General features: G+C 45.6%; 1 protein-coding gene and 1 non-coding gene across 3 annotated transcripts; one reads left to right on the top strand and one right to left on the bottom strand.

The window, feature by feature from the left end:
- Positions 1-20,570: 20,570 nt before the first annotated feature.
- On the bottom strand, positions 20,571-162,653 carry sema3bl (sema domain, immunoglobulin domain (Ig), short basic domain, secreted, (semaphorin) 3bl). 2 transcript variants are annotated; one of them, XM_067998436.1, is made up of 17 exons: positions 162,225-162,653; positions 98,652-98,812; positions 85,275-85,337; positions 72,555-72,674; positions 59,308-59,398; positions 57,086-57,202; positions 54,725-54,867; positions 43,858-43,972; positions 43,334-43,403; positions 39,594-39,738; positions 37,453-37,684; positions 30,540-30,631; positions 28,887-28,928; positions 28,623-28,780; positions 27,079-27,146; positions 23,750-23,889; positions 20,571-21,350 (listed from the first exon to the last, which is right to left on the bottom strand). In XM_067998436.1, exons 1-17 carry the CDS (start codon positions 162,331-162,333, stop codon positions 20,907-20,909), a joined length of 2,310 nt encoding a protein of 769 aa, XP_067854537.1. In that variant the 5' UTR covers positions 162,334-162,653; the 3' UTR covers positions 20,571-20,906. The 2 variants fall into 2 exon arrangements, with proteins under 2 accessions (XP_067854537.1, XP_067854538.1); XM_067998437.1 differs by lacking the exon at positions 162,225-162,653 and adding an exon at positions 121,029-121,135.
- On the top strand, positions 39,849-39,920 carry trnac-gca (transfer RNA cysteine (anticodon GCA)). Its single transcript has one exon. It is a non-coding gene; the product is annotated as a tRNA-Cys (tRNA).
- Positions 162,654-261,132: the final 98,479 nt, after the last annotated feature.

The raw sequence follows: 261,132 nt of genomic DNA, 5'->3' as shown, positions 1-261,132 counted from the left end.
CATTATTGTGCCATGTGATTTTGCTGTACATCTAACCTCTGTGCTGGCTTTTAAAGTTGAAGCTTTCTTTTCCATACCAGATGTTCTCTTTTGCTTTGGACATAGAATCATAGAACGATACAGCACAGAAGGAGGCCATTTGGCCCATCGTGCCTATGCCGACTCTTTGAAAGCGCTTTCCAATTAGTCCCATCCCTCTGCCATTTCCCTATAACCCTGCAATTTTTTCTCCTTCAAGTATATATCCAATTCCCTTTTGAAAGTTATTATTGAATCTGCTTCCACCACCCTTTCAGGCAGCGCATTCCAGATCATAACAACACGCTGCGTAAAAAAATTCTCCTCATCTCCCCTCTGGTTCTTTTGCCAATTACGTTAAATCTGTGCCCTCTGGTTACCAACCCTTCTGCCGCTGGAAACAGTTTCTCCTTATTTACTCTATCAAAACCCTTCATGATTTGGAGAACCTCTTTAAATCTCCCCTTAACCTTCTCTGCACGAAAGATATCTTAGTTGTCCCTGAAAGTTCTCCCATCACTGTCTCAACTATGGATGGTTTCACCTACTTAAAATGTTCCTCAAACCTATTCTGACTTTCCCATGCTTGCTCAATTTTAGCCACCTTACTACCTGCGAATAGCAAGACTATAAAAGGAGATTGGATAGTGAAGATTCCTTCTTTAAAAAGGATTGTGATGGTGAGACTCCCTCTTCGAAAATTGTTGGCTTCTAATGTAATTCCACTGAAGTTAACAAGACCACGGAGACTCTGTAAAATTTGTTTTTGCTAACTTTTCATCAGCATGAAGGTCTCCCGTATCTATCAGAGTGTGTGGCTAAGAGATAGCTTACATTTCATAAGTGAATAAAAAGAGATAATTTCAATTCTATTATTTTCAATAGAAGCGCTAATGTATTTTTTAATGGAATTTGGCAGATAACTATAACTCTTCCTGTTTTTATGAACACCTCATACCCTTCTCCGAGTGCCAAATATTAAAAACCCTATGTGGGTGGGAACTAGCTGGACCCTGACCTCCTTAAGTGTTTGCATTTAAACTTTAAGAGGAGTAATATTTTAAACATTTCCATTTAAAACAAGCGACTGCACACATAAATCTTTACCTTCACCAAGAGAATTATTTTTTTGGAATCAAGAAGTGTTGTTGAATCTTTCTCGCTGGTAGAAGGTACAGTGCTAAGGTCATGTGACAGCGGGGTCTCTAATAATCTGCTGGAGGGGTCGATAGGGCCATCAGGACAAAAATGTGTTGAAGTGGCAATGTTCTGAAAGTTTAATGTAGAGCGATCTATCTTCAGTCTAATGCACTGATCTTCCATGTCATCCCAAACTTGAACCACATCAGCCACAAGCTCCATCGGTGGATAGCTCCAAAGAGTTGGGGCCCGATTTTCACTTGGGAAAATCGGCAGAACTGGGGCAGGAAGGGCCTAAAAATGGGGCCCACTTTAACTTTCACAGAGGCCTACCGCTGGGCGGCAGAAGCACAGGGCTGAAACAGGTGGTTGACTCTTTCGCACGCAAATCGGGGTCCCAACGGCATTATTAGGAGTCAGTTTTTCAATTTTGTGTCTCCATCTTAATCAATACTTCTTGGGCCTTTGATAGCAAATTTTGTAAATTTTACCACTCCTTTAACCAGTTTCTTCATCCCTCAAAAAGACTTTCAAAGAGCCAGCACAGGAACGATGGCTGTGCTGTATAATTCCATGATTACACTCTCTTCCACTCAATTTCAATCTTTCTCAGGACCACAAAATTGTGTAACCCCTTGAAGCCCTTGTTTTCCCTTCCTCCAATGGTCCTCAGGCTGTTAAACCAGCGTTTGACATTGCCTAATCATGACTTCTTAATTCACTGTGTCTTGCTCCTTCTCCTGTCAACCTTGGTGGTGTCTGTAGGCCTTTGCCCATAATACTTTGACCTTTGTTATGGATCACTTTTCTCGGTCCTTCACCCAGGTTGCTTAATTATTAAAAAAGCAATGCTCATGATTAGAAAATATAAAAGTCTAGCCATCTTGGCTTGAACATTTCAAGATAGTTCTAAACAGTTTAGTGTTGGAGCCCATGATATTCTCTTTTCTTTGCATAAAACATTTAACTAAGACATGAAATCTTTATTGACTGAAAGATAGCTCCTGTGTTACCCTGGCTTTGTTTACTGTTACAAGTTTAGGCTCTTGCCGAAGATATTTTCTTGGGTACAGCGATGCTTGTCACTCATGTAAGTGGGTGTGAGTGTCTTGTGTTTAGGGGTATGCCGCACTGCCCAATATCTAAGTATTTGAAGGGGTAGCCCAGGGGTGTATCACTATGTCCCCTAGTAATTTGAACTGGATTTTAGTGTCTTTTGCATGTGTCCCTATCTGTGGACTGTTTAAAAGAGGACCGAGAAATCACTTGGTTAGAAGAGACTTGATATAAATCGTTAAGCTGCTTTATTTCTCAGCAAGCCAACATACAGTTCTGATAGGAACATAGGAACATTGGAACAGGAGTAGGCCATTCAGCCCCTCGAGCCCGCTTCGCCATTTGATAAGATCATGGCTGATCTGTGATCTAACTCCATATATCTGCGTTTTGAGCATATCCCTGAATACCTTTGGTTGGCAAAAAGCTATCTATCTCAGATTTAAAATTAGCAATTGAGCTAGCATCAATTGCCATTTGCGAAAGAGAGTTCCAAACTTCTATCATCCTTTGTGTGTAGAAGTGTTTTCTAATCTCACTCCTGAAAGGTCTGGCTCTAATTTTTAGACTGTGCCCCCAACTCCTAAAATCCCCAACCAGCGGAAATAGTTTCTCTCTATCCACCCTATATGTTTCTCTTAATATCTTATAAACTTCGATCAGATCACCCCTTAACCTTCGAAACTCTAGAGAATACAACCCCAATTTGTGTAATCTCTCCTCGTAACTTAACCCTTGAAGTCCGGGTATCATTCTAGTAAACCTACGCTGCACTCCCTCCAAGGCCAATATGTCCTTCCGAAGGTGCGGTGCCCAGAACTGCTCACAGTACACCAGGTGCGGTCTAACCAGGGTTTTGTATAGCTGCAGCATAACTTCTGCCCCCTTGTACTCCAGTCCTCTAGATATAAAGGCCAGCATTCCATTAGCCTTATTGATTATTTTCTGTACCTGTTCATGACACTTCAATGATCTATGTACCTGTACCCCCTAGGTCCCTTTGGACATCCACTGTTTTTAACTTTTTACCATTTAGAAAGTACCCTGTTCTATCCTTTTTTGATCCAAAGTGGATGACCTCACATTTGTCTATATTGAATTCCATTTGCCACAGTTTTGCCCATTCACCTAATCTATCAATGTTATGTTTTCATCTACACTGCTGACAATGCCACCAATCTTTGTGTCATCGGCAAACTTAGATATGAGACTTTCTATGCCTTCATCTAAGTTGTTAATAAATATTGTGAATAATTGAGGCCCCAAGACAGATCCCTGCGGGACTCCACTAGTCACATCCTGCCAATGTGAGTACCTACCCATTATCCCTACTCTCTGTCGCCTTTCGCTCAGCCAATTTCCTAACCAAGTCCGTACTTTTCCCTCGATTCCATGGGCTTCTATCTTAGCTAACAGTCTCTTATGTGGGAACTTTATCAAATGCCTTCTGGAAGTCCATATAAATAACATCCATTGACATTCCCCTGTCCACTACTTTAGTCACCTCTTCAAAAAATTCAATCAGGTTTGTCAGGCACAACCTACCTTTCACAAATTCATGGTGGCTCTCTCTGATTAACGGAAAATTTTCGAGGTGTTCAGTCACCCTAGACTTATAGGGCCCAATATTACCAGGGCGGTGGGTTCGCGGCGGGGGGGGGGGGTCGATTGGGCGCGTGGGTAATGTGCCCGATGAAATCAGTCTGCTCCGCACGCAATCACAGGCTGATTGGATCCACTTACCTGCTCTTCCGGGTTCCCCGCTGCTGAGCTGCGCGGCGGGCGGACTGCGCATGCGCAGTAAGGTCTGTCAGCTGGAGGAGCTCTATTTAAAGGGGCAGTCCTCCACTGACAGATGCTGCAACAAATAGGAAAAATTACAGCATGGAGCAGCCCAGGGGGAAGGCTGCTCCCAGGTAAATGATGCCTCACTCCAGCTCTTATTGGATGGGGTGAGGAGGAGGGGGAGGACTGAGATCTTCCCCCCGGCAGGCGGGAGGAAGCGGCCTGCCTCTGCCACCAAGAAGGCCTGGCTCAAGGTGGCAGAGAAGGTCACCTGCACCACCAACATATCGCCCACCTGCATACAGTGCAGGAGGCGCTGCAATGACCTAAGTAGGTCAGCCAAAGTGAGTACACTTACTCATTCCCCTACACTCCGTCTGCCACATCACTGCCCCCACCCCACATCTCCTTCTGCACTGCCAACACTACTCTGTCACATCACCCCTCACACCCACTCAAACCTCATCCTCATCTTACCTGCACTTACTCACCTCGCCAGTACTCATCCCGCCACTACCACTCACCCCAATCTTCATACAATCTCAAGGCTCTATCTCATACTCACCCTCTCATGCATCTCTTTCATGGTCAGCCTCACTCAACCTGCCACTACCTGTGCTGCAGCCACAGGGCATGCATCGCATATGTGCAGTAGGAAGCATAAGGCAAACGTGTTGTGAGCATGAAGGGGATGCACAAGGGTGTTTGAGGGTTTGTCATGGTTTTTACTTATATTTAATTTCTGATCAACTCACATTACATATTATATTGGCACCACTACTGCCACGTCTTTGCGAATCTTGTCTGATTTGTGCAATAATACCCTTTCCTGAGGATCACAATGAAGACCCACAACTAATGCCAGCCATTGTGTCACTGCAGAGTGGGTGTAGGTGTATTTGCAGGGCTCTTTTGTGCAGACGACTGAGAGACGTCGGTGATGTCCCCGGTGGCACCCTGGAAGGATGCGGAGGAGAAGTTGTTGAGGGCAGTGGTGACTGACAGCGACAGGTAAGAAGATGGTGCTCGGGCCAGCCGGGAGCAGCTCGGCATGAAGGAGGCTGCAGATGTCCACGACTACATGTCGAGTGACTCTGAACCTCCGTGTGCACTGCTGCTCAGAGAGGTCCAGGAAGCTGAGCCTCGGTCTGTGGACCCTGTGGCGAGGGTAGTGCCCTCTGCGATGCATCTCTCTCTGTGGTTGCCCTCCCTCCTGCTGTGCAGGTGGATGTGTCACAGCACTGTGTTGTGGAGCTCCACGTGTCAGAGGTGGACGGCATGGCTGGTGAGGCTGGTGATGCTGTTCGCCCTTCGAGGAGGTCATGACTGCAGTTACGGCGGCCCCCATCCGGAAGATGTACATCTGAGGGGGTCCGCAAGGTAGGTACATGTCTCTGGACCCCGGGGTAAGTGTGCAAGTTGGTGAATTTTGTTAGGAGGAGGGTGGTGGAGGCCAAACTTTGTCCAAAGTGACAGAGTGGCCTCCTGCAATGAGTGAGGGTCTCCCCCCGCCACCTGTCAAATGGACCTTTGCAGCTGCACAGGCTGATGGCTGCAACACATCCATTTGAACTGGGAGTGTTTCCCCCAGTATGGGAAACAGTCCCAGTTGTTTGCAAAATCCCACCCCTCCTAAAATATCATGTTAATCAGGTCTCTAAACGACCTGAAATACCTAAATAACTACCTTAAGTGGCACCCCGCTGACTTTAATTGCCGGCGGGAGTCCCACATGCGGGGGCTGTGCGTGCATGTGAGTGCGTCAGTGGGAAACCCGGAAGTGGGCGGGTTGGAGCCGGACTCCCGACCCGCCCCAGGAATCTCCGATTTTCGCAGCCCCCCCACCATCAATGCACCTGATTGCGGGTGCGAAAATCGAGCCCATAGACTCCAGCATTTTCCCCACAGCAGATGTTAGGCTAATTGGTCTTTAATTCCCTGGTTTCTCTCTCTCCTTTCTTAAAAAGCGGAGTGACATGTGCTATTTTCCAATCTAGAGGGACAGTTCCTGAATCTAGAGAACTTTGAAAGATTATAGTTAGGGCATCTGCAATGTGCTCACCTACTTCCTTTAAAACCCTGGGATGGTCCTGGGGATTTGTCACTCTTTAGTGCTATTATTTTTTTCATTACTGTTGCTTTACTTATGTTAATTTAATTGAGTCCTTGTCCCAGATTCAATATTAGATTTCTTGGGATATCCGGCATGCTATCCTCTTTTTCTACTGTAAATACTGACGCAAAGTAATTATTCAACATGTCCGCCATTTCCCCATTGTCAATGACAATATCTCCACTTTCAGTTTTTAATGGGCCAACACTGCTCTTGACCACCTTCTTTTTCCTAATATAACTATAAAAGTTCTTCGTATTGGTTTTGATATCCCTTGTAAGTTTCTTTTCATACTCTCTTTTTGTAGCTCTTACTATCTGTTTTGTGACCCTTTGTTGATCTTTGTAGCTTTCCCATTCGCCAGGATCTGTGCCATTTTTTGCCTTTTTGTATGCCCTTTCCTTATGTCTTATACTGTCCCTTACCTCTTTAGTTGTCCATGGCTGTTTTTTTTGGCAAGTAGAGTTCTTGCCCCTCAGGGGTATAAACCGATTCTGTATCACGTTAAATGTTTCTTTGAACATTTCCCACTGATCATCAGTCGTTTCACCCATTAATAGATTTGCCCAGTTTACTGTGGACAGTCTCTGTCTCATCCCATTGAAGTCGGCCTTACCCAAGTCTAGAATCTTAGCAGCTGATTCACTTTTTCCCTTTCCCTGATCGGGTTCAGTTCAACTTATCTATGTGTAATAATACAAAATAATGAACACACTACACTTCCCCACATCAGTGGGTCGTCTTGTTTGATTTAAACAAAATAACTACCTTCTTGTATTCTCCTTTTGAGTCTGTTGAACGCTTTCCCTCACAGATTTCTGTTTAGAAACCTGACTTACTGCCTGTGCTTCTTTGTTGTTTTATATCTCCTTGTATTCAGAACCTGAGGGAGGGCCTATGCCAATAAGATTTTACACTCGAACAGGGGACAGAGAGATGATTACAATGTCACAAGGCCAACAAAGTTTCACTCTCAAGAGTCAGACCTTCACCTAAAAAAAGTTTCCAAAGATTTTTATCGGACATCTACCAGGAGGGAATGATCCATGAATAATGTAGCTCAACAGGTCTATGTGACCATAACCAAACCTGTCAAAGGTAAGTTAAAACCGAATTAAGACTAATAACTCAACGTGCTGCCAGTTAGCCACATCTATTAATTTCTTGAGGATAAACTTAGGAAGGTGATGCTTCCAAATTTGGCAATGAAGCATTGTATTTAGTCCATAGCAGGGGCATAGAATAAGAGCCGAAGCTAGACTGTGCTTTGAAACAAGATAGAAATGTTTGTCGGAGTGATTAGGCTGAACCTGTCTGTAAAGACCATTCCTCCTCTTTGTAGTTGCCTGGGTGACAAAGGCCTCAAAACTTCACCAACGGTCAAGGAGCCAAAGTACCACAATTCAGTTACCGCCAGGCCCTGTAGCTCCTCTTGAATGCGAGAGATTTTCCACTCTCAAACATGCAATGGTCTTTCCCCCTGTCACACACCGTTAACTCTTTTTTTAGCAGAAGTAATTTCCAAAAGACGCCTCCACAGCTAGTCACAGATCAAAGACTCCTGACCAAGGTGGAGTGTGACGGATGGACACTACGAGACTTTATGTGATGGGATTGTTTGCATTGAATTTAGTATTACCGAAAATATGTACCTGCTCCTCTCACTATTTGAGAAGATGCAGGTTGAACAGTTATTTTAATTCAATTCTGTTCAACAATCCAAAGCCTTTGACAGGCTATTTTCAATCTTGGCCACAGTTAGAAGGAGTTATTGTGAGGAGAAATTTCCTGTCGAGTAGTTTTGGTGTTTTAACAACTAATTTAGTGGGATGTGATGGTTCAGCTTGTGACCTAGGGATTTATTAACAGACTTTAATCGGCAGGAAATGGCTGCTTACATTAACACAGCAGGAAATTCCAGAAATAGTAATTTCTTCTTTTTGAACTAGAAAATTCACATCGATTCTAAACAAATTAAGTTAAATAATAATAGCCCAGAATTTGCTGGGAAAATAATGGTGAGTTAAATGCGCAGGCCGTTATTACTGCGTAAATAACCCAGCAATTTGTGGCGAGGAGGAGGTACTCCGTGAGTTGTGAATCGCCACAAAATGCTGGACCATTTGTGCTGCTCCGCCGATAGCCTCGTGAAAATGGGAGCTCGCTGTCAATCTTCCCGTCAGTGTCAAGAAATTGCTGCATTTGCACCGTAAATACGAATTTCACTCACCGCAGGAAGTTAGGGCTGGTATTTTACCATGTAAGGAGCCTTTTAATGATGAGATTTAGGTTCCTGCAATGCCACTCAATCTCTCCGGCCCAGAAAGGGAACAATTGAAACTGTGGAATGTTATTCCTGCAGGTAGAGGTTTGTAAAATTTAAAATTTAATTCTTACCTTTCCTTTCTGTCTCTCTCTCTTAATCCAAACTTTCTTTCCCTCTCTTTATTTCTCCTTCTGCACCTGATTTGACTCTAATTCATCCTATTTCCTTCTCCATTGTTCCTCTGTTTCTTTCTCTATCCTTAAATCTCACTGGTTAAGGAAATAGACTGTTGGTCCCATCGTTCACCAAGGTCCCAGATGCCCTGTTGCCCTTGCAGCACATTATTAAACTCATTATTCCCGTCTATCCACGAGTAGGACTTCACGACATGATCAAGTGGGAACATCACAAAAATATCTGCTTTCAGGCTACTTCTGATCACTAGCTTTCAAACATAAAACAGAGCAACAAGGCATGATTCACAGGCATAGCTCAGTTTATATCCTCCCCACCTTTACTATCATTTCATGGTTTGTTGGATCTTGCTATGTATAACATGGTAGCCACAATTGCCTACTGCAATCACTGCATTTCAGTATAAGTTGTGAAGCACTTTGAGATGTTACTGAGAAATGTGGTAAAGCTCTATTCAAGTGCAAATCTGATTTTTCCTTCTTTCCTTTTGTTCTTTCTCCCTTTTTCGACAATTCAAGTGAGTAGTTTCCATTTTTGGAACAGAAAGAAAAGAACTTGCATTTATATATCACCTTTCACATCCTCAGGACAGCCCAAAGCACTTCTAAGCCAATGAGTTACTTTTGAAGTGTTGTCACATAGGGAAACGTGACAGCAAGGTCCCATAAACAACAATGAGATAAATGATCAGTTCATTTGTTTTTAGTGATGTTGGTCGAGGGCTAAATATTGGCCAGGACACTGGAGGAACTTTTTTACAATTAGGACTGTGGAATCTTTTATGTCCATCTGAACAGGTAGACAGAGTCTTGGTTTAACATCTCATCCAAAACACAGCACTCCCTCAATATTACACTTAGACTATGTGCTCAAATCCCTCGGGATTGGCTTGAACCCAAAGCCTTCTAACTCAGAGGCAGGAGCACTACCATTGAAAAGCTGACCCTCACAATAATAAAATATTATCTTTCCATCTTAAATTGAGGGTAACTTGGTCAACTGAAGGATGAACACAATTTAATTAGCAAAATAAATCTCTGCCTAATTACCTTCTGGAGGTCTGTTTGTTTTGATTATAAATGAATACCATGCAAATCTCCTTACTAGTCCAGCACAGGGAGGCTTCCTGAATACAGCACATATTGGCTAGCTGCCAGGGACACTGCAGATTTATCATCTGCTACTCTGTGTACAGTAGGCACTGAACCATGGCTGTTAGATTGGCTGTTCTCATGGACTGTTGTTGGGTTCCAGGTGTTTTCAACCGGTAAATCCCTGGGTATCTATAATTCCTGTAGGTGGCGTGCCTGCAATTTACATCTCTGACAATGGCGTGTTATTTTGAAGGCCCTTGGGAACTTGTGGCCTGCAACGTTCAGATGCTGTAATGGCCTCACCTCATCAAAGCTGCTATTCTGTGTAGTGAATGGGATCTGAGTCTCACTGTGGGCTGGGGTGGCTCATTTTGACTTTGGACGATGGCGTGAAACACTCAATCGGATCGGCCGCCGGTTAAACACCTCACCTGGTTTCCGTTTCAAGAATCAATTTTATGGTCAGAGGTAGCTCAGGAGAAGCATCCTTGTTCTTTTGACATTTCAAGGAGAAAAGAAAAAGTGTAAATGTACAATTTCAGTACTGTTTCTTTCCCTGTTTAATATACTGTTTGAATCTTGTTCATTTGCCTGTTTAATGTTAAGTAAATTTGTTTGTTGGTTTACAGTCTCTGCCTACTGAGGATGAGAAGATCATTTGACATATTCCAGTAAGCTGAAACACAATGGCAAAAGTTCTCAGTTCACCCATTGGATCTTGTTACATTTTTCCTAAATATTGGACACACTCTGGTTCATGTGGGACAGGATGCCCACTTCTAGCAGAGGTTGTTGATGCTGAACCCAAGGAGGATATTGAATATAAAAATCCAAAAACATAACAAGACGCTTGAAATGTTTCTCTTCAAACCTCAATTTACAAATGCAGCCATAAGGCCCAAACACTTGAATAGAGCAGCTTTCTGGCAGTAGGAAGATAGGTAGTACCAAGTATCATGTTAACCCTCCGTAAACTTGAGCTCACCCTAAACTCTGCTGCCCGTATCATAACTTGCACCAAGTCTAGCTCACCCATCACCCCTGTGCTCGCTGACCTACATTGGCTCCCGGTCCGGCAGCACCTCAGTTTTAAAATTATCATCCTTGGTTTCAAATCCCTCCACGGCCTCGCTCCTACTTATGTCTGTAACCTCCTCCAGCCCTACAACCCACTGAGATCTTTGCTGTGCTCCAATTCTGGCCTCTTGCGCATCCCTGATTTTCATCGCTCCACCATTAGTGGCCGTGCCTTCAGCTGCCTAGGCCCTAAGCTCTGGATACCCCTCCCTAAACCTCTCTGCCTCTTTATTTCCCTCTCCTCCTTTAAGACACTTGGTGTCAAATTTTGTCTGATAACACTCCTGTGAAGCGCCTCGGGACGTTTTACTACGTTAAAGGCGCTATAAAAATCCAAGTTGTTGTTGTTGTTAAAACCTACCTCTTTGAGCAAACTTTTGGTCACCTGTCCTAATATCTCACTTGGCTTGGTGTCAAATTCTGTTTGATAATCGCTCCTGGGGAGCCTCGGGACGTTCTACAACATTAAAGGCGCTATATAAATATAAGTTGTTGTTGTTGTTACGTAGGCTGTTACCTTTGTCTACATAGCAACAGTGGCTGCACGCCAGAAGTAATTCATTGGTTTGAAAGCACTTGGGTTGTAGTTGTGGGGTTCAAAACCCCTTTAACAAGAGATATTTGAAAGAAAGGGGGTAACTGTACCCCTTTTAAACACAGACATTTGAAAACCTGCAAACACAGTAATGTGGTAAACTGTGTTCTCGCAACTCCGGTTTTTCCCTCACTGACGCTGATGGCATTGGAGAATTCTGAGTTTCAGGATCGAAGACTTTGTACTGCGGATAGATACCTAGATTATTAAATAAATAAGCTAGATGGGTAATATTGAGCTTAAAGATTTGTCAGGTTTTCAAAACACATCGGAATTTGGAAGCACAAGCTTTTCAACACCGCGGGGGGTAATGTAAGAAAAGGCAACAAAGACATACATCAAAGGCTTCGGATCAGGAAGGCAATGATAGGTGTGAAAAAAGAGCATGGGCCTCTCATTCCTATCTGGTAATCTGTTCAAAAGAACTGGGATTTGTAAAACATCAAACACTGCTGCACCCAGAATATGGTCAAATGGTACAAGGAATGGATTTGACGCCACTGAAGCATCAAAATTGGAGACGCAAGGACCATTAAGAATGTCTGGGGATAGAAACGGAGGAGGCTTTTACAACCCATTGTTCGAGCACATGGTCTTTTCTCCATCAATGGGTCTCCAGTCACATGATCAAAGCCTAAACTATCAATCATTGAAGTATGTTAATGATTGAGGCATAGCAACAGGGAGCGATTGGACAAAAAGAATGACCCGCCCCAAACTTATGTCCTATTGGTAAAAAAACAATATAAAAACAATATAAAAAGAGCTCTTGACATTTACCTGAGGAAGGAGGAAGCCTCCGAAAGCTTGTAGATTTCAAATAAAAATTGTTGGACTATAACTTGGTGTCGTAAAATTGTTTACAAATATAAAAAGAAGACTTTGAGAGGGGGGTGGGTGGGGGCTCTCTTCCCTTCACCACCCGACAGTCACAAGGAATGCACACTGCAGTTGAACATCACGTAAGAAGGAGAGGACCTCGAGTTCTGAAGAGCTGATCAACCTTCAGGCCCGATGAGCAAAAGCCTTGGTTTAAAGGTTGTCTGTGTATTAATGATTTGCCTGATGTGTGCATGAATTGTTAAGTCATTACATAATAATGTTGTGAATTATTAAGTGTATAGCGGGATTTTATAAAGGAAAGTCATTAGTATGGTTTGATTTTGGTTCATGAATGTTCATATGAATGATAACATCATTAAATATTTACTTTTGGTTAATGAAACTACTGTGAGTGAGGGTGACTTTCTTTGCTTGACTATTCGTCCAGTGTCCAAGAATCAGACAAAATAAGGAATTCCCTACATATTGAGGGCGTGAAAGGTGCTATAGAATTGCAAGTTCTTTGTCTTCACTACAATGTGTACCGCATTGGAAATGAGAATATATTTTTGGAGAAGACTTGGCCCATCAAGGTAAGACATGTCGCTGCTATGAAACAGATCACTGCTTTCTCCTTCTCAGTTTTTCACCTTAGTGTCAGTATTGAGCACTCACAGGCAAGGGGTGTAGCCCTAACCGTAACACAGTGCAATGTTCTAGGCCTATCTCTGACCCACACTCATGTCCACAGTCTTAACTCCAGTAGCTTTGTGCCAATCCAATTTAAGAGTACATCACTAGTGTGATATTTCGAAGTCCCAAACCAGCTGCCCTGTGTCTTTTTGAGTCGATTAGCAATTTAATGCCAATTAATGTAGACCTCTATGACTGGTAGAGAGCAGACTCTCATCCTAGTGATCTGGGAGGGTTTGAACCAAAGTCCCAAAGATGAAAGGACAGTGTCCTAAGCCACTGTACCACCTAGTCCTCTTCCCCCATTCCATTCCATTAGATCTTCACAAGCAAGATTTACAGGAACACCTGCTGAGTAAATAATTTTGGCATTAAAGGACATTAAAGAATGAAGTGACTACAACTTCAGACAGAGTGTTTTGACTGTTAGAACTTGGCAGCAGCTGCTGGAAGAACAATAAGGAGGCTCTTGTGAAGTGTCAGACCGCCAGCTCAGTGACACTTCCTTTAAAATGGATTAGTTCACTCAAGTTCCGTAAAGAGGTGAAGAGGACAATAGGTGTTTGTGTTACACTGGCGACAGGAGCTCTTGGGCAGAGTCTGCTGTTAGCAGCATAAATTGGGGCTGACAGCCTTTCACACAATGACTACATTCAGCTTCCACAGCGGTGTCCGAGCAATGACAGGAAAAGAGCTGGATACTCTACCGAGGAGTGTGAAGAACAGGTCAGATTAGCACGGAATCCTGTGCACCTCTTTTAAATGGGGGAACCTCATTATCAGTGACCCTTTTAAATAAGGAACCTCATTATCAGTGACCCTTTTAAATAAGGAACCTCATTATCAGTGACCCTTTTAAATGGGGGAACCTCATTAATAGTGACCTTTTTAAATAAGGAACCTCATTATCAGTGACCCTTTTAAATGGGGGAACCTCATTATCAGTGACCCTTTTAAATAAGGAACCTCATTATCAGTGACCCTTTTAAATAAGGAACCTCATTATCAGTGACCCTTTTAAATGGGGGAACCTCATTAATAGTGACCCTTTTAAATGGGGGAACCTCATTAATAGTGACCTTTTTAAATAAGGAACCTCATTATTAGTGACCCTTTTAAATGGGGGAACCTCATTAATAGTGACCCTTTTAAATGAGAAGAGCCCCATTATCAGGGCCTTTCCCATGCTTACTTTCTGGGTCCCTTTTAAATGGAGGGGCTGGGTTATCAGTACCTCTTTTAAAGAGAGCATGATGTTAGTTCCCTTTTTAACTGGGTGGACCCTTGGTTATCAGAATACTTTAATGAAACAGAGGGTACAGTGCAATCAGAACCATTTTTAAGCAGGAGGGGGCCTTCCTATTATGAACCTTTTTAAAGGGGCCACACTATCAAGCCCACACTACTCTTAAAAGAGGGATGTGAATGATGGGATAAAATACCTTTAAGAAAAAAATTAAAGAAGCCGGGGGTAAAAATAACAAAACAAGTGTAGCAGTTTTATAAAGATAACTCCGGGTCTCCAAACAAAAAACAGGGGTCACTTGAAAAGGTCACATTCTAATGCGCCTGGGCTTTATTTAAATGCAAGAGTATAAATCTACATAAAAAAAGTAAAAATTACATCTAAAGTATATAAACTGATTAAATACAGTGTTCATTTTAACACAGCTCCACAATACTAATTCAAAAAATTTAAAGTTGCAGACGCCCCATGATCTCAAAATTTAATCTATGTATAATTTACAGCCCTACGAAAAAATATTCCTCCTTTTTAAAACATCTGCAAAGCAGACGATTGTGTCTAGGATGGAGTTCCTTTTAGAGAAATGGAAACCAGAATCTCGGCCCAGTCCCTTCCTCCATATCCTACGAGGCAAGCAAGAGGACCGGAATCTGAATGTGAAATAAAAACTTCTCCTGCAGAATAAGGGATGTCCCGTAGTACGTGTAACAATTAATATATTAAACCTGCACAATCATGGCCAGTGTAATAATCACTTTATTTGTGAGCCTTTGCCAAAAGGCTTGTCAGCATCTTTTTTTCCCCCCTTCAACTTGAAGCAGGTCGGCAGCTGATACAGGTATTAAATATGAAGATCAAGGAACGCAGCAGCTTTGCGTCAGGTACATGTTGTGAATAAGTCATAAATAATTAATTATTTTTTTTAATTAAGAAAAAAAATCATATTTTACCTGTTGTCACATTCAAACTCCAAGCTTTGAGACAGTTTAAAATCATGACTGGAAACACGTTTTGTAAATTGGTTGGAAAAATAACATGAATCAAAAATGATCTAATCCTGTACAAAATACTTAAAAATAACTATATACATTATGTTACAAATCGCAACCGGATACAAATCTCTGTGAAGTAATTGTCATTGATAACAAGAAGAATGCCAGGGTTTGCTAAATGAAGCTGTACCCAGTAGATGTGGCCTAACCGAAGGCTTTGGGGACCGATTCCAAGATGGTAGTCACGACAATATGAGGCAGAGATCGGACCTTTTTTTCCCTCTCTGTGCAGTTTGTTTTTCTAATCGTCTCCCCTTCTCTTCCATGCTTGTGCTGAGATATTAACCTACAGCTCCCGAGTCCCCTCCCCAACTCTTGGTTGGACGTATTCCTGGAAGTTTCATCACATGACCTCCCGCCTCCAACAGCCCCACCCCCCACACTCCCGCCATTGGTCGCCCAACATGTCCATTCTCATGGCATACCGCCTTCCCACGGCCAACTGGGAAATGAACAACCTCTGTTATCCGATTGGATGATTCTTGACTCTCAGTCAAACAGCCTTTTCTCTTCACCTCCAATAGTTTTGTAGCTAATAAACCAAAGTGTTCAAAGAAAATGAGAAAAAAAAACAATTTTCAATTCCTGGAGACTCCAGGTCAATCCTGGAGGGTTGGCAACCCCATCTCCAGTACCTCAACCAAGTGGTCAATCCCTGGCCTGTGACCTTTAGCAGGCCGTTCAAACACGCACAGAATCACAACCGAGCCGATCCTGCCCACAGCCAATTACGACAACTGCAAACTTTCTACCAGTTTTCATTGGATAGCAGTCAAAGGTGGCATACCCTGGCCGGCTTCCTCCCCCTCCCCCTAGCCCAGGTGTACTGAGGCCAACTGTTGTGCCCCCTGCCATTGGTCCACCTGAGACCGCTTAACTCAGCACAGACCAGAGAAAGATTTTTAAAAAAGTTATCTGGTATAAGTCAATAAGTAGATTTTAAACATGGATTTGTTAAGCAGCATCTAGATGTAAAATGACCAAAGTTGGAGTGATTTCAGTTATGATGTACAGTTGCTCAAGGTATCCCTTGAAATTACTTATAAAATGATGTTTTCAGACTTGATGTCTATTCTTCAAGCCTTCAAAACAAAACAGAAGTCCTTTTTTGTCATCCAGGTAGAGTGGTGGAGGAACAAAACCCTGTGAGAAACAACTGTGATGGGGGCAAGGTGGAGAAAGGAGCTCAAGGTTTTGGTTTGCGATATTAACCTAAGAATGCTCAATGCATTCGTACAATGTTTCTTTATCCACTGTTTAAAAGGGACATTAACCGTTTCCAAAAATCACACATAGCATTTCCAGGCTCGGGTTCTTTCTGGATGTACGAGCTAAGATGGACCAAATGACTCTCCTCACCCTTACCCATTCATTGAACAAGAGCTGATGAAGAGACAGTGAGGCCTCCAAGGGTTGTCGGACATGTTGTACACGTTTCCTGGACATTTTTAACTGTGTGTAGATATGATACCGACAGGAAGAATCTTTTTAATTCTGTTGCTCAGAAGCAGTCAGTCACTCAGGGAATGACTGAAAGTTTACTTTGAATGTCCCTTAAAAAGCAGATATACAGGTGACATCTCACAGCCTACTGAGATACCTTTGGGAAGTAACCACATACCAGTAAGTTGGCTGTGAGTAGTTTACAGGTAACTTGTGCTGCGGTAACTAAAACAGTAAATGTACAATGTGTAACCTAGGCCTCCTGTAGACCACATTTGGCATTAATCTACTTGTTCTATAAGGGTAACAAAGTCCTCTCTAATACTCCGTGTTACATCTTATTTCTCATTGTGACACTTCCATACATCGTATTTCTTCCTTTAAGACTCTGATATACCACACCTCACTATAACACTTTGATATACCCACCTCATCTTATTCCCTTGCTTGATGTAACATACCTTGATATACCATTCTTCACTGTGACACTGATATACTACACCTCACCTATAACACTCTGATATATCACACTTCTTTTTATACCCTCATCTGATATAGCACACCTCACTGTAACACTGTCCAACATACCTCACTATAACACTGTGTGATATAGCACACCTCACTATAACACTGTGTGATATAGCACACCTCACTATAACACTGTGTGATATAGCACACCTCACTATAACACACCTCACTATAACACTGTGTGATATAGCACACCTCACTATAACACTGTGTGATATAGCACACCTCACTATAACACTGTGTGATATAACACACCTCACTATAACACTGTGTGATATAGCACACCTCACTATAACACTGTGTGATATAGCACACCTCACTATAACACACCTCACTATAACACGGTGTGATATAGCACACCTCACTATAACACACCTCACTATAACACTGTGTGATATAGCACACCCCACTATAACACTGTGTGATATAGCACACCTCACTATAACACACCTCACTATAACACTGTGTGATATAGCACACCTCACTATAACACTGTGTGATATAGCACACCTCACTATAACACTGTGTGATATAGCACACCTCACTATAACACACCTCACTATAACACTGTGTGATATAGCACACCTCACTATAACACTGTGTGATATAGCACACCCCACTATAACACTGTGTGATATAGCACACCTCACTATAACACTGTGTGATATAGCACACCTCACTATAACACTGTGTGATATAGCACACCCCACTATAACACTGTGTGATATAGCACACCTCACTATAACACTGTGTGATATAGCACACCTCACTATAACACTGTGTGATATAGCACACCTCACTATAACACTGTGTGATATAGCACACCTCACTATAACACACCTCACTATAACACTGTGTGATATAGCACACCTCACTATAACACTGTGATATAGCACACCTCACTATAACACTGTGTGATATAGCACACCTCACTATAACACTGTGTGATATAGCACACCTCACTATAACACTGTGTGATATAGCACACCTCACTATAACACACCTCACTATAACACTGTGTGATATAGCACACCTCACTATAACACTGTGTGATATAGCACACCTCACTATAACACTGTGTGATATAGCACACCTCACTATAACACTGTGTGATATAGCACACCTCACTATAACACTGTGTGATATAGCACACCTCACTATAACACACCTCACTATAACACTGTGTGATATAGCACACCCCACTATAACACTGTGTGATTATAACCATTATAGATATTACTGTAACACTCTCTGATATACCACAACTCCCATCTTCGACACGTGGCACCCACCAGAAGTACATGTATATTTGGGCGTGCATGCTGTTGTGGGCGAGGTAGCACAGCCAGATGGTTCCTTCTGTAGTACAGTTATACAATGAAAAATGGCTAAAATCTTCCTGCCATATTGAAAAATAACTCAGGCCTCTTCTATAGGTGAGACGACAAGTGGCTCAGATTGCATTGAGCTGGGAAATGTTATCTCATCTTCTCTATTGCTGTTTTCAATCTTGGCGGTGTTCTACAGTATGGGTCTTGGCCTTTCTCCTAAGCAACTCAAAAAATAGTAGAATAATGCATACTCGGGGTGGGGGGGGGGGGGTGTGGTGATTGCAAGTGGGCAATAGAGAGATTCTTATGACATCATCAGATTTCTTTATCTTTACTGTTTTTGTGGGATATGGGTGATGCTGGCAAGGTCCACATGTATTGCCCATTCCTAGGTGCTCTGAGGGAGTTAAGAGTCAACCACATAGTGTTAGCTGGAGTCACGTGTAGGCCAGACCAGTTAGGGGTGACAGGTTCCCTTCCCTGAAAGGTGTTAGTGAACCAGTTGTATTTTCATGACAATCCAGCAGCTTCAGAGATTGCAGGCTTGAAATCTCTCCTTGATACCCACTTTCTAAATGTATAAACCTTTGGAATCTGTGGGGGGAGTTTTATTCCATTTGTACTCTATGTAACGTGTAACGAGGCCTACATTGGAGAATTGAAAATTTCGATAGAATAACAAGTTTATGAAATATCGTTAACTCCAGGAACAACACAGTCAGAGATTACTGGAAAATTCAATGATTACATTTTCTGTGCCCAGAATAGAATCTAATGCTGAGTGTTTTTTTCTACAGTTCCTGCAAGTTGGTGAAGGGTTTCAGATAAAAGCCAAATCCCCTCTTTACAACATAAATCACAGCTTATTTTTCTTTTAAGTCTGGTTTTAATTAAGCACAACCAAAAAGAACCAGACTTGGCCAATAGGAAATGTCTGGATAATGACAGACATACCAGGACTTTCTGAAAATGGAATATACCCATCGGAATACACCCATCGGAATACTCCCATCGGAATACACCCATCGGAATACACCCATCGGAATACACCCACTGGTATTTACCCGCTGGAATACACTTATCGGAATACACCCATCGGAATACACCCACTGGTATTTACGCGCTGGAATACACTTATCGGAATACACCCATCGGAATACACCCATTGTTGGAGCATACCCATCAGAATACTCCCATTGGCATATACCCATCGGAATACACCCATTGGTATATACCCATTAGAATATACCCATTGGAATACACCCATTGGTATATACCCATTAGAATATACCCATCGGAATACACCCATTGGTATATACCCATTAGAATATACCCATTGGAATACACCCATTGGTATATACCCATTAGAATATACCCATTGGAATACACCCATTGGTATATACCCATTAGAATATACCCATCGGAATACACCCATTGGAGTATACCCATCGGAATAAACCTATTGGAATACACCCATTGGAATATATCCATCAGAATATACCCATTGGAGTATACCCATTGGCATATACCCATCGGAATACACCTATTATTAGAATGCACCCATTTGAATACACCCATCCCCTGTAGTAGAAGTTTCTAAAGCAGGACTCATGGGTGAAGTCTGGTCTACAATGCCATTTCTAATGAATCAGTAAAGACGGCCCACTCAATCTTCCAGCCCACAACCTAATATGTTAACTACTAAAATTCTCAAGATATAAGAATCCCTCTCTGAATATAAGGCCACACTTTATATATTGGTCATTAAAAAGTAGAAGCAATTATAAAGGATTGAATCTTGCTCCAGTTAGGTTTCCCTAATACAGTATTACGCACGCTTTGATAGATGACTGCAAAGACAGGAATACTCAGTCTTCCTGGATCAAACACACTCCTTTGACTGAAGACATCATATGCTTGCATTGTTATGTACTGAGAACAATACCTTACAGATCAGAGATTGAACAAGTTGGGCACTGCTGAACTAGAGGTATCGATTCCTTGCTCTATTTTATCCTGCCTTCTGCTCAAATATAGTGGATGGGCTCCTCTGTCCCTAAACTGAACGTCCAGTAATTCAAATGAGTTATTAAATAAAATGTATAAATACGCAGAGTTTAACATTATTTTTCTATTTACTAAACCAACAAGGTCAATATTATGGTGCAGTGAAATCAAAAAAGGAATATGGTATTATAATTGATTAGGGTCTCTGTTGGACTCAGAGTTGGGGTGGGTCTTGAAGATGTGAAAGACTTTTACCAATCTTTGGTTCCTTATTTTGACCTTGGCCAACCTGCCCCTCTCTCCCAAACTTCGAGCGATGAGGTTCAGTCTCGATTGAAAAATGTTCATTTTGAAAAGTTACTTCACTGCTCTGTGAATGCTTAGCCTGTAGTTTGGCCTCTGGAGTTCGGTCCTTATATACAATCCAAGCAGAGTTCAGTCACCTCTATGTGTCGGTGATGTGCCTCGGAGTCCTGTTGCGTGGCTTGCTCTTCCCCTTCTTCCCACCGTCTGACATGAACTTCCACTTGTTCATCATCATCTTGCGCTTCTTCCGCTGCTTCTCGTTGCACCACACCCTCTCGCAGTACTCCTCCACTCGGTGCAGGTTCGAGTAGCCGATCAGCTGCATGATGTCTTTGAACCAAGGCTTCTGGCTGTGCAGCCGACGGTGCTGAGTCACGCAGGGCCGGTTGGTATACTCCCCGTCGTCGCGGTTGAAGATTTCCTCGAGCTGCTCGCTCTCAATCACTTCCAGTGAGATTTTGGTCACTGTCTGCGTGAAGCCGTGCTCCATCGTTTTGCAGTAATAGGTTCCTTCGTCCATTCGGTAAACCTTTCTGAATAAGAGGCCGTGCTCAGTTTTGATGATCCGCTCGTCTGTTTTCACCTGTAAAAATTAACCAGCGATTCAAACAACAACAACTTGCATTTATATAGCGCCTTTAATGTAATAGGAATGTCCCAAGGCACTTCACAGGAGCGTTATCCGGCAGAATTTGACACCGAGCCACATAAGGAGATATCAGGACAGGTGATCAAAAGCTTGGTCAAAGTGGTAGGTTTTAAGAAGCATTTTAAAAGAGGAGAAAGTGATCGAGAGGCGGAGAGGTTTAGGGAGAGAATTCCATAGCTTAGGGCCTAGGCAGCTGAAGGCACGGCCGCCAATGGTGGAGCGATGAAAATCGGGAATGTGCAAGAGGTCAGAATCGGAGGAGCGCAGAGATCTCGAAGGGTTGTAGGGCTGGAGGGAGATAGGGAGTCTTATTCTTGCTGTTTGGCAATGAACAGAAAGTTACACAAGGTGATGAATGATCATTTTCACAAGGGTTTTCACACTTAATGTGAAAATAGGTGATTGATACGGTGGATTCAGGTAAATTGCTTACCAAAAACAGATTAAGAAAGAATTTGCATTAATATAGCACTGTTCATGATCTCAGGACGTCCCAAAGTGCTTTACAGCCAATGAAGTACTTGTGAAATGTAGTCACTGTTGTAATGTAGGAAGTGCAGCAGCCAATTTGTGCACAGCAAGATCCCACAAACAACACTGATCAGATAATCTGTTTTAGTGATGTTGGTTGAGGGGTATATATTGGCCAGGACACTGGGGAGAATTCCCCTGCTCTTCTTCGAAATAGTGTCATGGGATCTCTTGCATCCACCTGAGAGGGCCTCGGTTTAATGTCTCATCCGAAAGGCAGCACCTCTGACAGTGCAGCACTCACTCAGTACTGTACTGGAGTGTCAGCCTGGATTTTGTGCTTGAGTCTCTGGATTGGAGCTTGAAATCATGACCTGACTCAGAGGCAGGAGTTCTACCCACTGAGCCACGGCTGACAGCTGGTCATTCGTTAATTTTGTCTGTGGGACCTTGCTGAGCGCAAATTAACTGCCATGTTTGCCTACATAGCAACAAGTAACCTCACCTAAAAAAAAGTAATCTATTGATTGTAAAATGCTTTGTGTGGTCCTGATGTGATGCTATAGAAATACAAGTTCATTCTTTCTGTTTATGTTGCAGGGTTCAAAATTCAGAGGGCAGAAGTTAACCACTAGGGGGGTTGAATTTGCACCGATCATCTGCCGTAACTGCATCGTAAGATCAGTGGAAACGCCGGGACTTACGCCGTTTCTCCAGAGTTTCCGCGGTTCTTTCGCCGAAGTTATGGTAGGTGATCAGGAGAAATCACGGCGGAAATTCAAGCCCATGGAAGTTAGCAGGAAGGCCAACCAAAGGGTTGGTAAAGGTGCAGAATATGTTACCATATGAACAGGGTGGTGTAAATGGGGGACAAATGTGCCTTGGGCACTGGCACAATAGGGGGCAATAGCAAATCAGCTGCCTGTTTCACCCCGCCTGATTTACTTTTCCATTGACTACCGCCCGGGACAAATTTCACCTCCGATGGGTTCAAAAGTCAATTCAAAAGGGGCTATGAAACAGGACTACGAGCATACGGAAATGTTGGGCAGGAAAAGACCAGCTGGTCCATCAAGCCTGCCCCATTGAACCTAATTTCTTTTCCTAAAAAAAAAATTCTTACAGTAAATATCAAGAACATTTCACCTAGTTCACATTTTTCTATTACAATTTTTTTGGATGTTGCTATAGAAGAGGGTGAAAAGAATAGTTATATATCGTCCTTTGGCCGTTAAGATGATTATATTTAAATGTAAAGAGTGCACCATCTGCAATTGGGTAACATACATGGTCATGGTTTCAAATCCTGCCCAGACAAGTAGAAACGAGGTCTCCTGCCTTTGATGGCTGTTAATATATAGAATGTACAGCACAGAAATAGGCCATTCGGCCCAACAGGTTCATGCTAGCGTTTATGCTCCACACGAGCCTCCTCCCACCCTTCTTCATCTAACTCCATCAACATATCCTTCTAGGAAAAAAGGCTGAGAAGTCTCAGTGCTAGTCCCAATGCGCTTTTTGCAGTCAGAGCCCCAGTCCAGTTTGGCCACTTTCAAGGGACCTGATTAATCTGTAATTAAATGATCTCAAATGGGTTCAATTTGCTTACCATCATAAGGAGACTTTTACCCCTCTCTGGCTAGACTAGAATCAATAGATTGGAGATTACTGTATGACGTTGTGTTACAAAACACTTCACACATTAATTTCAAAATCCTCTGATATTTTCACAAAAGACGTCAAACTAAACACATTAAATATTCACATGATAAAATCGCTCAGCATCATTTCCAGGCTAGTGTTACAACCAAACCTGCCACCCAGTAAATTATGAGATGATAGAATCAAATGGTTTGACTCACCTCATCTTTCATATCATCCACAGCTCGCTGTATGAACCATTTGACGGTGGCCTGAAGAGACTTTGGGACACATTCAAGAAAGGTGCTGTTGTGTTCAGTCCCGTAAACCACTGTCTCCTCCGTACTATCGAAATCTTCCACTGTGAATAATTAAAAGCACAATGTTTAGAAAAGCTATTACAGAACAGTTTACTGGGATTATGCTCAATTCAGTGAGGACCAAATCTTGGAAATAATTGTGTTTGGTCCATCAGTACCTATCATAGAATCTTTCAGCACAGAAGGAGGCCATTCAGTCCACCGTGCCTGTGCTGGCTCTTTGAAAGAGCTCTCCAATTAGTCCCACTCCCCTGCTCTTTCCCCATAGCCCTGCAAGTTTTTCCTTTTCAAGTATTTATCCAATTCCCTTTTGAAAGTTACTACTGAAACTGCTTCCACCGCCCTTTCAGGCAGCGCAGTCCAGATCATAGCAACTCTCTGAGTAAAAAATAAATTCTCCTCACCTCCCCTCTGGTTCTTTTGCCAATTATCTTAAAAATATTGGCAAAGTAGTTTGATTCCTTACTACTTATTGGTGTTTGCTAATATACTTTATTAATATTAATATTTTTCTATTCAGTAGAGACCTCAACATAGTTTGTTGGGTTTATATACATTCGTGTCAATCAAAGAACCACAATATGGGGTCAAAGAGCAGAGATCAGTCCTGGTTGTACACAAAATGCAGGTTTACTAGTAATAGGAATAATGAGGATAGACCGTTGTGAAATAAATGGTAGACAACATACTTCTTCCTTGTGTTTAGTTCCTCTAATAACCAGGAGACATTTTTTGGGAGGTGAGGGAGGGAGGAAGACCCCTGATCCTTTAGGGCTGATCCACGGCTGCAATTACTTGAACCTTTCAACAATGGCTTTGGAAGTTGAGAGACTGACATGGTAACCACTAGGCTGCCATAGAAATTGCACCGAATGAGCTAATTGGCAAAGAGTAGGCATGCACCACGATGGGCGTCAGCTTGGATGGTTGGTTCTGACCTCCGAACAAACTTAGATGAAAACGTGGAGCAGTGCAAGCTGTGCACGCATCAAGAGTCAGAAAGAGTGTGGGCACTTTGAGGGAGGATTATTACCTCTAAGATATTATGCGCTGGATAAAAAAAAAAATCAAAATTAGACATCAAAGTATCAAAATTAGACATTAAAGTTAGGGTTGCCAACTCTGGTTGGATGTATTCCTGGAGCTATCATCATACGACCCTCCCCCCCCTAACCCCCACCCCACCCCCCCAACAACACACCCACCACTGGTCGCTCAACACATCTATCCTCACAGTGCCCCACCTTCCTCCACCAAATGCAAAGTGAACAGACTCTTCGTTACCCGATTGGATGCTCCTTGACTCTCCGTTAAACAGCCTTTCCCCCCCCCCCCGTCTCTAATATTTTTTATAACTAATAATTGATTGGCACCCCATCCACCACCCTTAACATTCACTCCCTTCACCACCGGCGCACCGTGGCTGCAGTGTGTCCATCCACAGGATGCACTGCAGCAACTCGCCAAGGCTTCTTCGACAGCACTTCCCAATCCCCCGACCCCTACCACCTAGAAGGACAAGGGCAGCAGGTACATGGGAACACCACCACCTGCACATTCCCCTCCAAGTCACACACCATCCCGACTTGGAAATATATCGCCGTTCCTTCATCGTTGCTGGGTCAAAATCCTGGAACTCCCTTTCTAACAGCACTGTGGGAGAACCTTCACCACACGGACTGCAGCGGTTCAAGAAGGCGGCTCACCACCACCTTCTCAAGGGCAATTAGGGATGGGCAATAAATGCCGGCCTCGCCAGCGCCGCCCACATCCCATGAACAAATAAAAAACAATGAAAGTGTCAAAGAAAATGAAAAAAAAAAATTTTTTAATGCCCCAATTTTTTTTCTCCAGAGTTGCTGGAAGCAGTGTCCAGGAGATTAATCTTTAATTCCTGGAGACTCTAGGACAATCCCGGAGGGTTGGCAACACTAAACAAAGTACATGTTTTAGATGGTGTTTAGGAGAGTGCTTTTGAGAAAAAAACAAATGTAGTTATTTTTGGTTTTAGAGAGGTCAAAGTTAAAACTGAGTAACAGTGGGAGGGGAGACCTGTGAGGGGGCGGGGGAGATGGGGGGCAGGATGGGGATGGGGAAGGACCCAACATGGAAGAGGTTGTATTCACCTTTTCTTTTGGATAAATTTTTCTTTTCATCCCTTTCCATTCTCCCTGCTCCGTGCACCATTCCCTGATCGAAAGGGTGGGAAAATGATCTGCTCCCAGACCTTTTCCGATGCTGCTCAGCATTCAACTGCCCCAGGAGCGAGTCCGTCCCTTCACAACTGTCCCTCTCCCTCTGTGAGGGAGCACCTGACAAAACAGTGCAGATCTGGAACTCGCCACGTGAGCCCTCAAACACAGGCCCAGCTGCTTTCTCACATAAACCTTCTATAAAAAGGCACGGAATTCAGACCGCACAGTAGAAAGTAGGAAAAAGAATAAGGGAAAAAAAAATCTGTAGCAAAGTATTAAGGAGGTAGTAAACTCACTGATCTTCTACCCCTGGGAACTGGGTTCAAATCTAGCCCAGACTAATGAGGTGAAAGAGCACTTTATTTGTGAAATGTATTTTGGGGATCTTGACCCAGTTATTAGCAAGCATCAGTCTATAGCATAAAACTGACCTACAATGTCAATCTCCTGCATATAGGCCACCAGATGGTTTTGTGTGGGAAATGGATATTGTCACACTGTGGCAGTACTGGTGCTCTCCTGGGACTGAGGTTGAGGGCAATTGTTGGGGGCAGAATACAAGGGTTTTTTTTATTTACTGTGTATCAAACTGCGCTACAAGCGATCCAGGAGTGTTTGATCCTGACACGAGTGGCTGAAACAGGAAAAGGTTCCATTTCCCAACGCAAACATCCCATACCTTGTTGAGCACACAAGAGGGGAGAAAAAAAAGAATTCTTAAGCTGCTACATTCTCCGTGACAGAGTTATCTTTGAACTTAATGGGCCAAATCTTGCTGGACGCACACACAAATCAGCCAACAAGATCAGGGGATTAAGAGTTGCGACTCTCCAGGACTTGCTGGTCGATTTACGCCACTCTGCCGTTTGCTTTTCACAAATGACATTTCGCCTTTAGCTTCCCTGTTATTTTTAAGAACTTGCTGGAATTGTACATTAATTGCCCATTAAACTCTCCGCAGAGAGTCAATCTGACGTATTTAAAGGATGCCGGTGGTTTCATCTAAAAAGAGGAAGGGGAGGTGATTTTCCTTACCACTGAGACTCTGATCCAGGCACTGATGAATGGGGTTACCGTTCCAGATATCTTGTCTTCGGAAACGTCTGAACAAAGAGAGGAACTGAAGTGAGGCTCTGAAATGAATCTGAAGTCCTTTTATATAATCTTACCAAGATGATCAAATGAGCAGCACATGCCCTCGATTATAGCACCGTACCTAGTCTGTATCGGCAGTGAATGACTGTGGCAACACTTTAATTTACCCTCAGCGTTCTGATGCTGTCGTTAATCGTGTAACTGAATTGCTTGTGGTTTAAGGACGTCAGCGTAGTCCCCTTCCCCGATGATACAGTGGGTAAATGCACCGTGTCACATGGGCTAGAAAGGTCATAGGTGGCAATTTTAACTCCGGGGCGGGAAAGTGGCCTAGCGAGCGGCCGGTGGGAGGCACAGACGATTTTAACGGGTGAGCCTCGTTAACATGCCGACCTGACGACCAAAATGGCTGGGATGTCGGTGGGAGGTGGTGGGTGGCTCTGCTCCTCCAGGCCCCATGAGGGAAAGTTTTAAACTTACCTCACAGGACCTCTTCGGTGGTCTGACCAGGTTCTCGTTGTCGGGACATCCTGGTTAAGATGGTGTTGAGGTCTTATTGGCGGGTGTCATATACGCTTGAAAAATGGGGAATTTTAAAATCGTAGTGGGCTGGGGACGGAGCGGGTAATTCAGCCCCTCCAATTTAACTGCTCCCCCGCATCAGGTTCCCCCCCCCCTTCAAGGTTCAGTCCCTCGTCTGAGCTGATTTGGCTGATCTACACTGGGGCAGTAGTGTGGAAGAGGCAATTGGCTTCAGTGGCCACGTGCAGGAGAGGGAAATCAGCCAGGGTTCCCACTTCTGATCATTATCCAGCAACTCGTGCTGGTAAATGCACCTTTGAACATCTGGTGAGGGTGTCACTTGTGATCAAAATCTCATTGAAGCTGAATCAGCTGCTGAGCACTTGTGACTATGTTGCTGCAGTCAGGTCATACAGCGTTCGAGGTCAGAAGTCACAGAGTCATTGACTGATCTATAATGGTCGAAACATGTACATGATGGTAAAGTACTCAAAGGAAAAACAGAACTGTACACACATCCTCACTACCCCACACACCAACGCATTAATATACAAACTAACCTTGCATGTGCAAACACACATACCACACAGACACACACACTCACAGTCAAACACAGACCACACAGACACACACACATTCACACACACACACTCAAACACACACACACACTCACACACAGACACGCGCACACAGACACACGCAGACACGCAGTCAAACCCCCAGTACACACACACCTCACCATCCTAGGCGTGAACACACTGATAGTGAGTGTGCACGTGCGCACACACACACCCTTCTCACTCCCTTGCACACCAGCACATTGATAAACTGGTTAACCGTGTACGGACACAGACACAAACTTGCTCACTAGCTCCACCCACCAACACACTAATATACTCACCCCCCCTCCCCCACATGCTATCTCAAAGCCAGTGAAAGCAGCTTAGCTGAGACTCCAGTACCTTTTTGCGGCGGGCTGGTATCTGGTGCAGGAGCTTCCGTCCCAGGCGCAGTAGGGGTCTCTAGCGAGGCAGCACTCGGCACATGCATTGCCATAGGTCTCGCACTGATGGAGCTTCACCTGGGCAACCCCCACCCTCGAGCCAATGTACAGCTGTTGCTGCAAGGTAGCAGAGTACACAAGAGGAACGTTAAGCGGAGAATAACGTAAGAGTGCAACACCAAGGATGTGAAGGAAAGACATGCCATGGAACTGAAGTACTTACCCGTTTCACTGAGATCTCCATAGATGTGATAGGATTCGGAATCTGGCAATATTAAAATAGAAACCATTATTGGAAATAATTCCCCTCCCCAAGTTTCGTCCCCCTTAATTCTCTTCCCTTGGGGGTAATTTTGACCTTGGCCGATAGTGTCAGCCATGTCTCAGTGGGTAGCACCCTCACCTCTTGAGTTATGAAGGTTGTGGGTTCATGTCCCACTCCAGAAACTTGAGCACAAAATCTAGGCTGATCCCAGTGCAGTACTGAGGGAGTGCTGCACTGTCGGAGGTGCCGTCTTTCAGATGAGATATCAAACCGAGGCCTCAGGTGGATGTAAAAGATCCCATGGTCAGCTATTTCGAAGAAGATCAGGACTAATTCTCCTCAGTGTCCTGGTCCATTTTGAGGCCTTATTAACATTGGGGTGGGGGGCTGTTGCTGGAGATCGAGTGCCCTGGGGCAGCCCACTGGCTCCATAACATTAGGCGACCCAGTCGGCCTTCGGGCCGAACGAAGGTACGTCCGTGCTGGGAGCCGGAGGGTGAGGGTGGGGCTGCTCCTCCTGGGCCCACAAAAAAAATAAAGAGGTACTTTCCTTTGGGCTCCTCTTTGGTCAGGCCGCCAACTGCTACTGGGCAGGGCTTGCGTCACGTACGCTCCGCCCATTTCAGTCCAAAAATGGCATCAGGGTTCTATTGATGTCCTAGGGTGAGGACACAAGCCGAGGGATGGGGATGGGGGGGGGGGGGGTCTTGAGGCTTTTGATAGCTGGAGACCATCAAGGGGAGTTTGGAGAAGTCCAGCCCGAAAAGGTGTGAATTAGGGTTCCGGCTCCAGAATAAAAGAGTTAAGGGTGGAGACGGGAGGTGTTTCGGAGGTGAACGGAAGTGACCTTGGTGACAGTCTGGATGTGGGAGTGGAAGCTGAGCTTGTGGGCAGAGCAGTGCGGCTCATCCAGGGCTTAATGTCTGTCAGGGAATTGGAGAGAGTGACAGCAGCTGCGGTGGGGCGGTGGGGCGGGTCAATGGGGGTCAGGAGTATCATCACTTCACATCTGGAAGCTGTCTCCACGCTTCCAGATGATGTCACCAAAGAGCGGCATGTGAGCGGTGAAGAGAAGGAAGCCAAGAATGGTGCCCTGGGGTGACTGTGTGGGCACCGGGGGAGAAACCATTTGTGATGACGTATCATCATCAGTTCGAAAGGTAAAAATAGAAACCAGGAGGGAGCAATGCCATGGAGATGGATTGTAGAGGAGAGACGTTTGAGGAGGATTGAGTGGGCGACAGTGTGGAAGGAGGTGGAAAGGCCGAGGAGGATGAGGAGGGAGAGCTGTCACACAGGGTGATCATACATGGAATGGACTTCTGGCTAGGGAAACAGAGGCAAAAACCCAGGAATGATTGAAGAAACAGTTGGAGCTCTTTCTGGCTGAACAACCTCCTCATTTGTACCTCTCATGCTCCAAGATATCATAAGGACAAGTGCCTAAGATTCACCTCGTTACATCCATTGAGAACGTAGGAAGCAACACGAGTATTGTAACAAAAAGAAACGGATGGTATCTGAAATCTTTGACAGTTAGAACGTTAGTATAGTAGATGGTCCATTATTGTCTGATAATGGCAGTATGACACAATAGGATACACCGAATACCTTAAACACTTGGAGCTCTTCCAGAATCACTTCCTCACTCTGCACTGCATTCCCCTTCCGCAGGGCGATTGTCTTCAGGACGACCCCAGTATCTGCACAGGAAGAAAACACCAGCCACTCTTGACATTCCTCTCAAGCAAATGGAGTTTAGAAGAAACAAAGGAAATAAGGAAATATATTCGACATTTTTGCTTTTCTTCCCCCTCCGCCTTAGTCTGCTGATATTTTGTGCAGTCCTCCTCTTAAATCCAATCCTGCTCTCCTCATAGATGCCACATTTTTTGCTACATAGGTGGACGTAAAAGATCCCATGGCATTGTTTCGAAGAAGAGCAGGGGAATTCTCCCGGTGTCCTGCCCAAGATTTATCCCTCAACCAACATCAGTAAAAAAACAGATTATCTGGTCATTTATCTCATTGCTGTTTGCGGGACCTTGCTGTGCGCAAATTGGCTGCTGCGTTTCCTTCATTACAACAGTGACTACACTTCAAAAGTACTTCATTGGCTGTAAAGTGCGTTGTGATGTCCTGAGGTTGTGAAAGACGCTATAGAAATGCAAGTTCTTTCTATAGTCCTAACTTCCTCCCTCCTCCCAACCCCCAACATTTAGGTGGTGCTGGTTAGATAGTAGTGATGTCAAAGGGCACACCATCGTACAGTACTGATTGGCCGTGCCACGGGGTGCTGGCGCGCTCTGCAGGAAGACATGCCCGATTTACGCCCGGACTATAGACGAGGAAGGCCACTCGATCCATCTTACCTCACCTCTCCAGAAAAAGAACTCATCCTATCGTCTGAGAAGATTGGTCACCTTATTAAATTAAACTAGGCCTCAGGGAAAGTCAGTCATCTTCCAGGATTAGTTCTCAGTTTGAGCTAGGCCTCGGGGAGGCGAAGTCAACCCGCACCACTCTTGGGCGCTGACCGGCTAGCAGGTGCTAGGGAATGATTGTCCCGGTCCCATCTCTCAGTCACTGAGTAACATTAATGAGATGGATGGAAAGGAATACCACATTAAAAAAAAACTGAGGGAATAAATCAGTCCCAAATAGTTTTTGACAGCAGCGCTGTCATCGTTTTCCTTATTTGCTGGTTTGCTTGTTGAGCTGACGGCTGTGGGTTCTAATCCAGGTCGGGCCTCGCAAGCTTTCGTCACAAGGACTTTAATTTGCTAATTTTGACATTTCCGGAGCTAAGAAAAGACATTCTTCCACGTCGTGAACAAAGAGCCCTCAGTGAGGAAGCAACCCGGAGGACTGTGCCGCTTTATGTAATGATGTCGGTGGGAGGAGGCACGGGGGTCTCTGCTTAGACTAGTCACGCTGGGGAACCCCAGAAAAAAAATACACGGCCCAGGTTAAACGTTCCACTGGTTTGGGGCGTTTGGTTATTGGAGGGTGGGCTTCTGCACAGGGAACGCAAGTGCACCCATACTGTCCCAATGTCTCAAGGCTGCCAGCGAGAATCCCTCCCAGCAACGTGACCTCGGAAAATTACTCCCTAAATGTCAAAGATTAATGGGAAAATAAGTCTCATTATTGTCCATTGATGGAGAGAGAGGAGCTGAGGGCCTGTCCTCTTATCGATGAATAAGCTGTGTGGTTAGTCCGAGGAACATGGATCTGAGACTTGGGTTGAAAATAATGGAACAGGAAATTAAGCCATATTTAACTGAAGATATGATGTGGAGATGCCGGTGATGGACTGGGGTTGACAATTGTAAACAATTTTACAACACCAAGTTATAGTCCAGCAATTTTATTTTAAATTCACAAGCTTTCGGAGGCTTCCCCCTTCGTCACCTGACGAAGGGGGAAGCCTCCGAAAGCTTGTGAATTTAAAATAAAATTGCTGGACTATAACTTGGTGTTGTAAAATTGTTTATAACTGAAGATAGGTTTATTATCCATTGTAATGGTCGGAACATTAAAGGCCTGAGTCTGTTTGGATATAAAAGATTTGCATTTATATTAAGCCTTATCATGTCATTGAGAAACATTACAAAGTGCTTCACACTAGTTATGATTTGAAATGTATTGACAAGTACGCGGATGAGGCAATCTCTGTGCACAGAAAGATCCCACAAACAGCAAGGAGGTGAATGACCAGTTAAATGTTTTTTTGAATGGTGTTTGTTGAGGGAGGAATATTGGGCCAGGACACTGGGAGAACTCCACTGCTCTACAAAAAGTTTAATGGGATCTTTTATATCCACCTGAATGATTTAGCATGACAACCCTGACAGTGCAGCACTCCCCCAGTACTGCTGTGGAGTGTCAGCCCACAAGTCGTGGAGTGTGGTTTGAATCCACATCCTGCTGACTCAGAAGTGAGAGTGCTACAGACTGAGCCACGACCGATTCATTGAGGCATGAACTGTTGGTAAATGAACCTACAACGGTTCACGGGGCCACCAGATTGACCATCACTCAGGAATGCACAGCGCCAGACCTGGAAACCCTCACACACAGCTCCGGGACACACCAACCCCCTCCAGACATCACTCACACACACAGTCCCAGACCGAACACCCCTCACACACACAGTCCCAGACCGAACACCCCTCACACACACAGTCCCAGACCAAACACCCCTCACACACACAGTCCCAGACCAAACACCCCTCACACACACAGTCCCAGACTGAACACCCCTCACACACACAGTCCCAGACCGAACACCCCTCACACACACAGTCCCAGACTGGACACCCCTCACACACACAGTCCCAGACCGAACACCCCTCACACACACAGTCCCAGACCAAACACCCCTCACACACACAGTCCCAGACCGAACACCCCTCACACACACAGTCCCAGACCAAACACCCCTCACACACACAGTCCCAGACCAAACACCCCTCACACACACAGTCCCAGACTGAACACCCCTCACACACACAGTCCCAGACCAAACACCCCTCACACACACAGTCCCAGACCAAACACCCCTCACACACACAGTCCCAGACTGAACACCCCTCACACACACAGTCCCAGACTGGACACCCCTCACACACACAGTCCCAGACCAAACACCCCTCACACACACAGTCCCAGACTGAACACCCCTCACACACACAGTCCCAGACTGGACACCCCTCACACACACAGTCCCAGACCGAACACCCCTCACACACACAGTCCCAGACCAAACACCCCTCACACACACAGTCCCAGACCAAACACCCCTCACACACACAGTCCCAGACCGGACACCCCTCACACACACAGTCCCAGACCGAACACCCCTCACACACACAGTCCCAGACCGAACACCCCTCACACACACAGTCCCAGACCGAACACCCCTCACACACACAGTCCCAGACTGGACACCCCTCACACACACAGTCCCAGACTGGACACCCCTCACACACACAGTCCCAGACTGAACACTCCTCACACACACAGTCCCAGACTGGACACCCCTCACACACACAGTCCCAGACCGAATACCCCTCACACACACAGTCCCAGACCGAACACCCCTCACACACACAGTCCCAGACCGAACACCCCTCACACACACAGTCCCAGACTGGACACCCCTCACACACACAGTCCCAGACTGAAAACCCCTCACACACACAGTCCCAGACTGAACACCCCTCACACACACAGTCCCAGACTGGACACCCCTCACACACACAGTCCCAGACTGGACACCCCTCACACACACAGTCCCAGACTGGACACCCCTCACACACAGTCCCAGTCTGAACACCCCTCACACACACAGTCCCAGACCGGACACCCCTCACACACACAGTCCCAGACCTCGCACCCCTCACACACACAGTCCCAGACTGGACACCCCTCACACACACAGTCCCAGACTGTACACCCCTCACACACACAGTCCCAGACCGGACACCCCTCACACACACAGTCTCAGACTGGACACCCCTCACACACAGTCCCAGTCTGAACACTCCTCACACACAGTCCCAGAGTGGATACTCCTCACACACAGTCCCAGACTGGATACTCCTCACACACAGTCCCAGACTGGACACCCCTCACACACAGTCCCAGACTGGATACTCCTCACACACAGTCCCAGACTGGACACCCCTCACACACACAGTCCCAGACTGGACACCCCTCACACACACAGTCCCAGACTGGACACCCCTCACACACACAGTCCCAGACTGGATACCCCTCACACACACAGTCCCAGACTGGATACCCCTCACACACACAGTCCCAGACTGGACACCCCTCACACACACAGTCCCAGACTGGATACTCCTCACACACAGTCCCAGTCTGGACACCCCTCACACACAGTCCCAGTCTGGACACCCCTCACACACAGTCCCAGTCTGGACACCCCTCACACACACAGTCCCAGACTGGCCAGCCGTCATGTGCACACTCCTAGATGGACAGCCCTCTCTTGACCAGACAGGTTTCTGAATGCAGCACAGGCCTGTTAAGCACAAAAACCGATATTGTATAATTTGAATCATCTTTTTGGTCTGGAAACCAATTTATTTAGAAAAGCACTGAGTCAGATTTACTATAAGTGGACAGTTTAAGGAGTTTTGAAGTGTAGGGAGTGTACGGTTGTTTACAGGGTCTGAAATTTCCATCCCACAGTTAAGTGTATTATCTTGGAAGAATCATAATGTGGGGGGAATAGGTTCAATGTGAAATATTTTTATCACACGCTGGTTTTTGAACCAATGGATTGGGGCTTAACACGAACTGACAATGACATGTTCTCTGTCGCTTGAAGATCTACAAACACAAAGAAGGGTTTATTGCACATTGAAAGTAAATAATCAAAGCTCCTGCACCGCCCAGTGTGGAACGGAGCCTTACAGACCGGGAAGCTCCTGAGTCCAAGAAAGAAAGTGCTGTGTTTACATAGCGACTTATCACATCTCTCAGAGGCATCTGAAAGTGCTTCACATTGAAATGCAATCACCACTGTCACAGAGGCAAGTGCGCCAGCCTAACTACGCACAGCAAGATCCCATAACACACAATGAAATGGATGACCAATTAAACTCTTTCTGGCGGTCTTGGTTGAGGGCCGAATGTTGGGAGAACTCCCTACTCGTCTTCAAACTGTGCCCTGATATTGTCAAGCGCTGTCTGCACCACTGGAACAGGGAAACAGAACCTTATTTTAAAAGACCGGGATTTTCCTCCACTGCCGTAACTTTGCCAGAGACATGGCGGGAAAAGAGTTTCCGGCATACCCGGCAAAGTTACGTCGGGAGCAGCTCCGAGGAAATCCCCGGCCAATGTCTCATCGGGGGCCTGGTTTTGATGGTGCGTCTGAAGGATGACAGGCAGGACTGTGCTGAGTTAGGTTACTTAAGTTGAGGAAGTGTAGGGATGTAAGAGTTGGTCTTAACACCTTTGGGCTAGAGAGAGGAAGCAAAAAAAAAAATCAGACATGGTTTGCATTCTGGACCACTGTTCACTGAGCCCTGCTGGAAAGAGAGAAGGTTGAGAGGAGATTTGATCAAAGTGTTCAAGATCACGAAAGGTTTAGATGAAGTAAATAAAGAGAAACTGTTCCCATTGGCGGTAGGGTCGAGAACCAGAGGACACAGGTTTAAGGTGACTGGTAAAAGAACCAAAGGCGACATGAGGAAAAACTTTTTTACGCAGCGAGTAGTTATGATCTGGAATGCGCTGCCTGAAAGGGTGGTGGAGGCAGAGTCAATCGTGGCTTTCAGAAAGGAATTGGATAAATACTTGAAGGGAAAAAATTTGCAGGGCTATGGGAAAAGGGCAGGGGAATGGGACAAACTGGATTGCTCTTACAAAGGGCTGGCACGGGCTCGATGGGTCAAATGGCCTCCTTCTGTGCTGTAACAATTCTATAATTCTATGTGTGAACACTGAGTTAGGACAGGGTCGTGCTCGGCTATGATATGCCTCACGGTTGAATAGCACACCAACGTGCACTGCCAAGAAGAGCAGTCATTTGGGAGAGGGACCACACAGCACCAAGTGCCCAACCAGAGCCAATCCCTTCAGGAGGCGAGAGGAGAAAAGGGGCATACAATTCTGTCTATTGGAACAAGCACTATGTTTAGTTGGAGTTTGTTATTGACGGATGTTTATGGTAGAAGAGCAGGACGTCCCTTTCTCCTTAAAGAGAGACTACTTCCCCATCAAGGTGGCACGTGTGCATCGTTGCACGTCGACTTTGGCCTCCAGCTTTATGCCCACACCCTGTGCACAATGCAGAAGAACATCTAAACATGAAGGCAGCCCACACATACAATGTCCTTAGTTGGCACATGTCCTCTGCTGCCACTTTGCTGGTCTGGGGGAAGGTTTCATGAGGGAGTCCGTTTCAGGTCATTCTTGTATAGAACCTTGGTTAGACCACACTTAAGAGTACTGTGCATAGTTCTGCTCTCCATCTTATAAAAAGGATATAGAGGCACTGGAGAAGGTGTAAAAAAGATTTACAAGGATGATACCAGAGCTGAGAGGTTGGGGCTGTTTTTTCTCTAGTAAAGAGAAGGCTGAGGGGTGACCTGGTAGAGGTCTTTAAGATTATGGAACGATTTAATAGCGTAGACATAGGAAAGATGTTTCCACTTATGGGAGAGACCAATGCTAGGAGCCATAAATATAAGATAGTCACTAATAAATCCAATAGGGAATTCAGGAGAAACGTCTTTACCCAGAGAGTAGTTGAGGCGAATAGCATAGATGCATTTAAGGGGAAGCTAGATAAGCACGAGGGAAAAAGGAATAGAATGATATACTGATAGGGTTAGAGGAAGTAAGGTGGAGGCTCGTGTGGAGCATAAACACCAGCATGGACCATTTGGGCCGAATGGCCAGTTTCTGTGTTGTACATTCAATGTAATTCTAAATATCATGCAGTCGTTGCAGTGCTTGCAGTTTAACGGGCCCTGCAGCATACCTGTCCCAATGAACATGACATCGTACTGTCCATCTTCTGCGTCCACCCGATCCACTACGATCTGCGTCATCTTGTACTGGACGTTAGTTTTAATGAGCACTGGGTGCTGATTTATAGGGTACACCGACTGGAACATTAGAGGGTGGCTGCGAGCAAAATGGAGGACGTCATCTGGGTAGCCCTTGGTGCTGGTGTATTGCCGGCTGGGTTGGGTGGTGATCTTACTGGGACACTGCCGGAGAATAGAGGAGAAAGGAATTGACAGCTACGCATAGAAGATAGGTGATAGGTTTAGTTATTAGATTTGCTAAGATGAACATTTATTTGTTCAAAAGTGAGGCCAATTCACTTGTTCAGAAAAGATGAATGTCTGGGAATGAAGGTTATGGGGGATAAGCATTAATGGATAATCCAAAAGGAACTGGGACACAATGGTTCCTGGGCTGAGGAAGGAGGGCTGTTTTGTTAAGGGGTAGCACAGGTAGAGTTGAATAGTGGTGACCTGGGGGTAGATACACATTCTGGAGTTTCTCAGGATGTGGGTGTCGTTGGCAAGGCCGGCATTTACTGCCCATCTCTAGTTGCCCTTGAGAAGGTGGTGTTGGGTCTTCTTCTTGAACTGCTGCGTTGTAGCAATTTGAGACAATCGAGTGGCTTGCTTGGCCACTTCAGAGAGCAGTTAAGAGTCAACCACGTTGGTGTGGATCTGGAATCGCCTATAGGCCAGACCGGGTGAGGACGGCAGGTTTCCTCCCCTAAAGGACATTAGTGAACCAGTTGTGTTTTTATGATAATCCGACAGCTTCATGATCACTTTTACTGATACCAGCCTTTTTTTCTAGATCTATTTGAAACTGAATTGAAATTCTCAAACTGCCATGGTGGGATTTGAACTCACGTTGCCTGGATCACTGGTCCAGATTGTGGAATATCTGCATAGAAGTCTCACTCAGGAAGGGATAGGGTCCATGAGGGCGATCACTAGAAGGAATAGCCCTCATTGCCATAATGATCTTTTGTTGTTTCATATGTAACGTGTATCTGATCCCAGCTTTTCTATCTGCCTGTCTGATGACCTCAGTACATACTGATGCAGACATCAATGTATTTAAAAAGGGGAGATTTGCAGTAGTACAGCCCACTGACACTCAGTAAGTTGAGTTGAGGTAGTTGGGCTTCTAACTTGGGCCAATCCTGTGTATCTCCCAGCAAGCAACAAATGAACACTGCCAAATGCCAGGAGCAAGTCACCAGCCTGCCCACTAGGCCAGGGAACAGCAGGAACAAGTCACCAGCCTGCCCACTAGGCCAGGGAATGGCAGGAGCAAGTCACCAGCCTGCCCACTAGGCCAGGAAATGGCAGGAACAAGTCACCAGCCTGCCCACTAGGCCAGGGAATGGCAGGAGCAGGTCACCAGCCTGCCCACTAGGCCAGGAAATGGCAGGAACAAGTCACCAGCCTGCCCACTAAGCCAGGAAATGGCAGGAACAAGTCACCAGCCTGCCCACTAGGCCAGGAAATGGCAGGAACAAGTCACCAGCCTGCCCACTAGGCCAGGGAATGGCAGGAGCAAGTCACCAGCCTGCCCACTAGACCAGGGAATGCCAGGAGCAAGTCACCAGCCTGCCCACTAGGCCAGGGAATGCCAGGAGCAAGTCACCAGCCTGCCCACTAGGCCAGGGAATGGCAGGAACAAGTCACCAGCCTGCCCACTAGGCCAGGGAATGGCAGGAGCAAGTCACCAGCCTGCCCACTAGGCCAGGGAATGCCAGGAGCAAGTCACCAGCCTGCCCACTAAGCCAGGGAATGGCAGGAACAAGTCACCAGCCTGCCCACTTGGCCAGGGAATGCCAGGAGCAAGTCACCAGCCTGCCCACCAGGCCAGGGAATGGCAGGAACAAGTCACCAGCCTGCCCACCAGGCCAGGGAATGGCAGGAACAAGTCACCAGTCTAGGAATACAGAGATAAAAAGGTGAGCAGTAAAATAAAATACGTTAGCTTTAATAAAAAAAGAAACATTTAAATTGGAACGGAGGAATGAAGGATTTGTTAGCTAGTTTCTCTCCGCAGTACGGTTATAAATCTGACTGTATGGAGATACCAGAACACCATTTAATTTTTCCATGCAAGAATACTCACAGATCCAGGCCTTGGGTAAGGTACTTTCCCCTCGTAAGCTGTCCACTGATAATCAGGTCCTTCCTTGTGTGCATATGGTCCATTGAACACCTCCCGTATATCAGCCATACGATACACGCAAACAGCATAGCCTTGGAAGACATTACTGAAATAACATAGACGATATAAAAAAGTCAAATATCGACGTAGATGATAAATAAGATCCTTTGCTTCATAATATGATTTCTGTCTGCATTTCAAAGGGTTCAGCAACATGGGGGTATAGCTCAGTGGTAGAGCATTTGACTGCAGATCAAGAGGTCCCTGGTTCAAATCCAGGTGCCCCCTTGAAGTTTTGGTGTTGAGATAGAGGATCAGCCATGATCATATTAAATAGTGGAGCAGGCTCGAAGGGGCGAATGGCCTCCTCCTGCTCCTATTTTCTATGTTTAAAACTAGCCCATACGTTCTGTATCCATGCTGTGTTTGCTGCATCCTCTATCTATGGCCTACAACTCATTGTTATTTATTGTAAACAATTTTACAACACCAAGTTATAGTCCAGCAATTTTATTTTAAATTCACAAGCTTTCGGAGATTTTCTCCTTCCTCAGGCTAAACATTTGCCTGAGGAAGGAGAAAATCTCCGAAAGCTTGTGAATTTAAAAGAAAATTGCTGGACTATAACTTGGTGTTGTAAAATTGTTTACAATTGTCAACCCCAGTCCATCACCGGCATCTCCAAATCATTGTTATTTAGTCCTAGTAACAGGATTGGCTCTTACACAGCAGGTGTGGAACCCTAGTGATTATGATACTGGACTAACCCAGAGGTTGTGAGTTCTAAATCCCAGCCAGGGCAAGTTATGAAATTGAATTCATGAGTCTAGTAATTTGAGGTCTAGGACCAGGAAAGAATGATCATGAAAACTGCTGGACTGTTGTAAAAACCCAACTGAGGTGCTAATGTCCTTCAGGGATAGGCCTGCCATCCCGATTTGGTCTGGCCTACATGCGAGTGCAGTCCCACACTATGTGGTTGGTTGACTCTTAATGCCCTCAGGTCAATAAATGTTGCCTTGCCAGTGTCACCAACATCCCAAAACAAGTAATACAAAAGGTCTTGCTGCAATTATATAGTTCTTGTGCAAGTATACAGGGCTCTGGTGAGACCACACCTGGAGTACTGTGTACAGTTTTGGTCTCCTTACCTAAGGAAGGATATACTTGCCTTAGAGGGGGTGCAACAAAGGTTCACTGGATTGATTCCTGAGATGAGAGGGTTGTCCTACGAGGAGAGATTGAGTAGAATGGGCCTATACTCTGGAGTTTAGAAGAATGAGAGGTGATCTCATTGAAATGTATAAAATTCTTAGAGGGCTTGACAGGGTAGATGCTGAGAGGCTGTTTCCCCTGGCTGGAAAGTCTAGAACTAGGGGTCATAGTCTCAGGATAAGGGGTCGGCCATTTAGAATTGAGATGAGGAAAAATTTCTCACTCAGAGGGTTGTGAATCTTTGGAATTCTCTACCCCAGAGGGCTGTGGATGCTCAGTTGTTGAGTATATTCAAGACTGAGATTGATAGATTTTTGGACACTAAAGGAATCAAAGGATATGGGGATAGGGCGGGAAAGTGGAGTTGAAGTAGAAGATCAGCCATGATCTTATTGAATGGTGGAGCAGGCTCGAGGGGCCGAATGGCCTACTCCAGCTTCTATTTCTAATGTTCTTATAATCTACACAAATTAAATGTGACTAATTGGCTAGCTCTTTCAAAGAGCCGGCACAGGCACGATGGGCCGAATGGCCTCCTTCTGTGCTCTATCATTCTACGATTCTACACATGTAGGTGAACAACTGAACTAAAGTAGCACAGGGAAGAATTCGTGCCCAAGTATCCATTCTTCACGTGCGGGCCTCAGCAGTGAGTGATGGCAGGCTGCTCGACCATGGGGACCCCACATTCAAGGCTGATCCAATTCCATACCTGCCTTTTCAGCAGGAGTCATTGGAGCTGAGCTCTCTGATCTTCCTTTCCCTAGTCCAGGGAGGTTGCAGTTGATTGCATTGTCCCATCACCTACCTGCATCAGATCAGCTCACTCAACACAGACCAGCTGCCACATTTAACACTGTTTATTACCACTGTTTATTTTATTAGGACCACAAAGAATTGCGTACCAAACTATAGCTTAATCTAGGCGCCATGTGATATCCATAAACCGTTGGGCCTCTGCTCTCATAGTTTATGTTATATAAACCCATTAAGTAAATTCGTAAACCTAATACTAAAACCAACCATCCGCAGACACAGCCTAGAAATGACTGATGGTGATATTAGTGGATGTTTAATGTGTTTGTGACATTCCTTAGTCCCCTATTTAACGGAGGCATCACTTGTTTATTTAAATGCCTTCAGTCTCCACCTCTAAAAGCTATTGTTAACATTATATACTGATACTTATATCTGGAGCATCTCTGGAAAGATTAACCACTGCTAAATTGGTATGAGTTGTTCCCGTTCTACCCTCCAAAAAATAGGCACAACACATACCAATTTCAGGCCCTGGGTGTGTGAAATTACGTCCATGAGCTGAAAAAAATAGAACTTTTGTTAAAAGATGACCAACCCAATGGGCGTCTCAAGTCAAAGATTTAAAGAAAAAAGAAATAAAAGAAAGAACTTGCATTTATATAGCGCCTTTCACGACCTCAGGACGTCTCAAAGCGCTTTACAGCCAATGAAGTACTTTTGAAGTGTTGAACAATTTGCACACAGCAAGATCCCACAAAACAGCAATGTGATAAGGACCAGATAACCTGTTTTAGTGATCTTGGTTGAGAGATAAATATTAGCCAGAACACTGGGGAGAACTCCCCACCTCTTCTTCGAAATAGTACCATGGGATCTTTTATGTCCACCTGAGAGGACAGATGGGGCCTCGGTTTAACATCTCATCTGAAAGACGGCACCTCTGACTGTGCAGTGCTCCCTCAGTACTGCACCAGGACTGTCAGCCTGGATTATGTGTGCGAGTCTCTGGTGAGGGACTTGAACCCACAATTGGCGTTTATATATGGGTTTAAAAGAGAAATGCAATCATTTAAAGTGCCACATCATACTACTTGTTATAAAGGGAGGCACCAGTGCCTCTCAGTGTCCCCTTGTTCCTGTATTTTATGCTTTACGTGTTTCTGCTCTGAGACGGACTGGGATTCTGCAGCAGAATCTCCTCTTCAATGACATCATGAGGTTTGCTTTTTGGTGACATCACCCATGGGGACAGTGGGCCATGGATTTCAGTTCCTATTTATGACGTCACTGGAGCAATGAAAGGATGAGTTTTACACAAAATGGCTGCTCCCACACCACCTCTATCCGGTAGTGTTAAAGCACAGGACAACAGAGAGACCTACTTACGTGTTAGCCTTGGCCCCGGTGCTAGCAGTTGGAAAGTCATCGGTGCAAGCCCTGCTCCAGAGACAAGTGCATAATCTAGGCCGACACTTCAGTGCAGGACTGAGGGAGTGCTGCACTGTCGGAGGTGCCGTCTTTCAGATGAGGTGTCAAACCAAGGCCCCGTCTGCCCTCTCAGGTGGGCAGAAATGATCCCATGGCACTCCCTACATTAAAAAATTGACTACACTTCAAAAATTGATTGAGCAGTGCTTTGGCATGTCCTGAGGCTGAGAAAGACCTACATCTCAACAGTGATACACCATTGTTTTGCTCATTGAACATCAAATAAAATGCTTTCCTACCTTATTGTGCTAAATATAGCATAGATTTCCGGATTCTTCTCATCCTTAGTTCTCAGTAGAAATATATCTTCTGTGACACAGAAGATAAGGTGAAATGTTACAAAATCACCAACAGTTGAATTAATTCTTCAGTAAACAGGCTATAATTCTGATATCATGGATATCTCCTTTTATTAAATTTAGAATGTGGTTCACATGCTCAGGGTCGGGTTCGAACGTATGTTCTTTACACACAGGGAAGTAACGGCACATCCTGACACAGTCCCAACGCCAATGTTTACTTCTCCTAGTGAAGTCGTAAACGCCTCCATAAAAGAGCAGGCCTAGGATTTCACGAGGAAATCTTACCCCGTTGCTGGGGTAGAGTAGAGAAAGCTTTGTTCTGCCTCTGGCTTGTGCTGGAGCTGACCTGGGAGTGCCCGGTGCTGACCCGGAGTGCTGAAAGTGAACCAGTCTTCCATTTCTCCCACCGCTCCCATTCCTCACCTTAATGAGCGCACAAAACAAAATAATCTGTTACTTACCAAGCTCATCAAAGTACGTGTCTATCCCATCAGGTCCTGGAACAGAACATATCAGCCTGGTTTTGATGAATGTGCTCCATTTGTTTACCAGTACCCTTTGACCTCCTGCATCATTCTGAAAAATACCATTGTAAACACATCATCAATTATGTTTCATAACCTTCTGGGATCATTGAGAAATAAGGTCCCCCCCTCCCCTTTCTCCACCCCCCACCCCGCCAAACAATGGATTCTAACCCTCAACTAGACGGCAATAGCAAACCATTGACACTCTGATTCTTGTAAACATTTCTATCATTCACGAGAAGGAAGATCTAAACCTGCAATGAAATAAAATTTAAAAGTACAGATCGTCAAGATATCGGCTCAGCCAGCTCGCTATTCTGTGCTTGTCTGGATTAGAGATTCCCTCCATCAACAAACGGGGAGTTCTCATTCAAAACTCTCTTTTTTTCATTGACTTGAATTTTTTTTCATATGCTGGTGTTTAACGAGCATTTAAGATGATAAAAATGTCTAGGAACAGGGAGAGGCCATCAGGCCCAAGAAGATAAACTCCACCTTCTCGCTATTTCCTTTAATCCCTTCTCGCTCATCAGACATTACCCTAGACCCATGTGTACTGCTGTTATATCGGGCCTTTCACGACCTCAGGACATCCCAAAGCACTTTACAGCCCAATGAGGTACTTTTTGAACTGTAGTCACTGTTGTAATGTAGGGAACGCGGCAGCCAATCTGAGCACAGCAAGATCCCACAAACAGCAATGTGATAATGACCAGATATTCAGTTTTAGTGTTGGTCGAGGGATAAATATCGGTCAGAACAGAACTCCCCTGCTGCGCGCAAAAACCAACAATCACTGCACCTCAAAAAAAAAATTAATTCATTTTAGGCGAATCATTTTGGAATGTTTCTGAACTAAGGTGCTTTATGAATGCAAGTCTTTAATTCTTTTAATGGCCCACTCTAGTAACTGATTCCAGAACTCCATTAGTCTTTTATTGCAAAAGGTGCACTTGACTTTCCCTCTTTGTTATATTTTAGCAAATACTCATTACAGACTTTAAAAAAAAACATTCAATTAGTCTGAAAGGAAGGGTCTCCATACTATTAGTCACCTTGTAACGTGCCTGCTCCACTGTTCAGTGCCCAGGCCAGAAAAAGTCATTATGAATATGCTTCCCGATGCATCATTGAGGTTATCCAATGAATAACTGACCCATTGGTTCAATCCCTGGTTTGTGCTGAGTTAGCTGGTCTCAGATGGAACTGCAGTTGGGGTGTTACTATCGGCCTCTGCACCCCTGAAATAGGGAGGGGAAAATATGCCATGGTTCTTGCTCCTAAATTGTCACCTACTGCCCCTGCAAATAAGTAATGCACACGTGCGGAGACTGACTATGTTCGGATGGGTATGGATGGAGCCACGCAAGGGCAGTCAAATGGACCTGGGTGATGGAGGAGAGGCACTGGACAAGGGTGGTGGAGGAACATAGGAACAGGGGCAGATAATTCAGCCCCTCGAGCCTGCTCCGCCATGCACTTAGATCATGGCTGATCTTTAACTCAACTCCATTTACCCACCTTTGCTCAATATCCCTTGATACCCTTACCCAACAAAAATATGGCCAACCATGTTGACCACTGTGATGATTGTAAACAATTTTCACATCGTTCACCTGTCGCAGGAGGAAGCCTCCGAAAGCTTGTGAATTTAAAATAAAATTGCTGGACTATAACTTGGTGTTGTAAAATTGTTTACAATTGTCAACCCCAGTCCATCACCGGCATCTCCACATCATGACTACCATCGACACTGTGATGAGGTCAAGGATGAAGAGGAGAGGCAACGCATTGTGGTCACAATCATAGAGGACGTGATTTGCGACTTTGGTTAGGGCTGTTTCGGATGCTGTGCAAAGGGCAGGAACTGGACTAGAGGGATTCAAACAGGGAGTTTCAGGAGAGATGGGCATGGAGCTGGGAGGTGAAAACATATCGCATGACCTTAGCCAGAAAAGGGAGGTTGGAGATGGGGCAAGGACGGACGGTTGAGTGTTTATTTTGAGGAGGGAGGTGATAACAGCGGGGAGAGGGACCCATTGACAATGACAGCTAGCATGGGGGCTAGGAGAGGGAGTTGGGTGGTCGGGAATTGGGTGAAAAAGGGATCAATGGAGCAGGAGGATACATCCATAACTGATGGTAAGGGGAGTAATGCGGGGAGGCTCACCATTGCAGTGTGGGGTGCGGAGGGAGCTCGAAGGGGGAGGAATGAAATATGTCAAAAATTCGGATATCCCCGATAAGATAGGAAAACTTTAATCAGTATATTATTATAAAAATGGGGCAAATACTTTGTATTCCAACCCCCTGATACCCCTTTAATATTCAGTAAGAATCCATCATATTACTGCACCCCTTACACTCATAGTGCTGGTTGAGCTTTGATGTTAGCAGTCTTTAAAAAAGAAGTTTAAAAAGTTGGACTCCCTGGGACCTTCTTAAACACGGCTCTGCAGTTATACTGGCAGCAAGTGTGAAGCCCAAGACCCCCTCCCAGGGGCAGTCTCACGCATCGGGTGACACTCTCATTGCACTACGTTACGTTGGTGTGAAGCTGAAACCGCTCACCAGTGATACAGGACGTGTCGTCTGACTGCTCTATAACCCCGTTCGTCCGCCCAACAGTTCAGCTTGTAGACTAGAAAATGGAGAGTCTTAAGCCTCGAACGTCATGATTGATGGGTCAGGGGTTATCAGGGCAGGGTTATCAACACCAGCCCAGGAAAGGTTATTAGTTCACCCTCCGACAAGGTTATCGGTCAAAATAATCACTCTACTGGCTGATATCAGTCTGACACACATATAGACATTACACACAGACATACATACAGAGGGGAGGGAGAACATTGCACTGGCCTGTAATTTACAAATCTGTCGCTTACCTTCCGCTGAAGAACCACCAGTTTAATTCCTTGCCCCCCACCCCCCCACCCCGCCACACTTCAGTCACTGAATTCTTATTTACTTCTCCCTTATTCCAGATCTTTTCCCTTACTGTCAGGGTTGTCGATTCCTTCGACAGAAAAGATCGGGGCCTGGGCACCCCGATGCCTCAGAACGAGTTTCCAAGTCTGAGGCGCAAAGAGCAAGAAGGGATCCTGATTCCATCCCCCAGTCGGAGCCGAGCTAGCTGACCATCACCTGATGCAGCAGTAGGATCAGAGAATATTACAGCACAGAGGGAGGCCATTTGGCCCATCGCGCCTCTGAAAGAACTATCCACTTTGTCTCATTCCCCTGCCCTTTCCTTTTTCAATTATTTTTTCCATTTCCTTTTTAAAAGCGACTACGTTTCTGCTTCCCCCGCTGTTTCTGGTCGGGCTGATACGATCAACGATCCTGGTTCAGGGAAGAGAAAAGTCGGCCAGAGTTTCTGCTCGTGATCACTACACGATAACCCCCTAATGGAAGCTTGTCACTACCCAGGACAAAGCAGTCCGCTTGAGCGGTGGCCCATCCATCGGCTTAAACATCCACTCCCTCCACCACCAGCGCACCCTGACTGCAGTGTGTACCATCCACAGGAAGCACTGCAGCAACTCGCCAAGGCTTCGTCGACAGCACCTCCCAAACCCGCGACCTCCACCACCTAGAAGGACATGGGGCAGCAGGTGCATGGGAACAACACCACCTGCACGTTCCCCTCCAAGTCACACACCATCCCGACTTGGACATATGTCGGCTGTTCCTTCCTCATCACTGGGTCAAAATCCTGGAATTCCCTACCTAACAGCACTGTGGGAGAACCTTCACCACACGGACTGCAGCGGTTCAAGAAGAAGGCCCTCCACCACCTTCTCAAGGGGCAAATAGGGATGGGCAATAAATGCCGGCCTTGCCAGCGATGCCCGCATCCCAAGAACGAATAATAATTTTTAAAAATGCACTCCTGTAGACATTGGCTCGTAGCAAGTAATGTTTCTTACAATTGGAAAGCCTGCTGACACTCACTGTTAAGGCTCACACGAGAACAATGGACACTTGGATGAAGGACTGCAATGTGACCAACATCTGGGTTAAACTCCGGGAAAAGATAACACAGGGAGAAAAACTGGGGGGAATGAAAGAGTGGAAGCACCTCCTTTGTACTTCACAGCAGCCGATTACTTTCTAGGTTATCATCTTATAACTGTCGGCTTCTGTGTTGATGCAACTAAAAAGTGTGCGCCCCTTCAGAACAAAAGAATGAAGGGGGCCGATTGTCCAGGGAACATCTATTCCCCTGGGTGCGAAAGTCAGGAGGAAAGTGGGCGTCGATCGGATATCCAGATTCTTTTCCTACATTATAACAGTGTCCACACTTCAAAAGTACTTCATTGGCTGTAAAGTGCTTTGGGGCGTCCTGGGGTCGTGAAAGCCGCTATAAAATGCAAGTCTTCCTTTGTTTCTTTCTTGAGGAGTCAGCCTGTTCCTGCCGTAGCTGGCAAGCCGCAGCGGCATTGAACTGAGGGCCAGGCCTCAAAATGGCTGGGGCCTCCTGTCGGCAGGAGCCACCAAGTTTGCTCGCCCGCTCGGCTGCCCGAAAGTTAAAATCTAGCCCATGGGGAGGAGGCTTTCCACCTCACCTCTTTGGATTCATGTCCCGCTCGTAAAAAGGAAACACTTTGTGCTATCCATCCCTCATCTCGCCACCATTCTGACGTGTTGACATGAGCTAAGTCCATTTTATGGGTTGAGGGAGGGTGGAATTCCCTTAAGCCCTGCAAGGTTTGTATAGACACCTGGCGTTAGAGCATGACTGCAGCATTCCACTCGCCAACTCAACCAAGGGAGCCCCTTTCTAGCTCTGATACACTGCAAAAGCTGAAACAACTCATACTTGCTGATGAACACCAGTCCTCCCCTCCCCCTCTTATCAGCTCAATGACTCTCTCTTCCCTTTCTCTCTTTAATACTCTGTGGCTGGTCTCCTCCTGTAAGACCGTCTTTAAAACCCACCTCTTTACCAAGTTTTTGTTTACCCCTCCAAATAACCCCTTTGGCTCGGCATCCATTTTTTGATTACGCCTCTGTGAAGTCCCTTGGAATGTTTTTTCTACATTAAAAGGAGCTCTATAAATGCAAGTCATTTTTGTTGGCTATTAGTCAGCCTAAAGGGCTATCTAAATAACACAATCAGAGAATTAGCAGGTATGTGTGACCTAGATGATGTGCGAGTTCCTGCCATTAGCCTGGACTACAATATTCCTACCAGTGTATTGTTAATCAGCAGGTCTGACTGCAATTATTAATTGTAAACAATTTTACAACACCAAGTTATAGTCCAGCAATCTTATTTTAAATTCACAATCTTTCGGAGGCTACCTCCTTCCTCAGGTGAACGATGTGGAAAAAGGAGGTAGCCTCCGAAAGCTTGAGGAAGGAGGAAGCCTCCGAAAGCTTGTGAATTTAAAATAAAATTGCTGGACTATAACTTGGTGTTGTAAAATTGTTTACAATTGTCAACCCCAGTCCATCACCGGCATCTCCACATCATGCAATTATTAAGTCTGGGGAATCCACCGTAGGCTATAGTTCTGGCTGGAGATCCAAACTTGGTGGGTGCCCTGGAACTTCACATAATCCATGCATAATATGAAGGACCACGAAAGACCATTTCAACCAAAAGTCATGTCTGTTTTCATTGTGAATAAGAAATTCATTCCAAAGGGGATATTTTAACCTTTTTGGACCAATGCTATTTTTTTTAATTATTGTTCTCTCAGGCTGGGATTTTCTGTTCCTTTGCTCCCCAGACCATGATTTTCCACCAATTCATTTTAATGTTTGGAAAATCATGAGCTGCTGTGTACAGAAGTGGAAAATCCTGGCCCCAGGATCGTGTGTCTTATTGCTTCCATAAGAACATTGGGAACAGGAGTAGGCCATTCAGCCCCTCGAGCCTGCTCCTCCATTCAATTAGATCATGGCTGATCTGCACCTCAACTCCATTTACCTGCCTTTGCTCCATATCCTTTGATACCTCAGGCAAGCTATTCCAGACATGGTGCATATAAGCTTGCAGATTTCAGATCGTAGAAGCCATAATTTGTTCGTTCGTCCTTTCTCTCTATCACCTAACTGAAGCCACACCACCTGTGTCTATACTTACATCTCAGTAATATTTAATCCACTTCAAAACCTTACATCTGATTGTAATCAACTGGAACTTTATCTTGGTAGAGGATTGAGTACTATGTTTTTATGGAGAGGACTGAATACAATGTAGAAAGGCCAATAAAGAGGGATGGAGTCCCTTTAAGATATTACAGGGCATGTCAGGCAGCATTAGGCCAGGCTGTCAGTTAGTGCAGACACCTCATTACAGAACAGTAAATGTTAGGAGAGTGGGTTACTTGGCAGCTACAGGCCTTTGTGACATTTTACTTTCCGTGCATGGTACAAAAGGAGCAACTGTAGCCTACAAAATGAAACGCTACAATTGCCCCCCTGAATTTGAAAATCCTGTGGTCTGTTTACAATGAAAACTTTATTCAGTTGAAAACAGAGTATGTATAAAGTAGAGTTTTCTTTGCACAAACGATCAACCCATCTTTGTCCTCAAGTTTTAACAAGTCAAATCATCACTAAAGGTTGTTCTGTGCCTCGGACCTCATTGTGGAAAGCCTTTTCTAAGCTCAAAATGGAAGCTCCATTTATATTGGTCTTCAGCCATGGCTTAGTGAGTATCACTCTCCCCTCTGAGTAGGTTAAAGTCGCACTCCAGGGACTTGAGCACAAATTCTAGGCTGACACCCCAGTACTGTACTGAGGGAGTGCTGCACTGTCGGGGGTGCTGTCTTTCGGATGAGACGTTAAACCGAGGACCCATTTGCCCTCTCAGGTGGACGCAAAAGATCCCATGGAACTATTTCGAGGAAGAGCAGGGGAGTTCTCCTCGGTGTCCTGGCCGATACTCATCCCTCAACCAACACCACAAAATACAGATTATCTGGTCATTATCATGTTGCTGTTTGTGGGACCTTGCTGTGCGTAAATTGGCTGCCATGCTTCCTTCATTACAGCAGTGACCACATTTCAAATGTACTTCATTGGTTGTAAAGCACTTTGGGCCTACCCGAGGATGTGAAAGGCGCTATATAAATGCAAGTCCTTTCTTTTCTCTTCACTCGGATTCTGGGAGGACGAGGTCTGTGAGCTGGCTCACAAATCTGGCTAAATCTGATTTCTTTAGGCTGGCGGCAAGCTGGTAAGGGCTGATTTTCCGAGTTAGGGCTGCTGGTGGTAATCCACGCCATCCAACCATGCGAGTGAGGGGTATTGCGGGCAACCTGACCCCAATAAAAAATGAACGGACGGACAATCGAGGGCAGTGTGCCCAATATGCCCGCCCGGCGGTTAATGGCCCCTGTCGACAGGGCTAACTCAGAGAATCTGGTTCCGCCAGTGGTCCACCTGCTACAGAAACCAGATTTAATGGCATCAATTCCGCGAGGTGGTTCCCAGATGTTGAACTCCTGGAATCCGCCCCGAAGCCTACGGTCCAGCAGGGCAACATGATTGTGATGGTATGGTAATGGTTTCGATCCTGACTTTCGTTTTTCCCTCTCCTTCTCCTAATTTTTTCCCAAAACTTGGGTTGCCAACCCTCCAGGATTGTCCTGGAGTTTCCAGGAATGAAAGTGCAACCCAGGAGAAAAAGCATAGGGGCGTTAAAAAAAAATTGGTGAGTTTTTTAATTTCCATTTTCTTTGATCATTTTTGGTTATTAGTTATAAAAATATTGGAGATGAGGAAAAAAGGCTGTTTGTTGGACAGGGTGGTTGGAGACAGGAGGTCACGCGATGAAACCTCCAGGAATAGGTCCAACCAGAGTTGGCAAGTGATGCTGGGGTGATTTTACCCCCCCCCCCCACTCCTTAGCTCAGCAACACTGAGGCCAATTTGGGCCAATCTCCCAGCGCCCTGGACCGGGCTCAGCGAACTCAGCACAGGCCAGGGATCAAACATAGGGCCCATCAGTCTTTCTGCATTAGGCCTTATGGTGCCTTTATCCAATGGACTGGGACTTGTTGAAAACAAATTTAATAAAAGATATCACAAGCACAGGCTATTGTCCATCTGTTAAAAACTCAATAAACTTTCTTCGGAATCCAAAGACAGAAAAAGAAGTCTTAAAGTTCTCGTTAGGGCTCGAGGAAGGTAAACGATTTGCACTCGGGAATCGGAAATAGAATTTCAAAATTTGTGGACGACACCAATGTTAATACCGAGGAGTAGTCATGATGTGGAGATGCCGGTGATGGACTGGGGTTGACAATTGTAAACAATTTTACAACACCAAGTTATAGTCCAGCAATTTTATTTTAAATTCACAAGCTTTCAGAGGCTTCCTCCTTCGTCAGGTGAACGATGTGAAAAAATTTTTCACATCGTTCACCTGAGGAAGGAGGAAGTCTCCGAAAGCTTGTGAATTTAAAATAAAATTGCTGGACTATAACTTGGTGTTGTAAAATTGTTTACAAATACCGAGGAGGACTGCGACAAAATAAAGGAAGACATTAATAAACTTGCAGAATGGGCGTGTAATTGGAAGATGAATTTCAATATAGATAAGTGTGAGGTATTACATTTTGGTAGGAAGAATAAGGAGGCCACATACTACTTGGATAATAAGAGTCTAAATGGGATAGAGGAGCAGAGGGATCTGGCGGTAGAGATACACAAATCACTAAAAGTAGCAACGCAGGTTAATAAGGCCATAAAAAAAAACCAAACACTGGGGTTCATTTCTAGAGGGATAGAATCGAAAAGCAGAAAAGTTATGTTAAACTTGTATAGAACCTTGGTTCGACCACACTTGCAGTACTGTGAACAGTTCTGGTTTCCATGTTACAAAAAAGGATATAGAGGCACTGGAGAAGGTGCAAAAAAGATTTGCTAGGATTGTACCAGAACTGAGAGGTTATACCTATCAGGAAAGATTGATTTTCTCTAGATAAAAGACCGAGGGGTGACCTGATAGAGATCTTTAAGATAATGCAAGCGTTTGATCGGGTGGACGTAGAGAAGATGTTTCCACTTAGGTGTGGGGGGGGGGGGGGATGGGAGACCAGAACTAGAGGCCAAAAATATAAGATAGTCACTAATAAATCCAATAGGGAATTCAGGAGAAACCTCTTTACCCAGAGAGTGGTTAGAATGTGGAACTCGCTGCCACAAGGAGTAGTTGAGGCGAATAGCATGGATGCATTTAAGGGGAAGCTAGATAAACACATGAGGGGGAAAGGAATAGAAGGATATGTTGATAATGCTCGATGAAGTAGGGAGGGAGGAGGCTCGTGTGGAGCATAAACACTGGCATGGACCAGTTGGGCCGAATGGCCAGTTTCTGTGCTGTAAATTCTATGTAATTCTATGTAAGGTTCTGGAGATGACTCTGCTGCTTGTGCCTCCTTATAGTGAAAGAGCAACAAACTTGTTCTTTTTAAATGTTCATTGAACGATCGGTTCGAGGGCCAGAGACCCATCAAGGACTTCCTGGAAAATCCCGTCAAACATATAAAAAAAAAATCCCGTCAAAAAAAAAACACGGTCAAAAGACATTAAAAATAAAGTAACTCCTGTCAAAATCATAAAAGGTTTCCTGACATCTATTAAAGTATTTCCTGGGGTGGAAAATTCGACTCACACGTTCAGTTTTACTGTCTGTCAGAGGCCCGCGTTTCCAGCTATGACAACATTCACTGGGAGAGGAATCTAATCAACTTGAGATCTAAACCCTAGGAAAATGAAAAAATGTAATAAACAAACATCTGGTGGATATTAATGGTGGAGGTGTCCCCGAGGGGACGGGGGGGGAAACCCGGGTGGTGGGGGGGGGGGGGGCACGGGGGATGGGGGAGGGAGCGATCCCCTTTGCTCGTAGTACCCACGTGCCATTGTAAAACACAGTCACATTAAAGTGAGCGGCTCTTTATGTGAAGCCAGGCCTACGCTCTAACTTTACGGCTACAAATCTTGTTGAACAGTTTACTGCCTCTTTTCTGTTGCATCGTGGCTTCACCCCGCCCCAAACCCCCACCCCCCCCCACAAACCCACCACGCCGGGCTCCCGATATCAAACCGCAGCTGAACCTCGCTGCGATACCTAAAGTGGCGGTGAGATGTGATCTACTCGGCACCATCGCTCGCTCCGAATTAAACCGTGACGGGAGGATGAGGTGGGGGTTTGGGAGGGGGGGGAGGGGGGGTTGAGGGCCACAGGTTCAAACCGACCATTCTTCACCGTGAGCAGTCCACACGAGGCACGGGCTTCTGAGCAGTGGAAGCAACGCTGCTGGAATCGTTGAAGAAACAGTTGGGCGCTCTGACGGGAGGCCGAGGGGCCAATTTTCGGAGTCCGTGCAGCTGGCGGGGAGACTTGGCCACCGGCACAAATTCAGGCCCCTGATTTAACGACCGTGTGGGGGAGGGGCAGAGCCTGCCCAGTTTTCCAATTGGCACTGCCAACGGGCTTACAAAATTACCACCTGCACGTTTGTTCTAGATGCACGAGATAGGTTGAGTTGAATGGCCTTCCTCCTTGTTATTTATTCTACGACACCAAATTGCAAAAGAGGCCGTGTTTGAGTGAAAACGGGTAGGGGTGAGGAGGGGGGGAGGGGGGCGGTAAAATTGGTCTTGGGCAACAATGCATTTTGATAACGCCTCATGTGAAATGCCTTATTAAGTTAAAGGCGCTATATAAATGCAAATCGCTGTTGTTGTTGTTTTACACTCTCTCCCAATGTCCTTTTCCACTGACGTCCTTTGGTAGCAAAATCCCAAGCCACAGAGAAAGTATCTCACAACTCACGGCACAAATGCGTCCGATCCTGCTGTATATGGCCCGGACTTTGCCCTCCGACTCGATGGCCTTCTCCGTGAAGAAAAAGTACACCTTGTCGTTGTCCCGGTCGACGTTGTCCGGGATGAGGTGAGCGGCCACGAATTTGGGGTCTACGACGGAAAGCGACAGGGTAAAAAAAGAGAGAAGGTTGAGATGGTCGCTGCAGGGTGGGAGTCACCACTTTGCAGTGGCACCGGGGGAGGCGAGGGGTATCTTTTCAAGCCTCTGAATCCGAGCGTGAATTTTGTGAGGAGAGACCCCTGGCGTAGAATCACCCTACTGGGACCGCGGATGGGAGACCTCGGCGCGCAGCTCAGCGCGGCCCAATTCCCAACGCTCCCGGTTTTCCCGCTGGCGAACCGAAAGAATCGGGAGCGCCACGAATCGGGCGCGCTGTTCTCCACGCCCAATTCTCCGATCCCCGTCTGCTGTCGAGCAGGGCTCTGCTCAAGGGCATGAAATTCTGGTGGAGGGGGTCCCCGAGTGGAGCTGAGCAGTACCCCCACCCACCCCTGCTCACGGATGTTGACGTAGACGCTGTCCAAATTTTGCAGGGATGGGGATCATTTTGCACGGTCAAGGCGGTCTGCCGATGGCGCCTGCAAGAGCCCCCCCAGTGGCGCTCGCCCTAATCAGCCCTCATACGGCAGAGCGGCCTACAGCCACTCCACCAGAGGTCGTCCTGGACCACTTGCAGGTAAAATGAAACAATTCTTAAATAAAGGATCTTCAGCGCCAGCAGGAGTTAGGATTCCTTTAAGATACGGTAAATCGATCCCAGAGGGGATTGATTATTTTTGCCCGCTAAAGGTTTGGGGCCTTTTAAAAGGCCTCAGCAGAACACACGTCAGCTCTCAGCTGGCAAGAGTTCCGTTGAGGCCTAATAGGGGTTGAATGGATGAAATTCCTGGGGTGGACCAGGAACTCCCTCGGACATACCACCTTGATATAGAGGAATTGTCCTTTCCTTCCACCAGAAAATGGAGAACTACAAGAAATGTTCCCAGCGGAACCAATGGAGGACTGGCTGGGCACTGGAGGACTGACTGGGCACTGGCGGACTGACTGGGCACTGGAGGACTGGCTGGGCACTGGAGGACTGGCTGGGCACTGGAGGACTGACTGGGCACTGGAGGACTGACTGGGCACTGGAGGACTGGCCGGGCACTGGAGGACTGGCCGGGCACTGGAGGACTGACTGGGCACTGGAGGACTGACCGGGCACTGGCGGACTGGCCAGGCACTGGCGAACTAGCCGGGCACAGCCACATTCGAGAGAGGACGAGAGAAAAAGGGGAGAAACCCACCTGAATGTTTGCTGGCAAGAATTTCAATGCACAGCTGACATCAACTATGGACCAAGGTTGAAAGGGCCTCCACTCAACCTAAAATGTCTGCTCACCACAATGGTGCAACGCAGTGCTTGTAATAGATCTGCTATCACTCAGGCCCTGCGCCATCCTTTCTCTCCTCCTCTCCAGAATGTAGTGACCGCTTGCCAATGTACAGCTCCACTGCCCTGCCAGGCTCCAGCCCCTTGCATAAGTGCTTATTCTTCACATGTGAGTCTCAACCTACTATTCCACATTGAGGAGCATCGTAGTGTAGCCTGGTCCTCTCTCCACTCAATATCCACACTTTAGAGCAGGGTCGTGAATAGCAGTCAGGAGCTGGAGACCCCGGCTGACATTTCCCTTCCCTAGCCCGGGAACACCAAGGCTAATACAGGCCTACCACCAACCCTGCTGTACCCAACAATGTCAGCTAGATAGGACCTTCCTGATCTGTGTAGCTGAGTCCCAGACACACAGGAGCCCTGTACTCGAATATGTTATTAAAGTATACAAGGAGCATTTTGCACTTAATATAACCCGTAGAATACTCTCCCCTTTTAACTTGCTGAGTTAAAGGTACACAGTAATCTGTAGAAATCTGAGATAATATCATTGGATGCCATTGGCCCCAGTAACCCATCCTAGTCATTTTGTCCAACATTACATGGAATTTACAGCACAGATACAGGCCATTCAGCCCAAGGAAATAGTCATGGGTGGGTTGTTTTGTGCTGGTGTTTATGCTCCACACGAGCCTCCTCCCATCCTACTTCACCTAACCCTGTCAGCATAACCTTCTGTTCCTTTCTCCCCTCATGTACTTATCTAGCTTCCTCTAAAAGGCAGCTATGCTGCTCGCCTCAACTACTCAAGGGGTTGGCGAGTTCCACATTCTAACCACTCTCTCTCTCTCTACACCACCCTCCATTGATACAACATCTGCTGCCCACTCTGGTCCTCGTTGAGATCGCCACTGACGATGCCCACTGGTTACCTTGCAACAAACGCTGGTCGAGCTCCGTCCTCATGGCGGAGCGGGACCCCAGGCTGCGGAAGATGACAGGGTCCCTGCCCAGGAAGTCGGCTGTCAGTCCGGAATACAGCTCATCGCCTGAGGAATGGAGGAAAAACGGAGACAAGTGATTTTTGCTGCACTCGGCCACGGCCGATTGTACTCGAGACAAACCTTCCCGGTGTACGTGGCTCAGCCACTCATTGGATCAGCTCGGTAGGGCTGATTTCCTCAGTCGGGAGCTCCCAGAAGTGAGCGACACTCGCAGGAAGCACTGATCAGGAAATCGTGGGCCTGTGTTCCCTGATTTCCCTCCCCCACCTTAATTTAATGTAGTGGTCACATTGGCTGGGATCATTGCCCTTCATAGTCAGAGGACGGGTTGTTGTTTGTGATGAGTTTTATTTAAGTGTGAGTTCTTGCACTTTGGCTCTTGCCCGTTGGATTGTCTCACAGCTCCTACCTTCCCCCTTTATAACGCTGTTAGAACCACATCCTGCTTTTCAAACATTCTCCTGTTCCTCTGGTTGTATCTGCAAAAATGTGCAGCCAGCCTTTCAAACTCATGTTTTCAAAGTTGCCCTGAGGTATCTAATCCATGACATAATGGAGGCCTTTTTAAAGCAGGCCCAAGGGGCTGAATGGCCTACTCTTGTTCCTAGTGATACGATGTAATGCCCAGGGCTCAATTCCATTCCATTTGCGTTGCAATAAAAACTCTGCCCCTATTGTATTTTGGACCACAAATGGCTTTTTCCATGCTGCAAATAAACTCTCCGATACACGTCTTCTGCAGCGTGCAAAGAGTAGAGAGTGAAGACATTGCTTCACCACTCTAATTCTACTAAGCGGAGGAAGTAGAAAGTCACCACGATGACGAATCCTTCGCGGGCGGGCGCGGCACAAGATTCTGTTAGTTTAAATACTTCCTTTTCGACCGTCAATTTGGAAATTGTGATTCTCTGTATGAAGCCATTTCCTCCCCAGCGCCCCTTCGAAATCCCAGACTGATGACATGGAAGTGTGCGAAAGCCTCGATTAAAATTACTTTTCACAAAAGAGGTGCCTCTAAATTTGAATCCCTGGGATTTTAGCTGGAGGAGGGGAAAGGGTGGGGATGGGGGAGGGGGAGGGGGAGGGGACGAGCCTGCTACACCTGAATATGAGAAAGATTATCAGGTCTCTCTCGCCCCAATAGTCAGTAATTAGGCTGGTTGTTGTCTGTTCAAGTTGCTGGCCTCCTTTTTCATTCAGGGATACAGTGCTAATGAGGCATGACTGTATTTTACCCGTATCCAGGTCACCATGTTGCTTACAGAGACATATGGAATAGATTAACGTCCTGCTCATAATCCAATGATGTATTACACTTTGCCATGGCGATGGGGCTGAAGGAGAAAGTATTGCTGATCACATGCTGACAAGCTGATTGGACCGTTTTGTTTTTTTCTGGGGCCATGTTGGTCACAAATAACCATAAACTGGTTGGGAAAGGAAGGTTTTTCAAATCAACTCTTAAGTCCATGTTAATATCTCCCAGGTGTAGGTCTTTCGAAGACTGATTTATTGACAGGATTAAACACTTTGGACTGCTGGTGACACCATGGACTATGAAGAGACAGCTCGGTACATCAGAACAGCAGTGTTGGTGTTAGAATAATAAATGCTGCAGGGAATCTTATCCGCATTAGGACTCTCATCATCCAGGCTTCATTGAAAGAAGATCTTTCGTCATCAGGATCCTTTTCAAAGAGGAAATTTTGGCACTTGACTCCATCATGTCAGGGCCTCATTCAAAGTACAATGTTTATCATCTCAAAGAGCAACTCTCGTCATCAGGACCCATTTAAAGAGGGATTCTCATCATCAGGACCCATTTAAAGAGGGATTCTCATCATCAGGACCCATTTAAAGAGGGATTCTCATCATCAGGACCCCTTTAAAGAGGGATTCTCATCAGTAGGACCCCAATAAAGGGAGATTCTCATCAGTAGGATCCCTTTTAAAAAGGAGTCTCACCATCAGGGTCACATTGAAAACAGGCACTTCAAATGGAATAGGTCACACCCTTCATTTCTCTAGTTTTAATTTTCTCTCCCTCTCCCACAAAGCTCTCAGCAACCTCTTGCCTAAACCAAGCACAAACCCAGCTTGAAGCAGTGTCCAGAAGATTATTTTGGAAGTGTAATTTTCAAATTCCTTACCAATGAAGGTGCTCGCAAAAGGTCGGTTCGGGTCATGTGGGCATTTGCCACGCCCATTTTCCACACTGTTAATGTCCATCCTGAAGGCATGCTTGAAAAAACAAATACAAAGAGGAATTAGCAGTGAGAATCAGTCCAGCCTGGTTGGTGGTGATGAGAATCTGTAACATAGTCATTCACAGCAGATAATCCTGCAAATACGAATGACCAGGACACAGGAGGAGTGTCACTGTCTTAAGTTAACTACCTCTGATTTGTCTGTTCCTGATAGTTTACATGAAAACCTTCACTGTGCCTGTTTTAGTACCAGTGCAGTGGAGGATTCCACTACAATGCTGCAAAGTCAGGACTGAATCCTACATTGGACTTGCTTTGGAACGAAGCTGAACAGATTTTAACAGTAAATCTATTTTCATACAACAGGGCTAGCAGTAAATGGTGCTGTGCAGTAACACTATATCTAAATAAGATCCCCAAACAAGCAATGGGGTATGGGCGTTTAAGTGTTGGACGCATGCCCAAAAGTTAACTAGGCACTACTCAAACTCATTGGGGCCAGTCTGCAGAAAGAAGAGAGTTCCATCCCATCAATCTGGGCCTACACTGGTCCCAGGGGTAAAATAGTGTTCTGTCTGACTACTCCCTTGCCCTTCTATCTGAGCTCATTGGTCCCTCCTCCAGGTCTCTCAAAGTTAACAGCCCCACTGTGTGTAGAGCATATTCCATAAAGACATCACTTAAATTCAGTCATGAGGAAGAAATTCATGTCTACTCATGTAAGTCTGAGGCAAATGTTCATGAATTATGCTATTTTATATGCCGAGGGCCTGGTGATATGATCTGGCAGAATCCATATGTCCCAGATGATATTATTATTGCCTTTCTCCTCCCCACAGGTGCTAGTATTAACCATTTCCTGTCTGAAATCCCCTCTGCTAAATAATAAGTGTAAAGTTGCACATCAGATAACTGTATCAGAATCTAATATATTCTCCATAAAGTAATCCCTTGTGAAAAGCAGTATATTATCTCCCAACAGAATACCTTCATCTGTCATGTAACAGAAGTACGTCTTTCAGTGCTGTAAAATATTCAAAAGGATCCCCCCTCTCTTGTCACATTTACCGTTTGAGTCGGTGGGTAATGAGTGGTAGAAGGGACGGTAACCAGAGGACACAGATTCAAGGTCATTGGCAAAAATTGATAAAGAAGAGGTACTTGAAAGGCTAGCTGTATTTAAAGTAGATAAGTCACCCGGTCCAGATGGGATGCATCCTAGGTTGCTAAGGGAAGTCAGGGTGGAAATTGCAGAGGTGCTGGCCATAATCTTCCAAACATCCATAGATGTGGGGGTGGTGCCAGAGGACTGGAGAATTTCAAATGTTACACCCTTGTTCAAAAAAGGGTGTAAGGATAAACCCAGCAACTATAGGCCAGTCAGTTTAACCTCAGTGGTGGGGAAACTTTTAGAAACGATAATCTGGGACAGAATTAACAGTCAATTAGACGAGGGTGGATTGATTAGGGAAAGCCAGCATGGATTTGTTAAAGGCAAATCGTGTTTAACTAACCTGATAGAGTTTTTTGATGAGGTAACAGAGAGGGTAGATGAGGGCAATGCAGTTGATGTGGTATATATGGATTTTCAAAAGGCGTTTGATAAAGTGCCGCACGGTAGGCTTATTATCAAGATTGTGGCCCATGGAATAAAGGGGGCAGTAGCAACATGGATACAGAATTGGGTAAGTAACAGGAAATAGAGAGTAGTGGTGAACGGTTGTTTTTCGGACAGGAGGGAGGTGTACAGTGGTGTTCCCCAGGGGTCGGTGCTGGGACCACTGCTTTTCCTGATATATATTAATGACTTGGACTTGGGTGTACAGGGCACCATTTCAAAATTTGCAGATGACTCAAAATTGGAAGGGTAGTAAACAGTGAGGAGGATAGTGATAGACTTCAAGAGGATATAGACAGGCTGGTGGCATGGGCGGACACGTAGCAGATGAAATTTAACGCAGAAAAATGCAAAGTGATACTTTTTGGTAGGAAGAACGAGGAAAGGCAATATAAACTGGAGGGCACAATTCTAAAAGAAGTACAGGAACAGAGAGATCTGAGGATAGATGTGCACAAATCGTTGAAGGTGGCAGGGCAGGTTGAGAAAGTGGTTAAAAAAGCATACGGGATCCTGGGCTTTATAAACAGAGGCATAGAGTACAAAAGTATGGAAGTCATGATGAACCTTTATAAAACATTGGTTCGGCCACAATTGGAGTAGTGTATCCAGTTCTGGGCACTATACTTCAGGAAAGATGTGAAGGCCTTAGAGTGGGTGCAGAAGAGATTTACTGGAATGCTTCCAGGGATGAGGGACTTTAGTTATGTGGATAGACTGGAGAAGCTGGGATTGTTCTCCTTGCAACAGAGAAGGTTGAGAGATTTGATAGAGGTGTTCAAAATCACGAAGGATCTAGATGGAGTAGAGAGAAACTGTTCCCATTGGCAGAAGGGTCAAGAACCATTGAACATAGATTTAGGTGATTGGCAAAAGAACCAAAGGTGACATGAGGAAAAACTTTTTTACACAGCGAGTGGTTAGGATCTGGAATGCACTGCCCGAGGGGGTGGTGGAGACAGATTCAATCATGGCCTTCTAAAAGGAACTGGATAAGTACTTGAAAGGAACAAATTTGCAGGGCAGGAATAGGGTGGGGGAGTGGGACTAGCTGGATTGCTCTTGCATTGAGCCGGCACAGACTCAATGGGCCGAATGGTCTCCTTCCGTGCTGTAACCTTTCTATGATTCAATGATTCTACGAAAAGAACCAGAGGTGACATGAGGAAAACATTTTTTTTATTCGTTCATGGGATGTGGGCGTCGCTGGCAAGGCCGGCACTTATTGCCCATTCCTAATTGCCCTTGAGAAGGTGGTGGTGAGCCGCCTTCTTGAACCGCTGCAGTCCGTGTGGTGACGGTTCTCCCACAGTGCTGTTAGGAAGGGAGTTCCAGGATTTTGACCCTGCGACGATGAAGGAACGGCGATATATTTCCAAGTCGGGATGGTGTATGACTTGGAGGGGAACGTGCAGGTGGTGTTGTTCCCATGTCCCTGCTGCTCTTGTCCTTCTAGGTGGTAGAGGTCGCGGGTTTGGGAGGTGCTGCCGATGAAGCCTTGGCGAGTTGCTGCAGTGCATCCTTTGGATGGTACACACTGCAGCCACTGTGCGCCGGTGGTGAAGGAAGTGAACGTTTAGGGTGGTGGATGGGGTGCCAATCAATCGGGGTGCTTTGTCCTGGATGGTGTCGAGCTTCTTGAGTGTTGTTGGAGCTGCACTCATCCAGGCAAGTGGAGAGTATTCCATCACACTCCTGATTTATGCCTTGTAGATGGTGGAAAGGCTTTGGGGAGTCAGGAGGTGAGTCACTCGCCGCAGAATACCCAGCCTCTGACCTGCTCTTGTAGCCACAGTATTTATATGGCTGGTCCAGTTAAGTTTCTGGTCAATGGTGACCCCCAGGATGTTGATGGTGGGGGATTTGGCGATGGTAATGCCGTTGAATGTCAAAGGGAGGTGGTTAGATTCTCTCTTGTTGGAGATGGTCATTGCCTGGCACTTATCTGGCGCGAATGTTACTTGCCACTTATCAGCCCAAGCCTGGATGTTGTCCAGATCTTGCTGCATGTGGGCTCGGACTGCTTCATTATCTGAGGGGTTGCAAATGGAACTGAACACTGTGCAATCATCAGCGAACATCCCCATTTCTGACCTTATGATGGAGGGAAGGTCATTGATGAAGCAGCTGAAGATGGTTGGGCCTAGGACACTGCCCTGAGGAACTCCTGCAACAATGTCCTGGGGCTGAGATAATTGGCCTCCAACAACCACTACCATCTTCCTTTGTGCTCGGTATGACTCCAGCCACTGGAGAGTTTTCCCCCTGATTCCCATTGACTTCAATTTTACTAGGGCTCCTTGGTGCCACACTCGGTCAAATGCTGCCTTGATGTCAAGAGCAGTCACTCTCACCTCACCTCTGGAATTCAGCTCTTTTGTCCATGTTTGGACCAAGGCTGTAATGAGGTCTGGAGTCGGGTGGTCCTGGCAGAACCCAAACTGAGCACCGGTGAGCAGGTTATTGGTGAGTAAGTGCCGCTTGACAGCACTGTCAACGACACCTTCCATCACTTTGCTGATGATTGAGAGTAGACTGATGGGGTGGTAATTGGCCGGATTGGATTTGTCCTGCTTTTTGTGGACAGGACATACCTGGGCAATTTTCCACCCCCCCCCCCATCCCCAGACCTATTTTCCTGCCAGCTGGGCCGCCTGATGTTGCCCGGAAATCTTTGAACAGGGTGACCGAGAGTTAAATCCCACCTCGTTGAGTGGTGCATTGATCCCACAATGTTCCCACTCAGAGGATGCCCAACTCAGCCAAGCGAACACCTGTTCTGAGTCCCTTCCAAGTGCGGCTCTCTCCAGTTGCATACAGATGTTCCCCAACCGAAGAGATTGTTCAATGTGGAATCGACAAACATTCATGTCCCTATGTACAAAATATGAAGTTTGTACTAATGACATTAATAATATTAAAATTAGAACTAAAGGCCTAATATATATATATGTAGAAATGAGCAAGGGGAGAGCTCAAGACATTTAGCCTGTGCCCCGAGTTGGGCTAAGTTTATTGAATGCCTCTTCTTCATTACAGCAGTTTAGGGCATAATTCGAGACTCTTCATTGTTTACTTATAGCCATCAATTATCATATTTTTAAATAATTCTATTATAAGTAACATGGGAATTCCTAAGAGTCACTCAACCATGTCCATCTTGTCCTATAATAGACAAAGTGCAATTGCTGATTCCAAACCCTCAGGCATAACAGATGCTGTGCTCAAGGAATTTCAAACTCCCAATCTTTTGCTCATTGATTACAAGTGAGGAACTATTACCCCAACAGCCTATTGATTGACTTATGGATAGAGAGAAGTCACTCTCTGCCCATGCATTGTTTCTCAAAGACTCAAAGCTGAAGGGGCAACCATTAATCATTTTCTGTGTGAGGGCACCTAATTGAGTCATTAAAACCAGAAATAAAGACTGCACGTAAATCAAGAAACAAGGTCATTCCAGGATCGTAAAACCAAACCAAAGTTGTTTTTCTCTTTTACGGTTCTCCTGCTCCATGACCATGTGATCTGCTCCCCTCTATTGCCACTCTTCAGCCGGGCACTGGCAGGTATCAAAAAGTAGACAACGCTGGCAATTGATTTTCTATCCCAAAGTGACATCAGCTTGTTTATTTTTAATTCAGATTTCGGTCCATGGAGATTGTTGCTCGAGGGGTAGTTCTCGAGGCGTAGTTTTATGATTTGCATTCCAGGCCTGGAGCATATTTTGGAATTTGGGTCGCATGTTCCCCACAATTTTTCTTATGGATTGTTCAGTTTGGATACTTTTGTCCCTTCCTACAGTGCTTAATTGGAATGTGAACTGCCCTTTGGTCATGTTTCTTTATCTAGCTCATGGCAGGGGGAGGAAGGAAGTGACTTGGGGTTATTGTGTCTGATTAGCTGGTTGTCTCAATTGTTTTCTAAAGAAAGTTCTGTGGCACAAACTTAAAGAGACATTTTTTTTGCTGTCAATATAATGGAAGTGTGAAGTACGACTGACAGAAAGGGAACAAATTATGACTGATCCAGAGCGGGGACCGATCCAGAGCAGGGACCGATCCAGAGCAGTTTTAATTATCCAAAGCTGCGACCAATCCAGTCTAGAGTTGTGACCATTTTGGAGGGGAACTGAACCAGAGCAGGGGCTGGGTAATACTAGGGATTTGGTAACACAAGGGGCTGGGTAACACGAGGGCCTGGGTAACACGAGGAGCTGGGTAACACGAGGAGCTGGGTAACACGAGGGGCTGGAAAACGACAGCATCAACTGGAGGGAAACCAGTCCCTTAAAATGAAAATAGCCTCACAACCATTTCTATACTGGCTTCGTATCAAAAGTAGATTCCATATGAATGTTGGGCCTTGATTACCAAATAAATCTCCATTAGTGTGAGACCTAAAATGGAAACATTTGTCTAAAATCCAAAGCAAAGCTTTTATCTTATTGGCCATCACTTTGCCCCACCCACCAGGAGAAGTGAATTCTCAATCTGATAAAAATCAAAACAAGTTCAACCAAATTAAACAGCTTGTGAAGTCCAGCTCGAGGTTTCACTGTGAGAAGCTCAATCCAATACGGTCACGTACTCCACGCATCTCATTCAGTCATTTCCTCAGTAATGTTTAGTTTATTTTTTTTGTAGATTTTAAGATTATTTGTCTTTGTGCATCTTTTGGTGGCTGTGCGTGTTTCCCTGTGTCTCTGTCTTACTCCGTGCCTCTGTGTCTCTGTATTTCCGTGTCTCTGTATTTCTCCGTGTCTCTGTATTTCCCTGTGTCTCTGGCTTTCTCTGTGCCTCTGTGTTTCTCTGTCTTTCTCTGTGTTTCTGTCTTTCCCTGTGTCTCTGCCTTTCCTTGCGTCTGTCTTTCCCCGTGCTTCTGTCCTACTCACTGTCTCTGTCCTTCTCACTGTCTCTGTCTCTTTCACCTGCTTTACTTTTCCTCATCCATCTCTAAATCACAAATTAGATGTATCCCAGCCTACAGACTTTTTGCCTTAGGAACTTAGAGATGGACAATCTCCCAGTGCCAATTTTTTCATTGGTATCTGACGTCAGTAACTACTTCTAAATCTGAGCCCCACTGATGGACTAAAGGTTGACATCCATCTGCTGACTAAGTACAGCCTGATGGAACTCATAATGTTCAAGTTATGGCGGACAAACATTAACACATTAAAGAGAACTTTGCTTAAAAAGATAATACAATTTTAAAATTGGGTCTACACACACAGATCCAGATTCTCAAAATGGTTCCTTCATCAAAGCAGCTTTAAAGCTGCCAGTAATATAGTGTGTTCGCTGGATGTAAGGATGAGTCCATGACTGGTAAGTCCTTGATTTTCGCTGGACTGTCTTGGAGTGACGTTCAGTGCAGATATGTTGCTTCCTCAGAAATCCAAGGAAGAATGACCTCGAGACTGTTCTCATTTACCTCAAAGTAGCTCGCTAACAGAGAGGCATTGGTGAAGGCCTGGGGTCGAGGTGGAAGGAACCCCATCTACTCAAGTGCAGGAGGTGTCGGCTTCAGGGAGATGTGAAAGGGAGGAGAAGGAGGATTAAAGAGCAACATATCCCCAAATACTACAGCCGTGTTATCATTCACTGGCCAAATGGGTAGACCCAGCCCGGGGTCTGCCAAAGTTGTTCTATCACAGGCTGCAAGGAGGTGCATGAGGGTTTAAAAAGCAATTTAGTTAACTTCTCTCAGACATTCCCCTCCCTTTCTGGCGAGGAGCCTTGTGGGGAATCGGGAATACGAAATCATGCATTCCAATCAGTCGCCACACCTCAAATGAAGATTAATGATGGAATTTAACAACACACATTGATTTGCTAGAAGGAAATGCATGTTGGCTTTTGTACGGGCGCCATACATTCCAACAAGGTACTGGTGCCATCTGCTAAAGAATAGTCAACCTGTGTGTAGATGAACAGTGGAACACAGCCAGCTTTTGATGATTTAATCCTCATGAAGGCAATCTAACAACATTACACGTTACCCACAGAGGACAGAGCAGGATTAAGTAAAGCTTCAATGATTAACCAAACTGACTGACAACATCTCTGGTTCCTTTATTAGGACTCATTTAGATTACAAAGTGTAGACATTACTTTCAGGACAAGTAGGTTTCTCCATCAATGCTTCATTATTGATCTTGGCACATGCAGTCTGGAACCGGTTTGATTGTCCTGTCTATTGCTGATCGCCAACTTAACTTCTCAAGCTTATTCTCGAGAAAACAAAACATTATCAGTAAAAACAATGCCTGCAGATGTTGGTTCGGAGTTTAGTTTTCCGTTGAGACCCCTCAGAACGGTACATGGACCAACAGGTGCTGGTCCTTCTATAGGACCTTTCTGCCATGGTTGCCTATTTGATACCCCATTTATCCTAAGGAATTGCTTCTGACAGCAAGTGTGCTCTCAGAGGCACTTTCATAGTATACACCTCCAGTGCACTTGTGAGGTGGTTCCAATCCTCACCTTCAGAGAGAGAGAGAAAGAAAGAAAGAAGGAGAGCGAGAGAGAGAAAGAAAGACTTGCATTTACATAGCACCTTTCATGACCTCAGGATGTCCTAAAGTGTTTTACAGCCAATGAAGTACTTTTGAAGTCTGGTCACTGTTGTAATGTAGGAAACGCAGCAGCCAATTTGCAGAGAGCAAGGTCCCACAAACAGCAATGTGATAATGACCAGACGATTTGTTTTAGCGATGTTGGTTGACGGATAAATATTGGCCAGGACACCGGGGAGAATTTTGTTGCTCTTCTTCAAAATAGTGCCATACGTCCATCTGAGAGGACAGACGGGGCCTCAGTTTAACATCTCATCCAGAAGACAGCACCTCCGACCGGTGCAGCACTCCCTACGTACAGGATTTTGTGTTCACATCTGGAGAGTGGGACTTGCACCCACAACCTTCTGACTCAGAGGTGAGTGTGCTATCACTGAACCACGGCTGATAGCAAGGCCGAGGCAGCTGTAGTCCTGTGCAGGCCAGCGGTTTGGTTTTCACATCACTGGTCTCTACACCCGACATCGGAGAGTGCACGCAGACTGAAGCATTGAGTTGCAAACTCAACGATATTGAGCAATTGCGCCTGCAGCCTGTACAGTAGCGGGGCAAGAGAGTTTTTCCCTTTTAGCCCCGTGTGCACTGTAAATCTCTGGGAGTTGACGCTAGATGAAGCACGCGGCACCAAATGTAAGTAAATTATCTGCATATACTCAGTCTACACATGCACAGGAACTGACAGACGTACAGGAGCTGCGCAGGATCAAGCAGGAATTAATTCTTGGCCTGGGGGAGCAAAATAAGGCATAAAAAGTTTCATTTTACACTCTTTATTCTGGTTAGGGGGTTTTGTGGATATAATTTTGTAGTAAATAGTCAGGTTACAGGCTCAGGAAAAGGTCATTGCAGTAATGCACATAGTACAGCTCGAGGAATGTGTCTCGTATGTAGATAGCTGGCAACATTCAAGTCTTCCAGATAAATGAGCTGAAGTCGACAAATTGGGGCTTTTAAGTAAATACAGCCTGTGAAGAATGAAGAATTACACAGATAATTTACAGCGCAAAGGCTCACTGTGAACAATCGATTGAACTAAAGAAAAGTGAAGTGTGTAATGGGACTGGGAATCATGCCGGCCCAGCTGGACACTGATGGCAGTTCACAGTGATGCAACACTCTACAGCGTCGTGTTAACAGAAGACATGGTGTGACCCAGAGGGCTGAGGGGGGGGTCCTGGTGATTCACCTCCCATTGATTGATGTCCACATTTACATCCGATAAATAAGAGCACACTGTAGCAAAAAGGAGGTTCATCCTCGTCACAACTTTAGAATACACCGAATGATACAACGCAGAAGGAGGCCATTTGGCCCATCTTACCTCTGCTGGCACTTTGAAAGAGCTATCCAATTAGTCCCACTCCCCCATAGCCCTGCAAATTTCTCCTTTTCAAGTATTTATCCCATTCTCCTTTTGAAAGTTACAATTGAATCTGCTTCCACCACCCTTTCAGGCAGTGCGTTCCAGATCATAGCAACTCGCTCCGTAAGAAAATTCTCTTCATCTCCCCTCATTACTGGAAAAACGAAATGACTGCCTACATGAAGTTCTCTGATCAGAGGCAAATGAAGATGATGGGGAGTGGGGGGGTGGTGGCGGTGGGTGAGTGAATGAGTTTGCAAAATATTCTCTCAAATCAAAAATATACTTGTGCTATGATGAGGAAATTTGTTGAATAGCAAACTTCTGACGCCAAAAAGAAAATTTGATGGGAGGTTGAAAGCCCAGCCTTTAATGAGATCCATTTCCATGGGTTCCATTTACTCATTTTCTTTTACTGTAAATTTCTGACGGAATACAATTGTTTACACCATTTTTTCTTCGTTATTTCTCTCTTGGCTCTACAACAATGGAAGTGCTTCTCTCTATCAACATTTGTGAAGTGAGTTTTTAACATTTTCAAGCTAAGGATGTCAATACTTGGGTAAGGAACCCCACAATACACCACAACATCATAATACAGTCTGCACCTGATATCAGCATTGGACGTTCCCAGGCAAGGTGGAGGGTAGGTCAGATACAATAGGGATATGACAAAATGTGTATTAATGTATGATAATATGCCATACAATTATATGTTGCGACCAAATAACAATTGCAATCAAATGTATGCCATCACACCACACTTTGAGTACTGTGCACAATTCTGGTCGCCATATTATAAAAAGGGTAGAGAGGCACCAGAGAAGGTACAAAAAAGATTTACACGGATGATACCATTTATCGGATGTAAATGTGGACATAAATCAATGGGAGGTGAATCATCTGATATCTATCAGGAAAGATTGAACAGACTGGGGCTCTTTACTCCAGAAAAGAGAAGGCTAAGGGGCAACCTCATAGAGGTCGTTAAGATTATGGAAGGGTTTGATGGGTAGACGTAGAGAAAATATTTCCACTTGTGGAAGAGGCCAAGACTAGGGGCAATAAATATAATAAAGTCACGAATAAATCCAATGAATTCAGGAGAAACTTCTTTACCCAGAGATTGGTTAGCATGTGGAACTCACTACTGCAAGGAATAGTTGAGGTGATTAGCATAGATGCATTTATGGGGAAGCTAGATAAACACATGGGGAAGAAAGGAATAGAAGGATATGCTGATAGGGTTAGATGAAGAGAGGTTGGATCGGATGGGCCAAATGACCTATTTCTGAGCTGTACTATTCCATGTATAAGAACATAACATAAGAAATAGGAGCAGGAGTAGGCCAATCGGCCCCTCGAGCCTGCTCCGCCATTCAATAAGATCATGGCTGATCTGATCCTAACCTCAAATCTAAATTCATGTCCAATTTCCTGCCCGCTCCCCATAACCCCTAATTTCCTTTACTTCTAGGAAACTGTCTATTTCTGTTTTAAATTTATTTAATGATGTAGCTTCCACAGCTTCCTGGGGCAGCAAATTCCACAGACCTACCACCCTCTGAGTGAAGAAGTTTCTCCTCATCTCAGTTTTGAAAGAGCAGCCCCTTATTCTAAGATTATGCCCCCTAGTTCTAGTTTCACCCATCCTTGGGAACATCCATACCGCATCCAAATGTAAACAGCTGTAGTGGTGAAGAAAGCTACTTTCTATTCCAGTGTCTAAAATTCATCAAGTCCATGCTCCCGGCAGGCACTGCAGTCAAAGAGAGTGCGAGTCAGAGAATCAATGCTACAGTGCTGTAGCCCCATTGCCAATCTGCCATCCCTCAGCACATGGGAGAGCAGGATTGCTGAATTCCTCTCTCATTATTTTATTTATTATTTTTTTTATTCGTTCACGGGATGTGGGCGTCGCTGGCAAGGCCGGCATTTATTGCCCATCCCGAATTGCCCTCGAGAAGGTGGTGGTGAGCCGCCTTCTTGAACCGCTGCAGTCCGTGTGGTGACGGTTCTCCCACAGTGCTGTTAGGAAGGGAGTTCCAGGATTTTGACTCAGCGACAATGAAGGAACAGCGATATATTTCCAAGTCGGGATGGTGTGTGACTTGGAGGGGAACGTGCAGGTGGTGTTGTTCCCATGCGCCTGCTGCCCTTGTCCTTCTAGGTGGTAGAGGTCGCGGGTTTGGGAGGTGCTGTCGAAGAAGCCTTGGCGAGTTGCTGCAGTGCATCCTGTGGATGGTGCACACTGCAGCCACAGTGCGCCGGTGGTGAAGGGAGTGAATGTTTAGGGTGGTGGATGGGGTGCCAATCAAGCGGGCTGCTTTATCTTGGATGGTGTCGAGCTTCTTGAGTGTTGTTGGAGCTGCACTCATCCAGGCAAGTGGAGAGTATTCCATCACACTCCTGACTTGTGCCTTGTAGATGGTGGAAAGGCTTTGGGGAGTCAGGAGGTGAGTCACTCGCCGCAGAATACCCAGCCTCTGACCTGCTCTCGTAGCCACAGTATTTATATGGCTGGTCCAGTTAAGTTTCTGGTCAATGGTGACCCCCAGGATGTTGATGGTGGGGGATTCGGCGATGGTAATGCCGTTGAATGTCAAGGGGAGGTGGTTAGACTCTCTCTTGTTGGAGATGGTCATTGCCTGGCACTTATCTGGCGCGAATGTTACTTGCCACTTATCAGCCCAAGCCTGGATGTTGTCCAGGTCTTGCTGCATGCAGGCTCGGACTGCTTCATTATCTGAGGGGTTGCGAATGGAACTGAACACTGTGCAGTCATCAGCGAACATCCCCATTTCTGACCTTATGATGGAGGGAAGGTCATTGATGAAGCAGCTGAAAATGGTTGGGCCTAGGACACTGCCCTGAGGAACTCCTGCAGCAATGCCCTGGGGCTGAGATGATTGGCCTCCAACAACCACTACCATCTTCCTTTGTGCTAGGTATGACTCCAGCCACTGGAGAGTTTTCCCCCTGATTCCCATTGACTTCAATTTTACTAGGGCTCCTTGGTGCCACACTCGGTCAAATGCTGCCTTGATGTCAAGGGCAGTCACTCTCACCTCACCTCTGGAATTCAGCTCTTTTGTCCATGTTTGGACCAAGGCTGTAATGAGGTCTGGAGCCGAGTGGTCCTGGCGGAACCCAAACTGAGCATCGGTGAGCAGGTTATTGGTGAGTAAGTGCCGCTTGATAGCACTGTCGACGACACCTTCCATCACTTTGCTGATGATTGAGAGTAGACTGATGGGGCGGTAATTGGCCGGATTGGATTTGTCCTGCTTTTTGTGGACACGATAGCTTTGGATGAACAAGGCCCAATTGTTCACACCCTTCCAGAATACCAACCCTGCCCACCTTCCCATTACAGCTGTTTCATAAATGAGTTCTGCCCTCGATTGCCCGTCTCGATGACCAATTCTGGCTGGTCACCGTGCTTCGAAAAATAGTTCCTGACATCAGTGCTAAATTTGTCCTTCGCTATCCTGAACATGTGTCCACGTGCGTAAGCGGGTTTCCGCTGAACTACCAGCGGGGGAGAGAGGGATAAACCCCCCCCCCCCCTCAAACTGAGGAAATTCCCAGTGACAGAGACTAATAATGGAAGGTGAACAGCTGCTTACCTCTCCTCTGTGCCCCACATACACCAAGGCACACAGCGGCTGGAAAGCGCCCGTTCCGCAGGCCAGCAGGTGGGTCCGGTTGTACGGATGCAGCACCCGGACGTAGTTGGCGCATTCGCTCTGTAACAGAAAGGAGAGAAAAATAAGGTGCTAAATTCATCAGAGGGCCGAGGCCAGAGGTTCAGGTTTGTGCTCATCAAGGTGAGGGATGTCAGCGCTGGGCACAGGAACATAGGACCAGAAGTAGATCATTCAGCCCCTCAAGCCTGTTCCACCAATCAATTAGATCATGGGCTGATCTGCATCTTAGTCCATTTATCCGTCTTGGTTCTGTAACCCGTTATACCCTTGCCTAACTAAAATCTATCAATCTCAGTCTTCAAATTTTCAATTGACCCCCCCACCACCCACCACCCACCCCAGCCTCAACAGCTTTTTGAGGGAGAGAGTTCCAGATTTCCACTACCCTTTGTGTGAAGAAGTGCTTCCTGACATCACCCCTGAATGGCCTAGCTCTAATTTTAACATAGAAAATAGGAGCAAGAGTAGGCCATTTAGAGCCTTCCCACCATTGTATACCGAGGGGCTGCAATCAGGGAAAACCCCCCCGGGCAGAATGTAAAATTCAAATTGCTGTAATGTACCTGTAATGAATCTGTAATCAATAATCTGTATTGAGTATAATGCAATGAGATACCCCAGAGTGTCATGAACTGTAATTATGTAAAATGTGTTCATTGAACTGTACTTGATTTAACCTGCAAATTGTATAATCTGTATTGCGTACGTTTGGAATGTGATATGACAACTGTATTGTATGTTTTGCTACAAATTTTATGAATAAAGTATATTTTTTGAGCCTGCTCCGCCATTCAATATGATCATGGCTGATCCTCTATCTCAATACCATATTCCCGCTCCCTCCCCATACCCCTTGATGCCTTTTGTGTCTAGAAATCTATCCAGCTCCTTCTTAAATATATTCAGTGACTTGGCCTCCACAGCCTTCTGTGGTAGAGAATTCCACAGGTTCACCCCCTCTGAGTGAAGAAATTTCTCCTCATCTCAGTCCAAAATGTCCTACCCCATATCCTGAAACTGTGACCCCTCGTTCTGGACCCCCCCCAGACAGGGGAAACATCCTCCCTGCATCCAGTCTGTCTAGCCCTGTCAGAATTTTATATGTTTCAATGCGATCCCCTCTCATTCTTCTAAACTCGAGTGAATACAGGCCGAGTCGACCCAATCTCTCCTCAAATGACAGTCCTGCCATCCCAGGGATCAATCTGGTGAACCTTCGCCCCCTTGTTCTCAACTCCCCCACCAGAGGAAATAGTTTCTCTCTATCTACCCTATCAACTCCTTTGATCATCTTTAACACCTCAAGTAGGTAACCCCTTAATCTTCTATACTCCAGGGAATACAAGCCTATTCTATGCAATCTGGCCTCATAATTTGCCCCAGTATTATTCTGGTGAATCTGTGCTGCACCCCCTCCAAGGCCAATATATCCTTCCTGAGGTGCGATGCCCAGAACTGAATGTAGTACTCCAGGTGGGGTCTAACCAGAGCTCTGTCCAGCTGTACCATAACTTCCACCCCTTTGTATTCCAGCCCTCTTGAGATAAAGGCCCACATTCCATTAGCCTTTTAAATTATTTTTTTGTACCTAAAATACTGGTAGACTGTCCCCCTCTGGTACTGAAGACCAACATCAAACCCTCAAACGTCACTCCATGAGTTAAATGTAGAATTCCCAACGTCCTCCCTACCTGTTCTTTTCTTTGTATCTTAATAATGTATTTTAGTAATGAGAATGGATTTAGACTCTGTCGTGTAACTCAGAGACTCTGGCCGATAACTTTTGCTGCTGTTTTCTCTGAATCCTTTCCATTGTCTTCACATCCCTTGCTACATATAGGAACACCATCACCACAGGCACTGCAGCAGTTTGAGGAGAAGGCTCACCGTCTCAGGGAAGGGTGAGAGTAAAATCAGCCCCTCTGCTTTTAATACCTTTGTTGAAATGACATGAGCAAAGTTTGTAGGAGTGACCCTATGATGTTCTGCTGGTTATATCTACCCAATCACTTCTGCTATCATTGGTCACTGACCTTTGTTTCCTATTGCTTAGCCAATTTCTGATTCAACTTAATACTTCCTCCCTTATCGCAATAGCTTTTCCTTTTGGCACAGAGTCTCATGTGAGGCACCTGGTCTAATACCTTCTGAAAAATCATGGAATCATACAGCACAGAAGGAGGCCATTCGGCCCATTGTGCCTGTGTCGGCACTTTGAAAGAGCTACCCAATTAGTCCCACTCCCCCTGCTCTTTCCCCATAGCCCTGCAAATCTTTCCTTTTTAGATTTTATCCAATTCCCTTTTGAAAGCTACTACTGAATCTGCTTCCACCGCCCTTTCAGGCAGCGCATTCCAGATCATAAAAACTCGCTGAGTAAAAAAATTATCTCCTCATCTCCCCTCTGGATTTTTTGCCAATTATCTTAAATCTGGTTACTGATCTTCTTGCCAGTGGAAACAGTTTCTCCCTATCGACTCTATCAAAACCCCTCAGATACATAAATCTAGATATATCTAGCACATTAACCACTGGCAACATGCACTAGTGCTTTTCCTGCTATAGATATCAGCCAAAGGCTTCCGATTTCCAGGTTAATCGTTTCTGATTCTCCCACCACAAGAACAACTGGAGTAACATCAATTGGTTTCCTGTTAACTGCTACCATCCATCATCTCCCCATGAAAACTTCCATCAATACTTCCTTAACTTTTTAACAATCAATTTACTTCTCTGGACTCAGTGGAGCTCTGCGATTACTGATGTGTTGACTCATCTGTCAGCAGCACTTCCTGATTTGAAGTGTTTTTACATATCAAGTATTGGCCTGTTTGCACCTTCAGATTTTGACCTTTCCAATTGGCTTTCGGCGTCAGTTTTTCTTTTCATCCAATCAAAGCCCACTTCTTTAAGAAGTAGCTCCCAGCTTCAAAACAAATGGCAAAAGCCAAGAGGAAGAAGATAGGGACAACAGCGACAATCTGCATTGGCATGGCACCTTTAACATAATGGGACGGAATTTGGTGAGAAAATAATTCCGCATGAACAACGCACGCCGTTATTAATGTGCAAATCGACCAGCCATTTGTGGCGAGGACGAGATAGCCCGTGAATTGCGAATCGCCACAAGTTGCTGGACGATTTGCGCCCCTCCGCCGTTAGCTTTGTGAAAACGGCATCTCGCCCGCAACCTCCCCGTGAGTTTCATGAAATTGCTGCATTTGCACATTAATTCATATTAAACTCGCCACAAAAGGTTAAATCAACTAATTAATAAATTTTGTACCCTTTTAACGGCGTGATAATTTTTAATGACGGCCAATCAACCTCTCTGGCCCAGAAAGTGAACAATTAAAAGTGTGGAGTCTCATTCCTTCAGGTAGTGAATTTTGGTTGGCGATTTTAAAAATGTCACATTTTAAATTTTTAAATTTTTTTTTCTTACTTTTAGTTTTTGTCTCTTTTTTCTCTCCCTCTTAATCCAATCTTTCTTTCCCTCCCTTTATTTCTCTTTCTCCACCTGATTTGACTCTAATTCATCCTCTTTCTCAGTCCTTCCTCTGTTTCTTTCTCAATCCTTTAATCGCATTGGTTAAGGAGATACACTGTTTGTTCCGTCGTTCACTGAGGTCCCAAGTATCCCGTTGCCCTCACACTGCCCCGTTATACGCTCGCACTTCCAGCAACTCTGTGGGCAAAACATTTTTGAGCTGAAGGGCGCAGGAAAAAGTCAAACTAACTGGGCAAATTTTGGCCCAATAAGACATCGCAAGACGCTTCACAGAGGAGAGAACGGACTGATCAGCAAATGCATCGAAGACAAGATAAATTGACCACCACGGCAGCTTCAGAATTGGAATTCAGTTTGAAAAAAAATCTGGAAATAAATAAAGAGCTGGTATCAGCGCAAGTGACATGAAGCTGTTGAATTATCGTAAATAAAAACCCCAACTGGTTCACGAATGTCCTTTAGGGAAGGAAATCTGCCGTCCTTACCCGGTCTAGCCTAAATGTGACTCCAGTCCCACACCAACGTGGTTGACTCTTAACTGCCCGATGACGTGACCTAGCAAGCCACTCAGTTGTATCAAACTGCTACAAAGAAAAACGGTTGAAGAAGAAGGCCCACCACCACCTTCTCAAGGGCAACTAGGGGTGGACAATAAATGCCAGCCTTGCCAGTGATACCCAAATCCTGAGAATGAATTTTTAAAAACCTTGCTATTTCTCTCCTTGTCTTCAAAAAGCCTCCTCTAAACATTTTGAGAAGGTTTTTTAAAAGGTGGGGAGGGAAGTAGCAAGGTGAAGAGATTTAGAGAAGGAGCTCCAAACAGCAGGACCAAGAAGGCTGAAAGCTCTGCCAATAAGTGAGCAACTAGAGGTGGAGGGGGACAGTGTGAGAAGAGAGGGAAAGAAAAGCTACATCCAATAGAAAAAGTGAAAATAATGGGGAAAAAGGGAATTGGGGGAAAAACGGAACGCAGGGCTAACAGAAACAAAAGGGGCAATTTTAACCTAACTCGCCCGTCAGGAAAACAACGGGATCGGGTGCAACCCTGGTTTTACACCCTGTCCAATTTTACTCTCCATTGAAGTCAATGAAGAGTAATATTGGGCGGAGTGTAAAATCAGCGTTCCATCTGATCCCCTTGCCTTCCCATTGGACGGGTTAGGTTAAAATGACCCCCTTTAAGTATTTAACTTTTAAAATGTTTATTTCAACTATGTAGTTTCGGGGTAATATCACAGTGGGGTAACTATGTCTGTCATTGGCTTCAATGTCATATATGTGTGCAAGCTGAAAGCTTTTATTCATTCATGGGATGTGGATGCTGCTGGCAAGGCCAGCATTTATTGCCCATCCCTAATTGCCCTTGAGAAGGTGGTGGTGAGCCGCCTTCATGAACCGCTGCAGTCCGTGTGGTGAAGGTTCTCCCACAGTGCTGTTAGGAAGGGGGTTCCAGGATTTTGACCCAGCGACGATGAAGGAACGGCGATATATTGTGTGTGACTTGGAGGGGGACGTGCAGGTGGTGTTGTTCCCATGTGCCTGCTGCTCTTGTCCATCTAGATGGTAGAGGTCGCGGGTTTGGGAGGTGCTGTTGAAGAAGCCTTAGCGAGTTGCTGCAGTGCATCCTGTAGATGGTTGCACACTGCAGCCACAGTGCACCGGTGGTGAAGGGAGTGAATGTTTAGGGTGGTGGATGGGGTGTCAATCAAGCGGGCTGGATGGTGTCGAGCTTCTTGAGTGTTGTTGGAGTTGCACTTATCCAGGCAAGTGGAAAGTATTCCATCACACTCCTGACTTTTACCTTGTAGATGGTGGAAAGGCTTTGGGGAGTCAGGAGGTGAGTCACTCGTCGCAGAATACCCAGCCTCTGATCTGCTCTCGTAGCCACAGTGTTTATGTGGCTGGTCCAGTTTAGTTTCTGGTCAATGGTGACCCCCAGGATGTTGATGGTGGGGGATTCGGCGATGGTAATGCCGTTGAATGTCAAGGGGAGGTGGTTAGACTCTCTCTTGTTGGAGATGGTCATTGCCTGGCACTTGTCTGGAGCGAATGTTACTTATGAGCCCAAGCCTGGATGTTGTCCAGGTCTTGCTGCATGTGGGCTTGGACTGCTTCATTATTCGGCCATTTCCCAGGGTCTGCAGGTAGCCTAAAGGGTTAATTGTATGCTGGGGTCATTTAAATTGTCCTTAATGGTTCGGAATGCCACTACATCCTCGAACAGCGAGCAACAGTCTCTCTTCATGTGGGTCCTGATGTTGCCACTTCGCCCTCACACGTGCCAGCTTTTCATTAGAACATAAGAAATAGGAGCAGGAGTCAGCCATAGTGCCCCTCGAGCCTGCTCTGCCGTTCAATAAGATCACGGCTGATCTTCGACCTCAATTCCACTTTCCCGCCCTATCCCCATATCCCTTGATTCCCTTTGTGTCCAAAAATTTATCGATCTCAATCGTGAATGTACTCAACGACTGAGCATCCGCAGCCCTCTGGGGTAGAGAATTCCAAAGATTCACAACCCATTCAAACAAGAACAGCAAGTGTTTTGGCCTGTGAGGATGTCATACTCCAATACATCTACATATTAACTCAATTCCTGTTCCAGCTGGGTTTTGCCACCTGCTTATGATGGCGTAGCCTCCCCATGCCCTGTAAACAATGAAGGGAAAGCAATAGACAATCTCAGAGAAGTTATTACTTCACCGCTATGCCAGCTGTTACACAGAGGCCTCCGATTGAGGCCCTCTTTACCATTTAAGGCCTGACAAGATGCTCTGAGGTCAGCAGGTCGCTTTCCCATTGCACCAGTTATAGTGAGGAAATGGCTGCCCTATTGTTCTTGCAGTGTCGTTCAATGTGTGTTCCTGTGAGGCAACAATTCCCAGTGAGACACACAGACTGCTCCTCAGAGACATACGCACTTCCACCACCATATCAGTATTTCTACAATAACCCTCCCTCGCTGATGAAAGGACTTTGCTGAGGTTGGGAAGTGGGCATCGAAATCTTGATAGAAAAGAAAATAAATTATCGCTGCCAAAGAAAGCAGGCAAGTAACAGCAGAGACAGATTCTCTTATGCAGGTCAAAGTAGCAAGGGCAGAAATAGAATTTCACATCGTTCCCATCACATACTCTAGTGTTTAATATAATTGAATAAGAAAACCCAGCCCACACTCATTGTAACACTGCCTCTGTTACACATCCCACCCTCATTATAAGGCTTTCGGTTTACAATACATTATCTGTGATACACACCCCTTACTCATTATAAGACTCTCAGAACATTATCTATGATACACACCCCATTCCCTGCTATCCGGCCTATCCGCAACAACCTTCCACAAGCTTCAACTTATTCAAAGGTCCGCAGCTGTTTCCTCGCGGGTATTAAGTGCCACACTCCCATCCTCTCCAAGCTCCACTGACTTCCCATGCCCCAGTGAGCCAAGTTCAAAACTCCTGCTCTACCCTACCTGGCTGACCTCCTCGGACACCAAACCTCTCCTCACCTCTGCCTTCCTTCACACCATCACTGGCGGCCATTCAGCCATGATGCTCCTGCCTGCTGGAGTTCCCTTTGCTTTGCCACCTCCTCCCGCTTTCAAAGGTTGACTGTGCCTTCCGTTCCCCATCCTAGACCCCTCCGTTCACTTGCCCTTTCCCCATGCTTAGTGTCCTCCTTATTTCTTTCCAATTTTCTGTAAAGTGCTTGCAAATGTTTTCCTGTACATGCTATATAAATGCAAGTTCTTGTTTCAAAAGGCTGTTAGCTAGAACACTATTATGTCTCCTACCACCCTACCATAATTATATTAACATGAAGAAAAACGACAAAATCTGGAAATCTCCAACAAAAACATAAACCAATGGCCTTCTTCAACCAATTTGAGTGGGGGTGGGTTACAGAAAAGTGTTTTCACTTTAAGCAAGAAAAATGTTTTGCGAGAATAATGTTCTGCTTTGGTTATAAATCGAGAAACCCAAATGAAGAGCTGGATTGGAAAGAGTAGGAGAGAAGACTTGGTCAATCAGGAAGTCACCTTTGGGACAGGCCAGATGGCCTGCAGGGTCATTTCCCATCGTGTACTATAAGAACATAAGAACATAAGAAATAGGAGCAGGAGTAGGCCAATCGGCCCCTCGAGCCTGCTCCGCCATTCAATAAGATCATGGCTGATCTGATCCTAACCTCAAATCTAAAGAACACAAGAAGTAGGAGCAGGACCCGGCCACTCAGCCCCTGGGCCCGCTCCGCCACCCACAGGGCCTTGACCGATCCGAACTCAGCTTCATGTCCAATTTCCTGCCTGCTCCCCGTAACCCCTAATTCCCTTTACTTCGAGGAAACTGTCTATTTCTGTTTTAAATTTATTTAATGATGTAGCTTCCACAGCTTCCTGGGGCAGCAAATTTCACAGACCTACTACCCTCTGAGTGAAGAAGTTTCTCCTCATCTCAGTTTTGAAAGAGCAGCCCCTTATTCTAAGATTATGCCCCCTAGTTCTAGTTTCACCCATCCTTGGGAACATCCTTACCGCATCCACCCGATCAAGCCCCTTCACAATCTTATATGTTTCAATAAGATCGCCTCTCATTCTTCTGAACTCCAATGAGTAGAGTCCCAATCTACTCAAGCTCTCCTCATATGTCCGCCCCCTCATCCCCGGGATTAGCCGAGTGAACCTTCTTTTGTACTGCCTCGAGAGCAAGTATGTCTTTTCTTAAGTATCCTATGTTCATAGTTAAAAGACACCAATCGAACATCAGAAAGTGAAGAGGTTAATGAAACATTCGTGTGCCATGACCTTCAAGTCAGAGGTCACTGGCTGCAGTAATTAATTGTCAGTTAGACCATTAATCCTATCTGCTGCCATCAGTAGGCCTCATTAACGCTGCTACTAAATAGTGATTGGGTGTCAGTTGATATTGGCAGAAATTGGGCTGGCACTTTGATTGCTGAATGTGTCACCATTCAGCTGGATCCACCAGCTGTTTACTATAAGAACCAGAGGATAATAACACTTATCCCGTTTGTGTGGGGCTTGAGGTCTGAGGCATTTATTACATTTCTTTCGGGCAACCTAATTAAATATTTAAAAAACTGGGAGATTTTGATTTCCAGGGGGAGACAGAGCTCCTGAAATCATGAGAAAGATTCAGCTGCACTGCCAAGATATTGCAGAAAACTCTGAGGGACAATTTTCTATGTATAGGTGGCCAGCATGGAACCTGTTGGGAAATGGCAAGCAGGCTGTCCATAAACATTGGTCCCTCAGAGGATGAGACTGGGGAAATAATAATGGAAAACAAGGGAATGGCAGAGGAATTGAACAGATATTTTGTATCTGTCTTCACAATAGAAGAGACTAATAACATACTAATAATAGTAGAAAATCAAGGGGCAAAGGGGAGGGAGGAGCTAAAAACAATCACTATCGCTAGAGGAAAAAGTACTAAGTAAACTAATGGGTCTAACGGCTGACAAGTCCCCTGGACCTGATGGCTTGCATCCGAGGGTCTTAAAGGAAGTGGCTGCAGAGATAGTGGATGCATTGGTTGTAATCTTCCAGAATTCACTAGATTCTGGAAAGGTCCCAGCGGATTGGAAAACCACAAACGTAACACCCCTATTCAGGAAGGGAGTGAGACAGAAAGCAGGTAATTATAGACCAGTTAGCTGAACATCTGTAATTGGGAAAATGCTGGAATCCATTATTAAGGAAGTAGTAGCAGGGTATTTAGAGACTCATAATACAATCAAGGAGAGTCAACATGTTTTTATGAAGGGGAAATCATGTCTGACAAATTTATTAGAGTTCTTTGAGGAAGTAACAGGCAGGGTGGATAAAGAGGAACCAATGGATGCAGTATATTTGGATTTCCAAAAGGCATGCCACATAAAAGATTACTGCGCAAGATAAGAGCTCATGGTGTTGGGGGTAATATACTGGCATGGATAGAGGTTTGGCTAACTAACAGAAAACAAAGAGTCGGGATAAAAGGGTCATTTTCAAAATGGCAATCTGTAACTAGTGGGGTGCCACAGGGATCAGTGCTGGGGCCTCAACTATTTACAATATATATCAATGACTTGGATGAAGGAACAGAGTGTCTTGTGGCCAAATTTGCTGATGATACAAAGATAGGTGGAAAAGCAAGTTGCAATGAGGACACAAAGTGTCTGCAAAGGGATATTGACAGGTTAAGCGAATGGGCAAAAATTTGGCAGATGGAATATAATGTGGGAAAATGTGAAGTCATCCACTTTGGGAGGAAAAATAAAAAAGCAAAATATTATTTGAATGGAGAAATAGTACAAAATGCTGCGGTACAGAGGGATCTGGGTGTCCTCGTACATGAAACACAAAAAAATCAACATACAGGTGCAGCAGGTAATCCGGAAGGCAAATGGAATATTGGCCTTTATTTCTAGGGGGATGGAGTATAAAAGCAGGGAAGTCATGCTACAACTGTACAGGGTGCTGGTGAGACCACACCTGGAGTACTGCATACAGTTCTGGTGTCCTTATTTGACAGTAATAAGGACACAAGTAAGGAAGGACATACTTGCATTGGAGGCAGTTCAGAAAAGGTTCACTAGGTTGATTCCGGGTATAGAAGGGTTGTCTTATGAGGAAAGATTGAACAAGTTGGGTCTATACTCATTGGAGTTTAGAAGAATGAGAGGAGATCTTATTAAAACATACAAGATTCTGAGGGGACTCGATAGGGTAGATGCTGAGAGGATGTTACGCCTCATGGGGAAATCTAAAACTAGGGGGCGTAGTCTCAGAATAAGGGGTCGCCCATTTAAGACAGAAATGAGGAGGAATTTCTTCTCCCAGAGGGTCGTGAATCTTTGGAATTCTTTACCTCAAAAAGCTGTGGAGGCTGAGTCATTGAATACATTCAAGGCTGAGTTAGACAAATTTTTGATCAGCAAAGGAGTCAAAGGATATGGGGAAAGGGCGAGAAAGTGGAGTTGAGGTAAATATCAGATCAGCCATGATCTCATTAAATGGCGGAGCATGCTCGAGGGGCCGAATGGCCTACTCCTGCTCCTATCACTTATGGTCTTATGGTCTAAGCTTCAGTTCATTGATTCAACGGATGGAGATATGGCAGCCAGCACGCCAGCAATCCCCCGGGGTCGGGCCGCATGGCTGGGGGGGGTGGGGGGGACAGGGTTCTGCGCCAGCTGCCTGAACCCCTGGAGAGCAGGGCTGTGGTGTCGGAAATGATCCAAGGCGCTACGACATTGTCTCATTCCCCAACTGAAGCCACGGATCGCCACGTCTGAAAAGGGGAATCTGCAGGCGGCATAGGAACAGGAGTAGGCCATTCAGCCCCTCGGGCCTGCTCAGCCATTCAAATAGATCATGGCTAATCTGTACCTCAACTCCATTTACCCTTAAACACAGAAGATTAAGAGGTGATGTAATTGAGGTATTTAAGATGATTGGAGGAGTTGATAGGGTAGACAGAGAGTCGATAGGGTAGAACAATAATATTATTTCCTCTGGTGGGAAAACCCAGAACAAGGGGGGATAACCTTAAAATTAAAACAAGGCTGTTCAGGGGTGATGTCAGGAAACACTTCTTCACACAAAGGGTGGTGGAAATCTGGAAGTCTCTCCCCCAAAAAGCTGTTGAGGCTGGGGGTCAATTGAAAATTTCAAAACTGAGATTGAAAGATTTTTATTAGGCAAGGGTATTAAGGGCTACAGAGTCACGGCGGTTAAGGTACAGATCAGCCGTGATCTAATTGAATGGCAGAACAGGCTCGATGGGCTGAATGGCCTACTCCTGTTCCTATGATCCTACCTGCCTTTGATCCATATCCCTTGGTAGCCTTACTTAAAAAGACTCTTATCGATCTCAGTCTTGAAAATTTCAATTAACCCAACATCTACAGCCTTTCAGGGGAAGAGAGTTCCAGAATTCCACGACCCTTTGTGTGAAAAAGTGCTTTCTGATTTCACTCCTAAACGACCTAGCTCTAATTTTAAGATTATGCCCTCTTGTTCTGGATTCCCCCACCAGAGGAAATAATTTCACTGTATCTACCATATTGAATCCCTTGATTATTTTAAACACCAAACAGGGTGTAAAATTCCTGTGCTCGCTAAATTAAGCAGGAAAGTAAATCAGGATAAATGCAACATGAATTTCTCACTAACATCATTGACAGGAGGAATTTTGGCCCCTGTCCCTTCTCTCCAGAAACGTATCAAAAGGCCCCCTTTATACGAGTCAGCTTTTTAATTTGGATTCTGAGGGTCCAGCACAGGGTCTACACATCTGCCGTCCGTCTGCGGAGACAGAAATTAATGGCATCAACGCTGGGAGCGGCTGATGGGCGCCAGAGTCAGACTTCAAAGAAGACTGACATAAAAGAGCCTTAACTGTCTCTTGAACCACTTATCCTGTCCACTTCCATGTAACTTATTCCACACATACGCTTCAGATGAACACATTCTATTTGATTTCGCTTCTTAGTCCCAAGCTCCCAAATTTCAACGTTGAAAAAATTTGTAAAGTCCGACTTATGGTGCGGCTTATTGAAAGAGAGACATTTCAGGAGTCATATCTTCTTCACATAGAGATTACAACATGGTAACAGGCTGTTCGGCGCAACCAGTCCATGCTGGTGTTTATCCTCAATGCAAGCAGTAGTCCTAATCCCATGTGCCCGCTCTGTTCCAATGTCCCTTTATCCCCCCTTTCCTTCAATCACCCGTCTAACCTATTCTTAAATGTTGACATGGTCTCTGCTTCAATCACTAACTCTGGTGGTGAATTCCACAGCCTCACAGCCCTCAGCGTTAAAAGAAAGGTTTCTTGTTAGCATTGAGCTCACTGCACCTCATGGGGTCTCAGGAAACCATTAATTAAAACAGAAGAGAACGAATGGACATAACACGCGTGGCGATCGGGATGCAAACCGAGCCGAGTAGCTACAATTTCCAACGGAAAAGAAGAGACAACCCTGATAACATGGATGGGGAGAGTTTTAATCTGAGATACATGACAACTGTCCTTAAGCACGGAACAAGCCTGTTAAAATGGCTGAATTACATTTTTCCCAACAGACTTTATTATAGACAATAAATCCTTTACACTTACAAATGGGTCCTTTCCCTTGAGGGCACATTCCTCCTCCTGACCAGGCAGCGCCGGCCAGTAAATCTAAAAGAGAACAAGGAAGAGAATCGTTAAACTAGGATTAAATAACAATAAATCCAATAAGTGATAGATGTACAGAAGTTCAGCATGCGCCAGGTGTTGCCCCAAAGTGTATTAATCACCAATTAACCCTCCCCAACCATGTTGTTGCAATGTGATATACACAAAGTATATTATTTCCCCTTAATATTTAATCACTCAAAAAATAACACTTGCATTTATATAGCACTTTACCACATCTGACTATCTCAAAGCACGTCACGCAATGAATTACATTTTGAGGTGTAATGACTTGTATAACTAAAACACAGCAACTATTCAGAGCCACCATTGCCCCACAGAGAGGCATGAAGTAATCTATTTTTTTTTGGTGGTGCTGGTTGAGGGAGAAATGTTAAGCAGGACACAAGGAAAACTCTTAAGTTCTTCTTCAAATAGTGCCATGGGATCTTTTTTTACCTGAACAGGCAGAGGGGCCCTCAGTTTAAGGACTCTTCCCAATAGTGACACCTCTTGACATCGTAGCACTACTTCAGTCCAGGGGGGTATGGGAGCCTAGTGGTTATGTCACTGGACTAATAATCCAGTAAGAATATGAGTTCAAATCCCACCATGGCAGATTGAGAATTTGAATATAATTCAAAAAAAATAAAAAGCTATCAATAATAAATGACCATGAAGCTGTCAGACTGTCATTTAAAAAAAGCCCAACTGGTTCACTAATGTCCTTCAGGGAAGGAAACTTGCTGTCCTTACCCAGTCTGACCTTCATATGACTCCAGTCCCACAGCAACATGGTTAACTCTTAACTGTCCTCTGATTTACAAAGCAAATTCAACTTGCTATCCTTAAGGGCAATTAGAGATGGGCAAAAAATGTGGGCAGTGATGACAACATCCCAAGATTTAACTTGAGACAAGTGGACAAAGTCACTCCACTATCAGTCACATGGCAATAAGTGTCTATAGGGCATCACATCCAGGCTCACTCAAAGCATGACTGCACCTTTAGTATTATGGAGTTGGAGGAGAGAGCAGTTTTGTACAGCAAACTCATTTTCTTAGGTAAGAGGTAATCTGGCACCATTATATTTTTTTTCAGGCGTGTTTTTGCAGGGTCCAATCTGCATTCACGATTAGGCAAAGCAGTCACATTATAACTACAATGCTATACACGCTTGGAAGCTAGATCCCTTCTTTTAAGTAGGCCACACTGTAAAGTTCTGCAATCAACCCACCAGTCTGGTCCAGCCTTTCAGTTTAAATAGCTCAGCATTTCATTGCATCGAACTAGATCATTCTGAACAATACACAGTTTGTGGACTAAGCATTTTTGCCTGGATCACTACTGCTTGAAGTATGGGACACAGTCATCTTCCCTGTTGACCTCTCTCTGGCCCAAACTCCAGTGCTGATATGAGGTGCTTATTGTAGTCTCATTGTGCTGGATCCCAATAGGCCGACATCGCTGGAATGGATAAAACATATCTTTCACCGGAGGCCTGTGTGACGTCCGTGTCTTTGAGAGCTAGTCACTCAAGGCCAAGGCAAACATTAACTCAACCAATTAGTAATAGAAGAGGGCAATGTGAGTGATTGCCTTTGTTTCTAGTAGATTGAACTTTTCTCAAGTTTCCCTTCATTTTTAATGTGCTTTAAGTTGTCTCATTTTTTAGCCTAAAGCTAAAAGAGCCCATAGATGAATAGCAGCCCCTTCAAACTCTCCTGGGCTTCAGCTTTGGTTTCCTTCTCCTCCCAAAAGCAAGATCATAGAGAAATATTCTTCATATCAACGAAAAAGATCTTTGTCACTCGGCCAATGTGTGTGGTCTATTTGGAAGGATGATTGTGGGAGGAATGGGATGGGATGGAATGGGATGGGATGAGTGTATGGGTCTTGTGTTACATGCAGATGTACAAGTTAACAAAAGAGACAAGGAATGAAAACAAGGCAAAGGACAAATCCTCGAAGGACGCTTATATGTATCTGCTCCTGCAGCTCACCACATCACATGTCCCTGTGGAGGTTTTCATTATTTGTATGTGATTCGAATGATAATCTGTTTTGGATTTATGCAACCACAGGCACAATGGTTTAATGGCTTCTAGGTCCCCATGTGATAGAATTTTAATCTAATACATCTTTCTTCCGGTCAACACGCAAAAACCAGAAATGTTCAATCTTTCACGGGGTAGGGTGACATACCTTCCATTACCGCCCCCTCCCTTTCCTGAGGGAGAGGCTCCTTGGCCTGCACCAAGTGGTTTTTACTGACGTAGTGAAGCGCCATGGGATGTTTTATTACATTAAAGGCGCCATATAAATGCAAGTTGTTGTTGATGGAATTTGACTGAGAGGTCATGATTGGACATTTTGGCCAATGGAACAGAAGCCCTCTGCTTGGACTATCCGTTAGTTTAAATGGACGGAAAATTGGCTGTGCTCTCCTTCCCATCTGGTTTTCCTCTATTCATTGCACCCAGTTGATCCAATACACTCAGGCCTAGGGACAGAGCTGAATTCAAGAGGTGAGATGAGAGTGACTGCCCTTGACGTCGAGGCAGCATTTGACCGAGTGTGGCACCAAGGAGCCCTAGTAAAATTGAAGTCAATGGGAATCAGGGGGAAAACTCTCCAGTGGCTGGAGTCATACCTAGCACAAAGGAAGATGGCAGTTGTTGTTGGAGGCCAATCATCTCAGCCCCAGGGCATTGTTGCAGGAGTTCCTCAGGGCAGTGTCCTAGGCCCAACCATCTTCAGCTGCTTCATCAATGACCTTCCCTCCATCATAAGGTCAGAAATGGGGATGTTCGCTGATGATTGCAGTGTTCAGTTCCATTCGCAACCCCTCAAATAATGAAGCAGTCCAAGCTCGCATGCAGCAAGACCTGGACAACATCCAGGCTTGGGCTCATAAGTGGCAAGTAACATTCGCGCCAGACAAGTGCCAGACAATGACCATCTCCAACAAGAGAGAGTCTAACTACCTCCCCTTCACATTTAACGGCATTACCATCGCCGAATCCCCCACCATCAACATACTGTGGGTCACCATTGACTAGAAACTTAACTGGACCAGCCATATAAATACTGTGGCTACATGAGCAGGTCAGAGGCTGGGTATTCTGCGGCGAGTGACTCACCTCCTGACTCCCCAAAGCCTTTCCACCATCTACAAGGCACAAGTCAGGAGTGTGATGGAATACTCGCCACTTGCCTGGATGGGTGCAGCTCCAACAACACTCAAGAAGCTCGACACCATCCAGGACAAAGCAGCCCGCTTGATTGGCACCCCATCCACCACACTAAACATTCACTCCCTTCGCCACCGGCGCACAGTGGCTGCAGTGTGTACCATCCACAGGATGCACTGCAGCAACTCGCCAAGGCTTCTTCGACAGCACCTCCCAAACCCACGACCTCTACCACCTCGAAGGACAAGAGCAGCAGGTACACGGGAACAACACCACCTGCACGTTCCCCTCCAAGTCACACACCATCTCGACTTGGAAATATATCGCCATTCCTTCATCGTCACTGGGTCAAAATCCTGGAACTCCCTTCCTAACAACGCTGTGGGAGAACCTTCACCACACGGACTGCAGCGGTTCAAGAAGGCGGCTCACCAGCACCTTCTCAAGGGCAATTAGGGATGGGCAATAAATGCCGGCCTCGCCAGCGACGCCCACATCCCATGAACGAATAAAAAAAAATCTCACTCACACTCTCCCACTAAGACACAAGGAATTGCCCGTCCATAAAAATGGAGCCTAGAAATTCCAGGGGGCTTGCTCCACCGCAGGAAGTGCAGGGAAGTGGTACTTATGCCTAACCATTTGCCCCTTACCCTGAACTCTCACAGAGTTCCGTTCACCCATAACCCCCCTGTGCTCGCTGACCTACACTGGCTCCCAGTCCACCAACGTCTCAAATTTAAAATTCTTATCCTTGTGTTCAAATCCCTCCATGGCCTCATCCCCCTCCCTATCTCTGTAACCTCCTCCAGCCCTACATCCCTCCGAGATCTCTGCGGTCCTCCAATTCTGACCTCTTGCGCATCCCCCACTTCCTTCTCCCCGCCATTGACGGCCGTTCCTTCAGCTGTCAAGGCCCTAAGCTCTGGAATTCCTTCCCCAAACCTCTTTGCCTCTCTACCTCTCTCTCCTCCTTTAAAATTCTGCTGAAAACCTACCTCTTTGACTAAGCTTTTAGTTATCTTTTCTATTATCTCTTAATGTGGGTCGGTGTCAATTCTTGTCTGATTATGCTCCTGTGAAGCGCCTTGGGACATTTTACTATGTTTAAGGCACAATATAAATGCAAGTTGTTGTTAACCTGCCCCAAATCCTGGGGACAGGGGTCCCTTGAAAATAGGGTTGGCTGCATTTATAGTTTTACCCAGTTTGGATGGAATTGGAGGAACCAGCAGCAAATTAGAGAGCAGTTCAATGAGATACAGTTTTGTAAGGCAAACTCATTTTCTTAGGTAAGAGGCACCATTATATTTTCTTTCAGGCCTGTTTCTGCAGAATCTACTTTGCATTATACTGTACTACACTACACTGTACTATACTATACTGTCCTATAATGTACTACACTGTACTAGACTGCACTAGATTATACTAGACTATACTGCACTATACTGCACTCTACTATACTGCACTCTACTGTAATGTACTACACTGTACTAGACTATATTACACTGTATTATACTGTACTATACTACACTGTACTGCACTAAACTATACTACACTATAGTATACTAGCTTGTACTACACTGTACTACACTATACTATACAACACTGTACTATACTACACTGTACCGTATACTACACGACACCATACTACACTACACTTATACTACAGTATTTTTCAGGAGCTCCAGGACTATGGACATCCCACTTTCCTCCACATCACACAGCCAAAGTCTGTAGAAAATTGGAGCAGCAAATACCCAGAACCGTGCCTTAGTGGCAGCGGGAAATGGCCTGGAAACTGGCCATCTCCCTAACCAGTTATCCGATCACTCATTTCTGGGCAGCTCCTCCCGAGTGACTAACCTCGCACTTTTCCCACTTAAATATCTTGACAAGACATTCCCCCAAACTCACTTCACTTGAGAAAAAGAGTAAGAGAGAGAAAGAAAGGGAGAATTTCCACCTCATCACTTTGGATTTTAAGTGATTTTAAAAGGGGGGACTGAAAGACAGACCCCTTCTTTTAAGTAGGCCACACTGTTAAGTTCTGCAATCAACCCACCAGTCTGGTCCAGCCTTTCAGTTTAAATAGCTCTGCATTTTATTGCATCAAACTAGATCATTCTGAACAATACACAGTTTGTGGACTAAGCATTTTTGCCTGGATCACTACTGCTTGAAGCATGGGACACAGTCATCTTCCCTGTTGACCTCTCTCTGGCCCGAACCCCAGGTGCTGACTTGAGGTACTTATTGTAGCCTCATTGTGCTGGATCCCAATAGGCCAATACCACTGCAATGGACAAAACATATCTTTCGCCGGAGGCCTGTGTGACGTCTGTGTCTTTGAGAGCTAGTCACTCAAGGCCAAGGCAAACATTAACTCAAATTAATAATAGAAGAGGGGTTGGGGCAATGGGAGTGATTGCCTTTGTTTTAAGTAGATTGAACTTTTCTCAAGTTTTCCTTCATTTGTAATGCTATTGTGCTTTAAGTTGTCTCATTTTCCAGCATACTTAATTATAATTTACTTAAGTGACTGCCTTAGGCTAAAAGAGCCCATAGATGAATAGCAGCCTCTTCAAACTCTCCTGATCTACAGCTTTGGTTTCCTTCTCCTCCCAAAAGCAAGATCATAGTGAAATATTCTTAATATCAACGAAAAAGATCTTTGTCACTCGGCCAATGTGTGTGGTGTATTTGGAAGGATGATTGTGGGAGGAATGGGATGGGATGGAATGGGATGGGATGGGATGAGTGTATGGGTCTTGTGTTACATGCAGATGTACAAGTTAACAAAAGAGACAAGGAATGAAAACAGGGCAAAGGACAAATCCTCGAAGAACGCTTATATATATATATATATATATCTGCTCCTGCAGCTCACCACATCACATGTCCCTGTGGAGGTTTTCATTATTTGTGTGAGATTCGAATAATAATCTGTTTTGGATTTATGCAACCACAGGCACAATGGTTTAATGGCTTCTAGGTCCCCATGTGATAGAATTTTAATCTAATACATCTTTCTTCCAGTCAACACGCAAAAACCAGAAATGTTCAATCTTTCACGGGGTAGGGTGACATACCTTCCATTACCGCCCCCTCCCTTTCCTGAGGGAGAGGCTCCTTGGCCTGCACCAAGTGGCTTTTACTGACGCAGTGAAGCGCTGTGGGATGTTTTATTACGTTAAAGGCGCCATATAAATGCAAGTTGTTGTTGATGGAATTTGGAGCTCCTGAGAGGTCACGAGTGGACATTTTGGCCAATGGAACAGAAGCTCTCTGCTTGCTCCATCCATTAGTTTGAATGGACGGAAAATTGAGCATGCTCCCTCCCGGCGGTGCAGTCCTTCCCATCTGGTTTTTCCTCCATTCACTGCATTCAGTCGATCCAATACACTCAGGCCCAGGGACAGGAAAATCTCACTCATACTCTCCCACTAAGATACAAAGCAAAGGAGCCGAGAAATTCCAGGAGGCTTGCTCCACCGCAGGAAGTGCAGCGGAGTGGGACTTCTGCTGACCCATTTGCCCTTTGTCCTGAACTCTCACCAAGTCTCATTCACCCCCATCGCCTCTGTGCTCACTGACCTACATTGGCTCCCGGTCTGCCAACGCCTCAAATTTAAAATTCTCACCCTGGTGTTCAGATCCCTCCGTGGCCTCGCCCCCTCCCTATCTCTGTAACCTCCTTCAGCTCTACCACCTCTCCAAGATGTCTGCACTCCTCCAGTTCGGACCTCTTGCACGTCCCCCACTTCCTTCGTTGCACCGTCAGAGGCCGTGCTTTCAGCCGTCTAGGCCCCAAGCTCTGGAATTCCTTCCTTAAACCTCCCCGCCTCCTTATCACGCTCTCCCCCCTTTAAAACTCTGCTTAAAACCTATCTCTTCGACCAAGCTTTTAGTTTTCCATTCTAATATCTCTTAATGTGGCTCGTGTCAATTCTTGTTTGATAATTGCTCCTGTGAAGCGCCTTGGGACGTTTTACTACGTTAAAGGCACGTTATAGATACAAGTTGTTGTGCCGCCCCAAGTCCAGGGGACAGGGGTCATTTGAGAACAGGGGTGGGTGCAGGAAGCAGAGGCAGTGGTAATAGGACGCCAGCCCCATGAATCCAGCTGGATTTCAGAGCAGGCCACTGCTGCTTTTTTTGTGGGGGGACTCTGGCCAGAGTTTTATGGTCCCCCAATGACCCTGCCAGAAAGGGCTTGTGTGTGGAGGGCGGTCAAGGACAGGGTTGGGCTTGGCTGTGATGCTGTCACTGTTGAATAGCCGGCCAAGACTCATTGTCCAGGCTCACCAATGAAGAATGGTGACTCGGGCAAGGTATCTGAGGAATCGAGAAGGACTGTTAGCCCAGAAATGCTCAGTGACTTTGGGGGAGAGCAGAGCACAAACCTGCTGCTGAAGGTTTGGGCTTACAGGGTATGAACCTGGATTCTGCCAGGAGATGGGCCTTCTCCCTCCCTCACCTCTGCAAACCCATCCACCTACCCGCACACAAGCACACACACCATTAATTAAACTGGACCGGCGGAAACCGGGGAATCCAAAACTAGGGGTCATGAAGGTAAGGTAGTCACTAATAAATCCTATAAGGAAATCAGGAGAAACTTCTTTGCCCAGAGAGTGGTGAGAATGTGGAACTTGCTACCACAGGGAGTATTTGAGGCGAATAGCATGGGTGCATTTGAGGGGCACAAGATAAACACATGAGGGAGAAAGGAATAGAAGGATATGCTGATAGGGTTGGATGAAGTAGAGTGGGAGGAGGCTCGTGTGGAGCATAAACACCGGCACAGAGCAGTTGGGCCGAATGGCCTATTTCTGTGCTGTAAATTCTAGGTAATTCTATGTAACTGGGCCTGGTTCCAGAAAGTTGACAGCCCCTTTTATCTTGTTCCTTGCCTCGTGAGTCGCTGATTCTGAAGTGATTCCTGAGCACAGTCATTCTTTGGCAGTTACACATCTATGAGTTATGGGCGTTCATGTCCTAAAGGAAACAATTTGTTACTGTGTACAATGGATGTGATAACGCTCCCCAGTTATGATAGAACTTGGCTCAGTTGCCATGGCCCTGTGGCCAGTATCAGCACCTGCTTGTCATTGTTCCATTAAACGTTACAAATTTTGCTGTTGAAAGAGCTCCATTTACATGCTTCGGAAAACTCTTAACCCTAACTCACACAGCCCACTTCAGGTTCTGTCAGGCTCATAACAATTATGAGGGGTTTTGCTGGAGTAGAGAGGGAGAAACTGTTTCCACTGGCAGGGAGGTCGGTAACCAGAGGACACAGATTTAAGGTAATTGGCAAAAGAACCAGAGGGGAGATGAGGAGAAATTCTTTACACAGCGAGTTGTTATGATCTGGAATGCGCTGCCTGAAAGGGCGGTGGAAGCAGATTCAACAGTAACTTTCAAAAGGGAATTGGATAAATACTTGAAAAAGAAATAAACACAGAGCTATGGAGAAAGGGCAGGAGTGTGGGACTAATTGAATAGCCCTTTCAAAAAGCCGGTACAGGCACGATGGGCCGAATGGCCACCTCCTATGCAGTATGATTCTATGAATTATGTAATGATCAGCCCAAAAATGATTACCCGTTTCTCTCCTGTACCATAACCCACGTCACGCTGTTCCCCGGTTGTTTAAATCGCGGGTGCTCGGACCACGCAGAACACCCGGGAGTGGGATAGGCTCTACGCCCGTTTCAGGTCTGAAATGAGCGCGCGCCCCAACTGGGAGGCCCAACGGCCAGCCTGAATTTGGGCCTCGGGTCTCATTAACATTATTCTAAAAGTGAATATCTGGCAGCAGCTCGAAGGTACGACCCGGGATGAGGGGAGGGTGGAACGGAAACGAGGGAGTGGGGCCGACCGAGAGGACTGTGGAGTTGGGTTGGGGGGAGGGGGCTTGTCCTGGCTCCATTGGAACAATTTTTGAAATTTAAAAAAGAACATACTAGCCGCTAAAGAAATCCTGAGCGGAGCAGGCCCAACTCCTGCTCCGCTCGTCGCTAGACGGTTTCCCAGAGGGGGCCCAAAACTTTTATTTAGACTGTTCATTTATATAGTCAAGGGGCCTAACAACTGTTTTAGGTGGCTGACAGCGACACCTGAAAAATGAGTTTGATGTCTTTCAAATGTACTTTGGGCGCGGTATGTTGGTCATTGTACCCGTTTTATGCCCCCAAAACAGCCGCAACGAGTCCAATTTCTACCCCCTAATGTACTACATATAATTCCACTAGGCCCATATTAAAACCAGATGCTTTCTTGCATTATTCTTCCCCAATTTGGCCAATCTTGGACAGTGTAAAGACTTCACCAGAATGATCTTTGACAGACGTAAAGAACTAAGAATCAGAAAAAGACAAACACAGAAACAGAGGTTATACATAGACAGACAACTGGAGCGGGGGAGTGGGACTAATTGGATAGCTTCTTTCAAAGAGTCGGCACAGGGACGATGGGCCGAATGGCCTCCTTCTGTGCTGCAAGATTCTATAGTTCTACGCAGTAACCGCGGTATATATGGAGAATATGCGGAAAAGATAAGAGGTATGAGAAAGAAGCAGCTAAATAAAAATAGAAACAGTGAAGACAAAGAAAAAAAGCAAGCTACTAATTTTGGGGAAGGACTGAGCATCCGACCATTCTGCCCCCCACCATGGTCCTGCTGAGAACTCAGTCTGTGAGCAGGACCGCAATCAATCGCTTCACCCTACACCATATTTATGGCCAATTTCAGCAGGCTGCTCTGCAACTCAAAATGAATATTTCCATTAGATTATTCTCATCCTCAAAATGAAAACTAGGCATTGGAGGACAACCTTTACATTGGATGTACAAGTCCTCAATGATATCTTAGACCTTTATTTCTTCAGCGATTCTAAAATAATCCTACATAAGAACATAAGAAATAGGAGGAGGAGTCGCCCATACGGCCCCTCGAGCCTGCTCCGCCATTCAATAAGATCATGGCTGATCTTCAACCTCAACTCCACTTTCCCGCCCAGTTACATGGGTAAGATGGGTATAGAGGGATATGGGCCAAGTGCAGGCAATTGGGACTAGCTTAGTGGTATAAACTGGGCGACATGGACATGTTGGGCCGAAGGGCCTGTTTCCATGTTGTAACTTCTATGATCTATGATTCTATGATCCCCATATCCCTTGATTCCTTCATTGTCCAAATATCCATCGATCTCAATCTTGAATATACTCAACGACTGAGCATCCGCAGCTCTCTGGGGTAGAGAATTCCAAAGATTCACAACCCCAGATGAGAAATTTTTCCTCATCTCGGTCCTAAATGGCTGACCTCTTATCTTGAGACTATGCCCCCTAGTTCTAGACTCTCCGGCCAAGGGAAACAGCCTCTCGGCATTTACCCTGCCAAGCCCTCTAAGAATTTTATACGTTTCAATGAGATCACCTCTCATTCTTCTAAACTCCAGAGAATCCTTGACCAGTTGACAACTATCCTCCTACAAGTGGTGCCATTACTGGCGAGCAAGTGTGAAGGTGCCATTTTGTTGGCCATGAAGCTCGCGAACAAAATGTTTGATACATTTTCAGTGAAAAGAGGACAAAACTTGTTCTTAGTTTATCACAGGGAAGACTTATTCTAATCAAGCCTAGCTGGGTAGGTTCACAACTGACTAAATAAGGAAAACTGTAGGGAAAAGACCCCAACAAACAGAGATAAAAAATAAACAACACTAGTTGGGCCTCTTGGCCATTTTTATTCGCACTGTAGGGTCGGGACGAGAGAAACTCACCACAGGTCTATCCAACTCAAACTGCCCCTCACATCACATTGCCTTGACCTCAGTAACAACCAAGAGTGACAGGGGACCCTCAAATCTTGTTTCATTTTATAGCATGGTGCAAAAAGGGCAGAACTTGAATGAAAACTGACCTCCTGCCTATTTACTCTGGCAGGCTGGGTGATTTCCAGTTAATTTCAGCGCTGGCCTGCACTGTTTATACGGCTCGCTGAAATAACATTTAACAATGAAATAGGAGCTGAAGGCGTTACTAAAGTAACCACGGTAGCAAGCGAAATCATCTTGATCTAATCACTAATTGTTCTTGGCTTTTGAGTGAGTGAATTTCCTTGTACTGGAGCGAACGCTCCAAAAGGTCCAGTTGCTGGTAGAATTTGAAGGGATGTCAAGGGCATCAGCAGTACCCATAATAACTCTGATTTCCAGATTTATTTAATTAGTTCAGTGGCGATTAAGTGGTTTATAGGTTGTCGTCATCTTATTAAATTGCCTTTCAAGCTGGATCAGAACATACTATTACTGTCCATTGGGTGATTAGGTGACTGGTTCTGCAATGATATCATTCCATTGCTGATTGCACATGTCAGGCTAATTGTAAAAATTTATTATTACAATTACACTGAGGACCTGCTTTATCCATACTATTGCCTTGTCCTTTAATCACAAGCATATTGTCCATTTGATTTACGATGCGTCACAGCCAGAACTGCTCGCAGTTCCAACTCCATGCTCCTCGTTGTGCCAGGATACGAGGAAAGCTCATTCTCTGATAGTTGATCCTTGACTCACCTCCAAGCTCCCTGTGTGTCCCAACTTATCTTTCTCTACTCTTCCATTATTACTCTATTCATCGCTCCCGAGTCAGTTTGTTTCATTTGGCAGCTTCTGAGTCAGAAGGTTGTGGTTGAAGGTGCCGCACTCTAGGACTTGAGCATATAATTTAGGTTGACACTCCATTGCCGTGCTGAGGGAGCACTGCATTGTCATTGCTGAAGATTCTGCCTTTCCGATGAGATGTACAAAATTATGAGGGGCATAGATAGGATTTTTCCCTTCGTTGAGGGTTCTATAACAAGGGGGCATAGATTCAAGGTAAAAGGCGGGAGGTTTAGAGGGGATTTGAGAAAGAACTTTTTCACCCAGAGGGTGGTTGGAGTCTGGAACTCACTGCCTGAGAGGGTTGTGGAGGCAGGAACCCTCACAACATTCAAGAAGCATTTGGATGAGCACTTGAAATGCCATAGCATACAAGGCTACGGACCAAATGCTGGAATATGGGATTAGATTAGACTGGGCTTGATGGCCGGCGCGGACACGATGGGCCGAAGGGCCTCTATCCGTGCTGTATAACTCTCTATGACTCTATGTTAAACAGAGACCCCAGCTGCCTATATGGCTGGACGTAAAAGATCCCGTGGCACTGTTTGAAGAAGAGCAGGGAGTTCTCCCCGATGTCCTGGCCAACATTCCTCCCTCAATGAACAGAATGACTGGTCGTTCATCTCATTTGGTGTTTGTGCACAAATTGGCTATTGTGCTTGTCTACATAACAATAGTGACTGCACTTCAAAAAGTAATTCATTGGTTATGAAGTGGTTTGGGATGCCTTGATGACATGTTAAAAGTATTGTATAAATTCAAATTCTTTCCTTCTTCTGATCCTTCCTCTCTACGCTGCAAATACACCGACCCACACACTCTATCTCCCCTTTATAGGTCCAATGTTAAAATTGAGACACGGCCCAGCATTTTCTGCTCCAGATTGTTCATCCCCAGGGATCCCAAAAGTGTGGACCCTTTCTGGCACAGCCTTCCTTTTCCACTACAGTCTACAGGCTTACAAAGACCCCAAGCTTGGTATCACTTAACCATTATTTCTTGACTTATCTTTACTCTCAATTGGCCTGTACTTTCAGCCTTGACCCTTCACCTCAGTTTCTCCATAGTAAAGCAAAAATACCTCAAAAATATTAGTAGGACCATAGGAACATTCAGCCCCTTGAGCCTGCTATTCTATTCTATTAGATCATGGCTGACCTGTACCTCAACTCCATTTACCCACCTTTTCTCCATATCCTTTGATACCTTTACCTAACAAAAATCTTGAAGGCTCCCATTGTCCCAGCATCCACAACCTTTTGGGGGAAAAAATTCCACATTTCCACTACCCTTTGTGTGAAAAAGTGCTTCCTGATTTCCCTCCTAAATGGCCTTGGCTCTCATTTTAATATGACGTCCCCTCATTCTTGATTCCCCCACCAGAGGAGTCTGTCCTGGAGCAGCAAAAGAATGTCAGGCAACAAAGTGAAATAAGGAGTTACCTCTCTGGCATCAATGTTTGCCCGGTCCAGTTGGAGTGAGTACAAGGTGTCCTTGGCTCCAATGAACAGACGGTCATGGTACTCATCGAGGAATATTGAGCGGAAATCCAGGAAACCACGGTGACCAAAGAACATAACGGATCGATTGGCTGACAAGAGATCTGAAGCAAAGAAAACAAGGTGCTTAGCCTTTCGTTGTTAGGTCTTTGTTCCGCTACAGGTAGGTCACAATGTCTTTGGGGATCTGAGTGTGTCATTGTGCCTTCCATTGTTTATGAACATGGCAGAGATACTGCATAGCAGCTCTGATTCTTTATACAGTGTCTGCTGATGAACCCAACAGTGTGGGGACGCTGAGGTAGGATACACACAACTGGAAATGACAAGCCCACTGAAGCACCCTTGGGATAATGCAGTTCAAACAAAGACAGTCAGAAATGAATTTCAAGCCATGGGAATTTCCTTGGATCTGCTCCCGAAAGAGGTCCCGATGGTAAGATTCCCATCTAAGAGTTGGTCCCGACAGTGAGGATACTTCTTTAAACAGGTTCTGAAGGTGCCTTTCCCTTTTAAAGCTGCAATGCTCCATTAATGGCCTATTTTTAAATTTGGCAGCCTATACAGTGCTAACTATCAATGCTTAACTTTTGATAAAATCACCGTACAATAGTCTTTGACTTGCTGATAGTTTGTTTTATTTAAAAGATTTCAAATTCAGTTTCTTTGGGAGGGTGGGGGGGGGGGAGGGAGGGGGAGGGGGTGAAGAGAGGAGGAACATGGTATTTAAGCATCTTTTTTTTTCTATTCGTTCATGGGATGTGGGCGTCGCTGACGAGGCGAGCATTTATTGCCCATCCCTAATTGCCCTTGAGAAGGTGGTGCTGAGCCGCCTTCTTGAACCGCTGCAGTCCGTGTGGTGACGGTTCTCCCACAGTGCTGTTAGGAAGGGAGTTCCAGGATTTTGACCCAGCGACGATGAAGGAACGGCGATATATTTCCAAGTCGGGATGGTGTGTGACTTGGAGGGGAACGTGCAGGTGGTGTTGTTCCCATGCGCCTGCTGCTCTTGTCCTTCTAGGTGGTAGAGGTTGCGGGTTTGGGAGGTGCTGTCGAAGAAGCCTTGGCGAGTTGCTGCAGTGCATCCTGTGGATGGTGCACTGCAGCCACAGTGCGCCGGTGGTGAAGGGAGTGAATGTTTAGGGTGGTGGATGGGGTGCCAATCAAGCGGGCTGCTTTATCTTGGATGGTGTCGAGCTTCTTGAGTGTTGTTGGAGCTGCACTCATCCAGGCAAGTGGAGAGTATTCCATCACACTCCTGACTTGTGCCTTGTAGATGGTGGAAAGGCTTTGGGGAGTCAGGAGGTGAGTCACTCGCCGCAGAATACCCAGCCTCTGACCTGCTCTCGTAGCCACAGTATTTATATGGCTGGTCCAGTTCAGTTTCTGGTCAATGGTGACCCCCAGGATGTTGATGGTGGGGGATTTGGCGATGGTAATGCCGTTGAATGTCAAGGGGAGGTGGTTAGACTCTCTCTTGTTGGAGATGGTCATTGCCTGGCACTTATCTGGCGCGAATGTTACTTGCCACTTATCAGCCCAAGCCTGGATGTTGTCCAGGTCTTGCTGCATGCGGGCTCGGACTGCTTCATTATCTGAGGGGTTGCGAATGGAACTGAACACTGTGCAGTCATCAGCGAACATCCCCATTTCTGACCTTATGATGGAGGGAAGGTCATTGATGAAGCAGCTGAAGATGGTTGGGCCTAGGACACTGCCCTGAGGAACTCCTGCAGCAATGCCCTGGGGCTGAGATGATTGGCCTCCAACAACCACTACCATCTTCCTTTGTGCTAGGTATGACTCCAGCCATTGGAGAGTTTCCCCCCTGATTCCCATTGACTTCAATTTTACTAGGGCTCCTTGGTGCCACACTCGGTCAAATGCTGCCTTGATGTCAAGGGCAGTCACTCTCACCTCACCTCTGGAATTCAGCTCTTTTGTCCATGTTTGGACCAAGGCTGTAATGAGGTCTGGAGCCGAGTGGTCCTGGCGGAACCCAAACTGAGCATCGGTGAGCAGGTTATTGGTGAGTAAGTGCCGCTTGATAGCACTGTCGACAACACCTTCCATCACTTTGCTGATGATAGAGAGTAGACTGATGGGGCGGTAATTGGCCGGATTGGATTTGTCCTGCTTTTTGTGGACAGGACATACCTGGGCAATTTTCCACATTGTCGGGTAGATGCCAGTGTTGTAGCTGTACTGAAACAGCTTGGCTAGAGGCGCAGCTAGTTCTGGAGCACAAGTCTTCAGCACGACAGCTGGGATGTTGTCGGGGCCCATAGCCTTTGCTGTATCCAGTGCACTCAGCCGTTTCTTGATATCACGTGGAGTGAATCGAATTGGCCGAAGACTGGCTTCCGTGATGGTGGGGATATCGGGAGGAGGCTGAGATGGATCATCCACTCGGCACTTCTGGCTGAAGATGGTTGCAAACGCTTCAGCCTTGTCTTTTGCACTCACGTGCTGGACTCCGCCATCATTGAGAATGGGGATGTTTGCAGAGCCTCCTCCTCCCGTTAGTTGTTTAATTGTCCACCACCATTCACGACTGGATGTGGCAGGACTGCAGAGCTTTGATCTGATCCGTTGGTTGTGGAATCGCTTAGCTCTGTCTATAGCATGTTGCTTCCACTGTTTAGCATGCATGTAGTCCTGAGTTGTAGCTTCACCAGGTTGGTACCTCATTTTTAGGTACGCCTGGTGCTGCTCCTGGCATGCTCTTCTGCACTCCTCATTGAACCAGGGTTGATCCCCTGGCTTGTTGGTAATGGTAGAGTGAGGAATATGCCGGGCCATGAGGTTACAGATTGTGCTAGAATACAATTCTGCTGCTGCTGATGGCCCACAGCGCCTCATGGATGCCCAGTTTTGTGCTGCTAGATCTGTTCTGAATCTATCCCATTTAGCACGGTGGTAGTGTCACACAACACGTTGGATGGTGTCCTCAGTGCGAAGACGGGACTTCATCTCCACAAGGACTGTGCGGTGGTCACTCCTACCAATACTGTCATGGACAGATGCATCTGCGACAGGTAGATTGGTGAGGACGAGGTTAAGTAAGTTTTTCCCTCGTGTTGGTTCGCTCACCATCTGCCGCAGGCCCAGTCTAGCAGCTATGTCCTTCAGGACTCGGCCAGCTCGGTCAGTAGTGGTGCTACCGAGCCACTCTTGGTGATGGACATTGAAGTCCCCCACCCAGAGTACATTTTGTGCCCTTGGTACCATCAGTGCTTCCTCCAAGTGGTGCTCAACATGGAGGAGGACTGATTCATCAGCTGAGGGAGGACGGTAGGTGGTAATCAGCAGGAGGTTTCCTTGCCCATGTTTGACCTGATGCCATGAGATTTCATGGGGTCCAGAGTCAATGTTGAGGACTCCCAGGGCCACTCCCTCCTGACTGTATATCACTGTACCGCCACCTCTGGTGGGTCTGTCCTGCCGGTGGGACAGGACATACCCAGGGATGGTGATGGAAGAGTCTGGGACGTTGGCTGAAAGGTATGATTCTGTGAGTATGGCTATGTCAGGCTGTTGCTTGACTAGTCTGTGGGACAGCTCTCCCAATTTTGGCACAAGTCCCCAGATGTTAGTAAGGAGGACCTTGCAGGGTCGACTGGGCTTGGTGTTTTTTTGCCGTTGTCGTGTCCGGTGCCTAGTGGTCCGATTAGCCTCCATCAAAACTTAGCAATAAGATTGGAAGCCTGATTCACAAAGCAATAAGAACAGCAGAGCATTCTGAACCACGCTTATTAAGGATTTCAACCTGTTATTAATTCTTGTGAATTTTTTTTGTTCATGTCTTTCTTCCAACACATAAAAAAATCTGAATGAAGTGTTGGCAGGTTTTAAAAGGAAATCCCCCAGCTAATGACATACATTTTTGGAGAGTTATATACATGGAGCAAAGAAAGAAAGGCTTGCATATATATATAACGCCTTTTACAACCTCAGGATGTCCCAAAGCGCTTTACAGCCAATTAAGTACATTTGAAGTGTAGTCACTGATGTAATGTAGGAAATGTGGTAGCCAATTTGTGCACAGCAAGGTCCCACAAACAGCATAGAGATAAATGATCAGATAATACAGATTTAGTGATGTTGGTTGAAGGATAAATATTGGGCAGGACACCGAGGAGAACTCTCCTGCTCTTCTTTGAAATAGTGCCGTGGGATCTTTTACGTCTGCCTGAGAGGGCAGACGGAGCCTCGGTTTAACGTGTCATCCGAAAGACGGGACCTCCGATAGTGCAGTGCTCCTTCAGTACGGCATTGAAGTTGTACTTATGCCGTGCTTGCCAGTGAAACCTCTGCATTCATTCAAAAGAGAGCGGCAGGATTTAGTCAACTGTATAGTTTTACTCTGCAGGACTTTGAAGATTATGGTGTTAACAATTGACCCCCCCCCCCCTGTCAATGGTCAAAATGCAAAAATACTCTTATGTAATCAAGACTTCACATTCTAGCAGTCACATTGCCGCTATAGAGATCTACAGTCAACTTATATAACCTTGAGGTTATTCTAGCAATTAAACTCTTGGCTGGACCTACTTGTTGGAGCTAGAATTGGAGTCACAGGATACATTGCTCTGAGCCATTTCCGTATCTTTGCCGTTTAAAGTATTGCGCAATCTAAAGTCAACCATTATTGACTAGCTGGTAGAGGTTGGGAGGGGTACTGCCAGGACACAACAACTCATTCTTAAGATAAGATTAGTTCGGTTCAGGAAGGGCTGGGTTTGGCCTGGCAACCATCAGTGTTCAGGACAGAGGGGTTAACTATACAGTCTGTTCATCTCCAATACTAGCTCTTAAACACAAGGCAGTATCTGCACATTGTTATTGGCCTAATTCAAATCACTTCAGCATTCCTTGTAATATAACGGAATGGCTTAGAAGGGAGGAAACATTTAAGGTTTCGAGGGATGAGAAACTTAAAGTGTGATAGATAATTTCAGGGTGGTGGGGAATTTCAAACTCATTTCTTGGAAGGGGGAAACTAGGGCATCCTGAGTACAATGCTAATTGAAGAAGAGTAGGAAGTTCTCCTGGTATCTTGGGCCAACGTTCCTCCCTCAGCCAACATCACCAAAAACAGATGAACTCATCTTTTATCTCATTGCAGATTGTGGGATCTCGCCGAATGAAAAAATGTCTGTCGCAAGTTCCCACATAACAACAGTCGCTGGATTTTAATTATTGCTGGCATTTTGGAGATGTGCAATGGCGCTTTATAAATACAAATCGTTCTTTCAGTTCACATGAGGCACGAGCTGTCCACACCCTCGCTTTCTCTCCAACGGATACCAATTAACAAGGAAGGATCTTTGTTTCAGGCTGTGTGTGTTGATATCAAGTTCTATATGTTGTAAAGCCAGAAATTTGTCTTCCAGAAATGTAGAACATGGACTTGTTTTGCTTGTACCACTATACTCAGAGTGGGGGTTAGTGGAACCAGTTTAATTACATGTGTTGCAATTCTACTTCTGGCATGGTGTGTGGCTTGACTCCATTGATGGATTACCTGCTCTGCAGCGTCTAAATAAACTGTCCAGGATTTCATCCTTCATGATTCAGGGCTTGCTTTAACATATTTAGGTTGGAAACTCATCAGGACCTCCATTCCAATAAAGCAAATTTGTTGCTTTAAACAGATTCATTCCCTGTGGCATTTTCACCGTACTTCTGTCAAAGGAAGTTGTTGACATGGACCAGTCTCGCTAAAGAGTCATTGATCTGAGGAATGGGTCAATGTATCCCTATCTTGTGAACTCAGTAACAAATTGGGACTTCAGATCATTTACGCAGTGTACTCTTACAGTAAAAAGGAAAAGAAAGACTCATCTTTATATAGCGCCTAATCAAGTCTCACTGAAAAAACTCCACACAATTCACATACAAATTCCTTTGAAGTGTAGTGATTGCTCCCCACAGGGAGCAATGAGGTGAATGACCAGTTAGTGGTGGTGAGGTTGTGGGGAATTGTTGGCCAGGACACCAGGAGAACATCCTGCTCTCCTGTGAATAGTGCCATGGAACCTTTAATGTACACTTGCATAGGCGGATGATACCCCAGTTTAATGCTTCACCTCAAACACTCCCTTGGTTTCGCCTAGATTATGTGCTCAAATCCTGGAGTGGGTCTTGAACTCACAACTTAATGATCATGAGGCAAGATTGAGCCAACCTGACACTTGGAAGTTCCTGTACATAAAGCACATGTGTGAGCTGCTGCTGTTCTTCATCTCTTTTATAGTTATCTCAGTTAACCAATATAGACATGTAAGTATTGGATAACCTTTGCCCTCTTTAAGCCCCTTGTTCATCTGGAAAGCACCTTGCCATTCATTGGCCTGTATGAAATTCCACGCCAGTTGCTTTGTAAAATAACCCCACTCACAACGCCAAGCAATGACTGGATCCTAGAAAGCCATAAGCTTGAATCAATGTCTTTGTCCTATCACAGCAATTCCTGTCAGTCAGTATGCTGAATTCCTTCAGACTTTCAAATAGGGTTTGACGCTTTAGGGCAACCTTGAGAGGTTACTCCTAGTGACGTTCGTTACCAGATCCTAATAAAAACATTCAAGGTTATGTTTAAAACAAACCGTGTCTTTCTTTCTAGTCTCTAGCTTATCGTAACCCACGTTTCCATAGTGGAAATATGGCTCATTGCCAGGCTTGGGCCTACCTCAACCTGCTTCAAACCCAAAGCCCAAGGGTTTCCCTGGAATAATTACACCTCCCTACTTTCAGTATTCACTGAGCCATGAAAATAATTCTTTGTAAGTTAGGAAGCCTAACAGAAAAACAGAAGCACCTACTTAAAATTCAGCTTCGGAAGTACAAAAAAGGTATTGTATTCCAACGTAACAGGTCCACAGGGGCCAAATACTTGTGTTATAAACCGACCAGATGTTCCAGTTTGGCTAGGTTGAGCTGATTCAATCACTAATAAACTGATCTGGGACTGTTTTTATCGCAGTTTTAAGTCCAATCTCTGTTGTCACAAACAAATATAGTAAGTAAGGAGAAACTGTTTCCACTGGCAGGAGAGTTGGTAACCAGAAGGCACAGGTTTAGTATAATTGGCAAAAGAACCAGGAGGGAGCTGAGGAGAATTTTTTTTTCGGCACTGCGGGATGCCAACAAATATAAAAACCACCCAATATTCATTCGGCTGAAATTAATTCAGGTTCTGTAACAGGTGGACGATGCACTCTGTCACGTTACTGCCCATGCAGTGAAGGTGAAAATTTACCCCTTGGACTTTACAGCCTTGTGATGAGATGACTCGGGACGGAACCTCACAGTGGTATGAAAGGAAGGAAGGACTTGCAATTTATACAGCCCCTCACCTCCTCAGAATGTTCCAAAGCGCTTTACAACTAAATAATTACTTTTGAAGTGCAGTCGTTTGTTAATTTGTAGGCCAAAGCTGCAGCTGTTTAGCTCACTGAAGGCCCCAGAAACAGCAAATAAAGGAATGACTAGATTTTGGTTGAGAACAAATGTTGGCCAGGACATCAGGAGCACTCCCTGCTCTTTTTTGAATCATGCCAAGGGATCTTTTCTACATCATTAATAAGACAGTAACTGATGTAGAAAAGGGAAATCCGGGACATCGCTCCAAATTAAATTGCGTAAAGGACCAGGGACAAAGGTCCAAACTAGACGTGGGCAAATTTAGGACTCATGTCAGGAATTATACAGCACAGAAGGAGGCCATTCATCCCATCATGCCTGTGCCGGCGATTTGAAAGAGCTATCCAAATAGTCCCACCTCCCCTGATCTTTCCCCATTGCCCTGCAAATCTTTTCTTTTCAAGTATTTATCCAATCTGCTTTTGAAAGTTATTATTGAATCTGCTTCCACCGCCCTTTCAGGCAGTGCGTTCCAGATCATCACAACTCGCTGCGTAAAAAACTTTCTCCTCATCTCCCCTCTGGCTCTTTTGCCAATTATCTTAAATCTGTGTCTCCTGGTTACCGACCCTCCTGCCAGTGGAAACAAATTCTCCTTATTTACTCTATCAGTGCATATTTGTTTGTGACAGCAGAGATTTGACTTAAAACTGCGATAAAGATGGTCCCAGAGCAGTTTATTAGAGAAATGTGACTGAATCAGCTCAACCTAGCCAAACTGGAACATCTAGTCGGTTTACATCACAAGTATTTGGCTCCTGTAGGCCTGTTTCTCCCTGTCTACTCCATCAAAACCCGTCATAATTTTGAACACCTCTATTAAATCTCCCTTAACCTTCTCTGCTCGAAGGAGAACAATCCCAGCTTCTCCAGTCTCTCCACATAACTGAAGTCCCACCTCCCTGGTACCATTCTAAGGACGTTCTTCTTCACAAAAAGGGGGACCAACAATGGATTTCAAGTAGGGTAGTGGGGTGGAGACCCTGGAGTATAAGAACAGCTGAATACTGTGTTTGGGATGTGACATGGTCCTTTCTAGGTGGATAAGCAAGGATTGAATGGCCTTTCTCATCTATCTTGTAAAGCAGAAGAGATGTTTCATTTTATATGATGTGGGGAAGGGGGGTGATTTTAACTGGCAGCGGGTTTCTGGCAGGAAACCGCTGTTTTCAGTGAGATTCTCGCCCGCCCACAGCAGAATGAAGCCACGACGATTTTGACCGCCAGGCCTGAGTAGCATGCGGAAAAAAACGGGAAGTGGCTGCTGGCCTGCAGAAATTCAGGCGACTCTTGTCCGCTTGCCGACACTCAGCTAAGTGTTGAGACCGGGGTCCCAAGGGCATCTCGTGGTACAGAAGTGGGGGAGGGGGGAGGTGGGGGGAGTCCGGTGCAGGGGTGGCCTAAACTTTTCATTTAGGCCCCGGGCGGAGCACTCCTATAACAATAAAAAAAAACTTAACTCGAACGACCTCTTCGGCTTCCGAACCACTTCTCGCTTGACTTTACCTGGCTACCCCGTTCGGGTCAGAGTTCAAATCGTGGTCGGGGCCTGACGACATCATTGGACCCTGATCTGCATCGTTAAGGAAGGACCCCACCGGCTTCAGACGGGTGTCTTTGCCGCCTGCTCGGAAGAGCAGGTTAATCTTGACGACCCAGGAGGGGAGGGGAAGGGAGGGATCCAAGCAGGACATGGACCGGCAAGTCACCCGGTCGATTTTAACTATTTACTCACTCGGTTTCCGCCGGGCAGATAGGGTTTAAAATTGACCCCAATGGTATCACTTACTGTCCACATGTGAAGGATGTGCAAGGTTACCAAAGGCCGAGCAGTGATGCGGAAATGTGCCCCGAGGGTGGGAATCCCTGTGGGAGTGAAGATTTCGGAGGGGAATTCTCCAGAAAGCAAATGTGCCCTGAAACCCCCCCCCCCCCCCCACTCCCCCCAAACCACCGAATCGAAGATGGTGACAATATCTAAGCACAAGCCGGTCTGCTTAAAACCAGTTTATGATTTATTCATTTCTGACAGCGAAGATCTATGTGTTCAGCTGTGGAATTCATGCAATAACACACCGGTATTTTCCTTAGCACAGTCTGTGGCAGCAGTGAATTCCATGGGTGTAAAGGGCTACCCCCATTCATAAATAAAGCTCCATCCCAGGAAGGTGATGACATCGACTGATCTTTGTAACATTTACACTTCAGTCTCTGGCAGACCTGATACTTTGCATTCAATTCCCCCTGAGCTGTCCTGACACAATCTATACACACAGCTGCCATTTTTTTTTTACCATGGGCGTACAGTTCCTGTTATTTCAGGCACTCGGCCCACCTTCAGCATCATCTGTTCAAGTCATTGCTTCCTTAACCCCCTCCCCAACACCAATCTTTGGCACAAAATCTACAGGGTAGAAACTGGACCTCGTTGTGCCCATTTTTACGCTCATAAAATGGACGCAACGGGGGCCATTTACGGGGACCAACGTTCTGCGCCCCAAGGATGCCTGACAGACATTTGACCCGATAATTTTCAAGCTTCCAGGGTGGCCGCCATAAACAAGCTTTAGGCCCCTAGCATAATGAGGGCCTAATGCCCGTTTTAGGATGCCTCTGGGAAATTGGACTGCCCCGAGGTGACGTCGGGCCTGCTCCGCTCGGGTTTTCCAGGCGTGGTTGCAGCCTAGCAAGCGGCGGCCGCCAAAAAGGTAAGTGGATTTTACTTTTGGGTTGGACGCGGAGCCAGAAGGGACAGGAGGGCTCCTCCCGGCTTCACAGCACTCCCGAGGACCACTGCCAGCCCCTCTCACGTTCTCCTCCCACCTGCCAGGACTTACCATCGGGCCGCTACAGAACTGGCTCTTAAGTTGCGATAGACGCTGGCAACTCGTTCAAATAATGCTGATGAGGCCCGAAGCCTCATTTCGGGCCTCCTGGTTGGGGCGTGTGCTCCGCGCGTGGTGCCCACTTCAGGCCCGAAAACGGGCCTAAGGGAATTCCAGCTCCTATTTATTTCACACGATACTAATTCAAACTCCCAATGCTTCACTGAAGGAAGGGAGGGGTGGAGAAAGAAAATGGAGAAGGAGAGGCCGTTTTAAACTCGCGGCTTGACTGCAGCGAGAGGAGGAAAGAAATAAAAAGAGAAAGTTTTGACTGGAGAAAGGGAGGGAGACAGAAGAAAAAGAGAGAGAAAGAAGGGGAGAAAGAAGGTCACCAGACCTGTCAAGCCGTACTCATTCAAAATGAAACTTGCCTCATTTTGGCATGCTTCATTCCTTAAATTAAATGCAGGTCCTCATGTATTTCACCCTAGGTCTGTAATCTGTCTCTCTGGTTTTTATCATCTATTTCACCTCTAACATTTCCCAAATGTTGACAGCTCTGACTTTCACCAAGTTTATTCTCAAAGTACAATAAGGAGCCATGAGGAGATTTCCCCATGGGGAAGGGGAGGTAAAAAGCAGAGGCTGAGCCAACCTGCGTCACTCATGCTCTCAACCACTTGTCGGCAACCAATTCACGAGCACATCAGCAGAGACTTGACATCAGTGTGTGCTTGCGTGTAATCTCCTTCAGGGGATTGGGTGGAGGCTGGGGTGGAGGAGCAGGGACTATATTGCTGTGCCCTACAACAAAGATATCCCTCCCCCCAAATATTTTTTCTTCTTGAATAGGAAAAATAGCATTGTCTAAAATTTTTTAAGAGTGCTCAAACCCTCCCAGGTACAAGGGGTGGTCCCTCATTTGACCAACTCTGTGCAGCAGCGATATACTATAATGCCTCTTCTTTAAAAACTAAGCATTCCCTTGAAAATTGCATGGCAGTCGCTCCTGTTGCACCAAGTATTCTCCCTCTGACACAAATATTCCTTGCGATGAGGAAGCCTTAAATAATGCATCGGGTGACTTACTGTAAAAGAAAGATTTGCATTTATATAGCGCCTTTCACGTCCTCAGGATGTCTCCAAGTGGTGTTGTAATGTAGTATGTGCAGCGACCAATTTACGCACAGCAAGGTCCCACAAACAGCAATGTGATAATGACCAGATAATCTGTTGGTTGAGGGATAGATATTGACCAGAACACTGGGGAGAACTCCTCTGCTTTCCTTTGAAATAGTGCCATGGAATCTTTCACGTCCACCCGAGAGGGCAGACGGGGACCTCGGTTTAACATCTCATCCGAAAGACGGCACCTCCAACAATGCAGCACTCCCTCAAACCCCACGCCATCAATATAAATAGAGGCGGGGGAGGGGGAAACAGTTCCATGCTTTTTTACTCCTGAATGGAATAGGTGACGTGGAGGAAATCTTGGTTGTTAAACCATGAGAGGACTAGGGAACAATAATGGCAATGTAATAAAGTCCGGTCTAACTTAAGGATTAACTAGTTCATACTTGGAGCTGTTAAGATATGGCGTAGACCACCACCTAGGACAGTGAAGGTTGAAATATTTGAAAAGAATACGGATCGATTGCTGATTCAACGGGGATGCGGCTGGTGATGGTGCAGGCGTCGATGAAAATGATATCAGTTGATTCGTGTCACAAAGGGGAAAGGTGAATGTGCCAAATGGCCTTTTCCCCTTCTTGAAAAGCCCCTTGTCACTCAGGTCTTCGCGACCAGTTAATATTTTTACATACTTATACCATTTAACTGCTCGCGGAGACTGAAGCTGATTCACAATGGATGCCTGCCCAGGGGTGTCTCACAGCTGCAACATACGGTGCGAGAGGAGACCAAATGAATGTGGTCTATTGATAACTCGGAGCTGATTTCATAACTTAGTTGGTTTATTTTCTGTTTGAAGTGTTCACTGCGGGAGAGGATGAACTGGATGCGGAGGGACAAACCGTCAAGGGAGACCGCCTGGCTGTTTTTGATCTATAAAAATACACACCGCAGCCAACCCCACTTCAGTTAGAATCTAAATACAGACATATAAAAGGGGACAATCGTGCACTTGAAATTTTTCGATAGGCATCGGCAGTGGGTGTGAATCCTCACCGCTGTCGCATCTTTGGAAAATTTAGGCTATTCACGTTAGCGGGTTTTATCCTCAGGAGATTATATAAATCAGGAAGAGTGAATGACTAAAAGGGTTAAATTATGAGGAAAGGTTGCATAGACTAGGCTCGTATTCCCTTGAATTTAGAAGGTTAAGGGGCGATCTAATTGAGGTGTTTAAGATGATTAAAGGAATTGATGGGGTAGATAGAGAGAAACTATTTCCTGTGGTGGGGGAGTCCAGAACAAGGGGGCGTAACCTTAAAATTAGAGCCAGGCCGTTCAAGGGTGATGTCAGGAAGTACTTCTTCACACAAAGGGTAATGGAAATCTGGAACTCTCTCCCCCAAAAAGCTGTTGAGGCTGGGGGTCAATTGAAAATTTCAAAGCTGAGATTGATAGATTTTTGTTTGGCAAGGGTATTAATGGTTACAGAACCAAAGCAGGTAAATGGAGCTAAGATACAGATCAGCCATGATCTCACGGAATGGTGGAATGGCTCGAAAGGCTGAATGGCCTACTCCTGTCCCCATATTCCTTTAACAGTGCAAGTTACACATGATCCAATGAAAGGAGAAAATCCTGATTGAGGGAATTGCCTTGATGTCTTACTCCAAGACCCCTTTCACTACTGTGTCACAGCAAACCCTTGGTAATGAAACACAGTGTTGTCTCAGACTGGGTACTGAGCCAGCAAGAACTAACTGTGCCTCTTCTGCTCCTGGTAAGCAGGGCATCGGGTTGCCAACTCTGGTTGGACATATTCCTGGAGGTGTCATCACATGACTTCCTGCTTCTAACCGCCCCGCCCCCACACTCCCGCCATCGGTTGCCCAACACTTCCATCCTCATGGTGCCCCGCCTTCCCACAGCAATTGGAACGCTAACAGACTCTTCGTTACCCGATTGGATGATTCTTGACCGTCAGTCAAACAGCCTTTTTTCCCCGATCTGATATTTTTAAGCAAAAGTGTTCACAAAGAAAATTTTTTAAAACACAATTTTTAACGCCCTTATGATTTTTCTCCTGGACTGCTCGGAGCAGTTTCTTTGGAGATTAACCTTTAATTCCTGGAGACACCAGGGCAATCCTGGAGGGTTGGCAACCCTCGGTATAAGCAACTCTGCTTCAATGAATAGCAAGCCAATTATTAAATAAACAGAGATGGATAGCTCCAAACCATTTTCTGTCGACACCCCAGTGTGTTCACTCCAGTTATTGCACCGTTTTAAGCTGTAAAAAAAATTCCTGTTGAACAAGTCCTTTCTTTGCCCGGCTCATTACCATGGTTACGGCCCAAACTGCACACAGTTGCCTTCTGTGTAAACTTAAATTCTTTCTTCAAGTTCCAGAATCCAATGCATTTAAAAAAAATACGACAAAACAGTTTACATTATGTCTGCAAGAAAATTGTTATACAGCCAACCCGCCGATATTTCATTCTGAATTTGTCATAAATTAATAAAATTCTGACAGCTTATTTATTGAAGAGGCAGTGACTGGCTCGTGGGCACACAGAGACGATTTCATGGACGATCTGCGCACGCCAGCGATAAATTTAATTAGACTTGACAGCACATGTATTTCAATCGGACATGGACGATGGACAGGCTGACCTTCTTATTGAGAAATTCGGGCAAAAGGCCGAGGCCCATTGGTCAGGGTGCCAGCAAGGTTGAAAATAGGAGGAGAAGATGAGAAGAAGTGGTTGGGTGATGTTATACTCGGGTTTTAAACCCCCGTAGAATGGAGGAGGAAGGGAAGACTGAGGTACAGAGTCCCACCGTTATGAAGTCCTGGAAAGAATGAGTTAGCACTGGACTCTTGTGAATGAGTCTTCATTTCAATGCAGTGAAGATGTAGAGAAAAGAACATGTAGAATGGTGTCGTTTGTAGCTTTGCAAAGTTCAGGGGAACGCTGGCCATAGTGGTATTGATAAAACAGACAAGAAGTGTTGCAACGGAGGGAGCGATGTTTGAGAGCTAGAGGGATCATCTATCAGATGATCAGTTCTTTCTTACATACTGGCAAAGAGTGTGAAGAGGTGCTGGAAGAGCCTCCAAGTTATAGATGGCCTTTATAGAGATTTAAGAGCAACTGAACGATGGAACAATGGATTGAGTTTTGCATTCTGTTGGTTATCCCGTTGATTATCCTGTTGGTGCAGAGCAGCTACCTATCCATTATTATAAATTTAAAGAAAGCTTCAGCTACCTATTCAAAAGAGAAAACTTTACACACTGCGGAGAAAGCGGGGGAGGGTGCATTTGACAATGCAAACAATCCTACTCTTTCCACACTTGGAAAGTGGTGTTCCATAGAGTCATAGAACCATAGAAAATAGGAGCAAGAGTAGGCCATTCGGCCCTTCGGGCCTGCTCCGCCATTCAAAATGATCACGGCTGATTCCCGAGGCCCAGGTTGGATGGATTCTGCCTGCACCCTCTGTGATGGGCATCTCTGTCCGTGGCTGATGCCACCGTCTTTCTGCCAACGAGATTCTGCCAGCTGCCATCTCAAAACAAAAACAAAACAAAATAAAACTAAGGCTGCCCTCCCATCAATTCTCCAGTTAGCAACACACAAGAAAAAAAAACATGAGAAACTGCCCTCTGGAAAAATACCAGTCTGACCCTCTGACAGATGAACATTCAATGGAATGAACCAGCTTAACCCAAACATATCAAAAATAACTTCAGTGTTAGCGGTTAGACAGCACGCATGCAGACACTGGTCCAATTCAATCAGCTCCACATCACTAGACCATACAAACCATTTCATTCTTTCCCTTCCTCCTTGCCTGACGGTGCAGACTCAAGTTACAGTTCAGTTTCAAGAGCATCAGTGGCCTTCAGTACCTGACCCAACTTATCATTCTTCATTTGTCAACCTAGACAGCGAGTGTTAGGCTATTCAAGTGTGCGTGTGTGTGTGTGTGTGTGTGTGTGTGCGTGCGTGCGTGTTTGTGGTGTTTGTGTGTACAACAGCAATAATGTCTAGAGAGGATGAGCCCATTCCTCTCTGCTCTTATCATCACCAGGACCAGGTATATCCTCCAAGCTTCTCCCACTCCCAACGCATTTCCAGAGAAGTTACGGTGGCAGAGCGGCACCAGTTCCATGTAAATTCCCGACCCAGATCCCAGCCCAGCCCTCTCCTCTTACTATTCTGGTACCTTTACTTCATTCAAATACCTCACCCTCTTCCACCCCTCCTGCCTTTTGTATAAACAGCCCTCCCAAGTCCCGTAGTGACTTCTCTGCCAAGATGTTCTCCCATCCACACTCGTGGCCAATTCCTCAAACCTCCTCAGAACTCAATGCCTCTGTTAAGATAGCGCTGATATTCACACAGCATAATTTCTAGCCCATGCTCATTAATCCAGTGATCGGGTAATTTCAGGTGTCCTTCACTGTTTGAGAAAACATATATTCATGTACCTTATAAGGAAGTTCCTTTAATACAAAGGAACAAAGTTGGTTGTACTTTGATCCCCATATGCATGTCTGGGATCACTGCAGATGTGCATTCAGGAGGCAGGAAGTGGTTTACTAATGCTTCACCGATTGGTCAGCCTGAGGGGAAAATGCCTATAGCATCAAATATTCTTTCCTGCCTCAACCAAATATAAAGTGTTTATAGTTCAGATGTGGCCAGAAAAATCAAACGCGTATGGGATGTAGAGTTTTAATCACAACGTACGCATCTGTAAGATGAAAGGATCGGATTGGGGGCCCATCCAACAAGCCCCAGTAATTTTCTGTTGCCCAGATGTTTTAATGCACTTACAAATAGAATGATATTCAACAGGAGTTGTGTAGTTATTACACATGAAGTGTTCTTTTACAGAGTCAGCCATGGCTCAGTGGGTAACTCTCTTACCTGAGTCAGGAGCTTGTGGGTTTAAGTCCCACTCCAGAGACTTGACTTCAAAAAATGTAGACTGTCGCTTCAGTGCAGAACTGAGGGAGTGCTGCACTGTTGGAGATGTCGTCCTTAGGCTGAGATGTTAAACCGAGGCCTTGTCTACACTCTCAGGTGTACGCAAAAGATCCACTATTTCGAAGAAGAGCAGTGGAGTTCTCCCCGGTGTCCTGGGCCAACATTTATCCCTCAATCAACATCACTAAAAACAGATTATCTGGTCATTATCACATTGCTATTTGTGGGACCTTGCTGTGTGTAAATTGGCTGCTGCGTTTCCCACATTACAACAGTGACTACACTTCAAAAGTACTTCATCAACTGTAAAGCGCTTTAGGACGTCCTGAGGTCATGAAAGGCGCTATATAAATGCAAGTTCTTTCCATTTCTACTTTATACTAATGTACCCAACAATCATCACTGGATATTAACGAGGACAAGGGGGGAGAATCTAGTACAGGAGGAGATACAAGTGGCAGAGTTGGAGGTCTTGTTGGCCACAACGTGGGAGGCCGGCTAGGAGAGCATTGGCGAAATCAAACCTTCATGTGACCATTGTTCCCATACAAGTTACTACATGAAATATGATATTAATTTAGAAAGTATGGAAAATACTGGCACACATTCTGTAGCCTATTATTTTATTGCAACAAATATGACAAACACAATGACATGAAAAAATAAATATCCCATTCTTAAAAAACAAAATTTTCATGGTCTCTTGGGTGTCCAAGGAACCAGAAATTAATTTTGCTGGATTCTCAAAATGAAAAAGAATGGACGGATGAGAGGTTTGGCCTTCAAATGGAATTACTCAGGGTCCATGCCCTGACCTCAGGAAGCAGTTAAGCTTCACTTATAAAACAAATGGTTAGGTGGGGCCAACTCCTGCCCACACAGGAAGCAATCCAGTCTATAATTAAGACCAATACAAAAGTATAAGGGAATCCCTGCAGTGTATTATGTGTGATAGCGCTGCACATTAAACAATAGAGTCAATCCCAGAGCCTCATCCAGTCCAGTGTTCGATCAGCAGCTGCTATCTCGGTGGAGGGTGTTAGCGATTTGGGCGTCCAACAGCTTTCAACTTGTGTTTACAGCAACGGAAATCAAAATCCGGCAGTTTCTATAACGGGGCGGGGGGGGGGGGGTCGATCCTCAACATCAATTTTACACCCTTGGCGGCAACTTGAAAATCGACCCCATTATGACCTGTTCTCCACCTCCGCAACGATGTCCCAGGTGGGATCGTTGTCAGGTTTTTGTCTGATAATCGCTCCCGTGAAGCACCTTGGGACATTTTTACTACATTAAATGCGCTATATAAACATAGAGAAAATGTTTCCACTTGAGGGGAGTCCAAAACTATAGGTCATAAATATAAGATAATCACTAATAAATCCAATAGGGAATTCAGCAGAAACTTCTTTACCCAAAGAGCGGTAAGTATGTGGAACATGCTACCACATGGCGGAGTTGAGGAAAATAACAAAGATGCCTTTAAGGGGAAGCTAGATAAGTACATGAGGGAGAGAGGAATAGCAGAACATGCTGATAGGGCTGGATGAAGAGGGGGTGGGAGGAGACTCGTGTGGAGCATAAACACCAGCACAGGCCAGTTGGGCTGAATGGCCTGTTTCTGTGCTGTAGCCTCGATGTAAGTTGTTGTTGCACCTGGTATGGTGCTCTGGAGGTTTAGCGCAGGCAAAGGACAAGACAATTGGATAAATTCATACACACATAATGAATTTAAAAATAATTATACAACATAATCAATGAATAACGCTTCAATGATTTAAAGCGTTAACAAAAATGGTTACTTGCAGTTTTTTTTTCCAGATGTATTATGCTGCTTCTTCAATCCTCACAGTGTTGAAATCAAAGCTCACTGTTTCCCTCAATCTGTGCATTCTCCTACAATCTACAGGCTTTGGTCGCCTGCTATTCATTGAAGTAGCAAGAATTTTGAGCTTGACAAATATTAACACTTGTGACGTATTTGTATATTTGTTATAATGTAAGATCTTTGACCTGCCAAATGTCAACTTTCAACATTTCCCACACTAAGATGTCGACTTTCAAATTCCCAAACTTGACGTCTCCAAATGACTACCTCTGCATTTATCAGGTCTCCCTTTCCATCCTTAGCGGTCTCCTACAATATGGCCCTGGGGCCCTTCACCCAAGTGTCTCAACAAAATGAACTTATCTCATGTCTCCCCAGCATTGCCAAGGCAGCCATTTTGTAATCTGATCTCCAAGCATCGAAATATCCCAGCATGCAGTTGGTCCAACACCGTGGTAACCTGCGTTTTATTACTTTAAAATCATGATGGTTTCTAGAAGCTGCTCAAAAAGTGCATCCTGCTGCTGGAAATTGTTACGTGTAAGCATTCTACACATATCTTTCGTTTAAAAAAGCTTAGAAGGGCCAAAAATAAAACATGCAGTTGTTTAAAGGTAGTAATCTCTCATGGTTTAATGTGTCCTCCAAATCCCTGGAGAACTGTGAAATTAGTATGAATATAAAATCTAATTTATGACAGTATTGATTCCAGTCACGATTTTAACTTCAAAAGTATATTAGATTTAGCTCTACTACAATAAAATCTTGTAAGGTTAAACGCTGAATCTAATGTGTTTTAAGGGATTAGGCAGGTTTTCTGAGGAGGTAATGTAATAATCGTGGGGGACTTTAATCTACACAGAGACTGGACAAATCAAATTGACAAAGGTGGTCTTGAGGACGAGTTCATGGAATGCATTCGAGACAGTTTCTGAGAACAATACATCATGGAACCAACCGGGGAACAGGCTATTTTAGATCTTGTATTGTGTAATGAGACTGGGTTAATTAGTAATCTCACAGTAAAGCTTCCCCTGGGGGAGTGTGATCATAATGCACTGAGTTTGAGAGTGACATACTTAAGTCAGAAATTAGAGTTTTAAACTTAAATAAAGCCAATTACATATGAGGGGCGAGTTGGCTAAGGTAGATTGGGAAATTAGATTAAAAGGTATGATGGTAGATAAGCAGTGGAAAACATTGAAAGAAATATTTTGATATCCTCAACGAATACACATTCCATTGAGAAATAAAAACTCCACGGGAAAAGTGATTCATCCGTGGCCAACTAAAGAAGTTAAGGATAGTATTAGATTAAAAGAAGAGAGAGTGAGTACGGGCAGCGAGTGAGCGAGTGAGTGAGTGAGTGAGTACGGGCAGTGAGTGAGTGAGCGAGTGAGTACGGGCAGTGAGTGAGTGAGCGAGTGAGTACAGGCAGTGAGTGAGTGAGCGAGTGAGTACGGGCAGTGAGTGAGTGAGCGAGTGAGTATGGGCAGTGAGCGAGTGAGTACGGGCAGTGAGCGAGTGAGGGCAGTGAGCGAGTACGGGCAGTGAGCGAGTACGGGCAGTGAGCGAGTACGGGCAGTGAGCGAGTACGGGCAGTGAGCGAGTACGGGCAGTGAGTGAGTGAGCGAGTGAGTGAGCGAGTGAGTACGGGCAGTGAGTGAGTGAGCGAGTGAGTACGGGCAGTGAGTGAGTGAGCGAGTGAGTACGGGCAGTGAGTGAGTGAGCGAGTGAGTATGGGCAGTGAGTGAGTGAGCGAGTGAGTACGGGCAGTGAGTGAGTGAGTGAGTGAGTGAGTACGGGCAGTGAGTGAGTGAGTGAGCGAGTGAGTACGGGCAGTGAGTGAGTGAGCGAGTGAATACGGGCAGTGAGTGAGTGAGCGAGTGAGTACGGGCAGTGAGTGAGTGAGCGAGTGAGTACGGGCAGTGAGTGAGTGAGTGAGTGAGTACGGGCAGTGAGTGAGTGAGTGAGTGAGTACGGGCAGTGAGAGAGTGAGTGAGTGAGTACGGGCAGTGAGTGAGTGAGTGAGTGAGTGAGTATGGGCAGTGAGTGAGTGAGTGAGTGAGTGAGTATGGGCAGTGAGTGAGTGAGTGAGTGAGTACGGGCAGTGAGTGAGTGAGTGAGTACGGGCAGTGAGTGAGTGAGTGAGTGAGTGAGTATGGGCAGTGAGTGAGTGAGTGAGTGAGTACGGGCAGTGAGTGAGTGAGTGAGTGAGTGAGTATGGGCAGTGAGTGAGTACGGGCAGTGAGTGAGTGAGTGAGTACGGGCAGTGAGTGAGTGAGTACGGGCAGTGAGTGAGTGAGTGAGTACGGGCAGTGAGTGAGTGAGTGAGTGAGTACGGGCAGTGAGTATGGTATGAGGTATGAGTACAGAGAGTGAGCATATATCAGGGATCAATCCGAGGAACATCAGGTCTGTATGGGTCAGTAACTCCCCACACAGTGCATTTATACACTAAGCAATGGTGGGAGCTTAAACATTCCTTATTGGAGTTCAGAAAACTCACTCGTTGGAACCGTATTACTTTTACCACAGCTCTCCTACCAGAGGGGAGCGAACCTTTCAATTTAAGGCTTGGCTCCTCAGATGCCCTTTGACATAAGCCATGAAGAATGACCCGAGAATGATGACGATCACTGTCCATAACCGAGGGATTACTCATGTTATCAGGACAGGGATTTTGACAGGATAACTCCCGCCCAACGGCCGAGATAGGTAGCCCTTAGTGAGAAATTTATATTTGGAAGAAAGTTAGCAACAAACATCCCACTCCAGTAATTTTGCAGAAAAGATTCCTAAATTTGGCAGGATAACAATCCTGAAAATCCAGCAGCTGTTTTTTTGGGAACCGCAGGCCCTGGTATTCAGTTCATGCCACTCAATGGATTAGACCATGGGACTGACTATCTCCAGCTCCACTTTCAACATTGGAATTTCTTGGTTTCGTACTATCAAGTGTATTAAGTTTTCACACCATGAAAACTTGATCCGGGAAACATTGCACTTGTTGGGGCTTCAGTTTCTTAACTAGGCCACAGCTCTTGTAGATACTGTGTGCGTGTTTCTTGTATTAAACTGGGTAATGCTATTTCTTGCCCCTTAATGTTCTTCCCTCCCAAGGCGCTGATTCATACTGCACGTCCGCCTTCCCTGGGCACCAGCCAAATGGCCTGTTTCCAGTGCACTGCCTGAAAGGGTGGCGGAAGCAGATTCAATACTAACTTTCGAAAGGGACTTGGATTAATACTTGAAGGGGAAAAATTTACAGGGCTATTGGGGAAAGAGCAGGGCATTGGGAATAATTGGATAGCTTTCAAAGAGCCGGCACAGGCGTGGTGGGCCGAATGGCCTCCTTCTGTACTGTATCATTCTATGATTCTATTACATAATATACACACACAGTATATAGTTTGCACATATATAATATACGCACACGTTATATAATATGTACACATTATATTACACGCACACATCATGCAATATACACACATTATATAGTACACACAAATCAAATAATATATGCACACATATAACATGTACACATCATACAACACATACGTTATAAAATCTACAGACTATATCATACTCACACACATTATATAATGCACTATATAATATGCAAACACTGTATAATATGTACATATTATATAATACATACTATATTATATAATGGGCACACACTATATAGTATGCACACACCATGTAATACACACACACATTCCCTGGCTGGTTTTCCCTTCTCTAACCCAGGGTGCTGAGGCCAATTATCGTACGCTATACTGCCACCTTGGCTAAGTTCAGCTAACTCAGCACAGAACAAGGACTGAACCAAAGTCTTTCCTGGTCTGTGTGGCTCAGAGGAACAACGGACGATGTATTTACATGGTAGGTGTTTAAAATCACACTGTACGATATTAGCAACGAAGCATTAATGATTTCCGGTGAAATGCCTCCAGCTTCTATTTTAACAAAGGAGTTTATGCAGTTAAAATAAACTGGTTAACACCTCAAAGCAGCAGACAAAGGAATTTTACATAAATGTGTTCATTACTGCACAGGGCAATTTCAACCTTTAAAACTCTAAGCTAATTACTTTGAGTTAGACCTTAGCTCAGCGGTAACACTCTCATCTCCGTAGGCATAGGTTGTAAGATCAGAATCCCAATCCAGAGATTTAAGCACAAAATCCAGGCTGACACTCCAGTGCTGCACTGTCAGAGGTGCTGTCCTTCAGATGAGACATTAAACTGAGGGTCAGTCTGCCCTCTCGGAGATGCAAAAGATCGTTTGGCACTATTTCAAAGAGCAGGGGAGCTCTCCCTGGTCAATATTTATCCCTCAACCAACATCACAAACAGATAATCTGGTTATTACCTCATAGCTGTTTGTGCACAAATTGATTGCTGTGTTTCCTACATTACAACAGTGACTACACTTGAAAAAAGTACTTAATTGGCTGTAAAGTGCTTTGGGACGTCCTGAAGTCGTGAAAGACGCTATATAAATGCAAGCTTTTACTTTATAATTCCACTACAATCCTACTGCATGCTAGTGAACGGGTAAGACAGCTACTGAAAGCCATAGCAAAACAAAAAAACCTTATACTAAGCTGAATCCCTCCAATAACTAGAGGTGAGTGTAAATATGTCAATAATATTATTCCAATCTTGACGGGACCCACGATGGGAAAAAGAAAGACAAATGGTTTAGCACTTACTTGTATCTGAGTGTGTAATTCATTCATTCCCCTGGTTTATTTAGGATCCTACTGTTTGTTTTTCCTAGCCCTCCATTTATTTCAGTTGGACATAGGCTTATTTTTTCTGCTGCTGTAATTATTTAACAGAAACCCTCTCTTTATTTTGTTAGGCTGCGTTCAGACATGGCAGTGATTTATTAGGGAAACCGGGCAATTAAAGCAAATTGACCTCGATCGACACGTCCAGATTCACGCTACCCAGAGTCTTCTGCCTGCTGGGGCTGTGGAGGTAACAGCAGAATGGGAGAGACATCAGATGATGTTAGCTCACTGCAGGAGAGGGGGCAGGGGTCGTATTGTCCTGCAAAAGTGGCTGGAAAGACAGATAGACTCCGCGGAGCCAAGCACAGAGCTTCCAGGGTCACTCCACTTAGTGAATGTACCCAAACGTTTGAACGGTTTTAAAATTCATCATTACTACAAAAGTGACCCAGTCCGTGCTGGGTATCCCTCTGGTGGGCCCATGTTGACTTTGCCCCTTAAGCTCCTCTTCGATTTTTGCTCTTTCAGTCTGGACGTAGACTGGTTTTTGCTTCTCGTTCATTGTCTGTGTCTTACAGTACAGCTCTTACGTAGGGTTAGCAACTCTGGTAGGACGTAATCCTGGACGTTTCATTACATGACCACCCGCCTCTTACTGCCACCGCCCAGTAAAACAGCTTTTATTTCCATATCCCAATATTTTTATCACTAATAAATGAAAGTGTTCAAAGAAATTGAAAAAAAAATCTTAATTTCTATTCATGCCCCTATGATCTTTCTCCCGGGTTTGCTCGCAGCAGTGCCCAGGAGATTAATTTTCTATTCCTGGAGACTCCAGGGCAATTCTGGAGGGTTGGCAACCTTACTGTTACATAGAGAGAGAAATTAAAAACCCCATAGACACGCCTTCTGTTGTATGGTTTTATCGGAATAATGTAAACTTGACATGGCTGTTGAAGGGGGACGAGGGGTGGGTGCTGGGGGAGTGGGGGGAGTTCGTTTTTTCAGGGAGGTACCAATTCTGGGGTTTCCAGGGTTGTTTGTTGCTCTACTGTGCTGGCGGTTGGTGACATTTTGCACCGTGACAAGCAGTAAATCTGCTCCACAACGGCGTTTAATCTTTGTTTCGGCAGAATTATGGGATGGAAACTCTGATGAGTCAGCTGTCAGAAAATTACGGGCTGGGAGTGCACAATTCATCGGTAGGGGCTGTCCACACATGCTGTGGTACGATGCGTCAAATTTTTTATCCCTGTGTAACACAGCGATGCCAGTCTTGGTATCTGTACCCTGGTTGGTTTGATGATGTTGCCCATTTAAACCTCTTCTTTCAAATAATTATACATATTTCACTAGGTGTCAGCCATGGCTCAGTGGGTAGCACTCTCGCTTCTGAATCAGAAAGTTGTGGGTTCAAGTCTCACTCCAGGGACTTAAGCACATAATCTAGGCTGATAATCCAGTGTAGTTACTGAGGGACTGCTGCACTGTCAGAGGTGCCGTCTTTCGGATGAGATGGACGTAAAAGATCCCACGGCGCTTTTTCGAAGGACAGGGGAGGTGTCCTAGCCAATATTTATCCCTCATTCAACATCACTGAAAAATAGATTATCTGGTCATTTATCTCATTGCTGCTTGTGGGACCTTGCTATGTGAAAATTCCTACATTACCAGTGTTACACACTTCAAAAGTACTTCATTGTGAAAGGGACTATATAAATGCAACTCTGTCTGTCTGTGTATAGTCCAAGCTGCCTTATACCCAGTCACCCTACTGTCATCCTTCATCAGAATAAACTGCATTATTCCTACCACTTAGTAACCATAGCAAATGCCATTACATAGGAAGATAGGAACAGGAGTAGGCCATTTAGCCCCTCAAGCCTGTTCCGCCATTCAATGAGATCAGGGTTGATCTGTAACCTAACTCCAGATACCCGTCGTAGCCCCATATCCCTTAATACCCTTTGTTAACAAAAATCTATCAATCTCAGATTTAAAATTAACAAGTGAGCTAGCAACAACTGCTGTTTGTGGAAGAGAATTCCAAACTTCTCCCACTCTTTGCGTGTAGAAGTGTTTCCTAACTTCACTCCTGAAAGTCCCGGCTCTAATTTTTAGGCTATGTCCCCTAGTCCTAGACTCCCCAACCAGCGGAAATAGTTTCTCTCTTCTGGTTAAGACAGGCCAGGGAAGCTCCATGTTTGATCCACCAGTCTGTGTTGAGTTAGCTGATCTCAGCTGGGGTAGCAGTATAAGGGCATCAATTGGCCACAGCAAAGAATCATCCAGTACTACTGTTCCAGATCACGATCCGGCAAGATCCTATTAGAAGTTTGCCTCTGTGGACATTAGGTGAGGACAGGAACGGGCGTGAGTGTTACATCCTCCAGAATTGGATACTCTGCCAAACATGTGAATGATGACTACTTGGACAAAATATCTGAGGGTTACCCATTGCCCACGAGGGATCAGTATGTCAGGAGAGGAGTGGAGAAAATTGGAAAGGAAGGGAAAAGTACATAGAAGTAAGGCACTGTGGCATGGAGAGGCAGAACCGTGATCCCCGATCTCACAAAAGGGAGGTGCAGAGTGTGCGCTCCTGTCCCGTACACTCAGTGGGGTTGGAATCAGACTGAATCACTCCTTCACATGGTCCCTAGTGGCTAATTAAATAGCATTAGCGGATAGGTCGTATCGAACCTGGAGCTGGAACATGGAACCATGGGTAGACTACTGAATGTGATGGAGGAAGGGGGGAGCGAGCTTTATTAAAAAAAGAGAAAATTGAGTATTGGAACATTCTTCCAAATATTATTTGACTGAAATCTAGACAAACAAATCATAATCAGTAAAACCAAATATTGTTTCACGCAGGTTAGTCACACAAGAAAAACTTTCAACCTCATGCTAAACTTAGAAGGATGTGCTGCTAGGGTTAGATGAAATAGAGTGGGAGGAGGCTCATGTAGAGCATAAATGCCGGCAATGACCAGTTGGGCCGAATGGCCTGTTTCTATGTTGTAGGTTCCATGTAATTTTATGTGGAGCTGTATTTCAGCATAAAGCCCTAAATGAAAAGGGGCGTTGGACTCACGTTGGCAGAGTTTGGGGCACATTGAAAACTCCCTGATGGGGTGATAAACCATTGCCAGCAATCATTCCAAACTCAATTGATTCACATAAAAACATGTAGGCTTGGAGTTTTCCAATTTCTATTTATTTAAAAGGAGCTGTACCTTGAGGTAGGGGTCCCGAGGAGATAAATAAGCAGAAACTATGTCGACACATGGTCGAAATCATGATGAACCTTTATAAAACACTGGTTCGACCACAACTGGAGTATTGTGTCCAGTTCTGGGCACCGCACTTTAGGAAAGATGTGAAGACCTTAGAGAGGTTACAGAAGAGATTTACTAGAATGATTCCAGGGATGAGGGACTTTAGTTACGTGGATAGATTGGAGAAGCTGGGGTTGTTCTCCTTGGAACAGTGAAGGTTGAGAGAAGATTTGATAGAGGTATTTAAAATCATGAAGGGTCTAGATAGAATAGATAGAGAGAAACTGTTCCCATTGGTGGAAGGGTCAAGAACCAGAGAACATAGATTTAAGGTGATTGGCAAAAGAACCAAAGGTGACATGAGGAAAAACTTTTTTACACAGCACGTGGTTAGGATCTGGAATGCACTGCTTGATGGGGGTGGTTGAGGCAGATTGAATCATGGCTTTCAAAAGGGAACCGGATAAGTACTTGAAAGGAAAAAATTTGCAGGGCTACGGGGATAGGGCGGGAGAGTGGGACTAGCTGGATTGCTCGTGCATAGAGCCGGCGTGGACTTGATGGGCCGAATGGCCTCCTTCCATGCTGTAACCCTTCCATGATTCTATGATTCCAGTGATCCAAGGGCCTTGAAATTGCATTCCTCCAATACTAGCGCATGTGGATACCTTAACCCACTCACTTGAGAACTTTTCTCGTACTATTTTAATGGAAGCAGGAAACCCGTTTACTTTGAATCAGTCGGAACCTTCTTAAAATAGCAGACAAAGGAATTTCATATAAACAGGACCTCAAATGGCGGAATTCTTGGCCTACCTCAAAAGCTCTGGAGCTGCTTACCTCCTGCAGCTCTTCACTGTGGTTGTATCAGAATTGTGCCTGGCTTCAAACTATAAAACTCCTGCGTTATATATTTTTCATGTCAATTTTTTTTTTAAACTGTGAATTTTAAATGGATGGGAGCCAGCAGTATCTCCAAGGGAAGCTTATTGTTTCTGTAGCTTAGGAGGTGCAGTCTGGTTGTCTGGGTTGAAACCCCAGTAGCTATTGAACTCTAGTTAACCAGATTACGATGCTTTTATTTGTAGATTCCAATCAGACAGGGGTCAAAGAATGTGAGTTTACAAATGTAATAGTTATCTTGAATGGGTGGGCCATTAAAATAAATGGGTTAACACCTGGCCAAAAATAACACACAGAGGAATGTATTACAAAGGAACCAAACACTCCTACTCCAACTTCATCACTGCAGCCACTCAACCACTGAGGCAGAAGGTTGTGGTTTCAAGTCCCACTCCAGACACTTGAGCACATAATCTAGGCTGGCACTCCCACAGCAGGTACTAAGGGAGCGCTGCACTGTCGGAGGTGCCGTCTTTCAGATGAGACATTAAGCCGAGGCCCCGTCTGCCCTCTCAGGTGGATGTAAAAGATCCCACGGCACTATTTCGAAGAGGAGCATGGGTGTTCTCCCCGGTGTCCTGGCCAATATTTATCGCTAAAAGCAGATTATCTGGTCATTATCACATTGCTGTTTGTGGGACCTTGCTGTGTGCAAATTGGCCGCCACATTTCGTACATTACAACAGTGACTACACTTCAAAAAAGTACTTCATTGGCTGCAAAGCGCTTTGGGACGTCCTGAGGTTGTGAAAGGGACATAGATTTAAGGTGAGAGGGGAGAGATACAAAAGGGTCCAGAGGGGCAATTTTTTCACTCAAAGGGTGGTGAGTGTCTGGAACGAGCTGCCAGAGGCAGTAGTAGAGGCGGGTACAATTTTGTCTTTTAAAAAGCATTATGACAGTTACATGAGTAAGGTGGGTATAGAGGGATATGGGCCAAGTGCAGGCAATTGGGACTAGCTTAGTGGTATAAAGTGGGCGACATGGACATGTTGGGCCGAAGGGCCTGTTTCCATGTTGTAAACTTCTATTCTATATAAATGCAAGTCTTTCTTTTCTTTCTTTGATCATCATCCTGAGGAGAGTGCCTTCTACTACCCCAGCACGTCAATTCCGTCTCAGCGAGTAGTTTACAGGAGGAAAGGAATGTTACAACTTGAAGTCTCTCCCAACTCTTTATATTCAGTTTCCATTAGTGGACTTGCATTAACTGTGATCTGAAAGTTACAACCTTAATGTGTTGAATGCTTTTATTGAGACCTTTCGCAAGTTTCACAGATTGCCTACCACACACCACTGTCCTTGCTGATGAAAGAAATAACTTGCATTTAAATAGTGCTTTTCACCTTTTACAAACTCAGGATGTCCTAAAGCGCTTTATAGCCAATGAAGTACTTTTGAAGTGCAGTCACTGTTGTAATGGAGGAAACGCAGCAGCCAATTTGCACACAGCAATGTCCCACAAACAGTAATGTGATAATGACCAGATCATCTGTTTTCGTGATGTTAGTTGAGGGATAAATATTGGCCCAGGACACTGGGGAGAACTCCCCTGCTCTTCTTCGAAATAGTGCCATGGGATCCAGAAACCAGGAGGAGGGGAGGATTGAAAAACGAGGCAGGGTCCAGACACACCAAAATCCCACTTCTTTTACACGGGACAGCAAATTCCACCCTGGGGGGCAGACAGTTCTTCTCCCCCCTTACATGCTGGCAGTGGTTCAGGGGGGATTGTGTCTGAGACCTTCCTGCCAGATGTGCCACTGAAGTTACATCTGTTGAGAGAGTGCGTGGATTCCATTCTAGGCCTAAAGTGCCCCCCACCCCCGCCACCTACAACAGCGAGTAGCAAAGTTGACAAGAGCCTAACGTGGCAGGACGTCACTGATTTGAAAGCGTGGTCCCTTTGCCTGTCTGGACCAACTGGCACCTGTCTCCGACTTGGAGTAGGAGAGGAACTCTTGCTATATGGTGATTCAGAGCGGGTGGGCACCCTTGTTCTATTACTTTGAGAGCGGCACCCACCCCTAATTTTTATCAAAGCGCGTGTGAAGTGTTTCGAGGTGTTTGAGATACACAATAAGGTGCTGTAGAAATGCAAGTCTCACTTACTTTTAACCCTGCATTAGGAGCTACGCATTAGAGATTTTGTGCAGTTTTGAGCCGAGAACATTTGCGAAGTCTCACGTCCCCTAATCTGCTCTGTTGCCTGAGAAACAATGGACTGTTCACATGTCAGTAGCAGTAAAGTTACCGGTGAAAAATCAGCAATTTCCACCGACACCTTCAGTTAAAAGTGGAGCCAGACTGGAAACCACGGAAAATGTTCTGGCGCTTCTCTCGATCGCACTCAAGGAATTCAAACTGAATTGAACGAATGTGAAGGATGCTGATATGAGACGCTTGCGTTCTGGAGGGGTGGGGGGAGAGAGAGCACAGGGGTCCTGACATTCATAGAGGACCCACCTGCTCTCATTCAAACAATCTGAAAGGTGATAGCGTTTTCTCATTTGCACAACCTCAAGTGGAAGACTCTGGAGATTACGAACATGTCTAAGTAGATTTGACTTAATAAATACAATAAGTTTCAACTCCCTGGCTCATTGTTGTCAGCTACATTAAACAGAACCGTTTAAGAGCTCCAGTTTTGTTGCAGGCCCATCATCCCTGGTTACGCACCCTGAATATCCTTTTATGGAATTTCGCATCGATGTGATTGAGGAATGATGACACCACAGTGATAAACGTTGTCAACGTTTATTTAAAGGTTGCATCACTATTAACCCTCTCTGTGCCATGGGTGAATTTATGTGTACCAGTGCTGCTGGGTGGGTGGCTAATCCCAAAGACTGACCAAAACAGGTCAAAAGTTGACAGAGTCGCATCTGTGATACAACCCTATTGATTATCAGGGCTTTGGAACATAGGAATCGCTAGACGACGAGAAAAGACCAAGGTCCATCTAGTTGACCTTCTACCATCCTGTTGGTCATGTCACAATGAAAATGGAGTTGTTGACTAATCAGCAATCAATCTCTCGATCAATTAGTCTGCAACAGACCCAGACATGAGGTGATGAAAACTCCAGTGGTGAAGAGCTTTGGGAACCATTGGTCCAAAGTCACATTTTTCCTCCCGAGCATGTTACACTTACCACATGTTCATGTCTCCAATCACTCATATACTGTATCCCAAAATGTTATTTTCTGAAAGAGATTGATCTAATTTTCATGAATGAATCAATACAAACTGCTTCCACCGTCTCCTGAGGGAGCCTGTCCCATAGATTTACCACTCGCTCACTGAAATATTGTTTCCGTAGGACACGTGTTCCATAGGAACATGAGTAGGCCATTCAGCCCCTCGTGCCTGCTCTGCCATTTGATAAGATCATGGCTGATCTGTGATCTAGCTCCATATACCTGCCTTTGGCCCATATCCCTTAATATCTTTGGTTGCCAAAAAGCTTTCTATCTCAGATTTAAATTTAGCAATTGAGCTAGCATCAATTGCCGTTTGCGGGAGAGAGTTCCAAACTTCTACCACCCTTTGTGTGTAGAAGTGTTTTCTAATCTCACTCCTGAAAGGTCTGGCTTTAATTTTTAGACTGTGCCCCCTACTCCTAGAATCCCCAACCAGCGGAAATAGTTTCTCTCTATCCACCCTATCCATTCCCCTTAATATCTTAAACTTCGATCAGATCACCCCTTAACCTGCAAAACTCTAGAGAATACAACCCCAATTTGTGTAATCTCCCCTCGTAACTTAACCCTTGAAGTCCAGGTATCATTCTAGTCAACCTACGCTGCACTCCCTCCAAGGCCAATATGTCCTTCCGTAGGTGCGGTGCCCAGAACTGCTCACAGTACTCCAGGTGCGGTCTAACCAGGGTTTTGTATAGCTGCAGCATAACCTCTGCCCCCTTGTACTCCAGTCCTCCAGATATAAAGTCCAGCATTCCATTAGCCTTCTTGATTATTTTCTGCACGTGTTCATGACACTTCAATGATCTATGTACCTGAACCCCAAGGTCCCTTTGGACATCCACTGTTTTTAACTTTTTACCATTTAGAAAGTAACCTGTTCTATCCTTTTTTGATCCAAAGTGGATGACCTCACATTTGCCTACATTGAATTCCATTTGCCACAGTTTTGCCCATTCACCTAATCTATCAATATCCCTTTGTAATTTTATGTTTTCATCTACACTGCTTACAATGCCACCAATCTTTGTGTCATCGGCAAACTTAGATACGAGACTTTCTATGCCTTCATCTAAGTCGTTAATAAATATTGTGAATAATTGAGGCCCCAAGACAGATCCCTGCGGGACTCCACTAGTCACATCCTGCCAATGTGAGTACCTACCCATTATCCCTACTCTCTGTCGCCTTTCGCTCAGCCAAGTTCCTAACCAAGTCTGTACTGTTCCCTTGATTCCATGGGCTTCTATCTTAGCTCACAGTCTCTTATATGGGATCTTATCAAATGTCTTCTGGAAGTCCATATAAATAACATCCATTGACATTCCCCTGTCCACTACTTTAGTCACCTCTTCAAAAAATTCAATCAGGCTCGTCAGGCACGACCTACCTTTCACAAATCCATGCTGGCTCTCTCTGATTAACTGAAAATTCTCAAGGTGTTCAGTCACCCTATCCTTATAGACTCCAGCAATTTCCCCACCACAGATGCTAGGCTAACTGGTCAATAATTCCCCGGTTTCCCTCTCTCTCCTTTCTTAAAAAGCGGAGTGACATGTGCAATTTTCCAATCTAGAGGGACAGTTCCTGAATCTAGAGAACTTTGAAAGATTACAGTTAGGGCATCTGCAATGTGCTCACCATCTGGTCCTGGGGATTTGTCACTTTAGTGCTATTATTTTCTTTATTACTGTTGCTTTACTTATGTTAATTTTATCGAGTCCCTGTCCCCGTTTCAATATTAGCTTTCTTGGGATTTCCGGCATGCTATCCTCTTTTTCTACTGTAAATACTGACGCAAAGTAATTGTTCAACATGTCCGCCATTTCCCCATTGTCAATGACAATATCCCCACTTTCAGTTTTTAAGGGACCAACACTGCTCCTGACCACCCTCTTTTTCCTACTATAACTATAAAAGTTCTTCGTATTGGTTTTGATATCCCTTGCGAGTTTCTTTTCATACTCTCTGTTGTAGTTCGTGTTCCAGCACGGACACGATGGGCCGAATGGCCTCCTTCTGTGCTGTAACTTTCTATGATTAGTTGTGAATTTACCCCCCTTCAAGCGCAGGCCGTGTCCTCCGGAGTTCCACTATTCCGGGCAAGGTGAAACAGCGTTGCCATTTGATTAGCTTAGAAACTGGCCCTGGGAGCTGTTTTTCTTTCGCTCAATCAAATGGCCATTTCTTTTGTAAAGAAAGTGGCAGAAGGCAGAATGGTAAAGGAATGATTTTAAAGCTCAATAAAGTTGGGGAATGGAGGGTGTTAGAAAAGAACTGTTATAATAAGATATACGACAGAAAGAGAACAGAAGGGCGGAGAGAATAGGAGGAAATGGAACAACTAAGGATGAGGGGATGGAGGAGAATTCTTATGATCTCTGTGTATTCACATCACAAATGTTTTTGTAAAGTCTCCTCTATTATGTGTTTACCAGGAAAAAAAAACAGGAAATCTTCACAAATGTATTTATGATGTGGCCACAAGATAATGAATGGAGAAATTCTTAACCCTGGGTGACACAGGCAGAGGGTGCAAATCTTTTTATTTTCATGCAAGATTCTATTTAGGTGCTTATCTTCAGAGCTCAGTGTTAATATTACGGTAATAAGAGTTATACCTGAACCAGTGAGGGAGTTTTATTACTGCAATAGGAACATTTATTTTCAGTGTCACAGGACTTGAGCTGAAACCAAAAGAGAGCTGGTCAGCCCAGGGAGACAAGAGTTTCCCCTGAATCCCCCAGCTCAAGGGGTTAGAGTCCAGGCCCGAAAGCTACATTGCAATCGTTCCATCCTGTTCTGCCGATACAGAAGTAATGAGCACCAGGCGAATATCACAGCCGATCAGCCCATTGCTCAGTCAGCTGTGAGGTTGGAAGCTAGTGCACTGACTTAAAACGATACGGACGACACAATCAATGGGAAGATCATTTGAGAGAGTAGCTTGGATAGGTGACTGTGTTTTGCTCACAAGTGCAATCATTTAACCAGTACACACAGCACAGTATCTTCTATAGAGCAAACTTTCTCGGCAGCTCAGATTCCGCACGTTTTAAATGAAGAAACAGATTCCTAAATCCTCAAATAGTAAACAATATCCCTTGGGCTCTCCCGCTTGTCCCGTGTTTATGGTGTTTCTCCGGGGTTTCCGCGGCTCTCCCTCTGAAGTTACAGTGAGCAAGCAAGAGAAATTCAACCCCTTACTCTATATGTACGCCCTACCCAAAGAGTGGTGAGAATGTGGAACTCGCTACCACAAGGAGTAGTTGAGGCGAATAGCATAGATGCATTTAAGGGGAAGAGAGATAAACACATGAGGGAGAAAGGAATAGGGTTAGATGAAGTGGGAGGGAGGAGGCTCGTGTGGAGCATAAACACCGGCAAGGACCAGTTGGGCCGAAAGGCCTGTTTCTGTGCTGTAAATTCTATGTGATTCTATGTAAAGTGTATCAGCTCACATTTCTCCAAATTTAATTTCGACAGTGAGGACACTTGCAACTTGCGTGGTCAGGTTGACTGCGAAAAGCAAAACAGAAAAATGGAGATGGAGAAAGAAAGGAAAAAGAAAAAAAGAGAAAATCACGGAGAAAAGGATAAAAGAAGAAAGGAACACATAAGAGGCAGCCATCTTTGTATCCATGGCTTTCTTTGAAGTCATGTAACAGTGACTACACTTCAAAAAGTACTTCATTGGCTTTAAAGCGCTTTGGGACGTCCTGAGGTCATGAAAGGCACTGTATCAATGCAAGTCTTTCTTTCTTTTTAATCTTGCAGTTATCACGACACATGCCAGCATTGTGTGCCAATAGGGAATGCATGAAATGCAGACCAAATACTTCAAATTGCAAGTATTTTCATGCAATTTAAAAGCCACTTGCAAAGTTCTCCACAAGTTTAAATCCCTGTCTCCTATGAGTTGCACTGCGAAGTATTTCATGTGCAGAGTGTAGGGTTGCCAACTCTGGTCGAACGTATTCCTGGAGGCATCATCACATGACTTGCCGCCTCTAACTGACCCGCCCCCGCGCTCTTGCCATTGGTCGCCCGACACGTCCATCCTCGAGGCACACCGCCTTCCTATGGCCAATCGGAAGGCGAAAAAACTCTATTACCCGACTGACTGACAGTCAAGAATCGTCCAAACAGTCATATTTTGCCATCTCAAATATTTTTATAACTAATAAATAAAAATTTACACAAAGGATAGTTTTCATCACACAAAGGGTAGTGGAAATCTGGAATTCTCTCCCCTAAAAACACTGTTGAGGCTGGGGATCAATTGAAAATTTCAAAAGTGAGATTGATAGATTTTTGTTGGGCAAGGATATTAAGGGTTATGGAACCAAGACAGGTAGATGGAGTTAAGATACAGATAAGCCATGATCTAATTGAATGGCGGAACAGGCTTGAGGGGCTGAATGGCCTCCTCCAGTTCCTATGCGTTCAAAGAAAATGAAAAAGAACCTCACTTTTTTATAAACGTCCCAATGATTTTTCTCCAGGGTTTCTCGAATCAGTGTTCTGGAGATTAATCTTTAATTCCTGGAGACTCCAGGACAATCCTGGATGGGTTGGCAACCCCTAGCAGAATGCATTGGCGGGAGAACACTGCCATTTACACAAATAAAGGGTGGCCATTCATTTTTGCAGCAGTGCAGTGACATCATCTAGCCAGGTGCAGCTGTGTTTGTCAGGGGTGGGGTGGTGGGGAGGAGTTTTGATTCGTTCACAGAACAGGAAATAAACAAACATTAACTAAAATCGCAATTCTCAGGCCGTTTTACAGGACAGCTGCAGACCGCAATTAATGTCAGCCTTCCCAGAGTGCATTGTATGAGGGATGAACATTGACGCCTCCTGTTTTTCTTAACAATCCACCAAAAAGAGCTCCGTTGCATTAAGAAAAACACATCCCTCCCCCTGGGAGAACTACTACGGGAAGAATAGAAAAGCAGAATATTTTTTAAAAGGGGAGAGACTAAGAAATGTTGGTGTCCAGAGGGATTTGGGTGTCCTTGTACACGAATCACAGAAAGTTAACATGCAGGTACAGCAAGCAATCAGGAAGGCAAATGGTATGTTATACTCCAACCCCCTACAATAAAGGATAAGAGTAAGGAGGTCTTAGGGCTCTGGTAAGACCACATCTGGAGTACAATGTACAGTTTCGGTCTCCTTACCTAAGGAAGGATATACTTGCCTTAGAGGTGGTGCAACGAAGGTTCACTAGATTGATTCCTGAGATGGGAGGGTTGCCCTATGAGAAGAGATTGAGTAAAATGGACCTATATTCTCTGGAGTTTAGAAGAATGAGGGGTGATCTCATTGAAACATATAAAATTGTTAGAGGGCTTGACAGGGTAGATTCTGAGAGGCTGTTTCCCTTAGCTGGAGAGTCTAGAACTAGGGGTCATAGTCTCAAGATAAGAGGTTGGCCATTTAGGACCGAGATGAGGACAAATTTCTTCACTCGGAGGGTTGTGAATCTTTAGAATTCTCTACCCCAGAGGGCTGTGGATGCTCAGTCGTTGAGTATATTCAAGGTTGAGATTGATAGATTTTTGGACACTAAGGGAATCAAGGAATATGGGGATCAGGCAGGAAAGTGGATTTGAGGTCGAAGATCAGCCATGATCTTATTGAATGGTGGAGCAGGCCCAAGGCGCCATAGGGCCTACTCCTGCTCCTATTTCTTATGTTCTTGAAACCGATAGAAAAGGAAGCTAAATACCTCACAAATAGGTACAGCCCACTCCCACACTGTAAAAGCTCAAAGGTCGTGACATCACCGACTACTGTTGCAGAGAAGCCTCTGGCTCAGTGAAGAGAGAGTGACTGGGAAATGGGAATAGGGGGGATGGGAGCTCAGGCAGAGAGGGAGACTGTGGAATGGGGGTCGGGGCGAGAGGGAGACTGGGAACTGGGGCGTAGAGGATTGGGGTTCGTGGGGTGGGGGGGGGGAAAGAGAGGGGGACTGGGAACTGGGGCGTAGAGGATTGGGGTTCGTGGGGTGGGGGGGGGGGAAAGAGAGGGGGACTGGGAACTGGGGCGTAGAGGATTGGGGCTCGTGGGGGGGGGGGGGAAAAGAGAGGGGGACTGGGGAGTGGGGCATTGGAGAATTGGGACTGGGGCGGGGAAAAAAGAGGGGAACTGGGAAGTGGGGCCCAGCATTTCCTACAGATCCGGGAGCACCAACAGTGATGTGGTGAGTGGGAGTGGCACTGTGAGAGGAGCAGCCAGTAAAAGGAAGGAGTGAAACGTGGGGACCTGACTGTGGGTAAACAGTGAAAGATTGTTTCCACTGGTGGGCGAATGGGAAACAAGGGAACGGAGACTGTGGATTCTCACTGGAAGAATCAAGGAAAAAGCAAGGACGGTTTTTGAACGGAGGGCTATTATACCATGAGATGCTTCACCACAAGTGGCTTTTAAGACAGAAACTAGATCATTATTAAAAGTGAATGGGAAATGAATTTGAAAAGAAGGAACGTAAAAAGATTTGGGGGGGGGGGGGTGGGGGCGGTGGGGAAGGTGCTACAGGAGAGCGCGCCAGAACCAGCACAGACACTGGGGGCCGAATGGCCTTCTCCGGTGGTGTAATTTCAATCATTCTATGAAAACTCTCCTTTATTGAGTCCGAGCCCAAGGGGTGGTTTAGAAATGTTGGTGCTGAGCTGAGTTCAGTACGATGTGGCCTGTGAGAAGTGCCCCAAACACTGAGCCCACTGCCCTTTGTGCCATCTCTTGGTTTGGTTCAGGTCGGTCTGTGTTGGACGGTTTCAACACGTGAAGTCCAAGTAAAGATCATCTCTGACTGAGGCTCCCAGTTTAGAGTTGTCACTTTCACACAGAACCGGAGTCCAAGGAGATGGGGAGAGAGATCGGGCCCATTAAAAGTGGCATCGAGTGGGGAGCCTGACCGCATCTTGTACAGTGCAGGGGGATTCTGGCAGTAGTTACAGGGTGAATATCAGTGTGTTATAGGATTACTACTAGTTATAGGTAGGATATTGGAGCACTACACCTATTACTACCAATTACATATAAACTATCAGTAAGTTATCATATTACTGATGGTTATGAAGGGAATCTGAGTGTTACTAGAATTACTATTGATTATCAGTACAATTTCAGTGAGTTACTACTAATTACTGGTGGAAACAAAGTTCTCTGGTTTCCCACCTGCAAATCCCTCCCCCACCTTCGCTTTCACCTTCTTCCCCGTCCTTGATTGCCCCTCTTCCCCAGCTCGCGGGAGGCCTCCTGGCTGTCATAACTTCTCGCACAATAGCTGTTGGCACGAGATCACGAGCGAAGACACCCAACAACATGGAGACCCAACCTTTATAATAAAGGCAAATGCAGTAACCGTTGCAGATGTCACATGATCTGGCGTCACGTGATCGGAAGTCATGCGGTCAGACGTCACGTGATCAAACCTCCAGGAGTACCACCAACCAGGGGCGGCAACCCGAGAAAGGGACATCATCGAGCCAGTTTGTTCCTGTTTTGTGCACGAACCAATATTTCTCAGAGAGACGGCCACCTTTGTGTCTGTGGCTTTCTGGGAGGTGGTGGGAACCCACTAATGATGCAGTCACTATACCGGATACCAGAACCATAACAGAGTCCAACTTCTAATGGAGAAAGCTCAATATGCTGACAAGAGTACGTCAAGCTGCAAATATTTTAAATGGCATGGCATTAATGCATTGCTTTCTTTCCTCATTTTTGGTTTTAAAAGCAGTGACTCACTGTAACACCTCACTCTTAAAAACAATCCAGGCTTCAGTATTGAAACGGATTTCCGATAGGCCCCTTTTTGATCATAAATCTCCCTCCTCAGCACTTGTGACGTCACTACTGGGGTTGACTATGAAACCAAGTTAACGTCAGTCACAATAAAAGCTGTACGCCTCACTTAATCACCACGTAGAAACCTCTGGTTAAATTCTCTAAACTCCTTGAGGAGCTTAGAGCTGCTGGAAGCAAGCTAGGCCTGAGAAAGCAGATGGTAAGGAGTTCCTGTTCGGTCAGCTGATTGCGACCGTTGTTTTTTTTTAAACACACTTGCCACTAAACAATGTCAACAATTGGTTCTCCCCTCAGGAAATGAGCTCAGGGAGCTTCGAGCTGGGCCTGTGTTACAGAACAGTCCATTGTTTTTTTTTGATGTAGAAAGGGAACGCACTGGGCGTATCACAATCAGCGACGCAAACCCCTTTCCCTATTATTTTCCCAACAACAGTTCTATTCAGAGCAGAGTGAGTGGATTTGAAATAACATCCGGGTAGATAAAGGATTTGGCCACTGCTGGGTGCATGTATTTAATCACCTTCCAGATGTTGCCTCACTATGAAACCATCCCCAAATTACCAGACGACAATTAGATTCGATGATCCCTGTTGAAAGAACTGGAGCTTTAACTGTTAAGAGTTAACCCCTTAAAAGGGAGAACCGCATCAGAATTACAACAACCTGAGAAGATGGCTTTAAGGGGAAGCTAGATAAGTACATGAGGGAGAAAGGAATAGAAGGATATGCTGATAGGGTGAGATGAAGTAGGGTGGGAGGAGGTTCGTGTGGAGTTTAAACACCAGCATAGACCAGTTGGGCCGAATGGCCTGTTTCTGTGCTGTAAAATTCTATGTAACTCTATGTAATACTATCCTGAAGATACTGAATCTTGCTGGACGTCCTTCCACAGGCTCCTAGACCAAGGAATCATTCTTCCTGCAGGAGCCCAGACTCTGTGTTGGCAGGGTATTCGAACTGAGACACAAAATAATCATTTATTTTTAAAACACTTTTTTAAAACCTATTATTGAGGATAAATCGTTCCATTATGAGGTGGATTTTGCCTCCCGAATTTCATAGAATCATACATACAATACAGAAGGAGGCCATTCGGCCTATCGTGCCTGTGCTGGCTCTTTGAAAGAGCTATCCAATTAGTCCTACTCCTTGCTCTTTTCCCATAGCACTGCAAATTTTTCCTTTTCAAGTATATACCCAATTCCCTTTTAAAACTTACTATTGAATCTACTTCCACCACCCTTTCAGGCAGTGCATTCTAGATCATAATTCGCTGGGTAAAATAATTTCTCCTCATCTCCCGCCTGGATCTTTTGCCAATTATCTTAAATCTGTGTCCTTTGGTTGCCGACCCCCTTGCCAGTTGAAACAGTTTCTCCATATCTACTCTGTCAAAAACCTATATAATTTGGAACATCTCTATCAAATCTCCCTTCTCTGCTCTAAGGAGAACAATCCCAGATTCTCCAGTCTCTCCACATAACTGAAGTCCCTCATCCCTGGTACCATTCTAGTAAATCTCCTATGCACCCTCTCCAAAGCCCAATTTGAGGGATATCAAATTGGGAAATTGATGCTTTGCCATTTTTTTTTGCCTGGTCATCAATCTCAGAAGAGTGCCCCCCTCTGCTGTGCCAGCCTTGTGCCCTGTCTAAGGTCATTTGAGACTACGAATTACTGCTGGTGATGTTATCAGATTTGGTTGGTATGATATTCCTCTGTCAGTTATTTCTGAGGCACGAACCTATTTATTTTAAATGGGTTAAAGCCGCTGCTAGAACAGGAGAAATGCTAAGAACATGTGAAGCCTCTGTTCACTGGCATCGCTACTGTAATTTCTAAGCTTTGGTGTTAATTAATGCCAAAATCGTGAGCAAAAATTCTAGGCTGACACTCCAGTGGAGTACTGAGGGAGTGCTGCACTGTCAGCGGTGCCGTCTTTCGGATGAGATGTTAAACCGAAGCCCCATCTGCACCTCTCGGCTCGACGTAAAAGAGCCCATGGAACTACTTCGAAGAAGGGTAGGAGGAGTTCTCCCCAGTGTCCTGGCCAATATTTATCCCTCAACCAACATTACTAAAAAAAACAGATTATCTGTTCATGATCTCATTGCTGTTTGTGGGACCTTGCTTTTGCACAAATTGGCTGCCGCGTTTCCTACATTACAACAGTGACTGCGTTTCAAAAGTAATTCATTGGCTGTAAAGCACATCGAGATGTCCCCGAGTGTTAAAATTGGATAGCCATGTAGTGAAGGATAGAATACTAGAGCCTGGTCTTCAGTTGCTTCCAAGCCTTTATTCACAGAGATTCCCCCTTACACACACACACCACACCCTAGATAAGCTCTCATATAAAAAGGATTCAAGAGTCTCCCCAATTGACACTGAGGTTGTGAAAGGCGCTATATAAATGCAGGTTTATTTCTTATTTCTAATGCCAAAATTCCCAATAGCAGATGGGTTAGGACTTCAATCCCAGTATCTTTCTGGCCTTGATTACAGCCTAGGTCCCAGATTAAAAAAACACATTATCTAATCCCTAGTACTCCAAAAGGTTAAACTCAGAAACAACTTAGTCCTCGGCACGTTTCTCAATAATAAGTTTGTTTCCCTTGAAAGCACAAATTATTGTCTAAGGAGTCTGGGGGAGAAAAAAGATGATTAATTACCAGCCAGCACAATTTCTTTTCGCATTGCTACAGCGTGTCCGCTTTTAACATCTGTGGTAAACGTGGACACAAGACCACCTAGGCAGTGAAGGCAGTAAGAATAGAAGCCAGGTGTGCTTAAGAGTCAAATAAAGCCAGGCACATGTCCTTTAAAAAAAAAATCCAGCAAAAGGCCAGAAGAATTTGCATTGAGTTAATGCCAATGTTTGGTGCCTTCTGTTCACAAAGACTGTGATTTACTTGTTAATGTTTTTTTTCTCAACATTTCCAAGCATTGTTCTCCAGAGAACTTCAGCCTTATGTTTTAAGTTTCTTCCACTAGAGTCACTTTTTAGGGGAGAGCACTTAGATTGATTTGGACTCTGGTCCAAACCCAAGAAGTAAACATCAATCTATATCATTGCTTCAACAGACCAGCTTTAGGCATTGGCCAGAACTTCCTAGGCCAGCAGGGAAATTAGAGACAATCCTTCTGCTTTTCCAGGGTACAAGTATCTTGGATGGGTAGATCTCTCAACTTCCTCCACCCACCCCCCCCAAAACCCTAACCCTAATGCCAAGTACCAAAGAAACAAGAGGCCTTGGATTGGAACAACTCCATCCAGAATCACCAGCAAGATGGATACTTTGAATGGACACCTACTCTTCTAAATTGACAAGTCCTTTGGCTGAGAGCACCACCTTCAGGACCATCAGGGAAATGAGAGCTTCAAGCAACTAGGAAGACTGACTTTGTTGGCTGGTACGTCCCTCTGTCCAATGGAAACAGACGCCTTGAATGGGTACACCACCCTGTCCTACAATGACAACGAAACCCGCTTCTAGGACTAGTGCCCGTCTTGCAAAGCCACCAGGGAAACGGGCACCTCTTCCAGACTGATGAGGCATCTTACTCCTTGGACACAGCTACCTTCTGCAGACCAGAGACCATTATCTTAACTGGAACAATTTTAATCAACTCTTTCCAACCAAGCTAGGCCACACTTTGCCTAAAGTAAATCTCAAGCTAAGCCAGACTGATTCCAACTCAAGAAATGTATTTGTATTTCACCCTAATTATGTCACCCTGTTTTAATAACACGTCACATCAGTAAATCCTGAAGGATAGCTGGGAATTTCCAGGAATATTTCATCCACCTGCCCTCCTAAAGATGCTCACCGGGAGTTTGCGTCTGGGTTCTCCTGATCGGAGACTTCAATTACAACTCCAGAACTTTTGCCGAAGTTACGATGGTCGACTGGGAGAACTTCCAAGGAAATTCCCCGTAACAGTATGGTCTCACAAGCACTGCCCAGCCTTTAATACCGCATCTAACGGCCTTATAAGCCTAGACAATGTTCACTGGCTGATATTTGACTGCAGGGGGCATCACAGCCGAGCCTGACCCAGTCCTCACGAAACATAGTATTATGGGCTTTTCAGAATCTGCAGCACCATGTAAGCTACCAGGCAGCCCAAAATGAACAGGTCAACACACAAGGTGGATAGAGAATGCTGCAGTAAGAATAGTGTCCAGTGCAGGGAATCTTTGAGTGGAATGAGCCCATTCAAAGGGCAATGTTGGAAATTAAGCAGGGCACTTGGAACGAGAGACACTGGGTAAAACTCACATCTGTTAATATGGCCAGGGAAATTGGTTTGGACCGTTTCTCAGGCCCAAAATAGTCGGGACTGCGCTCCAGAAATGGGAGGCCCAAGGGTCACCAGGAACTGGGCCTCGGGCCTCGGGCCTCGGCAGCATGTTTCTAGTGGGCTGTGAACACCGCTCGTGCCTCCAGAGGCAGCTCGCCAGGGTACTGGCCTCCAACTTGGGCTGGCTGCCTCACCCGACAGCGGCCCTCAGGTAAGTCGTGGGTGGGGCGGGAGGGGAGGAGAACGGGAGGGGTTGGGGGGTTGATTGCGCTGCCCTCAGGAGCGCTGTGGAACCAGGAGGAGAACTCCTGCTCAGCCTGGCTCCACATGAAGATAACTCAAATATCAAAAATTTACCCTTTTGTTGGCAGCCTCTGGTTAGGCCGCAGCAAGCACCCGAAAACCTGAGTGAAGTCTGCCTGGCCCGATTTCCACTCAGCGCTGACAAATTTTGATGAGGGGGTCCTTAAACAGGCATTAGGCCCCTCATTAACTTGTTTCGGCTGGCTGCCAAGGATGCCTGGAAAGCAGTCATAACCAATATGGCAGCGTCCGTGTTGCAGGCGCAGATCGGGCACGGGATGCTGTGCCCCGAAATTAGACCTTTTTGCCCCGTTTTCTGCCCAGAAAACGGGCACAACACGGGTCAATTTCTGCCCCTATATGTTGTACATATGTCCCAGTACATAGAGAACAGTACATTACACAGGGAGTGCTGAACTGAACAGTTAATAGTGAACAATACATTACACAGGGAGTACGGAACTAAGAACATGAGAAATAAGAGGAGTAGGCCATACGGCCCCTCGAGCCTGCTCTGCCATTCAACAAGATCATGGCTGATCTTCAACCTCAACTCTGCTTTCCCACCCAATCCCCATATCCTTTGATTCCCTTAGAGTCCAAAAATCGATCTTAGCCTTGAATATACTCAATAACTGAGCATCCACAGCCCTCTGGGGTAGAGAATTCCAAAGATTCACAGCCCTCTGAGTGAAACTACTCTGTCAAGCCCTCTCAGAATCTTATATGTTTCAATGAGATCACCTCTCAGTCTTCTAAACTGCAGAGAGTATTGGCCCATTCTACTCAACCTCTCCTCATAGGACAACCCTCTCATCCCAGGAATCAATCTAGTGAACCATCATTGCACTGCCTCTAAGGCAAGTATGTCCTTCCTTAGATAAGGAGATGAAAACTGTACACAGTTCTCCAGATATGGTCTCACCAAAGCCCTGTACAATCGCAGCAAGACTTCCTTACTCTTGTACTCCAACTCCCTTGCAATAAAGGCCAATATACCATTCGCCTTCCTTATTGCATGCTGTACCTGCATGTTAACGTTTTGTGTTTTGTGTACAAGGACACCCAAATGCCTCTGAACACCAACATTTAATAGTTTCTCATCATTTAAAAAATATTACCAAAGTGAATAACCTCACATTTTCCCACATTATGCTCCACCTGCCACCTTCTTGCCCACTCACTTAACCTGTCTATATCCCTTTGCAGACTCTGTGTCCTCCTCACAGCTTACTTTCCCACCTAGCTTTGTATAGTCAAAAAACTTGGATACATTACACTCGGTCCCTTCATCTAAGTCATTAATATAGATTGTAAATAGCTGAGGCCCAAGCACTGATCCTTGCGACACCCCACTAGTTACAGCCTGCCAACCTGAGAATGACCTGTTTATTCCTGCTCTCTGTTTTCTGTCCTTTAACCAATCCTCTATCCATGCTAATATATTACCCCCAACCCCATGAGCCTTTATCTTATGTAACAACCTTTTATGTGGCACCTTATCGAATGCCTTTTGAAAATCCAAATATACCACATCCACTGGCTCCCCCTTTGTCTACCTGTTAGTTACATCCTCAAAAACGCTAATAGATTTGTCAATCACGATTTCCCTTTCATAAAACCGTGTTGACTCTGCCTAATCATATTATGATTTTCAAAGTGTCCTGTTACCACGTCCTCAATAATGGATTCCAGCAATTTCCCAACGACTGATGTCAAGCTAACTGACCTGTAGTTCCCTGTTTTCTCTCTCCCTCCTTTCTTGAATAGCGATGTTACATTTGCTACCTTCCAATCTACTGGGGCCATTCCAGAATCTAGGGAATTTTGGAAGATCATAACCAATGCATCCACTATCTCTGCAGCCACCTCTTTTAGAACCCTAGGATGTAAGCCATCAGGGCCAGGGGATTTGTTGGCTTTTAGACCCATTAAGTCCTCCAGTACTTTTTCTTTACTAATCTTAATTACTTTAAGTTCCTCATAAGACCCTTGGTTTCCCACTATTTCTGGTAAGTTTTTTGTGTCTTCTACTGTGATGACAGATACAAAATATTTGTTTAACATCTCTGCCATTTCCTTATTCCCCATTATAATTTCTCCTGTCTCAGCCTTTAAGGGACCCATGTTTACTTTAACTAATCTCTTCCTTTTTACATACTTGTAGAAGCTCTTACAATCTGTTTTTATATTTCTTGCTAGTTTACTCTCATTTTATTTTCTCCATCGTTATCAATTTTTTGGTCATCCTTTGCTGGTTTCTAAAACTCTCCCAATCCTCAGGCTTACTACTCTTCTTGGCAACAATAAAAGCCTCTTTTTTTAATCCAATACTATCCTTAACTTCTTTAGTTAGCCACGGAAGGATCACTTTTCCCCTGGAGTTTTTATTTCTCAACGGAATGTATATTCATTGAGATTATGAAATATTTCTTTACATGTTTGCCATTGCTTATCTACCATCATATCTTTTAATCTAATTACCCAATCTACCTTAGCCAACTCGCCCCTCATACCTATGTAATTGGCTTTGTTTAAATTTAAGACTTTAGTTTCGAACTTAAATACATCACTCTCAAACTCAATATGAAATTCTATCATGTTATGATCACTCTTCTCCAGAGGATCCCTTACTTTGTGATTACTAATTAATCCTGTTGCATTACACAAGACAAGATCTAAAATAGCCTGTTCCCTGGTTGGTTCCACGACATTTTTCGAGAACAATACGTCTCGAATGCAATCCATGAACTTGTCCTCCAAACTACTTATGCCAATTTGATTTGCCCAGTCTATATGAAGATTGAAATCCCCCACGATTATTGCATTACCTTTGTTACAAGCTCCTCTTATTTCTTGATTAATACTCTGTCCAACAATGTAACTACTGTTAGGGGGCCTATAAACTACTCCCACCAGTGTTTTCTGCTCCTTGTTATTTCTTATCTCCACCCATACTGATTCTCCTTCCTGATCTTCCGAGTCAAGATCTTTTCTCACTACTATATTTGTGTCATCCTTTATTATCAGAGCTGCACTTCCCCCCCCCCCCCGCCCCCCCCAACCGTGCTCTTTTTCCATTTTGTCTGTCTTTTCGAAAAGTCAAGTACCCTGGAATATTTAGTTCCCAACCTTCGTCACCTTGCAACCACATCTTGGTTCTCAGAACTGAACAGTACACAGTAAACAGTACATAACACAGGGAGTGCACATGGCGAACGGTACATTATACAGGGAGTGCATAGACTGAACAATATATAGTGAACTGTGCAATAAACAGGGAGTGCATGGACTGAACAGTACATAGTGAACAGTACATTACATAGGGAGTGCATGAACTAAACAGTTAATAGTGAACAATACATTACACAAGGAGTGCTGAACTAAACAGTACACAGTGAATAGTGCACTGCACAGGGGGTGTATGAACTGAACAGTACATAACACAGGGAGTGCATGGACTGAACACTACATAGTGAACTGTGCAATACACAGGCAGTGCATAGACTGAACAGTACATAGTGAACAGTACATTATACAGGGAGTGCATGGACTGAATAGTACGAGACATGCAAGCTTTATGGGCTGTGCAGAGCACATCCAGGGTCGGAAATAAGCTCTCGCCAATTGGCCTTGGGGCAAGTTTTAATTGAATGTTTGGCCAGAGTTGAACACAAAACACCTCACTGGCTGAGGTGCACCAGTTATTTTTCTCATTCCACCTCTGAGTATTGCCACTTTCTCAGATTTCTTGTTGTCTGATATTTTGGCCCCGTTACACCTTTTCCCTGCTCCACTCACTATTTCCTCCTTTATAGCAATAGGTGTATTTAATTCTCTTGGGAAGATTAGTTTCCTCTGTTTAATGATTAAGTAACATTATTTTTGGCGAGTTTTAAAAATACCTTCCTACGGCCAAAGCTGATATTTGTAGCGCTGGGGAGGATTCAGACTAGGCAGGTAAGAGAAGTAGTGCATAATAAAGTGCAGTACGGGAAGATTTAAAGGACTGGACATTTATTAGAAAGCTGCAATTCTTCTTAAAGGCAATGTTGCTCAGACTTGTTATTATCTGTTGTGATCTGGAACACGCTGCCTGAAAGGGTGGTGGAAGCAGATTCAATAGTAACTTTCAAAAGGGAATTGAATAAATACTTGAATAGGAAAAAGTTGCAGGGCTATTGGGGAAACAGCAGGGGCAGTGGGAGTAATTGGATAGCTCTTTCAAAGAGCCAGCACAGGCACAATGGGTTGAATGGCCTCCTTCTGTGCTGTATGATTCTATGATAGCACGTGTGGGAAAATCCAAGGCAACTATGCCTTTAAGGATCAGAATTTGCCGTTTAACATTTGGCACTCAAAGCTTTGTTTTCTGCTTTCAGACAATGATTTCTGCCAAATTGTAGTTAAAGGAAATCAGCTTTACATTACAACTGCAGCCCTGTCCGCACGGATGCAATTGAAAGGGCAATTGAAAGGGCAGAGGGAAGTCCAAGTTCCGATCTGGCAGACCATTCCTGCCAAATTGCAGTCAGTGCCTGTGGCTTTTCAGAAGGTTCCAGTACATCGAGCTGGCACAAACAGCAAACATACGTGGCAGCAGGGTGTTGGGAACCTTCTGGATCTCTGCTCACGGTGATTGCCGGAGATTCTCACCGATTTCCGAGACTGGCGTCAACTTTACAAGATAACGCTCCCACTGTGAAGCCTCACTCGACGGGAGGGTAGATGGGGAACCTTGCTTGATGGGAAGGCAATTAGGGGAAGCCTCACTCAATGGGAGGATAGAAAATACCTTCGGGCCTAGAGATCAGAGATCCCGATTTGCAGCCCTCTCATGTTTCCGTTTATTAATTTGAATGATTAGAAAATAGCCAGGGTTGTATATTGGCCGAATTTCTGATGAAAGGTCATCGACCTGAAACTCGGTTAACGTTGTTAACTCTGTTTCTCTCTCCACAAATGCTGCCTGATCTGCTGAGTGTTTCCAGCACTTTCTGTTTTTTATTTTGCTTTTTGTAAATCAGGGGCTCTGATGCACGCTCCTGATTCTCTGAGCTGGAAGTGCTAACTCACAAGTTTGACCTCTTAGTTTCATGAATTTGGCGATGGAAGCAAAGTAAAGAACGATGACATTATCTGATATTATTCCAACTTTTTAAAAAAAAAACAGGTTATTTCTCCCTCCCCTCCACAATTTCCCCCCTCTCCTCTCCTGAAGGCACCCGACTAAATGCTGGGATACGATTCGGGCAGCCCTCCGGGAGCTCACCCAAGTAGCCATTCTTCACATGTGTCCCCAGCCAGAGCTATTCAACCATGGACAGAAGTTGAGCCCAGGCCAGATCCTGTGCTCATGGGATGTCTACAAACATGCACCTTCCAACAAGGGGTCTCTGGATAGCAAGAATAGGAACCCCCCCCCCAATACAAATTGTAGCCCCCCGCCAGTTCTGTCCCAGCTGGAACCAGGTAAATTGAGTAAATAAAAGGGGAGGGGGAGGGCAGTCTTACGTAAACAATTCATTTCAAAGTTTGCCTGCACCTAAGGTTTGTTTGGAGGGGGAGGTGGGGGGGGGAAGAGACTGAATCAAGCTCCTTATCTTCTGGGGAGGAATCAGAGACAGCGGCTGCCAGATCAAAGCCATTTGCAATCAGTGGACAGACTCCCTGCCTCCGACCTGGGATATCAGACGGAATTCCCAACTAAACCTAGGAATTAACCTGGCAGAGAGGGGCGCAATGCACGGAGTGATGATCCATCAGTCTGACCCCAGTGATCCTGCTCACAGCCTGTTAGATGTTGCTGAGCTGTGATTTATGTTCCTTCAATCAAAGGACAATGTGGTTTAGAAGCAATTCATGGACTAGTTGGAAATGGGTCAGACCCGAATCAGTTATTGATAATAACAAAAATGGAAATTCTTGGCAAAATCTAAAAATGTTTCCTTTCAATAAATTAAATTTGTTCTTCTCCCCTCTCCCTCCCCAGTATCGGAATGATATCGGAACTTAGAGGGTTAAATTACGAGGACAGGTTGCATAAACTTGGCTTGTATTCCCTCGAGTATAGAAGGTTGAGGGGTGAACTGATTGAGGTGTTTAAAATGTTAAAAGGATTTGCTTGGATAGATGGAGAGAAACTATTTCCTCTAGTGGGGGGAAATCAAGAACGAGGGGACATAATCTTAAAACTAGAGCTTGGCTGTTCAGGAGTGAAATCTGGAAGCATTTTTCACACAAAAAGGGTAGTAGAAATCTGGAATTCTCTCCCCCAAAAGACTGTGGATGCTGGGGGACAATTGAAGCTTTCAAGACTGAGATTGATGGCTGTGTGTTAGGCGAGGGTATTAAGGGATATGGCAGCTAAGGTGGGTAAATGGAGCTGAGGTACAGGTCAGCCATGATCTAATTGAATGACGGAGTGAGCTCGAGGGGCACTTTCATGCAGGTGTCGTTGGATGGTGATCAGGTGTTGAAAACCTCGATTTTGTTTCCCTGCTCCATCCATAACTCAAGACCACTGAGGCCAATTGTAGAGGCCCAATTACAGCCCCAGCTGAAATGAGTTGGTTCACATTGAACCTGCTCTGTATAATTTGATGCCACATGGACGACTTTTCCTCTAACTTCACTCTTAACAGGAATTGAGTATAACTACAGATTTCTGTCAAACTTCTGGCGCACTGTGAATTTGACTGCATTGCGCATGTTTGTTGGATGATATCCCCTGTACAGATGTATAAATCCCTTGAGAGACTTAATACCAAATATAAAATTCTACCACAGATTCCCCCACTCCCCCCTGTGCTAACGAAAGCTGGGAACAGGTGTTTTCCTGGGCTTTTTCGACATGTGGGGGCGGGAATTTTGTCTTCGCCAGTAGCGATTGGAAAAGAAAACCGTCCGATTCGCTATGAGCCCATTTCACACCGTTGGCGCAGCCCAATCCCACCCCCGCGAAACACTCGGAGTGGTCCAGCCCATTTTGACTTTAGTTACTGGATCTGAGTAGCGTTGGTGTGTTTTCAACTACAGCACGGATCTGTACACCCTGCCCATTGTCAATGTTCCATCAATGCCAGTTCAATGCCCCGTGTCTGTACGCTGTAAATGCCACCCTGTGATTGGTATGACACAGCATCTTTGCTAACACCCGTGGGATGCTGGGAAACTGTTAGTCAAGCTGGAAAAGGTTAAAACTTCTTTTAAGATTATTCTTGTTTGAGAAACAGCCACACTCTGGTGGACCACTGGGAGCAACAGGGTTAGGGCTGCGGTTATACTGCCACGTTTGATTTGCTGCAGTTTCCACTTTGCAGCAATGCAAAAATGCCAGCAAAAAGAAAGAAAGACTTGCATTTATGTCCAATATTTCGTTGACAATCTATCGGATTTCAACTGAATATATTGGCTCTGGATTTTACCCCTCCGCCCCCACCCCCATACTGTCACAAATATAAAAATTTAAAGAAAGAACTTGCATTTATATAGCGCCTTTCACGACCTCAGGATGTCCCAAAGCACTTTATAGCCAGTGAAGTACTTTTTGAAGTGTAGTCACTGTTGTAATGTAGGAAAACGCAGCAGCCAATTCGTGCACAGCAAAGTCCCACGAACAGTAATGAGATGATGATCTGTTTTTTAGTGACGTTGATTGAGGGATAAATATTGGCCAGGTCACCCGGGAGAACTCCCCTGCTCTTCTTCCAAATAGTGCCGTGGGATCTTTTACATCCACCTAAGCGGGCAGATGGGGCCGAATGACAACAACATCTCCAACAGTGCAGCACTCCCGCAGTACTGCACTGGAATGTCAACCTAGATTTTTTCTCAAGTCTCTGGAGTGGGACTACGAACACAAGAACACACGTGGGAGCCACAAACAATGTGCATTGTATCACACATCTTGTAATCGTAGAGAACTACTGCAGTAAGAAACCCCACAGAAAATGTTTTAGATGGTTTTTAATAAGGCATCCATAAAAAAATACATCTTACAGTACAGATGAGGGGTCACAAAGTGTAACTGAAGTAAGTGGTACCTCAGAGATAATTTGGGGCAGAAATCGCTCCTGAAATAACAGAGCGCTCTCCGTTATTAGTGGCGAAATGGAGGAGCAAGTTCCGGTGATCGCACATTCTCAGTGAAACGCGGAAATCCGGAACTTGCTCCTGGTGGTTCACCAGCGATACGACCGCTTCAAATTAAAAGGGACATCGCACGCTGCAATCAGAGAAATCATTGAAAAAAAGTGCAAACTTGCTCATTTGCCCAGCTGGAAAGTAACTAATTACGCCGTAAAACAGGTACACTTAAAAATACAGGGCTAAACTAAGTTTTAAGAATGCTGTAAGTCTTAATGACTGCCAAACAACTAAAAATTAACTTGTAAAAATGTGGCGTCTCATTACCCCTTATTTTAATAGTTTTTGATCAATAAAATGATTTTTTAAATTAAAAAATTAAAAATGTTACTTTTTACTTTTCCCTTCTGTCTCTTATTTAATTCAAATTTTTCTTATGCTCTTTTTTTTAAAGATGGATTTTACATTGATTTTAATGTTGTACTTTTAACAATTCAAGCCTGCAGAGACAGTGAACGCAGCTTGTCAGAAATGCTGTGATCTGATTGGTTGAGGAGAGAAGTCGAGCCTCTCGCTTCTCCCAGGGTCCTAGCTTCACCTGAGCTAACCGACCGGGCTCTCCTCCGCTTCCTATTCGAGGAAGTGCCCGAAGAAAAGATCACGGTATGTTTGTGGGCTAGTATAAATCTAAGGAGCGGCGAGGAGTGTTGGTTGGCCACTCCGAGCGATTTCTACCCCGATACGTTGCATGATCTCACCATTAATGAGGAAGCTATAAACAACATGCATTACATGCATGATACTGAGAGCGTTACAGTCAAGAGCATCTTAAAGAGGAGGCAGCGGCATTTCGCTAGATATATGGGAGCCACTAACAATACAGCTTTATCAATCAACAAGTAGGCTATAAAAATGCATTTTATACCTAAGATAGCAAGGAGTGCTAATACAGAGCATTTATATGGTTTCCCTCTTAACAAGTGGGCCACAGTGTAAATTATATTGGAGTCTGTGGTCCATCAGTATGTTGGAGATTGTGATCCATCAGTATGTCATCGGGGACTTTAGTCCATCGGTATGTTATTGGAGGAGGTGGTCCATCGGTATGTTATTGGAGGAGGTGGTCCATCGGTATGTTATTGGAGGAGGTGGTCCATCGGTATGTTATTGGAGGCTGTGGTCCATCGGTATGTTATTGGAGGAGGTGGTCCATCGGTATGTTATTGGAGGAGGTGGTCCATCGGTATGTTATTGGAGGAGGTGGTCCATCGGTATGTTATTGGAGGAGGTGGTCCATCGGTATGTTATTGGAGGAGGTGGTCCATCGGTATGTTATTGGAGGAGGTGGTCCATCGGTATGTTATTGGAGGAGGTGGTCCATCGGTATGTTATTGGAGGAGGTGGTCCATCGGTATGTTATTGGAGGCTGTGGTCCATCGGTATGTTATTGGAGGAGGTGGTCCATCGGTATGTTATTGGAGGCTGTGGTCCATCGGTATGTTATTGGAGGAGGTGGTCCATCGGTATGTTATTGGAGGAGGTGGTCCATCGGTATGTTATTGGAGGAGGTGGTCCATCGGTATGTTATTGGAGGAGGTGGTCCATCGGTATGTTATTGGAGGAGGTGGTCCATCGGTATGTTATTGGAGGAGGTGGTCCATCGGTATGTTATTGGAGGCTGTGGTCCATCGGTATGTTATTGGAGGAGGTGGTCCATCGGTATGTTATTGGAGGCTGTGGTCCATCGGTATGTTATTGGAGGCTGTGGTCCATCGGTATGTTATTGGAGGAGGTGGTCCATCGGTATGTTATTGGAGGCTGTGGTCCATCGGTATGTTATTGGAGGCTGTGGTCCATCGGTATGTTATTGGAGGAGGTGGTCCATCGGTATGTTATTGGAGGCTGTGGTCCATCGGTATGTTATTGGAGGCTGTGGTCCATCGGTATGTTATTGGAGGCTGTGGTCCATCGGTATGTTATTGGAGGCTGTGGTCCATCGGTATGTTATTGGAGGAGGTGGTCCATCGGTATGTTATTGGAGGAGGTGGTCCATCGGTATGTTATTGGAGGAGGTGGTCCATCGGTATGTTATTGGAGGAGGTGGTCCATCGGTATGTTATTGGAGGAGGTGGTCCATCGGTATGTTATTGGAGGAGGTGGTCCATCGGTATGTTATTGGAGGCTGTGGTCCATCGGTATGTTATTGGAGGAGGTGGTCCATCGGTATGTTATTGGAGGAGGTGGTCCATCGGTATGTTATTGGAGGAGGTGGTCCATCGGTATGTTATTGGAGGCTGTGGTCCATCGGTATGTTATTGGAGGAGGTGGTCCATCGGTATGTTATTGGAGGAGGTGGTCCATCGGTATGTTATTGGAGGAGGTGGTCCATCGGTATGTTATTGGAGGAGGTGGTCCATCGGTATGTTATTGGAGGCTGTGGTCCATCGGTATGTTATTGGAGGCTGTGGTCCATCGGTATGTTATTGGAGGAGGTGGTCCATCGGTATGTTATTGGAGGAGGTGGTCCATCGGTATGTTATTGGAGGCTGTGGTCCATCGGTATGTTATTGGAGGAGGTGGTCCATCGGTATGTTATTGGAGGCTGTGGTCCATCGGTATGTTATTGGAGGAGGTGGTCCATCGGTATGTTATTGGAGGAGGTGGTCCATCGGTATGTTATTGGAGGAGGTGGTCCATCGGTATGTTATTGGAGGAGGTGGTCCATCGGTATGTTATTGGAGGAGGTGGTCCATCGGTATGTTATTGGAGGAGGTGGTCCATCGGTATGTTATTGGAGGCTGTGGTCCATCGGTATGTTATTGGAGGAGGTGGTCCATCGGTATGTTATTGGAGGCTGTGGTCCATCGGTATGTTATTGGAGGAGGTGGTCCATCGGTATGTTATTGGAGGAGGTGGTCCATCGGTATGTTATTGGAGGAGGTGGTCCATCGGTATGTTATTGGAGGCTGTGGTCCATCGGTATGTTATTGGAGGCTGTGGTCCATCGGTATGTTATTGGAGGAGGTGGTCCATCGGTATGTTATTGGAGGAGGTGGTCCATCGGTATGTTATTGGAGGCTGTGGTCCATCGGTATGTTATTGGAGGCTGTGGTCCATCGGTATGTTATTGGAGGCTGTGGTCCATCGGTATGTTATTGGAGGAGGTGGTCCATCGGTATGTTATTGGAGGCTGTGGTCCATCGGTATGTTATTGGAGGCTGTGGTCCATCGGTATGTTATTGGAGGCTGTGGTCCATCGGTATGTTATTGGAGGCTGTGGTCCATCGGTATGTTATTGGAGGAGGTGGTCCATCGGTATGTTGTTGGAGGCTGTGGTCCATCGGTATGTTATTGGAGGCTGTGGTCCATCGGTATGTTATTGGAGGCTGTGGTCCATCGGTATGTTATTGGAGGCTGTGGTCCATCGGTATGTTATTGGAGGAGGTGGTCCATCGGTATGTTATTGGAGGAGGTGGTCCATCGGTATGTTATTGGAGGAGGTGGTCCATCGGTATGTTATTGGAGGAGGTGGTCCATCGGTATGTTATTGGAGGCTGTGGTCCATCGGTATGTTATTGGAGGAGGTGGTCCATCGGTATGTTATTGGAGGAGGTGGTCCATCGGTATGTTATTGGAGGAGGTGGTCCATCGGTATGTTATTGGAGGAGGTGGTCCATCGGTATGTTATTGGAGGAGGTGGTCCATCGGTATGTTATTGGAGGCTGTGGTCCATCGGTATGTTATTGGAGGAGGTGGTCCATCGGTATGTTATTGGAGGCTGTGGTCCATCGGTATGTTATTGGAGGAGGTGGTCCATCGGTATGTTATTGGAGGAGGTGGTCCATCGGTATGTTATTGGAGGAGGTGGTCCATCGGTATGTTATTGGAGGCTGTGGTCCATCGGTATGTTATTGGAGGCTGTGGTCCATCGGTATGTTATTGGAGGAGGTGGTCCATCGGTATGTTATTGGAGGAGGTGGTCCATCGGTTTGTTATTGGAGGAGGTGGTCCATCGGTATGTTATTGGAGGCTGTGGTCCATCGGTATGTTATTGGAGGAGGTGGTCCATCGGTATGTTATTGGAGGCTGTGGTCCATCGGTATGTTATTGGAGGAGGTGGTCCATCGGTATGTTATTGGAGGAGGTGGTCCATCGGTATGTTATTGGAGGAGGTGGTCCATCGGTATGTTATTGGAGGAGGTGGTCCATCGGTATGTTATTGGAGGAGGTGGTCCATCGGTATGTTATTGGAGGAGGTGGTCCATCGGTATGTTATTGGAGGAGGTGGTCCATCGGTATGTTATTGGAGGAGGTGGTCCATCGGTATGTTATTGGAGGAGGTGGTCCATCGGTATGTTATTGGAGGAGGTGGTCCATCGGTATGTTATTGGAGGCTGTGGTCCATCGGTATGTTATTGGAGGAGGTGGTTCATCGGTATGTTATTGGAGGAGGTGGTCCATCGGTATGTTATTGGAGGCTGTGGTCCATCGGTATGTTATTGGAGGAGGTGGTCCATCGGTATGTTATTGGAGGCTGTGGTCCATCGGTATGTTATTGGAGGAGGTGGTCCATCGGTATGTTATTGGAGGAGGTGGTCCATCGGTATGTTATTGGAGGCTGTGGTCCATCGGTATGTTATTGGAGGAGGTGGTCCATCGGTATGTTATTGGAGGCTGTGGTCCATCGGTATGTTATTGGAGGAGGTGGTCCATCGGTATGTTATTGGAGGAGGTGGTCCATCGGTATGTTATTGGAGGAGGTGGTCCATCGGTATGTTATTGGAGGCTGTGGTCCATCGGTATGTTATTGGAGGAGGTGGTCCATCGGTATGTTATTGGAGGAGGTGGTCCATCGGTATGTTATTGGAGGAGGTGGTCCATCGGTATGTTATTGGAGGAGGTGGTCCATCGGTATGTTATTGGAGGCTGTGGTCCATCGGTATGTTATTGGAGGAGGTGGTCCATCGGTATGTTATTGGAGGCTGTGGTCCATCGGTATGTTATTGGAGGCTGTGGTCCATCGGTATGTTATTGGAGGAGGTGGTCCATCGGTATGTTATTGGAGGCTGTGGTCCATCGGTATGTTATTGGAGGAGGTGGTCCATCGGTATGTTATTGGAGGAGGTGGTCCATCGGTATGTTATTGGAGGAGGTGGTCCATCGGTATGTTATTGGAGGCTGTGGTCCATCGGTATGTTATTGGAGGAGGTGGTCCATCGGTATGTTATTGGAGGCTGTGGTCCATCGGTATGTTATTGGAGGAGGTGGTCCATCGGTATGTTATTGGAGGCTGTGGTCCATCGGTATGTTATTGGAGGAGGTGGTCCATCGGTATGTTATTGGAGGCTGTGGTCCATCGGTATGTTATTGGAGGAGGTGGTCCATCGGTATGTTATTGGAGGAGGTGGTCCATCGGTATGTTATTGGAGGAGGTGGTCCATCGGTATGTTATTGGAGGAGGTGGTCCATCACTATGTTATTGGAGGCTGTGGTCCATCGGTATGTTATTGGAGGAGGTGGTCCATCAGTATGTTATTGGAGGCTGTGGTCCATCGGTATGTTATTGGAGGCTGTGGTCCATCGGTATGTTATTGGAGGCTGTGGTCCATCGGTATGTTATTGGAGGCTGTGGTCCATCGGTATGTTATTGGAGGAGGTGGTCCATCGGTATGTTATTGGAGGAGGTGGTCCATCGGTATGTTATTGGAGGAGGTGGTCCATCGGTATGTTATTGGAGGCTGTGGTCCATCGGTATGTTATTGGAGGCTGTGGTCCATCGGTATGTTATTGGAGGAGGTGGTCCATCGGTATGTTATTGGAGGAGGTGGTCCATCGGTATGTTATTGGAGGCTGTGGTCCATCGGTATGTTATTGGAGGAGGTGGTCCATCGGTATGTTATTGGAGGAGGTGGTCCATCGGTATGTTATTGGAGGAGGTGGTCCATCGGTATGTTATTGGAGGAGGTGGTCCATCGGTATGTTATTGGAGGAGGTGTTCCATCGGTATGTTATTGGAGGCTGTGGTCCATCGGTATGTTATTGGAGGAGGTGGTCCATCGGTATGTTATTGGAGGAGGTGGTCCATCGGTATGTTATTGGAGGCTGTGGTCCATCGGTATGTTATTGGAGGAGGTGGTCCATCGGTATGTTATTGGAGGAGGTGGTCCATCGGTATGTTATTGGAGGCTGTGGTCCATCGGTATGTTATTGGAGGAGGTGGTCCATCGGTATGTTATTGGAGGAGGTGGTCCATCGGTATGTTATTGGAGGAGGTGGTCCATCGGTATGTTATTGGAGGAGGTGGTCCATCGGTATGTTATTGGAGGAGGTGGTCCATCGGTATGTTATTGGAGGCTGTGGTCCATCGGTATGTTATTGGAGGCTGTGGTCCATCGGTATGTTATTGGAGGCTGTGGTCCATCGGTATGTTATTGGAGGCTGTGGTCCATCGGTATGTTATTGGAGGAGGTGGTCCATCGGTATGTTATTGGAGGAGGTGGTCCATCGGTATGTTATTGGAGGCTGTGGTCCATCGGTATGTTATTGGAGGAGGTGGTCCATCGGTATGTTATTGGAGGCTGTGGTCCATCGGTATGTTATTGGAGGAGGTGGTCCATCGGTATGTTATTGGAGGCTGTGGTCCATCGGTATGTTATTGGAGGAGGTGGTCCATCGGTATGTTATTGGAGGAGGTGGTCCATCGGTATGTTATTGGAGGAGGTGGTCCATCGGTATGTTATTGGAGGCTGTGGTCCATCGGTATGTTATTGGAGGAGGTGGTCCATCGGTATGTTATTGGAGGAGGTGGTCCATCGGTATGTTATTGGAGGAGGTGGTCCATCGGTATGTTATTGGAGGAGGTGGTCCATCGGTATGTTATTGGAGGAGGTGGTCCATCGGTATGTTATTGGAGGCTGTGGTCCATCGGTATGTTATTGGAGGCTGTGGTCCATCGGTATGTTATTGGAGGCTGTGGTCCATCGGTATGTTATTGGAGGAGGTGGTCCATCGGTATGTTATTGGAGGAGGTGGTCCATCGGTATGTTATTGGAGGAGGTGGTCCATCGGTATGTTATTGGAGGAGGTGGTCCATCGGTATGTTATTGGAGGAGGTGGTCCATCGGTATGTTATTGGAGGCTGTGGTCCATCGGTATGTTATTGGAGGAGGTGGTCCATCGGTATGTTATTGGAGGAGGTGGTCCATCGGTATGTTATTGGAGGAGGTGGTCCATCGGTATGTTATTGGAGGAGGTGGTCCATCGGTATGTTATTGGAGGAGGTGGTCCATCGGTATGTTATTGGAGGAGGTGGTCCATCGGTATGTTATTGGAGGAGGTGGTCCATCGGTATGTTATTGGAGGAGGTGGTCCATCGGTATGTTATTGGAGGCTGTGGTCCATCGGTATGTTATTGGAGGAGGTGGTCCATCGGTATGTTATTGGAGGAGGTGGTCCATCGGTATGTTATTGGAGGAGGTGGTCCATCGGTATGTTATTGGAGGAGGTGGTCCATCGGTATGTTATTGGAGGAGGTGGTCCATCGGTATGTTATTGGAGGAGGTGGTCCATCGGTATGTTATTGGAGGAGGTGGTCCATCGGTATGTTATTGGAGGAGGTGGTCCATCGGTATGTTATTGGAGGAGGTGGTCCATCGGTATGTTATTGGAGGAGGTGGTCCATCGGTATGTTATTGGAGGAGGTGGTCCATCGGTATGTTATTGGAGGCTGTGGTCCATCGGTATGTTATTGGAGGAGGTGGTCCATCGGTATGTTATTGGAGGAGGTGGTCCATCGGTATGTTATTGGAGGAGGTGGTCCATCGGTATGTTATTGGAGGAGGTGGTCCATCGGTATGTTATTGGAGGAGGTGGTCCATCGGTATGTTATTGGAGGAGGTGGTCCATGAACAACCACAACAACTTGCAATTATATAGCACCTTTAATGTCGTAAAACTTGCCAAGGTGCTTCACAGAATGTTATCAGACAAAATGTGCCACTGAGCCACATGTGGAGATATTCGGGCAGGTGAACTAAAGCTTGGTCAAAGAGGTAGATTTTATGGAGCAACATAAAGGAGGAGAGGTAGAAAGGCGGAGAGATTTAGGGAGGGAATTCCAGAGCTTAGTGTCTAGGCAGCTGAAGGCACGGCCGCCAGTGGATGACCAATGAAAATCGGGGATGCACGAGAGGCCAGAATTGGAGGAGCGCAGAGTTCTCGGAAGGTTGTAGGGTTGGCAGAGGTTATGAAGGTAGAGTCGAGCGAGGCCATGGAGTGATTTGAACAAAAAGAGAATTTTAAATTTGAGGCATTGCTGGACCGGGAGCCAATGTAGGTTAGTTAGCAAGCACAGGGGTGATGGGTGAATCGGACTTGGTGCGTGTTAGGATATGGCAGCAGAATTAGGATGTACGCCGGCGTGCTACTGGAGGGCGCGGTACGCCGGCGTGCTACTGGAGGGCGCGGTACGCCGGCGTGCTACTGGAGGGCGCGGTACGCCGGCGTGCTACTGGAGGGCGCGGTACGCCGGCGTGCTACTGGAGGGCGCGGTACGCCGGCGTGCTACTGGAGGGCGCGGTACGCCGGCGTGCTACTGGAGGGCGCGGTACGCCGGCGTGCTACTGGAGGGCGCGGTACGCCGGCGTGCTACTGGAGGGCGCGGTACGCCGGCGTGCTACTGGAGGGCGCGGTACTTTCAAACAATTACTTTAGATTTTAAGAAGAATCAGATCCCTCCATCAGCTGATGATCATTGCCTGGCTGTTGCATCATAAACAGTATTTTATGGTTAAGAAATTCCATCTTGTCTGTCGATGGCGGTGACTGTAACTGGATAGTGATAAAGGCACTATATAAATGCAAGTTGTTGATGTTGTTGGTGAGGACAGCACCGGGTTCAACTTGTGATGACGAACTCCATCTTTGATGTGAGCCCTCACACAACAACTCATGTTAACATGGAGCCCTCACACAACAACTCGTGTTTACATGGAGCCCTCACACAACAACTCGTGTTTACATGGAGCCCTCACACAACAACTCGTGTTAACATGGAGCCCTCACACAACAACTCATGTTAACATGGAGCCCTCACACAACAACTCGTGTTAACATGGAGCCCTCACACAACAACTCGTGTTAACATGGAGTCCTCACACAACAACTCGTGTTTACATGGAGTCCTCACACAACAACTCGTGTTTACATGGAGTCCTCACACAACAACTCGTGTTTACATGGAGTCCTCACACAACAACTCGTGTTTACATGGAGTCCTCACACAACAACTTGTGTTTACATGGAGTCCTCGCACAACAACTCGTGTTTACATAGAGCCCTCACACAACAACTCGTGTTTACATAGAGTCCTCACACAACAACTCGTGTTTACATAGAGTCCTCACAAAATGAATGCCTCGCTTGTGAAGAATGGGTTACATCCTGGAGTCTGTCCAATCGCAGTGGTAGTGTAACCCTGCAAGAGGGAGCACTTACTAAGGAAAAGGTTAGTGAAAAGGTGAAAATAATAATGAGATTATCACACCCTGGCACTCCTGAAATAGAGAACAGATCTTGTAATGATCCCCCAGGCTGATTACGTCTGGTTAGGGACTTCTCTCCCTTTGTTCCTTATTCCCCTGCCAGTCACAACTATAGACACTTGGCACTGATGCAATAACTGTGCTAATGTTTCTATCAACTTTAGTTTCACTCTAATAGATGATGAATCTGAATGTTACAGGATCAGAGCCCCATGTGTGACAGTCCTGCCCTCTACATCTGCAAAATCTATTCTACCACCTCATCTGTGAAAGCCATTATGCCATCTACTGGGAGTCGCAAACTTCACTTCAACGGTAGAGTCTAACAGGAAGAGTTTACAGGCTTGTGAGGGATTACATTTTGCACCATGGCCCACGGGGAGGCAAGCTCCAGTCCTAATTAATAATTAAAGGAAGAAAAAATGGGCTGAAGGAACTTTCATAATGGCATTCATCATAGATACACATATACACATACTCGCACATACATAAACATATACATACATACACACACATCACAGATAAGATGCATTGGATTTGATGGTGCTTGTTCCATTTAATGAGTCGCAGATAATTAGATTTTGTTTAAATAGAACTGTCTGACAAATATTCCCGTTTTACAAGGACTTTGCTTTGAATTCCCACATTCACCCACTTCAACTGTCGAAGACAGTGTGCTAACAGTTAAGTGGATTCTCCCGAGCACACTCACTTCCTCACACACCATCACTCGGTTTTGAGTCTCATCTGTATTCGTCTCCCCACAAGTGTTGCATTGAATGGTTTGGGGATAGCTGGGGAGGAGGGGGGGGTGCGGAGGGGGCCAGTGGTTGCTATGAGTCTTGTTGCAGACACTAAAAGAAAGGCAGTGGGTACCAGTGGATGACAGAAGACTTCTTTAGTCAAATAATAGTCTCTTAAAGAGGCTGGGGGAGATGGGGGGGGGGGGAGGGAGGAGAGGTTCAGATCCTGGTCCTGCCTGTTCAGAAATTGGCCGGGGTCACTGGGCAGCATTACTTGCCTGCTCCCTGAATAAACTCTGGGTCATTTGGGGGAGCTAGCCCTGCCTTACATTCCTCCCTCAACCAACATCAACTGAAACAGGTTAGCTGGTCATCCGTTCAATTGCTGTTTGTGGGATCTTCCATACGCAAAATGGCTGATCTGTTTGTCTACATGTCAGTCGGGCCATTTCAAAGCAATTCACTGTAGGTGAAGTGCTTTGGGGCCAGTATGACAGATGTGATAAAGGCATCATGTAAATGCAAGCCTTCCTTTCTTTTAACAGAATTAAAGCCACTATGGAACACACTCTCTGGGCGGATGGGGGAAGCAGTTAGTATCCATTCATTGAAAAGCGAATTAGATCAATTTATTTCAGCAAATAACATTTTGGGACTCAGTATATGAGCAATTGGAGACATGAACATGTAGTAAGTGTCACATGTTTGGGAGGAAAAAGGTGACTTTGGACCTAATGGGTCCCAAAATTCTCCACCACTGGGGTTTTTGTCCCGTCACCTCTGGGTCTGTTGTGAAAGGGAGTTGTGTTTATATATAGGGTCTGTCACAACCTCAGGACGTCCCAATGCGTTTCACAGCCAATGAAGTACTTTTGCAGTGTGGTCACTGTTGTAATGTAGGAGAATGTCATGCTGTAATTAGTTGTAGACTAATTGATAGAGATTGACTACTATGATTAGTAATCCATTATCGTTGTAGCATTGGACTACCAGGATTAGCATTGGACTACCAGGATTAGCATTGGACTACCAGGATGGTAGACGGCAAACTAGATGGACCTTCGTCTTTTCTCCTCTAGCAATTTCTATGTTCCTATGTCTGACAGAAACAGAACTCAGCCAAGATTCGTCATACTGCTCAGTATGACACAAATTAGAATGGGCAAATCCGGCAACATGTCCAGCTATCTGTACAGTCCCAGGAATCTACATGCGTGGTGTATAATACGAACGTATGATTAACTATCTATGTATAATAAATAGATACAATTTAAAATAGAAATGCCGCAGTCTCCGATAATGATCAACATTATATTTTCTGACTCACCTTGAAAAATATAAAATAAGAACAGAAAATGCTGGAAATACACAGCGGGTCAGCGCGATCGGAAAGAGAGAAATAAAAGAGAGGGGTTAATGTTTTGAGGTGGGACCCTACATCAGAATTCAGGTGGGAATCTCTTCCTCGACCTGCAGCTGGACTGATGAGAACCAGATGTTACCAGCTGCAAGAGAGAGGGAGGTCGGTGATGGCTCTCCCCTCACCTCCCAGCGAGAATATCACCGAGCTTTCCTCACCTGGAATGTCAATCTGCCGTTTCTCCTTTCAGATATATCTGTCACTGTCTGTATTTTAGTTCAGGTTTTCCAGCATTTAACATTTTTTTTTGGTTTAATCTCCACAATACCGTCCATCCCTGAGAGACACATAATAACCTCCACAGGGAGAGATTCAGCCTCAGCGGTGGGATCTATGTATTTGAGCTGAATGCATTTCAGCCTTGGCAACTGTGCCAAGCCAGGCGACCACCAACCAGTCAAGAGCGCATCATGGTTAAAAAAAAAATCAGCCCTGCCAGGACGACCTGTGTACACGTTTACAAATAGAGCCGTGCCCGGGAGAGAGAGAGAAACAAAATCTATTTTGTAAACAAGGTAGAGAGACTGGACTAAATAAAAACATTTTAAAACTTTACAGCAATAAACGCGCTGCACACCCGACTGATCCAATATCCCATCCCACTAGTCAATTTCATGTCGATTTCATTCATCTAAAATCGATTAAAGCAGACACTTGAACGCGGTACAAATATAGTCTAACCCTGACTAATAAATAATTTCGCAACGATTCACTATTTCATTTAATTCGAGCCCAGGACAAAAATCCCGGGTTTAAAATTACAGTGAATTACATTGGGTTTTATTAGGATGGGATTAGAAACGGTTTAAAAAAGTTACTGCGGAGGCGAAAAAAAGTCAATTTCTTACAGAATGTGTATTCAGACCTCCTTAACTAATAGAACGAAAACAAAACACAGGGTTTAAAAAACGTTTATATATTCAAAGTTGAATAAATAAATAAATAGTCACATACCTTTGTAGGATAACCGGAGTCTGGGGATATTCATTTTCTGTGAATCAATACTATTCAAGAGAAGCAGGAAAACGCAAAGAGTTTGTATCAGAGTCATTAAATCCTTCATTTTATTATTTTTTTAAATGTCAAATAGTAAAAATTTAGCAGCTCCAAAAATGACACCCCTTCTGGAGTTGGTTCTTTAGCTGGGGAAGAGCTGGTTTGCCTTTTTAATTCTTAAAATCCGGTCTGGTAGTCCAGATTCCTGGCAGGTGGCGAATTTTGGAGAGGGAGGTGAGTTGAGGCGGGGGTGGGGGGGGGGGGGGGGGAAAGCCAGCCCCAGGAGTGGCGGAGTGACCCTCCTCCGCCCCTACTGTTTAATCCCAGAGAAGGTGGCGCCTCTGCCGGGGTTGGAATTGCTGTAAGCTCCGCTAGCGATCACGGGCTGAGTTTGAGCTGGCGAGGCGGCCTCGGCAGCTGATGGGTTTTATATATCCGCAGCGCCCCTCCCAGTCCCAACACCCCGGGTTCCGCCCACCCTCCTGTTGCTAAACAGATGGAAAGGAGCCAGCTTTTTGGTACACACAACAAGGCAGCTAGCAGGAACAACATCCTTCCCTGTTCCTGTGTTTGTGTGTTTTTAGTCCACAATTAATCCTCCACCGACTTAATAGCCGTGTTTAGTTTAAAGATGATTCAAATAGCAAAATGTCTAAATCTGTACAAATTTCTAACCGACGGTATTTTGGGGAAGAAAGTGGGGGTAATCTTTGGAATAAACAAGAGTGTGTTGAGATGTAATTTGAAAGACATATTACTGTGTGACTGAGTGCCCAGAACTGGACAAACATAAGAAGGCAGGAATAAAAAGATTGGACTCGCCAATATGTTCCCTTTGGGTAATAAGGTATGTGCGTCATCGCTGTACTTAGCAGAAACAAAAGAAACATTTATTAAGAATTGGGGATGTTCAGAGCACGCTCCACATTCCTCCTGCACAAAAATGTTGGATTGGAGGAGTCCTGGACCGATTTAGGGTCCATTTACACTGCAACCCCAGTGTCAGTGTGAAGTGGCTGCAACTTTGCCTTGATATAATCATAGAAAGGTTACAGCACAGAAGGAGGCCATTTGGCCCATTCAGTCCGTGCCGGCTGTATGCAAGAGCAATCTAGCTAGTCCCACTCCTCCGCCCTATCCCAGTAGCTCTGCAAATTTTTTTACTTTCAAGTACTTGTCCAGTTCCCTTTTGAAGACCATGATTGAATCTGCCTCCATCATCCCCTCGGGCAGTGCATTCCAGATCCTAACCACTCGCTGTGTAAAAGAGTTTTTCCTCATGTCACCGTTGGTTCTTTTGCCAATCATCTTAAATCTGTGTCCTCTGGTTCTTGACCCTTCCGCCAATGGGAACAGTTTCTCTCTATCTACTCTGTCTACACCCTTCATGATTTTGAATACCTCGATCAAATCTCCTCGCAACCTTCTCTGTTCCAAGGAGAACAACCCCAGCTTCTTCAGTCTTCACGTAACTAAAGTCCCTCATCCCTGGAATCATTCTAGTAAATTAGAGAATGATACAGCACCGAAGGAGACCATCTGGCTCTTTGAATGAACTATCCAATTAGTCCCATTCCCCTACCCTTTCCCCATAGCCCTGCAAATGTAGCCTCTTCAAGTAGATATCCAATTCCCTTATGAACACACAGGACAGACAGATAGGAAAAGACCCTCTGGTCCATCCAGCCATCCCACACAATTGTGATACGTTGTACACTCCCCACCCCACCAAAACCACGTGATCTCCTGAGAGAGGCGAAAACCAGATGAAAGCCCAAGCCAATTTAGGGGGGAAAACATCTGGGAAATTCCCTCCGACCCCTTTGGCGATTGAAACTTGTCCAGGAGATCACTCTTTTGAAAGTTACTATTGAATCTACTTCCACCACCCTTTCAGGCAGTGCATTCCAGATCATAACAACTCGCAACGTAAAAAATTCTCCTCATCTCGCCTCTGGTTCTTTTGCCAATTACCTTAAATCTGTGTCCTCTGGTTACCGACCATTTTGCCACTAGAAACAGTTTCTCCCTATCTACTCTATCAAAACTCTTCATGATTTTGAACATGCTAAAGTTTTATTGTAAATGCACCTTTAACCCAGGGGAAGTTCAGGAAATTCAATTGACTTGCAGCCATGAAAGTCTTGGATTTCAATCCCAATAAGGTCCACTAGCTCCAGAAGTTGTGATGATGAAGTACACTGTCTGAGGGTGGGAGGAGAAAGTAGGAGGTTGCACTTAATGTTTGCTGCATTGTTACCCTGCCAAGGAGTCAGTCTTGGCTCAGTCAAAGCACTCTTGGCTCTGAGTCAAAAAGGTTGTGGAATCAAGTCCCGCTCCTGGAACTGAGCACATAATTTAGCTTGATGGAACAGAGGGAGTGCTGGATTGTTGGAGGTGCTGTCTTTTGGGTGCAATTTTAAACTGAGGACTTATCAGCCCTCTCAGGTGGGCATAAAAGGTCCCTATTGGCCAGGACACCGGGGAGAACTCTCTTGCTCTTTTATTTGTAGAAGAGCAAGAGAGTTCTCCCCGTTGTCCTGGCCAATATTTACTCTTCAACCAAATCACTCGAATGGATCATCTGGACATTTATGTCATTGCTGCTTGTGGGATCTTGCTGTGTGCAAATTGGCTGCTGCATTTGCCGACATTACAACAGTGACTACACTTCAAAAATTACTTCATTGGCTGTGAAGCTCTTTGGGAGGTTCTGAGGTTATGAGAGGTGCTATATAAATGCAAGTTCTTTCTTATCTCCCTGTCCTCAGACTCTACAAGTATTAAACATGCATGCCTGCATGCAGCAGTCCGTGCCCGCATGCAGCAAGACCTGGACAACATCCAGGCTTGGGCTGATAAGTGGCAAGTAACATTCGTGCCACACAAGTGCCAGGCAATGACCATCTCCAACAAAAGAGAGTCTAACCACCTCCCCTTGACATTCAATGGAATTACCATCACCAAATCCCCTACCATCAATAACCTGGGGTCACCACTAACCAGAAATTTAACTGGACCAGCCACATAAATACTGTGGTTACAAGACCAGGTCAGAGACTGGGATTTCTGTGGCAAGTGACTCACCTCCTGACTCCCCAAAGTCTTTCCACCATCGACAAGGCACAAGTCAGGAGTGTGATGGAATACTCTCCACTTGCCTGGATGAGTGCAGCTCCAACAACACTCAAGAAGCTCAACACCATCCAGGACAAAGAAACCCGCTTGATTGGCACCCCATCCACCACCCTAAACATTCACTCCCTTCACCACTGGCGCACCATGGCTGCAGTGTGTACCATCCTCAGGATGCACTGCAGCAACTCGCCAAGGCTTCTTCGACAGCACCTCCCAAATCCACAACCTCTACCACCTAGAAGGACCAGGGCAGCAGGCGCATGGGAACAACACCACCTGCACGTTCCCCTCCAAGTCACACACCATCCCGATTTGGAAATATATCGCCGTTCCTTCATCGTCGCAGGGTCAAAATCCTGGAACTCCCTACCTAACAGCACTGTGGGAGAACCTTCACCACACGGACTGCAGCGGTTCAAGAAGGCGGCTCACCACCTTCTCAAGGGCAATTAGTGATGGGCAATAAATGCTGCCCTTGCCAGCGATGCCCACATCCCATGAATGAATTAAAAAAAAACAGGGAGCGGCCTGACACCCAATAGATATTTGCATCAAAGTCCATGACTTCTCTGGGTTATTTTTTATTCGTTCATGGGATGTGGGCATCGCTGGCAAGGCCAGCATTTATTGCCCATCCCTAACTGCCCTTGAGAAGATGGTGAGCCGCCTTCTTGAACCACTGCAGTCCGTGTGGTGAAGGTTCTCCCACAGTGCTGTTAGGGAGGGAGTTCCAGGATTTTGACCCAGCGACAATGAAGGAACGGCGATATATTTCCAAGTCGGGATACTGTGTGACTTGGAGGGGAACGTTCCAATGTGCCTGCTGCCCTGGTCCTTCTAGGTGGTAGAGGTCGCGGGTTTGGGAGGTGCTGTCGAAGAAGTCTTGGCGAGTTGCTGCAGTGCATCCTGTGGATGGTGCACACTGCAGCCACAGTGCGCCGGTGGTGAAGGGAGTGAATGTTTAGGGTGGTGGATGGGGTGCCAATCAAGTGGGCTGCTTTGTCCTGGATGGTGTTGAGCTTCTTGAGTGTTGTTGGAGTTGCACTCATCCAGGCAAGTGGAGAGTATTCCATCACACACCTGACTTGTGCCTTGTAGATGGTGGAAAGGCTTTGGGGAGTCAGGAGGTGAGTCACTCGCCGCAGAACACCCAGCCACTGACCTGCTCTTGTAGCCACAGTATTTATGTGGCTGGTCCAGTTAAGTTTCTGGTCAATGGTGACCCCAATGGTGGGGTGTTCGTTCTCTCTAATCACTGACAGGGTGTTCCTGACAATTCAATATTTAACGGGATGTTACCATCTAATAGGAAATTTTCCAGTTCATAGAATCATATGGGGACAATTTTAACCTAACCCACATGTTGGGAAATGGACGGGATTAGGTGCAACACTGGTTTACACCCCACCTGATTTTACTCTCATTGAAGGCAGCGGAGAATAATATTGGGTGGGATATAAAACCAGCGTTCCACCCGCTCCCGTCAATTTTCCAACTGGCGGGTTAGGTTAAAATTACCCCCTGTATAGAATCATGCAGCACAGAAGGAGTCCATTCAGCCCATCATGCCTGTGCCGGCTCTTTGAAAGAGCTTTCCAATTAATCCCATTCCCAGTACTCTTTTCCCCATGGCCCCAGAGATTTGTTTCCTTTTCAAGTATTTATCCAATTCCCTTTTGAAAGTTATTATTGAATCTGCTTCCACCGCCCTTTCGGGCAGTACATTCCAGATCATAACAACTCGCTGCGTCAACATATTCCTCTTCAACTACCCCCCGATTGGCTCAGGTCCTGGAACAACCAGCTCCCAAAGTCCACTGGCATCCCAGCCACTGTGGAATGTTAAGGAACATCCTCAGAATGTGGCCATTAGCTCTTTTAATCTTAAATTTTAGTTTCCTTTATTAATGAGAAATCTCTAGTCAGATAAATTGGGTGACTCAGTGGCCTAACTGTATCGCTGTTTCTGTCATCCTGTCCTCTTGTTTCTAAACATGCTGATTTCACACTTGATAATGTGCTTCATATCTGAGCAACAACTTAACTTTAAGCAGCCGCTTTAAGAAAGACTTGCATTTCTGTAACGCCTTTCATGACCTCAGGATGTCCCAAAGCGCTTTACAGCCAATGATGTACTTTTGAATTATAATGTAGGAAACTCAGCAGTCAAATTGCGCACAGCAAGGTCCCACAAACAGCAATGTGATTATGACCAGATCATCTGTTTTTTAGTGCTGATGGTTGAGGGTTAAATATTGGCCAGGACACCGGGGAGAATTCCCCTGCTCTTCTTCGAAATAGTGCCATGGCATCCTTTACATCCACCTGAGAGGGCAGACTTGGTTTAACGTCTCATCCAAAAGACAGCACCTCCGACAGTGCAGCACTCCCTCAGTACTGCAAGGCTCAAGACTCTGGAGTGGGACTATGAACCCATGACCTTCTGACTCAGAGGCAAGAGTGCTCCCCACTGAGCCACGGCTGACATAGAAAACATCAGAAGGTGCATCACGGAGGAGAAATAGACACCGAATAGTAGTGGAAAATTAAAGGGAGATATCCCAAAGCACTGTAGAGGAGGCGTTTAAATGTGGGAAAACAGAGGGGCTCAGGGAGGGGCTTTCAGTGAATAGTGTCAAGACAGCTAAAGGACCTGCCACAGATGGAGAGAGATGCACAGGAGGCCAGAATCAGAAGACTGAAGGGAAAGGGCTGGGAGGTATAGCTGGCGGAGGCTGCAAAAGGTAGGGTGCGCGAGGTGGTGAAGGGGCTTGTAAATGAGGATGGAGATTTTGAATTGGATGTGATGGGGGCCATGGTGTCACCAGAGGTCGGCAAGGTCAAGGGTGATGGGTGAGCAGGACTTGGGATAAGGCAGGATGTGAGTGGCGGTGCTAGCATGTAAGAACCTGTAAAAAAAATCAGCAAGCACTGATCAATTAATGCAATGGAGTGCGGAGTAAGCAAATAGGGACAGCAGTCTAACCTGTCAGAATCAGCAAGCACTGATCGATAAACACAAGAGTGCATGTAAGTGGACAGCAGCTGAAGACAGAATTGGCATTGGCTGTGATGCCTACACAGGCCTGTATCCGGGTCTACAGCTGAAGAATAGCCAATTGAGTGAGGTAGCGGAGGGGGCCCACTCCCCATGGATCTGCACCCCAGGTACGAGTTGCTGCCTGTCCCACTGTTCTAAGACCCTGGTTGCCTAAAAATCACTCCCATGCATCTGTCATGTTTTATAATGAGTATTGAAAGAAAGAAATGAAAGACTTGCATTTATATAGCGCCTTTCATGACCTCAGGACGTCCCAAAGCGCTTTACAGCCAATGAAGTACTTTAGAAGTGTAGTCACTGTTGTAATGTAGGAAATGTGACAGCCAATTTTGCACACAGCAAGATCCCACAAACAGCAATGTGACAATGATCAGATAATGTATTTTAATGATGTTGGTTGAGGGATAACGGGGAGACCGGGGAGAATTCCCCTGCTCTTCTTCGAAATTGTGGGATCTTTTACGTCCATCTGAGGGACCAGACGGGACCTTGGTTTAACGTTTATATCCCGATCCTGAGTGAAATATAATGAGCATTGATGATCAGATTGCTCCATGGTGCTGCCCACATTTAGAGGCTTAATGACTGTGGCGAGTGATAACCTGAGGATTATCAGGAATAACAGTCAGCGTATAATCATGCAGAAAGTGACAGATACCCGGGAGTGATTACAGGGCGGCAATCTTACTTAGGGGGTTCAGATAATTAACAATTAACTGAGCAAAGTATCAGCAGTTTTATGCTTTATGTAACGGAAAGGTGTGGAGGAAACAGACAGCGAGATCTCTGTACTGGTGTGCCCAATAAACCAAAACTTAGAAAATAAATTCAATTTTGTATTTCTCGCTCTGGTTTTCCTGTCTGCACCGCCTCATGTTGCAGTATGACCCACAGGCATCAGTCACCATCCGGCACCTCACCCAAGTGCCCATTCTTCATGCCAGTGGGCTTTTGAACTGTGGAGGGCTTCGCACATGAGACCATGTCTTACCCGACATCCAAACATAGGAACAGGAGGAGGCCATTCAGCCCCTCGAGTCTGTTCTGCCATTCAATTAGATCATTGCTGATCTGTACTTTAACTCCATCTACCCGCCTTGATTCCATAATACCCTTAACGAACAAAAATCTATCAATCTGTTTTGAAATGTACAAACATGTAAACATTTTAGTATGGGGGGAGCGAAGGGGGTCACCAAATAACGATCAGAAGCAGGAGCCTTGGCTGGTTCCACTCTCCCCCATCCATCCCAGAGGCTCAGACACAAGAGTTGAACTCAGCACAAACTGGGGCGATGGCTCAAATCCCACACCAAGGGATGGATTTATTCACTGAAGTACTTACTCACTGAACCACTGAGGGGAGCTCAAAACAACTTCTGGCATTACAGAAATGTAATGAAATACTGAAAATGTACCGCTCACTTTTTTTGTGTGTCTGTGATAGTCCAAGTTATTGGAGGTCCCGGCTGCATTGCTATTATTATTTTCTGAGGGGCGTTGCAAAGGAAAGAGGTAGCAATAATTTCCCTGGGAATTACTTTCTCCAAGTACTGTCTGGGAGTGCAAAACGCCAGGAACGTTGCGCAATCTGATATTGGGACTTACTCGGTTTGACATCAATATAGTTTTATTTTACGTCTGACCAATAAATACTGACTTTTAAACAGACTGCCCCCCACCCCCAATCATTGCTAACAGTATTTGCAGCAAAGGGTTACGTAATTTCCTACACTTTGAAATTGATCCAAAAGAACGTATCTGGTCCATTAAACAAATGCCAATTTTTTTTTTTAAGAAATGTTTTTAAAGCTGCAGTAGATTAAAAGTAACATCACATTCTGGCCCCAGGGTCAAATAGCACTTTATTAATATTCCGAAATACAAAGAAAATTAAATCGGCGTTTTCTTCCAATTCCCACAGCAACGTCACATCCACATTGACACTGCGCTTATCACAGAGTCCTGAGAGAGGCAAATGCACGAATAAGGGTCACTATTCTCAATTATATTTATTTAAATCAGCGCTAAAATAAAGGGTTGCCCATCAAATCTGTGCCAATAGTATTAGGGACAAGGACAAGAGCATAAACAGTGACATTTAAAATAAAGTAGCAGTATTTCTGTATTAAAACATCTGAACCCCTCGATCAGATTCCAGCCTGTAGCTCACTCCCAGGTATCCATTATTCTTTATATAAACCATCTTAACTCCTCGATTAGATTCCAGCCTGTATCTCACTCCCAGGTATCCATTATTCTTTATATAAACCATCTTAACTCCTCGATTAGATTCCAGCCTGTATCTCACTCCCAGGTATCCATTATTCTTGACATAAACCATCTGATTCCCTGGATGAGATGCCAGCCCGAAATTCACTCCCAGGTATTGATTATTCTGTATATAAACCATCTGATCATCTCAATTAGATTCCAGTCTGTAACTCACTCCCAGGTATCTATTATTTGGTACATAAACCATCTGAACACCTTGATTAAATTCCAGCCTGTATCTCACTCCTGGGTATGCATTATTCTGTGCATAAACTACCTGATCCTCTCAATTAGATTCCAGCCTGTAACTCACTCTCAGAGTCCATTATTCTTTCTATAAACTATCTGAACACCTGAATTAGATTCCAGCCTGTAGCTCACTCCCAGCTATCCATTATTCTTTACATAAATCACCTGAACACCTCCATCAGATTCCAGCCTGTAACTGAATCAACAACTTGCATTTATACAGCACTTTTAATGCAGACAATCGGCCCAAGTTGCTTCACAGAGCTGTCATCGAAAAAATGGATGCTGAGCCAAAGAAGGAGATATTAGGAGGGGTGGCCAAATGGTTGAAACATAGAAACACAGAAAATAGGAGTAGGAGTAGGCCATTCGGCCCTTCGAGCCTGCTCCGCCATTCAATATGATCATGGCTGATCCTCTATCTCAATACCATATTCCCGCTCTCTCCCCATACCCCTTGATGCCTTTTGTGTCTAGAAATCTATCTAGCTCCTTCTTAAGGAGTTGGTCAAGTTGGTCAAAGAGGTGAGTTTTAAGGAGGGTCTTAAAGGAGGAGAGGAAGTTGGAGGGGTTTAGGGAGGGTATTCTAGAGCATGGGTCCCAGGTTGCTCAAAGCACAGCTATCAATGATAGAGCGAAGGTTCGGAGTGGGGGGGTGGGGGGGGCTGCACATGAGGCCAGAATCAGAAGAACAGGATGTTTGGAGAGCGAGGGTTGTAGGGCTGGAGGAGGTTATAGGTATAGAGAGGGACGAGGCCATGAAGGGATTTAAACACAAGGATGAGAATTTTAAATTTAGGGCTTTGGTGGACTGGGAGCCAATGTAGGCCTGAGAGGACAGAGGTGATAGGTGAGCAGAATTTGGTGCGGGTATCCCAGGAATCCATTATTCTGTATATAAACCATCTGATCACCTTAATTAGATTACAGGCTGTAACTCACTCCCAGATATTCATTATTCTGTATATGAACCATCTGAACCCCTCAATCAGATTGCGGCCTGTGTAGGATCTGTGCGATACTTGTAGATTTTATATAGTGTTGCCTTCAACCTACAGTGTTTCTATAAACTCAGTTCATGCCCTTACACAGATCTATTCAGCTCTTTGAGGCGGCTCCTGTGCAAATACTGATCCACCCGCCTACAATATGAGACATCCTGGGAGGGATGCCCAGAGTTTACTTATTGGATTTTTTAGTGACTACCTTATATTTATGACCCCTAGTTTTGGACTGCCCCGCAAGTAGAAACATCTTCTCTACGTCTAACCTATTGAACCCCTTCAGAATTTTAAAGACCTCTATTAGGTCACCCATCATCCTCCTCTTTTCTAGAAAAAAGAGCCGCAGCCCATTCCCATGAGGAAATAATCCTAATCTCATCAGCCGACTCTGTTCCCACATCCTTTTCTTTCACTTACCTATCTGACCTATTCCGAAATGTTGACATGGTCTCTGCTTCAATCATTGCAATCCACATCCTCACAGCCCTCCTGCTCCCTGTCCTAGATCTCTTACATTTAATCTTATATCTATGTCCCCTAATTCTAAACCCCTCAATCACTGTAGACAGTCAGTTTCTATCTTCCCTGTCCCATCCCTTCACAATTTTAAACACCTCAATCAAACCACCTCATGATCTCCTCTGCTCTAACGAAAACTGCCCTGACTTTTAGTGCACTAGCACTGTTTAATCTCAGACATGAACAATGACCCGTTACTGGAGTGGGAGTTGACACATGTACAACCGTATCTGAGAATGAGTCAGTACCTTCAGGAATGGAGGGGAGAAAAAATTGGGGGAGGGCAAGGAGGACAGAAACCAAAATAAAACGTGTATTTTACAACCTATTTCTCGAATGTACAAGCTTGCTTTTAAGTTATTCGTGACATACTTCCTTGTGGTGTAATTCTCTCCCATTCATTGTAAAATAAGAGAAATATAATTTAAGATGATGCGGAGATTCCTGTCCTAAATTGCCCCAAACACTGGGCGTGTTGCCCCCAGGGCACTGCCCTCTCTATTCTGGATGAAGAACAGACACATCTTCAACCATTTCGGGGATATTTCTAAAACCGTCTCTGTTGGAAGGTGGTCACAGACGCTGCCAGCTGTCTGACGTCCTTCCACTCCTCCACTGCCTGCCTTTTGATACCTCTGTTAAAGTCTCTACAGTCTCCATACTCCTGAAGGATACAATTATCAGTATCTGGGCGCTCCCAGCTGCGTTGGAAGGGCACTGAACCTTCTAATCTCTCTCAGCGATTTAGGACTAATCAAGGCTGCCGACAATTTGAATTAGATGGTTTGTATTCAATTAAAAGACCCCTCGTCTGAAAGAGGAGTCAGTCTTCAGGGATGCAGCTGTTTTTGCTTTTTCTTGATATGTTGTGTCCAGGCTTCAGCTTCACTCAGTTAAACTCTCCTCTTCTTCTTTCTGTGAGGGAATGAAGACTAACCTCTGGCTTCATGGATCCCTTTCTGTATTGGTCACTCTGCGAGCTGACCATTTATCACGTTGTTGCGCCAACGGTTGGGCAAAGCTCTTTCCACTTAAGAAAATAAGAAAAGCATATCATTAGAAAAGGCCATTGGTCCCAGGGAAGCTCATCCCTTCAGTATTCCAGCTCTCCCAGCCTAGCATCCACCATCTTTGAATGCCCAACGTCCATGTGTCCCTGCTAGGAGCATAGGAGCAGGAGTAGGCCATTCAGCCCCTCGAGCCTGCTCCGGCATTCAATCAGATCATGACTGATCTGTACCTCAACTCCATTTACCCTCCTTTATACTCTTACCTAACAAAAATCTATCCATCTCAGGCCTGAAAGCTTCAATTGACCCCCAGCGTCCACAGCCTTTTGTGGGGGCGGTGGGGGAGAGGGGAAAATTCCAGATTTCTACTACCCTATGTGTGAAAAAGTGCTTCCTGATTTCCCTCCTGAAAGGCCTAGCTCTAATTTTAAGATTATGTCCCCTCGCTTGTGATTCCCGCACCAGAGGAAATACTTTCTCTCTGCCTACCCTATCGAATGCTTTTAACATTTTAAAAGGATGTTGTCTGGTGGATTATTCCAGATGTTTAACAGCTTTACAGGTATACGGTGTGAAGGTGCAGGCCAAGCCACGTGGAACCTCGTTATTGCACCACTTACAAGGGATGGCATTATCGGCATCTCCCTCCCCAAAAAAAAACAGCTTTGGAAACACTTTTCGTGAGGACAGTGCCTGTTAAAAGCCCAGATGATGACACAGAAATTGTTGTAATCCATAGCTGCTGAGTGTGGACAGAGATGGGCTTAGTTCTAATGGGCCCCACAAACGAATAGCCCCCTTGCTAAAGAAAGACTTGCATTTCTATAGCGACTTTCATGACCTCAGGACGTCCCAAAGCGCTTTACAGCCAATGAAGTACTTTTGAAGTGTAGTCACTGTTGTAATGTAGCAAACGCAGCAGCCAATTTACACACAGCAAGATCCCACGTAAAGCATTGTGATGATGACCGGATAATCTGTTTTTTTTAGTGATGTTGGTTGAGGGATAAATATTGTCCAGAACACCGGGGAGAACTCCCCCTACTACTCACAGTGTATGAAGAACAGCCACTCAGGTGATATCCCTAAGCTCCACCATCCATGAAAACATGTCTCAGCATGGGTCACTGAAGAGGTAAAGAGGGAAAGTGGGTGAAAAACATCAGATTTGTTTTCCATGGGGACAGATTTGGTGATGTGCATGTTGTCACTCACATAGCAAGTATACAGGCATCGTCGGAGCATTTGCTGAGGGCTAACACTGTCCCTTTAGTAAGAACTTACTTTTGTCATGCTGGCCCGGCCCAGAATGCTATACAGTTTTGTTTCTAAAGGGACAGCTTCAAATCTCCAAGTTAGGAAAGAAGGAACGCAGGAAAGAACTTGAAATTATATAGCACCTTATCACATCTCTGAGGAGATTCCAAAGCACTTCACGTGCAATGAATTATTTTGAAGTCCAATTACTGTTGTTATGCAGATGATCCTGATGAAATAATTCAAACTGGCCCATTTTGAGTCAGCTTTGGTTCGAGATTCAGGTTGGAACTGTTCCATCTTCCCGTCTCCGTGTTTCTACCAATGCCCCGGTCTCGGAGACACATTTACTCGTGCCAGTTATTGCTGTATTTGTCCATCCCTACCGTGTTGACAAGGAGTTCCACCAGTGCCTGAGATTTTCCTTTCTAAAGAGTACCAGATGGAGCTAAACCTGCACGATGAAGTCATTTCTTTTTTTTTTGCTATAGAATGTCTGCAGCCAGTAGTCAGCAGTGCTCAGCAGGATTTGTATAAAGTATCTGAGCTGTGTGCTCCTGTGTCAGATCTTGCACTGTCACGGTGCCAAACCATGGAACGCTGAACCCTGGCAAATCCTTTGACAATACTGCCAGCTCTCACTGTTCGCTGCTTTGTACTGAATGGGACACTCCATCCAAATCGCCCGGGCTTCGATTCAGCTCCGAAGTATCGTCCCCGACAATAGATTTGTGGAAGGGGAAGAAATAATTGAGGCAACACACTTTGTCTGTCTGGATCAAGGCGGTGTCGTATGTTCCCGCAGTCTTTTTGTTTTTATTTGCATGTGTGGCTCACTATAAAGTCTGTAAATCATTGATAGCTTTGAAAGCTGAGAGTTACAGCTGTACAGAGTTCTGGTTAGACCCCATCTGGAGACACTGCGTTCAGTTCTGGGCACTGCACCTCAGGAAGGATATATTGGCTTTGGAGGGGGTGCAGCGCAGATTCACCAGAATGATACCGGGGCTGAAAGGGTTAAATTATGAGGACAGGTTGCATAGACTAGGCTTGTATTCTCTTGAATATAGAAAATGAAGGAGTGATCTACTTGAGGTGTTTAAGATGATTAAAGGAGTTGATAGGGTAGATAGAAACTATTTCTCCTGGTGGGGGAGTCCGGAACAAGGGGGTCTAACCTTAAAATTAGAGTTAGGCCATTCAGGGTGATGTCAGGAAGCACTTCTTCACACAAAGGGTGGTGGAAATCTGGAACTCTCTCCCCCCAAAAAGCTGTTGAGGCTGGGGGTCAATTGAAAATTTCAAAACTGAGATTGATTGATTTTTGTTAGGCAAGGGTATTAAGGGTTATGGAACCAAGGCAGGTAGATGGAGCTAAGATACAGATCATCCATGATCGAACTGAATGGCGGAACAGGCTCGAGGGGCTGAATGGCCAACTCCTGTTCCTATGTTGCTACTCTGTGGCGGTGGTTGTTTACAGCTCAAAATACTTAGCTAACAGTAGCTCTTTCATAGAATGGGGTGTCTGATTTTAAAATAAAATCTGACGGCCAAATGGATAGCTGGATCCATAAAAAACAACGGGATGATGCCCAGTGAATCTGTTTTTGCAGGTGTTAGTTGAGGGAGGAATGTTGGTCCAGGCCACTGGGAGAAATCCCAGCTCCTCTTCCAATAGTGATGAATTTCGGAGTGTGCCAGACAATTGACTACTGAACAAAAAAAAAGTATAATTTAAAGTTTGCATCTGGCAGAGTGTCTGACATGTCCAAAGTATCTGCTGGGTTCAAAGCTTGCTTACTGGCTCAAATTTCACAGTCACAACTAATCAAAAACTACTTAAAATACTTGTGCTTCTATCTCGCAAAAAATTCCCATTGGCAAAAGAGGAACCAGTCCGATCCATGAAAAAAAAATCAAATTCCCATATTGTTTTCCCCATCCACCTCATTATAAATCCCTAAAAATTAAATTTGTAACAAAAACATATGAATCAATTCAACAATTGCAAAAAAAAAAGTTTACCCATAAACTTAGCCATTCCATTCTCCACACACCTCGAGCTACATCAAGTCTACAGCACAGAAACAGGCCATTCAGCCCATCTGGTCTGTGCCGTTGTTTATGCACCACACAAGCATCCTCCCACCCCTCTTCCTCTCACCCTATCAGCTTATCCTTCTAATCCTTTCTCCCTCGTGTGTTTATCTAGCTTCCCCTTAAATGTATCTATGTTATTTGCTTCAACTACTCCTTGTGGTAGCGAGTTCTACATTCTTACCAGTCTTTGGGTAAAGAAGTTTCTCCTGAATTCCCTATTGGATATATTAGTGACTATTTTACATTTATGATCTCTAATTTTAGACTCCCCCTCAAGTGGAAACATTTTCTCCACATCTACTCTAACAAACCCTTTCATTATCTTGAAGACCTCACACATACTTTCTCTCAACAACCTGGAGGACTCTGCTTCATAGAATGGGGGTCTGATTTTAAAAGGAAATTTGACGACTAGCTAGTTAGACAGGGCTGGTATTCATTAAAAAGATACTTAAGAAGCATTTTAAGGAACTGCACAAACAGTTAGCATTGAGCTGAACAGTGTTATTCAGTTGATTCTTACAACAATAAAAGTTTTAAAGGATAAAAACAACAACTTGCATTTACATAGCGCCTTTAATGTAGTAAAACATCACATCACCTACATAACAATGGTCACTGCACTTCAAACATGAATCATCATATATGGTTCATTTGAGATGTTATTGAGAGATATGATGAGATTTTATATGGGCGCCATTCTTTCTTTCTATCTCTATCTCTCTCTCTATCTATCTATCTATCTATCTATCGCTATTTCATGGGCTCTGAGCTCTTGGGACTCCCACTAGAACCTAACTTTTCTGAATTGGACAGCTGTGATGAGGATATAAACCCACTTCAGATGGGAATAGTAAAACAATAAATATCTGGTATTCAGGGTTCGGAGAGGGTTGGAATGCTTGATTTGCCCCTGCAAAAAATGAGAGGCGAATTCTTCTCTCCCCCCGCCCCACCCCCACCACAAACTCTCCTGACATACTTTCCTGACTACTGGGCAAAAAGATATTTAATTAAAAACGCACAAAGGAAACTAGAAAAGGGGAAGGAAATAATAAAGAGTGCTGTATAGTCCAAATCAGACAACTAAGGACCATTTGTCAGTTTAATATTTCCACTGCCGAGACCAAGTTAAATATGCTAGAACTGCCCCGGAGTAAACTGAGAGAAAGATTAGACATCTCAGAAGGCTGCTAGAAAGTTTTGGTCTTATTCTTTTAATTCATTCTCAGGCTGTGAAAAGCTACATTTATTACCCATCTCTAAGTGCCTCAAGGTCATTTAAAATCAACCACATCCTGTGGGATTGTAGTCACATGTAGGCCAGACCAAGAAGGGATGGTAGGTTGCCTTCCATGAAGGACGTTAGGGAACCAGTTGGGTGTTTACAACAATCCAAGACCACTAGGTAAAATTCAAACTCAGAACCTCTGGATTGCTAGTCCAGTACCATAACCACTAGGCTACTGTACTCTACTTTTGCTCAACATTAACCTGGTCCTGCTATCCTTAGTTCTTACGATGTGCTATCCTTAGTTCTTACCATCAACGATAGATTTGAGAAGACTGAACATATTGGTAACACTCACACGAGTGAACAAATGAATTGCTGCAAGTATAATTAACCATCTTATCCTGGTTAGGGCCCATCAGAACTACATTGGAAAAAAAGACAAGTAAGCAAGTGCTAACCACTGGGAACTTATACCCTGCTGAATGAAAAACGATCAGAATTAATGTTCACCATTAAGTGGAATATTATACAGTATAAAATAGCCCCCTTGTAATTCACAAGGCATAAAATACTGTGTTGAATAAAAAGGATCTATTTCAAAAATATCATAAAGTGAAACAGGATATAGGACCGCTCTAGTGGTACAAGAGAGAGAGTAAGAATGTGAGAGAGTGAGTGAGAGAATGTGCGAGTGTAAGAGAGACTTAAAGGACAACAGTGGAAATACCCAGACAAACCAGAGTATCAGAGTTCGTACAGCACTGACACAATTACTGTAATTGCTTTCAGTGGAATAGTGCTAACTACAGCCATTAAGGCCACTTTGCAGTTACATGCATAATATGCAACTTGGCTCATTCGCTGATTTAAATTTACAGCTGAGAGTAAGTTAAACCATTAAATGAAGGCATTGTTTCAATAATTGGTTTAAGCGGCCTAACTCAGCAGAATTTAGACATTCGATCACTGAGAGTTGCACTGAGGTAATTTTGTTTCTGACTGAGAGACCCATAAAGCTAAGGTTCACAGCGAGTGGTTAAATTAATCATGGTGTCAGTCTTGGCTCAGTGATAGCACTCTTGCCTTTTGGCTAAGATCAAGTGTGTTCCTTTTCGGGCTTATTTGGATCTGAGCGGACTGGAACGCTGGCCGCGACCTCGTGCGCTCGCAAAGTGCGGACTTTGCTGTGATTGGTCGTTTGTGTGCTGGCTCCGCCCCTAAATTTGCATAAGGACCACATCAACACTGCAATGGCAGGGAAGGGCACCCGGGCAGTCGGCCATGGTGTGCCAAACACCGTCAGGGTGACGGTAACGACAGTCGAATGTGTTTCGCCGGTGGATCGGGAGCTTTTCGTCAAACGCGTTTTGCTCGACTGCTGTGGATTCAAAGCGACGGACATCTTCTGCCTCCAGGATTTCCCTCGAAGCGGACATTTTGACGTCACCTTCAAGACCGTCGCTGGATGCCAGAAGCTTCTTCAAGTCTTCAAGGAGAAGGGGAGCGTCGGACTGCTGGCCATGCTCGCTGCGGAGCCGCTTTTCACCCTCCCAACGCAGAGGAATCGCAAGCTCATTGTACACATGTACAACCCACACGTCCCGGTCGCCGATGTGCTGACGTTCCTCGCCAGATACGTCGACGGGGCGCAGAACAGCGTCGACGTCACCGACCAGTTTGGGATCTGGACCAGCAAGAGGGAAGTCACGGCAACGTTGAGACTGGACGCCCACGGCAACATCGTCCACCCTCCCTCCAGCTTCGCCATCGGAGGAAGTCGAGGATACATCACGTACGTGGGGCAGCCCAGAGTCTGTCGCACCTGCGGCAAATCCGGCCATTTGGCGAACACCTGCACTGCAACCGTCTGCAAGAACTGCAAGCAGGAAGGACACCAGACTAAGGACTGCAAGGAGAGCAAGCGCTGCAACCTGTGCGGGCTGGAAGGCCATCTCTACAGGGTCTGCCCCGAACGCAACCTCAGCTACGCCCAGGCGGCCAAGAACAACACAGCGGAGGAGGAGGGGGCAACAAGCAAGGATGCCCCAAAGAAGGCCAAGAGTCAGCGCCCGGCCGCGACCTCCTCCAAGAAGCCCCTAGCCCAGGAAAACAATGAATGAGGAAAGGGTCAAGCCGAAAACTGCCAGACCCCGACACCCAGCTCCGAGCCTCCCCAACAGACGACAGAGTCCATGGACGAGGAGGCAGCAGAGGGAGGATGGCAGCTGGTGGTCAATAAAACCAAAAAGAAGAAGCCAGAGAAAAGGAAACAAGCCCCTGCCGACACTACACCAGGGGCCAAAAGAGCACTCGAGTCGCAGTCGGACTGCAACGACTACCCCGAGTCTGACGAGGAGGGACGACAGGAGCGAAGTGGTCAGCCGTCCCACCGAAAGCGGCAAAATACCCAAGGTGACCCCGACGCGATCGGCAGCCCCCATCTCCAGAACACTGGGAGCGACAACGCCTCCAGTGCCCTCCAGCTCCGGGAAGCCGGCAGCATCGTAGTGCCCAGTGCACACCAGCTCCGGGACACCGGGAGCAGCACCGCAGAGAGCGAAGACCAGCTCCGGGAAACCGGGAGAAGCGACAACGAGGAGCCCCAACCGATCGAGGATTGCACGGACTCTTCACCCGACACCAGGCCGCCGATGTCACCCCGGCGGAACGACGACCCCCTCTCTGAGGCAGAACAGAACTCGTACCTCAGCTCAGGGATCGTGGAACACTTTACACAGATCACCTATATGCAGAAACACGGCCAAGAGCTGGAAACAGCAAACGGACTGACGGGTGAGACTTTAAACAGTTGTTAAAATGGGTCTGAAAGTCGCATCCATTAACGTGCGTAGCGTTAAAAGCACTACGCGATGTGTGTCGACCTTGGACTACCTGGCCAAGGTCAAGAGCGACCTGCTGTTCTTACAGGAGTGCGGCCTGCCGCATCTCAGCAATTACAGGCAATGGTCGCAGCGCTGGGCCCACGGGCCGTCTATCTGGTCGGGAGGCAACGATAACCGCCGAGAATGACCGGCTTGGACGTCGCCAGCAGCACTGGGAGCTGCTGGAAGACGGCCAGCCGCTCGTCCTTCAGAGCCGGGGCGTACACGTTGATCAGCCGGAGCGGAGCGTTTTTGTACTTTTGTACAAAACGCTCCGCTCCGGCTGATCAACGTGTACGCCCCGGCTCTGAAGGACGAGCGGCTGGCCGTCTTCCAGCAGCTCCCAGTGCTGCTGGCGACGTCCAAGCCGGTCATTCTCGGCGGTGACTTCAACTGCATCATCGATGCGGCTGGACGATCCGGCAGAGCCGACAGCAAACTGGACGCCACGTCCAAACTCCTGATGGAAGCGGTGAAAGACGCCAAGCTGTGCGACGTCTTCAGCAACCCTACAGACGGAGCGGCGCGTCAATACACCTGGTCCAGACCAGATGGGTCCGTCCGTTCCAGGATAGACTTCCTGTTTGTATCCCCGAAGCTCAAGGTCAGATCCACCAAGGTCACACCGGTGTTCTTCTCTGACCACTGCCTCCTCCTGGCCGACTGTCACCTACAGGACGATCAGAGAGTAGGCAGGGGGACATGGAAGCTGAACGTGAAACTGTTGACCGCGGGAAACATTGAGGAACTGACGAGGGATTACAAAGGTTGGAGAACCGTAAAGCCCCTCTTTGATTCCCCAGTGCACTGGTGGGAAGCCATCAAGGCGAACATCAAGAGGTTCTTCATCCTCAAAGGTGTTCAGAAGGTGAGAGAGAGGCAGAGGGAAACGTCCCGACTCCAGAAAAGCATGCAGAATCTTCTCCTGCTGCAGTCGATGGGGATCGATGTCGGGGAGGAACTCAGAGAGGTGAAGGACCAGCAGGCCTCACTCTTTACCTCCGAGGCCTCCAAGATCATCTTCCGGTCCAGAGTCCGCTCCGTGGAGCAGGACGAGACTTGCTCGCGCTTCTTCTTCCAAAAGGTGCACAGAGAGAGCTCTGTGATCAGCAGCCTGAAGGAAGAGAACGGCTCGGTCATGTCCTCGCAGCCCGACATACTGAGGATCTGCAAATCCTTTTATGCCGGACTGTACGACGCGAAGCCCACAGACAGCGCGGCCTCCCACTCCTTCTTGTCGTCTATCACGGAGGTACTAGACGACAGCAAGCGGGAGAGTCTGGATCACCCGCTAACTCTGGACGAACTGACAAAGGCCGTCCGATCCTTCGAGAAGAGTAAGACTCCCGGAAGCGACGGCTTACCGATGGAGTCGTACTCGGCTCTGTGGGACTGGATAGGCCCAGACCTGCTGGAAGTGTACGGGGGTATGCTTCTGGCAGGCAGCATGTCAGACTCCATGAGGAAAGGCATCATCACCCTCATCTACAAGCAGAAGGGGGAGAGGGAAGAAATCAAAAATTGGCGACCCATCTCACGACTTAACGTGGACTACAAAATTCTGTCCAAGGTCATCGCCAATCGGGTCAAGTCAGCCCTGGAGGTGGTGATCCACCCCGATCAGACCTGCACCGTACCCGGCAGGAAGATCTCTGATAGCCTGGCGCTACTCAGGGATACGATTGCCTATGTACAGGACAGGGGGGTGAACACCTGCCTGATCAGTCTGGACCAGGAGAAGGCCTTTGACAGAATATTCCACACGTACATGATGGACGTGCTCTCCAAAATGGGGTTTGGGGAGGGAATCCGCAATTGGATCCAACTGCTCTACACAAACATCAGTAGCGCAGTTTCAATCAACGGGTGGGAATCAGAAAGCTTTCCGATCAAATCTGGAGTCAGGCAGGGCTGTCCTCTCTCCTCCGTCTTGTTCGTGTGTTGCATCGAACCCTTTGCCGAGTCCATCAGGAGGGATGCGGGCATAAGAGGGGTGACGATCCCAGGCAGCGGAGGCACTCAGGTCAAGGCCTCCCTGTACATGGATGACGTCGCCGTCTTTTGCTCGGATCAGCTGTCGGTCCGCAGATTGATGAGCATCTGCGACCGTTTCGAACTGGCCTCGGGGGCCAGGGTAAATCGTAGCAAGAGCAAGGCCATGTTCTTTGGGAACTGGACCGACCGATCCTTTGTCCCCTTCACCGTCAGGTCGGATTACCTGAAGGTGCTGGGGATCTGGTTCGGGGGGGCCGGGGCGTGCACCAAAAACTGGGAGGAGCGTATCTCCAAGGTTAAGCAGAAACTGGGACTGTGGCATCAACGATCCCTCTCGATCGTGGGCAAGAACCTGGTCATCAGGTGCGAGGTGCTCTCGGTGTTGCTGTACGTGGCGCAGGTCAGGCCCATACCTCGCTCCTGCGCCGCGACAGTCACCCGAGCCATCTTCCACTTTGTCTGGAGATCAAAAATGGACCGTGTCCGCAGGGTCACGATGTACAAATCTCCAGAGAAAGGGGGGAAAGGCGTGCCCAACGTGGCCCTCATCCTGATGGCCACCTTTGTGTGCGGCTGCATCAAGCTGTGCAGAGACCCTCAGTACGCAAACACAAAGTGTCACTACGTGCTGAGGTTCTACCTGTCCCCAGTGTTGAGAAGGATGGGCCTGGCCACGCTGCCACGGAACGCTCCGTCCAGTTGGACCGTTCCGCCCCACCTGTCCTGCGTGGAAAGGATTGTGCAGGAAAACACCTTTGACCACAAGGCGATCAGCAAGTGGTCCGCACGTAACGTCCTCGAGACCCTGCGGGAAAAGGAGATGGTGGATCCTGTCGGTTGGTTCCCCGAGCAGACTGTCAATGTCATTTGGCAGAACGCCTCATCGCCAGAGCTCTCAAACAAGCACCAAGACCTAGCTTGGCTGGTGGTGAGAAGGGCCCTTCCCGTCAGATCCTTCATGCACTCCCGGAGTCTCAGCGCCACCGCGCGCTGTCCCAGAGGAGGCTGCGGTGGAGACGAGACCGTCACCCATCTCCTTATGGAATGTGCCTTTGCAAAGAAGGTCTGGAGAGAGATGCAGTGGTATCTGTCCAGGTTCGTCCCGAGCAGTTCCGTAACACAGGTTTCTGTGCTCTACGGGCTGTTCCCGGGGACGCACACTGAGACGGACATCGGCTGCTGCTGGAAGACCATCAACTCGGTGAAAGACGCCCTTTGGTCTGCCCGAAACTTGCTGGTCTTCCAGCACAAGGAGCTGTCCTCGACCGAGTGTTGCAGACTGGCACATTCCAAGGTCCAGGACTACGTGCTGAGGGATGCACTGAGGATGGGTGCGGCCGCCGCAAAGGCCCTGTGGGGAAAGGCAACCGTTTAGAGCCTTCCCGCCATTGTAAACCGAGGGGCTGCAATCAGGGAAAAACCCCCTCGGGCAGAATGTAAAATTCAAATTGCTGTAATGTCCCTGTAATGAATCTGAAATGGACCAGAAATGAATCTGTAAGCAATAATCTGTGTTGAGTATGATGCAATGAGACACCCTGGAGTGTCATGAACTGTAATTATGTCCAATGTGTTCATTGAGCTGTACTTCACGTCACCTGCAAATTGTATAATCTGTATTGTGTACGTTTGGAAAGTGATATGACAACTGTATTGTATGTACTGCTGCAAATTTTATGAATAAAGTGTATTTTTTGAAAAAAAAAAGATAGCACTCTTGCCACTGAGTCAGACTTGAGCACATAACCTGGGCTGACACTTCAGTGCAGTACAGAGAGATCTCTGTGTTGCTGCGATTCTGGCCTCTTGCACATCCCCGATTTTCATCGCTGCACCATTGGCGGCCGTGCCTTCAGCTGCCTGGGCTCCAAGCTTTGGAATTCCCTCCCTAAACCTCTCCGCCTCTCCACCTCTCTCTCCTCCTTTAAGACACTTCTTCAAACCTACTTCTTCACCTGTCCTAATATCTCCTTAAGTGGCTCGGTGTCAAATTATGTTTGATAACACTCCTGTGAAGTGTCTTGGGACGTTTTACTACGTTAAAGGTGCTATATAAATGCGAGTTGTTGTTGTTGTTGTTGTTGTTGTTGTTGTTCGGCATTTTTGGGATGTCCTGACATCATGAAAGGTGCTATATAGAATCATAGAAAGGTTACAGCACGAAAGGAGGCTATTCGGCCCATCGAGTCCACGCCGATAAATGCAAGCTCTTTCTTTCTCTTTCTATGGTAGAGTGTTGAAGTGCAAGGCTTCATCTTTGGGACCACTAATGAACTTGCAGGATGATCTGGAAAGAGGTGGCCAAGCAGCTGAATTTATATGGCGCTAAAGGTCTGTGAGGGAATCAATCCAAACAGCTGGACTTGGACTCAGCTCTGTAGCTTCCCCAGTGAACAGCAATGAATTTGTAAGAAAACAGTCAGTGCCAAGGAGAAGAGGAGTGAGATGAGGAAAGTCCACCTTGAGACCTCAGAAAGTTGCAGAGATGTTTTACTATAAAACCTATGGAGGAGATTGCCAGTTGGGTCTGGTGAAGGCCGAATTTATTGTGGTGTCCCTTAACTACAAACAAAAAAGCACGTTGTGCGTATAATGTCCATCAAGTACTTATTTTTTCGTTACCTGGTGTAATGATATTAGAGCAGGAATTGCAATTCCAAACAAATGAGAAAGAAAGACTTGCATTTATATAGTGCCTTTCATGACTTCAGGAAGCTCCAAAGTATTTTACGGCCAGCAAAGTAGTTTATCAAATGTAGTCACTCTTGTAATATAGGAAACACTGCAGCCAAATTGCACACAGCAAGGTCCCACAAACAGCAATGTGATAATGACCAGATAATCTGTTTTAGTGATTTTGGTTGAGGGGTAAGTATTGGCCAGGACACTGGGGAGAACTCCCCTGTTTTCTCCAAGATAGTGCCATGGGTTCTTCTACATCCACTTGAGATAGAAGAGAAATTAGTGAAAGATCTGGGTTCAGGACTGGGATGGGGGGGGGCGGGGTTGGCTTGGTGGGCAAGTGGAAAGGAGGAGAAGTGGCAGAGGTAGATGAAAAGATGTTCTCAATATTAGTGACAAAGAAGTCCATAAGCTCCTTGCACTTGTTGTTGGAGGTGAGGCTGGAGGGGGCAGGAGAGAGGGGTTTAAGGAGACAATTGGAAGAGACGGGAAAAAGCTGGGAGTTATCTTTGCTCTCCAGGATGGTCCTCGACCAGTGGGTGGTTTTGGCAGGTGAGAATGAGGCCTGATGGTGCTTTGATGTGGTCCAGCAAGATCTGGTGATGAATGGCTAAACCAATTGTGCTCCAGATACCCTCAAGCCTGCGCCTCTTGGACTTGAGGGAATGGGGTCCAGACCAGGGACTGGGATGGGAGAGAGCAAAGATTTAGCTGGGGACAAGGGCATCCAAGGTTGATATGAGGGAGTGGTTGAGCAGATGCATAAGTACTGTGGCAAATGTGGTGGGGGGGGGCACAAAGACTATGAAGTTGGGATTTAGGAAGTGCAGTTGTAAGTGACATGGGGGGGGAGAGCTTTTTCCAGGGACGGAAAGGGAGTGTGATTGGAAGCTGGCAGAGGAAAGCCAACACTCTCCCTGTAACCTTAATATAACACCTACTTTGTCTGACTCCTAAGCAATCTTATAAAGAAGGTCTATTGAAATGCCGAAGAAGTCAGGAAATCATGTTATATATTATGTATTATCACAGAAGTAATATATACAGCATCAAACACACTCAGTGTAGTTGTAAGTTTGCAGATTTATTGGTGGTTGATCAGTGAAATCTGGCAGAGTAAACTTAGCTCCTGGTGGACTCACATACAGAACTCAGCATTAATTGATACCAGCTCTGCAATCATAGCTCAGTCAAGCCACAAAGACAGAGAGTGTGGGGAGTGAAAAAGTCCTGCTGACTCTGCATGGCCTTGCTTCTTTGAGCGTGTTTCCTACATTACAACAGTGACTACACTTCAAAATGTACTTCATTGGCTGTGAAGCAGTTTGGGACGTCCTGAGTTCATGAAAGGCGCTATATAAATGCAAGTCTTTCTTTCTCATGTTCAGGGAGTTCTTCAAGGCAACTGACCAGTGTTCCTTCTCAGAACATACTCAATTTTGATTTATTGAGAAAGGTTTAAATTTAGCTCAATTCTACGAGATTCCAACGTGACATGTTCTTTTCAATAAAATGGTGGTGTAAGTAAACGGAGGGATTCAATGTCCTCCTACATAGCTCCTGCACATGTTGTGTCCCTTCCCCTCTCTCAAATTGTTCTCCGTCATAGGGCCTAGAGACATGTGAGACTGCAGTCACAGCATGTTTTTACAACAAAGAGATTCATTTTTGACTGGGAATTTCCTCAGAGCTGCTCCCACTCCGTTGCCATAATTTCACCGGCAGTACTTGTGTAAACGAGGTTTCTGCCGCACTTCCGGTGAAGTTACGGTGACGGAGCGCCGAGGAAATTCCTGCCGGTTTTTTTTTTGTTTCTCTCCCTCCCTTCTCCCTATTTCTAATGATTGTTTTCTCCCTTCCTTTCAGATTCTTGTGCCACCACAACATTTCCAAACTGAGAGGAAGGTCATGCTACGTACTCTCATGCCACAAGTTCTTATCCCAGTTAGTTCCAGGCCACAAGTTTTTATTCCAGATAGTTCCAGGCCACAAGCTCTTATCCCAGATAGTTCTATGGGACAAGTTCTTATTCCAGATAGTACCAGGCCACAAGCTCTTATCCCAGATAGTTCCAGGCCACAAGCTCTTATTCCAGATAGTTCCAGGCCACAAGCTCTTATCCCAGATAGTTCCAGGCCACAAGTTTTTATTCCAGTTAGTTCCAGGCCACAAGCTCTTATCCCAGATAGTTCCAGGCCACAAGTTTTTATTCCAGTTAGTTCCAGGTCACAAGCTCTTATCCCAGATAGTTCCAGGCCACAAGCTCTTATCCCAGATAGTTCCAGGCCACAAGCTCTTATCCCAGATAGTTTCAGGCCACAAGTTCTTATCCCAGATAGTTCCAGGCCACAAGTTCTTATCCCAGATAGTTTCAGGCCACATTTCTTATCCCAGATAGTTCCAGACCACAAACTCGTATCCCAGTTAGTTCTATGGGACAAGTTCTTATCCCAGATAGTTCCAGGCCACAAGCTCTTATCCCAGATAGTTCTATGGGACAAGTTCTTATTCCAGATAGTTCCAGGCCACAAGCTCTTATCCCAGATAGTTCCAGGCCACAAGCTCTTATCCCAGATAGTTCCAGGCCACAAGTTCTTATCCCAGTTAGTTCCAGGCCACAAGTTTTTATCCCAGATAGTTCCAGGCCACAAGCTCTTATCCCAGATAGTTCCAGGCCACAAGCTCTTATCCCAGATAGTTCCAGGCCACAAGTTTTTATCCCAGATAGTTCCAGGCCACAAGCTCTTATCCCAGATAGTTCCAGGCCACAAGCTCTTATCCCAGATAGTTCCAGGCCACAAGTTTTTATCCCAGATAGTTCCAGGCCACAAGCTCTTATCCCAGATAGTTCCAGGCCACAAGCTCTTATCCCAGATAGTTCCAGGCCACAAGCTCTTATCCCAGTTAGTTCCAGGCCACAAGTTCTTATCCCAGTTAGTTCCAGGCCACAAGTTCTTATCCCAGATAGTTCCAGGCCACAAGTTCTTATCCCAGATAGTTCCAGACCACAAACTCGTATCCCACATGCGTCCATGCCGCATGTTCCCATACCGCCTACTCCCATGCCGTATGCTCTCGTGCCACATGAGCCCATGTAACATGTTCCTTCCCGTGGCAAGCTGTGAAGTGGAATTCAAAAGAATCTGGTTATTTATGGAAAGAAGTGACCACGAAAGCTGCCTCTTTGTTATAATTACCCAAACCGGCTCTCTAATGTCCTTCAGGGAAGGGAACCTGTCGCCTCTACCAGGTCTGGCATACACGAGGCTCCAGTCATATGATGTGGTTGCCTCTTAATGCCCTCAGGGAAACTAATGGTGGGGAAACCGATGCTGCCTTGCTGGTGTTTTCCACATCTCAAGAACATATTATTAAAAAAATCCAGGCTTTGTGCGGAAGATAGATGTTGCCTGTTTCTTGAGGCAGGCCAAACCAAATTTTAAAAATATGTATATATATATATATGCTACTCCTTTATCAACTGTGCCTGTCAGGTCTGCCTTAAAAGGCCTGGGTGAGTCAGAAGTGACTGAAGAGGCCTATGAATCTTGCAATGTAGTTGGCAAGATTTCAGTCTGGACACAGAAGCATATCATTTGCAATGGACCATTTCAAATTCAGCGAACCATATCCCATTTTCATCATACCGTGGTTTGATTGCTGTGTGCGAGTTGTGATTTGACAGAACATGTTTATAGTAGTGCTGACACACTAAACTGTATTGTAATTAATTCTTCAAGAATGCTGGCAGTTACCTGACCTGAATTCACCATTTACAGTTGTCAGAAGTAGGCTGTTTCCTTAGCCAAGAGCCCTCCATTATCCAATATTTGGTTGACAATCTATCGGATTTCAACTGAATGTAGTGGCTTCAGATTTCACCCTCTCCCCCATAGTCACAAGTATAAAATTTAAAGAACGACTTGCGTTTATATAGTGCCTTCCACGACCTCAGGATGTCCCAAAGCACTTTACAGCCAGTTAAGTACTTTTTTGAAGTGCAGTCACTGTTGTAATGTAGGAAATGTGGCAGCCAATTTGCACACAGCAAGGTCCCACAAACAGCAATGTTGATAATGATCAGATAATCTGTTTTTTAGTGATGTTGGTTGAGGGATAAATGTTGGCCAAGACACCAGGGAGAACTCCCCTGCTCTTCTTCAAAATAGTGCCATGGGATCCTTTATGTCCACCTGAGAGAGTAGACAGAGGATTGGTTTAACGTCTCATCTGAAAAACAGCCCCTTCACATAGTGCAACACTCTCTCAGCACTGCACAGGAGTGTCATTCTGGATTTTGTGCTCAAGTTAACATCAACATCCTGGGGGTCACCATTGACCAGAAACTTATCTGGACCAACCATATAAATACTGTGGCTACAAGAGCAGGTCAGAGGCTGGGTATTCTGCGGCGAGTGACTCACCTCCTGACTCCCCAAAGCCTTTCCACCATCTACAAGGCACAAGTCAGGTGTGTGATGGAATACTCTCCACTTGCCTGGATGAGTGCAGCTCCAACAACACTCAAGAAGCTCAACACCATCCAGGACAAAGCAGCCCGCTTGATTGGCACCCCATCCACCACCCTAAACGTTCACTCCCTTCATCACCGGCGCACAGTGGCTGCAGTGTGTACCATCCACAGGATGCACTGCAGCAACTCACCAAGGCTTCTTTGACAGCACTTCCCAAACTCGCGACCTCTACCACCTAGAAGGACAAGAGCAGCAGGCACATGGGAACACCACCACCTGCACATTCCCCTCCAAGTCACACACCATCCTGACTTGGAAGTATATCGCCGTTCCTTCATCGTCGCTGGGTCAAAATCCTGGAACTCCCTTCCTAACAGTACTGTGGGAGAACCTTCACCACAAGGACTGCAGCGGTTCAAGAAGGCGGCTCACCACCACCTTCTCAAGGGCAATTAGGGATGGGCAATAAATGCCGGCCTTGCCAGCGATGCCCGCATCCCATGAACAAATAAAAAAAAGTTCCTGGAGTAGAACTTAGACCCACAACCTTCTGACTGAGAGACAAGAACGCTACCACTGAGCCATGCCTGTTACCTTAAGAAGCCTCTTTGTGTGACTCTGGTTAATGGAGTCATTTGATTTGTGTAGTTTCTTTTATCACCCCTCTTCTGAAGGCAATGAATAAATATATGGTACAGTTCCACTGGGTCAAAATCCTGGAACTCCCTACTTAACAATGCTATGGGAGCTCCTTCACCACACGGACTGCAGCGATTCAAGAAGAAGGCTCACCACCACCTTCTCAAGGGCAACTAGGAATGGGCAATAAATGCCGGCCTTTATAGTGACGCCCACATCCCGAGAATGAATGACCGGTCGTGTTGATGGACTTTTCAACTGCGGAGAGTTAAACCCAATCACACCCCTGACCCAATGTACTTTCCAACAGAGACTATGGGACAATGATCAGGATTGAGGGCGCTGGCTGAATTTGTTTAGTCTAACTTCCGAAGCCCAGGTACACTGAGATGAATTGCAACATCCCTACCATCGAGCTGAGTGAGCTCAGCTAACTCAGCACATATTAGGGGGTTGGAGCTGAGGTCGTTCTCATCTACTACAGCTCAGTTCTACACCGGACCATCGGGGGACAGAGTTTCTTCAAACTGAACGATGGTTTCTCAGTTCTAAAAGTCATGATTGTTGCATCGCCCGATCAGCACTTGGTCACTCGAGTCGCCAAACCACATTCTTACGGTTTGTTTGTTTTTTTTTCTCGAAAGGGGGAATTTTACATCCAAACAAAAGACCAAAAGTCATATGATAAATAAATGAAAGAGAAAATTAATGGCGATCACAGTGACATTGGGTACAATTAGTATTTCATCAGTCCGAGACCTTTGAATCGGTGTATCTTCATATATTAAGTACAATGTTTATAGCAAGTGGCAGAGTTAGAGCTGGCTGCTGATTGATTTAAGCGCAAAGCAGAGAGTTGGCTCAAGTTCAGTGCTAATTGATACCATTTTTGCAATTGTACTTTACAGAAACCATAGAGTGAGAGAGATGAATGAAAATATTGGTGCAGTACAGACTTCATTTAGCTCGTTGGGGCATCCAAGAGGGAGTTTGAACTGTACCTGACCTGTACTATACATGGCCTGAGGGTGTTGTGGGAGATTGAGCATCAATCCCATTGGGCAAATTTCAAATGGTCCAATTCTGCTGTGTTAGCCAGAAGTGAATTTGTCCTGATTCAGACCAGTTCAAATTTGGATGCGGGAGACCCTTTAAAACAAAATGGCGGTGCCTATGTTCACACGGACATAATAAAAAGACATAATAAAAAAGGTCAAAAATGTCCAAATTACCAAATTGGCAAAAATATGGCAAAGTACTGAGGTCTCACCTCTCGATGTCACCAAAACACTCAGTAAATCCGACCAACTTGTGTTCAGGAGCACGCTAAAGACATCTAGTAATTACTGCATCAATTTATTTCCCACTTGAAGGGAGATTTATTATGTGCCCTACTTGCAGTGAAACTGTAAACACGTTCTTTCTAAACACGTTTATGATTTTGCTACAAGTAGTCCACAGAGGAAATCACTGGCTCCAAAATTCCAAAGGCCAAGAGGGGCAGCAAGACCAGAATTTGGAGCACAGCCTGGCCTCTGCTCCATCAATGGGACATGATCAAGGAGTTGCCAGGCGACTGCTGGAATTCCACCAATATTGCCCATAGTAGACCCAATAACAACTTGCATTTATATAGCGCCTTTAACACGGCAAAAGGTCCCAAGGCGCTTCACAGGAGCGTAATCAGACAAAAATTTGGCACTGAGCCACATAGAGAGATATTAGGACGGTGGTCAAAGAGGTATGTTTTAAGGAGGGTCTTAAAGGAGGAGAGAGGGGCAGAGAGGCAGAGAGGTTTAGGGAGGGAATTCAACAGCTTAGGGCCTAGGCAGCTGAAGGCACGGCCGCCAATCGTGGAGCGATGAAAATCTGGGGTGCGCCAGAGGCCAGAATTGGAGGAGCGCAGAGATCGCAAAGGTTTGTAGGGCTGGAGGAGGACCGGGAGCCAATTTAGATCGGTGAGAACAGGGGTGCTGGCTGAGAGCTGGCTCGAGTTCCGTTGAGGACAGTACTGGGGCCCCAAAAGGATGAATTCCCTTGCTGAGCACGGGCATTTGCTCCTTCATCGGCATTTTGCCAAACTGCCAGCCTTGCCACTTGGGTCCTTCCTGGGCCTCCATTCCACCCATCAGAGCACGACATGGCGGCATCACTCAAATTTTCGGTGGGAACGCCTCAGAAGCGGCCTTGCAGGCATGGAGCTGATTGGCTCAATTGTGTTAGTGACCTCTCCCGCCCCCACCACCCCACACGATTTGGGACAGGGTCTGTACCCACGAGCATGGGAACATAGGAACATAGGAACAGGAGTAGGCCATTCAGCCCCTCGTGCCTGCTCCGCCATTTGATAAGATCATGGCTGACCTGTGATCTAACTCCATATACCCGCCTTTGGCCCATATCCCTTAATGCCTTTGGGAATAGCCGGGAATTCTGACTCGCCACACTTCCTCAAACGGAACGGAACTCCCGCAATCTCGGAGCCTCATGTCATTTCGATCCTAATGTTGAACTTGAACTTTCTGCTGAATTCCCTATTGGATTTATTAGTGACTATCTTATATTTATGGCACTAAGTTTTGGACTCCCCACAATTGGAAACACCTTCTCTCCGTCTACCTTATCAAACCCTTTCATAATCTTAAAGAGCTCTAACAGGTCACCCCTCACTTTAACAACATCTTCATTTAAAAGTAGCGGACAGGACGATTTCATTTAAACGCGTTAATTATTAGTTATTAAGATTGCAAAGTGTGATCTCAACTCACTAGATTCAGAAACCCTGGGCCTAACAGTGCGTGTAGCAGGAACGTGCTGCGTGTTGGTTTTAATATGTATTTGCCAATCCTATTCGGCTATGTGTGTGTTAGTGACACATTCCCCACTGAAACGTCAAAGGCGTTGGCATTATTATAGGTTGCTGCTTGTGGAATCTTACAGCACAGAAGAAGGACATTCGGCCCGTCGTGCCTGTGACAGAGTATCCAACTAGTCCCACTCTTTCCCTGCAAATTTTTCCTGTAATAACTGTATTCTTTCATCTCTGATCTCCTCCTAGTAAATCTGCACTGTACATTTGCCATGGCAGGAAGATTCTTCCTATAATCGGGCATCCAAATCTGCACATACTATCTGTGGCCTAATCAACGCCTTATACAGATTTACAATCACTTCCATGATTTTGTATTAAAGGGATGGGGTGTCTTAATTTAGCACCATGTCTACCACTGTGATTCTACCACCAACTATCTGAGAAATATTGTTTTTTGAGAGGATAAGAGCCTCTAATTGACCATCCTCCATTACGTGTCAAATACAACACAGTGAGGACTTCCTGCACCGATTACAAGGTGAATTACACCATCACTCTGTCCATAAGCACTGTTGTGCCAACGACTTTCCGATGCTGATGATGCCCTTTCATTTCAAGCAATTGAAACTCCTGCTGCTTTGCCAAAATTCCCGTTCGGCGTGTGGGTAACTGAACAGAGTAACATCGAGCTTCCCATTCATTGGTAGCCTGACTTGTTCCCCGGGTAATACCCAATGTGCAGCGATAGACACGAGGGCCTCTGTCAGGAAGGTGGAAGTGGCAATGGAGCGACAAATTGCTTCATTTTGGATGAGACGTTAAACCGAGGTCCCGTCTGCCCTCTCAGGTGGACGTAAAAGATCCCTTGGCGCTAGTCCGGAGAAGAGCATGGGAGTTCTCCCGTGTCCAGGCCAATATTTATCCCTCAACCAACATCACTAAAGCAGATTATCTGGTCATTGTCACATTGCTGTTTGTGGGATCTTGCTGTGCCCAAATTGGATGTCGCGTTTCCTACATTACAGCAGTGACTATACTTCAAAAGTGCTTCACTGGCTGTAAAGTGCTTTGGGGCAACCTGAGGCCATGGAAGGCGCTATGTAAATGCAAGTCTTTTTTACTTCTTTATTGTTTCAATGGGAAGTAGGCATAAACCAAAAAGAATTTGCATTTATATAGCGCCTTTCACGTCCTCAGGATGTTCCAAAGCGCCTCACCACAGGGACTGCAGCATTTTGAGAAGAAGGCTCACCACCACCTTCTGAAGGGCAGCTAGGGATGGGCAATAATTGCCGGCCTTGCTAGCGATGCCCATACCCCAAGAGTGAATTAAAAAAGAAGACAAAACAGTATTTTAAAACTCCGGCCTAGTGCCAGTCCACATTGAGCCCGATTTCTACAGTTCCCATTCTCTCGCTCTCACTCTCTCAAAATGTCTTTAATTTTGTCTCCATTTCCTGATCTTTCTCCCTGAGCTAAGGTTCACAATTTCTAGGCCTTACCTCACACCACAATTAGAGACATGTACATGTTTCTGCTGGTATTGTGATCAGCAGTAGCTCACACCACGACTCGAGTTATGTTACAGATTAGAAACTTTACCCTTTGTTGGACCATTCGTTTTTTTTATTCGTTCATGGGATGTGGGCGTCGCTGGCAAGGCCAGCATTTATTGCCCATCCCTAATTGCCCTTGAGAAGGTGGTGGTGAGCCGCCTTCTTGAACCGCTGCAGTCCAGAAACTTAACTGGACCAGCCATATAAATACTGTGGCTACAAGAGCAGGTCAGAGGCTGGGTATTCTGCGGCGAGTGACTCACCTCCTGACTCCCCAAAGCCTTTCCACCATCTACAAGGCACAAGTCAGGAATGTGATGGAATACTCTCCACTTGCCTGGATGAGTGCAGCTCCAACAACATTCAAGAAGCTCGACACCATCCAGGACAAAGCAGCCCACTTGATTGGCACCCCATCCACCACCCTAAACATTCACTCCCTTCACCACCGGCGCACAGTGGCTGCAGTGTGTACCATCCACAGGACGCACTGCAGCAACTCGCCAAGGCTTCTTCAACAGCACTTCCCAAACTCGCGACCTCTACCACCTAGAAGGACAAGAGCAGCAGGCACATGGGAACAACACCACCTGCACGTTCCCCTCCAAGTCACACACCATCCCGACTTGGAAATATATCGCCGTTCCTTCATCTTCGCTGGATCAAAATCCTGGAACTCCCTACCTAACAGCACTGTGGGAGAACCTTCACCACACGGACTGCAGCGGTTCAAGAAGGCGGCTCACCACCATCTTCTCAAGGGCAATTAGGGATGGGCAATAAATGTTGGCCTTGCCAGCGATGCCCACATCCCATGAACGAATAAAAAAAAACCTGGGTTGGAAATGTTTGAGATTTGGCCAAAACAGTGCCAGACCCTCACCTGCACTGAGAGAAATTTTCTATCCAGTACTTCACGTAGCAACTTATTAAAGATCCAGTGAGCCATGGAAGTTTGGATTACTGGAATCTTTTCTTCAAATACCGAATCAAATATCTAATGCTCAATACTATAATGGATGGAGTGAGCAAATAATATGTCCAAGTATCCATGATTGTTCAATGCCTCCCCCACCCATTGTTGGGGGCTAAAGAATGCCGACTTGTTTAATGTTATCTTTCAATCTGTTATGAAGTTATTTGTGATGGAGTCCAATTTCAGGTACGTGCAGTTACTGTATTAATACCTGTGACCTCTGCTCTTTCACCTCTTGGGTTCCGATTCGGTGAATGACAGGAGATCAGGGTCAAAGAGCAAAAGCCCAAGCAGTGCAATTCAGAGAAACATCTGTCAAAGGAAAACAAGTTATTTAAAAAATGTTTCCTCCATTTTCAACATTAAGAAAAATAGCAGGATAATATTTCCGATAGCATCCTTCTTCAGAAATGAAGGCAGAAAGAATTTAAAAAGCCATATTAATGTCCTGATGCTGCTAATACAGGTGTGTTTCGGTTATGTCAGGCCCACTCTGGATGACCTGTGACCTGACAGGGTAGGGAAAAATACAGCTGTGACTGAGAACAAGCCAGTCAATCAGAATATACACGTTCTCTGGGTCACAGCTACGTAATTAGGGTGTCTTTGAGTTCCTTTTCTTCTCTGATATGTTTGGTTACATTTGAGAAAACGATATGAGATCAGATCAGATACGTGGAGACAAGTTTCTTATCTTTTTGTTCCCAAATTGCTACCACAGCCAAAATTGGCAGCGACTGTCTTGATATGGGAATCAATCAGTTAAGTGATAGGAGACTAACAGGTAGCCCGTCACACTCTCTGTATAGAAAAACATGGAATCATTTAAAAACTTGATTACCAGTCTGCAAGAAGATAGCATGTTAGTTGAAGAGTTGCAGAGAACTGCAAAAGCATAAATGACTCTTATTGTTTTGTACGAGATACTGGGAAATTGCCTGAGATATTATAATCAGCTCCAAACTTATTGAAATGCCTGTCTATCTTTCACTCTGAGTTTCTTCTGATGAAGAACTGGCCTTTCTCTTCACGGTCGTTGAGGGACCTGCGGTGTAATTCCAGCATTTTCTGTTTTTCTTTCTGTTAAAGTCTTATTGTACCTTTAGTACCATAGCAACCGAATAATAAATTCTGTGGTACATAATATAATGCTCCTGTCCTCATGAGGGAATTGGACATATACTTGAAAAGGAAAAATTTGCAGGACTATGGGGAAAGATTCTAACCATCATTTTCCAATCCTCTCTGGCTACAGGCGTGGTGCTGGAGGATTGGAGGACTGCTAACGTTGTACCTTTGTTTAAAAAGGGAGAAAGGGATAGACCGAGTAATTACAAACCAGTCAGCCTAACCCCGGTGGTGGGTAAATTCTGAGGGACAGTATTAATCACCATTTAGAAAGGTACAGATTAATCAAGGACAGTCAGCATGGATTTGTTAAGGGGAGGTCGTGTCTGACTGACTTGATTAAATTTTTTGAGGAGGTAACAAGGACGGTCGATGAGGGTAGCGTGTTTGTTGTCTATATGGATTTTAGCAAGGCTTTTGACAAGGTCCGACATGGCAGACTGGTCAGAAAAGTAAAAGCCCATGGGATCCAAGGGAAAGTGGCTAGTTGGATCCAAAACTGGCTCAGTGGCAGGAAGCAAAGGGTAATGGTCAACGAGTGTTTTTGTTATTGGAAGGTTGTTTCCAGTGGGGTTCCGCAGGGCTCAGTACTGGGTCCCTTGTTTTTTGTGGTATATATTAATGATTTAGACTTAAATGTGGGGGGCATGCTTAAGAAGTTTGCAGATGATACAAAAATTGGCCATCTGATTGATAGTGAGGAGGAAAGCTGTAGACTGCAGGAAGGTATCAATGGAGTAGTCAGGTGGGCAGAAAAGTAGCAAATGGAATTCAATCCGGAGAACTGTGAGGTAATACATTTGGGGAGGGCAAACAAGGCAATGGAATATACAATAAATGGGAAGATACTGAGAAGTGTGGAGGAACAGAGGGATCTTGGAGTGCATGTCCACAAATCCCTGAAGGTACCAGGATGGGTAGGTAAGGTAGTTTAGAAGGCATAAGGGATACTTCCTTTTATTAGCCAAGGCATAGGAAATAAGAGCAGGGAGGTTATGCTGGAACTGTATAAAACATTAGTTCGGCCACAGCTTGAGTACTGCATACAGTTCTGGTCACCACATTACAGAAAAGATGTGATTGCACTAGAGAGGGTACAGAGGAGATTTATGAGAGTTGTTGCTAGGGCTGGAGAATTTTAGTTATGAGGAAAGATTGGATAGGCTGGGGTTGTTCTCTTTGGAACAGAGGAGGCTGAGGGGAGATTTAATTGAGGTGAATAAAATTATGAGAGGCCTAGATGGAGTGGATAGGAAGGACCTATTTCCCATAGCAGAGGGGTCAGTGACCAGGGGAGCATAGTTTTAAAGTAATTGGTAGAAGGATTAGAGGGGAGCGGAGGAGAAATTTTTTCACCCAGAGGGTGTTGGGGGTCTGGAACTCACTGCCTGAAAGGGTGGTAGAGGCAGAAACCCTCAACTCACTTAAAAAGTACTTAGACATGCACTTGAAGCATCGTAACCTACAAGGCTAAGGACCAAGTGCTGGAAAGTGGGATTAGGCTGGGTAATTTTTTCGGCCGGCACAGGCACGATGGGCCAAATGGCCTCCTTCTGTACTGTATGATTCTATGATTCTATAACACAACATGTCCTTCCATAAAGCTGTGTCACATGGGATCTCGTACCATGTTGAAAAAAAAGCATGCAACCATCATGAATCATGGGAACTTTAATTCATGGTATCCTGCGAATAAACCATGAAAAATAATAATCTGATTCTATTTTTGATCAGGAAATGCAGCTACAGTTCTCTGAGGGATGATCATTTTCAATGATTTATGTCCAAATTGTGTAAATAACTTAGTATGAATTCCTACAAACTGCCAGCTGGCAAATACCCATATGAATTGGCAAAGAGGAAAGCTACATAAAACTTCAAAAGGGCGGCACCTGAGTGTTGGCCATGGAAGTTTTACAACCTTCAACTTGGTGACAGCATTAAATGTTCCCAGATTACACGTGGGGCAAGTCAAATGGCACAACAGAAAGTGAGTAAAGACCATCCACTGCATCAATTTCCATCACACAGTGTAACTTTGTGCACCACCTTCCCCATCTATTAGCAACACTAATTCCTGGGGATGTTAAAAAAATACAACAGAGAGACAGAGAAAAAAAGCCCTGACTATTGCAAGGAAAAAAATCTGGGATACCTTTCCTCAACTCCATACCGAAATCAAGCAAGCTGCAGGAGAAGATGGCGACCCATAATGTCACTAGGTGAGCCTGACTAACCCATTCATTCCCCACAAGTAGTGAAAGTCTGTAGACTACATAGAATTACATAGAATGTACAGCACAGAGACAGGCCATTCGGCCCAGTTGGTCCATGCCGGTCTTTATGCTGCACACAAGCCTCCTCCCTCCCTCCTTCATCTATTACCATCAGCATATCCTTCTATTCCTTTCTCCCTTAAATGCTTCCCCTTAAATGCATCTATGTTATATGTGTAATATATCACTCCAGACCTCTTCCAATTCTCCTCCTGGATCAGTTGCTAGGGAGCACTTGACATCAGTTTGGGATGACTAGCTCTGTGATTTCCCTTCCTTGTCCCCTCCCTGCATACAACTGCCCAGCCTCAGAAAAGTATTATGTGTGGTAATTGCATATTATTAACTAAACATAAGATGGCCCCCTGATGGCAATTCCATTCCAATGTCTTCTCTTGTATCCCTTTGTTGTTCTTTGACGGGATATTCTAGAGGGTCTGGAATTAAAAGCAGCTAGTTATGACTACACCAATTTGAGTGTTTATTTGAACTTAACACATGGCACCACTTCTAGACAGCATGACAGAGAGCAGAAACTTACTGAATGAGCAATAGTTGCATGGACCTGTGCCCCACCACTCCATGGAGGTCCAATGCACTAACCTACCACACATCAGATGTGATCCACAGTCCGCCACATTGTTCCCAATCATCTCCTGAGTCCCAGATTCTGGCCGATCCCCCATGTGCCAATGTAACATTTTTATTCCTTATATCTGGTGCACTGTCAGAATAAGTTTACCAAATTAAATTAAAGCACCAAGACAGCTTTCAACTTCCCCGATGAATCTTTCAATGTGATAAGATTGTACAACTTCTAGCCACAATCATAGAATCTTACTGTGGAGATGCCGGTGATGGACTGGGGTTGACAATTGTAAACAATTTTACAACACCAAGTTATAGTCCAGCAATTTTATTTTAAATTCACAAGCTTTCGGAGATTTTCTCCTTCCTCAGGTAAATGTTTCAAGATCTTGAAACATTTACCTGAGGAAGGAGAAAATCTCCGAAAGCTTGTGAATTTAAAATAAAATTGCTGGACTATAACTTGGTGTTGTAAAATTGTTTACAATAGAATCTTACAGCACAGAAGGAGGCCATTTGGCCCATTGTGCCTGTGATGGCTTTCTGAAAGTACTATCCGATTAGTCCCTCTCCCCCTCTGCTCTTTCCCCTTAACCCTGCAAATGTTTTTCTTTTCAAGTATTTATCCAATTCCCTTTTGAAAGTCACTATTGAATCTGCTTCCACCACCGTTTCAGGCAGTGCGTTCCAGATCATAATAACTTGCTGAGTAAAAATATTTCTCCTCATCTCCCCCCTCTGGCTTTTTTGCCAATTATCTTAAATCTGTGTCCTCTGGTTACCGACCCTCCTGCCAGTGGAAACAGTTTCTCCCTCTCTACTTTACAATACCCCTCTTTTCCCTTTAGATAAAGAAGTTACCAGCTTCAGTCCCTAGAAAGAAAGACTTGCATTTATATAGTGAGTTTCATGGCCTCAGGACCTCCCAAAGCTCTTTACACCCAATGAAGTATTTTTGAAGCGTGCTCACTCTTGTAATGTAGGAAACACGGCAGCCAATTTGCGCACAGCGATTGAGAGTCCTACATTATTGCTTTTACGTTTAATGCTGCACGTGAGGTAAGCTGACGGTTTCCTGCCTTGAGATAATGCATTTTAATGTAGAAATGCTACCGCACGTATCGAAGAGCTGTTAATTCCTTCTGACTTGACACTGACTTAGGTGTCACCTCTGAGTCAGAAGGTTGTGGGTTCAAGTCCTACTCCAGAGACTTGAGCACATAATCTAGGCTGAAGTGTCTGTAGTACTGAGGGAGTGCTGCACTGTCGGAGGTGCCATCTTTTGGATAAGATGTTAAACCGAGGCCCTGTCTGTCCCCTCAGGTGGATGGAAAAGATCCCACAGCACTATTCAAAGAAGAGCAGGGGAGTTCTCCCTGCATTAGGGTTAGGGTTAATCATCACTAAAAACGGATTATCTGGTCATTATCAAATTGCTGTTTGTGGGACCTTGCTGTGTGCAAATTGGCTGCCATGTTTCCTACATTACAACAGTGACTACACTTCAGAAATACTTCATTGGCTGTAAAGCGCTCTGGGACATCCTGAGGCTGTGAAAGGCACGATAGAAATGCAAATCTTTCTTTCTAGGGACTGAAGTTAGTAACTTCTTTTATCTGTATGTCTCATTTTCACATAAGGCCGCACACTCACCAACTGAGCCACTGGGGGTGATGGGGGAGGTGGGGTCTTCAATGTACTTTTTATGGGAACTACAGCACAAACGTGAGGCTGAATAGATTGGTTACATTTACACGTTTTGAAAGGCCCACTGTGGGAAATGAGCATTTGATGCGTGTAATTGATACAGACAAGCGATGTAAAACACACAGAAGAAGGTCGGGAGGTATCACGCTTATTTGTGATGCCGATGAGAGATTGTTTAAATTCCCTAGCCCTGACCGGGACTCAGACAATGAAGTGTAAGTGGTACCTCTGGAGGGTTGCCAGATATTCATCGCCAATATTTTGACAGTTGTGCGCAGTGCAGTAGGATCGATTATGCCAAAGTTAATTTAATTTGCGACACTTAATATCTTTCAGAAAGAGAAAGAAAGCCTGAGTGAGCTGTACACAAATCCTGAGCTGCATGACCATCATCTAAGTCAATCGTCTTAACAGTTCAGTTCGAGATACCTGGCATTACTTTTGCTGGGAATTCACTCCTCTATCTGGGTAAAATAATTCCCATTTTTGTCTCTCTCTCGCAGGTTGAGGGAGGACACTCGCTTAGCTCATGCATCCCGAGGCCCTTCATCGCAGCCTCCGATCATTTTTTAAATGATTCCAGGATTTTGCCTCCACTCGATTCCATGTTTAGATCACTCATTTTGTGTGTAGGAGAACTTCCTAACATCGGCCGCAAACTGACCAAAAGTGGACGCAGTTCTCAAGTTCACAGAATCATGCAGCACAGAAGGAGGCCATTCAGCTCATCGATCCTGTGCCTGCTCTCTGAACAGAGTACCCTTTGTCGTCCAGTACTTCCCCGGAGCGGAGAAACTACGCCATGTTCTCCGCAGCCTTCAACATGTCATCAATGACGACGAACACCTCGCTATGGCCATCCCCACACCTCCACTACTCGCCTTTAAACAGCCACCCAACCTCAAACAGACCATCGTTCGCAGCAAATTACCCAGCTTTCAGGAGAACAGCGTCCACGACACCACACAACCCTGCCACGGTAACCTCTGCAAGACATGCCAGATCATCGACACAGACACCACCATCACACGAGAGGACACCACCCACCAGGTGCATGGTTCATACTCCTGTGACTCGGCCAACGTTGTCTACCTCATACGTTGCAGGAAAGGATGCCCCAGAGCATGGTACATTGGCGAGACCATGCAGACGCTGCGACAACGGGTGAACGGACACCGCGCAACAATCGCCAGACAGGAGGGTTCCCTCCCAGTCGGGGAACACTTCAGCAGTCAGGGACATTCAGCCACCAACCTTCAGGTAAGCGTACTCCAAGGCGGCCTTCGAGACACATGACAACGCAAAATCGTCGAGCAGAAATTGATAACCAAGTTCCGCACCCATGAGGACGGCCTCAACCAGGATCTTGGGTTCATGTCACGCTACACGTAACCCCACCAGTGAACAAAAGCTATCTGTTTTTAATATAACGGGTCATTTGCTGGCTTTCTCTGCCTTCCGGATGTTTCTGCCTCTCTCTCTCGGTTTTTTTTTCTGTTTGTTTTTTTTTGTTGACTGTATATTCGGGGGCTTTGTAGGTAACACCTCTCTGTCTGAACACTGTGATTGCCTTGGCAACGGGCAGTTGCAAAGACTATCTGTAATCACCATGTATTGTTCTGTGATTTATAAATGCGTAGGCTTCGAGGAGTTCCTGACATTTACCTGAGGAAGGAGGAAGCCTCCGAAAGCTTGTAAATTTCAAATAAAATCGTTGGACTATAACTTGGTGTTGTAAAATTGTTTACAATTGCTCTCTGAAAGAGCTACCAATTAGTCCCACCCCTCTGCACTTCCCCATAGCTCTGAAAATGTTTCCTTTTTAAGTATTTATCCAATTCCCTTTTGAAAATTATTATTAATCTGCTTCCAACACCCTTTCAGGCTGTGCATTCCAGATCATAACAACTCGCTGCGTAAAAAAAAATTCTCCTCACCTCCTCTTTGGCTTTTTTGCCAATTATTTTAAATCTGCATCCTCTGGTTGCTGGCTGTCATGACACTGGAAACAGTTTCTCCCTAGCTACTCTATCAAAACCCCTCAGAATTTTGAACCCCTCTATTAAATCTCCCCTTAACCTTCTCTGCTCTCAGGAGAATAATCCCAGCTTCTCCAGTCTCTCCACGTAACTGATCATTGCATCCTAAAATTTCCGACTTGTACTCCTCCTTTCCGACTGGACAGGTCAGCATTCTATTTACCTGGTAGATTGTCGCCCTGCAGTAACTAAACCTGCTAAGTGCTGACTTTATTAGGGCTCTCAGATCTCTTTCAACTCCACCCTTGGCTATTTTGACATTTTGGTGGAGTATGCGTGTCATTTTTTTTTTCTCCCCAATCAATATTTTACACTTGTCCATATTAAATCGCCCAATTTTCACGGAATGTTAAGGCCGAGAGTAAGGCACCATTTGAAAAAAACTGGCTTCATCTCACCCTCGAAGCTTGTACAGATTTTTAGACAGTGATTCAGCCAGCTTCTGACCAACGCAATGGATTTCTCTTGCTTATTTGCCTTTTGGAAAAATCTTGGGATTTGACGCAAATCAGCCGTTAACTGTGTTGGGTTTATATTCTCAGATCCAACACGTTTTAACTTGCGGCTGGTGATAAGTTAAGCCATGCAATGCAAGCTACAGTCGTTCAAATAATTCATGTTTACTACACAGAAGACAGCCACCTAATCTATGTGTATAAAGATCACTCGGGATCAATAGACAGAAGCAGATGCAGCTGGAACAAAATGTGAGCGTTCAGCCAAGTGCCTGTCAGCTTGTAACTGCTTTGATAACCCATAGAAGGTACTTGAGTCTAGCTGCTAAAGTACATATTGTACAGTCACTTTGTATTTCAGTGCATGGTACAGTATGCATGCGTCTGTATGTGGGGGAGAGTTGATCTTGGGATGTCCCAGTCACAGATGCTCTGATTGCAGTCTAGCAATCCCATTTCCTGGAGACATTTGAGTAGGGGAATCCCTGATCAGGGCCTGGCATTCTGGTGACAGTAAACTAGGGGAATCCCTGATTAGGATCTGACAGTCTGGTTGCTCTGGTGACAGTTGAGCATGGGATTCCCTGATTGGGGTCTGACAGTCTGGTTGCCCTGGTGAAAATTGAATAGCTTAGTTGTAAGAATTTTCCATGAGTCTAATGCCAGTGTCTAGTCCCTTCATTACTTTGTGGTGAAGACAAATTCATTGCAAAGAATGAAATAGTTCCTTGTGAAAGCATTCTTATGTTCCCTTTAATGGTGGCTTAGGATTGGGTTAATAGGAGCATAGGAACATAGGAACAGGAGTAGGCCATTCAGCCCCTCGTGCCTGCTCCGCCATTTGATAAGATCATGGCTGATCTGTGATCTAACTCCATACACCTGCCTTTGGCCCATATCCCTTAATACCTTTGGTTGCCAAAAAGCTATCTATCTCAGATTTAAATTTAGCAATTGAGCTAGTATCAATTGCCGTTTGCGGGAAGAGAGTTCCAAACTTCTACAACCCCTTGTGTGTAGAAATATTTTCTAATCTCACTCCTGAAAGGTCTGGCTCTAATTTTTAGACTGTGCCCCCTACTCCTAGAATCCCCAACCAGTGGAAATAGTTTCTCTCTATCCACCCTATCTGTTCCCCTTAATATCTTATAAACTTCGATCAGATCACCCCTTAACCTTCGAAACTCTAGAGAATACAACCCCAATTTGTGTAATCTCTCCTCGTAACTTAACCCTTGAAGTCCGGGTATCATTCTAGTAAACCTACGCTGCACCCCCTCCAAGGTCAACATGTCCTTCCGAAGGTGCGGTGCCCAGAACTGCTCACAGTACTCCAGGTGCGGTCTAACCAGGGTTTTGTATAGCTGCAGCATAACTTCTGCCCCCTTGTACTCTAGTCCTCTCGATATAAAGGCCAGCATTCCATTAGCATTATTGATTATTTTCTGCACCGGATGTTCTATGGATGTAAAGGCCTGTATGGCGAATCGGCTTAGAAAGAAAGAAAGAACTTGAATTTGTGTAGCACCTTTCATGACCTCAGGACATCCCAAAGGGCTTCACAGCCAATTTGCACACAGCAAGGTCCCATAAAAAACAATGAGATAAATGACCAGATAATCAAAATTATGAAGGGTTTTGACAGTGTCGATAGGGAGAAACTGTTTCCAGTGGCAGGAGGGTCGGTAGCCAAATGACACAGGTTTGAGATAATTGGCAAAAGAACCCGAGGTGGGGAGGGGTGGGGGAGATGAGGAGAATTTTTTTTTACACAGCGAGTTGTTATGATCTGCCTGAAAGGGCGGTGGAAACAGATTCATTAGTAAGTTTCAAAAGGGAATTGGATATATACTTGAAAAAGAATAATTTTCAAGGGCTACGGGAAAAGAGCAAAGATGTGGGACTATTGGATAGTTCTTTCAAAGAGCCGGCACAACTACGACGGGCCGAATGGCCAGCTTCTGTGCTGTAATATTCTATGATGTTAAGTATTCACCAAATGTCCACACACGTTCCAGCACTGCATTGAGATCAGCAGAGGGAATCTTCACTTGTTTTCTCCTCCATATTCTGGGGGGGCACTCGGGCCAATTATTGCACTCTCACCGATGCTCTGGCCGGAATCAGGTAACTCAGCACAGGCTGGAGTTCGAAGCTAGGACCTTCTTGATCTGTGCGGCTTGCGTACTACGCCGTACATCGGGTTAAACTCGCGAGGCATCAGGGACCTTCCTTTACGCAGCAATGTCATTGGTACAAAACTCCTTCAGCCATGGGCCCTGGACTTCATCCGTCTCGGCCTAAAAAAGGTTGGGCACCTTGCATGATTTATTCAGAGCCACAGGAAGGGGGAGGGGGTGAGGGGGGGGGGGGTGAGCATGAGGTCGTCACAAAACCTTACCTTCGATTACATTTGACGATTCCTCCATTTAAGGCACAGTCCAAGATTCTGGTTTTGCCAACTGCCCTTCTTGGGTGGACACCAGCCGCTCCATGGCACTGCCCTTTTGGATCACCTTTGGTGATGGTGGCTCTCCGTTGGTATTTTGCTCATTTAGTGTTAAATTCTCGCTCTCATTCTCTCTCTTATCTTTATCCCATCCCAGTTTCCCTTCTCCGGGTTTTTCACCTTGACGTCTCCATGCCGCCAACGATGGAAGTTAAAGGAACATCACTCCCTCCAAGTGGTTCGCTACACTTCACGTGATTCCAGTTAAGTTTCCTCGAAACTGTAAGCAGGTTTTCCACAGAAATTTATTCCAGAAATAAAAGTGCGCTGTTTGGATTTTCACACCCTGGAACAATGTGGTCTTTTAACTGTAAGGGTCCTTCACATTGTGCAGAAGCTAAATCATGCACAGGAGGACGGTCTCAGGCTTAGCTCTTGAGTTACTTGACTGCATGAATGGTGCTCTAAGAGTCTCATGCGCCAAAGCCCACTAGTTAGGTCCACATCATCCTGGGGGCAAAAAAAATCAGGGAATTTGGTAACTTAAAGGGACACTGTCTACATGAAAAAGTAGCCAGAAAATCATTTTTAAACCGGAGAGAAAAGCCCTAAAAGCAGTGAGTCATTTTATCCTGACAATATTCTATACACGAGATTTGTGGTGTTGTGTCCTGACAATGCTCTGCGTGTTTATAAACAAACCAAAAAAAATTAATTACCTAACACTTTCTCATGAAGACGGTGCCCCTTTAAAATATTGTTTTTGTGAGACCAGCTGTCAATCAGAGGGGGATGGTGCCCTGTGATGTGACCTCACTCCGTGTAAGTCTCTGTTGAGGTGGGGAAGAGAGGGAATGAGGGCGGAGGGATTCTGTAGTCTTTGTCTATCGTCATCTGTGTTTGGGAAGGTCTGGAGAGAGATGCAATGGTATCTGTCCAGGTTCGTCCCGAGCAGTTCCGTAACACAGGATTCTGTGCTCTATGGGCTGTTCCCGGGGACGCACACTGAGACGGACATCAGCTGCTGCTGGAAGACCATCACCTCGGTGAAAGACGCCCTTTGGTCTGCCCGAAACTTGCTGGTCTTCCAGTGCAAGGAGCCATCTTCGACCGAGTGTTGCAGACTGGCACATTCCAAGGTCCAGGACTACATGCTCAGGGACGCACTGAGGATGGGTACGGCCGCCGCAAAGGCTCTGTGGGGAAAGGCAACCGTTTAGAGCCTTCCCGCCATTGTATACCGAGGGGCTGCAATCAGGGAAAAACCCCCTCGGGCAGAATGTAAAATTCAAATTGATGTAATGTAACTGTAATAAATCTGTAATGTATCTGTAATGAATCACCTGCATTGATTGTGATGCAATGAGGCACCCTAGAGTGTCATGAACTGTAATTATGTACAATGTGTTTCATTGAACTGTACTTGATTTAACCTGCAAATTGCATAATCTGTATTGTGTACATTTGGAATGTGATATGACAACTGTATTGTATGTACTGCTGCAAATTTTATGAATAAAGTATATTTTTTGAAAAAAAATGTGTTTGGGAAGTAGGCACAGTGGCACATTATGCCCGACATGCACTGTGCCATAAGATGGTAGTATATGGGTTCACACAGCAATACTCCATGTGCCAAGTTCTCAATCACAGTATGTAAGTAGAGTTCAGGGTGATTCTCTCTCTTGTAGAGAGGTGTCTATAGGCACAGTTAAAACTGGGAACTTCTCTTCCTCTCACTGTCTCAAGGTCAACATGGGATTTCATTTATAGGAAACAGACCGTCATTTTTAGACTGCTTTAAGTCCAGAACTGGAGGCTGATACAGATAAACGAGAACGTAGCATCAGATACTTTCTAAAGGCCTCTCTGATCATCCTCTGGGCAAAAGTACCCAGTGCAATATTAAATCATACTGACTAGAAGGTTCCTTCGGATCTCTACCACCGAGTAGGACAAGAGCAGCAATGTCATGGGAACACCATCGCCTCCGAGTTCCCCTCCAAATCACACACCATCCTGACTTGGACATATTCTGCCACTCCTTTATTGTCCCGACTTTGCAGCATTGTGGGCGCGCCATCACCACAAAGACTACAGCGGTTCAAGTAGAAGGCCCACCACCACGTTCTCAGGGCAACTAGGGATGGGCAATCATTGCGGCCTTGCCAATGTCGCCCACACCCCAAAAACAGAGGATAAGAAAGGCTTGATATTGGGTCTGGAAAGTGCATGTGTGTGGATGTCGCACAGGAGTAGGATCAGGCTTGGCTCTAGCCGTCCAGGTACAGCTATGAAAAATGGCCACTCGGGCAAGGTAGTGGAGGTCCGCATGTGCTGTGGGACAGCAGTCCAGAAAGAGGCAGTCAAAGGGAAAAAAAAACTGAGACAAATCACGTAAGGTCCTTCAGTGTCGAAGGTAGAACAAGTTGCCTCTCCCGCTGACAGACATCCGACTCTGACCTTTCACCCACCTTATACTCTCTGTAATTAACAACTATTGAAGTTGGAGATTGACAGATGAGAAGTGATAGCTTTAATATAACTCCACCAGGCAGGTCTGGAAATTCATGTCGATCGCATGAGATTGCACAAGAGATAACCCAGTCTCCTGAGCCTGCTGCCACAGACGTTATTGCAACAGTTCCCAGTAAAGCTCCCCCAAGGTGCAGTACAACTTGTACCTGCACATAGTTTGTGAAGAATGCTAACGGGAACTGTGTTAATATAACAGCAGTCACCGCACTTGATAAAACTAACTTGACACTTCATAAATGATGGAGACGTTAAACTGAGGCCCCATTTGCCTGTGTCCTGCTGGATGATAAAGATCCCAGGGCACTATTCAAAGAAGGTCAGGGGGTTCCCTCAGGGTCCTGAACAACCTTCCTCCCTCAACCAACACCACCAAAAACAGATTAACTGGGCACAAAGTGGCTGCCATGTTTACCAACATAGCAACTGCAGAACTTATTTTGTTACATGTGGGCACTTTGGGATGTTTGAGAGAGACACACCATGGCTCTGCATAAATAACAATTCATTCTTTCTTTCTCTGTTATATTGTCGTGGTTCCCAATAATCCAGCATCAAACGATTAAAGAAAGACTTGCATTATTATAGCTCCTTACCCCCACGTCTCTCAGGGCATCCCAAAGCACTTCCTATCCACACAGCTTCAATTGTGAATGAAGAAAATACCCAGATTTATTACGGTTGGACAATTTTGCAAAGAGTAGCGTTCAGCAACTCACTTCTGTGATGATCTGGGAGTGCCGCACTGTCGGAGACACCATCTGTCGGATGAGACATTAAACCGAGGCCCCGTCTGCCCTCTCAGGTGGACGTAAAAGATCCCATGGCACTATTTCGAAGATGAGCAGGGGAGTTCTCCCCGGTATCCTGGCTAATATTTAATCCCTCAACCAACATCACTAAAAACAGATTATCTGGTCATTAGCTCATTACTGTGGGATCTTGCTGTGCACAAATTGGCTGCCGCATTTCCCTACATTACAACAGTGACTACACTTCGAAAGTACTTCATTGGCTGTAAAGCACTTCGGGCCATCCTGAGGTTGTGAAAGGCGCTACAGAAATGCTTTCTTTTCTTTCTTTCTGGTTTCCAAACTCAATTTTGCAGACTGACTCCTTGGTCCCGATTTTAACCCAGGGCATGTCCGAGAGCGGGCGAGCGGGGTTGGGTGGGGGGAGGGGACGAATCGCGGAGAGTTCATCATGAGGCCTGGGCCATTTTAACTCCCGAGTCCTCGTTTAAATAGCGCTGATCCGTCTGCCACCTGAAGCCAGCAGGGGTTATGTCAATGGCAGGGGGTGAGAGCAGGAATTGGAGCCAGACTGTCGCCCGGCAAGAGAAGTAAGGAAGGAGGACGGGGAGGGGGCTGGGCCGATTGTGGCCGGAGAAGTGGTGGGGGAGGGGGCAGTGAAAGGGTGAAAGATCCAGACGGGAGGAGGCCCAAGGTTTGCGTGTTGGGCCAGGAGCAACAATCCTGGGCCAACAAGGAACTTTACCAGAATTATAAAAATGAATATTTACCTGGGCCTCCGGCCTGATGATGCTTTGCTGCCAGATTTTCTGCGTTTCAGTGTTAAAATTACGTTGGAGTCCGACTACGTCATCAGGCCCCGATATTTCAATATTCATGAGGCCCCCGCCTGCTTGCTCCCTGGGAGTTAAAATCACGGGGGTGGTGAGTTCAGGGGGTGGGAACACTCCGGAAAGCAGCGGGTTCTGCCCGCCCGCCATTTAAATGCCCACCCCACCGTCAGCACTGTTCCCGCCAGGCGGGCAGGGTTGAAATCGGGACGCTTCTGACTGGATCTATCTGGTTGCCACATCGAAACGTTGAAGCTTGGGAGTGTCCTTTCTCACGATATATTGTTGTAGGTGCCGTCTTCATGTCAAAGTATTCGCCAAACCAGCTTTTGTTTGTTAGCCAGCAACACGAGGCAACGTTTGTACTCTGGCGTGTAATGTCACTGTGGTGAAATGATGCCTGGCTCTCCCCTCTCCTCCAACCTCTCGCAGTCTTTGGTCCTCTGACTCTGGCCTTCTGTGCTTCCTGCTCTCCTTTTGCTCCCCCATTGGTGCTAAATGTTTCAGCTGCCTTGACCCTACTCTCTGGAGCCCCCTCCCTACATCTCCCCCCTCACCTCTCCCCTTCTCTCTCCATCTTTGAAAACATGCTCAAACCCATCATTTTGACCCCAGCTTTCAGTCATCCCTCCTGATCGCTCCCTCCATGAGTCAGTATTTACCTCCCTATAGTCTCCATTGTGGAGCCCCCTGGGATGGTTTGTCATATTAAAGACGACATAGAAATGCAAATCATTGTTGTCATTTCCTCCTCACCCTCCCCTTTCGGTGGGAGAAAAAACACCCCTCCCCAGAATCATCTCCACAACCCAATCATTCAAAACAAATCCCTCCATGGCCTCTCCCCTCCCTATCTCTGTAACCTCCTCCAGCCTTACAACTCTCTGAGATCTCGCGCAACCCCGATTTCCTTCGTTCCACCATTGGCTGTCTAGACCCTGAGCTCTGGAATTTCCGCCCTAAGCCTCTCCGCCTCTCCGCCTCTCTCTCCTTCTTTAAATCGCTCCTTAAAACCTACCTCTTTGACCAAGCTTTTGGTCACCTGTCCTAATATCACCTTATGTGGCTCGGTGTCAAATTTTGTCTGATTACCCTCCTGTGAAGCGCCTAGGGACATTTTTACGACATTAAAGGCGTTATATAAATGCAAGCTATTGTTGTTGAACAATAAGAATAACATAAAGGAGCATTGGGGAAGGGCGGGGGAGGAGTTGGTGTCCAGGAGGTCAAAGGGCAGGGGTCGCTGAATTTTTTTCTGGCAGCCTCCCCTTGGACGTTGGTTCCCAATTGGCACAATGTAAGCTGGAGCACGGAAAGCTGATTGGGCACTCCAGCCAATTATGGTGCTTTCTCCTCATTTAAATGGAACTCAGGGGCCTAACGACCTAATGCAGAACTTATGTACAAGCTCCCGGTCAACTTTGTGCTCGATATCCTGATTGGGGGAACACTGAGTACCTCGGGCATGTTGTAGGGTTTAATCCTCTGCGCTGAAAACGCTTCTGTGAATTTGGCTTCCCCCTGTAGTTTTATTGGCCCTGCTGGTTTCCAGCTTCTTAGTCTTTAATAGATACAAGAAATTGGGATAAAAAAATAAAATTCCGGTGGGCTACGACTTCTCAATTCCAACTGGTTCCTCCGGGCCAGCAACAGGCAAAGTAAGTTTCTTCCAGGTCTGCCTCCTGCCCATCGGTTCCCAATTCCTGCAAGGGATTTTAGATTGATACCACCTGGGATAGCTGTATTATGTCAAGCTTGACGTAATACCAGTTTACATGGGATTTGAGAACTGCTGCAATGAAACCCATTAGAAATTTTGCAGAAAGCCCTTTATACTTGGCATCAGTAACACTGCAATCTTAGCACTTCCCGATTCAATACAAAAATGTATCTTGGATGCCATTAGTGGAATTGTTTATCTTACAATAAACTTTTTTTATTTTTCCACCTGGGAGTCATTGTGACCTTTCTTACTTGTGCACAGTAGTAAGTAATCTTCAAACTGGAAAATAGCAGAGATATATAAAACAGACAAGCATGTATACTTGATCTCTCTGATCACTGCAGGGGAGCTGATTCAGCCCCTGTGCCACTTGCTGTGCGAGTCATAATAATGAAGTGTTGGGTTTACCACCTCAAGATACCTGCTGTGATTTCCTAAGGACTCAAGCTGACTGAGAAGCCTGCAACATCGCTATTTGCCTTCCGCCCTCTCCTCCCCACACCCAGGTAATCAGTCTAAATATTAAAAACCAGTGCAACATAATACATTGGCCCTTCTGCTAACTAATTATACCGGATACTTTACACTGTTCTGCGGTTTCTTAAAATTCTATCCTCTTGGTATCAGAACATGGAGAGTGCCCTGCAACCTTTCACCTCCTGGCTGAGATCTCCATTTAGGCTGTTTGTCTTTCTGATTCTGCACGCTTTCCATTTCTTCATTCCCAGTGACCTCCACACTGGCAAAGCAATGCTCCCCAATTTCCCATGAAAGGGAGATGGGAGAAGAGATAAATTGAGCTCTCTCAATGGTCTAGTGGGTCGGTGTAGCACTGAGCCTCACACGGCAGAATGTCTGAAGGTCGATCCCTGGTCTGCGTTGAGTTGACTGATCTCAGCTGGGATGGGTCTGTGCAATATGCCTCAGCACCTCCTGACCCTCAGAGAACTCTGCGTTTCTCCAATTCTGGCCTCTTCCGCATCCCCGATTTGCTTCACCCCTCCATTGGCAGCTGTGGCTTCAGCTGTCTATGCCTTAAACTCTGGAATTCCCTTTGTAAACCTCTCCGCCTGTCTCTCCTCCTTTAAGACGCTCTCTGAGACCTACCTCTTTGACCAAGCCTGTCTTAATATCTCCTTTTATGGCTCGGTGTCAAATTTTGTCTGATAATGCTCCTGTGAAGTGCCATGGGACGTTTTACTACGTTAAAGGCGCTACATAAATGCAAGTTGTTTATCACTCAGCCTTTTTGTGTTATATTAAGTAGGGGTCAGACCCATGCTATTGTCAGGAGTTTGCTTAATTGCTCAACCCAGGCTTCAGTTCAGCCTCTGTTAAAGATACGTGAATCCTGTATAAGGTATGAATTCCAACCAGGTTTACACTCTACTTCAGACTAGCTGAGGGCTGCAACTTGCAAAGATCGAGGAGGATCTGAGGAAGAGGAGATCTTTGCGGGTCTTTTAGCCTTGTGTGAGATGTGAGATCAGAGCCCTCACGAGTGAAACTCCTGCTAAATGCAAGAGTGCTGGCAGGCCTGCCCACCAGAGAGAAAGGCATATAGTGCCTCATCACATCTCAAAAATGTCTCAAAGTGCTTCACACACAATGAATTACTTTGGAATGCAATTGTGGGGAGACCAAAACTAGGGGCCATAAATATAAGATAGTCACTAATAAATCCAATAGGGAATTCAGGAGAAATTTCTTTATCCAGAGAGTGGATGGAATATAGAACTCGCTACCACATGGAGTAATTGAGGCGAATAGCATAGATATATTTAAGGGGAAGCTGGATAAACACATGAGGGAGTTGTTGTTAGGTGGACATTACTAGAGAGTAAAGTTATCAAAACAGATTGATGTACATCCCTTCTCCTCACTTCCCAAACAAAAAGTTTCATCAAACACTCTTCCAATGAAAACAATGACCAAGATTTTCAACTTCAGCATCTGGGCATAAGTGCTGTGCGTGCCCAGAACACCTATCGCTAATTTGGACATGCGCTGCTCACGGGTTTCCGTCCCTTACCGGAATTACAAGTAGTCCCTGCCTGAATTTACAATAGGCGCTCCCAGCAGAAAAAGCTCACGGGGTAGACAGCGGAGGCTAAAATCGAGGCCAGCGCCTCTTTAAAACCCCTTCAGCTCGACTATCAGCCAATTTGACCTTAGTTTGTAAACGTTTGGAAAACATCTGAAAAGTTTTATTGGGCCCTCATGGGCCTTTCCTGGAACTTTTACTCAGGTTAGACTTTCAAGGTAGGCCTGAAATCATATTCACTTCATACAACTACACGCGGATAATTAATTTAATATAAAATGCATTGAAAGGCATGATAAACAAACCTTTAAATTCTATACAGGGACCTGCTCAAGAAACAGTACACGGATCAAACTCTGCAGGGTGTCATTTTTTGCCTAGTTGTTGAGTCATCAAATGCACTTCTCTAACCTTACGTTGTACTCACTGCACTGCGTTACTGGCGGTGAGTGTTTTGAGTATTTGCCAGGAGGGGAGGAGCTGAAGCCCAACTCTAATTTTATTTACCCTCCATAGTTCAGTCGACACTGAGGCCAAATACAGCATTCTACCGGTTGCCTTGGCAGGACCTACTGGTCTATATACCACACTGTGCTGTGCATTGATTCGTGAAGCCGTAAGGGAGGGACCCCCACAACAACAACTTACATTTCTATAGCGCTCAGCGCGTTTCACAGGGTGATGGATATTAGAGGGCAACAAGCAGGGGGCAGGGGAGAGGAACAAGTGGGTAAAGATTGGGCAAAAAAACACAGTCAAATAAAAGGGTCTTAAAGTGTCAGCCTTGGCTCAGTTGGTAGCGTTCTGGTCTCTGAGTCAGAAGGTCAAGTCCCACTCCAGAGACTTGGGCCTAAATTTTAACCCCACGCACCCCGACTCCCGATCCCCGATGACCCCCGACCCCAACCCCCCACCATGACCGACCACCCACTCCATCTAAGACTTAACAGCTCGCATCCGCTTCCTGGCTCTTCTCCCGTCCAACTAACAATCAGGCTGGCCTGTCGGGCGGGAAACCGGCAAAAAAAAATAAAGTGAATCCTTACGTCAAAATCGTAAGGACGTCCAGGAAGCCCGTACTTCCGGGTTTCCTTTCAGGAATTCTCGAGCATAGAATCAGGCAGGTTCCTTTCCAGCCCCAATGCGGCTGCGGGCCTCCATTTTAATAGTTTTTTTTATTTTTAACTCCTGGGGGCCAGGATTCCCGGGCCTTCTGCTTCATGACATTTGAGAGGAGGCGAAAAGGCCCAAAACAACAGATAAGTGCCTTTATCACACTGCTTGTGGGCCAAGAGGAGTAAGAGTGTTTCCCCCAAGCCCAACAAGCCTACCTGCAGTGACCTCCCCCCCACTCCTACGATCTCCGATCCCCCCCATGACTGACTCCCGACCCCCCGATGACCCCAACCCCCAATGACCGACCCCAATGACCCCCAACCCACCAATGCCCTTCAATCCCAATGACCCCCAACCCCCACCAAATACTGATCCCCAATGACTCCCAGCTCCCCCCCCCCCGATGACTCCTGACCCCTGATGACTCCTGATGGCCAACCTCTGATGGCTCCCGGCTCCCAATGACTCTCGACCCCCCATGATCCCCGACCCCAACGCCCCCCCCCCCCATGACCGACCACTCACCCCATCTAAGACTTAACTGCTCACATCTGCTTCCTGGCTCTTCTGTCTAACTGACGGCCAGCCTGTCAATCAGGCTGGCCTGTTGGGCGGGAAACCGACAAAAAAAATAAAAGAAGTCCTTACGTCAAAATCATAAGGGCGTCCGGGAAACCCATACTTCCAGGTTTCCCATCAGGAATTCTTGAGCACAAAATCAGGCAGGCTCCTTTCCAGCCCCAACCGATGCGATTTTCCGATATTCCCTACACCCAGGCTATCCAGTGCACTTAGGCACAAACTCAGGAATATCTCTGAGTTTACAGCACCAAAGGAGGCCATTCGGCCCATTGTTCTGTACCGGATCCTTGCTGGAACAATCCAGAATCTGATCCGACTGCCCTACTCTCTCCCCATAGCCCTGCATCTCCCTCTGCCTCAAATGTTTATCTATTCTTCACAGACAAAATAAAAGCCAATGCATCAATAGCTTAAGATGTGTGCAATTTAACAGGAACGTTGACTTAAACTTTACATGTGGCCCATGAGGTTCCTCACCTAACCAGCCCACAAAGACTGAAGAATTGGGCATTTGTGAAAAGTTATGGAGGTGACCCCTCCACGACCCAGCTTTCATACGCACTTACAAACCCGTGGTCTTCAGGATGCCAGGGAGACGGAGCGAACAGACAAAGAGGTCAACATGTTTTTTTTTTTGGAAACGTAAGCAGGTAGGGCTGGACAAACCAGAACTTTCGCTGATCTAGTTTATAACTGGAGGTTACCAGAGGAGACAAAAGTGACTTACATAAAATAAACCCGTATCATTTGTGCACTGAAACCCCACAGTGCCTGGGAGTTCGGTTTCCCTGCATGTATTGTGTCTGACACTGTGGCATCCTGTTTCCTTTCATCTCTGATCCTTGGAGTCCTGAAAACACTTTGCCATTAAATGAACTGACACTCGCATGGATCATAATTTGAATCACAGCTTGCCTTCTCTCTAGCAGACTGCCTTCAACATCGCAAAGAAAACATTCTTCGGGAAATCGAAGCCCAATCAAAAAAAAATTCCCCCTTGCGAGGGGAGGGATGGGGCTAGTGGGGAAAACTTTGCTTCATGTAAAACCGCTCAGAAATTTATGATGGTGATTTTGTTATTAATTCGTTGAAGATTTTAGGTACTCGGCAAAAGAACCAGAGGGGGGGGGGGGTTGATGAGGAGAATTTTTTTTTTATGCAGTGAGTTGTTACGATCTGGAACGCACTGCCTGAAAGGGCGGTGGAAGCAGATTCAATAGTAACTTTCAAAAGGGAATTAGTTGAAAAGGAAAAATTTGCAGGGCTATTGGGGAAAGAGCAGTGGAGTGTGAGTAATTTGGATAGCTCTTTCAAAGAGCCGGCACAGACACGATGGGCCAAATGGCCTCCTTCTGTGCTGTATCATTCTATGATTAGCCTTTTAGCCATCCAAAGTTGATAAATCAGTTAAGAAAGTGTACAGGATACTTGGCTTTGTAAATAGGGGCACTGAATACAAAAATTAAAATTATTAAATTAGATTCAGAATTTGCTGCTAAAACCAACAGCACCATATAGGAAGTTCTATCAGCTCTGAATTTGGAATATAATTCTGTAAACTGATAACCTCATCCCTGGTATCATCCTGGTAAACCTCCTCTGTACCCTCTCCAAGACCTTGACATCCTTCCTAAAGTGTGGTGCCCAGAATTGTACATAATACTCCGGCTGAGGCCTAACCAGTGATTTGTAAAGGTTAAGGATGACTTCCTTGTTTTTGTATTCAATGCCCCTATTTACAAAGCCAAGTATCCCATACACTTTCTTAATCACCTTATCTACTTACCCTGTCACCTTCAAAGATTTGTGAATATGCACCCCCAGGTCCCTCTGCTCTTGCACGCCTCTCAAAATAGTACCATTTAGATTATACTGCCTCTCCATGTTGTTTCTCCCAAGATGTGGAGATGCCGGTGATGGACTGGGGTTGACAATTGTAAACAATTTTACAACACCAAGTTATAGTCCAGCAATTTTATTTTAAATTCACAAGCTTTCGGAGGCTTCCCCCTTCGTCAGGTGAACGATGTTCACCTGACGAAGGGGGAAGCCTCCGAAAGCTTGTGAATTTAAAATAAAATTGCTGGACTATAACTTGGTGTTGTAAAATTGTTTACAATTTTCTCCCAAGATACATCACTTCACACTTATCCGCATTAAATTGCATCTGCCCATTTCACCAGTCTGTCTATGTCCTCCTGAAGTCTGCTACTATCCTGCTCAGTATTTACTGCGTTGCCGATCAATGATTTTAGATCATCCACAAATTTCAACATTGTACTCCCTATACCCAAGTTCAGGTCATTTATATATAACAAGAAAAGCAATGGTCCTAATACTGTTCCCTGGGGGACCCCACTGCATGCATCTCTCCAGTCCGGAAAATATCCGTTCACCACCACTCTCTGCCTCCTATCCCTTAGTCAATTATGTACCCAAGTTACCACCGTCCCTTTAATCCCATGTGCTTCTATTTTCGGAATAAGTCTGTTATGTGGTACTTTATCAAATGTCCTTTGAAAGTCCATATATACTACAAATTTCTTAACGTCAAATTTCAAATGTGCACCTCTCATGCCTGTCAACTGGAGAGTTTTGTTTCTATTTTTGTTTTAAAAAACTATTTTGATATGAGGTGAATTTTGTGCCTCTCTGGGTGAAGGGTGTCAGTGCTGGGAACATTCCCCACTTTTTGCATCCAATCTGAACATCAAGGAATTCCGGTTCAGGTATAGTTGGGGCCAGAACAAGGCCCATTCTGCTCTGTCCCAACAATACACCGTTACCCTAACCTCAGGAAAGGGATTTCCTCTCTGGGAGTAGTTCGCATAAGATGGCGTTTCTCTAAGATAAGGTCAAAAGGCACTGTGCTGGGCGATCTGGACACAACATGCTATGCCACCCTATGGAGTGCTAGGACACTGGTAGTGTGCTCATGATTATTTCATTTGGAGATGTCCTACTCTTAGGAGAGGCATTTGTTTCCCCAATTTTCCATTGCCGAACAATTATAAGCCGGTCAGTCTTACCTCGGTGGTGGGCAAACTATTAGAATCAATACTGAGAGATAGGATAAACTGTCACTTGGAAAGGCATGGTTTAATCAGGGAGAGTCAGCATGGATTTGTTCAGGGAAGGTCATGCCTTACAAATCTGATTGAATTCTTTGAGGAAGTGACAAGGAGGATTGATGAGGGTAGTGCAGTGGATGTTGTCTACATGGATTTTAGTAAGGCATTTGACAAGGTCCCACATGGCAGACTGGTCAGAAAGGTAAAAGCCCATGGGATACAGGGAAATGTGGCGAATTGGATCCAAAATTGGCTCAGTAACAGGAAACAAAGGGTAAAAGTCGATGGATGTCTTTGCGAATGGAAATCCGTTTCCAGTGGTGTGCCACAGGGCTCAGTGTGGGGTCCCTTGCTGTTTGTGGTATATATTAATGATTTGGACTTGAATGTAGGGGGCATGATTGGCAAATTTGCAGATGACACAAAAATTGGCCGTGTAGTTGATAGTGAAGAGGATAGCTGTAGACTCCAAGAAGATATCAATGGGTTGGTGGAGTGGGTGGAAAAGTGGCAAATGGAGTTCAACCTGAAGAAGTGTGAGGTAATGCACTTAGGGAGGGCAAACAGTAAAAGGGAATACGCAGTAAACGGGAATATATTGAGAGGGGTAGAGGAAGTGAGAGACCTTGGTGTGCATGTGCACAGGTCCCTGAAGGTGGCAGTACAGGTAGATAAGGTTGTGAAGAAGGCATATGGAATGCGTTCCGTTATTAACCGAGGTATAGAATATAAAAGCAGGGATGTAATGATGGAACTGTATAAAACGCTGGTAAGGCCACAGCTGGAGTATTGTGCGCAGTTCTGGTCACCACATTTTTTTTTTTTTATTCATTCACGGGATGTGGGCGTCGCTGGCAAGGCCGGCATTTATTGCCCATCCCTAAATTACAGGAAGGACGTAATTGCTCTGGAGACAGTGCAGAGAAGATTAACAAGAATGTTGCCAGGGCTTGAAAATTGCAGCTACGAGGAGAGATTGGATAGGCTGGGGTTGTTTTCCTTGGAGCAGAGGAGGCTGAGGGGTGACTTGATTGAGGTGTACAAAATTATGAAGGGCCCAGATAGAGTAGACAGGAAGTACCTGTTTCCCCTAGCGGAGAGTTCAAGAACTAGAGGATATAGATTTAAGCTGATTGGTGGAAGGATTAGAGGGGACATGAGGAAAAACCTTTTTACCCAGAGGGTGGTGTGTGTATGGAATTCGCTGCCCGAATTGCTGGTAGAGGCAGGGACCCTCAACTCTTTTAAAAAGTACCTGGACCTGCACCTAAAGTGCTGTAAGCTGCAGGGCTATGGATCGGGTGCTGGAAGGTGGGATTAGAAAGGGCGCCCTGGTTGTTCTTCGAGCCGGCGTGGACACGATGGGCCGAATGGCCTCCTTCTGTGCTGTATCTTTTCTATGGTTCTGTGCCCACACTTGCCTTCTCAAAGTGAGTTTGTAACAAATCTCACCCAGAGAAGCCACAACAACGGCTGGTGTTAAGAGTTTAGGAGTTGATACAGATCGGCCGTGATCTAATTGAATGGCGGAACAGGCTCGAGAGGCTGAATGGCCTACTCCTGTTCCTATGTTTCTATGATGTTGGAAATGTCAATGGTACAGTGGGGAGTTCTGAAATTAGAGATTAGAGACATGTGGGGGTTTTTATTTTGCTCTTATCATAGTTGGCCTGGGAGTGCCTGATGCTGACACTGGCAGAAGTGGAAAAATGTCCCATTCCTGAGCACTGACCTCTCCCATCCTGACATTTCCCTATAGTACAACAGTGACTATACCTCAAAAGCACTTCATTGGCTGTAAAGCGCTTTGAGACGTCCTGAGATCGTGAAAGGTGCTATATAAATGCAAGTTCTGCCTTCCTTCCTTTTGATGAGCTCAAAATTCATCCCCGTCAAACAAAATGTTGGGCCATGAATACGAGTTTCCCCCATTTGCACCTTGTGCACTTTATACCAGAGAATGATTCAGGTGCACAATAGCGGGGAGGGGGGAGTGAGATTGGCCACCTGGGACCAACGGTCTAAGTTATGTCTGAGGGGGGAAGGGGATGTCAGGAGAGAGAGTGCGGACTGACAGCAAGGCACGGTTATAATGTGGAGCCAGGAGGAGAACTCCTTCACTTCCTGTACTTGCGGTTTTGAAGCCTATTTCAATTTTTAAAGTTTTTCCTTGATTCCGCGCTTCGATCTTGGAGCAAGGAGGAAGTAATTTGGGATGTGGAGGGTGGATAAAATAATTGCAACATGTGTTTGGTCCCTGAGTACAATGGCTATCCAAAAATGACTTGTTCCTACTTTCTTACGCTTTCATGTATTCTGTGGAAAAATCCTTCCAGTCTCGCTTGAGGATTTTTAATACTGTATTCATATCCTGTAATCATTTGTTAAGTCCTTAAATGAGCTGGTTTCTGACCATAATGGGAAGCCTGTTACCAGGCATAACAGAGGGGATCTCCATGGTGATTAAAAGGAATTGGCAAATAACTGGAAGTCCCAACACCTTGGTGTTAACTCATATGTTCCGGCAAATTTCCTGTGCACAGGAACGAAGACAGGCACAATATAGACCTTATAAATTGAATTTAATCTTTCTTGAAGTTGGTATATGTCAGGCAGGAGGAGATTGGCCTAAGCTGACATGCACAAGGCTTTGTCCTGCCAAAATTCTGGTGAATAATTAGAATAAACCCATCAGAGTTTCCACCTCCCTCTCCTCCTTCAAGATTCTCCTTAAGGTTTTGGTCACCCCTCCTTTCTTGGCTCAGCATCCATTTTTTTCTGATTAGGCCTCTATGAAGAGCCCTGGGATGTTTTTCTATGCTCAAATGTCTATATATATATGCAAGTTGGTGTTGTTCTTGTTGAAATGGAGGCTAAGTTAAATAATTTGCTTTGTATTTTTGTATCTTTCAGCATTTTAAAGACCAGAATCACATCTATCCTCAGAGTCCATCAAACCTTACTTGGAAATAAGTCCCAGTTTAGGAACATTAAGAACAGGAGTAGGCCATTCAAATCCTTGGGCCTGCTCTACCATTCAGTTAGATCATGGCTGATCTGCGCCTCAACTCCATTTATCTGCCTTTGCTCCATATCCCTTGATAGCCTTACCTAATAAAAATCTCTCCATCTCAATCTTGAAATCTCCAATTGTCCTAGCATCAATAGCTTTCTTGCAGAGAGAGTTTCAGATTTCTACTACTCTGTGTGAAAAAATGCTTCCTGATTTCACTCCTGAATGGCCTAGCACTAATTTTATTATGTCCCCTTGTTCTTGATTCCCCCACCAGAGGAAATAGATTCTCCCTATCTATCCTAATGAATCCTTTTAACATTTTAAACACTTTGATCAGATCAGCCCCTCAATCTCCAATACTCAATGGAATACAAGCTTTGGCCTTGAACGTCTCTCCCAGTGCCTAAGAACAAGTTATCTTGGAGGAGTAATCTCCGGTTGCTGGCAGCTTGGTTGAGGCCCACCATTGAAGTCTTAGAAGGAGGAGACAACCACTCCACTGACATAGGAACAGTCTCTAGAAGCATCTTTGCCACTCTATTCTGAGCCCCCTGAAAAGGATCTGCGTCGTTCTGTAGGTATCTATGGCCTGGAATTTCCTCTGGGGCCCAATTGGCAAGTTACGCCCGAATTTATGGCCGTTGTCTCGCCTATTTTGCCAGTGGCAACTTGCACCCAGATTTCCTGCCAATCTCATTAGCTTACAGCGGAACGTTAAAATCAACATAAACAATCGGAATCAGCAGAAACAATCGGGGCCCGAGGAAATTCACACTGCATATTCCTTCTTTAAGTATTAAAATTAAAGTTTGAATCCGTCTGACCATCATTCATGCACATTAGGCACAGCATGTTTCAGAACCTGCAATCGTGGAAGCTTTTCAATTTTTAACGTGATTCAAATGATGCCATAAAAATGCACTCAAAGGAACAGAAAATACAGTATTGGTCTCAGTGAGGAGAAATAAAAAATAAATCGCTTAAAAATTACAATAAAACACCAGAAATATGACGTCGTTTCCTGCTGCACCCAAAATTTTGGGCACTGGACAGAACAGAGGCTTTCGTCCCTATCAACATCCAGCTGTAGACCTGTCCACCAGAGCTAGCTGCTCCCCCAGCCTTGATGTTCCAGTAAAACTATGACATTGACATCTACCTATCAATGTGGAAGATTACCCAGGTATGTCCCATCCACAAAAAATGGGATAAATCTAATTCAGTCAATTACCACCCTATTGGCCTGCTCCCAATCATCAGTACAGTGATGGAAGGAGTCATCAGCAGTGCCATTAAGTGATATCTACTCACCAATAGCCTGCTCAATGATGCTCAGTTTGGGTATTGTCAGACCATTCGGCTCCAGGTCTCATCGCCGTCTTGATCCAGAAATGGATTCAACAGCTGAATGCCAGAGAGTGAGAGTGACTGCCCTCGACATCAAGGCAGTATTCCATGAGAGTAACACCAAGAAGCCCTAGCAAAACTGAAGTCAATGGGAGTCGAAGGGAAAACCCTTCAGTGGTTGGAGTCATACCTGATGCAAAGAAAGATTGGTTGTTGGTGGGAGGGAGGGGGGGAGAATAGTTATTACAGCCCCAGGACATAACTGCAGGAGTTGCTCAGGGAAACATCCTCAGCCCAGCCTTCTTCACCTGATTCATCAATGACCTTCCCTTTATTCATAAGGTCAAGATTGGGGCTGGATTCTGAAGATTTCACAGTGTTTAGCTCCATTCACCACTACTCCGATAATGAGGCAGCCAGTGTCAGCCTACAGCAGGACCTGGATAACATCTAGGTTTGGGCTGACAGTAACATTTGTGCCACACAAGTGGCAGGTAATGACTATCTCGACCAAGAGGAGCCCAGCATCTCCCCTTGACTTTCAATGGCACCATCGTCACCGTGTCCCCCACCATTAATGTCCTGGGGGGGAGCGTCACTGTTTACCAGAAGGTGAACGAGACAGCCCTATCAACACCGTGGCTACAGAGCAGGACAGAGGCAGGGTATTTTGCGATGAGTGGCTCCCGTCCTGACTCCTCAAAGCCTCTCCACCATCCACAAGGTTCAAGTCAGGAGTGTGATGGAATAGTCACCAATTGCCGGATGGGTGCAGCTACAACACTCAAGAAACTCAACACCACCCAGGACAGAGCAGCTTGCCTGATTGGTGACCCAGCTACTAGACTCAATATCCATCCCCTCCACCACTGGTGCACTGTGGATGCAGTATGTACGATATACAGGATGCACTGCAGCACCGCCTTCCTCCCGACTTCTACCACTGAGAGGGACAAACATAGCAATGTCATGGGAACACCATCACCTCCAATTCCTCCTCTGAGTTACACACTATCCTGATTTGGACATGTACCATCGTTCCTTTATCATTGCTGGATGAGTTTCTTGGAATTCCCGACCTAACAGCATTGCAGGAGCACCATCACCACAGGGACTGCAGCCGTTTAAGGAGGACGCTCACCACCACCTCAGGGCAACCAGGGATGGGCAATAAATGCAGCCTTGCAAGTGTTGCCCAAATTACCAACACAGTGCGTACAAGCATAAGATCATGATCTCCAGACCGGAGGGTGGGAAACTGTTGATTGGGGGTGAAATAGCCCTCCATGAAATCAACACGTTTCCCTACTTAGATTCTACAGTATTGTACATCAAGGCTCAAAGAACATGTCTATTTGTAACAACAAATAGGATCCAGGTGAAGGGATATTGAGGAAATTACCTGCTTGTAGCAATACTGTACATGAAGCTGAATTTATCAGTCAAGTACTTGAATTGTCCAACTGGAAACAATTTTATTGCCACACGAGTGCAGCCCATCGGATGAAGCTTCCCTAACTACACTAACTGTTGTATTAGAGCAAGGGCATGAAAATTGGAGGGAAATTGCCAAATTATTTGTGAGAAGAGCAGATGCAAGTAGAAGATTTGGAAACACACCACCTCCCAGGAGAAAGCAGCTTAGTCTTTTTCCACCAGAATCAATTCAGTATGTATTTGAAACATTTACGCAAAGTAGATTTATTGACGTGTTGCTTTGAAGTAAAAGATTTTCCTTTACTTCATGAAAAGATTGATTTTTCTTGGCAAAAAGAACAAAAAAAAGTGGCAAAACACTGCCAGAAGTCGATGTGTGAGATTTGGACAGTAAGAATGTCACAGCAATGGTATGTTATAGAGAGTGTTACTGGATTTGCTCATTAGTAACAGAGTCATTGGCAATGTGTTATTTAAGAAGCAGTGGAATATGAGAGAGTGTAGTGATGAGGGGTATGTTGCACGGTTTAAATGGGTTCTGAAAGTTAAGTGAAGGCAGAAAGGAACGGAAAGACTTGCTGTTATATCGTATTTTATCAGTCTCTCAGAAACTTCTCAAAGTGCGTCACATGCAATGAATTACTTGCAAGGCAGTGACTGCTGTTATGTAGCACAGAAAGCTCCACCTCCATACTGTGCTCCATCTCAAGGCCTGCCACTTTGCACACAGCATGATCCCACAAACATCAAAGAGATGAATGACTGCTTCATCTGTTTTCAGTGATGTTGGTTGAGGGAGGAATGTTGGCCGGGAGAACTCCTTGCCATGAGACCTTTAACATCCACATGAACCATCCTGTCATCTGAAGCACGGCACCTCTGACTCTTCCTTAGAGCTTACGTGCTTATGCTCTGGAGTGAGGTTGAATCAATCTTCAGACACCAAGCCCTCGCGATCTGGAGCATTTTCTTAAACCTCTCCTAAACTTCAAAAGTCTCCTCATAACTTCCTCTCTGACCTTTCTTTCACTTTTTATTAATTTCTCCCCTCCTTCCTGCCTAGTGTCCCTTGTGAAGGAAAGGGTTAACTTTGCTCCTTTGGACATTACATTTGGTCATTGTAAGTTTAAACTGCAAATGTGCAGAAGCTTCTCGAAGTTTTGAACAGGCTTTTAGTTCTCAAAGCAACATTGATTCTCAAAACAACTGACTTGGAAAAACCGTGCTGAGACAGTTAGAAATTCATGGGAAAGACAACTAGAACTACAGCACCTGGGTTGCCACGATCAAGAGGGTACAGCAGGTTACACATGGTGGGAAGGCTTCACCTGTGTTCATACGGTCTTGAGTGGCCCAGCCAACCGTCCATCATTAATGCAACAGCGGGTGATTGGCCAAAAAGGGAGTTTTCTTAATCTTTACCCACACCCCAACTGGCAAAAATCATATAAAGATGGGACATCGTGGCAGATTCTTTACTGCAGTCGGAGGAGCCTGAAGAAGCTTTGCTGTCAGGAAGGACGTCCAAGAAAAAGAAGAACTTCAAGAGCTATGAGAGAGCTGATCACTCCAGCTACCTTGATGCTGAAATCCTTGGTTTTTAAGGCTGCGTGTATTGCTTGATTTGCTTGACGTTTGTGTGAATTGTTTAAATTATTAAAAATTCACTTTGATTTACGAATCTACCGAGTAAGTGTGACTTTCTTTGACTGACTACTGTCCAGGTTCATGAATCACTGGAACATCTGTATCCCTACACTTGTAAAGTGCCTTGGGAAACTTCAATACGTAAAATTAGATTTTTGTTAGGCAAGGGTATTAAGGGTTACGGAACTAAGGCAGGTTGATGGAGTTAAGATACAGATCAGCCATGATCTAATTGAATGGCGGGACAGGCTTGAGGGGCTGAATGACCTCCTCCAATTCCTGTGTTCCTAAAGGTGCTAAATAAATGTAAATAATTGTTATCTATTGGCGAGTGATCCATAGCTAATGGATGTTATTTCAGAGGTCCTGGTATGTTAGGGAAGGTTAGATGTCAATATATCTGATTTTTATTTGGAATCCAAACCTTCTAGGTCCTCAAACAATTCTGATTGCTATTTTTCAGATGGTAACCTGTGGATGGATTTATTGATTGGGGTCCTTCGTGGCAGAATCTGTGCTTTTGTAAGGCGACACCACACAACCCTGCCACGGTAACCTCTGCAAGACATGCCAGATCATCGACACAGATACCACCATCACACGAGAGGACACCACCCACCAGATGCACGGTTCATACTCCTGTGACTCGGCCAACGTTGTCTACCTCATACGTTGCAGGAAAGGATGCCCCAGAGCATGGTACATTGGCGAGACCATGCAGACGCTGCGACAACGGATGAACGGACACCGCGCAACAATCGCCAAACAGGAGGGTTCTCTCCCTGTCGGGGAACACTTCAGCAGTCAGGGACATTCAGCCACCGACCTTCGGGTAAGCATACTCCAAGGCGGCCTTCGAGACACACGACAACGCAAAATCATCGAGCAGAAATTGATAGCCAAGTTCCGCACCCATGAGGATGGCCTCAACCGGGATCTTGGGTTCATGTCACACTACACGTAACCCCACCAGCGAACAAATGTTATCTGTTTTTAATATAACGGGTCATTGACTGTCTTCCTTCTCTCTCTTTTTTTTGGGTGTTTGTATATTCGGTGGCCTTTTAGGTGACACCTTTCTGTCTGCTCACTGTGATTGCCTTGGCAACGGGCAATAATCACCAGGCATTGTTCTGTGATTTTCAAATGCGAAGGATTCGAAAATTTCATTTCCACACCATTCACCTGAGGAAGGAGGAAGCCTCCGAAAGCTTGTGGAATTTAAAATAAATTTGTTGGACTATAACTTGGTGTTGTAAAATTGTTTACAATTGTCAACCCCAGTCCATCACCGGCATCTCCACATCATTTGTAAGGCGTATCACCCCTGTGCTCGCTGACCGACATTGGCTCGTGGTCCGGCAACGCCTCGATTTTAAAATTCTCATCCTTGTTTTCAAATTCCTCCATGGCCTCGCCTCTCCCTATCTCTGTAACCTCCTCCAGCCCTACAACCCTCCGAGATCTCTGCGCTCCTCTGGCCTCTTGCACATCCCCGATTTTAATCGATCCACCATTGGCAGCTGTGCCTTCAGCTGTCTAGGCCCTAAGCTCTGGAATTCCTTCCCTAAACCTCTCCGCCTCTCCATCTCTCTCTCCTCCTTTGAGACGCTCCTTAAAACCTACTCCTTTGACCAAGCTTTTGGTCACCTGACCTAATATCGCCTTATGTGGCTCGGGGTCAAATTTTGTTTGATGATCGCTCCTGTGAAGGGGTGTTTTCCTACGTTAAAGACGCTATATAAATGCAAGTTGGTGTTGTTGAATCTACTGTTTCCCCAGTACAGGAAGCTTCACCTCCATCTCAAGGCCTGGTGGGTGAGATCAAACCAAAGTCCGTACTGGCTATCGGCTGCTGATCTTTTGATTAAGTGGGCCAACACACTCGATTCAGAGGTACCTTGCTGCCTTCACAACACTGCCCTTTCCAAAAACTACCATCTAAAAATAAAATCGCTCACAATTAACTGTTATAAGAATTTCAATCATTGCTGGTAGCTGAACACAAACTGGGCTAACAGAGAAATGCATTGTGCCATATACAGTAAATTGCTGTTATTAAATGCAACCTGATCTGTTGAGCTTCTAGCTACATGCAGTAATTATGAGTTTCCTAGGGGTGCATTCTACTATTTTCTACTGTGCTGCTTAACAACTCGGACTGCTTTTTTTTTTAAACAGTATCTCCTATTGTATTTAATGGAGGTGTTCAAAATCATGAACGGTTTCGACAGAGTAAATAAAGAGAAACTGTTTCCAGTGGCAGAACGGTCGATAAACCGAGGACACAGATTTAAGGTGATTGGCAAAAGAAGCAAAGGCAACATGAGGAAAAAAAAATTTTACGCAGCGAGTTGTTCTGATCCGGAATTCACTGCCTGCAAGGGCGGTGGAAGCAGATTCAACAATAACTTTCAAAAGGAAATTGGACAAATACTCGAAGGAGAAAAATTTGCAGGGATATGGGGAAATGGCAGGGGAAGTGGAACTAATTGGACAGCTCTTTCAAAGAGCCGGCACTGGCACGATGGGCCGAATGGCCTCCTTCTGTGCTGTATCATTCGATGATTCAACGATTGTACTATCCTCATATATTTTTAAAATTTGTTTGGCTGTGAGGCGTTATGTCTTCATCCTGCCCTCCATGTTTAAACATCTCATCCAACCAAGTGTTGATAGAAACCGTGGCCTGGTTGTCTGCTGCACTTCCAAAGTGGCTGAGGGTTTGTGATACCGCTGGCAGTTAAAGTTACTCTATTAATTGTGATTAATGAATTGACAGCAAAATACTATCATTAAAGCTGCTACTTGCACAGCCACACCAATGTACAGAGAGTGTGAAATAAAACAGGAAAGGTTTTTCAAATTCCATATGAGCGCAATGTTGACATTGATTTTGAAATGGAAACAAAAATAATTTGTGAATACAAGGCCCTACTGTTCACTTAGGCCAGTGGGCACTGCTATTATTTAAAGCAGAAGTCCCGGCATCAGGATCTCCTTTAAAGAAGGGGCTCTCATCCTTATTTTAAAACCTCGGTCTTTGGAAATGCAGTGTAGAAACAGGCCCTGGTTTCCGTCAACTGCCTAAGTAGGGAGGGCAGGAGAAAGACAAAATGTCTCATAGCCAAGTTATCTTAAGAGAAATGAAAGTCGTAGAATGGGAGGTTCTGTGAGAGCGGTCCTAGCTGTCGGGTAACGTGCATGCTAACCAGCCACGTTCCATGCAGTCAGTGTTCTCAAGGCAGCGATTGCTAGTCAGCGTTCATGGAGGGAAATCGATGCCACTCGAGAATCTCCCCTCCTCCTCAGCACTCACTCCCAGCAACTTTCATCAGTGCTGCTCCTGGCTCCTACATTCAGGGATCGCAAAGTCCCGAATTTCACCCCCCCCCCTCCCACAACCCACAACACAGAATTCAATCTCCTGGAGCAGCAGGAGGTAGGAATTAAATGTTGGAACAAAGAATTCCAGTACAGGCACTCACCGTCAGGGCTGCTGTTATAGAGAGTGTCTCACCATCAGGACCACTTTTAAAGAGAGAGTCTCACCATCAGGACCCCTTTTAAAGAGAGAGTCTCACCATCAGGACCCCTTTTAAAGAGAGAGTCTCACCATCAGGACCCCTTTTAAAGAGAGAGTCTCACCATCAGGATCCCTTTTAAAGAGAGAGTCTCACCATCAGGATCCCTTTTAAAGAGAGAGTCTCACCATCAGGGCTGCTGTTATAGAGAGAGTCTCACCATCAGGACCCCTTTTAAAGAGAGAGTCTCACCATCAGGATCCCTTTTAAAGAGAGAGTCTCACCATCAGGACCCCTTTTAAAGAGAGAGTCTCACCATCAGGACCCCTTTTAAAGAGAGAGTCTCACCCTCGGGATCCCTTTTAAAGAGAGAGTCTCACCATCAGGATCCCTTTTAAAGAGAGAGTCTCACCATCAGGACCCTTTTTAAAGAGAGAGTCTCACCCTCGGGATCCCTTTTAAAGAGAGAGTCTCACCATTAGGACCTTTTAAAGAGAGAGTCTCACCATCAGGATCCCTTTTAAAGAGAGAGTCTCACCATTAGGACCTTTTAAAGAGAGAGTCTCACCATCAGGGCTGCTGTTATAGAGAGAGTCTCACCATCAGGACCCCTTTTAAAGAGAGAGTCTCACCATCAGGATCCCTTTTAAAGAGAGAGTCTCACCATCAGGATCCCTTTTAAAGAGAGAGTCTCACCATCAGGGCTGCTGTTATAGAGAGAGTCTCACCATCAGGACCCCTTTTAAAGAGAGAGTCTCACCATCAGGATCCCTTTTAAAGAGAGAGTCTCACCATCAGGACCCCTTTTAAAGAGAGAGTCTCACCATCAGGACCCCTTTTAAAGAGAGAGTCTCACCATCAGGATCCCTTTTAAAGAGAGAGTCTCACCATCAGGACCCTTTTAAAGAGAGAGTCTCACCATTAGGACCTTTTAAAGAGAGAGTCTCACCATCAGGATCCCTTTTAAAGAGAGAGTCTCACCATTAGGACCTTTTAAAGAGAGAGTCTCACCATCAGGATCCCTTTTAAAGAGAGAGTCTCACCATTAGGACCTTTTAAAGAGAGAGTCTCACCATCAGGGCTGCTGTTATAGAGAGAGTCTCACCATCAGGACCCCTTTTAAAGAGAGAGTCTCACCATCAGGATCCCTTTTAAAGAGAGAGTCTCACCATCAGGATCCCTTTTAAAGAGAGAGTCTCACCATCAGGACCCCTTTTAAAGAGAGAGTCTCACCATCAGGATCCCTTTTAAAGAGAGAGTCTCACCATCAGGATCGCTGTACCTCACACACCATCTTTCCACTGCCAGTGGTAAATGGTGCAGAGCAGAGGTTCCCATATTTGATCTCTGGCCTGTGTTGACCTCAGCCAACCGAACCTCATCGCCCCTAGGCTGGGGGAAGTGAAAAGTCAAGCCTTCCAGCATTTGCATGTGTGTGTGGATGTCAGTTGAGGACAGGGTCAGCGGTGATGCCCCCCTACAGCTGCCAACACTCAGTGTCTAGGATCACACTGGGGCAAAGGGCACTTGGGAGGGCATTGGAGGCCGTTGGCAACAGTGAAACTAGACCGCACCACGAGCCAGTGATCTCGGGAAAGAAGAAACTAAAAAAAAAACATAAACAACTTTCATTCCTGATCTTCTCGGAATAGTCTAACGGAGTCTCCAAGAAAGTTGCACTTCCAGAACAGAGCCTCATTGGATAGTTGTGCAGGTCCTAGTATTATCCTATCTCCAACTTGCATTGCCATCGAGTGAAACCTTAGCCTGAGTTTTCCCTAATGTATAAACATGTTAAGGCACTTAAAACTTCAGGTACTGGCAGCTGTACCTTCTAATATGTAGCTTCTACAAGGGTAACAAGTATGACCTTGTCATGCAATCACAGGCCAGTCAGCCTAACGTCGATGGTGGAGAAACTTTTAGAGACAATAATCCGGGACAAAATTAATTGACACTTGGAAAAGTATTGGCTGGTAAATGAAAGTCAGCACGGATTTGTTAAAGGAAAATCGTGTTTGACTAACTCGATTGAGTTCTTTGATGAAGTAACGGAGAGGGTTGTTGAGGGTCGTGCGGTTGATGTTGTGTATTTGGATTTTCAAAAGGTATTTGATAAAGTACCACATAATGGACTTGTTAACGAAATTAAAGCCCATGGGATTAAAGGGACAGTGGCAGCGTGGATACAAAATTGGCTAAGGGACAGAAAGCAGGGAGTAGTGGTGAAGTGTTTTTCACTGGAGGGAAGTATATAGTGGTGTTCCCCAGAGGTCAGTATTAGGACCACTGCTCTTTTTGATATATATTAATGACCTGGACTTGGGTAAACAGGGTAAAATTTCAAAGTTTTTAAGTGACACAAAACTCAGAAATGTAGTAAACAGTGAGGAGGATAGTAACAGACTTCATAGAAAACATAGAAAATAGGAGCTAGAGTAGGCCATTCGGCCCTTCGGGCCTGATCCGCCAGGAAGACATAGGCAGGCTGGTGAAATGGGCAGTCACATGGCAGATGAAATGTTATGCAGAGAAGTGTGAAGTGATTCATTTTGGTAGGAAGAATGAGGAGAGGCAATATAAACTAAATGATACAATGTTAAAGGGAGCGCAGGAACAGAGAGACCGGGGGGTGGGTGTATCCCACAAGGTACATAAGATGGCAGGACAAGTTGAGAAGGCCGTTAAAAAAGCATATAGGATCCTTGGCTTTATAAATAGAGGCATAGAGTACAAAAGGAAGGAAGTTATGCGAAACCTTTATAAAACACAGGTTAGGCCTCAGCTGGGGTATTGTGTTCAATTCTGGGCACCACACTTTAGGAAGGATGTCAAGGCCTTAGAGAGGGTGCAGAAGAGATTTGCTAGAATGATGCCAAGGATGAAAGACTTCAGTTATGTGGAGAGACTGGAGAAGCTGGGGTTGTTCTCCTTCAAGCAGAGAAGGTTAAGAGGAGATTTGATAGAGGTGTTCAAAATCATGAATGGTTTTGATGGAGTAAATACAGAGGCAGAAGGGTCGGTAACCAGAGGACACAGATTTAAGCTGATTGGCAAAAGAACCAGAGGGGAGATGAGGAAACATTTTTTTACACAGCGGTTTGTTCTGATCTGGAATGCACTGCCTGAAAGGGCGGTGGAAACAGATTCAATAGTAACTTTCAAAACGGAATTGGATAAATACTTAAAATGGAAAAATTTGCAGGGCTACGGGGAAAGAGCAGAGGAGTGGGACTAATTGGATAGCTCTTTCAGAGAGCTGGCACAGACACGATGGGCTGAATTGCCTCCTTCTGTACTGTACCATACGATGATATTATGATACTATGACCTACATAACAGGCTGCCAACATCCTGCATGTCTGAGAACATTAATTCCCATTTTACTTCATAAAATGAAATAGTGATTATACTACCCTGTGAAAAATTGCTGAATTGGAAAAATGCCCCGGAATTTTAAAAAGTGTCAACTCAATCTCACTTCACAGCTTAACATCTCATCCTTTTGAGAGACACGCCTGTCGCATTGCCTGGCTGAACTCCAGCGCTCAGTTGCTAGCAGTCACTTCCTGTTGAATTTTAGTGCTAATTGCACTCGTTCTTGCACATGCATTAAAATTGCCTCCCTTGGACGTGACCACTTTAAGTCATTCGACCTCTGTGCCACTGCACATGCTTGCACATTAATCCTATTATTAACTGTTTGAGAACTTTGCTGCCCGACAGCTAAACCCTCGTTCAAAGGGTGGCCATGGAGGGAGTGCCCATCCCTTGTAGGCCCAGAGCCTCCAAGAGTACGCAATGCCTGTGCGCGAGGCCTGCCATTCACAGAGGGTTCCCGTTGACTTCCCAGCAATGGCGCCTGGGCAGATTGGAGTCCATTGATAGCGACTCCCTTGCTCAAGGGCCTCACTTGCATAGAAACTTTTTGGCAGTGAGAGTGATTTAATGCAGGAATCCTCCTGATTAAAAAGCCAGCACCTATCCCACTGCACCACGCCAGCCAGGGCTCACTGGCAAGTTCTGCACTATGGACGGAATACAGACTAGGGCTCTTTTCTCTAGAAAAGAGAAGACTGAGAGGTGACCTGATACAATTCTGGAGAGGTAGATGTAGAGAAGATGATTCCACTTGTGGGGGAGTCCAAAACTAGGGGCCATAAATGTAAGATAGTCGTTAATAAATCCAATAAGGAATTCAGGAGAAACTTCTTTACTCAGTGAGTGGTGAGAATGTGGAACCTGATACCACATGGAGTGATTGAGGCAAATAACATGGATGCATTGAGGGGAAGCTAGATAGGTACATCAGAGAGAGAGGAATAGAAGGATACATTAATAGGGTTAGATCAAATAGAGTGCAAGGAGGCTCTTGTGGAGCATAAACACCAGCAAAGACCCGTTGGGCCGAATGGCCTGTTTCTGTGCTATAAAATTCTCTGTAATTCTATGTAATAATGATCCTGAAAGTCCGCAGGGGGGAGGGGCCAGGAGGAGCAGGCCTTTGGTGGGTCGGAGGCCAGTAGAGCTAGCCGAAGCTTACCAGGCTGGGGTTTGGTGCCCAGGTTCCTCTGCCCTGCCCCGGGGAAAGGCTGGCGAGGCTGCCTCCAGAGGCCCTCTGTGTTAGGGGGAGTCCTTTAAAAATTAAAAAAATGAATTGCACCCCTAACCTTCTGAGATCCAGGGGCCCTGATCCTGGCCTGGTTACCGAGGTGGGGCCTGAGTGCCACTGGGTGTCGGGGACAAAACACCCGGTGAGATCTGTGTGCATCTCTGCTGGGGCCGGGTCCCAACTGAGGGCCAGGGTGCATGAAATCCCGACCTAGGGGAGGCCTTGCCTTTGGCCCTAACCCCACGCACCCCCCTCCCACACCTTACAGGGCCAACAGGCCATACGCGAAGCCCCAATATAAAGCTGCAGGATCCAGTTCGCAGTCAAGCTTGAGGCTATTGCGGTTGTCTCCCATCAAAACGGTCAAGGATTTTTAGCCTCCCCCCAACTCTGGTATATGTTTATTATTTTAAACCAGCACCTCGAAGGGTTAACTAGCAATCGATCCATAGATCCACAGCAGTTACATGCCCCTCAGTTAGAAGTCTGGAAGCAATTGGAAGGGCAGACTGGGTGCTACACTTGAGCAGATAATATACTGAGTAATGCTCGATAACAATTCCTGATTTGGTACGACCAAGTTTTCCAGCGTGGAAAATCTAAACTGTTAAAAGGTGGGGAAAGGAATATTGAGAAACCCTCAGTTGAAATGGTTTCTAAATGTTTCTTTCTCACCCTCCCTCCTTTCCAACTTTTAACAGTTTAGATTCCTAACATGTCATGTTTAGGTTGGTTATGTGGAGCTGATCGCATAACATTGATTTGATGTGAAGGAAATGTGACACTGAATAAATAGTGTCCATCTTGAAATAGTTTTCGAGCCCAGTTTCAAACAAACACCAGGGACTTACAGCATCACGACACTGAAACCGGCCCTTGTAACAACGGAGCTTGTGCACTCTGAGGTATACTCTGCAAATTGTGTGAACAAAATGGGCTCAGTGGACTATTTTGAATATTTTTGCTCGATGTTATTTTATTCCACATCAAACAAACATCTGTAATATCGTGTGCACGAGCAGTGTCTGACCCACGCCCAGAAGATTATCGAGGAAGAGTCTGGGACTCCCGGAATAATAGAGTAACAGAATGGCACGCCATGTCAGTCGAGAAGATCAGTAACCAGAGGACACAAATTTAACATAATTGGCAAAAGAACCAGAGAGGGAGATGAGGAGTAATATTTTTAAGCAGCGAGTTGTTATGATCTGGAATGCACTGCCTGAAAGGGTGGTGGAAGCAGATACAATAGTAACTTTCAGAAGGGAATTGGACAAATACACGCAAAAGGAAAAGTTGCAGCGTTATGGGGAAAGAGTGGGGGAGTGGGATTAATTGGGTAGCTCTTTCAATGAATCGGCACAGGCATGATTCTCCAGTGTTGCACTGTAACGTCTTAATAAACTAATGCCTCAAGCCACTGAGAATAAGCCTTGACTGAATTACCAATTTGTCATAGAAAAGGATTAGACATTCCTGCTCAGTGTTTGACACTGCACTTAAAATAAATGGCTCTCAAAGTACCGATAGTCCCTTCAACTAAGTTTATAGCATTTTACAGGCAAGCTACATCTTTGTGTCAAATTGTTGATAGTGCGTCTGCTGTTTTTCAAGAGTATGTACTGTATTTTACTCCAGTCCTTATGACTTGGATTCAGGAAAATTGAAGCCAGATAGAAATGCTCCCCAAGTGCTCAGCATTAGAGCCAAGCACCTCTGAAACAGGAAGTCAACCCTCTTTAAAACTGGTGGGCTATAAATTGGGCCGGGTAGCATCCTGCACTGCATCCATGTTCGTGGTGCTATACGCCTGGCATTGACTTCATCCCCTACTGCCTCCCACTGCTTCGGGAGCACATGCTTGGAGGGCCTCTTTCCCCCCTGTGGATATAGGATGTCCCTCCTTCTGTCCATCTCTTGCATCAAGGCCTCTAGTGCATCATCAGAGAACCTTGGTGCACGCACTCTCGCAGGCCTGGTAGAACCTCAGATCGGCAGACTGGTGAGGTCTAGCGTGCAGATTGGAGGATGTGGGATTTAGTAGTGCGCAATCTTTATTCAATGTTTTAACATAACTCAACAGTTTGTAAACATGGGGACGGGTCCTGTTTCTGTGTTTTGCGTGTGCGATGTCTGATCTCCGCTCAGACTCCATGCGGACCCGTATTTTATATTTTGCAAATAAGAGGTGCAGACTGCCTTTAAGAAGTGCAGGCTGCCTTTAAGTGGTGCTCGCCAATCGCGATATCGGGGTCCCCCTGCTGGTGAGCAGCCACTCAACAGAGCAGCTAGACCTGGCTGCTCGCAGCAATCAGGTAAATCACCAAGCAGCACGAACGTTGTGTGCTGCCTGCATCTCAACGACCAGGTGCAGGTTAATGGCGCACCGTGACACCCGCGCCCAGTTTTGGGGCTTATCCAATATAACCCCCGGTACGTTCCTATAGTTGATCCATGAAAGCAATCCACTAGCATTTAGTCAGAGGCATGTATTAGTGTGTCATGGAGATGAATAGCTTGCAACATTGCAGCAACACACACCCACACACATGTACACACAAACACATTCTCACACATCCATGAACATGCAAACACACACATGCAAGCATCCCCTCCACATTTCTTTGTCTTTGTTTCAGGTTGATGTTAAAAATCCCGTGACACTATTCGAAGAACAGGAGAGAGCTCTCCCAGTGCCCTGGCCAACATTCCTCCCTCGATCAACACCAGTAAAAGCTGATAAACTGATCATTCATCTCATTGCTGTTTGTGGGACCTTGCTTAGTGCAAAATGGCTACCACGTTACAGCACTTTGAAGTAATTCAAGTAAATGAAGCCAATGTTTGGGTGTAAAATGGGCGCAAGGCATACCAATTTAGCAGTGGGACAGCCTACCCCCAATCTGCACAGGTGTTTGTCCCACTGCTAAATTCATGATGCCTTTTTTTAAGGCAACAGATGTTAAACCCCACAACATATTCTAGAGGGCCTGGACATAAAAGCAGCTGGTTATTCCCACACCGATTTGAGATTTATTTGGACATAACATTTACAAAGTCTGTTTTTTGACAGTGGTCTTGGATACATCCCGACTTGGAAATATATCGCCGTTCCTTCATTGTCGCTGGGTCAAAATCCTGGAACTCCCTTCCTAACAGCACTGTGGGAGAACCGTCACCACACGGACTGCAGCGGTTCAAGAAGGCGGCTCACCACCACCTTCTCGAGGGCAATTAGGGATGGGCAATAAATGCCGGCCTTGCCAGCGACGCCCACATCCCGTGAACGAATAAAAAAAAAAATACATGTCTGCGTAGCCAATGGAACCCACATACTGACCTTATATCTTGAATTTGAACCAATGTGACTTTAAGCAGTCCAAATCCAAACATGAGATCCGAATTAATCCCAGTGCTCATCTGCATCAACCTCAGAGTGTAATGGGATATATTGTGGGAGAATTTGAAAAAGGCCTGACTTGACAGAAAACATTTGAAACTCTCTAAGAATTTGCTGAGGAAACACGATGGGTTCACATTTCTGTTACTCTCTGATTATCCAACACAGGTGCTAGATTAGTAATTAAGACATAATGCCTTGCAAGCCCGAAAATCGTGATGATAACCACTGTGCCTTTAACATTTTAAGCTTCCTAGGCTGCTTGAGGGAAGGTGCAATACAAATTTGAATGGATTTTTCTTCAAGCAAAGTACTTTATGAACCCTAGTTGGCAACACAGCTGCAGCTTTAATACCCAAACTGCGTGACGGAAGCAGTGAGACAGGAGGGCTGTCAGAGACACCAGAAATGTGGTCTACATACTCATTACAAGGGCTACATTATCCCAGTGACCATGGTACAATGTCAATAGCAACACTATGTGGGCTCAGAGTTTGATATACGATGGTAAACAATTGGCTTTCTTCCTGTCCCCGTTACCGCACATGAACAAAGCCACTCTCTCTGGAAACGTCCCCTTCAAATAACAAGAAATAAAAGGGATCTTCAATTTTACAACGCAGCTATTGACACGCTATCCCTGTCAGATCGTGCCCCAGATAGTGATGGATTATATTATACAAGATCGTTCCCACTGTGACCAAGAGAGGTTTCATGTGTTATGCAAAATGAAGTGTCAGTGGGTAGCACTCTCACCTCTAAGTCAGAAGGTTGTGGTTTCAAGTGCCACTCCAGAGACTTGAACACATAATCTAGACTGACAATCCCAGTGCAGTACTGAGGGAGAGCTGCACTGTCGGAGGTGTCGTCTTTCGGATGAGACGTTAAACCGAGGCCACGTTCGCCTTCTCAGTTGGATGTAAAAGATTCCAAAGTACAATTTCGAAAAAGAGCAGGGGAGTACTCCCCGGTGTTCTGGCCAATATTTATCCCTCAACCAACACCCAAAAACTGATGATCTAGTCATTATCACATTGCTGTTTGTGGGTCCTTGCTGTGCGCAAATTGGCTACCACGTTTCCTACAATGACAACAGCAGTTAACTTTCAAAAAAGTACTTCACTGGCTGTAAAAGCGCTCTGGGATGTCCTGAGGTTGTGAAAGGTGCTATATAAATACAAGTCTTTCTTTTACTCAGGAGGCTCCATACTGAGACAGAAGAATTTTAATGACATCCAAGAGATTGAAGACGTCACCATTTGAGAGGCCAAGAAAGGCTTATGAAGAGGGAACATTTTTCTGATACCGTGTCTGAAGATTATTAACTGGGAACCGAGTGTTAAACAGCTGGAGGAGGCCCATGCCAGCCATGCATTGGCAGAATCCCAGACAGCTTTTAGTAATACAAAGGATCAGCTGAATGCTGTCCTATTAGGACAACTGCCATTCTGCTTCTGGAGAATTAAAGACCAGTATTGTTAGTACATTGGGTTCTGTGCAGCAAGTTATCACTGTGGTATTTAGGAGGGAGAATACTAGTTGGGCTAAAGCATGAGGGGAGCAAAGTTCCCAAATGATCCTATCACAATTAATGACTTCTTTCAAGTACTTTTGACACTGCTTAGCATAATTCTTCTAAAAAGGCACTGTTTCTTTTTCAATCAAGTCACCTCTCCCTGACCAGGAACACAGGAACAGGAGTAGGCCATTCAGCCCCTCGAGCCTGTTCTGCCATTCAATTAGATCATGGCTGATCTGTATCTTAACTCTATTTACCCGCCTTGTTTCCGTGACCCTTAATACCCTTGCCTCACAAAAAATTGAAATTTTCTATTGACCCCCAGCCTCAACAGCTTTTTGGGGGAGAGAGTTCCAGATTTCCACTCCCCTCTGTGTGAAGAAATGCTTTCTGACATCACCCCTGAATGGCCTAGCTCTAATTTTAAGGTTATGCCCCCTTGTTCTGGACTCCCCCACCAGAGGAAATAGTTTCTCTCCATCTACCCTCTCAACTCCTTTAATCATCTTAAACACCTCAATTAGATCACTCGTTGATCTCCTGCACTCGAGGGAATACAAACCTACTCTATGCAATGTGTCCTCATAATTTAACCCCTTTAGCCCTGATATTATTCTGGTGAATCTGTGCTGCACCCCCACCAAGGCCAATATGTCCTTCCTGAGGTGCGGTGCCCAGAACTGAGCACAGTACTCTAAATGGGGTTTAACCAGAGCTTTATATAAATGAGAGGATCTGAGTGGAAGCTTTCCCTTTTATATCCAGGTCTTCTGAATATATGCTGCCCCTCTTGCCCATCCAGTTGTAGTCTCAGGGACCCACAATAGTCTTTTTCATGCCTGATAATAAGAACAGTGGCCCTTTGACTTCTGGTTGTCTGTAGGCGCCCCTTATGTAGCTGGAAAAGGAGACTTGACACAAGTCTGACAGCTCAGAAAAGTGACATTTTCCAGATTCCTACCCTAAAGATATGAAGGGGAAAAAGATAAAGTGGGCCTAGCATGGATCTCTTGGTGCTTGGTTTTCCAAACAATCGAATAATTATTTATACAAAGCCAGATAGTTTCATTCCACTTTACTGACAGCTTGTAATCAACTCTGGGCTGTCCCCTCCCCCAACAAATCAAATGCTACCCCTGATTGCTCGGTTCTTAATAGTGGTCTATGCTTTTGAGTGTCCTGGTCAATATTGATCCCTCAACCAACATCAAAAACAGATGATCTGGTCATTGCTGTTTGTGGGATCTTGCTGTGCGCAAATTGGCTGCCAAGTTTCCTACATTACAACAGTAACTACACTTTAAAAGTACTTCGTCGGCTGTAAAGCACTTTGGGACATTCTGAGGTCATGAAAGGCGCTATATAAATGCAAGTTATTTCTTTCTTTATCGAAGTAGTTCTTATCTACGAGCTGTATGTACGTTCTGTATCCCTCCACTGACGATCGATAAAACCAAAGAACAGTTGGCCCTGGGCTAAAATATCTCCCATGTATCTTAATTCCCCACTGATACTGTTTCACAATGATTAATTCTGAGAATTCACAACGGGGCACATCTGCCGAAGCCGCCAAGTTGAGACTGCTGGAAGCCTACACAGCTGAATTTCTAGGGCTTGCTCGTTGACAGCCATTACAAATTGCCCAAATTCTTCTATCCTGTCATCAACCACCAAAGTCAATTTCTTGGGCCATCGACCCTGCTTCCAGAAACCTTCGATCTTACCCTTGTTGACATTCCGCCAAGCTTGTAAAAGTTCTAAATTGGGGAAAGGCCAATTTTACTAAGCTGAGAAGTGATTTAGCAAAAGTGGACTGGAAACAGCTACTTGAAGGTAAATCAGTGTCAGAGCAGTGGGAGGCATTCAAGGGTTCAGAACAAACATGTCCCCACAAAGAAAAAGGGTGAGATTGCCAAATCTAGAGCCCTCTGGATGACAAGGAGCATACAGGGTAAGATAAAGCAAAAAAGGGAAGCTTATGTCAGACACCAAGAGCTCGATACTGCAGAAAGCCTAGAGGAGTATAGAAAATGCACGGGTGAAATTAAAAGGGAAATTAGAAAATCAAAAAGAGGGCTTGAAAAAATACTGGCAAGTAAAATTAAGGAAAACCCAAAAATGTTTTATAAATACATAAAGAACAAGAGGATAACTAAGGAAAGAGTAGGGCCTATTAGAGACCAAAAAGGTAACCTGTGTGTGGAGGCGGAAGATGTGGGTAGGTTCTTAATGAATACTTTGCATCTGTCTTCACAAAAGAGAGGGACGATGCAGAGATTTTAGTGGAGGAGGAGGAGTGTGAAATATTGGATGGGATAAACATAGTGAGAGAGGAAGTATTAAGGGAATTAGCATCTTTGCACGTAGATAAATCGCCAGGCCAGGATGAAAGGTATCCCAAGCTGTTAAGAGAAGCAAGAGAGGACATAGCAGAGGCTCTGACCATCATTTTCCAATCCTCCCTGGCTACAGGCGTGGTGCCAGAGGATTGGAGGACTGCTAACGTTGTACCGTTGTTTAAAAAGGGAGAAAAAGATAGATCGAGTAATTATAGGCCAGTCAGTCTAACCTCGGTGGTGGGCAAATTATTGGAATTAATTCTGAGGGACGGGATAAAGACATAGGTTAATCAAGGACAGTCAGCATGGATTTGTTAAGGGAAGGTCGTGTCTGACTAACTTGATTGAATTTTTTGAGCAGGTAACAAGGAGGGTCGATGAGGTTACCGTGTTTGATGTAGTCTACATGGATTTTAGCAAGGCTTTTGACAAGGTTCCACATGGCAGACTGGTCAAAAATGAAAAAGCCCATGGGATTCAAGAGAGAGTGGCAAGTTGGATCTAAAATTGGCTCAGTGGCAGGAAGCAAAGGGTAATGGTTTGATGGGAGTTTTTGTGACTGGAAGGCTGTTTCCAGCGGGGTTCCGCAGGGCTCAGTACTAGGTCCCTTGCTTTTTGTGGTATATATTAATGATTTGGACTTGAATGTGGGGGGCTTCATCAAGAAGTTTGCAGATGATACAAAATTGGCCGTGTGATTAATAGTGAGGAGGAAAGCTGTAGACTGCAGGAAGATATCAATGGACTGGTCAGGTGGGCAGAAAAGTGGCAAATGGAATTCAATCCAGAGAAGTGTGAGGTAATGCATTTGGGGAGGACAAACAAGGCAAGGGAATACACAATAAATGGGAGAATACTGAGAGGTGTAGAGGAACAAAGGGACCTTGGAGTGCATGTCCTCCGATCCCTGAAGGTAGCAGGACAAGTGGATAAGGTGGTTAAAAAGGCATATGGAATACTTTCCTTTATTAGCCAAGGTATTGACTATAAGAGCAGGGAGGTAATGCTAGAACTGTATAAAACATTGGTTAGGCCACAGCTTGAGTACTGTGTACAGTTCTGGTCACCACATTACAGAAAATATGTAATTGCATTAGAGAGGGTACAGAGGAGATTTACGAGGATGTTGTCAGGGCTGGAGAATTTTAGCTATGAGAAAAGATTGGATAGGCTGGGGTTGTTTTCTTTGGAACAGAGGAGGCTGAAGGGAGATTTAATTGAGGTGTATAAAATTATGACGGGTCTAGATAGAGTGGATAGGGGGGACCTATTTCCCTTATCAGAGGGATCAGTGACCAGGGGGCATAGATTTAAAGTAATTGGTAGAAGGATTAGAGGGGAGCTGAGGAGAAATTTTTTCACCCAGAGGGTGGTGGGGGTCTGGAACTCACTGCCTGAAAGGGTGGTAGAGGCAGAAACCCTCAACTCATTTAAAAAGTACTAAGATGTGCTCTTGAAATGTCGTAACCTACAGGGCTATGGACCAAGTGCTGGAAAGTGGGATAAAACTGGATAGCTCTTTTTCGGCCTGCACAGATACAGTGGGCCAAATGGCCTCCTTCTGTGCTGTAACTTTCTATAATTCTATGATTTTACAACAACAATCAGACATTCCGTGGCACCGCTGACTCTCTTTACAAAAAATGCAGAATTGCCTGCCAAGAATTTCATATTTGCCTCAGGATTTCTACAGGCCCCGCCAATCATATGATCCAATAAACAAATACTTGAGAACTTCAGTCCATTTAAATCATTCGAGCGGCGATTGAGTCTGAATGGACGCAGACGGGAAAGAAAATACAGTCAATACGGAACATTCTGGAAGTAACAGCAGGATTAGCGCCACCTGAAAGAGAAAACCAGGTTAATAATTCAGTTGAAATGCGAATCCTGTACTGATGTGAGGTTCCACCTGAAACATTGAGAAAGATCAGTCTTTAATGTTAGAACTGGATAGCCTGGTGGTGAAGGATAAAAACTGGAGCCTGGTCTTCAGTTGTTTCCAAACCTTTATTCACAGAGATCCCCCCCTTACACACAAACACACCACACCCCAGATAAGCTCTCCTATAAAAAGGATTCAAGAGAGTCCTCAATTGATACACGCCACCTGAATACAATTAATACTAATTGATATAAATCACATGATACAATTAACATTTAACCTAACTTTTCTCTTTCAGAGGCAAACTAATCTGCTGCTCATTACCGGCGTTTTCACTTTTTAATCTCCAAAGAGTGAAACTTCCATTAGATTTGTTCACCACTTTGCACACTCGCTGAAACTTTATACTGAGTGCTTTCTGAAAGATCAGGTGTACTAAAAGTATCTATGCAATCGAGTGCATATACTTGAAAATGGAAAGGGCTATGGGAAAAGAGCAGGGGAGTGGGACTAATTGGAAAGCTCTTTCAAAAAGCAAGTACAGGCACGATGGGCCAAATGGTCTCCTTCTATCAGTGGGCAATGAGAAAACAGCAGGAAAACAAAATTACAATGACAATGCACTCAGGCAGATCTCAAATATTCTGTAGCCGAGGCACTTTACAATCAGGTAGGCTGTGCTATTACCTTTTTTTGGTTTTTACGTTAGTTATTTTTCTTGGGTTTAGTATCACCGGCCACTCCCATAAGCGGACCTCACGTCCCCTACAAACCAGAGTGTGCCATCACTTGCCCAGTATATAAGTGAATGTAGCGAGGCTCTGGGGTTGAACAGAAAGCTCGTATCACTGTACTTTGGCTTACTCGAATATATCATGTGACACCACAAAAATGAGAAGAATTGTCCCAAGCACATCATTCAGAAGATACTACAATTGGATCCAACTGCGCGCCCCAGTATCCATGTACTGCTAAACGATGGGTTCTTCACTACCAGGGGAAGAATAATACTATCGAATAAGGCTGCAAACTATTAGACAGATTTATTGAACATAAAACAGGTAAAAAGACTGCATTTATATAGCGCCTTTCATGACCCCAGAACGTCCCAAAATGCTTTACAACCAATTAAGTACTTTTGAAGTGTAGTCACTGTTGGAATGTAGGAAACGCAGCAGCCAATTTGTGCACAGCAAGGTCCCACAAACAGCAATGAAATAATGAGCAGATAATCAGTTTTAGCGATGTTGGTTGAGGGATAAATATTGGCAAGACACTGGGGAGAACTCCACCTGATCTTTTCCGAACTAGTGCTGTGGGATCTTTTATGTCCACCTGAGAGAGCAGACGGGGCCTTGGTTTAACGTTTCATCCAAAAGACGGCACCTCCGACAGTGCAACACTCCCTCAGTACTACATTGGGAGTGTCTGCCTGAATTTACTGCTCAAGTCTCTAGAGTGGGGCTTGAAACCACAACCTTCTGACTCAGAAGTGACAATGCTGCCCACTGAACCACAACTGACACTTCGGGCTAGCAGCTGGGCCGTCTAGCACCCATTGTTTCGTCGCTATGCGGCCACCCGAATGTCCAAGATGGCGTCTTGGATGTGCATGCACGCTTCTAGCTTGATGTGCGCCAGACGCCAGCTTGGTAAAGGGTTTAGCGCATACACAAATGACAAACACCGACAGCGTGTAAAGTGAGGAGAAAATGCGTTCGATCAGTGTGCAACGCTTATTTAAAGTGATAGACACCATTTTGGGACTTAACGCTCCACTTAACGCACTGTCATAACCAGGACCATCTGAACATGTCCCAGAGTGCCTGGAGGACCCCCACCAGTGCTAAAAGGGACCATGCAGGATTTACACGTTAGTTGCTAGATTATTGCTTCTGGCTGCTGATGCATTTATAACTGTTTTTGGAGGTCTCCTATACTTGAATACTAGGACGAGGGGGCATAACCTAACATTTAGAGCCAGGACGTGCAGGAGTGAAGTTAGGAAACACTTCTGCACGCAAAGGTGGGAGAAGTTTGGAACGCTCTTCTGCAAACAGCAGTTAATGCTAGCTCACTTGTGAACCTTAAATCTGAGATTGATAGATTTCTGTGAACTAAGGGTATTGAGGGATATGGGGCTAAGGCGGGTATTTGGAGTTAGGTCACAGGTGAACCATGATCTCATAGAATGGCGGAACAGGTTCGAGGGGCTAAATGCCACTGCCACTTGATGCCTCCTGATATGTTTCACCTTCTCCTGCAAGAAAGCAGGACGTATGTTTGGGTGATGTGCCTGTCATGGTTGAATAGCTGCCAGTGTGTGTGGCCTGTGAGTTGTGGGTGGGCGGCTTGCAACAATGTAATGCGTGAGGATGAGAGGAAGCATCTGATTGGAAGAATTGAGTACAGATGGAAAGAGTTTATTGGTATGTGTATGATGGGGGGTGTAGTGCATGGAGCAGTGGAGGTGGCTAGTGGTGCAGTTGGTAGGAGGCGCCACTTGACAGTTGACCTCACTCACCTTGACCACTCGTGTCAAAGCACTGAACTTCTTGCTGCACTGCATCCATGTTCGTGTTGCTGTGCGCCTGGCATTGACTTCGTCCCCCGTTGCCTCCCACTGCCTTTTGGGCATACGCCAAGAAGGCCTCTTGCCCCCTCCTCCTTCACCCACGGATATAGGATGTCCCACCTTCTGTCCAGCTCTTGCACCAAGGCTTCTAGTACACCAAGCAGAGAACCTTGGTGCATGCATTCTCACAGGCCTGGTATCAACTCGGACCGGCAGATTGGTGAGGTCTGGCATGCAGATTGGAGGGTGTGGGATTTAGCAGTGCGCAACCTTTATTCAATGTTCTAACATAACTCATCAGTTTATAAACATAGGGACAGGACCTGCATCTGTGTTTTACGTGTGCGATGTCTGATCTCCATTCAGGCAGTAGACAGGTATTTTCAGCAAATAGCAGGTACCGGCTACCTTTAAGAGATTTTGGCTGCTTGTCAGAGTGACAGCCTCCCTTTAAGAGATTCGGGCTCCCCCTACTGGTGGAGAGTGCACATGTCCTTGAATCCTCGCGTCAGGCCTGGTTTTTAACGCTGCGTTCCGTTAAGCGTTCAGGCTGGACAAACGCATCGTCCTGCCTGCGCTGGAAGCCTGCGTCCAGTTTCGGGGGTTAACCAATTTAACCCCCTTCATATCCACAACCTTTGGACTCAGAAGCGACTGAAAGAAACCTAAACAATTGAAGAGTGTAATTCCATGTAACAGCATCTTCCAAGTGTGCTCACATGGATTAAGTTACAATTAATCAGAACAGTTACATTGGAAATTGGCCCTGGACCTTGCCCAAGTTGTTAGATTACCAGAGTCGAGCCTCGCCCAAAGCACTTTAGCTTATGCCTGGCAAAAATCACAAAGAATTTAATTTCTTTAAGAAGGGCCTGGAGTTCCCGCTAGGTGGGGTGGGGGGAGCCACAATCAGCAAAACCGCGCCCGACACTGTGCCCGTTTTGCCGAGGTGAAATTGGGCCCAAGTTTCCACACAAACTCATTAGCATAAGCCCGAACGTGAAATTTCCCATGAATTAGCGCAATCGAGCAGCGTGAGGGCTGGTAGAGCAATAAGAGGAGTGGGATTGCCAGGAAATGAGCCATTCTTCAATGTTTCAGCCTGTGGCTGCTGGTCACTGCAGGTCACGGGGATTAACGCTGGATTCATGTGACCACGAGTGCCTGTGCGCCCGAGTTTCTGGACGCAATGTGAAGAACCCCGCCCTGCCCCGCCCCGCCCCATCCCCTCCCCCGAACGAGCGCAATCGGCAGAAACGGGCGTGGGCTGTACTGTGGGCGGGGACTGGTGAACGAGCTTAAAAGATGGCGGACACTTGGCCGTAATGTAGTTATGGGCAGAATTCGCTCACGTTTGAAATTCCCCGATCTTTTGCGCTATTTGATTTGATTCTGCCCGGATTAAGCAGTTATCTGGGTGGAAATCATGTGAAAACTCCAGGCCAACGTTCCTATGGATTTTACAGTTCAGCCTAATAATGGCAATTCAACAGCTCATCATTCTAATCATTTTTAATTGGTTCTTAACTGGCTCTATTCTGCTTGGCCCACAGTAAAATAATCGGTAACTCGATACCAGCATGTCTTTTGGGACCTGAATGAAGTAACCAGAGTCAGCCTTTTGTCAATGGTGCATTAGTTTTAGTTTTCAGTCACGACATTACTGGGACTACCCAGATAGTCACAGGTCAGTGGGTTTATATATTGTGACGAATGCTGTCCAGTTCTACTAATTGACTGCAATTGCCTCCACTCAAGAGCTGATCTTCCATCCTTTCTTTTAACATTTAACCTTTAATGGTTAACAAGCCGTTAGTTGTTGGGAGTCTAAAAAGTAATTCTTTGTAAAGAGGAAGGGGGGAAAAGAAAAATTGGAAAAGGGCCGTTTTTGGGCGCGGGTAGCGTGCTGCGCTATTACCCCGCGCCTAATGACTCTTGCACGGGCAGGAGGCGAGTTTCGGCCAGCCAGAGTGCTGACCTGCCATCAGCATTCCATTCCAGACCTTGCACGTGGAATCAATGCAATTCGCACTTCCACCAGCAGGGGGAGGATGTTTCTTAAAGGGAGGATGTTTCTTAGAAATCTCTTTTAAAGATAGCTGGTACCTGTTGTTTGCTGAAAATAACAGTCTACTGTCTGCACGGGGTCTGAACGGAGATCAGACATTGCACACGTAAAACACCGATGCGGGTCCCATCCCTACGTTTATACCCTGATGAGTTATGTTAAAACATTGAATAAAGGCTGCGCACTACTAAATCCCACATCCTCCAATCTGCACGCCAGACCTCACCAATCTGCCGATCTGAGTTGGTACCAGGCCTGTGAGAGTGCATGCACCAAGGTTCTCTGCTGATGCACTAGAGACCTTGGTGCAAGAGGTGGACAGAAGGAGGGACATCCTATATCCGCAGTGGGGGAGCTGTGCAGGAAGAAGTTCAATGCTGTGACGTGAGTGGTCAAGGTGAGTGAGGTCAACAGTCAAGTGGCATCTCGTACCAACTGCACCACCCACTACACCCCCCATCACCCACACACCAAGAAACTCTTTCCATCAGTACTCAACTCTTCCAACCAGATGCTTCCTCTCACCCTTACACATTACCACTGTTTCAAGCCGCCCACCCACAACTCACAGGCCACACACACTGGCAGCTATTCAACCATGACAGGCACATCACCCAGACACACGTCCCGCTTTCTTGCAGGAGAAGGTGGCGCATATCAGGAGGCAGCAAGTGACAGTGGCATTTAGCCCCTCGAGCCTGTTCCACCATTCAATGAGATCATGGTGGACCTGTGACCTAACTCCATGTCCCTTAGCCCCACATCCCTTAATACCCGTGGTTCACAGAAATCTATCAATCTCAGATTTAACGTTCACATGTGAGCTAGCATCAACTTCTGTCTGCGTTCCAAACATCTCCCATCCTTTGCGTGTAGAAGCATTTCCTAACTTCGCTCCTACACGTCCTGACTCTAAATGTTAGGCTATGTCCCCGCGTCCTAGCATTCATGTCAGGAGACCTCCAAAAACAGTTTCAAATGTCTCGCCAGCCAGAAGCAATAATCCAACCACTAACCTGTAATTCCTGCAGGGCCCCTTTAATAGCAGTGATGGGGGATCCCCAGGCACTCTAAGACACGTTCAGATGGTCGGGGTTAAGACTGTGCGTTGAGTTGAGCGTTAAGTCCCAAAATGGTGTCTATCACTTTAAATCAGCGTTGCACACTGTTTGAAGCCATTTTCGCCCTACTTTACATGATTCCAGCATTCGTTATCTGCGCCTGCACTAACTCCTATACCAAGATGGCGTCCGGCGCACGTCACGCTGGAAACGTGCATGGGCATCCAAGACGCCATCTTGTATGTCAGAAAGGCCGTGTAGCGCCAAAACAACAGGCCCTGCATGGCCCAATTTAGTGCCCGAAGGCTCACCACCATGTTCCCTTTTAAAGAGAGAGTCCCAGTTGGATCAGTTGCTTATACTGGGTCTATATTTATCAACCGATCGAATTTAAGATCCCCGCCTCATCTACAAATCCCTCCATCGCCTTGCCTCTGCACCCTTCTCCAGCCTTATATCTCCTCCCTTACCCCCTGCTTCTCTGACTCTGACATCCTGTGCATCCCCACTCCTCCCATTCCAGTTTTGGTGACAGAGTGTTTAGCCGACTTGGCCCTGCTCTCTGTAACTCTCTTCCTAACCCCTTTGCCTCTCTACCTTTCTCCATCTTTAAAAGCCTTCTTCAAATCCATCTCTTGGACCAAGCTTTCAGTCACCTCTCCTAAATCTCCCAAAAATGCTCAGGGTCTACTCCTTTTCTCATCCATGGTTTTTTAACGTTAAATGTAGATTACAACAGTGACTACCCATGCATGTTCTTTTTTTGTATAAATACAAGCAGACGATGGTGATTAAAGTCTTCTCTGTCTGTTGACTATAAGGGTCCTACATGATTTGGGCCTGTCCAAGCTCCTACTGTGCTTGGGCACATAGCAAAAAACAGCCTAATTGCCACAAATTTAACTTTAAGGGGTTGCAATTCTTCTGAGTGCTAGTCTTAGTTAGAATGAGCTAATATTAACCAGTGCACTACCAATCCCTCACCCTCAATCACTAAAACAGATTATCTGGTCATTAGCTCATTGTTGTTTGTGGGATCTTGCTGTGCGCAAATTGGCTGCCACATTTCCTACATTACAACAGTGACTACACTTCAAAAAGTACTTCATTGGCTGTAAAGCACTTTGGGACGTCCTGAGGTCGTGAAAGGTGTTTTATAAATGCAAGTCTTTCCTTCCTTACTTCCTTTGGGCACTGATAGCAGACAGAGGAAATTCAGATGTGCTGATGTGATTTCACTACATGATTTCAGATCCCTGGTGCAAAAAGAGAGAAAGGAAGCAATAACTTTTACAGAGCAATGTGTCATCTACTCAGGATCTCCAAAGCGCTTTACAACCAACAAATTAGTTTCGAAGTGCAGTCACTGTTGTCATGTAGGCAAACACAGCAGCCATTTAAAGAAAGTAAGATCCCATAAATGAGATGAATGACCAGTTAATTTGTTGGTATTGGTTGTGGAAAGAGTGTTCATCAGGACAGCGAGAGAATCCCCTACTCTTCTTTGAATAGTGCCATAGGATCTATCGTGCCCACATAAATAGGTGTACAGGGCCCTGGTTTAGTGTCTCATCTGAAAGACGGCACCTCCAACAATACAATTTCCCTCATCGCTGCACTGAGATGTTAGCCTAGACTATGTGCTTAAGCCCTAGGTTCAGTACATCTACGACATCGTTGATTACTGAGATAACTTTTTCTCCGCTTAAGTCTTTCAATCCAGTACTGGGCTTTACCATTGTATCAGTTGTTCCGTCTTTCACCAAGCATTAAAATTTCCCACAGGCACAAAATCACTGGACTAACAGTAAACCTTACTGGGCAATCTGACACAGTGGAACCCATTTATAAATTACTCTGATATATTGTGACCTCAGATATAAAGCACATTATTTATGACTTCCTAACTAATAGAGAGGCATTATATCACAGCCCTTAATAACATGGCTTTTGTATGTCTTAAAGGGAAAACCTTATAAAGAGAGCCTACTGTATAAGGGTATAAAGCACCAGCGTCCCCTAGTCTCACACGGGTTGGGTCAATGCATGGAGCACTTAATGGAGGTCTCGTGACTATTTTGTTGGCCAGCTGTGTAAGATGGAGGTCGCCTTTCCGTCCCTTTCGAGTGTGAAGTGAAACTGAGTGTTGTTCCGCTCTGAGCTGGACAGAGAAAGGTCAGTTTGTACAAATCATTCATAACTTCAGCTGGGAGTGCACTCCCACCATGGAATGTCAGCTCTTGGGTAGAGGCAATTGCACTCTCACTATTCCATCATATAGAGCCCTGAGTATTCAAAATATGAGGGGGGGAGGGAGGGGTTGAATTCCTGTGGAGGTTCTCCCAATCATCTGCCGTAACTCCAACGGGAGGCCTGCGAAAACCCCGGAAAAATGGCATAAACAGCGGTTACATCATTTTTCCAAAGTTTCTGTGTCTCTTCCGCCAAAGATATGGCTGATGATCAGGAAAACCCGCAATGAAATTCAACCCATGATGGTGAGGGGCCATCATCTGACCAAATGGACATTTCTACCCAACAAATTCAATTATCCTCACTATTATACACCCATATAAGCACTGGACAGGAGTGCCAGTGTGCACTGGAAAAGAGTGCCAGTGTGCACTGGAGAGGAGTGCTGGTGTGCACTGGAAAAGAGTGCCAGTGTGCACTGGAGAGGAGTGCCGGTGTGCACTGGGGAAGGGTGCCAGTGTATACTGGAGAAGAGTGCCAGTGTGCACTGGAGAGGAGTGCTGGTGTGCACTGGAGAAGAGTGCCAGTGTGCACCAGAAAGGAGTGCCAGTGTGCACAGGAGAAAAAAGCCAGTGTGCACTGGAAAAGAGCGCCAGTGTGCATTGGAGAGGAGTGCTAGTGTGCACTGGAGAAGAATACCAGTGTACACTGGAGAAGAATATCAGTGTGCACTGGAGAAAAGTGCCAGTGTGCACCAGAGAAGAGTATCAATGTGCACAGGAGAAAAGAGCCAGTGTGCACTGGAAAAGAGCACCAGTATGCACTGGAAAAGAGTGCCAGTGTGTACCGGAGAGGACTGCCAGTGTGCACTGGAGATGAGTGCCAGTGCGCACTGGAGACGAGTGCCAACGTGAGCTGCAGAAGAGCCCAAGAGAGGCAGCTGCAGTAATGGATCCTGCCAGGCAGCACCTTATTTACAATACACGAAATGTTCCTGCCCATGAGAGAGCTCTGGGTATCTGTGCTTGCCTGCTTGTGTAGTGCTCCTCTCCCAGTGGTAAACATGTTTAGAGAGGGCGGGTAGAGTGTGGCCACTCTCGATACATTTTAAGTGAAATGCAGGTGTCCAAGGGACCCACTGGAGAAAACCTGATTTGACAAAGCACGGATGTTACACTCGAAGAGATTATGGGCTGTCCCCTTTGGGGGGAGGGGGCGTTCCCACTGCTTCACTCAGGCTGTTCCCCAACTCTGGATTTATACCGGAAACTTAGCGTTGATAATAACTGCAGAATAAACACACCCTAAGAAAGATGGAAATATTAACACGGCAAAAAAGACAGCTCGGGGGGGAACATAATCAAGTTTCCAAGATTCTAAGGGGGAACAGATAAATTGAATCCTAATAAATACCTTGACGTAACCACAAACTCTGACACCAGGGGACGCAGAGTCAAGCGGATAGATCTTGACTCTGTGCGAGAGTGTAAGACGGGTGATAGTGAGTCGGCAGCCCGTTTTATACCTCTCCCCGTTGACTCCAATGCAGAGTGGAGACTTTCTGTCCTCAGACTGGTCTAAATTAGATCCCAGCTGTGAACAGAGTGTGAAGGAATCCAGCATATCACCTACATTCTCACTTCTTTTGGAACACTTCGACCAAAACCAATAAACTCTGAGCAATTTGGACAGATGCAATTGCGTTTAACAATCTCCCATTGTAAAAACAATGACTTTTTAAAAGAGACTTTTACATTTTGTACGTAGATTAGAAGGATTTTTTTTTGTTCCCCCAGTGGCTCAATTAGTAAGAATGGAGCAGAGGAACACGGAACAGGGAGATCCCAGCTCCATCTCCTGTCTGTGCTGAGCTGGCTGGGGCAGCGACAGGGACACTACATTTAGCCTCAATACCTCCACCCACACCCCGAAAAAAATCAGCCAGAGTTCCTGCTGCTGATTGACCCCTGAGGGGAGAAAGCATGTCTGTGGACTAGGGTTGCCAACTTTAGTTGGATGTATTCCTGGAGGTTTCGTCTCATGACCTCCAGCCCACTCCCGCCTGGTCAAACAGCTTTTTTCCATCTCCAATATTTTGTTTATAACCAACAAACAAAAGTGTTCAAAGACAGTTTTAAAAAAAAAATCATGCAATTCTTTTTAACGTCCCTATGATTTTTCTCCCGGGTTTTGCTCACAGCAGTTGATTAATCCGGAGGGTCCAGGACAATCCTGGAGGGTTGGCGACCCTACAGTGGACGCTGGGTAGGATTAGGATTGGACTGAGGCCTAAAACCCCACAGCTGAAGTAGGCTGTCCACACTGACACGGACACTTGCAGTGCGGCCACTTGGGGCAAGGTGCTGGAGGGCGGTCAGAGTCTATGGATCCAAACCCCCCCCCCCCCACCCCCCCCCGGCATGGGTCAGCGAATTCAGCAGAGGAAGGGAGAAAACCAGGGGTGGAGGGGGTGCTAGAAAACATTCCACATGTAAAATCTTTAAAATGAGACGGCTGCGTTCATTGTTTTTAATCATGTGAGGCACGGCCAGTATAAGTGAAGGGCATGCTTCACTTGGTGTTTATCCGATCTTGTCAATCTGTCGTTTGCTTGTTGCCGTTAGCAAATATACACCTCGTTTCTTCCCTCGGCACAGTATTGTTTTTAGCATCGCTGAGCTGTTTGGCTTGGAGTAGACCCTGTCTAGACACAAAACTGTTTATAACCGTATGTAAAATGATTTTAGTCATGTTGAGAGTTAGATTGCTGCAGCCATTGTTTCCCATAACAAAAAATACTTGTTCAGTTTATTTCGAGAATCATAATTCATGCAACATGGTTTGTACCAATTCATTTTAACTACGAGCTTACAGCCTCCCTAGGTTGAGCTGCAGTTTCTTTGTCCACTTGCTGAATCTAATTAGTACATTGTTCTCCACGGCACTTATACGTGGCGGCAGATTTATTAGCGACTTCAACTGGCATTGATTTTGTTGACAAATTATGAGTATTTCTGGAACTTTCTGCCATCCAGTTCCATGGCCTGAACTCAGAAAGCCCAACAGTCATCACAAGTGCAGTCTGTTGATCAGTCTAATGAGCAGCTGTCATGATTTTCTTGACATTGTGTAAACACAAGGAGCTGTTTTCTGTCGACAGATCTGAATGGCATTTAGTTTTACTGACTTGTCGTCAGAAATTGTTATCGAATCCCCAGAACCTTCGGAAACAGTAGAGTTAATCATCCTTTTGTTTTATTATTCGTTCTCAGGATGTGGGCGTCGCCAGCAAGGCCGGCATTTATTGTCCACTCCTTGTTGTCACGACTGAGTGGCTTGCTAGGCCACTTCAGAGGGAGATTAAGTGCGGGATTGGAGTCATCTATAGGGCTAGACTGGGTAAGGACGGCAGGTTTCCTTCCCTACAGGACATTAGTGGACCAGTTGGGTTTTTAAGACAATCAGACAGTTTCATGGTCGCTTTTACTGGTACCAGCTTTTTACTTCCAGATTTTTTTTTGTTAAATTGAATTCAAATTCTCAAACTGCTAAGGTGGGATTTAGAACTCACATTCCCAGGATTAATAGTCCAGGTCACTGGATTACTAGTCCAGTAACATAACCACTACACTACCATACCCAGTAATCCATTCCATCTTGTTATATCTCAAGATCCAGTATCAATTATCCTAACAAAAACTAGTCAACACCGAATTATCCTACACTTTGAGTCCTGGAACCAGCATCCAGGGCACTAACCCTGCATGGTGGTCATTAGATGTTTATTTTATTTATTTATTTTACAAGGCTAGCTATCTGGAGAAAATATATCTGTAATAAAGTCTCAGGCCTGGCTCAGTTGGTAGCACTCTCAAGTTTGTGGGTTCAAGTCCTGCTCCAGAAACTTGAGCACAAAATCCAGGTTGATACTCCAATGCAAGACTGAGGAAGTGCTGCCATGTCGGAGGTACCGTCTTTCGGATGAGACGTTAAACCGAGGCCATGTCTGCTCTCTCAGGTGGATATCAAAGATCCCGTGACACTATTCGAAGAAGAGCAGGGGAGTTCTCTCCGGTGTCCTGGCCAACATTTATCTCTCCACCAACACCACCAAAACAGATTATCTGGTCATTATCACATTGCTGTTTGTGGGATCTTGCTGTGCGCAAATTGGCTGCCCCGTTTCCTTCATTACAACAATGATTACACTTCAAAAAAAAAAGTACTTCATTAGCTGTGAAGCACTTTGGGACATCCTGAGGTTGTGAAATGCGTTATATAAATGCAAATCTTTCTTTCTTTCTGATCTCAATGAATAGATAGAAGTGGATGGGGAATGAGCAAAATGATCTTCATGAAGTGTAAATGTTGCAAGAAATGAAGCATGTAGGGGGTGAGGAGTGATTGGGTAAATCACTCAGATTCCTACCCTATGTTCTCAAGTTCTTTTGGTTTTCCACAGGTTAACAGCTAAGCCTCCGGGAATGCCAGGGTTCATTCTCAGGCTAGGCTAAGGATTGTTCTCACTGCAACTATTATCTAAGTACGGATAGTCAAGAACAAAAGGGGGAAATAATGGACCAGCCTCTCTTCTGTTGCATCAAGGGAAAGCCCTGATTGCTTTTGGTGTAAGTTACTTGATTATTCCTGGAAATGCTTTGTCGTCTGATAGTAACCATGGTGATGGGCTTTACAAGGCCTCGTGGAAGAACATAAATCAATGGCATGGCTGCTCTGACAAAATTTGATTGGAAGACTGAATAAATTGGGTGGTGGCTTTTGCTTATGTCAAACAATCAGCAACAATTGAAGCTTTATTTCAATCTATGTTTCTTCAGCTCTGGAAGGAAGTGATGTGTTCCAGTTCTCAGAGGTTGAGGCATGTTAACCAATATGTGAAGTAAAAAGAAACAATTTGCATTTATAAGGCACCTTTCATGATCTCAGGACTTCCCAAAGCACTTTACAGCCAACAACACACATTTGAAGCTTCGTCACTGTTGTAATATAAGGAAATGCAGCATCCAATTTGCACACAGCATGTTCCCACAAACAGCAATGAGATAAATGACCAGTTAATCAGTTTTAGTAATGTTGCTTGAGTGATAAATATTGGCCAGAACACTGGCAGAACTCCCCTGCTCTTCTACAAAATAGTGTCATGGGATCGTTTATGTTGACCTGAAAAAGTAGACAGGACCTTGATTTAACTTCTCATCCAAAAGTCAGCACCTCCAGAAGTGTAGCACTCCCTCAGTACTGCACTGGAGTGTCAGCCTAGATTATGCGCTCAGGTCCTGTAGTGGGGCTACAGCCATATGCCCTTCCGACTCAGAGGCGACAGTGCCACCACTAAGCCAAGGCTGATTTTTTTTATTTTTTTTTATTCGTTCACGGGATGTGGGCGTCGCTGGCAAGGCCGGCATTTATTGCCCATCCCTGATGCTAGGTTATGAGGTACATGTTATAAAATTATGTTGTAGCAAAGTAGCGATGTTGCTGCCTGTACCCATTACAAGACGAGTACAATGGCAAGGGTCAGTTCCTTAAACCAAGGTTGAAAATGGGAATGAATATATGATTAAGCTTCTTAAACCTTTCGAGTCTGAGAATTTTTACACAGAATTACACAGAATTTTACAGCACAGAAACAGGCCATTCGGCACAACAAGTCCATGCCGTTGTTTATGCTCCACACAAGCCTCCTCCCACCATACTTCATCTCACCCTATTGCCATATCCTTCTATTCCTTTCTCCCTCATGTGTTTATCTAGCTTCCCCTTAAATGCATCCAAGCTATTCGCCTCAACCACTCCTTGTGGTAGTGAGTTCCACATTCTTATCACTCTTTGGGTAAAGTTTCTCCTGAATTCCTTATTGGATTTATATTTATATTTATATTTACGCCCTCTAGTTCTGGACTCCCCCACAAGTGGAAACTTCTTCTCTACATCTACCCTATCAAAGCCTTTCATAATTTTAAAGACCTCTATCAGGTCGCCCTTCAATATTCTCTTTATATTTATATTGTTAATATGGGCCCCGATTTTAAAATCAAATTGCGTTGGGGGCCGGGAAAATCGGGAAAATCCCGAGCGGGTTCGGAAGCCGGCTCCAACCCGCCGACTTCCGGGATTGCCGCAGACGCACTCGCGTGTGCGCGCCTCACAAATCTGGAAGTCCCGCCGGCAATTAAAGCTGGCGGGACGATCGCTAAACCACTTATTGACATAACTGATTTTGTTTAAGTCGTTAATTTTGTGGAGATTGAGGCAGGGGCGCGATTTTAATTCAACCTCAGCGTGTTTCCCGTGCTGTGGGAAACGCTCCATGTTCAAGGAGACGTGTTTCAGGCAGCAGCCAGTTGGACATTTAAATGCCTGTTTGACAGATGGGGATAAAAGGTGAGTTATTGCAGCAGGGCACTCAGGTACAAACTTTTGGCTGGGAGTTCTTCGTGTTTAGACTGAAAATTCTTGGTTCACACTCAGAATTCTTCTGTTTACACATATTTACCAACTTTTTGGACCCCCTCAAACTGACACCATCAGGATGGGGGGGGGCGCGATGGCTGCGTTCGCCACTACATCCGAGGACGAGCAACATCACCAGCCTCGCCAGGCATGGCATGTACTTCTGCCACTTGGAGCTCCACAACACAGTGCTGCGCCACAGGCACCTGCACAAAAGCACAGAGGGCAACAACATGAGGGAACGCTGTTGCAGGAGGCAGTACCCTCGCCAGAGGGTCTACAGTCCGAGGCTCAGCTTCCTGGACCACTCTGAGGAGCAGTGCATACGGATGCTCAGAGTGAGTCGCCAGGTGGTCGAAGACATCTGCAGCCTCCTTCATGCCGAGCTGCTCCCAGCTGGGCCTGGCAGCATCTCATTACCCGTCGCTGTTAAAGTCACCACTGCCCTCAACTTCTTCGCCTCTGGATCATTCCAGGGTGCCACCGGGGACATCACCGGGGTCTCTCAGTCGTCCGCACACAAGTGCATAAGGCAGGTCAGCGACGGCTTGTTTCGCAGGGCCTCGTAGTATGTCAACTTCCCCATGGACGACCTCAGCCAGACGGAAAAGGCAGTGGGATTCCAGTCTGTGGCTGGCTTCCCACGGGTACAGGGTATAATCGATTGCACCCATATAGCAATACGAGCACCTCCACACGAGCCAGGACTGTTCATCAACAGGAAGGGCTCTCACTCCATCAACACTCAGCTCGTTTGTGACCACCGCAAAAGATTCCTTCGTGTGTGCGCCAGATTCCCTGGCAGCTGCCACGATTCCTTCGATCTGAGGGAATCCAACATCCCGTCCCTCTTCCATGCACCAAACACCCGCAAGGGCTGGCTCCTCGGGGACAACAGATACCCCCCGCACACAAGGCTCATGACACCTCTGAGGAACCCCATCACCGAGCAACAGCATCGATACAACGACAGCCACACCGTCACCAGGTCTTCAATTGAGCGTGCTATAGGGCTGCAGAAGATGTGATTTCGGTGCCTTGATCGTTCTGGGGGAGCACTTCAATACGCACCAGACAGAGTGGGATGCATTAGAGTACTGTGTTGTGTCCTGCACAACATGGCACAACGGAGAGGAGGCCCCATCCACATCTGCCATCCACATTGAGGAGGAGGAGGAGGACGAACCCATGGGCAGAGCAGCGGCTCACCTAGCTGCTCGTGAGGCCAGGGAGTTACTGATATGTGAACAGTTCCCCTACGATCAGACAATGTGAAGAGTCCAGTCCTCACACCACCTGGAAATACCAGCACCACCACCAGCCCCCTTCCCCCATCTCCCTGCACAAAACAGTCCTGCAACTACACATACACCCGCTGTAAAGTGACCCAATGGGTGGCATCAAGTGTCGCCGTTCATGATGAAGTTCATGAGAGGGCCCTATCACAAACGCCAGTCAAGAATGGGCAAGACGTGGCAGTAGTGGTGAGAATGATAACATTTAATGTGAATATAACAAAAAACAAATATAAATGAAAAACATGACAGTCTGTCAGACACCCTTGTGCATACCCTTCGTGATCACAAAACCTTAGCCTTTCTCTTCCTACTACTTCTACGTGATACTTCCCCTGTGGCTGCAGCAGAGGTAGTGGCAGGTTGCTCATGTTCATGCCCTGACCGATTAGATGCTTTCGGCCTACGCCCTCTGGGTTTCGGTGCCCGTGAGGGCCCCTCCAAAGACTGCTCCACCTGCACCTGTGCAGGGGCAGACTCGGCCACCTGGAGAGGAGGCAGCATTGCAGGTATTGCGGGTTGAGAGGGGGGCAATGGGTGAGATGTGGGAGCGCTTTGAGTGGCGTCCCCATTTCCATGTCCCCTTTCCCCATCATCCCTCTCTTGGGCCAGGCCCACATCACTCCTACCACCCTGCTGGACAACAGTTTGGAGGACATGTATGATGCCTTGTAAGGCCACTTCTAAAGTATCTGTCAGCCTGTTTAAGGTGGCAGAATGTTGTTCACCCTGAATCCGAATGGCCATTGTCAGGGCCTGAATGGACTCATTTATGAGCCATGCTTGAAGCTCAACAGAGGCTAGTCTTCTCTCCATCGCAGACATTCCCGCACTTACCTGCAACACTGTCTCAGACAGTTGCTCACGTCCCTGTGACAGTATCTCAGAGATTCCCTCCCGTACCTGTATCACCAGTTCACTAATACAGGAGTTGGACTACTCCATCCTCTCCGCTATTGTGGAGAGTACGCGTGGCACCTGTTCCAGTATCTCGCAAATGTGCTGCTGTCCCTCGATCATTCTCCCAGGGTTCAGCATCTGCGTCCAGCTGAGCACAACCTGGAGAGGAGTGCGCCCACTGACGCGGACTCTCCACAGCTGAGCCTGCCACCAGTGTCTGCTTGTGTTCACTTTGTGTATATTGACTCACCAGGTGCTAACCCAACTAACCGACTAATAGGACCCACCGAAGTGTGAGTATCTGCGCTGGTGGATGGCTCACTAAGATGTGACGATGCTCCCTCAGAGGCTTGGGAGCTCCTCCGAGGAATCGCCCTCGGCCGTCACTGCAGTCGTTGAATGGCCTGTAAGAG

This window comes from Heptranchias perlo, chromosome 17, assembly GCF_035084215.1.
Source record: "Heptranchias perlo isolate sHepPer1 chromosome 17, sHepPer1.hap1, whole genome shotgun sequence".
In the NCBI taxonomy this organism is placed as follows: Eukaryota; Metazoa; Chordata; class Chondrichthyes; order Hexanchiformes; family Hexanchidae; genus Heptranchias; species Heptranchias perlo.
The sequence above is the reverse complement of the archived record's forward strand: the minus strand, read 5'-3'. Positions and strand labels throughout refer to the sequence as shown.

Coding starts and splice junctions, on each gene's coding strand:
- sema3bl (XM_067998436.1), bottom strand. CDS start 162,333: ATGAAGGATTTAATGACTCTGATACAAACTCTTTGCGTTTTCCTGCTT. Junction 27,147..28,622: donor TACCAGCCCGCCGCAAAAAG/GTACTGGAGTCT, acceptor CTCTTTGTTCAG/ACGTTTCCGAAGACAAGATA. Junction 23,890..27,078: donor CCTGGATCAGAGTCTCAGTG/GTAAGGAAAATC, acceptor AATTATTCACAG/TGGAAGATTTCGATAGTACG.